The sequence below is a fragment of the Neomonachus schauinslandi genome, chromosome 10 (assembly GCF_002201575.2).
Source record: "Neomonachus schauinslandi chromosome 10, ASM220157v2, whole genome shotgun sequence".
Lineage (NCBI taxonomy): Eukaryota > Metazoa > Chordata > Mammalia > Carnivora > Phocidae > Neomonachus > Neomonachus schauinslandi.
The window spans coordinates 80004482-80292839 of NC_058412.1; the positions used below are offsets into that span (position 1 = coordinate 80004482).

Here is a 288358-nt window from a genome sequence, read left to right on the forward strand (position 1 = left end):
CTTTTCCACCAGCCTAAAATGCCAAAGTAGCATTTATTTTCCAAATTATTATCTTGATTATCTTTTTGGGTGGGTTTGTGTTCTCAGACAGATTCTTAAGGACAAGGGCCATGACTTAAGTCTACTTGCTGATATTATGTATTGCACATGGCTTGTAATGGACTGAATGTTTGTGTCCCCCTTATATTGAAACCCTAAGCCTCAGCGTGGCTGTATTTGGAGATGGGGTCTCTAAGGAAATAATTAAGTTTAAATTCATAAGGTCATAAAGGTGGGGCCCTGATAGAATAGGGTAGGTGTCCTTAGAAGATGAGACACCAGATGGCTTTTTTTCCCCCCTCTCTCTGTGTACTAGCACTGAGGAAAACCCATGTGAGGACAATAGTGAGAAGGTGGCTATCTGCAAGACAGGGAGACAGCTCTCACCAGAAACCAAATCAGCTGGAACATTGATCTTGGATTTCTAGCCTCCAGAACTGCGAGAAAATAAATCTCTGTTATTTAAGCCACACAGTCTATGGGATTTTATTATGGCAGCCTGGGCTAACATAGGGCCGCTGATTGAGAAAATGGTCCTTACCCTTGGATCTCAAGCAGAGTTACAAGCTTCTGCGTGAAAAGATAACTAACTTCCCACAGAGTCCAAAACTAAACCTTCCTTTGTCACCACCACTCAACAACTCCTATCCTTTCCTCTGTGCCTGACAGTATCATCCCAAGTGTGAACAAAGCTCTGGGCCACAAGCAAATCTTTTACCCCCTTGTCTACACTGACTCTGGCATCCCATCAGATGCTGAGTCTTAAGAGAGTCTACTGGCCCAAAACCTTGTATCTCCTTTCTCCAGGCCTTATTCCTTTGGCCTGTGCTCTTGAGATGGCCCCTTCATGGCTCTTCTAACCCCTAGTCTTCATCTCGTAAACAGAAGAAGAGACAGAGGTTCAGAATTTAAACATGTTCAAGGTTGCACAGTTGATAGTAGAACTAGGTTCAAACCTAGTTCAGTTTTGCCTCAAATCTAGCATACTTTCCATTAGACCTGTTTAATGTTCTTTCTATACAGCCAGAATTTATAATGTTCTGCCTTTAACTATAGATACTTCTGAGACTGTCTTATACCCATTATCAAATTGTAAGTTCTTCGAGAGTAGCTGGCTTCATCTTCCTTATATCTTGGGCAATGGCTAAGTCAGTGCCTTGTGCTTGGTAAGGCACTTCAAGAAAAGGTCCTCAATTGAAAATGAGAAGTAACTGTCACAATGGTAACATGGGCAATAGCAGTTTAGGAGAGATTCAGAGAAAGCTTGTAGGAGAAAGAAGAGTTGGTTTCTGAGTTGAGCTTGAGGTGATGGAGAATCTGGCCAGGCAGAGAAGAAGGCAGTGGTCTGAGTTGGGCCTCAATATCATGAGTGAACCTGTGGAGGGAGGTTGGCTTGGGGTTGGGGGTGGGGGGCGGAAGGGGCTGCATTCCTGCATTGGGTTCAGCTGTGCACACCAAGCAAGTCAATTAACTTCTTTAAACATTGGTTTCTTAATGTGTAAAGTGGGAAAAATAAGAGTACCTACCATTCGGGGTTAATGTGAAGAATAATGAGATAATGTATATAAAGGATGTGGCACATTTTCGGGACTGAGTATGTGTTATCTATTATTAATAATAAATACTATTAAAATACTATTAGTAGTAATATGGTCTGAAATTTCACATGCTCACCAACCTAGCTGAGTAAATAATTATTTACACCACAGATAATGCCATTGCTGTGAATACATTAAAAAACAAAATCATTTAAAAGTACTACTAAATTCATAGCAACATGTTGGTAACCATGATTTTCCTAATCAAAGGATTCCAGGAGTCCCTTACAAGGGATTCTCATAGTTGAAAATCTTGGAAACCAAACCGTTGAGAGGCAGGAGAGTGCTAAACATATTCCTGGTAAAAGATTAACTTGGCTGAATCAGAATATTGGATTTTCAGAGTAGGCTGACCTAGTGAGAATCCCTGTTCTACTTCCAGGCTGTGCTTTTAAGGGATTTAGGCACATTTCTTATCTTTCAGTACTTTGGTTTCCTTATCCTTAAAATGTGGATACTAACACACAAGGGCTATAAGTACTGTACATAAAGCAAGAACTGCTAGATGATGATGACGGTGATGTTTGTGAAGCCTAATTGTGAAGGGCCTTAGATTTTCATCCTGTAAGGCTCTTGTTCTCCAAGTGTGATCCCTGTAACAGCAACGTTAGCATCATCTGACAACTTGCTGGCAATTCATATTCTCAGGCCCATCCCCAGACCTGCTGAACTCTGGAGGTCGGGTCAGCAATCAGTGCTTTTACAATCCTTCCTGGTGATTCTGATGCACTTCGGTTTGAGAACCTGCTGTGAGGTAATAGGGAGCCATTGATAGTTTTTGTACAGTGGAGTGATGTGATAAAAATGACTGTTGTGCACAGACAATATATTCCTTTTAACAGGATCAAATTACCTAACTACCGACAAGCTTCCAAAGTTGCTGGCAGAAGCCGGTTCATTGATCCTTAACGATCTCTAGGCACAGAACGGGGGGTTAGCACTTAGGGCTCCAAACATAGTGCTCACCTACTGAGGGAGGTAAGGAAGACTGAGCTGTTTTGGGTACTGTTTCCACCGAAAGCCTTGGGACCCGGCAGCCAGGTGATGCTCAACGAATTCCGCACCTACAAGCCTGTCACAAACGTAGCCTGCAAGATAGAGAGGAAAAGAAAACCGTGTAGGGAAACCGGAAATGAGGGTTTTAGGAGTATAGAGTCTGGTGGTGGGGGAAAGGGATGGGATACGCGGGGGGTGAGGGGAAAGGCAGGCCCCTTGTCGCTGGGGGTGGCTACACCCCCTCCGCGTCCGTCTAGAGCCGGGGCGCGGCCGGCCGGCGGGGCGGGATGCAGCCCTTCCCGGACACAAGGGTCCCTCCGCCTCCGTGCGTTTGCGGCCAGGGTCCAGGTCACTTCTGCTTCCTTTATTGTTAGTGCGAGATAGGGCGTTTCCTCACCCTCGGCACCTCACCGCGGACGTCCCAGTCCGTCTCATCCCTACTCTGGCCCTTTCCGCGAGCGCCCCGCCAGCCACCCGCCGCGTCCCGGCCGCTGTCCGCGCTGCCCGCCGGCCGGCCATTGTTCGGGCCCCACCCCTGCTGAATATTCACGCCGCGCGGGCGCCTCGCCCCGCGCCCTCCCCAGCGGGGCTCGGGCTGGGAGTGCGTTTCCGCTCGTTTTTCCTGCCGGGGAAGGAGAGGGGGAGCTGTTTTCTCTCTCCTCAGAATATATTTTCGGTGTCCCGTTTCTCCTCCTCCCTCACCGCCGCCACCGCCCCCTCCCTCCCCGCCTCCCTCCCCGCCTCCGCCCCCGCCTCCCGGGTTATCTTTGTCTCGCTGCCTCGCGCTCACTCGCTCAACTCTCGGCGGCGCCGCGGCCCCACGCTCCGGGCCCGTCCTCCAGGCGCACGGCGCGGGGCGCGGGCGCCGGGGCCTGAGGCGGCGGGCGACGCCCGGGGGCCTGACGGCCGCCCCGCGCCATGGTGTGAGCGCCGCCGCTCCGCGCACGCTCCGTCCGCCGTCCGCGCGCGGCCCGGGCCGGCCGAGAACCGCGACCAGCCCGCCGCCGCCGCCGCTCCCGGCCGCGCGAGGCGGAGTCCCGGCCGCCAGCTCCCGTGCGAGGAGGCGCCGTCGGCGGCCTGGCCTGTGACGGAAATAAATAGAGAAACAGATATATTATTGGTACTATTTTGTTTGGTGGCAAAAAGGGAAAATGGCGAACGACTCCCCTGCAAAAAGTCTGGTGGACATCGACCTCTCCTCCCTGCGGGTGAGTGGCCACGACGGGCCCCGCCGTGGGCGCGCCGGGAGCGGGGAGCCGGGGCCGCGCCCTGGCCCGCCGGGCGCTCGGGCGCTCGGGCGCCGCCGCGGGCAGAGCCTCGGGCGCGGCGGCCCCTTTGTCTGTTTGCGTCGGCATGTGCGGGGCGGCGGGGCGCGACCCTCCGCCGACGCCCCCACCCCGCCGCGCCCCGCGCCCCGGGCGCGGCCTCGGGCGCTGGGGGACCGCGCGGGACGAAGCCCGCCCGGTTTGCAGTCGCCCTTTATCTCCAACTGCCCCGCTTTATTTATTCATTGTTGTGCTGCTTTTAAATTCTAACCCCTCCCCTCCTCTTCTCTAGGATCCTGCTGGGATTTTTGAGCTGGTGGAAGTGGTTGGAAATGGCACCTATGGACAAGTCTATAAGGTCGGTGTGAGGCGCCGTCTTTGTTTCCCGTGGCACGTTGAAACTTCTTGTTGGGGGACGAGGAGAAGAGTGATAAACACGCTGCTGACTGGAGGCCACGCCACTTGGCCAAACTTGGGAAAGGGGTTTCGCCTTGCAGTCCCTCTCTTTTTAACCAGGAGTTTATATTCAGGCTGGCCTTAAAAGACCTCATTTCCTGGCTTTGAGATAAGGAAATAAGCTACACTCTTAGGCATGCACTTTTCTTCAGTAAATGGGAAAACATTTTTTCATAAGGCGACCTTAATTCTTCGTTTACCCCAATTCCGGCCTTCTGAGTTTGTGTGTCTTAATTAAAATTCAGTATAGGCAGGCCTGGCCTATGATTATCCTAAACCACTGCCTTGGCCTTCTTGAAAATTGTCCTCGTGTTGCCTCGTTTTAATGTTTGCAAAGTGCTTAAGGTGAGGAGTTTGGTGTTACCTGGGACTGCTTCTTAACTTTATCATACATGCTGCTGATGGATACATACATATTTTGGGGAAACGGGGGGGGGGGGTGTGTTTGGGCACCAGGAGCAGGAAGAATTACAGCATGAGGATTATAAAATCTGAATTCCAGGAATAACCTGTTTGACAGGTGTGTAATTGAAACAGATGAGGGAGAGCGAGGAGTCAAGAGGATGCCCAGATTTCACACCCACCCCAGGCCTGTCTCTTTTTTTAACACCCGCCTCCCAACGGTAAATGAAACTAACAAATCTGGAGACTATGAGTCTACTCTGAGTAGCTGACACCTGATGTGACTAACAGTGCTGTTCATTTTATTCAGAGCACATTCTAGAGCTTCTGAAAGAGCTGTAGGTAATGGAGGCGCAGGCCTTGAAGATTTGAAACAGAATGTTAAATTTCCCCTGTCCTGATTTATTTCTTATTGCTAAACTTTTTCTAAAAGTAATCTGCACTGGTGGTGTTTTCTGGCTGTTAGAGTGGATACAAGGGGCTAGAAAAAAAATATGAACAGGGCTTTGTGGTTCACCATGAAGAATTGTCATTGTCTCATTAGAAATGGAGGGAGGGGGTTGGAAGCTGACTGTAGACATTTTCTTAGGCCAAATTAAGTGTGGATCCTATTGTCTCTTTTATGCTTTATGAATAGGGTTTATCTATCCCTTGAACGCCTCTCCCCAGCTCCAACTTCCCCTGGCCTGGGCTGTGTACTGGGCTGTGTACCGGCCTGTGCTCTGAACTTGAGTCAGTATTCTTAGGTGATCTCAAGTGAATTAGCATGTGTTTTGTTGGTTAACTGTTGGGGCCGGGGCCAGATTTTTGAATTTGAAAGGAAGCCCTGTTAACTCAGCCTGCTGGGCTCAACTGAATTTGGAAGCCTTTGGAAAATTTTGGAAAAGATTGTGTTGCAACTCACTGAGTGGCCTGGTAACTGGCTCTAAGACATTCTCCCCAGCCCCAGTGTTTGTTTAAGCCCCAGTCGTTTTTTTCTAACCTAGTTTTTCTGGCCAAATCTAAGTGGTGAGTGTACTCTTCCAAGTGAGTTAGCCAAAGGTTGTTTTTGACCTGGTTACACAGTAGTTGGATTGTTTGTATCTTCCTCGGTCAGCATGGATGGATGTGAAGGGTAGTGAAGTGAACTAAAAGCCAGCAGTCCATTTTTAAACCATAAGAAGAAAGGAAGAGTGAAACCTGAATGTGTACTAAGTGGCTTTAAGAGGTGGGAGTTCTTTATGGTAACAGTTTGGGCAGGTTCATTGTTAAATTTTTTCCCCCTCTTCATTTCCTTTGGTTCCACCCCTCCTTCCCCCAAGCTTTTGAAATAGATTTGCTGAGCAGTGCAGTTGGGAAGCATTTGGGATACTGGCGGTGACACAGCTCTCTGACTACAAAGTCTGTACAGTTGAGAAGAAATTCTCAAATTATGCAAACCTAACAAATTAAGAAATCTGTGCAAAAGTGGCATACACACATACAAAATAGTGCCTGAGGTTTTGCTCACCAGCAGTTCTATTTTATTCTGTAAGATTTCAAGCATACACAAGGAGAGAGAGATCACCCAATTTAACAGTTAATCAGCACATGACTGATCTGGTTTCATTTATAGTCTTTCTCCGTTAGTATTTTAAGGTTAAAGCCTAGATACCATTTCACCCATAAATACTTAAGTATGTATCGTTTTTGTTTTTCAGATAATCACAGTGCCATTCTGACACCTAAAAAGTTAATTCCATAGTATCAAATATTCAGTCTTAAGGTTTTCCTGATTTTTCATAGATGTTTTCTTGGATCACAGTATGAACTGATACTGGGAAGTTCAGTCTTGGTAGATGGTAGAAATAGGAGAAACATTTAACATCTCCATTTGCGTCTCCCTTTCAATGTCTAATTTCTAGAATGATTTATATTATGCAGAGGAGTTTATTTAGGATTTGTTGGCATGGTTTGTATGTGGTGGTTTGGGCATTAGATTATTAATATTAGCATTTATTTATTACTAAACATCCACTAGTGTGAATAGCATCTGAGTTGGGAAAATATTTGTAATAACTTGTTTATAAAGAAGCTTTTTTCTTAGCATAAATTCAGGTAAAATACCTTTAAGCTGACCAACCTGTAGCCCTCCTTTGTTTCATTGCTATATCTTCTATTTTCTGTTTTTTCTATGAGCTTTTTATTTTTTAGTGATTGTGGTTGCTTATTTTGAGAAGGCTGTATTTATGTGAGGCGAGTGAGTAAAAAGAGGGAGTTTTCTGGGTTTTGCTGTTAAAAGTGACTTTTTTAGGGGGTGGTTTATAATTTTCTCTATCGTTGACAAAATTGGTAAATAGTCTGGGTATAGTTGAACAGTATATAACTATCTTTAAATATTTAAAAAAAAATTTTTTTTAAGGATTTTATTTATTTATTTGACAGAGAGACAGAGAGGGAACACAAGCAGGGGGAGTGGGAGAGGGAGAAGCAGGCTCCCTGCCGAGCAGGGAGCCCCATACGAGCTCTATCCTAGGACCCTGGGATCATGGCCTGAGCGGAAGGCAGACGCCCAATGACTGAGCCACCCAGGCGCCCCCGCGAACAGTGTATACCTATCTTAAAGAAAAGAGTTGAAACACAGAATATGTCCTATTCAGAGAAATATATTTTTTGCATTAGGTTTCTTAGGGATCACTGGGAAGAATGCTCATAAATTAAAACTTAAGAAAAATATTGTGAATTTCAGTTTACAAGGTTTCATTCAGAATACCATTTATAAAAAAGTGTTTATAAGGTGATCTTGTGCATGTTAAGTAAATCTAGTGAATTTTAATTATTTTCATCAAAGGGGGACAGTGACTGTTTAAAAAACAAAACCAGAAAAAATGTTTGTTTTTGTGTTATATTGGGTTTTATTATTTTTATATTATATATAATATTTTTAATATTGACCATTTTTGTTTTTTCCTTGGGGTTATGGTTACCCTGTTATTTTGTATTTTGTAAGCATACAGTGACTGGTGTTCCAAATGTCTTGACTAGGAGAAGGAAAATCCTACATCTGGAAAGGTACTGTAGGTAGTGAGAGGGGAAGTTAGGGAGTTTAGAATCCAGCAGGTGCAATGTCTGGCATCAGGACTTGCTCACAGGAAGGATGGATGCCTTTTTTGAGGACTGAGCATCTTGACCCTGTCTGACCCTGTCTGACCCTGTCTTTGGAGGGTAGGCTGTAAACCTTGAAAGTTGAGAAGGAGAGTAGTCTGGGCCTAAAGATCGTAAGCAGAAGCAACACTGAGAGTTTGTTGCTGTTTAGGGCATGGTGCTAGGGCTGTCCCCCTCATTACTGAAGAAAGGGGGGAGGGGTGTGTGTGACAGAAGGGCTGAGGGTGACCTCTTTGGGAATGACAGGAAGTTTAGGGAGTAGTGGGCATCTGGGGAGAGATTATTTGTTCGTGAGTTAAGGAGAGATGAGCATTGAGGGATCATTGAAGATTTTGTTGGGTTTGGAGACCCCTGGGAGTAAGAAACCTGATTAGATGATCTTTGGGGAAGGAGCAGGTAAGATGGTTGGCCTAGGACAATGGTCCAGAAGAGAGGAGGTGAAGGCTGGGGCAGGGTAGTAGCAGTGGCGGTAGAGAGGAATGTAGGGCTGGATTCTTGGACATTCTTCCTTGCTGAGGTCAACCTGCTAAATTCATTCTCTGCAGGCTTTGGTGTGGCCCTTTAAATGGGTACACTGCCCACTGGATTAGGAGGAGCCTTGGGATCTGTGAAAGTGCTAAAATTACTTCCGATTGCTCAGCAATAAAGTGCTGTATAAATTGTGTGGCTTTTAAAAATCATTAGTCTAACATTTTGGATCAAACACTTAAACTTTTTTGAGGGGCTTCTCTAAATGTTATCCCTTAAGTGTAGCATCTATTTTTCTTAACTAGAGGTAAAGACATCCAGTGGGGCAAAATGAATTTTGAGGAACTAAATGTTTTCATTACGAGGAGGATTGACTTGCCACTGAATGGCATGTACAGACTTGTTCTGAGACATAGGGCTCCTTCATGCTAGAAGAATTCTGGACTTGGGTAAGGTGGGAGGAAGCCAACCCCATTGAACATGTATTGGTGTGTAGCTCTCCTAAAAGATACCAGCCCTAAATTTCCCAAACTCTTCAATTAAATAAAATCATAAAATAAAAGCCTAACAAAATCCAACCACCAGATAAAATCCTACTCATGGTGGTTTTAAAATTTCTTATTGCTTGAAACTTTCTAATAAATAAATATTCATTTGCATAGCTGCAAACTTGTAGTTTTGCCTTTTTTTTTTTAACCAGTTTTGGATATATGTATATTTCTACATATTGAGATAATCCAAAAGTATTATCTGGGGGCACTTTTGGTGCAGTGTGTGTGTTTGTAGATTTTGTGGACTGATACTAGCAGGGCAAAGACTTTGAAGTAATACATCCTACTTTTGAAATAATGCATCCCTGAACAAGTGTGCTAATAAGCCAGGGAATAATCATCTAAGGCGTTTCATTCCCAGGGAACTAAAAATATTATAAACTGGAGATGGATGCTTTTACATGAATTTCATCCATGGTCTTTTATTGTGTTTCTTTGCTTTATTAGTAAATACTTGGTCATCTTGCTTAAGCCAAGAGATTGCCTACTCTTAAGGCATCAGATGTTTTCCATCTATTGAGCTGTTTTAAGTTTATGATCCCTGTGCTTCCTATCATTAGTATCAGTGCTTTCATTTTTCTATATTCCATCATTTTTAAAATTGGTAGAGAGCAGTAGGATATTTAAATAACTGCACAGGTGTACCGCTTTCAGGCCTGGTTTGTCCAGACACTGAAGCACAACTGTTGACCAGAGGGCAGCCCTAATATGTGATAACCTGGAAGGCTCACTCTCCATCTTATATATGGGTCTATTATGGACCTTGTACACAAGTGCAGACCCCATGACAGTTGACTGTATTAGAGGCAAGGGCTTATTCCACAGTAAGTTCTTAAAATCAAACAGTACTTATTTAGAATTTCTGATAATTTTAAGGATTGAAACAATTTTAGGTCACCATCTTACCTTGTGAAATCAGTGCTTTAAAAACGTTCATAGATAGTGATCACAGATCATCTGATTAACTACTTACAGGTAATTGCTTTGAATAGTTACTACAAACAGATTTTTCATGAATTCAAGTTGGTTTCTTATAATACTAGTGTGAATTACCAGTGTTGAAGTATTAAAATATATTTAATATTTAATTTGGGACCAATTTATGATCAGGGGTAGAGATTTCCAAGTGCTTATTTAGCTTTTGGAAGATTTGGTTGGCAGTTATTTTGTTCTCATAACATGATAACACCAGAGTTGAATCAAGATAAATATATGGAGGGATGGCTAGGAGGAGAAGGGAGAAGGCCAGGTGATATATTGCCAGTGACCAGTGTGGCAGCCATATGCTCTTAGGTTTTATAGTGCTATACGACTGTTCACCGGATAGAATATGATATTCTGTTAGGCTGATTCAGTAATAAAAGTCCACTGGCATTATTCAGAAGAGAAGTAATGTGGGAGGCACTGAGTTGGGACGCAGTTTTTTAATTATTTATTTGACAGAGAGAGACACAGCGAGAGAGGGAACACAAGCAGGGGGAGTGGGAGAGGGAGAAGCAGGCTTCCCGCCAAGCGGGGAGCCCGATGTGGGGCTCGATCCCAGGACTCTGGGACCATAACCTGAGCCGAAGGCAGATGCTTAACGACTGAGCCACCCAGGCGCCCCTGGAGGCAGTTTTTTCTATGAGAGTTTCAAAAGAAAGGGTAGAATGATAAGTTTTAGGACTTTTGGAAACCCTGACATCTGTGTGGCATTATGAGGAACTTAGAATTAAGTTGGGGAGACAAGATGCAAAATGATTAACCATAAAGGGCTGGTTTCATGCCACTTCCAGTTCTCATTACGCTCTTGCCCAAGCTGGGCCCTGGGCACTGCTCTGCATGTTGGGTATATATACAGTGGTGAACGAAGCAGGCAGTTGGCTTACCCTCAAGGAACTCAGGAAGGATGGGGGGATGGGCACAAAATGCCAAGCATGTGATATGCACTCTAAATCCAGTAATGTCTCTGTCTCCCCAGGTCCTCTGCCCAGCATACTTGCATTCAGACACAGCACATGCACTAGGGCATGAACTGGCTCAGACTTCAAGTGCACTTTTTCAGCCTCAGAGGGCTTCTTTGTCCTGTAAAATACAGTACAAACAAATGACTAGAAAAGTGAAAGGAGAAAGTAGACACACAAAATACCAACCTAAGTCTTTTTATTATTAGAATGAAAAGCCATAATGTTACATTGTTAAATTGCTATAAAAATTTTTACAGTTTTTCTCGGTTTCTGAAATTATCTCCTTGTGTACCCTAGTCAGCAGACCACACTTTGAGGAGCACTGAACTGGCAGGATTGATTCTGGGCTCAGGGCTCTTTATGAGCCTTTGGGTTGATCTGCTGCATCAGCAAGCTGGAGAATTGGGGCCATTGTCCAAGCCTAGCAGGTGTTCTCCCACCCTGGAGAAGGAGGGAGCCCAGAGCACATGCTGCCCACAGCTTGGTGCTTAATTTGCCTTTGAGCCCCGGGGCATTGTAACTATCTCAGATAGGGCCCGATGCTGACAAATTATCCTATTAAATTTAAATGATGGAAAAAAACCACACACTTTTACATTATGACTTTAAAAGTTTATTTTCGTTTTATGATAAATAGGGCTTTAAGAACCTATCAAAGTTATGAATGCATGTGGTTGCAGCCAAATGGTACCGAAGTTCTCCTATCAGACCTTGGAGTTTTCCTGTTTCCAAGAGGGCATCTATTTTCAGTTTTTGGTTGCCATCTCTGAAATTTACTTCCGTATTTTTAAATTCTGTGCTCATGTGGCTATTTCTTGATTTATCAGTTTTATGCATTTCTTGACTTACTGTAATAGTAGTTACAGTTGTTGAACTACGGTTTTTGAACTTCTGTGGTAGTCGAAGATTAGCTCTTAAACTCACCTCCTCTCTTACATGAGTACGTATATCATAATTTTGGGTTGATAATTGTTTATATTATCGTGACTATGTAAATACCATTTATCTCTGAGCCGCGCAGTCTAATATGATAATATTTCCTTTTTTAAACATCCCTTCCCCCTTACATTGACACTTTTTCATTTGCTTAGTTTTCTGTATACCTGTGATTACTTTCTCCCCCATATGCCCTAAAAGATACATCAAATGCCTAGCAAAGTTAATCCTTTATCAACAGTTTTTCCAAACGCTTAAATACATCAGATGATTTTTTGTTTCAGATAACCTATTGATTCTACTTTTTTTTTCTCTCAGGAGGTACCTCAGAGCTGGCCAGGTATGGTTGCCCCTTAGACCTGGTGCATAACTGTTCCCTTGGATCATTTCTGTTTCCTGGATATGATAGTCTTCTTTTTGGATTTGCTACCTTATTTTTCTGAAGCACATCCTCTAGTAGCTTTATAAGAAAGGGTGCATGGCATGTAAAGGTTTGAAGTCCTTGGATGGCTGAAAATGTCTTTATTTTTCTTTTGCATTGGATTTTTATATAATCTGGTAGAAAATATTCTAGGTTAAACATCCATTTTTCCCTTGGAATTTTAAGACATTGCTCTTTTGTTTGAGTGTGATCTGTTTTATTTTTTTATTTTTATTTTTTTAAAGATTTTATTTCTTTATTTTAGAGAGAGAGACAGAGATAGAGGGAGAGAGAGTGGGAGCAGGGAGGAGAGGGAGAAGCATCTCCCCGCTGAGCAGGAAGCCCAACATGGGGCTCGATCCCAGGACCCCGGGACCACGACCTGAGCCGAAGGCAGACACCCAACCGACTGAGCCACCCAGGCGCCCCTGAGTGTGATCTGTTTTAGAGAAGCTTTTAGGATTTTCTATTTATTCCTGGTGTTCTTAGATTTTATGAGTATCCTTCATTGTCATTCACTGTTCTGAGTACTTAATTCTTTTTATCTGGAGATGTCCTTTTTTTCCCTGGGAAATATTTTTGTTCTCCCCTCCAACTTCTCTGTTTTCTCTTTCTGGAAGTTCTCTTAGTCACCTCTTCAGTTTATTTTCTTATCTTCTCCTCTACTTTTTTTTAGGGGGCATCTTTTTGCTCTGTTATTATGAGATGTCTTTGACTTACACATTTCAATATTTCTATTGGGTTTTTAACTTTATCATATTTTAAATTTATACGAGCAGCCCTCTTTCATACCTTTTTTTGGTTTTTAACTGCATGTAATCTCCTGTGGATATATGTCATCTATCTGAGGGTATTGAGTATAGGTTTTTTTTGTTATGTTGGTTTTGTTGTTTTCTTGTGCTTGTGGATTTTCTTCTGTTTTTTCCAGATTTTATTTTTCCTGTTTATTTTGGTCTCTTTTTGATACTAAAGATTTTCCTTAAGTGCCTGGAGATTCGTGACTCTGCTCATATTTAAGAGTAAGGCACTAGAAGTGAATTGGAGACTCAGTGTGTATGGGCAGGTGGCTGTTGACTGGTGGTACTTAAGTGTAGGGAGGGCAGGTGGGGATCAGTATGTTCTCATGGATGGGGAACCCCACCTCTTGATACCTGTGGATCTTTTCTTTGGGTTCAGTTTCTCTAAGAAGAACACTCAGAGGCCTTTCCTGCCTAGGGCCTTTCCATCTGTTTATTGGACTTCTGGGGCTCAGGGTGGAGGAATGAGGCTGGAGTTCCTGCAGTCTAATATCTTAACTTTTCAAGCCTGTGCCCAGCACTGTGTCTCAAATCCTCTCATCTGGAGCATTTGTCCTTCAGTTTCTTCAGAGACTAGACCTCTGGTTTCTTATATGTATGGTGTGATGTGAAATAGTCACCAGACTGTGAGATTGAGAAAGCGGTTCTGGGGTATTCAGTCACTAAATACCAGTGCTCTGGATTTTATTAGTCATATACTTTATACTTCGTGATATGAGTTGCTTCCAAATGATGATCTTCTCAGGGTTCTGTGGGGGTGTATTGCCTCACTTGGTGTCCTGAAGCAGGCACTTAGGTTGTACGGTTTTCCTCTTTACTAAGTGAATTACCTCTCCTTCCATTTTTAGCTGTCAAAACCTGATAGAAATGATTTTGCTGTCATCTTTTCCCCTTTGTCTCTTTATTCTTCTGTTTACCTTACAGTCATTTTCATGGGAATTAACCCTCATGACTCATGTGATCAGTCCACCAGATTAGAAGTTAACTAGTTTTATCTTTGATTTTAAACTTACCTTTGATTTTAAAACTACAGTTTACTGAGGTATTTGCTACTTTTTGTCCAGAACAACAACAACAGCAACAACAATATTGAAAACAGTGCCTTAGTGCATGACCTCTGGACTGATACTTGATTTGGGAGATGCTAGCCCAGGGAGGTGATGATGAGGAGGGGAAGTGAGGCAAGGTGCAGAGCAGTGCACTGTTAAATGTATCATGAGGCTTGCTGCTTGCTGAAGAGATAGAAGTTTGTTCAGTGGATTTGTTTGGGTTTTTTTGACCGCTTTCTTGAGGTACATTTTAGTATATGAAATTCACCCAATTCAAGCTTAGATTTCAATGATTTTTAGTAAATTTGCCTAGTGGTACAACCATCACCACAGGTCATTATTAGGATACTTTCATACCCTAGCAGGGTCCCTTATACGCATTTACAGTTAATCCCTATTCCAGCCCAGAGCCCTAGACAACCACTTATCTATTTTCTGCCTCTATAAATTTGCCTTTTTTGAACATTTCATATAAATGGAATCATACAGTGTAGTCTCTGGCGTCTGTTTACTTTTACTTTGTGTAATGCTTTTGAGGTTCATCTGCACTACTAAGTATGGTATTTGTTCCTTTTTATTGCTGAATGGTTTTCCAGTGTATGGATAATGCTGCGTTTTGTCTGTCTGTTCACCAGTTGATAGGCGTTTTTGGGGTTTCTAGTTTCTGGCTGTTGTGAGTATGCATTCAGCAGGTGTTTTGGCCTGGCACCCTGGACTTGTTCAGAAGAGCTGTACAATGGGATTGCACCTTGGAGCCTTATGTAGAATGGGGTAGGGATTTACCTGCCTGGGTCTTCCCATTTCTCAGCAGTATAGCCAAACACCTCCTATGACCCTATGTGTCTGTCTGCTTCCCTGAAGCCTGTACCTTCCCCACTCTCATTATTAGTTATCCCTGGGTTTAAGTCATTTCTTTAAACATGAGTACAGTTTCTTATCTCTGTAAAGACAAACTGTTCACTCTCAGTGAGGTCATTGGTAACAAGAACCAGGCTAAACCAGTTTTTCCTTCTCACTCTTTATTGGGGGGATTCCAATGTGCAATAGTCAGCCCATTTGCCACGTGATACTAAAGACAGGAGTGTTCTTTTATCTTGGGCGGAAGCTATTGACTCGCCATGATTTAAAAACAAAACAAAACAAAACAGAATCTATTATCTTTGGCCAGAGGATGTATACCAAACTAAATATAAGTGATTTGTTATGTCATATGGGAGAATATGAGTAATCATGTGATTTGCTTCAAATGTACCTTTTAGAGTATTTTTCTCATTTTTTATTCTACATACTTTTATGATATCTTTTATTAGGGGTTTATGCATTAAAATAAAATTAATTAAATTTAATAATGTGTATTTTTTGGAAATTCTTGGGCTTAGAGCTTTCATTCTTATCTGCTTATGATAGTAACAGAATACTGTTGACTACCAGACCCTTCCCCCCCACCCCCAAATCAGGTTTTCTGAGACTCTCTGTATGTAACTGCTGTGTAGTTTTATGATTATTCTGTTTTGAGATCTCAGGTCAAAGACTGAATATTACTTGAGTTTGGGCTGTACCTCCCAGGGACATACAATTTATTATTATAGGGATCCCAGGTTAGGCACTGAGTATTGCCTGAGGTTGAGGATGTGCATTCAAGTAATGCACAGTTCGTTGGATGTATTCATTCACCTGCTAAGGGCATGCCTTAATTCCAGGGTCTTTCCTCTTTGAACTTCGCATATTAGAGCATTCTGTTCTCTCTATATACATACAGTCTTTCATCCATTCTTGTTGCTCCTTCCCTTAATTCACAGGAAAAACTTGTGCATGTTTACTTTTTACCCTTCAGTGATTTGAGGGTTCAGTATCTGTTTTGTGTTTCATTGCCTGTAGATAATTTTGAGCCTGCTCTGCTAGGCATGATTCCTTTCAATCATTTATTACTCAAGTACTTAAGGCATACAGGGGTATGTGCCAGGCGCCATGTGGGACTTGCTCACTGGTGACAATGAACAAGGAGAGCAGTTAGTCAGCTTATGTTCTTTTTTTTTTTTTTTTTTTTAAAGATTTTATTTATTTATTTATTTGAGAGAGAGAGAATGAGAGAGAGAGAACAGGAGAGGGGGGAGGGTCAGAGGGAGAAGCAGACTCCCCGCCGAGCAGGGAGCCCGATGCGGGACTCGATCCTGGGACTCCAGGATCATGACCTGAGCCGAAGGCAGTCGCTTAACCAACTGAGCCACCCAGGCGCCCAGTCAGCTTATGTTCTTGTGGAGCACATAGCAAGCAAGCAATTTTAAGAAGATGATAATTGCAGATGGGGAAGAGCAGGGCTTATGGGAGTGTATAGCTGGATCTGATAAAGTAGATATGGTTATATATACAATGAAGTTTTATGATTTAAATTCAGATTCTCTGGGTGAGGCATAGATGGGTGAGGAGCAAAGAACAGTGGGCTTACTTTTCCATGGAGCTGATGACTCATCATCTTGGTTAATAGAACTTTGAATAAAGATAGGAAGGGGTGGGGGCGCCTGGGTGGCTCAGTTGGTTAAGCGACTGCCTTCGGCTCAGGTCATGATCCTGGAGTCCCGGGATCGAGTCCCGCATCGGGCTCTCTGCTCGGCAGGGAGTCTGCTTCTCCCTCTGACCCTCCCCCTCTCATGCTCTCTCTCTGTCTCTCTCCCCCTCTCATGCTCTCTCTCTGTCTCTCATTCTTGCTCTCAAATAAATAAATAAAATCTTTAAAAAAAAAAAAAAAGGGGTGTATTCCATTGATTATGGTAATTGCTGGCCCCTTTTAGTTTGCCTTGAGCCATCTGTCTCTTGGGAGGCCTTGCATCCTACATCTGCTGCTGTTTTTGGTTTTCATTATTTTTCATATTTAACCCCTGTTAACAGTTAGGGGTTATCTACTTATCCATTTAGTACCCTCAACATCCCCATACGAGAGGTAGGGTGGAGAAGGGGCTCTCATCGGACCTCTCAGAGTATCTTGTGAGCAGCATCTGGAATATTATCTGGAATATTTGGTGAATGGATGGCCCAGAGTAGGCCACATTGTGCCCTACACTGTACACATAGGAGAGACTACTTTATTCAGCTGCTGGTCCTCCCCTTGATCTTAAGGCTGAAAACAACTTCTGTAAAATAGGAACAATGGTGTGCAGCTTTGTGATATTCAGATAGTTTTAAGCAAGTTTCTGGAGTTCGGGTTATACAAGGAAATGATTTAAAAGATGAAGTTTTGGGGCGCCTGGGTAGCTCAGTCGTTAAGCGTCTGCCTTTGGCTCGGGTCATCATCCCAGGGTCCTGGGATCGAGCCCCACATCAGGCTTCTGCTCAGCAGGAAGCCTGCTTCTCCCTGTCCCACTCCCACTGCTTGTGTTCCCTCTCTCACTGTGTCTCTCTCTGTCAAATAAATGAATAAAATCTTAAAAAAAAAAAAAAGTTTTGCATTTCTTTTCAGGTGTTACGTATTTGCTTTTTGATAATATAGACAAAAGATAATTTTCTTTTCCAGAGCCTCCTGAGTAAAATGGTTTTGTGGGCTTTTTTTGGAAAATAATTTAATATCAAGTGAAATATTTCTAACCTTTCACTAATCATACTGGAAAAAAGGACTTTTCAATTATTGATGCCGTCAAGGTGTGAAATTCTTTTTATTTTATTTAAGCAAGGCCTCTGTCAGTCATCAGCCCCAAGATTGAATTAGACATTTTATTAGTTTCCTATTCAATTAGCTGAAAATATATATTCTCTTTTTTACTTATTATATGAAAAAGGTGATTTAAAATCCTAAATTTTATATGTAATTTTTTTCCTTGACCTTTAATTTTATTCTCTGTTTCATTTCTTCCTGCCTCTTAGTATTGAGGACTTGTTCTCATTGGTGGCTTCTTTTTCCCGTTTTGCTGCTTTCTTTTGGAATAATTGAGTGTTTTTATGATCCCATTTTTTGGTTTATTAGCTTTAACTTCTATTTGTATTGTTTTATAGGTTGCTTTAAGGTTTATAGTACACACTTTTCACCTATCACAGTTTACCTTCAAGTGATAGGTACTTCATGTATAATGTAAGAACATTATAGTAATATCACTTTCATTCTCCTTCCTGGCCTTATAGTATTTTTGTTATACATTTTACTTTTATATATGTTGTAAGTCTTAACATATGTTGGTGTTGTTTTGTTTAAACAGTCAACTGTCTTTTGTTATTTATTTTTTGTCAACTATCTTTTAAAAAGATATAAATAGTAAGAATAAAACCCTTATACTTGTACCATGTGGTAACATTTCTGGTACTCTTCATTCCTTGTGTACATCTATATTTCTCTCTGGTACCATTTTCCTTCTGTCTGAAGGACTTTATCTTTTTTTTGTAGTACTGGTCTGTTGGTGATGCATTCTTTCAGGTTTGTATATCTGAAAACTTTTTTTGAGCCTCCATTTTTGGAAGATATTTTTGCTCCATATAGAATTTTCGGTTGCTGGGTTCTTTTCTCTTCTTTTCTTTCTTTCGGATGTTACTCCATAGTCTTCTCACTTGCATTGTTTCTATTGAGAAATCTGCTGTCCTTGTTATGTTCCTTTGTGTATATATATATACATGTCATTTTTTTCTGATTTTTAAGATTTTCCCTTTACCCCTGGTTTTGAGTGGCTTGATTGTGATGTGTCTTGATGTACTTTCTTCACATTTCTTGTGGTTGCGGTTTGTGAATTTCTTGGATCATTGGGTTTGGAGGTTTCATCAAATTTGGAAAATCTTTGGCTAGTATTTCTTCTGTTTTGTGTTGTTTTGTTTTCCACCTCCCTTCTCTCTTCTTAGGCTTGGGAACTCCCATTACATGTTTACAAGTCCACTTGAAGTCTCACAGCTCACTGATGCATTTTCTTTTTTCCTTTTTGGGCTTCATTTTGGCTGGTTTCTTCTGCTGTGCTGTTAATTAAGTTTTCTTCTTCACTGTTGATTCTGCCATTAATCCCATCCAGTGTATTTTTCATCTCAGATGTTGTATTTTTCATCTTGAGAAGATTTGGGTCTTTAAAAAAATATTTTTCAGGTCTCTACTTAACTTTTCAAACATATGGGATACAGTTATAATACCTATTTTAATGTCCTTGTCTGTAATTCTAATATCTGTGTCAGTATTGAATTAGTTTCAATAGATTTTTCTCATTTTCATTATGTGTTTCTGTCTGATAATCTTTGAGTGGATGCCAGACATTATAAATTTTACCTTGTTGGATGCTGGTATTTTTGTATGCCTATAAAGTATCCTTGAGCTCTTTCCTGGGGGTGCATTTAAATTACATGGGAATAATTTGGTCCTTTTGTGTCTTGCTTTTATGATTTTTGTCCAGGATTTCTGGAGCAGTGGTCAGTCTATTGCTAATTACGCCCCACTGCTTAGGCAAGTCTTTTCTGATACTGCTTAATTCCCCATGATACATGAGTTTTTCCATTTGTTTTGTGGAACAAGTACTTTTCCCATTGCTGTGTGAGCACCTGCATTGTTCCTTCTAATCCTTTTGTATAGTTTTCTTTTTTCTCTCCCAGCCTTGGGTAGTTTTCTTAAGATCAGCTGGAGTTGATCATAACTTGGCTGAACATGTAGGGATCCCTCTGCAGAGCTTGGGAGTTCTCTTTTTTTGTGTGTGCAGCTCTCATCTCCGGTACCCTCACCTGGAACTCTAGGTACCTTGGTCTACCTAGAGTCCCTGCTCCTTCTCCTCAGCTAAGGGGGCCTGCTGGGCTCTGCTTGGGTTTCCTCTCCTTGTGCCATGCCCTAAAACTTTGTAAAGGGAGTAAGTTCAGGGAGTCCTGTGGCTTACCTCATTTGTTTTGTGTCTCTCAGGGATCACTATCCTTCATTGTTTCATGTCTAGTTTCTTGAAAACCAAAATTTTCATGAATTATGTATGGGTTTGTTTTGGTTGTTTTCAATAGAAAGGTAATTCCAGTCCCTGTTAACTCCATCTTGGCCAGAAGTGGAAGTCCAGTGATAGGTCTAGTCTTTCTGTCTATTCACTGTTCATTCATTATGAGACATCAGCAACATGGCAAACTGTGGAAACAACTCTTCTCCCTTTTCTGATAGGTGTAGTGGGGCATAGGAGGGGAACAACATTGAACATTGGATTTTAAAAACATCATTTAAAAAAAATTTATTGAGATACAGTTCACATACCATTTAATTCACCCATTTAAAGTGTACAATTCAGTAGCTTTTAGCATAGTCACAGAGTTGTGCAATCATAGCCACATTTTAGAACACCTTCATCACTAAAAAGAAACCCATTACCACAATCCTCCTATGACTACCTCTCTCACTTCCCTCACCTAATGCCACAGGTTACCACTAATTATTTTCTGTCTTTATGAATTTAGTTATTCTAGACATTTCATATAAATGGAAAGAAAACAGTATGTGTTTTGTGACTGGCTTAATTCACTTAGCATGTTTTCAAGGTTCATCGGTGTTGTATGCATTGGTACTTCATTTCTTTTTATTGCAGAGTAATATTCCATTGTATAGATATACCACATTTTATCTCTTAATCAATTGATGGGCATGTTGATTGTTTTTACTTTTGGGCTTTTAGGAATAATGCTGCTATGAACATTTTTATACAAGTTTTTGTGTAGACTGTTTTTATATCTCTTGGGTACATATCTGGGAGTGGAATTACTTGGTCCTGTGAACTCTGTCTAACCTTTAAAGGACCTGCTAGACTATTTTCAAAGCAACTGTAATATTTTACATTCCCACCAGCAGTGTATGAAGGTTTTAGTTTCTTCACTTCCTTTCCAATACTTGTAGTTATCTGTGTTTTTGATTGTAGCCATCCTGATGATATCTCATTTTGGTGTTTTTAATGTGCATTTATCTGATGACTAAGGATATTCAGGATCTTTTCATATGCTTGTTCACCATGTGAATTTCTTCTTTGGAGAAATGGTTATTCAGATCCTTTGCACATTTTTTTTTTTTTAAAGATTTTATTTATTTATTTGAGAGAGAGAGAGTGAGAGACAGAGAGCATGAGAGGGGGGAGGGTCAGAGGGAGAAGCAGACTCCCTACCGAGCAGGGAGCCAGATGCGGGACTCGATCCCGGGACTCCAGGATCATGACCTGAGCCGAAGGCAGTCGCTTAACCAACTGAGCCACCCAGGCGCCCTCCTTTGCACATTTTAAAATTGTGTTGTTATTTTAATATTTGAGTTTTAAAAGATTTTTTATGTATTCTGGATATAAGTCCTTTGCCAGGACTTGTTTTTCTCCCATTCTTTGAGTTGACTTTTTTCCTTTCTTGATGTTCTCCTTTGAAGCACAATAGCTTTTAATTTTGAGTAAGTCCAATTTGTCTATTTGTTTTGTTGCTTGTGCTTTTGGTGTCATATCTAAGAAACCACTGCTTAAGTCAAGGTTATGAAGATTTACTTCTGTGTTTTCTTTTAAGCTTTATAGTTTTAGCTCTTATATTTTAGTTCTTTGATCTGTTTTGAATTGATTTTTGTACATGATGAGAAGCAGGGATACAATTTCATTCATTTGCATGTGAATATCCAGTTATCCCAGCACCATTTGTTGAAAGGACTATTTTCCCATTCATTTGTTTTGGTACACTTGTTGAAAACCACTTGACCTTGAATTGGAGGGTTTCTGAGCTCTTTGAAATTTCTGGACTCTTAATTCTATTCTCTTGATCTCTGTTTATCCTATACTAGTACCACACTGTCTTGACTACTGTAGCTTTGTAGTAAGTTTTGAAATTGGAAAGTGAGTCCTCCAGCTTTGTTCTTCAAAATACGTATTGATTTTGTTAATCTTTTTACTAATCACTGACCCTTAGCACATACTTGGAAGGAGGAAGCTTTTTTTGTGATTGCCAAACATTTTGTGAATTGGAATGAACTCCTCTCATGATTAAAAGCTTTAATGTTTTGCAGATTAGTATCTATTCATACATATGTCTATTATCATACAGATAGTAGGGTTCCCTACTCTGAAGCACATATTTGTGAGAGAGCATCTAGAGATACTCCTGAATCCTCTTACTCCTGCAAGTGCATTAATAATCTGATGATGATTCTTCCAGAATCTCAATGACCCTATAAATTAAATACCATATAGCACAAAAGAGGAAAAAATAAAAAAAATCTAAGGAACCAAGCCAAGATATCTAGATGTAAAATAAATCTACCTAGATTTTTTTATCATTTGTTACAAAAATTTCATGGTAAAAAGTTTATATACGTAGGTAGCATACCTATCATTTATCAGGAAAGTATAGGGAAATAATGTTCTTTAAGGAAGATCAAAGACTCTGGCCCTGAACCACTAAGAAGTAGTAGTTTGCCTTGAACTTCAGTGATTGATTAATCAGAAATTTCTGTGAAACTAAAATCTTTTTTATGCTTAAAATACTTCATCTAAGAGGAAAAATGTGCTTTGCTCACCAGATATTCCAGTATGACAATGATAAATGAAAAAAGTTCCTCATCTCCCATCACCCTGTTCACTAAAAGTAACAAATACTCAAGGAGCTTTCCATTTCAATTGTAGTCCTGAAACTCAACTGACGTTGTGGTAAGAGCAAGTTGTTTAATCTCTTTGTTTAAGAACCTCCCTCATAAAAAGAACCTCCCTCATAAAATACAGATAAGTCTCAGATCTAAGCCAGAGCATTGCTTCATGAAACAGTGGTGACTTTAAGGCACTTTGGAAATCTGATGGTGCTGTATAAATGCTAAATTATCAAGTCTTGTTAGGTGTAATTTAACATTAAGTATTATACCCTCAAAATATGGTTTTCATTGAACTTTTTCAACTGCTTGTTTATAAATATTAGCAAAAGAGGAACTGCCCAGAACACAGATTTCATCCAGGCACCTGTTCAGACTAAATTACAGGGAAGGAAGATTTTGCTAAAATACACTTCCTCTGCTTGTGTAGAAACCTTTGTTGAGAAATGATCTTTAACTCTGAGAAAATTATGCCATCTCTATGCAGCATATTTATATTTAAGAAACATAATTGTCTTTCATTTCAAAAGAGGTTCTTGGAAGAAAGCAGCAAGAAAGCCCCTCTCCCCTAAAAAGTATAAGAAATATGTTCTACAACTATTTTATATAACTAATCATAAGGGCTCATCTTTGCTTTCATCAGCAAACTATGGGAAAACTATCCTGTGAAGTTCAACACTGATATCAACCAAGCCCTAATAAAAATGGGAATTAAAACTCCTTTTCACATCATTTGCAGAAGTCATTTGAACATTCTGATAATTACTCCATGTGTGCTCATTGACTGTGAGGGCTGGGGGGAGGCTTGAAGTTACGTAGTCCAAACTTTGGTAAAAGAATGGATCTAAGATTTATTCTAAAGAGGCTGTAGAGGTCACAGAGCCATCAGTCACAGAAATGAGACTAAAACCTAACTTCTCCTTGTTAAAAATAAGTTCAAAAAATTGCTTGCCACCCAACATTTCTTCCATGAATTCCTCAATAATTTTTTATTTTTCAGAGAATGTGGTAAAAATATGAGTCCATAAGAACTATAAGAACAGATGTATGTGAACAACATGCCTGTATTTGCTTGAGTTGCCATAGCAAAATACCACAGATTGGGTGGCCTAAACAATAGAAATTTATTTTTTCACAGTTTTAATGGCCAGAAGTCTAAGATCAAGGTGTCCATAGGTTTGGTTTCTCCTGAGGCCTCTCCTTTCGCCTAGGTTTGCAGATGGCTGCCATCTTGCTGTGTCCTCACATGGTCTCTCCTCTGTGTGTATCCCTGGTGTCTCTTTGTCCAAATGTCCTCTTCTTATAAGGCTACCAGTTGACTCTTAACAGCCTCATTTTAACCTCATCACCTCTTGAAAGGTTTGGTCTCTAAATATAGTCACATTGTGAGGTATGCCTGGGGTGGGGGGGTGCGGGTGGTGGTGGGTGTTAGGGCTTCAACATACAAATTTTGGGGGTGGGGTGGGGGAATGACACAGTTGAGTTCATAACAATACCTTATTGGGTTTTTTTTTTTTTTTTTTACAGTAAAGACAGAAAACAAATGTGATGTAATGTTTTATTAACTAGTAAATTAAGACTTCCATTTAAAAACTAAAATTGCATGTGGTCTTCTCCGATGTACATATAGCATATTTATTCAACACAGAAATACTACAGACTCGATTTGAGATGATGGAGGTACAGATTAGCAAAAAAGACACAGTTTGTGTTTTCATGGAGTTTAAGAAGACAAAAAATATATCAGGTGGTGATAAATGAATGCCTTTTTCAGTTGGCCTTTGCTGGGTAACAAACTGCCCCTAAAACGTAATGGCTTAAAACAGCCATCATTTTATTTGCTTGTGATTCTATGGGTCAGCAGTTTGGACTGGGGCCAGGCTCTGTATGGTATTCTTTGGCTGGTTTCTCCTAGGGACCCTCAGGCAGCTGCAGTCACCTGTCCTCTCACTGGGAGCTGGGAACTGCGAGCTATGAGCTATGCAGTGAAGACAGGGGCTGGCAAACATTTTAAGCACCCTCTTGTTTTCTTTGATCACTGTTTTCTCTGTCATGTCTCAGTTGTGTCTCTTCCTTCTGTTCTTCAATAAGGAATATTAAAAAGGTTTTGGATATTGTGGAAGATTCCATTTGGGGGGGCTTGAGATGGAGATACAATGCTGACCTTTTAAAATATCTTTATTTTTATTATTTTTTAAAGATTTTAAGTAATCTCTGCACCCATCATGGGGCTTGAACTTCCAACCCCGAGATCAGGAGTTGTATGCTCTACCTACTGAGCCAGCCAGGCACCCCTAAAATATCTTTATTTTACAAAAAGCGTCTCATCGCCATTAATTGCAGTATTATCACATGTCCTGTTTTACAGTTAGGAGTTGGGATTTTTTTATCCATTTATTGGATAGGATGACAGTGGCAAAATGATAAATAAGTCAAAGTTTGCTTTGCTTTTAGGTGCTCAAATGCCTCAATTCCTGTATGGCAATGCTAGACCTGCTTTTCTTAGCTCAACAGGAAATAGAGTAGGGCTTGGACCAGAGGAAGTCATGCATACCCAGCTTGCAGTTTGTGGGCTTCTTATTGGTGGTTAGGAGAGTAAGTGAAGTTTATTTCCTTCCCAAAAATGTTGATTATGAAGAGGAAATGAGATCTGTCTACAGGTAAACTAACCAGATTGTATCTGCTGCATATGGGTCAGAAGATAGAATTTGAAGATGAGTTCCAGTTCTTAGGACAAATAAAAGAAACAGTGGGATTGAGGTTGGCAGTGTCTGAGGTTAAGGCTCTTGTACATTAACTCTTAATTTTTTTATGTGTCGGGAAAAAAACAAACTCTTTACATGAATTATCAGTTACTTCTAAAATTCATAGCTTTCTCTCAGAGGAAAAGTTGGCATAGGCTCCATTATGGGGTCATTTTTTAGTTTCCGTCGGTCGACGTATGGGGAATGAATATCTGGGGTATGCCATAGGCAGCGCACTTTTGTTTGAGAGTTGGGTGTTATCCACAGTGATTTTGGTGGGTTTAGAAAAGAACCAAGATGTGGTAAGCTCAGTGAGGATTCATTTAGCCTTTGGTAATGTTGTTATATAAATTCATGAAAATTGAGAGGGGAAGACTTAGAATAGAAAAATTGTTGACATGGGAGGCTGGACTGATTTGTGCAAGATTAGGAACCCACATGCTGTGATTGAGTAAGTGAAGAGAGGGGACACCTTGACAGTGTGTTAAAAAAATAAGTTATTTCAAGTTCTGACTCAGATCTTTTACATACATTTCCTCATTTTTATCTTTATGTCTGCATAGAGAGGTTAAGTAATTTGCCTATAGTCACATAGCTAGTAAGCAGTGGAGAAACCAGATTTTAAGGCCTTTCAAGTCTTGACTTGTAAGTTTAGCACTGACCCATTTGCCAGACTTTCCCAGGATATTGACAGGTTGAGTTGATGGGCAGCATGTTTCTAGGCAGAGAGAAGGTAGGAGGGTTGGGAACCCTGGGTGACAATTGGAAGAGGGAGGGGAGGGAGTTAAGGTGGGGTTGAGCAACAAAGGAGGGCAGATGTTGCCAGCCCTGGTTTTCCTTTTTCCCCCTTATTTTTCTGTGCCTGGTTCAGTGCCTCTCAAACTTGAATGCTCACTTGAGTCTGCTGGGGAGCTTGTTAAAGTGCAGGATGCAATTCACCAGGTCTGGGATGGGGCCTGAGATTATACATTTCTAATATGCTCCCAGATGGTGCTAAAGTAATTTCACACTTTGAATGCTAAGGACTTAGGCCAAAAAAAAAAAAAAAAAAAATGAGAGCAGGAAGTGTTGGTAGTTAACAGCTGATTTAGACATTTCATTGGAACACAGCTGTAAGAGTGGCTTATTTGGGCTAGGATTATGTCTTATCTGTGTGTTGTATTTGTCTTGAGTATCTTTGTGTTTAAAATTGGTGATTTCGTGAATGGACCGTAACTTGAAGTTGGGATTGTAGGCTCTCTCAGAACCATAGGATGTTTATGTCGGGAAGGCTGTTAGCAATTATGTAGCCTGACCTCTTGGGTTACAGATGAATAGTGAGGGACTTTTGGCCTGATCAGGACTAGGGTCACAGAGGTCTGGGGTCTCCTCTGCCCTCACCCTGAAGTGCTTTGTTTCTGGGTGGAAGGCAGTGCAGTGAAGTGCTACCCCTCCCACCCTGTTTGATGATTTAGTGACATGACAAAAGTCAAAATAAGAAACTGGTTATGATTCTCATATTCCATTTCAGTTTCTAGTGCATTTCTTGGCACAAAAGTGTCTCAGAGAGTGAATGAGTGAATGAATAAAGGAATGAGCCAAGGTTTCTGGGTGAGGTGGTCGCAGAGTGGGTCAGAGGCTGAGGGTGGTATCTGAGCCATGGCAGTAAGTTTCTAGTGAAAATATATGACGCCATTGTGGTGTTGTAGAGAAGGTTGCAGACCCAAACAGAGGCAGGCCTTTCAGACGACAGCTGTGTTTTGAGTCAAGAGAAGAAAAATGGGCAGGTATAAATATAATCAAGTGGATAACTTGGCAAGACTTTTAGGCATGCTGTTTGGTTCATGATTATATGCTCTCTCTTGTGTCTGGGAAAACAGGCAGTAGAAGGTGTCATTGTTGGAATTAGGAAATTCAAAAGCCCGGTTGTGAAAATAAGGAAGTTCTAAAAGGGGGACTGGTGGATGAAAGGGAGAAAGAACTTGAAGATTTAAAGTACTGCTGAGAAGCAAGAAAAAAATCTGTGCAGAGATGTGTCTGTCACAGTGGTACTTCAGGGTGTATCTTGGGGGGGGTGGGATAGTGGGTAAGGTCGGTGGTTTTTCTGGTGAAGGCTTGGAATCAGACTGAGTTCTGAAAAGAACTTCAGAGAGCATCTTATTCAACCTCAAGGACCCAGAGAGGTGGAGGGAGCAAATGGCTTAAGATATTTATCAGCTGTATAGTAAACTGCCAAATGGACTTTGCATTTTTCCCTGAAATGACTTGTTGTACTCTGGCTTTCTGTCATCTTACTCATTTTTTTTAAAATACACTTTAACTGCATGCCTGTTATGTGCAGGCATTGTAATAAACATTTTTCTTTTTATCATTTTCCTTTGATTTTTAGCTTGTGCTTTCTGAAAATTCAGATATTCAGGCAGATTAATTCAGTAATCTTTTGCTTCTGTTTTCCTGATGTAGGAATATTTAACTACATTTATCTGTCCTAGGCTTCAGTTTGGAAAGTAGACAGAGTTTTTGCTGAAACTGGTTTTGGCAGAATTGGTATTTTGCAGTTTGTTGTCAGTTGCATCAGGCTGTTCTTTGGAGAATATTTTTAATACTTGATTTTTCTATCTGTCGCCTTAATAAAAACCACATTTTATAATTTGTCCTTTAAAAGAACTGTACTCCAGGGGCGCCTGGGTGGCTCAGTTGTTAAGTGTCTGCCTTTGGCTCAGGTCATGATCCCAGGGTTCTGGGATCGAGCCCCGCATCGGGCTCCCTGCTCTGCGGGAAGCCTGCTTCTCCTCTCCCACTCCCCATGCTTGTGTTCCCTCTCTCGCTGTGTCTCTTTCTCTCAAATAAATAAATAAAATCTAAAAACAAAAACAAAACCAAAAACAACTGTACTCTAGCTGAATGGCCATTAGCACTACTCATAGAGCTTTACCAGCGTGAATTCAGATCTCAGTCATTTAAAAAGTACAGAAGTAACAGTCCCATTTTACAAATATGGCTTTATAAAACTAAATTTCCACTGTAGAACATGTTTAACTCTGAGGTTAAAGAGAGAGTAAAACCTAGAAATTGTCAATATTTCATGGGAGACATTGATATAAAGGTAATCCCCTAAAATAGCCTGGAGAATCTGAAATCCACTTCTAAATGGCTTTGAAGAGGTGTATTGTTTTCCTCTAGACTAGTGTAAAAAGGCCATTTTGAGAGAGGAGGTGGCCCAGACTTTGGGAACTTAGGGGGTTGGCTGATGGGTGGGGAGGAAAGGCCCCAAGAGATAATCTTAGGAGAAATGTGTTTGAGTAGTATGTTAAGATTAGGCGTGGCATGTTGCTTCTTGTTTTTATGTGGTAATTCCTATAGAATATGAGTTTTCCTAAAGCTGTAGTAATGCTTTCTTTCAGTTCCCTAGCAAATGCCTGGCAGGCAGAGTTCCTCTCTCATTTTCTCCTCTTTCCTTAGCCAGTAAAAGTCAGCAAGACAGTAGGCTCACTTTTGGCCGATAGCAACTTCTCTGGCTAGTTTTATTAACTAACTACCGCTGTACTGGCTAAACAGAGGTCCTTCTGAGCACCTTCTTGTGGCCTTGAAGCTCCTGACTCCAGTTTATAGCAGAGAAGCAGATAGTAATAGTGGGAAATCCGAAGCCATAGGCAGGAGGTTCTCCACCCTTATGTACCTTGGAATCACTGGGGAGCTTGTGAGCCTCACCTAAACCAGTGAGTCCTAACCTTGCCTGCATATCGCAGTCATTTGGGGAGCTGGAAAAAAAAAGATAACTGAGCTGAAACCCCAGAGACTCAGAATTGATTGTCTTGGGGGTGTCACCTGCATTGTGGGATTTTAAAAAGCTCTGTAGGTTGTTCTGCTGTGCATTCATAGTTATAAACAGCTTGGTCAATGCTTGTCTGGAATTGGTAAGTTTCTGCCCTGTGGCTCTGCTAGCAGTTGAATTTGGAAGTCCTTTGCATCTTTTCTTCTTACTTTTGCTCCTTCTACCTTCATTTTTTTTTTTTAAGATTTATTTATTTGAGAAAGAGAGAGTGTGAGCGTGCGATCAGGGGGAAGGGCAGAGGGAGAGGGTCTTAAAGCAGACTCCCCACTGAGTGCAGAGCTCTGTCTTCTGACCCATGAGATCATGACCTGAGCTGAAACCAAGAGTTGGCCGCCCAACCGACTGAGCCACCCAGGTGCCCTCCCTTCTACCTTCATTTATAGCAACTCAGTTTTGGAGGACACAGATTCAGTTGATTGTGGAAATTTGCTCCTTAGCTAGTTTTGTATTTGAGAGAAAGAGGTAAATCAGAGTCTGCTTGCTATGTTTTTTGTTTTTTTTTTCTTTTCATCTCCATCCCTGAATGAAAAGGTCATGAATTACTATTGATTTTCTGACGGACTTAAAGTTTTCAACTAGGTATTATGTTGGAAGTTCTTCCTTTGGGAGTTTGTTGTTAATTTTCATGGTTTGTAAAGATTTCTTTTTATAGATAGGACTTTATATGTAACTTCATTAGAGGACATTTTTTAGGGGACACCTGTATTGTTTTTGGAGGAAGAGGCTATTGAGGCTAAGGACTAACAGGGTTTGAGAATCATGTTTCTTACCCATGTTCTCTGTGTTCTGCAGAATGATGCATAATTGAGTTGATCTTGCATATATCAAACAGTGATACTAGTAGAAGTATACAGCATCTTATCTGAGGATATTTCCCGTAATTTTTTTGCAGGTAATACAGACATCTTGTGTAAACTAGTACACTGGTAACATTTTCTTATAATTACTTGTAGTAAATATAGGATAGAGTTGCTGAAAATGTTTAGTTGTATATAGTAAAGGTAAGAAAGATAGGCTTTGGATAAGCACTGAACTTGGATAAAGCAGATTATAATTTGCTTTTTGCATAAGCTCTGGAAAACTCTTAGACTCACCATTTCTGTGAGGTTAGGCTGAAAGCCTCTGCCATTGTGTAGCTTCCATGCCTTGTGTAGCCAAGACCTTGGGCCAGAAACCTGATGAATAGAGGCTGTAGGTTTCACATTAAGAAACTTAGATATGATCTTTTGAAGGTTCAAAACATTAACTACTTATTTTTAAATTCTTTGTTACCAGTCTTGTTTTGTTCTCTCAGCAGAGATTGAGAAGAAACCATAAACTGGCCTAGTGAAATGAGCTCTTGATCAGGGAAATGGAGAAGGAGCTTATAGGTTAACTAGTCTGTGCTTCCTCCTGCCCACATTCAAGAAGCCCTCCTACAGCACAGCCTCTCTGGCCAGTTCTTTGTCCTTGTCCCTTGCAAACTCATAGGGATAGGAGCTCCTGGCCACCATTATTTACATTGCAGTTACAAATGTCGGCGGAACTTTTCTTCCCTGTAACTTTTGCCCCGGTGAGTGATGACTAGCCAGATAATGGAGACCTCACTCATGTCTCCCGAAGGCTTCTTAGCTTTAGACTGAGCACTTTAGTCCTCTCTGTGTTTTTATTTTTGATGATCTCTTTGTCTTTGTCATGATAATTGTGGATGTGTTCCAGTTTGATAATGACCTGTTTAGAGATGGTGGTGCTTAGGAATGGACCCAGTGTTTGTCCTATCTAGCCAGTGTGCAGGGTAGTGTTATACTTGCTTGCCAGGCTGTGTACCCTGGAATAGTCCAACGGAACCAGATAACGGGCAAAGCCATGAGGTCAGTGAGCAACAAAGCCTCAAGGGACCAGGAGGGGATCCTTCAGTGAATCAGTTATCTTGAGCTGGTCATTGCATTTCCTTGGGCCTTAGAGTTCTTTTCTACAAAAGGAAGGGGTGGGCTAATGTGGGCCCATTTATTGCTAAAATTTTGAGTGCTTTCAAAAGCAGCCTTTTTAAAACCTCTAGTACAGGGATTCATTAGAAGGTGATTGATTTACAGGGCACCTGGTTCCACTCACAGGCTATATCCCCAGACAGTGTTTTAGGTCTAAATTGGTTTCTTGGTTTGATATTTTTGTCACATTTTCCACATTCAGAAGATTCTCTTTTTTGAGGGAGTGAAACAAAAATCAGCTTTGGATCTAGAACTTAAGGAATAGTTCTATTACAGTTGTGGGAGATTTTACCCTGAAGGATTACAAAACTGATTCTAGTACCTTACCTACACCTACTGCTGAGGCCCAGAAGTCGGCTTTTTTTTTTCTTTTTTTTTTTTAAAAACTCTGCAAGTGACTGTACAGCCAGTTTTGGGACATACTAGTTTCCAAGGCATTTGCTGCTTATAAATAGTGAAGTGTTTGCAGATGAAATACATGCCTGGGATTTTACTTCAAAATAGCCCAGCACAAGGAGGAGATGGTTAGGAGTAAAGATGAAACAAGATTGATCATGCATTGATAATTATTAAAGCTGGTGATAGATGCATGGGGCATTGTTCTACTTTATTTATTTTTTTTTTTTTAAAGATTTTATTTATTTATTTGACAGAGAGAGACACAGCAAGAGAGGGAACATAAGCAGGGAGAGTGGGAGAGGGAGAAGCAGGCTTCCTGCCGAGCAGAGAGCCCGATGCGGGGCTCGATCCCAGGACCCTGGGATCATGACCCGAGCTGAAGGCAGACGCTTAACGACTGAGCCACCCAGGCGCCCCCTACTTTATTTTTGTGGTAGGTTTCAAGTTTTGCAGACTAAAAAGGTAAGCAAAAAAATGTTTTGCGTTTTGAAACCATTTACTCTTGCCCATTGCATTCATTCTGTAGTCACGAAAGGTAAATAGTGAGAGGAGCATGATGCATACCTTATCTGAGACTTATTTGAATTAGATCCCTTGGATAATCAAACCTTTCCCCCAACTTCTATGCAAGCACACTAGAGCCACTGGATGTGTTAACTGATGTAACAATGGATTAAAAAAAACTGCTCGTCATCATTTTGGCTTCAAGTCTACAAGATAACATGAAAAGAGACGTTCTCTCATCATGTCTTGTGCCAAAATCAGCATCTCAACACTTTGGGTGTGAAAGGAAAACTCTGGTGGGTGGCATTTGTGGCCGATGATTGGGGAGGAACCAGGACACCTGTTGTCATGTGGTATGGCATTCAGAATTCTGCAGAACTTAGCCGGGGAGTTTGTATCCTGGGTTTCCTCTCTGTCTGTCTTTTCTTGTCTTTACACGCTGTTTCTCTGTGGCCACCTCATTTCTACTGGTGGAAGCCTGGGTGAAAGCTAAGTGTCAGACCCATGTAGGGAATTCTTGACCTGTTGTTTTTAGTTGCACAGCCTCCTCAGGTTTGGGTGCGGCTACTGGCTGGAACTTGGGAGTCTGGTTGGGGATAACGCATTCAGCCATGCCAGCTCTTATATTGTGACTGAGGACAAACCAGATTGATTTATACACTAGAGAGTTGCAAATTTAAGACTTTTGAAACTAGTTTTCTGACCTTTGAGGGAGGATTCAGAATTATAAAGGATTTTGGGGAGCTTCCTTTTTTTTTTTTTTTTTTGGTGGTGATTCAAGAACTTTGGAGGAATTGTGAAAACTGATTTTGAACTAGTGTGGCATTTACTATCCCAGGTTATGTGGTCTGCTTTGGGTAGGTAGGTAGATATGGATGCTATGCCACAGGGAACCAGTAATTAGCTAATTTATGAGCCTTTCCTCTTTAGTATTTTAGTTTTGATTTTATTGTTGATTAAACTCCATCAGTTTTAGCTAAATATCAGCTAATGCTAGCTACTCATCTTGGAGTTAATTATGGGCTTTTAATGGTTACTAAAAAGTCTTTTTTTCAGTTTTCACTTTGCAGTTGGCCTGGCTGATACTGTCACATGCCATCATGAAGGCTTCAAGTTTTACTGAGAACATAAAAAACTTTATTTTGGAGTGAAAGGGCTTTAGTGGACAGGATTATAGAACATGTTCCTTAAACTACATAGGAAAGAGCAAATGTTGTTGATTTGTTTTGCCTGATTGTTTTACAAATGAGATAGAAGAGAACTTCATTTCTACTCTTCCATAACTTTCTAATGCTTTATGTTTGAATAGTCTGCAGGTGATCTATAGAAACAGAACATTTAGCATTTTCTCATGCACCTACCATTTTCAAAAGGAAAAGGATTTATTTCTTGTAAGCTCAGTAGAGTGTATTTCCAAGGTCTTGAGAGAGTTTACAAAAAATATTTCAACAAATACTATTATCTCAAAACACCCAGAGGTGTCAAAGAACCTTGTATAGTAGGGTGAGGTTGTCTTTTGACTGTAATTGTGGAACTCCTTAAAGCCAATTTTATTTATTCATTTTATCTGAAATGAAAACTATTTTTCTCAGATGTAGCTTACCAAATAAATGGCCTGTGTTTTAGACTCCATATATTTTTGCAAGTACAGATTAATATAAGATGAAAGAGAAATAGGCACTTAACTGTTGACTTGGCAGTTAGCTCTTGTGTTAAAAATTGCAAAAAAAAAAAAAAAAAAGATTGTGCTGAGCACATTTAGGACTCAGTGTAGAAAACATGGAACAAAAAAGCTAGAGCATCATTAAGTTCAGCTTGCTCTCATGAAGTAATAAGGAAACACCCAGATTTGGTAACTTTAAGATTACAGCCCAAGTAGTCTCCTGATTTCCCAGCCTAGAGCATTGTTGGAATTTTGATTCAGACGTACAAGACTGTCATAGCATATTTTTCTGCAGCACATTAGCAAGGTCATGATCAGTGCTTTTCCTTCCCTGGGGCACTTGCTGAGCCCCACCTCACAGTGTAAAGTCCAGTAGATCTAGAGTGGTGCTAAGAATCTGTATTTCTAACAAGTTAGTGGGCACTGTGGAAGCTGCTGGTCTGAGGACCACATTTCAAGGTAATGTTTGTATATTATAATCACCTGAGAAGCTTTCCTCTCAACATTTTATTATGAAAAATTTTAAACCTACAGAAAAGGTAAAAGAACTGTAGAATGAAAAATTATATATATATATCTTTTAGGTATTATAATTAACATTATATTTGCTTTCCCACATAATTATCTGATAGTCCGTTCCTATTTTTTTTTTTAAGACTTTATTTTCATAGGGTAGTTTTAGGTTTGCAGCGACATTAAAAGAAGGTACAGAGATTTCCCATGTACCTCCTACCCCCACACATGCATAGCCTCTCCTATTATCAATATCCCCTACCACAGTGGTACGTTTGTTACAGTTGGTGAAACTACACTGATACTTTGTCATCACCCAGTCATAATTCATATTAGTTCACTCTTGGTGTTGTACATCTATGGGTTTGGACACATATCTGTCATTATAGTATTAATACAGAGTATTTTCACTGCTCTAAAAATCCTTTTTTACAAATGAAATGATGTATGGAGGCTAGGGGGAAAGGAAAGGATTTTGAGCCTGAACCTGATGTACCCTGTTCCTGTTTTTTGAGATTCCTTTTAAATGAAATAAGTTTTAGTTCCTGTTGGTAGATTTTACCATTCTTCCCTTCCTCCAGAAATGATTGGGAAAATTATTAGGACTCCCGTAATCTTCTCTGGATGTACCAATATAGTGAATCCTCCCCTTAATTTTAAATTATTCTTCAGAATTGGAAGGGGAAGCTGGTTCTGCAAGTTTCTGTGTAACGTGTATAGTAAAACCAGCATCAAAGGAGTAGGTGTGGGTTTTAATATAATTTATTATTAATTTAAAACTCAGTGGGAGATGAAATGGGCTCAGAAAGCCCACAGGAGTAGCTGGTTTGTAATTTACTGTGGCCCTGGGGATGAAGTGACCCACACACCTTCCTTCATAAACTCTCCAGAACTTATTTATTTTATGTTGATTTTATTCCTTTGAGAACTGATAACTCCTCAGGATTGTAATCAAGATGGGCTTTTGTGGAGTGGGGCTGAAGGGAAAATGGCGGGCACCCATCTCAGAATGAGTGGTTTTACCATCTTGAGATGAGTAATGCTTAAAAGTTTCGCTATTCAGAAAATGGGATATTATAAAATCCAGGGGAGTTGTTTCCTCTACCTGGTCTCCTGTCCCTTTCCTACCCTGTGCAACTACGTTTCCCCTCTTCTCTAGCTCTTTTGACAGAATGGAAAGCAGTCTCTCCTTCTCAGGTCTTGCAGAGTGGTTTCAGTTAACTGTTACTCCTTCCCCTCCCAACTGCGAAGTGTTGATGGGCTTGGAAAGACAAAGTGTAGTCTCTTAGAGCCTTTATCCTTTGTGTATTTAGAATCTTGGAGCTGTCAGTCCTTCTGGCCTGGGACCCCATGTCAGTTGACCTCTGAGCCCATATTACAGCATCCCAGAGAGGCATTTCGGGTGACTTCCAGGACTGTGGATTGGAACTGATGGGATACTTGTGTTGTGGAATCTCCCACTCAGTGAGCCGCAGTGATCTAAAGCCAGCCTGTTATTCGGAGGCTTTCGGAATGCCCCTGGCCCTGGCCTGGAGTCTCTGTGTCTGCAGGAGGACAAAAGCAGCTGAGCCCAGACCTGGAGCATGTACCTGACTCCATGTTAGTGAGGAAGGAAGTGACTATTGCTGGTGATGGTCAGGAGAGGCCTGATTCTTCAGGGAAGGATGAAGGGATGTCTGGAAACCACTGAGGGTAAGGCCTGTAGAAGACCTTTGTGGTCATCTGGTCCGTTAACCTCAGGGGGCCCAGAGAGTTTAAACTTCTTTCACGAGGTTCCCAGCAAGTTGGTATCAGTCAGGTTCTAGCATTAGAACTTGGGTCTCTCTGAAAGCTGGCACTAGAGAGATGGACACTGCGCATTAGGCAGTGCCATTGACCTGGGAGCGGCAGCAGACACACTCCAATGTTGAGGGAGAGGAGCGGAGTCAGGAAGGTGTAGGTGGTTGGCTTGCCAGCCTCCTGTGGCTCTCAGCTTGTCGGGCCAAAGGGCAAAATGTATAGAGATTGTTTGGGGCAGTGAGAACAGGGATTTAGAGCCAGACAGACCAAGATTTAAATATCTTTTCTACCATTTAGTAGCTTGGAAACCTCGGACAAATTACATTCTCTTTGAACTTTAATTTTTCTGACCTGAAAAATGGAGATAGTCACCTCCCCTTCCCTCTCCCAGTTAAGTTTCACCTTGAAGAGGTGTGTGCAGGTGGCCTTGTACAGTGCCAGCCCAGGGTAGGTGATCAGCACATAGTTGTCTTCCAAGGGCTCACCAGCTCTGGGGCAGCCATTTTCCTAGACAAATGACAGGCTCTGCTATAGAAAGAGTAAAGCTTTGGAATGATATTTCCGAGCCAGTGTCACTTCTATCACAAACTGGCTGTGTGACCTTGAAAAAGTCACTTAACCTCCTGGAGCCTTTGTTCCCTGCACTGCAGCTTGGGAATAGTAACCCTGCCCTCAAGAGGGATGGGGGACTAAGGGTGGATCCAGCAGTGTGTGGCGCGTAGTGGCACTTCATAAATTTAACAGAGCTTGTCCCCTGAGAGTGTCTGGTAAGAATTTCTTTATCTTTTTTCTTCTGTTATTATTGAGATTGTGGATAGAAAAGAGATCTTATGAGTGAGTTGATTCATTATCCATTATACAGGGAATCATATTATAGTTTCTTTAATAATAGAGAAGATTGAAGTTTGAAATCTGTATAGAATCAGATATCAGAAAATATAAAGACAGCAATCACCTGGTAAAATGTTATACCCATCCCTTAGCATCTTAGTTTTTCTTTTACATTGTAACAGCTGATTGTTACATGTACAGAGTTTACTATTAAAAAAACCCCTAAAACTCACAATATAAATCTGAAGTACTTAATTATCTATATGATTGGTAATTTACTACCAATATCAGGTAGTTTACTTAAAAGATTGAAATTGCCCTTACTATATAGCAAGCCAAAATTTTTATATATATGTATTTTTTCCCATTTCCATTCTTTTGTATCTGTGATCATGTACCCATTTGCCAGATGAACAGCATTTGGTTGTTACCCATTGACTCATGCACACATTGGCAAGCTCAGTGCCCTGCATGTTGCTCCCTGAGAACTGGCCTACCTTCCCTATGCTCCCATGGCCTTAAATGCAGAGGGTTGGCTGCTTTGACTGTGCAGCCAACCCTTCTTCCTTGCTTGCTTTCTGGTCCTGCTTTGCAGGGAGAGAGGTTCTGGGTCTGTGTGCTGGTCGTGTTGTCATGCTGTGGTCTGGCTGGAATCGAAACCTGGGGTGGTTGAGGAGAGAAAGAAAGCTCCTGAGAAAATGGGCTCAGAGTTCCTCAGCATTGGTGGACCTGGAGGAAAAGGGGATGGGAGTCAGAAGGGGCCAGGCGCAGTAAGCTTATGTTCTGACTTGTGACTGTGGGCAGGGTGCTGTTCAGAGACAAAGAGGAGGCATCAGACAAAGATTATACCACCCCCCTTCTCACTGGCCAGAACTTAAAATTGCTCTGTGCAGCACTAAAGCCTTTTGTTTTCCCTTTATGTACGATAAAGGCTTAACATGCAAATGTACAGTGTAGTGACTGAGTTTCAGTTGCTGTATAAATAAATTACCTGTTAGATGGCAAGGAGATGTTGAGCTGGAAAGCAGGAAAGTTCTAGGGCAGAAAGGGAGAGTGGAAGGGATGAGGGGCTGTCTTGCAGTGACAAATGGGGTTCTCCTTGGCAGACTTCCAGACCAAAATTTTTGCCAAGGCTAGCGCTGTTTATCTTCATCTCTGTATTAGACAGGTGGAAGTTGTCAGAGGGCAAAGGTCTTCCTATTTCTTGGACAGTGTCTGAACGGAAGGCTCCTTGAACAGCCTGGTCAGGGCACCAAGGAGGCACCATCTGTTTTATTTTTGTAGTAGGGTTTCCTTCAGAGATCAAATGAGAAATCTGTAGGTTTTGGAATAAATGCTTCCCATAATACCCTTAAGTCACTCTTCTCAGTCATTTGTTGGGGGTGGGGCAGGGCCAAGGCAAAAAGGCAGGCAGGGGCCAGCTGGCCCATAGGAGGCCCTTTGCAGCTAGCCAGAGGAATTCAGGTTTCATCCTGAAGCTGCAGGATGAAGGCTTTGAAGCAGCTTGGCGGGGTTGGGGGAGAGTGAGTCAGGTTTGAACTTGGAAAGAGCTCTCCAGCAGCAGTGGGGAAGGTAGCATGGGGCAGAGTGTGGCTGAAGACAAGGAAAACCGTTTGGATGCTGTTGGAATAGGAGCTAGAAATGGGGGTAGAGAGAAGGGTGTAAATTCGAGAGTGGCATGAATAGGATGGCTGACTGGCTAAAGTGTGATTGTGACACTGAAGTCTCAGAACTTGGAATGGTTGCTGACAGATGCTCTTGGGACAAGTGGTGCTTTTTCTGCAGGGGAGAAACCCACTTCTCCAACCTTCTGTTTTCTATGCTTTTCCCATACTTTACAGAAGTCCACTATTTGTAGGTGTTTTATTCCACCAAAAGCAAGCGAATATTAGATACTTTCAAAGTTTAAAAGTTCTAGAGGTGCTGCTGCAGCTGAGGTCTGAGTTCCTTCCCATTTGTTTTCACACAGTCCCTGGCAGTAGCCTTCATCCTAACCGACCTGGCCTCTCTACATCTGATCTGTTCCCCACAGCTCAGCTGTAGGGATCTGTTCAGAACAAGAGCTGTATTAGGTCTCCCTCCTTCAGCAATTAGCCATTGCCCATAGGATGAAGGCCAAACTCTTTAATATGACTCTATGCCCAGGCTGGTCCAGGCTCTGACTCAGTCCAGGCCCTAGCTGGGTGCCATAGTCCCCTCTCTACTTAATGCTGCCATCACACTGGCCTTCTGTCAGCCCCTACTTCTTGTTTGGGTCTTACCTGCCAGGCACCTCAGACTTCTGCAGGTCCCTCCTGGATGTCCTCAGCTGGATCCTGGTCACAAAAACAGGCACTTTTAGCACTGTCTCTTGCTGACATAGCTCGTGGCACAGTTGTGTTATTACATTTGTTTGTGTAATATTTGATTAGTATTAGAGAGGGATCACCACTCTGTGCCCCTTTGCGTATCAGAGTGGCCTGGCACATAACTGCTCCTTGTGTTTTGAATTCAGCTCTATTGCATTACAGTAACTAATTCTGTTGCAGATTCTCCATCATTCAGGAAAGTTGTATCAGTGTGTTTTTTCTGATTGTCCAACATAAGATAAACACCATTGCAGCTTGTCCCCCAGTACCCTGTTCTAAGTTTGTAATACTTGTTTTTGTGAATTTTTGCTCCCTACTGCTAGGATGTAAGCTTTATGAGGACCACAGAATTGCTGTTTGTGACACTTACAATATTTGGCACCTGGTGGGTACTTAATAAAGGTTTGTTGACTGAAAGTACACTTTAGAAAGGTATCCATTAAAATAAAAGTAATGAAGGCTTTGGCATCAAAAAGATTAATCTTTCCCTCCTTCTCCCTCTTTCTTCCTTTCTCTCTCCTTCCTCATTTCCTTTCTTTCTCTCTTGACAAGTCATTTTTACTATCTCAGTATTACTGCTTGCTGCACTATCATGAGCTGTCCACACACAGGAAAAAGGGGCTATTGGGTAGTTTGGAATTTTGATTATGAGAAGTAAGTCATTATGACAAATTTATGAAACTCGGATGATAAAGCTGCTAATAAAGTTTAATCTTGTGTAATTATTTTTCACCTAGAAGAACTGCCATTCTGACATTTGTGTTTTTTTTCTCTCAGTGAGGTGTGTGGGTTTCTGTTGGTCAGACATGTTGAATGATGTCTGGTTTCTGGGAGATGTGAAAGTGGGGCCAAGGCTGTTGGTTTACTGTAGCAGTAGTAAGCTGCCACCCTAATTTGGGGAATGAGGGCTGTGTCCCCTTTTTAATTCTTGGATTAAATTAAGTTGGTTACATGGTTCAAAAGAATTTATGAATGTACATTATTGCTCTGAATTACTTAAGTTAATTAGGAATTATCTGATGTGAGCTGTTTTTTTTGTTTTTTGAGTTTTTTTCCCTATTACTAATTATTGTCTCTGATGGATCTGAGATTGGGAAATATTCAGTAGTATTATCTGGAAAAGAAACAGGCCTGGAGTAGTCTGGAGCTAGGGCTGCTTAGTGTTTTATTAAACATGCTGATGAGTGCACACATTAAAGATGATGGGCGTTTCTTTTCCTTTCTCTGCCACTCCTTTTGAATTGCTCAAGGCCAGGAGTCTATGTCTGGAACAGGTGACTCAGATGAAAGAAAGTTTGAAAAGGAAAAAAGCTGTCATTTTCTGGTTACTCACTATCATTCAGGCCCAAATTATGCTTTTCTTTCTACTCTGTCCTCCCTTCTTGCTCCTTCATTTAGATTCCTGTCTTCTTCTGGCTTTTTAAAAAGTTTGCCAGGAGTAAATGAACAGAAAGGAAGGCTGTGAATTAATATTTGTTGATCCCCTGCTCTGTGGCAGGCTCTGGAAACATGATGAAATTCGGAGAGGTCACCTAACATGTCAACATACTGTAGCTCGTAGGTGGTAGAGAGAGCTGGGCCTGGACCAGGGTTTGACTCAGAGCTTGCTTCTGCACCATGGTGCCTCCCCTGCCTTGTCACCACGACACATGTGCTTCAAAGTCAGCAGTGACAACTGCCTGCCCTGTCCCTGCAAAAAATTTTTAAAAAATGGAGACAGTTCCTTTTTACTTCTCTGAAGTCACTAAAATACACTCCTAAAGACTGGGATCCTCTCTTAATACATTGAACAAAAGAAATGAGAAAAACAGCTCCTGACCGGAAACTGACTTGGACTCTTAATGAACACAGGGGCCAACCTGAGAGATTAAAGCATTTTAGGCACAATATACTGAGAAGGAAATGCTTGCAGTCAGTACTAGAAGTAACTTATATGCAGATTTTTCTGTTTTTAAAAGCAGTAGGATGTCTTTTTTTATACTGGGCAATTAAACTCAGTTTCCATTGAACAAAATTGATAGTAGTTGCCTCTGGGAGGCGATTTAGTGCTTTGAGATTTGTAAAGTGAAAGAAATAGGATAATGATCTGCAGAAGGTTTTTTTCGGTTCAGTGATTTTTTTTTTCTAGACCTCTTGAATCTGTCTTATTCCCCCACCATTCTCTTGTACTTTTGGAGTACCCTAGGGACTTAGTCTCTGGTGCTTTTTGCAACATCTAATGACCTCCCTTTCTTTTTTTGGCCCTTGTGGCTCTGCCTTGCTTTCTGGGTTCTCCTGTCCCTGTGCCAGTGTAGTTTACAGGAAGTACCAATGGTGGACAGTTTACTGTTTGCCTGGGCTGCCACCAGGTAGGAGGGGACCTTGGGAAAGTGACTGAACCTAAGAACCCATTTTTTCATCTGTAAATTATGGTGAATGACGATAGTGCCTTTTTCATAAGGTGGTAGTAAGGATTGTCAAAGATGAACAGAGTCAGACACTAAAGTAGTAAAGACAGATTTTAATCTGTAAAAACTGTTGCAATAGGGAAAAGAGTCCAGCATGAACTGAACTCAACCTCAATCTATACAGAGATGACTGGCCATTTTAAAGGGAGAATGAGGGAATAGGGAGCGGGGTGAGCAGGACCTCTGTAGAGTCAGGAAAGTGAAAGGTTGGTCCCTGTGACACCCATCTGGGTTTGCTAGCTAGCCCTTACTGAAGTTAGTCTCCTCCCCTTCCACAGACGCTGGGAGACAGGGGCCCTTTCTTCAGGTATCAGCTAGAACTGTCCCTTCTTTTGGCAGCTTGAGTTTTCTCAGGAAAGTACTTTAAGGGGAGGGGGACATTTTAGGGATGTGCCTTGAGCTGTTAGAAACTGTTTGAGCTTGTTTGAGTCCATAGGTTAAGGCCTGGTTGAGAAGAGAGTTTCAGAGGAGCCTGGCTAGAATTTATTCAAGGAGAGAATCTCCCAGTGAGATTGTGTTTATAAAGTGATCCATGTAAGCATGATTGCTGGCCATCATATTCCTTGGTACTTCTGGCAGGACATTTGACTTATTGTTTTTTTAATCATGGTTGCATCCTGTTACGTGGTAGTTCCTGGAAGGCAGAATTTGTGGCTTAGAGATGGTGCTGCATGGTAGACAGAGTAGGCAGTGAAGCCACTCCGATAGTCCCGTGGTAGCTGACTGCAGTTCCTGCAGTTGACTGCTGAAATGAAAGTGGCATTCAACACAGTGCTTTCCTTCCTTGCACGCAATTGATGTTCAGTGAATAGACACATTAAATCAGGAGAGTAGTTCTGTTTTAAAAAGACCAGTGAGGGATATAGATTTCTGTGTGGCACCAAATCCTGCTGTACCTGAACTCAGTGGCCCAGCCCCTAGGACTCTTTCTTTGTGGTTCTCGGTACTGATGGTTCTAGTGGGAAGGAGTTCGTTCTTTTGCCTTCACTTTACAGCATGGATGACCCAAAAGGAAAAACATTTATGAAGACATGTTAATATAGAATGTAAATGACATTTGTCTTTTACATTGTTAGGAGTCCTCAAGTGGTTTTTTTCCCTCTGAAATATCATTTAGTTCTAAAGATTTTGTTTTTGTTTTTGTTTGTTGTTGTTTTTTGCTCTTACTTTTTAATAATTAAGTACAACTTAAGAAATACAAAGCAGAGGACACTTCTGTAATAGTTGGTGCACTGTTGTGGGTTGTTCTTAGTGTTTGTAATTTAAGTTCCCTGGAGATTGCCAGCTGCTCTTTCAGTGCCTTATTGGATTAAGGTTTAAGGTTTGTTATATAGATTTACTTTGCATAAACCCTGTGGACTAAATAAAGTTTTGAAAAAACATGTAAATAAACCTGACTCTGAAAACTTGTTTTTTGTTTTTTTTTTTTTTACAACATGGCACATGAGGGGATTTTTAGGGACTCTCAAAATTAAACTCCAGAAATGAATTCAGAATTCCCTCTGATAGATTAGGGTTGTTAATAGATTAGGGTTCTTTGGCCAGGTTTAAGAAGTCAACTGTAGAAATATTGAGGGAACCAGTCTTGGGACTGTCAGAATGGCTTCTGCCTCTTACCTATAAATGAAGAGGGCCCTGTCAGTCTTTTGTTAGCAGGCTCCTTATGTCTGAGACTCTGGCCCTTCCTATGTTATATGTGGATTATGGTCCCTAGGCAGCAGACGTTGAATATCCTGGGAGGATGGAAAATACTATTGGACCTTCCATAGAACCTCTGCCCATGCCTATGGCTTCAGAGGTGATTTATATCGCCTTGATTTAGTTTCCTCTAACTATCAGAATCTAAAGTCTACTTTATTGTCTTGTGATTCTAACTTATATAAATTGGACTTCCACACAATTAAGGTCATTTACTATCTCTAGCAGAATCAGGATTTGAAACAGTGCTTTTTGACCTTAATACAAGGTCAAAAGCAGTAGCTGTTCTTTTCAAGCTTGCTGTAAAGACAGAAAGGAATGTTGACATTCAGATGGGAAAATAAATATTTGAAGATGGGTTTTAGTCTTCTCAGTTTGCCCTGTCAGCATAAGCAAGCCCCTTCCCTTATTCACGTATTTTTAGAGTAAGGGAAGGAAACATGTCTGTTCAGAAAACCTTGCTAAGTTTTGTGGAAGTGGAAAATTCTCTCCTTGGTCCTTCTCTTCTTTTCTATAGCTAATAATAATCGTAATGATTACAGTCAGCATTTGAGTGTTTATGCGTTGGACACTATGCTGAGTTTTGTAACCTAAAAATACCCCTGTAGAGGTTATTTCTCCCACCTAAGACCAAGAAGGGTTTTTTTAAAAAGGGACCTGATAATTAAATCCAACTTTGTGTTGCTTGAGGACTCTTAAGGACTCTTGAAGACACATTATTTTATTATAAACTTTGTAGTTTTGACTATCCAACTTATACAGGGGAGTGTAGAGGCGATAGATCCTTTTCTCCCTTGAGCATATCACAGATTCCGTGCTAATGAGGGATTCCTTGCCCATTTGCTAAGTTAGATCAAAGGAGTCTTACTCTTTTTCTCTCCCTCCTCCCCTCCTTTAATTACTCAGTTTTAATTTCTAATGTGGTAAGTATTGTTATAACCCTCCTAAACAAAAGCTCTTTGGGGTTTTTGATTTTTATAAATGTAAAGAGATCCTGAGACTAAAACATTTGAGAACCACTGGCCTGGTGGTTAAAAGTGTAGGCTTTGGGTTCAGCTGTCCCTCTTCTAGCATTATTAACTGTGGGGCCATTGCGAAAGTTATTTTTCTGAATCTCAATGTCTTGAGGGGGCCAATAATGGTAACTAAGAGGGTTGCAAGGCTTAAATAATGCATGCCAAGTGTTACAGGGTCGGGCGCTCAGTAAGTATTGTCGTTACTGCTGTACTGGTGGGGGTAATGCAAAGATGAGTGTCTGCCAGTCTTCAAGGAGTTCGCAGTTGTTTTGAGGGAGGCAGACATGTAAACAGATGAATGAATTTGTGTTTGTAGGTGATGCAGTGAGCACTCTAAGAGCATGCTCTTTGTATTGATCTTTGGCTTGAAAGAGATATGTTATCAAATGCATAGGAGTGTTGCAAGAAAGGTTTCACATGCCTCAAGGGTCTTTCCATCTGGGCAGTAGGAACGTTGTTAAGGACTCTTCAAAGTCCTGCACTCCTGGGTTGGGCTCATCCTAACTGTGGAGGGACTGTGCTGCCCAGCAGCAAATCTGAGCCCTAACTTCCAGGCTCCTGGAATCTTGCTTAGAGGCCTCCCAGGCAGGTACCAACAGGTTCTGACCTTGATTAGTTTGGGCAGACTGAGGAGGCCACAGCCCAAGGCAGCAGATCAATGGACCCACAGCTGATAGGTAACCTAGGGAGTGCCTGTTCTTGTCAGTGACCTCTTTGGACTGGTACTTTTTCCTTAAGCCTTTATTTAAAATAAGTTACTTCTTTCTAAGTTTTTGGCTTCCTGTGCCAGTCCTTCCATCTCCCTTTGTGCCACCCCCTCTTCTCTCCCTTCCCTTCCCTCTTCTCTCACCTTTTCTCCCCCCACTGTCTCTGTCTTTTCCCTCCCTCTAGGATGTTTATGATAAATAAATATGTGCCAAAGAGAATGAAGTGCCATTTAATTTAGTGCTAGCTTTGGCCTGAATAAAATGAGAAGTAGAATTATTTATTTAGTACTCCTTTCTCAGCCCTACCTTCTTTATATGAAAAGTCCCACCTCTGGTTGTTTTTCAGTAGCTGGCAACTGGGAGAGCTCAGAGGCTTTGCTCACTAGTCTTCTTCCTGCAGTGATAGTGAGACATTCAGGGTTCGCCAGGTAAAAGAGAGGGAACATTTACCAAGTACTTAGGACATACAGACATATCACTTGTAAGTGTATTTTATGAAATGGGTGAAGGAAGACTTATGAATTATTATTATCTTGGAATGGGATGGTGAGAACTAGCTTCCACCTATACCCCCCGGTATATAAGTTATAATTTAGAAGCCTGAAAGAACAAACCCACTTTTCTCCAGTTTTTAAATCTAAAGTGAAATGAGAGGCTTTCATCCAGCCCAGCACACTGCCCCCCCCAAGATGTTTTACTTAAATAGATTTTTAAAAATAGAAATCTGTTTACATCCAGTTCTAACTTGGCCTCAAGTTTTGTGTTTGAAGGGGCTCTTGGGACTACAGCAAGGTAAACTCAGACTTTTCCAAAATTAGAAGAGCCTGAGGGATGTGTGAGAGGGATTTCTGTTAACCTGATGTTAACATATCTTGGAGACATTTGAAAAGGGGAGGCTGCCTTAATTTTTAGGACTGGAAGGTCAGATGTTTCTAAAATGTATATACTGACCTGAGAGGCTTTTTTAGGGTTTTCATTTGGTCAGCAATATTCCTAACATGGGGAAAGTAACAAAACAAAGAGTTCTTCATAGGAGTACTATGGACCTTGTCTCAGTAAATGACTTGTAACAAGGAAGAGCGTTGATTGGGTCATTTTTGGATCAAGTGTTATTAAGGCCCCAACTCTCAACAACAGTGATCCTTTTCAATAAGTGTTGTCTGTTCCCTACCCATGTGACAGGACTGCCCATTGAGCTCTTCATGGGGACTTGCATTTCTCTGACAAGATGCTATTACTCTTTATTTTTACTCTACCCGCCCCCCACCCTGACACGATAACCATTTTTACTGGGGATAAAAACACCCCACATTTTACACCAGGCTTAGAAACAAATAATACTTGAAAGAAGAAAACCGTGGTGAGGGAAAGGGATAGTCTGTTTTTCTTAAGGTGTTTTTCTAGCACTTTTTTTAGTGGCACTTGGCTAAGAACTGTGAAGAATCTGGCTGTTAAAGCCAGTGTAAAATTTGTCAATGGAATTTCTCTTAGCATATTAAAATAAAAGAACATGGAAGTCTAGAGGTGACTCCTGAAATTGGACAGAGCAGATTTAGCGAATTTGATCTTTTTATCACTTACTGAAACTTGTTTAGTTTTCTTTTTTTCTACTTACTGAACTGTAGATGTTGGATTTGCTGAGCCTTCTTTTTGACCAGCACCAAAGGGTTCAGATGCGCATCCAGAGCTTTCTGTGAGGGGGTAAGGAGGCAAGGAGACCTGAGCTGGTCTGTGGCCTTTTCCGTAACCTGGGTCTGCAGGAGCGCTCATGCCCTTGACCATGTGGGCTCCACCTCCCCTCACAGAGCCTGCCGCCTCTTGCCTCACTTGAAGACACAGTGGTGCAGGGGGCATTTTCTGGCCATCTGCTCTTTGCTGATCCTTCGCAAGAACAGAATTGGGTGGCCACTACAGTTAGCTTATGGTTCTGAACCTCTGAGACCTGTTATTTGAAAGAAGCAGGAAATGAGTTATTCTGAGCAGTCAGTTTCCCAGAGAGCAACTCTTGCAGCACCGGAAGTTTATTTAGTAACTTCTATGGTGGGAAGAGTTCTAGTACTTCTCTCATCTCTAATGGGGTAGAAAATTTTAGTTTCGCTTTATTGATAGTACAATACTACATTTTTAATATTCTGTCTCACCATATGAGTAGCTAGTATGGGAGATGTGACTAGTATGAAACCAAGAGTTGGACATAGATGAAATACAGCATGTGCTGCCTATGAAGATAGCAGCTCTGGATGATGTATTGCAAGATTTCTTCTATAATTACATGCCGTATTATAAAATTGGTTGAATCAGAGAGATACTAAAAGACGGAAAAAAGTGAAAACACCCCTCCTCCCCCCTCCCCCATCGTACTCCCCCCTTTTCTCACAGACAATACCACTTCAGTTAGAGTGGGTGTTCTGTGGTAGTTTCTCTCACAAAATGCTGAGCGTTATCGTTTGCCTCCAGGTAAAAAACAGAAGTAATAGAACCTGCATCTTCTGGCTCTGAATCCTGAATCTGTCCTATTTTACATAGCTACCTTTGGGCCTTGAGTTCTGAGCTTTTCCTCACTGTGTGTGTAACTCTGATCTGCCCCCTGCTCCCACTTCCCCCACTCACAGGAGCCTTTTAGAGCTTTGGGTCTTAAGCGCGTTCCAGTTATGAACACTGACTGTGTGCACACATGTAGCCATTCATAGCCATTAAGTGCCCAGCTGAACACTGTGTGTGAAAGTGTGGTTAAAATGACCTTTCTGGTTGTGAGCTGCCAAACTGATATTTGGAGCCATTTGCTTGGGAAACAGCCCTAGAGTGTAAATAAACCCTCGACTTGCTTTTCTTTCATTGCCTATTTTTTCCCTTTTAGGTAAAATTGGCCCCTACTTAGTTTCTCTGCTGTTGTTGCTGCCAGTCATCAAATTTCTTGAGATCCTATATTCACGTGTCCTTTTGATTTTTTTTAATTAACATATAATGTATTATTTGTTTCAGGGGTGATTTTTTTTTTTTTTAATAAACGTGTATGCTGGTATTTTTTACTGTTGGCATGATAAATGAATATGGTTTTCATTGTTTTAGAGAACTTGTGAGAGACTTACATTTTCAGTTTCAGAAGTGGCTTAATTTGTGGCTTAATTTGTTGATACACCACGGTAATGTATATTATATTCAGGAGAATTGACTGCTTCTCACAACTGAATCATAGGCGGGCACCTGATTTATACATCCTGTCTTGGAATTTTAATTTTGTGGGATTACTTTTCTCATTGCAAGATGAGAACTTGCTATAAAAATGCTATTTTGTGGATCTTGTGCATTTTGGACTATGCCTTTAACTATAAACAGTATATTTAAAGAGATTAAAACTCCTATTAAAACTAAATTACCTTTCACTTTTGAGAACATTACAGACCGTTGTGAAAAATTATTTTGTGCCAAAGTGGACCTGTTTCCTGAAGTTCCCCCTGCCCCCCCCCCCCCCCCCCCCCCCCCCCAGGTAGTTTTGAATTTTTTTTCCATCCCATCTTTTTTTTTTTTTTCCCTTTCCCCAGTTCTTTATAGAAACCTGAAATTTGTAGCATAGGGTGTATTGTTGCCAAAACGTAGGTAATATCCTCAAAGAGTTATTAGCAATTAACTACCTTAGATAAGCAAAATGTTAAGTCTCCACCTTTTTTTCATCAGACACATTTTGAGGTTGACAAGATGGAAGTAACTGAGAGTTTAGGATGAGACCCTAAGAGAGAAATCTTAAGGTTTGTCCTGGGGCTGCTTTTATGTCAAGACTGGTGTATGTTTCTGCTGGGTTTGGTGAGGGGAGAGTGATGAATCTGGTCCCCATGGCAGGGGTAGGCATTTCAAGGGTGGAATAATTAAAGACTTCTTTAAAGAATAGATATTCCTACCTTCTAATTAGAGAAGACCTGTACCACAGGTGACCACAAATTAAAACAGCTCAGTTGGGACAGAAGATTAGATGCTAAGTTACAACAATCTTAGGTATCTCTTCTCCCTTCTAAGATTTTTTTTTTCCCCTCTACGCCTTTGATAAGGGATTAGGACAGTTGTGTGAGGAAATGAACAAACTAACCAACAAACAAAAAAGTCCCAGTGTTTCATTTCACTACTAGTTGTGCCCGATTTGGTACAAGAAGTGGGCTTGGTTCATCTTTGCAGCAGGCTTTGAAAATGATTGGAAACAGTAAGAATGTGAAGCTTTCACTTGAGTCATTTCATCTTGTAATTCTAGTGGAAAATGCTTGGGAGGCAATTGAGAAATGGGAGTTGTGATTAATAATAGCACTACCAAAGTGAAGGGTAGAGTTACTTCCTTCAGAGAAGCAGAAGGGCTTTTTTTTTTTTTAAGATTTTTATTTATTTATTAGAGAGAGAGAGAGCACAGGTAGGCAGAGTGGCAGGCAGAGGGAGAGGGAGAAAGAAGCAGGCTCCCCACTGAGCAAGGAGCCCGATGCAGGACTCGATCCCAGCACCCTGGGAATCATGACCCGAGCCGAAGGCAGACGCTTAACCGACTGAGCCACTCAGGCACCCCGCAGAAGGGCTTTAATGTCTTCTTAGCACATTGATATGTTGGGTATATTGTAGTGTGTTTTCTAGATTGTATAGTTCAAAGGAGCAGCTGCAGCCTGAGTCTTTGGTGTAAAACAGTATTTTATGGGATTTCCAGAGAAAGTTCGTGGGTATAGTCTGTCAATAATATACCTTGCTTTTTGCTTTGAAGAAGAGTCTAGAGTTCACAAAGTGAAGCTGTTCAAAGCAGGGAAGCACCGGAAATGGATTTCCATTTGAACACCTTAAAAAACTTATGTGTGTGTGGGGGGGGGTGTGTGTGTCTGTGTGTGTATATGGAAGTAACAAATGCTTCTGGTATTTGCCTTTTAAAAGCAAACAAGCATAATAGCAAAAAATAGTTCCCGCTGTTTTGCTTTGGGATTGAAACTAGAATTGTTTACCTATCACATGATGAATTTATGGAAGAGCTTTCATGTGTCCACTTAATTTCTATTTACCATTTCTTGACTCTCAACTTGAAATGTGCAAGACTGCTTTTCAAAATAGGGAATGAAGAGACATGTCCCAGGGTCAGCAGGATGACCTCACAAATGGGGAGGGATCCAGGTAATGTTATCTTCTGCTGTAAGCAAGCTGACTTTTATCTTTTCATTTGACTTCCTCCTGGCCCACAGCTTGGGAGAAGCTCCATGGGCTTGTGTTTATTTCTGCTGCTGGGAGGGAGGGAGCCTTTCTTGTTTCATTTTGTGTGCCACTTCCGCCTCCCTGTTGGTGTGTTGGGAGAGTGTGACAGGGTTTTAATAACAGCTTCTCAGTTGTGAATTAGCATTTCTGCAAAGAATTCAATGTTCCACAGTTGAACATACATACGTATTCTTTTTTTTTTTTTTTAAGATTTTATTTGTTTATTTGACAGAGAGAGAAACAGCGAGAGAGGGAACACAAGCAGGGGGTGTGGGAGAGGGAGAAGCCGGCTCCCCGCTGGGCAAAGAGCCCGATGTGGGGCTCGATCCCAGGACCCTGGGATCATGACCTGAGCCACTGTCTGAGCCACCCAGGCACCCCATATATACATATTCTTATTAGATGAAGAAGCATGAAGTCAACTAAAAAAAGGAAAGGAGAAAACAATTCAGAAATTGGTAAACTTTCAGTAGAATATATTAAAAAGGATACCAACTTTGTGGAAACATTTTCTTTCCCCCCTTTTTTTATACAACTGAGAAGTGGAATGCTTGGATGAGAGACCTATTCTCTCCATGTTCTCAGTGCTCCTTCCTCTTCCCAGCTTTGTGGGACAAATCGTTTAACCCCTAGAGTCTAACATGTCTCATCTACAGAATGGGGCTCAGAGAAAAGATCAGAATAGGTGATTGCCTGAGGTCCCTTTAATCATTCAGCTAATATTTATTGGGTACGTACTGAGTGTGAGGCACTCGTCCCTAGGTTTTCAAATCCAGGGAAAGGAATGGAGCAGATAGTATAGTACGGAGCATGGGCATGAAGCAGACTGCTCCTAAATCAATGCTGATGTGGCCTGTAGGTTGAGGTACTGTTAGAGGTGCTGAAACTTAAACTGGTGCTGGCTTCTACTCAGAGATAGGTGAATTGTCCTTAGTTAGGGGCCCAACCATAAGCAGCTGCAAACACCTGACTTAGAAGCACAGTGTGGAAGCTTTGATGAGCATCACTACCCTTTGAATGTGTGTGTATTGTCCTGGTTGGACGCCCGGAGTTTGCGTGCATCTGAAATGTCTGCAATCTACTGTTAAAATCAGAGGTGTTGCTAGGATTCTCAAGGTTGGTCAGTCCTAGTCAAGTCTGTAACTTCTATCTAGGTCACTTTTGGAAGGTTCCTCTTTTCCTGGCAGGCCAATTAGCTTTTAGCTGATGGACTTTTTTGGGTAGACTTTTGCTGTTGTTGATTTGAGGCTTGATCTACAACTTAGGGAAAAAAACATTCACAGCTTCAAGGATAGTTCTAGCCAGAGAGAATTGTCTGGAGGCCATAAAAGTTGAGATACTTGTGTTGAAATTTGCTTTGGAGTGAAAATGTTGCAGTCTACGGAACTGTAAATCCACATGGGTAAAAGGGTTTCCTTGTCACAAGTCTGTAGACAGTTTTATGTGAAGTGTCTGCATGGATGGTGGGCCCTGCTTGTAGCCTGTGGGAAGTCCCCACCAGTGAGAAAGGACAGGGCTAGGCGTCTGCAGGCCAGGTGCTCATGTTAATAGTCTTTGGGTAAATGACAACCTCTTAAGTCTCAGTTTCTGCACTGGACACAGTGAAGATGAAACCTCTGACCTGTGTGCCTTTCAGAAAATTGACCAGAGGACACAATGGAGGAACTTTTGTAAGCAGCATCGATATATAAAAATGATCATTGCTGTCTGTGGCCAGTCTCTTCACTGTCCTAGGGTCTTTGGTGGTAGTGGTCTAGTAGTTCCCTTCATAGTTACAAAAGGATAGTGATACCCTGCTGGTTCTGGGTCTAGCAGTATCAGCAGTGATATGTCTGCATTGTGTTCATGTGCTATTGCTTTTAAGTCTTTACTTTAAATAGCACAGGTTCAAAGCATATTTCTGAGGAATAACCCATGGTTTGGTGGGGCTTGGGGGAGGATACCATTTGTGAGGCTTGAGTGGACTGTGGTGAGGACATCACCAAAAGCGTCTGTTCTTCTGACCAGCGAAAGTGTCTGTTGTTATGACTCTTAACCTCTGAGCACCGGATCCCTGGCCTGGTACTTCTGGATGAGCAGTTCTTAAAGCACATTCCTTTCTTTCTCGTGTCCCTACTTGCAGAATGTGGGAGAAATGGTTAATGGAATAGGCAACTCATCTCTTTCTCTCTCTCTCTTTACCCAGCATTAAAAAAAAAAAGTTCTTTATTACCTAACTTCCCCAAAATGGGTTAGGAGGGTGTAGGGTGAAATTTGGACAGTGAGGGATAACATAGAGTGGAGAGGGGGGTGCCTTATTACTGATTCAAAGAGTACCCTTTAAATTGCCTTTCATACTGCACTATTTGAACCTTTAACTCCCTCAGATGTATTAATCTTCACTACAGTCTGGACAGTGTGTATCACATTCATTCTTATACTTGGGCCTTTCATTTATACTGGATTCTATCTCAGTTTGGTCCCAAAGGAGCCAGCACTGGGGGCAGGTGTCAGCTGTTAGGCCACTGTTTCCTTATCAGAGCTTTGTAGACTAGTTGTTTTCACTGGTCAGGTGACCTCAGGGTCTGGAAATTGAGCCATGTGAACATTCCCTGAAGATGCTGGAGAACAGCACTTTCCAAACTTTATGTTGTTCACTACCCTATTTATTTTTTGTTATCTTTTTCTTCTGAAAAAGGATTGTAAAGAGGATTAAAATGATTTTTATATTGAAATTGGGAATTTTTTGGCATTCCCAAGGATAAATGAAGTTTTACCCCAAGGTATTGAAAACCTGGTCTGTGAATGAAAGATTACCTGAAAGTCAAGGAAAACAAAATAACATAGGGATTACACGGCCACACAGGTATAAATTTCATAGGTTATGTTCACAGTGCACTGGCTTGTCTTTTATTGAACAGTTAGTTTCTCAGTGATTCATGCTCTTATCTGAAAGGTAGCATTATCTCTGTTAGTCCAATTGTGTGTTGTTTATTCTTGGCTCCGGAGAGAATGCCACTCCCTGTATCAACCTACATTTTCTCATGTCTTTATTCATATAACACCCAGCCCATTTTCTGATTATCACAGTTTGACAAGCTCACACCTTATGCCCAAAGGCACTTAGATTAGGAAGTTACAGGATAGAGGAGGAGGGAAAGAAAGAGTGATATTTATGGTGCACTGAGCCAGGTACTGTGCTAGTTTTTCACCTGCAAGGATTAATTTAGGTAAATGTAATATTCCCATTTAGTTGAAGAGAAGCCTAGGGTAGGCTAGCAAAGCTAATTACCTGTCTGCGATCATAGAGCTGAGTTGGATAACTTAAACTCATCATCGCACTGAACTGCACCAAGCAGTTTTCCCACAATGTCCACATCATTCTCGCTGCCGGCCACTGCCCCGTGTCTGCTTGTGAGACCAGGTCAGTCTCAGGAGACCCAGTCTGGTCTCGACTGGTGCCAGGCTCCAACTGCAGGGAGTCACAGCATTGGAGGCCAGCAGCAGACCATAGGACAATGCTGGTTCTGTGCTTGTTGCAGAGTAAGTGATGATCGCAACAATACCCAGCATTTATTGCATGTTTTATGCATGCCAGGAATTACTTAGCTCCAGGAGTAGAGCGCACTTAGACACACGCTATCTCATTTAATCCTTCAAATGAATGCCATGAGGCAAGCACTATTATTATATCCATTTTTTAGATGATGAAATTGAAGTTTAGAGACGTTTTTGCAACTGGCCTGAGATGATATAGAGCTAGTCAGTGGCAGAGCTATGATTTGACTTCCTTGTTAAGCTGAAACGCCTTCCCAGCTTTGCCTTTGATTAAAACAGTTAAATCAGTTTCTTGAGTGCACTCCCTCCCCAAGCTCACCCTCCCCCCAACATGCTTTTCAAAGAAAATCTTTGTTTTAAATAGAAGTTTTTGAAATGTGCCTGTGGCATTTTGAATATAAACATTCTCATTGTGCTGCTTACAGGAGATCATGCAAGTGCATTCCCTCGAGGACTTAGCAAAATAGGGTCGATACCCATCTTTTTTGTTGAGAAATCAAGTCAGTGACAACCTAAGGTTTTCTCTAGCTCTGATATATGAAATAGTGGTGTGGTTTTTAACAAGTGTGTGTACCACTTCTAGCATTTTGATGTATTATCCTTCCAGACATTTTAGTCTGCAAGTATCCGCCGAGTTTTGTTTAATCTGAATGCATGACTATAGGACACCCAGTGGAAGCATTTCCTTGCTCCAGTCTAAAAGGCAATCCAGTTGTTTCAGACAATACTGACTTCAGAAATTGCCAACACATTAAGGGATTTTGGTGATTGCTTTGGATTTAATCCCGTTATGCACCTCTTAGACAGTTACCTCAGCCTTTTGTGGCCTAAAGAGTTCAGGGCCATTCACACCAAGATGGATCAACTCTTGAAACGACAAAAAGTTGAGGCAGAAGTTTCTTGTGGGCATCTTAACTCCTGCTGCTTAGAGATGTCTCTGTGGGCCTTGCAGGAACCACTGAAGCACAGCCCGTAGAAGGGTGGACAGCGCTTACGGGATCTTTATTATTAGTTACTATTTGGAGTGAAATGAACAGGAGGGGATGATTCACCAGCCAAGTGTGTGTGGCACTTGTTTTATTTCTATTAGTTGAAAAGCCTCAAAGAATGAATTGCTTTTGTTTTTTAGTGTTGTTAATCTAAAAATCTTCTGCAATCTTCAGTTTATGTGAATGTGAAATGCTTTCAAAGGGAGAGAGAATCTGCAGGACATCTCTTAACACTAAATGTTTCCATGTTTCTCACCAGATTCAGGAACTGGTTGCTGCCAGATTCTGTGGGAAATGACTTTAAAGTACGGCTTTTGATGTGCTTCTATTCACAGTATATTGGAGGCTCTGAGTTGGGGGACAGCATTGTTGGTGTAAGTTTTCACTAAGCAGAGTGAATTAAAGCAAAGCCCCAGAAGAGAGTATAGGTGGCATATTGGCTGGAGCTAAAAGCAGCAACAACTTCTCAGTGCTCAATAGCTCCTTGTTGGAAAAGGAAAGCCTGACGACTTTTTTGGTTTTGAATTTTTATGAGGGAAAGAAAGGTATGGAGGTAGGAAGGGAGGTTGAAGGATGAAGGGGAAGGAGCCAGAATATTGTTTGTAATGGCTGCAAAAACCCAGTGACTTGTATGCAGTCCAAAGATTAATGAACTAACATGGTGTGGTTCCATTATTATTTTTTTTATTTATTTACGCCTTGCCCCAGGAAGAATTTAAGGGGACTATTTATTATCTAGGTGAACCTGTTGAGGTAGTGAAACAGTTAGGGACATGCACAGCTACTCCCTTGACATTAAATCAGCTAAGAAATCTTAATGAGAAATTGACCTGATTTGCTAGATTTGGAAATCACTAATGACTAAGAGTGACAAGATTTGTCATGCTTTTTAAAATTTCATTTGTTTTGATGTCTTCTTTTGAAAGCAGGGTGAAAAATTCTATTCTAGTCTAAAATTCGTAAAGGTTTTCTTGTGGACTTCCTAGTAAAGGCTCTTTGTGTGTTACACACACTCTGAATTCACATGACCACTGCTGGGGATAAATAAGTGCTTAGAAAGGCTGCAGAGGGAAAGGCAGGCCCATCTTCTTCCTTTCATCCTTGTTTATTCTGCAGCCCTGGGCACATCTTTCCTAGTCCCCATCCCATGCCCTGCTGCACATCTCTCCAGTTATCGCTGTCCTCAAGAGAAACTTGAAGAAAAACTTTACTTTGTAGGTGACCTGTCCTGAGACAACTGTTGAAGGAACAGAAACTCCAGAAAACGATACTTTGAGATATTTTGAGAGAGAGAGAGAGAGACCACATTCACATAACTTTTAGGAGGAAGATTTGATTGCAGTACGTTCTTAGGCCCATTTTCGATAGTGGGAAGAAGGTAGTAAAATACAACTCAGCATTTTTTGTTGGAAGGAAAAGTATTTGCCCTTACAAACACTCTGGAGCTTTAGACCATAAGCACGTGCATAAAGTAACAATTCTTGGCACTTTGCCTTAGTTCATTGACTGAGGTAGTCATGAAGCAATTTCAGGAGTATTATTTTTCCCCTTGCTTCCCCCTGAAGTGGCTTGAGTAGTGGGCCTTCTTGGTTTCAGCATTAGATTTACCACATGATGAGGGGGTGGGGTGTGTGGCTGGAGATCTGTCTTCTTTTTACTGTGCTGTACTGGGTTATGTCCTTAGGCTTTCTGGGCACATAAAAGTAATTTCCTGGGTTTTGCTTGCCTTGGAGAGCTTGTTTAGTTTTGGTTGGGGATGTGATGGGGAGAGAGGTAGTTTCATTTTGCTGATGAGGTTTAAAGTAAGCTCACAAAAGTGAGTAATTTTGAGTAGAAAGGTATGCTCACTTTCAGCCTAAGTTATAAGCGGAATAACGTACACCACCTCTACCTGTTTTTGGCTCAGCTGTGTTTCAGGAAGTTATAAAGACATCTTGATCTTAATGAAACCATGGGATCCCAATGCTCCTTCTTAGACCTCCTGTAAGATTTCAGTATGAGCCTTAAAAATCTGATTAAACTAAGAGGGAATCTAGAAGCTGGGTAGATGCCATCTAGTTCAACCTGTTCCTATTTTGCAGCTGGGAGTACCAGCACCTGTCTCCTAGCAGTTGAAAAATACTGTTGAAATATTGTTGAAAGTGAGAGATGAAGAGGTTGTTAGTGACAGGACTGGTCTTTAACCTGTGTCTTCTGGATCCCAATTCGCCTTTACTACTGGTGTGTTTTATTATTGAATGTCCATTATCACTTACAAGTTCTCCTATTCTGCTATGAAAAAATGTTTAAGTATTTTCTTGGTGGGTTGTGTTTGGGTAAGATCCTTAACGCCAGTGTTATTTATGCTTCCATTTTACTTCATGCAGAATGCAGTGGTACAGGGCTGGTTGGACTTTTAAGATCTCATTTAACTCTTGAGATCTCAGAAGTATGTGTGTGTCCCTTTGGGGTAAGGGACATGCACGAGGGAAGCTTCTTTCACAGGGAAAGCTTAGGGCATTAAGAGCCTTGGGGCTTTGTTTTATGCAATTACAGTGCCATTAGAAACTCATTGAAATAATTACAGTTTGGCAAATGCTTTTTGAGATAATGATATATTTATTATTTTAGACCATTCTCTCTTTATAACCTCAGAATACTTTGTACAGATTACTATATATACTATACTATATATAAACTTTTTGTTTTTGCTTCTCTTTCTATAAAATTTGAGAACAACTTCCTGGTAAATAATGAGTAAATAATAACTAGTAAGCGAATAGATTGGATCTGCAGAAGAGTAATCTGTACCTTGCAAATATGAAAATCAAGACTTGAGATCAGTGCAAGAATTTTTTTCCCTGTAAATCAGATATATAGTAGTAGTGATAAATCCTAAATATACAGATAGCAGGAAAAACAAAACTTTAAAATAGCTTTTATAGTAACAAATATAGTCATGGAAACTTCTATTCTTGGAAGATGATAAATCAGGGATATCAGCGTGTCAAAACTAGCCAGCTATTTCATATCCTTTATTTGAAAAGGGATGCTACAGAGGGATTTTTAAGGACACATCAAACATTGTCAGAAACATCTTATTCCTCATTTGTTTATGCTTCAGATCAGGTTATTGATCAAGGGCAATAAAGTTCTTTATTTACTGAAATTTTACCAGGATTTAGGTTTTTCAGCCTCTCTCCCTTGATCATCTTAACCCTGACTGATCCCATAGGTTTTCTTTAGATGCTCATCCTTTTAGGAGGAAATGTGCTTTGAAGAAAGGAGAGAAATCTAGCAGAGGTCGGTAATTTAGACATTAGAATTAATGGGGTTAAATTTGATCTCCTGGGAGTCTGACACTATAAAGCAGAATGGCCATTTTAACTTTAGATATTTTAGAATTTTTGTTTTAGTTTTCATTAGACTGTAAAGGCTCATTAAGTTAGACTTCTCTCTGTTTGAATGAAATTTGCTTCCTTGGGTCTCCTTGGGCATTTTTCTCCTAGAAAGAGGTCTTATCTATTTTCCTTTTCTTGAGGGAGTCTTGTATGACACCATCTCCTTGGCATTTCCTCTGAGTTTGTTCTCAAATTATCTAAGAGGAAGGGGTTTGTTTGTGAAGGGGAGCTGTGATATAAGTGAAAATTAACTGAGCTTTTCCTCTAATTCCTTTTTAAAAAGAAATTCAGACTCTTATTTCACTTAAGCCTTTAAAATATTTGTGGGTTTTCGTACTACCTGGGTTCTTAAGCTGGCTCTCAGACATTCTGAGACATCTAAATAGGAACTAGAGAAGATGTTCTTCTACTGAAAAAAATCAAAGTGGTGGAGAGGCTGTTAGAGTAATACAATTTGGGGGTGGGGCTCAAAACTGATTATTTTAACTTGTTGGCAGTTAGATAATAAAGACTAGATTGAATCCAAAGAACCAACTTCTTATCTTTGGAATCCTAAGTCAGCTGCGAACAAACATATTTAAGCAATAATAACTACAGTTTTAAAGTGAAATGTTTGTGTTTTATGAACTCGGCTGTAGAAGTTAAAAGTACTGTTACAGTGGTGTGGTTTTCTTTTCACTTGGTTTTGGTATAAATGAAGTACTTCCTTTTTAAGGTTATGTAAAATAAGATTTGGGGGGTTACTATTATTAGATGTATTTTTTTTCTTTTATGATTGGGTAGATTGTGGAGACAGTGTTGCTTGACCTTTTCCAGTGACTTGTCTGAGATTTTGCTTGGGCCCAGTCATCCAGCAGACACTGACCCAGTGTGCTTTGTTTGTCTGGCATTGTGCTGGGTTCTAGAGATAGAGTAATGAGTGAGAGAGTCAACAACCCTTACCCTCAAGATCCTCTTTGTAGGCAGGCAATTAAATTACAGTGAAAATGGGAGTTCTGGGGAGAAAGGGACACTATAATCCTTCAGCTGTAACTGTTCCCCTCTGTCACCGACCACATGCCCCACCGGTACAGAACCAGGGCCTCTGCACACCACTTTCTTTTTAATGATCAGTGACAAGGAGGAAACGTGGTTGGAAAAGGGTGAGTAGATAAACTGTGAGTTAGGAGACTTGGGTTGACTCTCAAGTCAGTGGGCTAGTAGGTCTGTAAGCTTGGGCAAATTAATTAGCCCCTCTCAATTTGTTTCCTTGTCCAAAAAAATAGGACCAGGAGTTCCCCCTGCCAAGCCGGGTTGTTTTTAGGATTAGAAGGTGTACGGAAGGTGAACTTCCAGTTAAGCATTCAGTAAACGGTGTTGTTATGATTCAGGTGATGACCTTTGGCGCTAGGAGTTGTGTATCCTACATTTAGAGGTACCTCATTTTAATTTTTTTTTAAATTTTTTTTTTTTAAGATTTTATTTATTTGCGAGAGAGAGAATGAGAGACAGAGAGCATGAGAGGGAGGAGAGGGTCAGAGGGAGAAGCAGACTCCCTGCTGAACAGGGAGCCCGATGCGGGTCTTGATCCTGGGACTCCAGGATCATGACCTGAGCCGAAGGCAGTCGCTTAACCAACTGAGCCACCCAGGCGCCCAGAGGTACCTCATTTTAAATGTCTGGGAGAAATTGTCTCTGAGAGAATATGGAATCTGGCAGATTGCCGTGTCTTGATAAGCTACTAATCTCCCCTGACTTCTCTGTGGTGGTGAATCCACGGCTGACACAGGTAGCGCAGTTGGTCATGTGCCCTGACGCCAGCCCCTCTGGGCAGTGAAGGTTTTCCCTTGCAGTGATTTGGATTTCTGGGATTTAGAATGCCAGAGGATTTTCAAAGGAGGTCCTTCTGAATAGGACCTCTGTCTGGCCCAGGCTCTCATACTCCCATTCAGGCCTGAGTACAGAAGTACTTTTGATACTGTCTTCTGAGTTGTCAGCTCTTGTGGAGGTAAAACGGCTAAAGTGGCACAGGGGAAGATTATTAAGGGCATGGCCATCTAAATGGGAGCTCTTTAACAAAAGTCTGCAGTAAATGGAATTTCCTCATTCTCAGTTGCTGGTGAGGAAACCTCCCAAGCATGTGTCTCACAAAGCTTTACTGTTGTCTTACTGGGGGCTAGCAGAGGGCTGGGAGGCTTTCCCTCTGACTTGATAAAATCCCCTCCTCCCTAGCTTTTCAGTGCTCCGTTCTCCCTGTGTGGGTGTAATTGGAACTGGGAAAAGAAAGGGTTATGGAAAGCAATAGTCTGCGTTCTGCTAGTTTCCAGCAGCTGTTTTGGGCTTGTGGGGGCTGGGTGTTGTGGAGAGTTTGAGTGGCTGCCGTTTGTGGGAATGTAGCATCTGATCAACAATTGATAGGTAGTTTGATGGGGTTCCTTGAGGCAGCCTATCTGTTTCATCTCCTGGGGATATGAAGCTGAATAGAGTCATGGCTCAGGGCCCAGACTCTGTAGCCCCAGACAGCTGTGTTGGAGCCCTGCTCTACTACCACCTACTAGTGTGCCCTGGGATGGGCTACCTGGGCAGTTAGGGAGCAGTGAGTCTACTTCATCAGTTACTACAGAACTCCAGGAAGAATCCTGTATACTGAGGGACTTAGGTAGCAGAACTTCCAGAACTGTTTTTCTCCTCTACCGCTTCACCAAAGGATAAAGGCTCTGTTCTCAGGGCTGCTATACAGTTGGATAGGAGTTAGGTCACGGCAGAACCACTTTGCAGAGTGGAAAGCACAACACAGTGATTGGTATTACCTCTTTACGAGGTAACCCAAGTCCTTGGGCTTATAAAATATATTTTTAATTCATTTCTTTCTGATGGGAGAATGACCAGAGTTGTTATGAGAATGTGCAAAAATGTGCACAAGTCCTTCCTTGCATTTTGTAGTTAAGGTAACAATTTGCAGATTTTAAATCCACTGGCAAAGAAGGCATGAGGTTTCACGGACTCTAGATCGCTTAGTCTCCTCAGAATTCCTATGAGAAGCATAGAATTCTGATATTTCTGTAAAATAGGGTTATTTTCTGATTTTGGATACCTTTACTTAAAAAAGAACTCTCCTGGTGCATTTAAAATGCATTCTGACTTAAGTAAATTCAATGCCAGTCAATGTCCAGCACAAGACTGTGGGTGAAGAGAGGCTAGAGAGAACTAGACCCACGGAAGCCAGGCTGCACACACAATGATGTTTTGCTTTAGAAATAGGGATTGATTTTCATCAGAGCTGTCATATATCTTTTATTCTTTGTCATGTGTGGCTATCGTGACAACTTTATGTGGGAAGTCTGTGTAGGATCGATGTTGCTTAAAGAGGATTTATTTAACATACTTATAAATATTGTTTACTCAAATAGAGGAACAATGAGATTGAAAGAACTATATGTATTACATGTATATATGCCTATGCGTGATACTATACGTATATAAAATATGAATGTATTCATATAGCTTTACACTGTGGTACTACATGTAATGGTGTTTCTGAGAAATTGTACCCAAATTGAACCCTACTGTTAAATCATTTTATTTGAAAGGTCATTGTACTAAGTGTCATATGACTTGGAATTTAACCTTGGTTTTGACATTAACTGTGATCTTGGCTGAATCATTGCCTTTGAGTTCAAATTCCCATTGGTAAAATGAGGATGTGAAAATTCTTGCCCTTCTTATTTCCCTGGGGTTGTTGTGATGATCCACTGTGTGAGTGTATATATGGAAAGGCATGTTTGGAAAGCATCTAATGACTCAGAAGATGGTGTTCCATACATACTGCATTTTTAAATGTATTTTAATGGTACCTGAGGAATTAGCTGTGTGGATGGTTTTGCAGTATTATTAATCACTAGCTAACTGTGTCTGCCTTAAAGCTCTTAGATTTTTCTAAAGGAGATTATACACGAATACTACAAACCCCTCATTTTCTGTTCACATTTGTCATTCTTAACTTAGGCTAATTTACTTGAAGTAAACCAAGACCCCGACTTCCACATTTTGGCTCATCTGTTTCCCTGATTTTTGCCAATTATTCCCTTTTTCTTTTTCCTGTATTCTCTTTTACTCATTTATAAACATCCCTAGAGATCCTAAATGCTTTTAAGTGAAATAATTGCAGATTAAAACATTTATCCCACTACATAAGTGATCGAGTATAGGATCACTGATAGTGGACAGCCTGACATAGCGTAATCCCTTGCAATGCTATAGAAATATAAAGTGTTACCTATGAAATACTGTTCCAAAAATTATTAATCAAAATCTAAGGTAAAATTGGGGATGGAAGAACAACAAAATAATATCAGGGAATAATCAGATAAATCCAAAATGTAAGCCCTTCTGTAAAGCAGCTGGTTTCATTTCCAAAAAGTCAATGCCATGGCTATCAAAGGAGTGTTGGGAGGGATTGTTGTAGGAACAAGTTAAGAAAAAAAATGGGGAGCGGGGATTAGAAACCTTTGAATATGGACTAGGTATTGGACGATATGGGGATTGTTGTTTTTCTTAGTTGTAATAATGGTGTGTGATAATGGCCAGAGAATATTCTTAACCTGTATTTAGAAATGAGGTTTTTTTCATGTCTGTAACTTACGTTGAAATGGCTCAGGGGGATATCTATCTTAATAAGAGAAGTAGATAAATATGTCACATGTTAACAAATGTTGGCTCCAGGTATTAGATATTCATTATATTTAGGACCATCACTTCCTTTTTTCTTTATGTCTAGAAATTTCACAATTAAAAGTAGAAAAATAGTATTTCCATTTTTGAGGCAATCACTCTGCAGCTTATATTTTAAAATGTAGGCACACATGAATTCTAAAGGTGTTTTTTTTGGTTGTTGTTTTTTTTTCCATATCGACTTTTGCCTCTTTTCAGCTTGCTTGTTGAATCTCTAATGATAAGGGACTGCATACCCTACACCCTGGCATGGGTGGTTGGGGAGGTGCTTGTAAATGCTCTTGACAGGCTTGGCACTGGCCTTGTGGCTGTCTCACAGGCCCAGCTGTGTCTTGGTCAGAGTATTGGACCCTCTTTGTCCTCTACTGCTTCTGGGGAGACTTTCTCCCTCACCTGATGAATTAAACTACTGTGAGCACCTGGCCTCTGCTCTGAGTCTTGAAGTTATGGAAGAATGAAGTTATTGGAGTGATTGTGCTTACTCTTTTTGAGTGGGTAGGGGCTGGACCAGAGGGGGAGCTGGTGGCAGTCACACAGGCTTAGTGGGAAGGAAGTTATGTGTGGGGTTTAGAAATCAAGTAAATTGATTTGATTTTTGTGTTATGATTAGCATAATCTTTTTAAATGTCTTATAGTTAGACTGGGAGGGCGCTGGAGGCTTGGGGTAGCCCTTAGCTCAGTCTTTGGGGTGTGGCTCAGGCTTCTTGCAAGTTACTTTTCTGTATAAATACAGATGCAATTTGAATTGATTGGGTAATTTTGAAGGAGAGTAACCTTAAGCCTCCAATTTCCAGCCATAATCAGATTTAGAGCCTTATTGTCTAAGAGTTGTTTAAGTTTTCTTTAAAAAAAGTTAAACATTGCGTATTTTTTCCTAACTTGTTTCTGGCTTCAGGATATCTAAGCTCATTCCCGTTATGTTTCCTGCACTAGGAAATAATTCTTTCAGACTCTGGTCACTTCTTTGAGAGATTTGTTGACAGTAAACAGGGGATGGCTAAGTGGAACAATGGGTAAGTGGCCCAATCTGGTGAGAAAAGCCACGGAGACATATTTGGGATACTCCTTTAGGAAGAGTAAACCAACAGCCACACATACTTTGCAAACGAGTTACCTCACTAGCACTTGGGCAGAGAGGTCCTAGAATTTAAGCTGGTTTTTATTAGAAATTTTTCAAAATTCCAAAATTGTAAAGAGCTCATCTCTTCTCCCACAACTGCAGTTTTTCAGAAGCTCTTCAGTTTTCTTCAGAATTCAGAGAAAGGTAAAGCTGCTCTTTGAAGACAGAGGTTCTCCTTGGGGCAGTTTGCTTTGGCTTGTCTTTGGCTTTTGATTTTGATGTAATCTGTTATGTCCAGATTGGCCCTGTCCTTTAATTCTCAGACCTCAGGAAAGTACACCGATACTATGCATTTGGTATAAACGAACATCTCACCTTTGGAGATGCTTCTGCCTCTATTTTTATTCAAACCAGAGTCTTCCCTGGGCAGAGTCCTCCCAACTGCTGTCTCCAAACTGGTCTCCCAGACAGGGATGTTCCCCTCTAAGTGGTACTGTTTGTAGGGTGTATGGCAGGTTGGCTTAGCCTTTAATTAGTCAGGAAATTTGCTTTAATAATTGCTGTAATAGTTTGGCTTCCTAATAACTGGGTTAGAACGAGCTGTAATATTCTGTTGCTTGTACTCAGACATGGTTTTTTGTTTTTTTGTTTCCCCCCCACCTTTTTTTTACTTTCCCATAAATAAAACTGCCTTTGGATTTGGAGGCTTACTATAAAGCAGTACTGTTCAAATAAGAGATTTGGAGAAACTAATTGAAACACAGATTTTCTTTATTTTGTTTCTTCATCGTGCTTCCTTTTTACACGTGGCCTATTACTGCAGTTACTTATACTGCCTCTCTAAGTATATGATTATCTTGTATTATAATCATAGTAATATTTTAATATAATGAGTTGGGGGCATCAAGGTTTGCATTTCCACATCCAGTTTAGGGGGTATTTGTGCTTTTCAGAAAGATTTTGATCTATTTCTTCTATAATTGACTAGTGGGCTTGGGAGATAGAGAACATTATTGTATTTAATACATGCTGCTTTTCTTTAATTAGCAGTAACTGCTTTTACCAGAGAATTAAGTGTTGGATTAGAAAAGACAAAGTTAGCTTCTCAAGGAGCGAGAAGTACTTGTTTTGAAACCCACAGTGGGGTCTTCAGTGTCCAGGTTTTGGCTTCGGTATTGTATGCTTTTGGTTTAGTCCTGACATATTAAATTTTGCTTGCTTTTCCTTAATGTTAGTGTCTGCACAAACCATATAGTCCACTTTTTTTTGGTGTATACCTTGGGATACTGTGGTAGCACCTGTCTTGCCTACTCCTCAAATAATAGTATGTAGCACTACGTGCTTCTTTCCTCTGTTAGTGGAAGGGTAGGTGGGTATGGGGTTAGATGGGCAGAGAGATTTGTTCCAAAGCAAAGTGTATTTCTGATATCTAGCCAACATCATTGGTGTTAGTATTTCTTGGGCAGTCTAAATCTAGAGGTTTTAGGAGATAGTTAAGTGTCTGATAAGATAACTCCCTTTTCTGCCCTTTCAGTGTTGCTTCTTTTATTTTAATTAAAAAAAAAATTATTTATTTATTTAAGAGCATGAGAGTAGGGGTAGGAGCAGAGGGGGAGGCACAAGCAGACTCCATGCTGAATGTGGAGCCTGACGAAGGATCCCACAACCCTGAGATCATGACCTGAGCCGAAATCAAAAGACAGATGTTTAACTGACTGAGTCACCCAGGTGCCCCTGTTGCTTCTTTTTAGCAGAAGGCACAAATGCCTTTTGTTTGCTCTATAGTGAAAAGATGCCAGTTCTTAGGTACCAGGATGTCAGTGGCCACAGTTGGTATAAGCCTGTTCAAACCCTTCTAATTTAAACCCTAATAGTGTTTGGTTATAAAACTGAAAGGAGAAGAATCTTCGAAGGTCTGGAATTTTAGTTATTATGTACTAATTTTGTAATTATAGATGAAAAAGAATATCTTTGCCTTTTGGTTTTGCCAAAATTTTTTGCATATGTTTGATATATGTCTTCTTGGAAAAAATTATAATTCACTAAATCTTAAGTGGTATTATGTGACTTCGCTTTTTTTTTAATGTGAAATTAACTGCTTGATTATTTTAAAGTCGCATTTATTCCTGTCTTATCATTTTAAATATTTTATTTATTTATTTGACAGAGAGAGAGAGAGAGCGAGAGCAGAAACACAAGCAGGGGGAGTGGGAGAGGGAAAAGCAGGCTTCCCGCCAAGCAGGGAGCCCGATGTGGGACTCGATCCCAGGACTGGGATCATGACCTGAGCTGAAAGCAGACGCTTAACGACTGAGCCACCCAGGCGCCCTCCTATCTTATCATTTAAACAAAAAAGCAAAGTGAGTTTCAGCTCCTCCTAACAAATACTTACTGAGTATTAGCTAGGTGCTAGAATTACAGTAGTGAAAAGTCAGCCAGGTAAGGTCCCTGCCCTCCTGGTGCTTACAGATGCATGAGTTCTTAAATAGAGGGTAGGGTGGTCATGGTGGATAGAATTTTGAGAAGACATAGGCTTAGTTGATAGGAGTGGAGTAGGGTGGGAAAATCATTGAAGATTTTTGTGGTATGAGCTTCTACATTATATTACAAATGAATTAAGTTCTCATGTTTGCATATTTTTTTTAAGTGTTTTATTTTTTAAAAGATTTTATTTATTTGTCAGAGAGAGCACAAACGGGGAGCGGCAGACAGCGGGAGAAGTAGGCTCCCTGCTGAGCAAGGAGCTGGATGTGGGACTTGATCCCAGGACCCTGAGATCACGACCTGAGCTGAAGGCAGACATATAAGCCACTGAGCCACCCAGGTGTCCCCATGTTTGCATATTAATAACATAATACGACTGTAGTATTGTGATACTCGTCAAGAAGTGTCGAGATTTTTGAGTCATGATTTTGAGCCATTTGTTGGGGGTTGTATATTTAAAGCCATGTCTGGAGGGAAATAGGGGATGACTGACCACTTTAACAGCTGACTGATATCAGTGAGATAAAGTTTTCTAGCTTTTATTAATTTGTTATCAGCAAAATTATGTTTCATAAATATACTAGGAGGATGAACTAGGTGTGTTTATATTTCTTAGTTACTGTTGATTTATCATATCACTTGTTCACTTCAGCAAGTAAGTTTTGTACTTTAGATGCTGGTAGTTATTTCCAGTTAATAACGTGTTAACATTCATGTCATTTGGAGCATTCAAAGATGACCATTAAAAATATGCTTTAGGTCTAAATTTCACAAAACATTATATTTTTGTTCATTCTGATTTTTGTAGAATAAAAATACTATACTGTTAAACTCTGTGGTCATGCATATTCAGTTTAATGTGATTAGCAGTAGCTTGTCTTTTTATCTGGTCTCATTTCTTAAATAGAGGATGGGTCTTCATGTCCCAGTAGTCTCCTTACCTAATCTCCTTGGATTGGACTAAGAAGTCTAACTTGGGATTCTTAGAATTGCTGATGCTATCTTGTATGGCAACCGGCCAGCCACAGGACCCATTATTTCCCAATAGGTATTTAGGCTGGAGCAGACAGCTGTCACCAGGTGGTGCCAAATTGTGGCAGGAGCCAAGATCAGTGTGGATTGCACATATGGCTGCTTCTCTCCTCACTCCACCCCCACCCTCCCATGGGGAGGAGATGCTGGTACTTAACTGAGTGAGTAGCAAAGGGGAAGGAGCAAAAACAAACCTTGCACCTTCCTGGGGTCATGATGGTCCTGATTACCTTGGTGGGGAGAACTTTTTCTAGACCAGCAGCATCGGCAGTGAGATTTGAAGATGGCATGGCCGTTTTTAAGTTACATCTCCTTTGCTGTATCACTTACACTTAGGCCCAGGTCTTCTTTAAGCATGCCATCCCATCATCCCCTGTTGTCCCGTCCAGTTAGGCAAGCCCATTCTCCTTTCACATATCCTTCTGTGCTGGCTGCTCAAACTCTGCTGAGTTTTAGGAGCCTACTGGAAAGAACAGGGAGCATTTTCAACCTAATATTGTCTCTAGCCCTTCTCTCTGGTTGAATTTCATTCCTACTACAATATTTTTAACTGCACAGAAGCCGTGCCGATGGCAGTCAAGTAGTTTAGTTGGACTGTGGCTCCACTTAATGAGGCCAGATTCACCATTGCTGTTCCGTCATTCACGTAATGATTTGAGATGCACAGTGCTCCAGGATGGATGTCATTATTTGAAGAATTTGAAGCTATAATGAGAAGATGCCCGATTAACCCCATCCACTGTCATTCTTTAAATAGAAGCAAAATCCCTTCTTAATTTACTAAAATCCAAACACAATAGCTGATACCTTGTGATTGGTGGTTTGAAAATTAACTGCTGGTGGTCCTGAATTGTGGTTCATAGTGGGTCATCAGGGCTTCTTTTTGGGCCTCTCAAGTCTCCCACAGCATAGTAAAAGCCAGGCCTCAGGCAAGACCTGCTGTCCCTATGCTATGTGATTGCTCTGCTAGGGTTCAAAGTTCTGTTGCCTAAGTGTGTTGAAAGAATGTTGCCCCAAATTGTTGCCCTTGGCCTCTACTTGAGTGTACCCCTCCCTGATGGAGAGGTCTGGGGAAGAGTCCCACAGATTTGTACTCAGCATCTCAACCACCTGCAGATCATTCAGAAACAAAGTCTTTGTTTCTTACTCCCTGAAAGGGCAAATTGTCTCCCCAGGACTTACAGTCCGCTGTCTCCCATTTTAAATAAATCCTGTATTCGAAGTTGTAGTTCACACACATGAAAAAGGACACCCAATAAAATTTCTTCAATCTTGATGAACTTTAGTGACTTGCAAAAAATTCTTTGATCTAAATACCAGCTGTAGGAACACATCTACTGATTGAGAACACAGCTATAGAAATATTTGTGTGTACATGAATTTTGTTCCTTTTAAATTGTGGATTGTTGTGACTCCCTTTCCAAAGATCAGATGTGATTATTTTGTGTGTTTCCATCCAAAAAGGATGAGAAAGAAAAGTTGCTACTGAATTTTCTGTTATCCCCCTAGTCTGGAATAATAGTGTGCTTCTCTTTCAGTGTTATGTGGCAAAAGTAGTGCACAAAGCACAATTTAGTGATGAAGTTCCATCTGGCATCTGTGATACAGAGGGTTTCGTCAGTTTCATATAATGAATTGCTTGTGCAATCATGCTGTTTAATGCTTCTTTATATTAGCATGTCCTGGGCACTGTGCTAGACTTTCCACACATATCCTTACATTGGTCCTTGGCTTCTCCCTGAGGCATAAGTGTCAGTGAGGGGACTGGGCTCCTGAAGTTGAAAATTTTGCTCACTGCTTTATTTAATTACTCTGCTTTGCTTTTATCTGCGTTGGCTGGGTTCATTTTCTTTGCATTGGGTTTTCAGAAGGTGAGTACACCTTCACGTTGGTGTAGGATAGTGCTTTGTAAATGCTGCAGAATCTGTGATCTCCTTTCCTGCGCTTCTTTGTTCCCTAGTGGGCCTGTGGTGGCCCAGCTTTTTCTCCTTGATAAGTAGCACGTGGGGTAGGAATGATAACTGCCCTTGTATCTTCCTAACTGGAGACCTGAATTGTAAGTTTGTCGCATGACAATGTCTTAAGAATAGGAAAAGTAAAGGCCAGGAGGGGGAGGAAGGGAAGATAGTGCCAACAAAGCAAAATCCCTAAGTGGATATGTCTGTCTGTCTGAGGGTCCCCTCACTGAGCAAACAGGAAAAGAGGCTGAAGGTCCCAGAGGAGTCCTGGGTTTTGATTATTTTTGCTTCCCTTCAGTATTTAAATTTTATTTTAAAAATTGTCATAAAATAAAATTGACTTTTGTTTTCTTTTGGTGTACAAGTCTTTGAGTTTTAACACATGTATAGATTTAACCACAGTCAGAATACAGAACAGTTCCATCACTCCCGAAAGCCCCCTTTGTGCTATTCCTTTCAGTTCAGATTTTGAAGGAATGCCTTGGTGCTGAAGAGACTTACATTCTTACTAGGCAGGGCTCTTTGGTAGGACCCAGAAAGGGGCTGTTGAGGGGCATGGGTATGGCAGAAAATGGGCAGCCCCCAGTTCTTCCCAAGAAGCCTGGAGTGTACTCTCAGGTATGCTGGAGGCCTCTCCCTAGGAGTCTGTGATGGTGTGCATCTATTCTAGGTCTCATTGCTCATTGTATCACACTTCAGTGTTGCTTATCCTGGTAATGAACTGGAGTTTCCTCTTCCTTTAAAAAAAAAAAAAAAAGTCTGGATGATGATGGTTGTAGGCATTCATGGGTTTTGTAGTTGTATTTCAGGACTTCCCCTGTCAGTCTTAACCCTTCAAGCTTCCTGCCTATTGAGTGGCTTTCCAGGGCCAGTTATGGGGGGTAAGTTCCTGAGGGCAACTGGCCCACATCCATAAGGAACAACACGGGGTACCTAGCCATGGAAAAGGGAGAACCCTGTCTACCCCAGAGGCAGGTGGGGGAGAGTCTGTACCTCAGAAGGAAGTCGACTCTTGGGTCCTATTTGGCCTCCTCCATTTGATTGTATTTCCTGTGAAGAATTTGTATCTGACCAAGTTTATTCCTGTATGGTCTGTTGAGGTAGGGACTGCTGTGGTAGACTTGCCAGGGAGCCCCTGGGGAGAGATCATCTGAGTGATCTGAAGGTTGTACCTCTTCTTTGAGATTGCTTAAAGGTTGTGTTTACAAATCACTGAATAGATTCGTCATGCCATCTACCACTCATGACTTGGCCTTCATTGGCCTCCTGAGTATTCATTGAAAAACTATTATTGAGGGCCTGCCATGTGCAGGCACTGTGTTAGGGGTGTTACTTTTCCTGCCTCTAACTTAGGATCTAATAATTAGAAAGTCACCACCTGGGTGTTTGTTGTTTTTGTTGGTAGTGGGTTTTTTGGGGGGGGGGGGGGGGTGGGTGCTTTGTTCCTTTAAAATAAAAATTCTTGAAGCATGGTGCAGTGAAGGGGGGGGTGACCATACCTTCTGTTTGTCCAATGCAATCCCGGTTTACATCTGCTCTCCTAGCTTATGACTAGTGCCTCATTCATTCTCAAGTGTCCTGTTTGGATGATAAATTAATATGGTCGCCCCAGTGAAGGGGAAAAGGAGAGGAGGGCGCTTGCTTGGTCAGCCGCTAGCTGGTCGGTGTTTTTGATGGAGTACATCTGTCGTTTGGGCTTCTCCCACGCTGGCGGGGCCACACCTGTTTGTTTTACATGCCCAAGAGATAACAACCTTGCATTTGTTAGCTACCCCACAGTGCTTAACTTATCCTAACAGGGGAATCCAGGGTGATGGTGTTCTGGGGCTTTTTATTTTTTATCGAGAATGTGGGTTTTGTTGGTACATACTAGAGTCTTTCTGACATTACTCCTCATGGGGCCATCGTTGCAGTTACTCTGAATTCTGTAGAGGTGATTACAACATATGGTTGCTCAGGCCCCAGTCCTAGGGATTTTGATCTGGGTGAGGCCTAAGATGTATAATTACAAACAAAACAAAACACCCAGCAACAACAACAAAAATGGTGACCGATTGTCAGCTAGGGTTGAAGAACCACTGCTTTAATCTCTGATTGAGGACACTTGGCCCGTGGTAGTACGTACATATGTGAGTATTTGGAGGAGTGAGGGCTGTGGGGATTGCTGGAGAGCTGCTGCTGGCCTCCTGGGCAGCCTCTCCTCAGCTCAGCTCTACATCTTGTTTCCATGGGTCTAGGGACCCAGCTTTAACAAATCTTTTTTTTTTAAGAGAAACGTAAAACTTAAAAATCTGGGTTTAGAAATGTGCAGCCTCTTCATTTTTGGAAAAAAAGCACCCTCTGCCACCACTATAGGAAATGTGATGTCCAGTTTAGCCAGTGAATTACCAAGGAGAAGAACCTTGCTATATTAGCATCTAGAAAGTGGCTTCAGGTCTTCGAACTCAGAAGAATTGCCTTTATAAGATGCCAAGATAATCTGAAATGGCAGAAGCACAACCACAACAAGACGACACACTGAAGCTATGAATATGGCTCTGGTAATAGACTTTTGTTATCATTCAGCCATCGACTTTTGTGACCTCACAGCCCAAGTAGTCTCATACCAAATGTTAGTATGCAGTGATGTGTGCACCATAAATTTAGGGATTTAGTTTTCAATTAAAAATTTGTTGTGTTTTTTTTTCTTGTTGTTGTTCTTGTTTTCCCCTCTTCCTCTGAGTATTGCCCTTACAGGAAGAAGGGAGACTTTGGTTTCAGTGCTTGGTTAGAAAGTCATAATCAGGCTCTGCCAACAGAGACCTGATACCTCAACCTTGAGGATGGGTTTTGCTGAAAAGAAGCTGTGCAGTCAGGTGGAAAATGGAGAAATCTTGCAGCTCTTTTTGGTCCAGAGCCTCTGGTTTTGCCTCTCGCAGCCCTCTCTCTCTAACCCAAGCCTGAGCTTTGCAGGAGGACGTAGTCCATACTGAGAATGGTTTTGCTTGCCCAGAGAAAAGGTTCTGTGCTAGATGTCCATGTATGCTGGGTGGTGCCTGTTTTCACAGAGATGTTCTTGGGGCACTGTGTCTGCTGTTGACAGGAAGGAGTGGAACATGTTGCCGTTATTGGAGCTTGAATAGAACCACCATGTTGCCTACAAGCTGCAGAGGATGCTGCCCTGGCTAAGGTAGTAGGGCTGGTGTGGCGTACCCTGGGGCGCCTGTGAGTTTTTCTGTGTAGATGAATTCTGGCTCAGAAGGTCCTGCAGGGCAAGTCATTCATCACCTTCTTCGGCTCTCTGCCCAAATGACAGGGTATCAGAGAGGCCTGCCTCCCTGACCACCAGTATAAAATAACAACCGCCCCCATCCTGGCACACTACCTCTCCTCTTCACTCTGCTAGGTTTTTCCCTGTAGTCTTTTTTTTTTTTTTTATGCATCAGAACATATTCACAACAGCAGCACTGGTGTATTGCTTGTGTCCCCTCTTAGAATAAAGAACACAGACTTTATCTACTTTGTTCACTCTTGTATTCCTGGATTGTGGACCTCAGAGCCAAGAACATTTTATAGGGAGATGACCACACTTCTGAGAAGTTAAGTCATAAATCTGTCTAGTGGCAGAGTGAGCAGTTGACTCAATGATCAGAATTTTTGTTTACTTCTAGTATCTTGGGTTTATCTTGGGAAAGCAAATTTTGGTGTATTTGTGGCTTGAAGAGTTTCAATTCAGTGTTCTCTTTCTAACTACAGTTCCATAGGGTAATTTTGGCTGCCTGTGTCTGTGGGTTGAAGAGAATGACTTCCCTGGAGCAGCACATTCATTGCTTGCTTAGAGTCTATGAGACCTTGTTTTATCAGGGTGTTGTTCAAAGGGAGGGGCTGAACCACAGGGAGGAAAGAGTGGCATTGGGCATTTCTCCCGCCATCTCAAGTTAAACATGTTGAAGGACAGAGTTAATTAGGCAATTACATAGATTTGTGAGTGCTCACAGTCACTTATCCTGGATTTGCTTGGCCAGCAAACCATGTGAGGCCATGGCTTCTGATCCCCTAGATGGTTTCGTTTCAAAGTTAGGTCTTTCTCCTTTTTATTATTTTTCTGAGTCCTGCCCTTTTATACTGATAGTCCCAGGCTTTTTGTAGACCTCAGTACAGAATCCTGCAAGGCAGGCACTGGATAGGCGGTGTCTTGTGGGGGTAGCAGCAGAACTTGGGGTGGCTCCTTGGCAACTGTCCGGTTTCTCAAGGTGCCTTGATTGCGACACCTGAGGCTGTGGAATGAGTAACGGGATGACTGAAAAGGATTAAGAAGAGTTGAGAGGAGAGGGCTTTGATAAAACAGCCTATTGAAATCTTCCCTCCGCCTGAGGGGGCAGGCAGGGAAGCAAATAAACTTGTATGGAGGCACATACCAGCAGCCCCTGACTGACCACAGGTGCTTCGTACCACGTTTCACATGCCAACTTCTGCTGCTGGCTATTGTCAGTTACTGAGATGGGAGCAGGTTCTGGAATGCAAACCTTTAGCTTTAAATTGCTATGGCCTGTGAGGAAATGTGCTAATCCAAATCACTGATTCAGGTACCTAGAGCTTTGAAGCCGTTTTGCCCTCTTTCTGTATGACCTTGGGCTAGTTTTCCAATCTCATGGAACCCCACTTCCTTTCTTTCTGTAAAATAGAAATGGTTTTCTTCTTTGTAAGGTTGTTGCAAGGGCTTCCTGTGCTTTATATTAAAGTACTTGTATATTTTTTAGTGTGCCAGGCACAAAAATACATATTATTGAAAATATTGTGGAAAGAATGAACACACAGTGTGTGCTTCTTTACCATCTTTTCCTTTGTGGGATGGGAGAGATTTATTTGTTGGTAGGAAGAAGGAAGAAAGGAGGAGACAGAAAAATAGAGGGAAGCATAAATATCATCCCCATTTCACTTTGCCTTTTCATTGAATTATGAAATGTGATCGTTGCATGGCGTGTCTTACAGAGTAGTCAGGGAAGGCGGTCAGAACACTGCCTTTATCAGCCCTACGGAGTTTATGTAAGCCCTAATAAAGTCCTAAAACTGTTTTTTATTTTATTTACTTATTCACAAAGTCTTTCATTGTGATTCTAATTCTGAGAAAGCTATAATATAATGGGTGTGCACAACTGAAAAAGAAACGGTTACATAACTGAGGAAAATTCATCTGTTTTTATAATATGGTTCTTTGTAGTAGATCATGATTTTTAACAAAAGATGCTTTGAAGAGAGAATTTTCTTTTTCAAATGCCAAGGCAAGAGTTCTTCCTATTTTCTTTGGAAATATCTTTTAAGCTATCAATTATCTTTATTGATTTTGACCTAGTTAAATTTTAGATGGACATGGTATGAGTTTGCATGAGCATACTTTGACTTTGAAAACTTGAGTTGATGGTATGAATGCATCATTTCTGGTAAAAGATGCTATCAAATGGACCTCAAAGGGAAATTCTAAGGGTGGGTTTTCTCTCAAATCTCTTTTTTTAAGGAAGAATAGGGGAATTATGAGGAATGAATCAATTCATGAATATGCTTATGAATATTCAACACAAGCATATTAAGGGTTGGATACAGACTTTGAAAACCAGAAGGAAATAAGAAGTATGTCAGAGACCACATGAGGGAAGAATTATGCCCTCTACACTGTGTCAGTGCTGAGGACACAGCAGCAGAAGTAGTTGAGGTTCAGAAACTAGGTTATATTTGTATTTAGAAATCTTTCAGGGAGACACGAAGCTGCTTACAGGATGACGTCATATGAATACTGTAAATATATCTGGGTTCAAGGGCAGTGTTAGTGTCAGCTTCTTGAAGTGCTGAGAAAAGGTAAGGAACAATTTGAAAACCTTAATTAAAGGTTGGGTTGGTGATAAGTAGGAAGGGACCATAGGCAGATCAGGAGCCCAGAATGGAATCTGAATCCCTTGCATCGTTTAATCTCTTGCCTCTTTTCTTTTCTTTTCTTTTTTCTCTTTTCTTTTTTCTCCCCTCCCCTCCCCTCCCCCCTCCAACCCAACATGGGACTTGAACTCATGACCCCAAGATCAAGAGTTGCATGCTTTACCAGCTGAACCAGTCAGGCACCCCTAATCTCTTGCCTTTTGATTTGTGTCTGAAACTTCCAACTCTTTTTCTCTGTCTAGGCCAATGAGAAGAGTTCGGTTTGAGTGCTTTAGTGATGCGTGAAATGATATTTCAATATTGAAATTGTGCTGTGGGTAAATACTGAAAATCTGGTGTCCTGTGGGTTATGGGGAGAAATGTAGGGGAGCTTTTTGGTGGAGTAGGGGGTTAGTGATTGGAGGAGAAGGAAGGGAACCCACAAAATTCTGTGTTTCATCTTTTGTGGGTAAATGGTTAGACATTGTAATAAACAAGCTTTTCATTAAAATTCACTGCTCTGTGTATGATGCCTCCTAGAGTCTTATAGGAATCACGGGAATCCTGGAACTCTGGGCTTCAGCACTATGTCTGCTCTGGCTTCACAGTGGTTGGTGTAGTTGAGCCCTTTTGGTTGTTATGCTGTGGTGTAACACTGGGCTCCCCAACTGGTCGGTCAGGTCACAAGGCCGCAGTTCCCTTCTCTGAGTCTTTCTTATCTCCTCATTTAAGAAACTAAAAAGTTAGACCTATATATAAAAAAATAAAGACAGGATTCCCTGCTTTGGAGTTAGGGACCTGTGGTCACCTTACATAATGCTAAGGGAAGGCCAGAGGAAGAGGAGTTCAGATTGAGGATTATGTTAAGGATAAACATGGATCATTAGTATTGTGGTAATTTAAAAAGGAAGTGTAGTATATGATGTGGTTTTAAGTAAGAAAATATTTCAGTGTCTAATAGTAGTTACAGGTACTGTTAATTTGTATGGGGTCTCAAGAGAAAAATGCTGGTTGTATATTTTGTTTGAAATCTTAATGAATAGACGTTAATTACATTGTGATAGATTTGTATAAGTAGGTTTATCTCTTCCTCTGCCCAAAGATATCTCACATTGGAGGGAAACATCTAGCATGACCATGGTCGTTTTGAAATTGGGAAGGTTTGACCTTGAAGGACCTGCCCCCTGCCTTGAAAGCTCCTCAGATGCCATGCTCAGCCGTGCTGACCTGTCTGCCGATGGCACTGCTGCCCTGTCGGTGCTCTCAGTCATGATACTGCCCCCTGGGACCAGGGCTGCCGCCTCGTGTGTGACCTATTGCAGAGGGTTGTGACTGTCACCATTTCACACAGGAAGCAAATGATGTCCAGAAGAGGTTAAGTAACTGGCCTGAGGTCGCCCTCCTAGTGTGTGGTGGACTTGGGCTTTGGATCTAGGGCTCCCGGCTTCAGTGCCTGCTTTGGGTGCCATTCTTCTGTAGTATTTGAGTATCTTACTATGTGAAATAAGAGGAACTGCTTTTTAAATTTTCTTATTTTTCTCCCTTAAAAACATTAATAGAAATTTTTATCATAACAATAGCAATCATACAGAAAAGTAGAGAAAGGTGAACTCACCATTTTTTGTAGCTTGAGACCGTCAACAAATATGAAAATAATGTTCATTACATGCAGTGCTTGCTGTGAGAGCACTTAAGTAGGGAATGTGTGTTCTAGGAGTTGTGCATTGTATCTCCATTGGTCATTTTCTTTTGTCCAGTGCTTAGTTAAAATACCGTCAGGAGTATAGTATTTTAATGTATCTTGACAGAGTCATGCAATCAAATTTCAGTTCTAGCATTACCACATTGACTACTTAGCTGTTGAATATAGCATACTGTATCTCATGGTGGCCAATAACTTTATGCATATGTTTGCCTATAGTAAAGGATATGGAGTTTGTTATGCTATTAGACATTCTTTTGTTATTTTAAACTAAAATTGCTGAATCTGAAGTCAGTTGAGTTTTTCAGATAATTAGGGGGAAAGGCAGTTGCATATGCGTATTAAATGTTAGTGATAGCTTGTTTGCAGAATCCCAGATCTCTTGTTTTAGATGCTTGGATTTGAAGATTTTCCAGTGCCTTTTCTTTTATTATTAATCTAAGAATAGATATGCTGATTTTTTTTGTCCTTTGTATTTTCTGAATGCTTACTATTGGTGCTTTTTATTTATTTATTTTTTAATTTTTTTTTAAGATTTTATTCATTTATTTGAGAGAGAGAATGAGAGAGAGAGAGCACACGAGAGGGGGGAGGGTCAGAGGGAGAAGCAGACTCCCTGCCGAGCAGGGAGCCCGATGCGGGACTCGATCCCGGGACTCCAGGATCATGACCTGAGCCGAAGGCAGTCGCTTAACCGACTGAGCCACCCAGGCGCCCCACTATTGGTGCTTTTTAAATTTTCCAGTTTCCCTCTTAAAATAGGATTCCTCACACTTGGTACTGTAGTCCAGCCGCTGGCTCATGTGAGTACCATACCACGGGGCTACTGCCTCCTTTGAAAGGGGCACTGTCCTCTTTAATGCAGCTTTACTAGGTGTCTTTAAAAAGCAGCTGCCCTTCCTTCCCACCTGACCCACTACCCAGCCATATCCCTCCGTGTCTTTGAAGGAATTATGATAAACTCTCGTGGCAGCATTTCTTTTCTTGCCCCTTTCATGTATGTGTCCATCTAAATTGTCTCTACTTCTCAACATGAAGGTGCTTTTTGCTACAGTGCTGGCTTACCTAACTGGAACTTGCTTGCTGTCTGTCCAGCAAACACCCCCCTCCCGCCCTGCCGAATCTGTCCTAGAACACAGCTGAAAATGACAGAACAAGCATGCAGAACCCAGATGACTGGGCCCTTTCTTTGTAGGAGTCAGAATATTACCACCTTACGTAATGTTCCCTGAGGCTGTCACTTAATTGCAAGGACAGGATAGTAATTGATGTTGATAATAATTTCCCTGAGCCATTAAGAAAAGTAACTTTAATGTACTCAAGATTTCAGGATTTGGAAAGATTTCCATCTAGATTGGGCTTTTAAAGAAAAAAGATGTATGCATCAAAACGACTCATTTATTGGGGAGTGGGCACTAGAAAAAAGTTTTTCATGCTGATTATTTTGATTGTAATTCTTAGTAGACATTAAATCTGTACATTCTCTGCTACTGAGGCATAATTGTCTTTTTTTTTTTTTTTAAGGATTTTATTTATTTATTTGACAGAGAGAGAGAGCAAGAGCAGGACACAAGCAGGGGGAGTGGGAGAGGGAGAAGCCAGCTTCCTGCCGAGCAGGGAGCCTGATGTGGGGCTTGATCCCAGGACCCTGGGATCATGACCTGAGCCAAAGGCAGACACTTAACGACTGAGCCACCCAGGCACCCCAGCATCATTGTCCTTAAAGGGAATGTTGTTCCAGATAAGATAGCTCCAACCTAAGAAAGACATAATTCTATATTGAGGTCTTTAATTTTAAACTCTTGAGGGAATAGAAGCACTGTCTTCTTATTAAATTGCAAGTGTGGACTGATCTCCTAACGCTCACATATTCCTGTGCTTTCTTTGCCTTCCTGCTCATCCACAGCCCTGATCATGGAAGGGAGGAAGAGGCAGATAAACAGTTGTTGACTGTAATGAGAAATATTAGTTACAAGGATGAAATGTGCAAAAATATGAACCTACTTACCTCATACTTGTTTGGGTTGTGGAGAAGTGTGATGGGAAAAGCAGGTGTCGGTGGGGATATGTTGCCATTATTCCTGCTCTGTTGTAAGGAGGTGTTTAGAAGACTGAGGTGTTTCCTGAAGTGCTCTGAGCTGTCTCTCTCAAGTTAATTATGTGGTTCCTTATCTTAAATGGCTTATGGAGTGCTGTCTGGGTAAATATGCCTCTCCTCTTTGGTTGAGTTTTGGAATTTTCACAGACACTTCCTAGAAAAGAGCACTCAGGAGTGGGGGGACTGTGGTTTTGGGTTTACAGTGCAGAACCGGTGAAGCTGGTCTTTGCCTTTGGGGTGGATGGATGTGGAATCTTAGAAAGAGTGGTCAGTGGATTTCCCAGTACTGAGCTCATGCCATTCACACATGGTCATATAGGTTCATATTTGTCCTTTGAAATAAGGAAATATAAGGGGGAGCAGATTGGAATTTAAAAAAATGGTTTAATCTTTATTAGGGCAGTTTTAGGTTCATAGCAAAATTGAGAGGAAGATACTGAGATTTCTATCTACCCCTTGTTCCCACATGTGCATAACCTCCCCCATTATGACATCCCCCACCGGAGTGGCACATTTTGTACAATTGATGAATCTACACTGACATGTCATAATCACTCAGAGTCCATCGTTTACATTAGGGTTGCTCTTGGTGTTGTACCTTCTGTGGGTTTGGACAGATGTATAACAACCTGTATTCATCATTATGGTATAGTACAGAGTAGATTAACTTCCCTAAAAATCGTCTGTGCTCCGCTTGTTCACCCTCCCTTCTCCTGTTGGAATTTTTAAGTTGAACTATGTGTGATGTGATAAGACATCCTGGGGAGAAAATTGGCACACTGGGGGCATAGCCCCGCTGGTGTACGTCCTTCCTGCTCTCTGGGTGTACTTTCTTGTCTGTAAAATCAGCTGTTTTGTTAACTAGGCTTGCCTATCCTTTCAGCTCCTGGAAATTTCAGAACATAAGTTCTTTGTTTTTATTATAAACATATTTGACATTTCTTAGAATTTATGTGTTATAAATCTGACCTTCACATATCAAAACCCCCAGCTAAGACAATGAGTGTATATGTTACTGTAAGTAAATACTGTATAGTCCAAAAAGGATATGAGGGCTTGAATTTGGGCTTTTTAATACAAGCTTGGAAAAGTGATTTCCAAACTTCAGAATGCATAAGAATCACTAGAGACTGGCTTAAAAAGTCATGGATTCCTATACCCCACTTAATGGAATTCTCATGTGTCGGTCTGGGATGGAGCCTGGAAATCTATACATCATGGGTGAAAGTGAGTGATTTTTGTAATTGAATTTGATGTGCTTAATAGAAATACTTAACATCTCTCTCTCCCATAGTAAGCCTCTTATATCTAAAATATTACATCTGCAAACCAACAGAACACCACTACAAAGTCATTAAGATCAAGTAACAGTTCCCAAGTTGGATGGGAATGAGGAGCAGTTGGTCCGTTGCCTCTTCTGCGGCAGCCATACACATCACCCCTTGATGGAATGCCCTCTTCTGACTCAGTGGGAGACTGGCATCTTCTTGGTCGGGTGCAGAGTATGAAAAGCTCCTTTTGTCCTTATGTTTGGAGAGAAGTGATGCAGTTTTGTGACAGATCTAGTCCTGGGTGAGTTGCTGAGTTCTCCCCCTTCCTCCTGGCCCGTTGATACCTGTATAAACTGTCCCTTTCTGGGATTTAGTAAGGAGTATTTGCAGTTCAGATCTCCAGTGATCCGTATCTTGTCCTTTGATGATCTTTGAGAGCATCGGGGCAATCCTTGAAGGCCCTGCTATAGCCTCCATGGTGGGTCTACACTATTAGCCTCACAGTGATGGTCCCTTTAACAACACCTTCTGCGCCTCGTGCCAGAGCAGACCAATTGGTGTCACACTGTCCTGTTTGCTAAGTGTTTCTGCTACAGAGTACAGTGTTTCTCTGTCACCATGTTAGTGCCCCTTCTTGTGGATTTTTTTTTATACCCCTCTAAATTATAAACTTCCTGAGGGCTGATGTGGTGTTTTATCTCCCCTGGAAGCATAGGGCATGTCCTGGGCACTGGTTAAAAATAGTCAGTCTTCAGTTCACTGAGTTTTGGTGTTGATGGGTTTTTCTGTTAAGCAAATAGAAAAACCAATATAAGGAAGTTAATCTCTGGAGTTTTTATTTCAGGTTAAACTCAGCAGAAAGGAAAAGCATTCTGATCTCCAGTATTTATTGAAAGAAAATTTATGGTGATATGAAGGAAGCAACAAACAAGCCTGTTAACGAGTTTCAGAAAGCCAAGGGTGAGGGGCTTGAATGTGTTCACATATACCTTCAGATTCCCTAAAGAATTCCTTCAGGATGTTCTTTCATTGACTTTTCCTGATTTATCATAGGAGAGTAAAGTCAGATTAAGTTTTTATTATTGGTTACTGCATTTCCATGTTTGATTATAATCACTTAAAATATTTATGTTACAGAATAGTATACTTGGCAGCTCCTATGTAAGTTGGTTTAATGGGACGTTTGTGGTCATTTCTGTTTTAAAGTTTACAGCCTGATATAGGGAACAAGTCTGGGTATGAATCTTGAGCTGATTAACTTAACCCCTTAATCTTTTCAAAGCTTCAGTTTCTCTTTCTATGACATGGGGACATTGGTACCTATGTTGGGTTGTATCAGGAGTAAGTGAAAGTGCATAGATAATGCTTTGTTCACTACATGCCCCAAGAGTGGGGACATCCTGGTGCCTTGTGTCCTGTTCTTACAGTCCTATCTCTCGTACTGGAATGCTTCCAAGGAGTCACAAGGGTCATACTTGCTGGAGTTCAGGCTGTGATGTGCACCCCTCTGGGTTGTTGAGGGAAGAAAATATTTGTTGTTCCTGAATTGTGTTTACTTATCTTGCGAAGTGTCATAAATTTAATAGAGTTTTCTTCTCTAATAGTCTGTCCACTCTCTCAGTCTGAGTGAGTACAAAAGCTTTATGATTCTGTGAAGAAAGGTAAGAGTTAAATAGGAAGCTCTGAGTGCAGAAAAGGAGCTGCTAAGTTGCAGTGCAGGTCCTTGTTAAGGCATGCGATGCTGATGCCGTACAATGACAAGGGATGATTGGTGTTGAACAGCAGCATGACCATCCCCGAGGAGACAAGTCCTGAGTTAAAGACTTGGTCTTTCATTTCTTAGATTCATTTGCACCCCCTCTAAGTTTCCTCTTGTGAATGAGACCATCAGATTTTGCCTCTCAGTAAGCATATGTATTCATTAAGCGTGTTTTAATGGAGTTAACTGGGGGTCTAGGTAAAGATTATGTAACATGAGTTAGTTACCTAGTAGTTGGTGATATGCCATCTTTTTCCTCTTGGGATTTAAAAGCTTCCCTTGGATGCTGTTCCTTCTGCCACTAGGTTCCTTTTTGTGGATTAGTGACAGACTTCATTAGAGACAGACGGACAGGCTGCCACAGTGCCCCGCATTTTAAAACCACATGGTGTGTGTGCGTGTTTTTTTTTTTTCTTTTCTTGGAACATGTGTCATAAATGTAATGCATATTTGCAGATGCAAGGTGGCAGTTTCGACTCTGTAACAAACATGAAGGAGAGTTAGAAATTTAGGGCATTTTCCTTAGCTTGAAGGTCTATCAAGAATAGTTTTGAGTTTTCCTTTTTAAAAAAGAAACATTCATTTCCCCCATTTAAAGACCAAAAATGAATCAAATGCCACAAAGGTTACTCTACTAAAGTGGACAATTCTGGTTAGTGTGAGCCAGTTTGTGTGAAATATTTATTGCAGCAACAATTTTAATTACAAATCTTGGTAACCCTTTAAGGGCATTGAGGGGAAATAATTTAAGCTATTTCTTTAAAAACAAAGGACCTCAGTAGCAGGAATTTGACAAGTTGGTAGAAATGGTAGGAGTCCATCCCTTGCATTTTATATAATCATTGTGGAAAGGGAATCCGGCTGCCATTGTACCATGGGCAGATAGCTTAATAACATTCATCTCAGAGTTCTTTATCTGTAGAATAGGATAATGACCTGTTTTGCTGGCCTTCATCAGATTTTTTTAGGAGCTATAGCTGTGAATGGTATTTGGGGGCTTTTCCTCATTGGGTGCCTCATAAGTGCATTAATGTTCACATGGTGCCTCATATAAAAAGCCAAGGGCCTTTAGTCTCTTCCTTCTGGCATTTTATAACACTGGATGGGACACCGTGTCCAAGAAATGAGGCAATAGGTCAAGAGAGTCAAGTTCATAAATGGATGTTAGGTATGTATATTTAATGCTGACCAAATCATATACTGGGGTGTTCTAAAAGTGGATGATACAATGGAAAGAAAGATCCTATTATTAAGTTCCAAACCTCTCCATGCACAGGCTAGGCATTTCAGTGACACAGCATGCTGGATCCAGACTCAGATGAAGGAAAGTGGTCATACTGGTCATCTGTAGGGAGCAAACTGCATGAAGCAGCCTTTAGGAGATGGTATAGAGGTCAGAGTGGAATGATAAGAGTACATGTGAAGCCTCAGACTTCAGTGAAATAATGCCTTTGCTTGTATCCTTGAGTTGCTAGCACAGTGCAGTTGGTTATGATTATATGTATTTTCTCTTCATGTACTACGGAGGGCCGTTGGTTATAGCTCTAAAGTGATGCCAAGGGAGCACGGATAGGGCCTCCCTGATGGGTGGGGGCACCTGACTTTTGTAGACTTAAGCTTGTAACCTACCCCGAGAGTAACCTTTAATATATTCTCTCTGGGGTAGTGTTGAGTAAATCATGGACAGATTTTTATCCTTTCAAACAACTCTTCATATGACCTCCTTTGTGCACAATTACATTCATATAGATGTTTGGTGCATTTCAGTCCCAGCTGTAGTTTTTCTCCTTGGGCTGTTGCTCGCCATTTTGGTTCTTTTTTGCAAAGATAACCTATCTGAGTGGATAGATTATTATTTGTTTCAAATTTAGAGGTTTTCTTTTTGTTTGTTTCTTTTTAAAAAATAATTAGGGATGTACATTACTTTCGTACCCTAACTGCCTTTCCCCATATTGGCCATGCTTTTTGAAAATGAGAAATGGGCCTAAATTGACTAGGGTTAAGGTAGTGGCAAAGGGAATTAAGGAGAAAGGGTTCGCATAGACCTCTGGTGGGAGTGGAGAGAGGAAGACTCTCTCATCTTAGAGCCCACTATATGCCAGATATGATGGCCAGAGCTTTATGTACTTTATGCATTTTATTTCTAGCCTGCCTATTCTAAAAAGGACATTGGGATCCTACAGTGATCCTAGGAAATATATAGTAATGAAGTGGTATCAGAGAAATGAAAGCCAGAATCCCAAATCTCATTTCTTTCAGTATGTTGTCTTGTTTCTTAGAAAGGAGGGAGACAGAATTCTTAGTTTCCTGATTTAAATTTTAATTTGAAATGGACCTAATTTTGGAAGACCTGGTATGCATTAATGAAGACTAATGCTTTTGCATGGTCTACCCTCTGACACAAAAATAATTGATTAGTTGTTAGGTCCTGATTCTCTAATCCCTTAGTAAGGGAAACTCATGTTCTGTGTGAAACAAATACTGAGTGAATTCACAACTCTAAGCTTTTATGCCACTGTCAAACTGCTAAGTCTTGAGAATACTCCTGTGGTCTTGAGTTCAGGCATAGAGGGAAATACTGCTATATTACATAAACATCTGGAGTGGTTTTCCCCCTCCCCCACACCTCCCCTAACACATTCCCAGCACAGTGCTATTTATCTCTTTAAAAAGAACAAAAGCTGGGGGGCAACTCTTGTGACATTCTCTCATCATTTGGTTCTGTCAGCAAGAAATTTGCTTTAGTAATTTGGAAATAACCCCACTGCAGGAAGAGTAATCAGTATGTGTTTCCAGTTTTGAGGGCTGCCTGGATGCTAAGGAGATAGATGATCTTTGTGTCTCTTATATAGAAAGCACTGGAAGGTTACCTAATACTCTGTTCTCCTAAGTTCTCCTCTTTGCTCTTGGATTTAAGGAAATCATAATTTGGCTTCATGGTTCTGCTAACCAGTCATAGTCATGGGAGTTGTTTTGATACTATGCTAATAAATTAATTTTCCATCTTCAGGGAAACAGGGTCCAATTGTATTTTATTGCCGTATTTATTAATTTATTTACCATTGACCGTGTGTACTGCACGGCTCATTGCATCGTAGTTATTCTTCATGATAGACCTGTGAGTGAAGTGGGCACCACTGTTCCCCTCTTGTACAGACAGTTGGCTGAGGCACTGTTATGTTACCAAGTGGAGGACATGAAGTGTGGACACAGTCTTGATGCTGGAGTCCATGCTCTGGGTCACTATCCTGTAGCTTTAGGATCCTGCCAATGCCCATGACATGAAGGACAGCTCAGTTTCCTGTGTATTAGTGCTTAGTACAGAGCTGGGGGTTACAAAGCTTAAAAAGGCTGAGGTTACAGATCCAAAACACACATAGGCAAAAATTTTAAATGAGTGATTCAGGAGTGGGCATTATGAAAAGATACTGAATCTTGGACAGACAGGTAGTAAAAAATGTCAGTAGAATCAGAAATATGGGAGCCCATATAACATTCATAAATTACTACTTTCCTGACACACAGTTGTATTCCATTCTGTACGTCTCTGAGGTGGAGCTTCTGTAGATGTCAGATGGCTTCTTAGATCATTTTGTGTGCTGTATGGTAACACATATACAGGGAAGCATTTCTCTTTCAGAATTATGGGTTACTCAGCTGTGAATGCAGAAAGAATGCCAGACTGTTCAGCAGGGCTGTGTGACGATGTTGAGGAAGGTGTGATGATGGAGTACTGAAGCCACAGTTGAGGGGACAGTTCAGATCTGCTGAGGCTGGCCATGCTGGAAAAGCATGCTTGTGGAATGGTAGCTGGGAAATAGCTGACAGGGCAGGAAGCAGTTCCTTGGGCCGTGGACCAATGTGGGACAAGCCTGCTCCCATCAGAAGCAGAACTTGAGACGGTCTAAACTGCAGGTGTGTGTGTTGTGGGAGGTGGTGCCCCCACTTGCACGGAAGCACTTTTGAAGACGAGGAAGGTAGTTCACTTTAGAGGGAGGTGGTGGTATCTGTGGGTCGGTGAGAGTTGGGATGAAGTTCGTGGCCTGTGGATTTTATTTGTCCTGGCTACCTGTATGTTACTTTGTTGTGTAGTTCCTGCTCGTGAACTGCTGGGCCATTGCAGGACTCCATGCCACCATGACCTCATACAGTTGAGATGTAATTGTAATACAGTGTCATTTTCATGAAGTTGTTTTGTCCTAGATGTAACTTGAGTTCCCGGGTAAGCTTTCCAGACTAAATGGAGAGCTTTCCTCAGGTTTCAAGTTCTGAAGTTCATAACTGTTCGTCATGAGACCACAAGCGAGGCAGGAGGCTCTTGGGAGATATAGTGATGTTCTTTCTGTTTTACATTTGTTGAAGAAGGACCATTGTCCACAAAGTCCCGAGGTAGATCAAGCCCAGGAGATCTGGGTAGCTCTTTGTTACTCGCCTGAGGAATGGCCACCAGAGCACTGCAAAGAGTGGATGGAGAGACACAGGGCTGACAGGAATTAAATGTAGTCCTGTTCATCTGGGTGAGAGATTGACCTCACATTGGTTTGAAATGCCCAGGGAGAGAAATAATGAGTTTTAGGTCCTAGGTGAGGAATTATACTATCACTGTAAGAAGCCTCTCTCTCTTTGTGCATCATCCCTATCTCTTTGTACACTCCCTTATTCTGGGTAATTATTCTCCAACTTCCCTACCGTGGGACTGCAGGAAAGCTTCAAAGAAGACTGTCAGTATAACTTTTGTAAAATCAAGTAATGGGTCTTGGGAGTACACTAGGGAAAAATGACTGCTATCCATTTCTGAAAATAAATATCAAGAGGCTTTTTTGGGTCATTTCATTCATGCAGAATGTTAAGAAAGAAAATGTGGTCAACTTGATGTATAGAAGAAAATATTATTTAAGTTGCTTAGGTTGAGAGGTAATGATATGCAAATTGAACCTGAGAAAGAAAGGAATTGATAGTTTATCAAAACTCATTGGCTCTATTACTAGTTTTGTTTATTAAGTGGAGTTCATTGGTATTACAACCCATATTGTTCTACTGGAGAGCACGGGACTATTTCATCATCACTTTTGGGAAAAAGTACAAAAGAGATAATTTATTGAAACTTCAACCATCCTGTTCTAATGATCATGCAAAACAGTGGTGCCAATTATCTTTCTTTTCTCTGTTTTTCAGGGTCGACATGTTAAAACTGGTCAGCTGGCGGCCATCAAAGTTATGGATGTCACTGAGGTAAGGTTGGGTCACAGATAATTTTAAAGAAATCATTATATAAAAGACAAGATCCTCCTGTCCCTCCAACCCCAATTTAATAATATTGTTTTGTTTGTAGAATTGATCTTCAACAAATTGCCCCCCTGTGACATGGTGGGTTCATAAGGCCCAGCAGACTAGTTGGCTTAAATTGTTGCAGATGGTCCCCAAGTAACTAGGAATCAGTAGCATTTTCTTTAAAAAAAAAAAACAAAACAAACTGAGTGATGTCATCCTTGGCTACTTAATGGACCATAATTGGAAACATCTTCTCTAATGGAAAACAAAAAATTTGAGAAGGGATCGTGGAGGTCACATGAATAGGGAGATCGAGGGGTGTGGGATGGGGAAAAGCTTCTCTAGGGTATTAGGCCACATTTGGGCCATTTCTTTTATTTTTAACATGGGGAAAGAAAACAGATCCAGCCAAGTTCCCAGAGGTTTGAAAACAGAAACATCTGGTAGAATGCTGAGCAGATTGTTGGCAAAATTTAGTAGCAAAAAATAGTTCTTGAAATGGTCACATGAGGATTTACTCTGTAGCTTTAGATGGGAAAGAGGAGAGATTAACTCACACAAAAGTAAGTGTATATGTTCCTGAAGTCCATACTTAACTTTTTAAAGATAACCATGGACTGTAGTGAACCAAATCCATTTTACTTTATTTTTATCTGAAATTTTACTTTTTATTCTCATGGTTACTTCTAACTTACCTAATTATGAATAAGATTTACCATCATATATCACAGATTTTAGAGAGAGTTAGCTAGCAGCTATGGGGATCTGGGATATCTTTTTTAAATTTTATTTTTCTTTGAGAGAGAGACAGCGCATGAGCACTCTTGTGCAGGGGGCAGGGGAGGGGCAGAGGGAGAGGGTGAGAATCTCAAGCAGTGGCTCCATATCACAACTCTGAGATCATGACTTGAGCCAAAATCAATAGTTGGACATTTAACCGACTGAGCCACCCAGGTGCCCCGATTTGGGATATCTTTATTTTATTTTATTTTTTATTTTTTTTAAAGATTTTATTTATTTATTTGAGACAGAGAGAATGAGAGAGACAGAGAGCACATGAGAGGGGGAAGGGTCAGAGGGAGAAGCAGGCTCCCCGCCGAGCAGGGAGCCTGATGCGGGACTCGATCCCGGGACTCCAGGATCATGACCTGAGCCGAAGGCAGTCGCTTAACCAACTGAGCCACCCAGGCGCCCCAAAGGAAGAAATGATTTGGGATATCTTTAAATCAAGCCATAGTCTTCCCCAAATCTGGGGTTGGTCTAGGGAAATAATGGCTAAACCGATCTCAGGTGTGCAGTTGAGCATTCTAGAGAGGTTTCCTTCTCCATCCTGTTCTCACCTTGGTCTCTAAGAACATGCTCATCTCCAGTGTGGATATTTGTAGTAAGAATTAGAAAACATTGTTACCTGTGGACTACGGGACAAATGATAGAACTTTATACAAATATTTAAAGATGGGACATTTTATGAGATGGCTGTTCTTTTTTTTATGCCAAAGAGAATCCTGGAGACCCAATGCTTGGTTGAATGGCCTAAAGATTCTTGTAACCTACTGAGATAATGGACTATTCTGTCGCCTTATAGTCACCCTATCTTGGTGTACAACTTGGGGAAATTGGATGCTTTCCAGTTAAATATTATTTTTAAGATTATTTCAAAGAGTGGTGAAGGAATAAAAATGGTAACTTAACTGTGATTTAAATACAATAGTCAGGTTATTTCTGAAGCACCCTCCGTGAATGGAATGATGGATGGCATGTTCCTCTCAAGCCTCCATTCCTGCCACCGTGCATGGTGCTGGTGCCTCAGTGGGAAATGGTGTAGCTGGAGCCTGTGTTCTTTGGCATTTATTAACACACTTCCTGACTTGTTTATTAGCAGACTGGGCACCATTTTAAATGTAAGCTTTTGGGATTTTATGAGGCATCTGGAAGTTCTGAGAGTTGCATTTCCTTTTTTTTTTTTTTTTTTCTTCTTATTGATTGAGAGAAAGAGGAGAGTGCGAGTGCACACGTGAGCCGGGTTGGGGGCGGGGAAGCAGAGGTTGAGAGAATCTCCAGCAGACTCCTGCTGCGCATGGAGCTGCTGCAGAGCTCAATCCCAGGACCCTGAGACCATGAACTGAGCCCAAATCAAGAGTCAGACGCTTAACCAACTGAGCCACCCAGGTGCCCTGAGAGTTGCATTTCTTTTCTCACTTCAGCCTGTGCTGCCCTGGCTGACAGAGCTTTTGTCACCAGCCAGGCTGTGCTCCCTTCCACATCTCAAATGGAATCTGAACGAGGTTTGTCTTCTCCAGAGTGACCCTCTTCCCCCAAGCCCAGCTCTGATGGTAACTGTGCAGTATATAATCACTGCTTAAAAAAAAGTGTAAAATAGAGGAAAAAATATATTTTTTAATTTATTATTTATTTGACAGAGAGAGACAGCGAGAGAGGGAACACAGGCAGGGGGAGTGGGAGAGGGAGAAGCAGGCTTCCCGCCGAGCAGGGAGCCCGATGTGGGGCTCGATCCGAGGACCCTGGGATCATGACCTGAGCCGAAGGCAGACGCTTAACGACTGAGCCACCCAGGTGCCCCTAGAGGAAAATATTTTAAAAAATTAAATCTTTATACTGCTACGTTATAGTAACCACTGTTGGTGCTTTGGTTTATTACTTTTAATTATCTTTCTAGGAGCATAGCTATGAAATACGTATCTACGTGTGTGATAGATGCTTTTCTATTCCACTTTTGTTGAGTTGTATACAAAAGGTATTTCCTTGCCTGCAAAATCAGGCAATGTTGGACAACTGCATTTTCAGGACTCCTTAAAAAATAATTATGCAAAACCCATGTGTTCAGGTAAAATGAAAACCAGATGGTGAGTCTTCAGAACAGATACAAACCCAATCAGCCATTTACCATATTGGCCTCTCAGTAATGTTTCTTGTGTGCTGTTTTCTTACAGTGACCTCTCTACAGAGTAACTTCTGTGCTGTAGCTTGGGGGCACATTGAGGGCTCAGAGCAAGTGTTGCTTATGGAGAGAGGATACTGTGCAGCCAGCACCCTGGAAAACATGCCCTTGCCACCCCTCACATCAGGGGCCTCCCAGCTCTTGTCATGTTTTAGGCATTGACCTGGCGGGGGTGGATCTGGGAGCAGGAGGGAAGCAGGCTGGCATGAGGGGATAATTTGCAGCTGATGTTTCTGGTTTCAGCTCCAGCAGAAGGGGCTGTTGGAGTGGTCCTATTGATGAGAGGGGGATTCTCTATGGTTCCTGAATTCCACTCAGTTTCTTCTCAGGAGCAAAAAGTGTGAATGCTTATGCTTTGGAAAAATCACAGACGTGTCCTGACTCTTGAGCCTCTTTCTTAGCTGAAATTGAGAGGCGGTTACCAGCCTCCTAGTTATTCCTCGGGCTCAGAAGGCCAGAAAAGCAGCAGACGTGGGGAGGTAAATGGCATGGCTGCTCTTCTCTCCAGCTGTCATCTGTTGGCATCCCTGAATGAACGTGCTCTAGGCTGGCTGCACTGAGTCCTCATCACCTTTGTACTTGATTTTGTGATCCTGGAAAATGGAGCCAACTGAAATTCATATTTCACCCTGGGTGAAGTAAAGGTACTATGTAGGGAAGTGAGGAGTCTAGACGGGAGGCGTTTATTTGCAAGAGATGTAGGGATCTCTTTGTATGTCTTCTCAGACTTTCACAGTTTTAAGAATTGACTATCTTTAGGATTTTGAAGAGCTCTTTTTAAAGAAAGCTTGTCATTTATCAGATAGGTTGTGGGAAAGGGTTTAAGGAGCAGGTTAAGGATATGTTCAAACTGGAGAAGACCAGAACATGAGATCTATAATGTGCTGTTTTTGTTTTTGAAATAATTATAGATTCGAAGAATTTGCAGAAAATCATACACGGGGTGGGGGGGCGTCTCATGTACCCTGCACCCAGTTGTCTGCAGTGGTAGCATCTTGATAACTGAGGCCCTTGCCCAAAATCAAGCAAAGCAAACAGTTGCTCTTAACAAGTTAAGGATTTGACCCATACTCTGATGTTCGATTATAGCAAATAAGCCTGCACCATTACGCACGTCTGCCAGCATGGCTTCGGACCAGTGCAGGCCACCGGTGCTTGGCCCAGATTCAGCCCACAGGGCTTGTTCAGATTTCCCCGGTTGGACATGCACTGCTGTGTGTATATATGTTTTTGATGTGTTTTCAGGGAAACTTGATTGAAGTGATTGTTTGGATTCTTGGTTAAATCCTTCCTTTCAGTCATTGTGTCTTAACATGAGGGGCTGATAGTTTGTTTCTTACAGTTTTGGGATATCCCATTACTTTGAGTTAATGCTGTGGAAGGTGAGAAGATAAATTAACTTACATGAATAATTCTCAACTTGGGGTCTATAAACTCTCTCAAGAGTAAGATTTATCTCCCAATAATTAAATTTTATGTTTTTATTTTAATAATTCCCCCCGAACTTTTTACTATGAAAATGTTCATAATTACAGAACTGTTGAAGGAATGAACACGCTCTATCCCTTGCTTAGATTCAATAGTTGTTAATATTTTGTGTATGTTATATGTATATTATTGTGGCACCATCATGACCCTTCACTTGTATGAGTGTGCTTCTCTTAAAATATGGTCTTCCACATAATCATAATAACAACTAAAAGAATTAATGCTTACAGAATTTCGCCTGATATTCAGTTTGTATTCAGATATCCTCAAATGTGTCAAGGCTTGTGCATTATATTTGGTTATCTTTTGACTCAGTTTTTGTCTAGATCAGTTCCTCTGTGTCCTCCTGGCCCTGCCCTGCCCTGCCCTGCCCTTCCCTTCCCTCCCCTCCCCTCCCCTCCTCTTCCCTTCCCTCGTCTATTTCATTTTTAAGAAATTGACTTTTGGAAGAATCCAGCCAGTTGTTTTGTAAAATATCCCACATTCTGGATTTGACTGTTTCCTTGTGTTGGCTTTAACTGGTCCCTCCCTCCTACATTTCCTGGAAACTGGAAATTAGGTTGGGAGGCTTGATTAGACTCTTGATTAGATCGTGTGTGTGTGTGTGTGTGTGTATGTGTATGTGTGTATTGGCAAGAATGCCTCATTCGTGGTATTAGATCCTTCCTGTTGTATCGTATCAGGAGGCACAGCCCTTCTAGTTGTCTCACTATTAGTGAAGCCAAGTTCAGTCTTTGATTAAAGAGGGAGCTGCCAGAGCTCTCCTCTCCCAGGATGCACTGTTAGCTTTGCACTTTGTAAATAATCTCCAGGGCGATCCTTTGGCACTGTGTGAATATTCTGTTCACCAACAACTTTTTAACTAACTGTTTTGGCATTCATTTGGTGATCCTTCCCTGATTCAGTTATTATGGTGAAATGATGACTTTTAGATTCTGTTCTCTATATTAGTTAGCATTGGTCTATAAAGAAGAATTTCCTTACCTACTATCACCCTTCTTTGTTTTCTTTTTCATGGGCAATTCTGTTTATTCAATGTGTTTCCATCAGTTAAAGCTATTACTACTTATTTAATCAAATTGTGCCTCATCTGGCCATGGGAGCTAATCCATGCCCTGTGACAGGACTCCTTTAATTTTGAGTACTTCTGTGTTTTCTGGCATAGGTAGGTATTTGAAGCTCACTGGCCAGAATTTGGAATCTCTTCCGCTCAGGAGCCTTAGTTCCTTTTAGTGGGAAATATATTTAGAAACCAGTATCTGAATGCTTCTCCTCTGAAGTGTTTTTCCTTAGAATATACCTCTTAAGGATTTATAGTCAGAATGCTATGCTCAGAAGTTACTTGAAATAATTCCTTTCTCTGCATGGTTCATAAATTTGTTATGCAGCTTGGTTCAGTTTCTGTTGAGTCATTTATAGGGCTTGTTTTTTCTCCGGATTAAATTTAATTTTCAAATGTGAAAATCATTTACATTGTTCAAAGTCAAACTATATAAAAAGATACGCATTTTGATAAACAGTTTTTAAAAAGCTTAGTCTAGGTCATCTGGATGATGGACCCATCTCATACCCAACTATTGCCATGCAGTTTCAGTGTCCTGATTTGTGTTTGTCATTGCTTTGGGCAACATAGGGCTAAACATTTCTTGGGGTGATGCAGAGAGAACAAAGGCAAACTTAGTATGTCGTGTTTCATGTCAAACTGAGGTGAAATGGTGCTCTGTGGAATGATGTTTCATTGCAGTTCATCACCATGGAGTGGGAGAGTTGTATCCACTCCAGTCTTCTGGCCAGTCCCATAGTCTTTTCTCCACTTGGCCGTTTTGGCATGGAATGGGGTTAAAATAGTAGATTCTCTAAGTATAGTTTCTGGACCTGCACCAATACCTGGGAACTTGTTAGAAATGCAGTGTCTCAGGTTCCACCCAGACTACTGCATCAGAAATTCTGGGTTGGGGCTAGGACCCAGCAGTCTGGGTTGTAACAAGCCCCCTTGGGGATTCTCTCTGTACACTCAAGTTTGAAAACCCTTACTTTAGTGGAACCTTGGGAAAGAAGCCTCATATCTATGAGTGAAGAATTCTTGCTCAGGATTACATTGCTAGTTAGATTATAGGGATTAGAACCCAGATCTTTGATTCTCAATTGAATGAGCCTTTGAAAGTATTAACAGTTTCAAAAATTAGGTTCTAGGTAAAACTGATATGATCTGGACCTTAAAGATTGGATGAGTCTTGACCATTTTTCTCCTTTCTAAAGTTTGTTTTTAGCAAATCAGCCAGAGCAGACTTTTTTTTTTTAAGTCTTAGGGCCAAAATGTTTGTGGTTGGTAATCGTGGCATATTCCTTGGAGGAAGGGAAGATGCTGGGCCTGATGCTCGTTGGGGGGCAGGAAGCCAGCCAGCATATTTTATTGAGTACCCTTCGTATTCCTTGCACTGTGTTCCTAGGGATGTGAGAATAAAAGTTATGCAAAAATACGCTTTGCCTGGAACAGCCAGTACAAACCTAGCCTCTGCCCATCATCAAACTGGAGAGTCAGGAGCCACAGAAGGGACCCATTGCTAAGCAGTATAGATCACATCTGGGAGAACAGTGTTTGAGCACCATCTGAGCTAGGTCCATGGAAGAGGAGGGGGACAAATTTCTTGCTCTTTAGGACTTACTGCTCTGACAATAGGGAGCAAAACAAACTTACTCTAGTGACAAAGCAAGGCCCTGTCAGGCTTCAGAATTTTATCTCTTTTCATTTGGAGGGGAGCACAATGTAATGAATGTGCTGTTCTTGTCTAGACTGAAAATAAGAACAAAAGGAAGGGAGGGAGCGATCTCTGTGGACTGTGGGACCTGTTGTTCCTCAGAGACCAGTGAAACGCTGCAGGCCTTCTAGCGTGGTACTGGCTTCTTCCCTTTCAGGCAGCTGCTGGCCCTTGGTCCCTGCCCTTCCGTGGCTCTGGCCCACTCACCACAGCACCACTGAGGGTTGTCAGGAGAAGCCGGCTGTGTACCCGTGAGGCTGCGTGCAGCTGTCAGTTTTCACAGCAATTGGGCGCCCTCCTCCGCCTCCCCCCACCCCTGTCCCAAATTGTCTGTCTGTCCTTGTTTTTTGTTTTTTACCTTTCTTAACAAACTATCTTCTCTCTCTTTGCGCCTGAGACAGAAACTGATGTGCCAAGTTTATGGGATGCCAAATTTCCCTATCTGGCATTTTCTTATCTTTGATAATTTCTAACTTAATTTAGATGATCTTGATCTTAGATTGCAATTCCTAATTAGGATTGTTTTCCTTAGTCAGCTTTTTTATAGATAAAGATCAGAAGTTGTACAAGTTGGACCTCTTTTATTATTATTATTATTTTAATATTGGTACAAGTCCTTGAAGAAAAACTCTTAAAGCAATTGACTAAATTTTGATTTATTTTAATTAAAAAGTATGACAGTGATTTTGAGAACTAACAATTCAACTGTATCCTCAAAAAATATAGCAGTATTTCTCAGCCTTATTTTCATTATCACCTCCCTAAGAAGCCTTTGAAGATATTTTTTCCTAATCACTCCTTATGGAATTTTAAAATGTCTGTATATCTGTTCATGTTCTGTATGTATATTTTTATGCTCTATACATAAAAGTGATGTTTTTTCCTCCACCTTCAAAACCTACTTTTCATCCCTGTTGGGGAGGGGGATGATATCACTCCAATTGAGAATACCTGGTATATACATAATAAAATAAATTAAAATTAAAAACAAGAATACCTGGTATAGAATAAGATAAATATACAACCTTATACAAATAAGCCAGAGTAAGGATTATGCTATTTCTAATATTTTCTCTTTATAAAAAAATTTCCTAGATACTAGAATTCATCTAAAGTGATGAAGAAGATCTACTGACTGGGAAAGTGTAGAGTGCATGAAGTGAACTAATATATTTTTTTAAGGACTTGTGCCAGCCATCACATATGGTATGGTACAGGCACTTGCTTGAATTCACACAGCAGACTTTGAGACAGAAAGCACCCCTTTTTTTAGAAAGAAAGAACAAAGCTTGGGACTCGTTTCCAAGCTTTTCTGATTGTAAAGCTTGCTCCTCTTTCTTCTGAATCCATCTATCCTTCTTTTCCCAAAGTAATATGAAGGGTGAAGGTTGAACTTCTCAAGAAATAGGTACCTGTTGAAGGGTTTTAAAAATAACTATGCTGCTGGTGATATGATAGTGAAATTTTTTAAAGGATTAGGGTTTTTTTTTTTTTTTTGCAGAGATAGAATATATTTCTATTTTAGATTAATGGAATATATTTCTATTTTGGATTAATTCATTTTAACTTAAGAATGTAACTGGAGGGCGCCTGGGTGGCTCAGTTGGTTAAACGACTGCCTTCAGCTCAGGTCATGATCCTGGAGTCCCTGGATTGAGTCCCGCATCGGGCTCCCTGCTCGGCAGGGAGCCTGCTTCTCCCTCTGACCGTCCCCCCTCTCGTGTGCTCTCTCTCTCTCTCATTCTCTCTGTCTCAAATAAATAAATAAAATCTTTAAAAAAAAAAAAGAATGTAACTTGATTTTACATAATACCAAAATTCTTCTATTCTTATCTATTTAATAAGTAAATAAGCAAAGGAAGATTAAAACTAAGTCAGCTATATATCTCAGACATTTTAGGTTTTTCATGTTGAAAAGCCTTCATTTTACTTATGGATGACAACAGTTGATATTCAGAAAGGCAGTATGCCCAAAGTTTCATAGCTTGTTGCCAAAACAGCATCCCAGTCTTCCTTTCATTGCACCATGATATCTCCTGGTTCACATTAGGAGCATGGCACAGTGGTGTTCTGTAGTTGGGCTCTAACACAGTAGCAAATGACAAGTTGCAGTGCCTTGTAAGTTGTAGGTACTCAGATCTTTGATGAATTGTATAGGATGGTCTATTTTTGGTGGACACTTGGAGAAGCTTATAATAGATACGCAGTATTGTTTCATTGTCCAAGAAAATTACAGTAATATATTGTTACCACAGAGGACTTTGCAGATATGATCCTGTTTTATAGCATTCTCAATCTTTGTAATAAAAAATACTAAAAATAATCATGGATGTTATACATTAACCATTAATCCCAGCAATGCATCATCCCAAGCACCAATTCAGTGCCTGGCATATATAGAAGGCATTTCATGAATGTTTGTTGAGTGAATGAATAATGTCACTTCTAGGACACATTAGAAATCTACTAGAGTGAGGGCGCCTGGGTGGCTCAGTTGGTTAAGCGACTGCCTTCGGCTCAGGTCATGATCCTGGAGTCCCTGGATCGAGTCCCGCATTGGGCTCCCTGCTCAGCAGGGAGCCTGCTTCTCCCTCTGACCCTCCCCCCTCTCATGTGCTCTCTCTCTCAAATTAATAAATAAAATCTTTAAAAAAAAAAAAAAAAAAAGAAATCTACTAGAGTGTCCCTTTCTTTTTCTATGTGAAGAAAACCCAAAGCCTAAAGAAGTTACATATAGTTGGTTAATGGTTTTGTATGAGTGTGTGTGTGTGAACACGTGTGCTTTTGTTTATGAAACTATTTGAAAATTAAACTTTTAATCTTTTAATTATATATCCTGATACACCCTTTGAGATGTGGTAAAATGGGGAAGCAGTACAATTGGAAAGAACAGATTTCAAATATCCTGTGCCCATTCCATTTGAAACACTTCACCTTTTAAAATGGTAACCCTTTTTTATAGTCTTTTTTTTTTTTTAAGATTTTATTAATTTATTTCACAGAGAGAGAAAGAGAGCACAAGTAGGCAGAGCAGCAGACAGAGGGAGAGGGAGAAGCACGCTCTCTGCTGAGCAGGGAGCCTGGTGCGGGGCTCGATCCCAAGACCCTGGGATTATGACCTGAGCCGAAGGCAAATGCCCAACCAACTGAGCCACCCAGGCGCCCCTGGTAACCCTTTTTGTTTTTTTTTTTTTTAAAGATTTTATTTATTTGACAGAGAGACAGTGAGAGAGGGAACACAAGCAGGGCAAGTGGGAGAGGGAGAAGCAGGCTTCCCGCAGAGCAGGGAGCCCGATGTGGGGCTTGATTCCAGGACCCTGTGATCATGACCCGAGCTGAAGGCAGATGCTTAACGACTGAGCCACCCAGGCACCCCCTGGTAACCCTTTTTAAAAGGACCTCCTCAACGTCCCCAGCCATGTTTTTCTAAATTTAATTCCAATAGCTGCTTCCTAATTGAAATTCTTTTTATAGGCCCTGAGTATAAATTCATAGCCTAAACTAAAATTCCTGTATAATAAAACTTACTGGAATTGCTTGTTTTCTTACTCTGTCAGTGTCCAGTGAAAATCCACAGTAAGAACATACGGTGTCTTAAGTTGCTATGACAACAAAAGAGCTTTTAGAATAAAAGCTTTGTTTAACTGGAGAAAGCTCACTGCCTCCCTTCCCTTCAGCATCATATCCGGAGAGAAGAAAAGTGAGAAACCTCTAGTGACAGAATCCCTATCTTCTAATTATTCTGACTTTTGTACTTACCCTATAGAAAAGAGTGTTGACTTTAGTGGGAATGATCTAAAGTAAGATTAGAGAAACAGCTAGTTGGTTGGCTAAGTTTTTAGCTTCCACAACTGCAATATTGTGGGTGCACTACTAATCCATACATGGCCTTGAAGCAGTGCAGGAAGCTAGGTTCTCTCTACCCCAAGGTAGGAAAGCTGTCCTTTGGTGCAAGAGCAGACCCTGAGAGAGCACCCTCTCTTCCTATTACTCCCCATGACAGCTCGGCTGTGCCACAGATGAGACTCTGTCCCCTAGATTTTTAACTCTACACGCTGATGTGGCATGACAAAGCCTAGATTATATTATAACTTGTAATCCTGCCCCAAAACTTGTGTTTCTTTTAATTGTTCACTTTCACAGATTCAAATTTGTCCCTTTGAACCTTGGGCATTATATTTATTCAGTATGTGTTAGAGGTTTTCAGTGATCTTTAGGATCATTGTAATTGTTCAGCTTCTATTCAAAGCCATGGTGAGGTGAAAGAAACTGACCTGCTGGCTCCTCTCCCTCCTACTCACTGCTGCTAATTGGTCTCCCACTCTGACACAGAGCGGAAGCCCTGAGTAGGTGGAAACCTGCCTCTGAACCCGGACTGCTCCTGTGATCTGCGATCCAGTGGTTGTCACGGTGTCTGGGGGCTCTGCACCCATGCCAGTTTTTATCTTGTTTCTTTTATCTGGACATTCTCAGGGACCTTTTTTCTTTCTCCTTACTATACCTGTGCTGTAGCAATGTGTTTTCAGGTTTGAAAAGGTTTGGAAGAAGCCACTTCTCAAGGGTAACTGTGTCTACTTGCCTTGTCTGTATGTGAAGTATAACATGAATACAGAAAAAGGCATACATTATAAGTTCAGTGAATTTCCAAAATGTGAACACATCTACTCATGAACCAGCAACTAGATCCAGAAACAGAACATTGCTAGCTCCCTAGGAGTGCCCCTGGTGCCCCCTTTCAGTCAGTAATTCCTCCCCACCAAGAATAAGCAGTATCCTGAGTTCTAACACGAGAGATTATTTTTGCTTGTGTTTGTACTTGATATAAATGGAACCATATGGCACTGTTAGGTCTGGCTTCTTTCACTTAACATTATATTTGTGAGATCCATTCATGTTGCTGGTTTATTTATTTTCATTTCTTCTAGTATTCTATTGTGTCTCACTAGCTTCCAAGTGAATTCATCTCTCCAGTTGGGCGTTAGAGCTGGCCATGCAGCCTAGCACCATCTTGCACATAGTAGGTACTGAACTGACTTGCTGCAGAAATAGAAGGAAATGTATCCAGTGTAGGAACTTCTCCTTTAATAGATAAGAGATGCTGAAGTGTATGTTATAGGGACACCTTCACTTCTTTATTTCTCATGTTTGGGCATGATTAAATATTTAACCTCTTTCCTGATTTAATATTATTTACTTAACTGCAAGAGTCATGAGAAAGAGTGGGTAATGTTGCTAACTTTTGATGACTGGAAATAAAATATTATTTAGGAACTTCTTTGAGAACTCCCATCTTCACTGGAGACAGAACTTTTTCCACTGTCACAAGTCTTCAGCAAAGAGTTTTTTTAATACCGTGCCCTTGGGGATTCTTGTTTGGCTTGGGTCTTAGCAGTGATGTCACACTGTTGTCGAATTTTCATCCTGTTTGTGAGGCTGGTTGGCTTTTCTGCTGACCTTGCTGCACTTGGAGCATGTCCTCCCCACCTCCCTTAAGGTGGTGGAGGTTTGGGGTGAAATAAAGATAGGGAGATGAAACCAAACATAAAATTCCAAGCAAGCCTGTGTTCTTGCCCCCACCCTACCCTGTCCAGCTCCCTCCCTACACCGGTCCCTCACGGATCTTCAGGTGAGAAATGTCTCAGGGTCTACTCCTCATTTCTAAAGGACAGGAATGTTTAAAACAACAAAGTCTTTGGTGTGACATTCTGTCATAACTAAGAGTGCAGCAGTAACTGTTACTGTTAACAGTAGTAACTGTTAGGATGTGGGAATGTGTCATTATGTGGTATTTCCTGGTGGTGAATCACCTTCCCATGAGCCCCTTTGGTGATCACTTCTCTTGTGAGTGAGTGAGTGAGAGGAGGTGTTCTTATAAGAAAAGAGTGGACAGATACTTTCTTTGTCTCTGTTTCACTTTTAATGTGCCTGGGCCACATCCAGTCTCCTCTCACTTTTGTTCACTTACTGAAGATGCTGGATTTTTTTCCGCCTGAGGCTAGAACTAAAGAAGATTCCCTGGTTATTTGTTCTTGCCTAAGTTGTTTAGAAAGAAGAAAATCGCTACACAGATGTTTTTGTTCCAAAGGGGAAAGGAAGAAAAGGCTGTTACGATAGAAGAGATTGAAATTTGGACCTGCAGGGTGAAGCAGCAGCCTCTCTGGGTCTTTGTGAGAACCGTGGTGTGATTGGACCCGGTTGCTCTGTGATTTGGTACATTGGAGTGATACTGCTCACACAGTTCAAGCAGCCTTTTCTCATCTTTTCCCTTCACCTTCTTTAAACTAACAGGGCACTTCTTTATGATAGTGAGTAAGTAGACCAACATCGCATCCTGCTATATTGGTGTGCTTTGTAATGATACTGTGGTTCATAGAGGGTATGTAAGGTAACTGCCATTACCCTTTAGTCAGTCCAGAGACAAAAGGGACAGGAAGGTGGTAACATTGTGATCAAAGATGCATCTTCATAGTGAAGTCCAGCAAAGTGAGTTGTTGTTTTCAAGATAAGCCCCACTGCCTTACGTCTAGTGACCATCAGTTCTAGTTCTTTTCCTCTGTGTGTTTTTATTTTCCCCTCTAGGAGGATGGGGAGTAGATATCCATTTCTCCTGACTTTGCCAGTAGGAAATAATTCGAGATGAGTGCTGTTAGGGGTTGTGGCCTGGGAGCTCATGGAGAAGGGTTGTTGGCTTCATGCAGACAGATGCAAGGACTCTGCATCTTCCTCTTAACCCATGGAGCTGGTGACTATGGCCCCACTTCTGGTTTGAATACAGCAAAATTTACAGCTGATGTTGCTGCAGGTAGAGCTGAGGTCATCACAGATGGTGAATGTTTTTCTAACTGCTCTCATCATGTTAGCTTAGAAGTTCAAGGTCTTTGGGGCCTTTTAGTTTTACTGGTAATGCTTATCTTCTCAATGGTAAGAAAATGAAAATTTATCCTCCGCTTCCTCTAAGAAAAGATTAGCGTACTGACAGTGGTATATGTTTATATTTATTGTAAGTTATAATTTTATAATAAATTGTATATAAATTAGATACATTTGTGGTATATAAATTATAGCTCAATAAAACAGTAGGAACAAAAATTTAAGTGACTTCTGGAGTATTGTTTTTGTTTTTTAGTTTATGAAATGTAGATAATCTAGGGAGAAAATACAGAAATAAAATGATGAAAAAGCATTTCATAATTCTGTCTCCTTGGCTTAATTACTGTTAACGTGTTAGTGTATGTTTTTCTAGTTTTATATATATGCCAGATATATACATATGTGCCTATATATAAAAAAATTATTTTTAAAATGATAAACTAGCCCTTTTTCTAACATTAAAAGTAATGTAAGGTCTAGAGAATTAAAAGATGGAAAACCTTTTTCCTTACCCTTTCCTTACCTTTCCTTACCCTGCCCCCCGTCCCCTTCCCTCTGCTGCTGCCTCCCCCCACAAGATCACTATAGTTGACTTTTTGGTGTGTTTCCAGTCTTTTGTGGATTAAAGCTATTTTTTTTTTTTAAAGATTTTATTCATTTGAGAGAGAGAGAGAAACAGCATGAGAGAGGGGATAGGGTCAGAGGGAGAAGCAGGCTCCCCGCTGAGCCGGGAGCCCGATGTGGGACTCGATCCAGGACTCCGGGATCATGACCTGAGCCGAAGGCAGTCGCTTAACCAACTGAGCCACCCAGGCGCCCTAAAGCTATTTCTTATTGCTGCTAATCACTCAAGGAACTCCCCGCTGAACATGTGTGTTTATTTATATGGCTGCATTTAGTTTAAAAATAAGTTTGTTTTTATTCTAAGAAGATTTCTCCTAAACAGTTTAGATCAGTGCTTTACTCTTATGCAGTCTTAAACATAAACTTAAGTCACTGCCTCACAATAGATTTCTATCTTTAAGCTTATTAATAGTGCATATATACTCTTTATTTTCATGTAGTGGTTACTTCTTCTGTCCCTATACTTCATTGGGACAGTGTGGCCTTTAGATTATAAAATACTGCAGAACAGGCTAGTTTAAGTAACTTCACAATACTGTGCGGCTGGAAGCACTTTTTTGTTTTTAGTTGTTTTTCTCACTGGCCTGGAAGATACTGAAAGGTGGGGACGAATCGCCACTGTACAGCATGGTTACTTAATCTCAATTCATTTTCCTTGATAGCTGCTCCATAAGTGACAAGGTATTTGTCATTATCTTTATTATTTTAACTTATATGAATATAAAGAAAATGGGAGTTAGGGAAAGGAAGCAGTATATGACTTAGGAAAAGCCTAACTATTTGAAACTAATGTACTATTTTTAAACTTCTTTGATAGATTCTATGTATTTCTACTGATACTTGATTCAAATCTTCCATTAGTTGCTTAATTGAGGTAGTTTAGTCTCAGTATTTATTTACATACTATCTTCAGCATCTGTTGCTTCATTTGTATGGAGGGAGGATAGCCGGCTGCCAGCCCGTCTCTAAGCTGGACTGTGACCTCATGTCTGTGATCGATGGACACAGCTGTGGGGTTTCCATGTGTGCTTGGCAGCACCAACACCCAGAACATCTGGTCTAAGAATGTAGTTCTCTTCTCCTGCAACTATATGAAAATTATTTGGTGCATAATGGAATAATACTAAGTATCCTTACTCAGTATAGAAGTCACAAGTGACTCAAGATGGCATTCTTTGTAGACTTGAAGATTTCATTGAATTCAAAGTATCACTGTCTTATTGAGTATGTACTTATAAATCATCTGGTCCAGTGCCAGTGGATACATGCTACTTTCCTTCATTCTGAGTTTAAGGAATGGCTATTTTGGTGTAATAGGTAGCAAAAACAGCAATGAAGGTTTTGGCCAGAGTGAATTTAGTTTGATTCAAATCTCACAAGGATTGCTGTGTCTGAGATGCATTTCTTAGCAGTTCCTGTACATTTTTAGTGAGGATATTGAGGCAAGATTACGTAATACCACTGTGGGTTTTTCCTTTATATAGATAGTAAATGCATGCATATTAAATTACTTATATTTATCTTATATATTATACATTTATATATACTATCGTTTATATACTTAATTAATATGAAACCAGTTAACCTCTCTAGCCCTTGCCTTGGCACTTGTGGGGAAGTCTTATTGTCTGGATTGGCACTTGTTTTTATAGTATCTGAAGACTTCCAAATAACCATTTAAAAACAGAAAGCTCTCCAGAATTATGTATCTCTAAGATTTTATGATTTTTTTTTTCCTCTCAAGGAATTAAGGATGTTATTATCTTCAGTTAAAATTAACCACTGAGGGGATCTGAGCTCTGTATAGCAAGCCCCAAATTAACCCATTATTTACTTTGGACTCTTAAGTCAAGAGACATTTCTTTTTTTCCCTGTTGATTTTGAGGTTTTTCTTTTAAAGATTACAAGCCTTAGAGAACCTTAATTTTTTTCTTTTTTTTAAATTTTATTTTATTATGTTATGTTAATCACCATACATTACATCATTTTTTTTTTTTTTTTTTTTTAAAGATTTTATTTATTTATTTGAGGGAGAGAATGAGATAGACAGAGCATGAGAGGGGGGAGGGTCAGAGGGAGAAGCAGACCCCCCGCTGAGCAGGGAGCCCGATGCGGGACTCGATCCCGGGACTCCAGGATCATGACCTGAGCCGAAGGCAGTCGCTTAACCAACTGAGCCACCCAGGCGCCCACATCATTTGTTTTTGATGTAGTGTTCTGTGATTCATTGTTTGTGTATAACACCCAGTGCTCCATTCAATACGTGCCCTCTTTAATACCCATCACCAGGCTAACCCATTCCCCCATCCCCTCCCCTCTAGAACCCTCAGTGGGTTTCTCAGAGTCCATAGTCTCTCATGGTTCGTCTCCTCCTCCAGTTTCCCCCCTTCATTGCACATACCCTCCCCAATGTCCATCACCCAGCCACCCCATCCCCCCCACCCCCCACCACTCCAGCAACCCTCAGTTTGTTTCCTGAGATTAAGAATTCCTCATATCAGTGAGATCATATGATACATGTCTTTCTCTGATTGACTTATTTCGCTTAGCATAATACCCTCTAGTTCCATCCATGTCGTTGCAAATGGCAAGATTTCGTTTTTATTGATGGCTGCATAATATTCCATTGTACATATATACCACATCTTCTTTATCCATTCATCTGTTGATGGACATCTTGGCTCTTTTCCATAGTTTGGCTATTGTGGACATTGCTGTTATAAATATTGGGGTACACGTGCCCCTTCGGATCACTACATTTGTATCTCTGGGGTAAATACTCAGTAGTGTAATTGCTGGGTCGTAGGGTACCTCTGTTTTCAACTTTTTGTGGAACCTCCGTACTGTTTTCCAGAGTGGCTGCTCCAGCTTGCATTCCCACCAACAGTGTAGGAGGGTTCCCCTTTCTCTGCATCCTCGCCAACGTCTGTCGTTTCCTGACTTGTTAATTTTAGCCATTCTGACTGGTGTGAGGTGGTATCTCATTGAGGTTTTGATTTGGATTTCCCTGATGCTGTGCGATGTTGAGCACTTTTTCATGTGTCTGTTGGCCATTTGGATGTCTTCTTTGGAAAAATTTCTGTTCATGTTTTCTGCCCTTGATTGGATTATCTGTTCTTTGGGTGTTGAGTTTGATAAGTTCTTTATAGATTTTGGATACTAGCCCTTTATCTGATATGTCATTTGCAAATATCTTCTCCCATTCTGTCGGTTGTGTTTTGGTTTTGTTGACTGTTTCCTTTGCTTTGCAGAAGCTTTTTATCTTGATGAAGTCCCAATAGTTCCTTTTTGCCCTTGTTTCCCTTGCCTTTGGCGATGTTTCTAGGAAGAAGTTGCTGCGGCTGAGGTCGAAGAGGTTGCTGCCTGTGTTCTCCTCTAGGATTTTGATGGACTCCTGTCTCACATTGAGGTCTTTCAACCATTTGGAGTCTATTTTTGTGTGTGGTGTAAGGAAATGGTCCAGTTTCATTCTTCTGCATGTGGCTGTCCAATTTTCCCAACACCATTTGTTGAAGAGACTGTCTTTTTTCCATTGGACATTCTTTCCTGCTTTGTCGAAGATTAGTTGACCACAGAGTTGAGGGTCCATTTCTGGGGTCTCTGTTCTGTTCCATTGATCTATGTGTCTGTTTTTGTGCCAGTACCATGCTGTCTTGATGATGACAGCTTAGTAATAGAGCTTGAAGTCCGGAATTGTGATGCCACCAGCTTTGCTTTTCTTTTTCAACATTCCTCTGGCCATTCGGGGTCTTTTCTGGTTCGATACAAATTTCAGATGATTTGTCCCATTTCTTTGAAAAAAAGTGGATGGTATTTTGATAGGGATTGCATTAAATGTGTAGATTGCTCTAGGTAGCATTGACATCTTCACAATATTTGTTCTTCCAGTCCATGAGCATGGAACGTTTTTCCATTTCTTTGTGTCTTCCTCAATTTCTTTCATGAGTATTTTATAGTTTTCTGAGTACAGATCCTTTGCCTCTTTGGTTAGATTTATTCCTAGGTATCTTATGGTTTTGTGTGTAATTGTAAATGGGATCGACTCCTTAATTTCTCTTTCTTCTGTCTTGTTGTTGGTGTATAGAAATGCCACTGATTTCTGTGGATTGATTTTATATCCTGCCACTTGACTGGATTCCTGTATGAGTTCTAGCAGTTTTGGGGTGGAGTCTTTGGGGTTTTCCACATAAAGTATCATATCATCTGCAAAGAGTGAGAGTTTGACTTCTTCTTTGCCGATTTGGATGCCTTTTATTTCTTTTTGTTGTCTGATTGCTGTGGCTAGGACTTCTAGTACTATGTTGAATAGCAGTGGTGATAGTGGACATCCCTGCTGTGTTCCTGACCTTAGGGGGAAACCTCTCAGTTTTTCCCCATTGAGAATGATATTCGCTGTGGGTTTTTCATAGATGGCTTTTATGATATTGAGGTATGTACCCTCTATCCCTATACTCTGATGAGTTTTGATCAAGAAAGGATGCTGTACTTTGTCAAATGCTTTTTCTGCATCTATTGAGAGGATCATATGGTTCTTGTTATTACTTTTATTAATGTATTGTGTCACACTGATTGATTTGCAGATGTTGAACCAACCTTGCAGCCCAGGGATAAATCCCACTTGGTCGTGGTGAATAATCCTTTTAATGTACTGTTGGATCCTATTGGCTAATATTTTGGTGAGAATTTTTGCATCCATGTTCATCAGGGATATTGGTCTGTAATTCTCCTTTTTGATGGGGTCTTTGTCTGATTTTGGGATCAAGGTAATGGTGGCCTCATAAAATGAGTTTGGAAGTTTTCCTTCCATTTCTATTTTTTGGAACAGTTTCAGAAGAATAGGTATTAAGTCTTCTTTAAATGTTTGGTAGAATTCCCCCCGGGAAGCCATCTCGCCCTGGGCTCTTGTTTTGGGGAGATTTTTGATTACTTCTTCAATTTCCTTAGTGGATATAGGTCTGTTCAGGTTTTCTATTTCTTCTGGTTCAGTTTTGGTAGTTGATACTATCATCTCTAGGAATGCATCCATTTCTTCCAGATTATCTAATTTGCTGGCATATAGTTTTCGTAATATGTTCTTATAATTATTTGTATTTCTTTGGTGTTGGTGGTGATCTCTCCTCTTTCAGTCATGATTTTATTTATTTGGGTCCTTTCTATTTTCTTTTTGATAAGTGTGGCCAGGGGTTTATCAGTCTTATTAATATGCCCAAAATCTAGTGTGTGGCACTGATCTATTCAACAGCCTGATCATATTTGATCATATTCTTTCTTTTTTTTTAAATCTTTTTCATTTTCTTTTTTCTTTCTTTCCCTTTCTTTTCCCCTGGTTTCAGGTCTCTTCTGATTTGTTTAGTGTATATTTTTCTGGGAACGTTGTTACCCTGTTAGCATTTTGTTCTCTTATTCATCTGTTCTCCTCTGGACAAAATGACAAGACGGAAAGAAATCACCTCAAAAAAAAGAACAAGAGGCAGTACCGACTGCCAGGGACCTAATCAATATGGACATTAGTAAGATGTTGGAACTAGAGTTCAGAATGACAATTATAGAGATACTAGCTGGGCTTGAAAAAAGCATGGAAGATACTAGAGAAACCCTTTCTGGAGAAATAAAAGAACTAAAATCTAACCAAGTCGATATCAAAAAGGCTATTAATGAGGTGCAATCAAAAATGGAGGCTCTAACTGCTAGGATAAATGAGGCAGAAGAGAGAATTTGTGATATAGAAGACCAAATGATGGAGAATAAAGAAGCTGAGAAAAAGAGAGATAAACAACTACTGGATCACGAGGGCAGAATTTGAGAGATAAGTGATAGCATAAGACAAAACAATATTAGAATAATTGGGATCCAAGAAGAAGAAGAGAGAGAGGGGGGCAGAAGGTATCTGGAGCAAATTATAGCAGAGAACTTCCCTAATTGGGGGAAGGAAACAGGCTTTGAAATCCAGGAGGCACAGAGAACCCCCCTCAAAATCAATAAAAATAGGTCAACACCCCAGCATCTAATAGTAAAACTTACAAGTTTCAGAGACAAAGAGAAAATCCTGAAAGCAGCTCTGGACAAGAGGTCTGTAACCTACCATGGTAGAAACATTAGATTGGCAGCAGACCTATCCACAGAGACCTGGCAGGCCAGAAAGGACTGCCATGATATATTCAGAGCACTAAATGAGAGAAAGACAAAGCCAAGAATACTATATCCAGCTAGGCTGTCATTGAAAATAGAAGGAGAGATAAAAAGCTTCCAGGACAAACAAAAGCTAAAGGAATTTGCAAACATGAAACCAGCTCTACAAGAAATATTGAAAGGGGTCCTCTAACTAAGCAAAGAGGGAGCCTAAAAGTAACATAGACCAGAAAGGAACACAGATAATATACAGTAACAGTCACCTTACAGGCAATACAATGGCACTAAATTCATATCTTTCAGTAGTTACCCTGAATGTAAATGGGCTAAATGCCCCAATCAAAAGACACAGGCTATCAGACTAGATTAAAAAACAAGACCCATCGATATGCTCTCTGCAAGAGACTCATTTTAGACCCAAAGACACCTCCAGATTGAAAGTGAGGGGGTGGAAAACCAATTACCATGCTAATGGACACCAAAAGAAAGCTGGGGTGGCAATCCTTATATCAGACAAATTAGATTTTAAACCAAAGACTATAACAAGAGATGAGGAAGGACACTATATCCTACTTAAAGGGTCCATCCAACAAGAAGATCTAACAATCGTAAATATTTATGCCCCTAACATGGGAGCAGCCACTTATATAAGCCGGTTATTAACAAAATCAAAGAAACACATCCACAACAATACAATAATATTGGGGGACTTTAACACCCCCCTCACTGAAATGGACAGATCATCTAAGCAAAAATCAGCAAGGAAATAAAGACTTTAAATGACACACTGGACCAAATGGACTTCACAGATATATTCAGAACATTCCATCCCAAAGCAACAGAATACACATTTTTCTCTAGTGCACGTGGAACGTTCTCCAGAATAGATCACATCCTAGGTCACAAATCAGGTCTCAACTGGTACCAAAAGATTGGGATCATTCCCTGCATATTTTCGGACCACAATGCTTTGAAACTAGAATTGAATCACAAGAGGAAAGTCAGAAGTCAAATACATGGAGGCTAAAGAGCATCCTACTAAAAAATGAATGGGTCAACCAGGAAATTAAAGAAGAATTAAAAAATTCATGGAAACAAATGAAAAAAACACAACTGTTCAAAATCTTTGGGATGCAGTCTTAAGAGGAAAGTATATAGCAATACAAGCCTTTCTCAAGAAACAAGAAAGGTCTCAAGTACACAACCTAACCCTACACCTAAAGGAGCTGGAGAAAGAACAGCAAATAAAGCCTAAACCCAGCAGGAGAAGAGAATAATAAAGATCAGAGCAGAAATCAATGCAATAGAAACCAAAAGAACAGTAGAACAGATCAACGAAACTAGGAGCAGGTTCTTTGAGAACCTTAAATTTTAAAGTCAGTTCATCCCCACTCTGTGTCTATGGTTAGTTAGGCGAACAGATCAACCTAATTAATTCTGCAAACAGGCTATAGTACTCTTGTGTGTCAGTTTTTAGTTCAAGGCTTAGGTATTCAGTAGAAAGCCTAGCTATTGAATATACACTGGTGTGTAAACATCCATGCACAGTGAGTGAGCACTGTTGATGAACTCAGATATGAGGTTGCCAATTTATACTAAGCCTGACAGGAAAAGAGGGAATTTTCTTGATTTCTCTTACAGATTTGTTTTATCGATAACTTAGTCTAGGCTGAGATTTGAAAGTAGTTTTGCTGGCCTGTGAGCGTTGTTGCTTCATCCTGTATGCTACGTGATTCCTCTTGTCTGGATTTCTTTTAAACTCCTTCCCAGCATCCTTAGGTCTGTAAGATCTGCCCAGGAGATCTTTTCTAACCCTCCAGGGCAGCTAGTTGCCCTTTTCTGACTCTGTCACTGGCCTTCGATTTCTGCATCCTGTCCTGCTGTCTCTCTCTTTCCAGTGCCTTCACCGTGTCTTTTACAAAGTGGGCCCTCAACATGCTGATCGAATACATTGGTACCAGCTGATGGGCATACATAGGGACGTGGTTCTTGCTAAAAGGCTGTTAAGAAAAGTGACTTAGCAACTTCCTAGCCTTCATTTTTGGGTCATGGTAGATGGTAAATTTAGCAGTTTATATTGCTGGGTAGGGGCAGATGAGTTGGGCAGGTTCCAACACGGTAACATCCTTCTTTGTTCTTAGAGGAGTTTGGGTTGGTGAATGACCTTTCAGGGTCTTCACTGGACAAATTTATTTGAACATGTAACTAAATGAATTGCATTTTGATCTCTATAAATCAGTGTTTTCTTTCAGAGGAGATGCCATTTGAAGTATTTACTTTGTGTGTTCTGATGGTGATGATTTACTTTCTTTTGTGCAGAAATCCATCCATCTCCCTGCCCCCCCACAGCCTCCCCCCACCCCCCCCCCCCCCGCCACCCCCCCCCCCCCCCCCCGCCCAAGTCTTAGGAGTAGGCATGGGCTAATTGGTGGTCTTTTTTCTTGCCCTCTGTGAGAGTTCTCGTTTTAAACAGTTGTTCTTACTTGGGAGGCTCCACACAAACACTCACCATGTGTTTTGCTTCCATGTCATTCAGAATACAGGGAGCCAGTTATCCCAAGAAAGGGAGGACTGCCATGTTCTTTAGGGAGTGGCACAGTTTGACCTTTGCCAGACGAAGAGCATCTGTAGTGTCCTCAGGCCTTCCTTTCAAATCTGTCTTCCGGTGATTCCAGCCTGCAGTTTAATTTTTCACTGTGTGTGTGGGTGTGTGTATGGAAGGAGGAAAATGGATTAAGGAACATGATCTCAAGTTAATGAGCTATTTTTAGACCAAAATGACTTACTACAATTTTGTGAGATACATGTAGTAGACTGCTGTAAAGTTCTACATAAACTGATTAATAAGAAAAAATTTGCTAATCACTTATCTTTCTGGTGATGTAAAAAAAAGAAATCTGTACCTTTCCTTTGCTTTAAATAATTGCTGTACAGCAGGCTTGCTGCTGGTTGGGGTGGGGTGGGGGGAACTATATGAGGTAAAAGAAGCAAGGTTAAGATAGGATATGAATTTATGTCTTCAAAATTTGTGGAAATTTTATTTTGGTTGGCCTGTTTAAATTGGATTACTTTAATCCTATATTATTGCCTTCCATTCTAAAGATTTATTTTATGGAAAATACTTTTTATTCCTATATGCAATAGAATTTACGTTTTAAATAATAATCCTGTATATCTTTTAAGATCACATTTAAGGAAAGATTTTCTGATAAAATGCAAATAGTACTCAATATCAGCAGTAATATGTATTGTGTTCAGAACATGTCTCAGAATGAAAATACTTGAAGTTGAGGCAGAATGAAGTGCCCATGGTAGTTGTAACATTCCTTAAGCCTTGGGAGTATATTGATTAATACCAATCACAGAACAAGTCACCTTACTTCTAGTTAAATTGCATATTGAAGATAATTGGTCATCTGTTTCCTTCAGTCTTAGGAATCTGGATTTTGGTATCTTTTCATGTTTTTCCAAGAGGAGCACCTGCAGTTTATCACCATGTCCTTGTGTGAACAGAGATAACTGCATATAGGCTTAAGGACACCTGTTGCTAATCATTCTTAGCACTAGACCTAACCTAACTATAGCAGTCAGAAAGAAAATGGTTATGGTGGTGTTACCTGTTTTAATTGCTGGCCGATGGGTTAGTTGATGGCTGGCGTCCTTGCCTAGGCCTTCTTAGCCTGCCACAGCAGTGAGTCGGTAAGCCTGGCAAAGTGTGTGCTGTTGAATGTCCACCTACCTGCTGCCAGAGGCAGGTGATGCCAGAGATTTATGTGGTTTGAGTTCAACTGGGCTTCCTCTTTTACAGGCTACTTTAGGAATGCTTTGTGTGAGTACCTACTATGTGCTAGGCACCATGGGGGTCTTTTTTCATTCACCCATCCTGGCTTGTGACTTAGTGGCCAGGAATGGCTTAGGGTTTCTCATTGTACACGCAAGGACGCTGAGGCTCAAGGATTTACTCTCTCTTTTTTTAATAGATCACCTATCTTACCATACACTCGGTGTGATAGGCACTGTCAGGGTACAGAGATGAACAAGATAGAGTCCCTGTCTTTGGAGCTTATGTTCTCATAGAGAAGATAGATTTTAAACTAATCATTGTGGAGCAGTGAACAGCTATGAAAAGCAATAATCTGTCTCCAGAGCATGTGATTTCTGAGTAACTGAATGTTTTCATTGCCTTTCTGGATTCTTCTGGAGCTTGAGACTTGCAGTTGGCATGGGGCAAAACTAGAGTGAGACTTCTAGAGAGGAGGGGCTTTCTTCAGCTGGGAGGCTAGGGGATACATTTTGATGAATTTCTGTGGCTATTATGCAGTATACTGGTTTTTGGTTCAGAATAAAACTTCCCTTTTGGGTTTTATTAAGTGATGTGGGGTCAGTTTACATATCTAGTCCAGTGCAAATGGTGGTCCTGTGGAATCAAATCCCCCACTAGCTGGTCAAGTGTAGTCCTTTTTCTGTTGGGATTTCGAAGCTTCTGATTCCATATTCTCTTTTCAGATGATTTGGCGTGTTTCTAAAAAGTAGAGAAAGGTGGGAGGGAGACACATTTTAAATGGTTTTCCTAGTTGGAGTTGAAAAATAAGGAGATGAATTTTAATTACTGAAGTCATTATTTCTGGTGCCATTCTGTAGCTTTCCTCTGGTCGTGAGAAATGATCACACAGATTTAAGTTTTGATTTTAAGTGTTGGAGTGGTCTCCATGTACGTGCTAGTAAGTTCCATCTTACCCAGAATGTGAGTGGATGCAGTGTGATATTGCCAAATGAATGATCTTAACCTGAATTGTGTCACCTAAAAGCTCTTAAATGGGGGATGTCTGTCAGCAATTAGAATATCTTGATTCTATTTTCTGTCTTGCCCAAAGATATTTGGAACTTAATCATTGTCTTCTTGAATCACTTCTATGGTAAGCATCTTTGAATACTCAGAGCTAAGGGAATGGTTCTAAAGGATCTTCCAGAGACTTCTCCAGGCATGTGAAATGTGTGTCAGAAGTCACTCAATTGTATTTGAATGTAAACTGCCATTTCAGAACAAAGAAGGGAATCCCTTTCCAGATATGCGAATTATCCACAATGAAGAGAATTATTTGAAAATAACAAAATGGTAGTATACATACCTTTAAACTGGAGCTTCTTTCCTTTTTGTGGTAATTGGCATAGTTGGTCTCCAGAGCTTGCTGGTGCTCTCTGTGCTGCTAGCTCTCTCTCCTCTGTGGTCTTTGTCCTGCCAACTCCAGCTGCCTAGTCTTCCCAGCCTCTCAACTCAGAGAATTGCCTGGGCTCCTATTGGGTTTCCTCCTTCTGTGAGAGACCCTGAAACCTCTCTCAAGGCAGTAAACTGGAGCAATTATAAAGCTTCTGTGATGTTTCCCATCTCTCAGGGGTCAACTATCATTCAGTCCCTGATGTCCAGGGTCTTAAAACTTTTTCATATGTTTTGTCTATTGTAGTTGTTCAGTGGGAGAATAAATCTGGTCCTTGATAATGCATCTTGGCCAGGAGCAGAAGTGCCCATCATTCCTTTTAACTGAAGACATTTTTCAGAGCCCAGCCTTTATCTGATTTACCATGTCAGATATGAAACCGGAGCCTTTGTGTTTGTGAGCACACAGATGGATCCAATAGGAAACGCACAAACATGTACTGCTTAGCATAGCCATACCTTCCTCAGAGCTGTGCCACTTGTTGCCATTTATTACTTGGGCCTGATTTTAGGGTTTTAAGCAAGACTATATTCAGTGTGCACAGTATTCTTTTCTGGCTTGAACTATGGGAAGCTTCATGGAGTTTGCCACTGGCTTAGGGAAGAGTGTGAATGGACCGGGGCAAGATTCTCTTTAAGCCATCCTCTGGCAGGTCAGGAAGGTGAAGATAGCATGATGGTTGCTCCTGGACTCCATTTACCTTCTCATTTGCTCTAGGATAAACTTAAGCTTGAAAGATCTTGGTCTTAAGAAGTTACAGGTCTGGATTGGTACCATTGTAGAAAACAGTAAGAAATGACTGTGAAGGCCAGAGTTCTATGCTGCAGCTGACCCAGTAGAAGGCAAATTAATCAGCAAGGTTCTGGTACTTCAGGCTCCCATCAGTTTCTCCTCACAACTGACAATTGGTGGAAGGGAGATTGGCAATGACTCTTGAACAGCATGGAAGGGGTCAGGACCCTTATTCCAGGGAGACAGAGGGAGCCAGACCGTGTGAATTGCCAGAACAAACTCATTTTGAATTCTTATGGAGCTGTCTCCTCTAACCTGAAGTCTTCTCTTAACTTTTCTTTTTCTAATTAGGAAAATAGTACGTGTCAGTTATAGAAAAATAAGTAAGTTAAAGAAGAAAATATCTATAATCCAGAGATAATCTTTGATAACATTTCTTTTTTGCTTTGTGTCTGCTCCTTAAAACATGTATGTAAATACCTAAATATACTTACTTGTGTTGTAAATGGCAAAATGTTGATGTCAAGAATATATTTTATCTTCTGAGCATTTGGGATTACTGATCTCTTTTTGGTCTCATAATAAAATTGCAAGTTTGATTATATAGAGGAGGAAGAAGTCTTTCCTTCTGTCCTTCTAGGTTCTTGACTAATGCCCCTGTAACAAAAGATAGATTAGCAAGAGAGAAACAGAAGTGTATTAATGTGTATCTCATATATATTAGTGGGAGCCTTTGCAAGAAAAATGAAGACTCAGAGAAATGGCAAAACCCAAGTGCTTTTATACTAGGTTGAATAGAGAGAGGCAGTAGTGGAAATGTAACTAAAATATATGGGGAGGCTAAAGGAAGATAAGAGATATGTTAACAAGGTTTGCTTGTATCAGAAGTCTCTTGGCCCCAACTCCCTGTCTCTGGTGATAAGAATGTTTTTTCCAGTTGGTATAGGAAGGACATCTTTCACATGGGAGTGTTATCTCTTGCTTTTAGGAAGAAAAGGGGAGGTTAGCATGCCCTTCTTACACCTGCTGTTTTTCAAGGGCCCTTAAGTCAAAATAACCCTTATGTCAAAGCAGCATATTTTGGGGTGACATATTCTGGTTTCCTTCAATTATAGTAAAGTGTTTGAGTGGGGGATTTTATTTTGGCCACACTGAGCCTTATCTGGCAATCGGCTTTCCATTTCAATCAGAGTCTAGGTTTCAGGTCCTGCTTTAGGTTCCTATACTTCAGGGTCCTCAAGAGCAGGTACTCCTGTTGTGTGTGTATCTGTGTGTGTGTGTAGCTAATTCCTTCATGGAGGAAGAAAATGGATGGATTCTGAAGTTAAGTACTAACATGAACTGTTTCAAGTTACACTACCGAAGGCATTTGTACCCATGGTGTTATGTCCTGTAGATTGGAGCTTGATGCCAACTGTTAGGGCTTCTGGGTTTTGATGACAGCAAACTTTGGAAAGTTGTAATGGTTTCATTTAGGTCCGAGAGGAATCATGATGTGTCTTATTTGACTTTCTTGTTTGAGTAAGAGCATCATGTTTATTTGCCGTGTTGAGCTTTTTTAGGTAGGGGGTTATTGCAGAGGTGTATTTTGGCCTCCTTGTGGTTCTTGGTGTCAGTCATGGAAGCATCAGTCTCCCAAGGCTGTTCATGAGTGAGTAATGGGGAAGAAAACGGAGTGAGGTGTATTCACCATCCTGCATCATCTCGTCACAACCTCAAGTTGTCCCTCATCACTCACCCCAGCATGTCCATCCAGGCGAATGGTGCTATTGTTTCATTCTCTTCTTTACCACACACTTTCTAGGTACCAGTTGAGTGATAGAATCTCATTGAAATACAGCCAGTAAAGTGGCCTGACAGACTTTGTAGAAGACAGAAGAGCTAGAGGGCTCTGTGAGTACTTTGTTGTGCCAAGTAAAAGTTCTTTGTGGTGCCTGTAGACACAAAAGACAGAGCAGGGTAAGGGCCTTGGGGCCATTGCCCTTAGACTTTGGAGTCCCAGAAGAAGTTCATTGAGTAGCAAAACTAGAGAGTGTGTCTTTTTGTCTGAAATGGGTCCAAAACAGTGTTTGTTGTTGTTTTTTTTTTAAGATTTTATTTATTTGTCAGAGAGAGAGAGCACAAGCAGGGGGATTGACAGGGAGAGGGAGAAGCAGGCTCCCCACTGAGCAAGGAGCCCGATGTGCGGGACTCGATCCCAGGACCCTGGGATCTTGACCTGAGCCGAAGGCAGCCGCTTACCCGACTGACCCACCCAGGCGTCCCAAAACGGTGTTTCTTCTTGAGTAAGATGTCTCAAGTGTCTGATTTCCATTTGGTTACGTTAATTTTGTAATTTTTCTGTTGGATTTTTATTCTGGGACTGACTGATCTTGGGAGAAGTGGGCTGATTAATTTTAAAAAGATGCCATTCCTTTCTCAACCTACAGAACCAGATCCTGTAACCTTATTTTGTTCCAGAATTTTGCCTACATCGGTCTGTTCACTTTTGTTTGGTTGAGTTGTCAGTGAATTTAAGTTGTATAACTTTTTGTGTGTCTGAGTAAAAATAATAATAATTTTGATTAATTCAGCTGGTATGGTACTGAATAATACTCTCAGGTATAATTGGGATTTGCCTGTGAAAGGTCATCTGTTCTCATTTTTCTACTAGTTCACAGTCACAGAATGGAGGGTTTGGTAAGAGTTTACTAAAACAAAAAATAGATAAAACTGGTCTTTTTTTTCTTTTCTTTTCTTTTAGAAATATGCCCCCCCCCTTTTTTTAAAGATTTTATCCATTTATTTATTTGACAGAGAGAGACACAGCAAGAGAGGGAACACAAGCAGGGGGAGTATGAGAGGAAGAAGCAGGCTTCCCGCTGAGCAAGGAGCCTGATGCAGGGCTCGATCCCAGGACCCCAGTATCATGACCTGAGCCGAAGGCAGACGCTCAACCGACTGAGCCACCCAGGCACCCCTGGTCTTTTTTATTTTCATTCCAAGTGTATATTTGATGGTGAAATCTGACAGATATTTGTATATCTCATTTTATCAGCCCTCTCTCCACTGGCAAAGATAGAGCGAATAATGAATTACCCTTCCTTTTTTGTTCCAACTATTATTAATGGGTAGATCTAATTCTGTAAAGAATTATGCTGGGAAAAAAGATGATTACTCAGAATATTTCTCAGTCCTCTGGGTTGTTCCCAATTAACTTATCTGAAGTCTCTCCTTACATCATTACTGCCATCAGTGGAAGGAAAGAGAATTTGGTTAACAGTTTAAAAAACATTTTAAGGAGTCAATTTAAAAAAACGCACTCATAATATGTACTCCTCTGTGCTCAGATGGTGGAGTGGGCAGGGTTTGCCCTATGACTTATTTACAAATCCATAGCTGCTTTTGAAAATTACCACTATTCAGATGTTTCCCCCTCCTCCATCCTCTAAGCAGCCAAGGAAGGCAACAGAAAACTCCTTGCCTAGTCCTATTCCAGTCAAAGACAAAGACCTTTTCTATGAGAGTTGGCTCTCCTGGTTGGAGTTCAAAATGCTAATTGGCATCAGCTGCATTAAATCGCTGAGTGGAGCCTAGCAGCTGCCTCATCATTGGAGAAAACCAGGAGGGAGCCTTCCTTTTCTCACCAAAACGTCCTCTTTCCTTTCTCTAGTTACCTTTAGTTTAGTTTAGTTTAGTTTTCATCTGTATATGATTGTGCCCTTCTACTAAAGAGGGGAATGAAGGGCAAGGTCGTTTGGACTTGGCCTAGACAGATGGGATATATAAACTTAGGTCATGTCGTTTTGTCCATTCCACTTTCTTTCATATATGGGGTTGTTGTTGTTAAATTTCAGTTCTAGCCTGCCCGAACTCTGTTTTCTACTGTATTTTCTCAGGCTAAATGAGGTGTTTGGTGGTGGTGGTGGTGGTGGTGGGTATATATTTAAATGTTTGAATGAGACCACCAAACTTGCTTTTAACTAATGACCAAAAGGAAATTTGAATTCAGAGGTTGGTTCATTATTACCCCAAAGACATGTATTATATACATTAGTCATAATTAGGATTCCAGATGTAGTTGGCTCAGAGCCATTGGCAGATTCTGCATTTCTGATGCTTTTTCTCCAAGGTGGGCATTCTTAATTAGTATATGACAATTAGTGGTGCTAAATATCCTTTTATTTTTATAAGATGTGTAATAGTCATTTTTAAATCATAGAAGCAAGAGAAGGAATGTTTAAAGTATGTATAAACTAGTTCCTAAAACACTAATTTGAGAGGACAATATGTTCCTCTTGATATTTTTGGTAGTTCAATTTCATATGCTTCCAGGATTTAACTACTGAAACCTCAGAAATACTCTGGCAAGTGGCATTAATCTGATTACTATATTTCCAGATGATACTTGGATGTTTCAGTGTATTGCCAAACTTGATTGTACTTAAGTTGTTCTTATATCATATTTCATTGTTTCTAATATGTAGCCCAATTTAAAAAAATGTTACAGTGTATGTCTGTGGTTCATGGTGAATCATAGTTTCATTACATAAAGTACTTCAGTATCTCTATCTAGTGGCATCTTGGATTTAAGGAAATAGATTGTGCTGTGATAATCTGCCAGAATTATCTACCATTATGCATATTAAATGTCTTTCACACCAGTGACTAGCACTGAATTTAAGCCTGTGACAATTTTTAAATGTATGAAATGCACAAGAATTTCAACTCCATGGGCTCTGAAAACATTAAGTGCCTCTGGAAGCTCTTAATTCTTAGAAAAGAATGGCGAACAAGTCAGATCCTAGAAGACATTGGTTTGTGTCGCTAAAAGAAAAAAATAAAAAATAAACAAAATACGTTGTGATCCTTAATTATTGCTCAGGAAGCTTCTCATGGGAGAATTGTAGAAGTGAAACGTACTGGCAGAGCATCATATGAAATAATGACCCTTGGAATAATTTAGCCAATATGGGGAATGGAGGGAAGTAGTTAGGGATGAATCAATAAAGCAGTCTTGAAACCCAATAAGATGCACATACTGCATGGCATAATTGGCTGCAAATACACAATTAAAATCAATATTTTTATTTTCCTTATTTTAGTTCAACATTGTTCTTTTTGCTTGCTTTTTTATAGTCTTTATACCCCAGATCTTTGTACGTTGACTGATTTTGGATAAAAGGAAAAAAAATCAAACCTTTAGTTCAGTTTCTAGTCATCTAGTCATAGTCCAATGGAAGGAAAATGGGATGTTTAACTTTTCAGGGCCCAACATGTTTAGCCATAGGCCTGAATCCAGGAGTGACACCACATGCCTTTCTACTAGGGAATGTTTATGGCCATAGTCAGGTGCTTTTTGTTAGGAACCTGTTGGTCTTGACAAGTCCCATTTGACAAGTGCATTCTGTCCCTTTTGCAGACACATGACACAGCAAGGGCTCTGCCACACGACCTGCAGCGTTAATAAGTAAGATTTATGGATAGCGTGAGAACCAGGGGAAAGCAGGGGAACCATGGGAGTGAGTTGTCAGTTGTGGTGACTCAGGACGGAACAGGCTCCATGTGCTCTGTGCCAGCAAGTTGTGGTCATTACACCCTGCCTGTGATGTGAATGTGTGGAAAGAGCACAAGATAAAGCTTTAGGTGAATTGGGCTTTCTAGTCATGTTTGGGGCATGCTTCCTTGTGCCTTACATTAAAAAAATTGTCACCCTTTTATGTTTTAGTATAAAGTTCCTTTGAAGAAAGGTCCCAAATAGAAGTATGTTCTTTTGTAATACCAGCCAGGCTAACCACTGCCCGTCCCCCTCCCCAAGGCTAAACACTGCTTTTGTTTAGGATTAAGATAGTTTTCCTAGTTATCCAGTATCTCAGTTTTTATTGCTACTTTAAATTTAAACATGGCCATGTTTAAATCAGATTGAAATGATACACATGTGGTGTATTTTCATATATACAGGGTTTGAATGAGAATTAGTGCACACAGACTGCTGTATAGACTGTATGTGTCTATGTGGCTTTGCTTCATATTTGCATCTACCATCTGCCAGAGTCACGTGACAACTATGCCTATTAATATGCTGTAATATTCTGATACTTATGTCTGGGGACCAAGCTGGAGGCCACCATCTTAAGAATCACTGTTCTAAGATGATTCCATGTTTTGTTACATGTTGTTTCTAAAGCGGTAGTGTACAGCTGAAAGTTGTATTTTAAGAAGACCTTTTCTTTGGGGCGCCTGGGTGGCTCAGACGGTTAAGCGTCTGCCTTCGGCTCAGGTCATGATCCTGGGGTCCTGGGATCAAGCCCCGCATTTGGCTCCCTGCTCAGCAGGGAATCTGCTTCTCCCTTTCCCTCTGCTGCTCCCCCTGCTTGTGCTCTCTCTCTCTCTCTCTCTCTGTCAAAAATAAATAAAATCTTTAAAAAAAAAAAAAAGACCTTTTTCATTTGGTCTTATCACTAATATCTAATTAATGATGTTGTAGCTTTTATCTTAACCGTATTTTCCAAACCCAAGTTACTTTAGGTTTATGAGGCCTTATGAATGGTTTTTGGAGCGAGGCTGCAAGACTCGGTTTCTTCAGCTGTGTGCATCCACATGGATACACTAGCTTTCACATGCACGGTCTTTCTCTTTTTCTCTTAGATGCGCACATACAGGCATCTTGACTGCTCAGAAACCCTGAGTCTTCCTGCAGAAGGAAGAATATCAGTTATAAGCAGAATGAATGTGCCAATGGGGAGAAGTGAGGACATTGTACGGAACCAGTCATTAAAGGAAATTACAGAGATCTGATTATCACTTTTTTCTTTAAGATCTTTATCTTCCCTCAAACGTGGCTTTTCTAGCCAGAGCTGGTTTTTCTCTTTTCCTCCACCTTCTTTCCTCTTCATCACTTTAACTCTGCTTTCCCCTGGTTCTCATGCTACCCATAAATCTTACTTATTAACTCTGCAGGTCGTGTGGCAGAGCACTCACTGTGTCATGTGTCTGCAGCAAGGGACAGAATGCACATGCTGTTGCAGGTTCTGCCCTGGGGGTGGATGAGAGAGAAAAGTGGAGACTGGCAGTCCTCCCCATTCACAAGGGCAACTTAGTTTTATTTTCCAGACCTGTGCCTCCATCTGTTCTTTCATCCCCCTTCTGATCTGCTCACACAAACTCTATTTCTTCTTCTGCTCATTTTACTTTAATAAAGCAAGAGGCTGGGGGATGAGCCAAGTCTAAAACAACCTGCTGTCACTGAGTGATGTTTTATTACTGTGGGTCCACCGGACTCACCTGAATCTCTTTTTGGGGTAGAGGATCTCATTAAGCATGCCATCCATCCAGGGCTTGCGGTGCCGGTCTGTATTCAGTAATCTGCCTGTGGCCACACCAGAAGGTAATGTTCTGGTGCAAGATTGTCATAGGTGAACCTTCTCTGCCGTAGCTGTGCCAGATGATTTCTTCACAAACATTTTCTAGAAAAGAAACAGCCTTTACTTGTAATTAGTTGAAATAGTATCAATCCGTTCTTTTTTCCCCCCATTTTTTACAAATGAGCAAATTGAGGTTCAGAGGTCATAGTTCGTGGGAAAGCTGCTTCATCTACCTCTTATATACCTCTGTAACTTTCATACTTATGTATTTCTTGCAAAGCTTATAACGGCATTTCAAAGGAGGAGTCCTGTTAAAGTCCCCAATTCTTGTCACAAGGATAAAGTGAATGTGTCTTCCACTATTGCTGGAGGGACTGGGAACTTGTGTTCTTGCCTATGGGTGGGGAAGTTAAAATTATGCATGACATTCAAAAGCCACACATTTTATTTTTTTATTTTTTCTTAAGGATGAAGAGGAAGAAATCAAACTGGAGATAAATATGCTGAAGAAATACTCTCATCATAGAAATATTGCAACATACTACGGTGCTTTCATTAAAAAGAGCCCTCCAGGACATGATGACCAACTCTGGGTAGGCAAACGTTTCCCAAGCATTTTGTGTGGTTTCCTCTTTGGTGGTACTCAGAGGACATTAAGGACCTTCTAGAGGGAAGGGAGAGAAAAGCAAACTCAAAGGGGGGTAGTGCCTGTTATCTTCCTTGGCCTTCTTGGTTAAAGGTATACTGAATGTTTATTTTTATGTTGATTTCACATTGCATGGAAAAGAGTTAACTTTATGTTTCAGGAATAAAATGGCATGTTTTAAAAGGAATGTAACCAAATAGCAAGGAAATTAGGAGCTTGAAAAATCAATACAGTAAAAACTTTATTTATGGAAATTAATTAATATGGAAGTGCAACTAAATGCATCTTCTTTACAACCTGGAAGTAAGGGACAAACATATAAGTATTAATAATATTAATGATAACAGTTAATTGAAAACAGTAAATTCCAGGGAAATTTCTGGAATTAATATATGTGCAGTCTTATCTCTTATTCAGCCACATCTATACTGACGATGATGACACTGAGATGCTGTCAGATCTATGGTTAGCACATTGGTTATGCCAAAGGTACTGGACTTATGAAGCAGGAAGATAAATACTTTTTCTAATTTTTTTAAAGCCATTATAGAAAATTTGTAACATTTTGCCTTAATTTTAACCTTTATTTTCATTGCCCAAATCCAATCAAAGTTAAAATTTTAAAACAGCTCAATTCAGTTCATTTTCTAGATATTTAAAAAACATGGCTTTTGTTGATACTGTGTAAACATTTAGGTATTGTAAATAATGTATTTTTAAAATTATGTACTGCTTAAAATAGCATTTCTCTGAATATAAAGTAGTTTGAGAATCATAATGTGTGAAAGAGGTTATCTTTGACTCTGGCAAATGAGAAAAGATGTTAGAGTATCTCTATCAGATATCTGATAATTGGGTACTGATTAAGGACAAAATGGTCCTCCCATGCCCATGTACTTGGGAGAGAGGAGGAATACTTCAGAATCTCTGTACTGGGGGATGTGCTGTAAAATATCAGAAACTCTTAATCTCCTGGACCAAACATACACAGTGAATAAATTGGATGGTGAAATGAGCTCTCAGTAACTTGGATGCTTCCAAAATGATCATATATCCAGATCTTCAGGAAAGGCGGAAGGAGTTAGATTCTGCTTTCCTGACTAATGTCCACTGTGTACTGATCGTGGTGATGCTCTCGCTGGTTGCTGGGATGTGCTAGTCACCGCCTGTCTTTTCTGCCCTGTAGCTTGTTATGGAGTTCTGTGGGGCTGGGTCCATTACAGACCTTGTGAAGAACACCAAAGGGAACACACTCAAGGAAGATTGGATAGCTTACATCTCCAGAGAAATTCTGAGGGTAAGGAGAAGGTGTCCCGTGCATGGTCTTGTGTTCCCATTTTCATTTTCCTAGCCCGAAATATTTCTCTGCATTAGTTATAACTGTATAGATTGTTCTTTCATGACAGCCAAGGGCTCTGTGTAACTAGCTGGCTTTGATTGTTTAAGCTACATCATGGTTTTGATTGTGACAAGTATCTAAAGAAAGTAGACTTAAACAAAAATAGTTTTTTGCATTTCCCTGAATTCACCCTCCAGGTGTTAAAAACAAAATCCAAGTGAAGAGAAATAGTCTCTATTGTTTTTATCGGAATCCTTTGTCTAAGCTTATGAATCAATATTAATGTTGTCAAACGCTGGCTCTCAAAATCATCTTGTGGACTTTGGCATTAACTGTTAGATTCTTTTGCAGTATTAACAAGGAAAAGTTTGAATGTTTAATGTTGTTTACAGCCATTTGGAAAGCCGGTTTATGATGTTAAAGTTTCTGAACTACTGTTTTAGCAGATTCTAAATGATTGCTTTCAGTAGTAGAGGTATGCTGACACGACAGGCAAAGGGTCTGTATATTTTGCATTTGAAAAGTGCATGTGTTACCGGTGAGCCCCTTTCCTTTGGCCAGCTGTCCCAGTTTTTCTCTCTACTTTACCCCTTAATTACACATTTAAATTACTTGGTTGGATTTCATTTACCCACCACACTTAAAAAATAAAGACTGTGGAGTTAAACTGGAATCTAATTTTTATGCTTCTCTCACTAATAAAAAAACCTGTTACTTATTTTTTTTTTTACTTATAGGCAAATATACCCTACTTTTATGTTTGAATTTCATAGAGGACTGTAGGTTTAAAAAATGCTGTTTAGAATTCACAGAGATGAATTTTAATTCCTTTTTATTTAGATGTTTTATGAAGCCCTTGAAAAAATAAGCAATTCCCTTAAGAAAATTAGTTGTAGGGGGTGAGGTGGGAGAACCCTCTTTTTGTAATCACTCTCAGATTTCATTATTAAAACATGAGGGTCCTATCTTTTATGGTTATTATAGGAGGCAGAGTCTAAAAGTACAAAACTAAGTATCCTGCCCTGCACTACTATGAAGGAGTTCAGCAAGTGGGCAGATGTATTTATTATGTTAACAACTAAAACTCTTGGCATGGTCAGCAGGAAAGAATAGTGGTTAGAGTGAGTCAGACATGGGTTTGAGTCCTGCCTTTGCTACTTACCTGCTGCATACCCCTGGCAAAGTTACTCCCCTTTCAGGGCTTACTTTCTTCTGTAAAATTAGGATACCAATCCAATGAAGGAAGTACCACTGTAATGAGAATTAGATGAGTTGGTATATATGAATCATTTAATGTAACATGTGGGTACATAACTGATTGTCAGTAAATATAGTTGTTGTTATTGTTTTCCATTATAAACATATACTTACACATACCTTTTCTATATATAATTCCAGTGTGGGATTTCTCAAGTGGAGAACTAGATTTTAGTATAAATGTCCTAGGCATCAAATGTATTTCAGCCATCAAAGACAATTTACATGTTTTTTATATATATAGGCAAGCATTGTTTACCTATCATGTAATAGGTATATTTAGCTATTTTACTTCCGTTGATCTCAGGCATCATTTCAAAGACAGCGAGGTTGTTTGAGGCCCCTGACTGTCAACCTGAATATAATAGCTTAATGGACATCGTTTTGAGATACATCAAATGTTTTCCATCTTGGTGGGCACCTGAAACAAGTGTTTCCTTCATTTATATTTCATCTAGAATGGGTTTTTTTTCCTACGACAAAAGTCTAAGTGAACTAAAAACAAACAAGCCTCTGGATGAGTCAGTGTGTCATAAGCTAGTGTGTGTTTTTCACAGGAATCGCTGAGAGTCCACTTTGGTAAAGAGAAAGCAATATGGTAAGAAGGAGGTGAGCTGTTGGAATGGAAAGAGCCAGCCCGAGTGGATAACCTGGGTTCTCAAAGACATTGCTGGGTTAGCTCTTTTCTGCAGTGGCAAACTTGTCCTCATCCTTTAGTAGGTGTTAGATTCACATGCCGTTATTATGTTAAGATCCTCAAAAGGTTGAGAGTCATGAGCTTGTAGGCCTCAGGCTTAAGTAGGAAAGCTCTCTTCAGTGGGCTCGCCCACTGAAATCCTTGAGACGAGAGGTTTACCAACAAAGTCAGTGTGTTCATCCCAGCCCACTTCCACGTTTATAGTCTCCACAGCCATTGATTCGTTTTAGTAGAAACCGATGTTCATACTGAGTATGGGTACTTAACAGTGTTTCATAACCAATACTGAAGGACATCCTTTGACTGTCCTTTGTTCGATGTCCATGAATGAGATAGAGTTACAGGAAAAATGTTTTCTAGCTTTGAAACATTGATGCATTTGCTCTAGGATGATATTTAGTGTGTATTTTTATCTGGACTATCTCTGCTAAGGAGGCATAATTGTGGCTTAATTTTGGCATGGAATAGTTGAACATACAAGAGTAGTTGAACATACATTCTCTCTTCATATAGGGAAAGATGTACTCGTTTAGAATAATCATAACTCAAGTTCACATTGCCTGCAAGGTATTAGACACACCTTGAGTGGTTTCACCTAGAGACACAGCAATCCTTCAGCAGTAGGACCAGGAAGTAGATGTTTCTTAACGTTTATCGCTCTTAAGAAACAAGAGTGCACACAGGCCACATTGAGAAGATGTGGATACTTAAGTTTGTTGCTAAGATAATCCTATGAAAGTATAAGAAGGGGGTTTGGGAAAGTTAGAGAATGTAAAATGAACTGAAGGTAGTAGAAGTAGGAATTATGAAAGAATTAGGGAAGCTACTTGTTTTGGTTTCTTCTTTGCTGTTCAGAGTTATGCCATGCTGGAAGGAGAGACTTTCTTCCTAACTATAGCACTAACATACCATATATTTTTAGCGCTTTTTCCCCTAGTCAGTGCTTTGTGGTATAACACTGCACATCCTGTGTGGTGGAAAAATAAACAGAGCTATCAAGTACGCTCTATTCTGCTTTATAAGCAGACTAGTAAGTTACTGTTTAGAAACCCCCTGTGTTAGAAAAATTAGTGTTCTAGAGCAGCTGTTATATTTAATGCATATCCTGCACAGTAATGATAACAATAGAACCTCACACAAAAAATCAAACAGGAAAATTAAACACTTGCTTCTGATCTAGCCTTTTTGAATTGAGACATTTCAGAATAGATAGCTTGTTTGTATGTTAAGGAGGCAGGCTATAGATTCGGCTTCTCTAGCTAAAGACAGAACAAATACAGGAGTTGTCTCTCAGTTCATAGTTGGATGCAAAATGTGGTTTTGTTCTTCCAGCACCTCTCTCATAAGAGACATGCTCTCGGGCTTTGTTCCCGATATAGGGTCATCAGAAAGTACTGTATGCCCAGTAGGGTTTATTTCCTTGGGAAAGAAAGCTATTTTATTTGAGCATAAAGCTCTTTCGATGGCAGAATTGTTTCACACTTGGGGTGGAGGTGGGATTGGTCAGCAGTTAGCAATTTGTCACTATGCGGTGGGAAAACGAGGCAGTGTTCAAGAGCCAGACTTGAAATCCCACTCTGCCTCTTTGTTTTTTCCCCTGGGATGGGTCTAGTTCAGATATACCCACAGGGTCACCCACTGAAAGATGGACGTGTAGCGTGGGAAAGGAACCACCCTATACACAAATAGCACAAATTACAGCAGAGAAACTGCAGATGGTAATCTAGAGTGTGTCTTCAAGGAGCAGCTAGAAACTGGTCATGTTGCTCACACGGGGGACCTAACCCGTTGGAACTGGGAGGTGGGTACTTCTTTCTGTTTGTGTGGTACTATTGGTGATGTCTTCCTGGAAATGCACTAAGACTGAATTGTAGTATGTTCTAAATATGGTTCATAAAACTTGTGGCCTGCATGTGTACTTTGTTATAAAAAGTGTGTTCCAGGCTCTTTATTTGCAGCAACAAAGAACTAAAATTCAGATCTGTCTCTCCTTTTCAGGGCCTGGCACATCTTCACATCCATCATGTGATTCACCGGGACATCAAGGGCCAGAATGTATTGCTGACTGAGAATGCAGAGGTGAAACTTGGTATGTGACGCATGTGCCACATCATCTAATACTTGCCCCTGGTGCAAACCAGCAGCACTCCCTACCTCGTTGGCATTTAGCTAAAAGCTCTATTACCCACATTTTCTCTTTCTGTTCTATTTAAGAAGTGGGAAGTGGGCTTATTGCTTTGTCTGTCTCCAGCCTCCCTCCCCACCATGCTTCTCCCCCTGCTCTGCTCTCCATATAGTAGACAGACTAATGTTTAAATCAGATCATGGCACTTTCTTCTTTAAAGACAGTTAGTGGCTTCCTATTTCACCTGGAATAAAATCTGCATTTCTTACCATGGCCCATAAAAAGCCATGGCCCTTGCTACTTTCCAGCCCCATTTTGTGACCATCCTCACTTCTCTCCTTGTCCAGTTCACTCATTTTTTTACTTCCTTGGAATGTCTCGCAGGGTCTTTGCACATACTGTTCCCCATTGGGAACAGCTTTGAGGTTGCAGTTTTTTCCCCCATCTTCAGAGGCCTTCCCTAACACTCTGATCTGTATTCCCTGACTTTTTGATCTACAGCTTATTTCCTAGCTAATCCTGATCACAATTTATAATTATATAGCTATTTGTTTACATATATTTCTGACTTATTTACTAGAATTTAAGTTCTGGAAGTGTAGCAACTAGGATGTTTTATTTACGAGAGCATTCTTATCTGGCACCTAGCATAGTGCCTTAAATGTAGTAGGTGCTCAGTAAATTTATGCATGGGTGGATGGAGTCCAAAGTATCTTCCTGGAGATGATTTTATAATGGTTCTTCTGTATTTCTTGTTTCCTTTACCTGGTTTTGAAATTTTTTCAATCCACTTTTATATAATGGTTCTGTCAAATTTTTAACAATTAGCATTAAGTTTTTTTCCACTAAGGCATCACACAAAAAAATTGTTTATGCTTATAAGAATCTAGTCCATCTTTCAAAAATCTTAGGCACAGTAGTTACACCTTAAAAATAAAATCTTCATTATTGCCTTCTTGCACAGTACCTCCATTTATTGCTCATCTGTGGAGCAATAGTGTGCCCATTGGGGAAATCCCCTCAAAGCTAAGATAGGAGGCACTTGATTGTTCTCATTCCCAGTGACTCAGTAAGCTGTGTATGTTCCCTGCGCTGGCGCCCTGGTGCTAGGACTGTGATGGTCCTTCCGTAATCACTTGGTGATCACTTGTGACTGCTGTCTGAGTTGCTGCAAATGGCATGTATTGCCTGGCCCAGGTGTCTCTGTGTCAGGACATGTGAGCCCACCTCCGGGCCAGTTGGTTTCCTGAGCATGTTCTGCCTACAGAAGTTGAATCTATAACCCAACCCCTGTGAGTGATTTCAGCCCTCCCTAGGCCCTTCTGCAGGAGCTCATCCACCATCCTGCAGTCCTCCTAGGGGTAATGGCAGTGTGCATAGTGATGCCGCAAACATTCTGTTAGAGACCCTGGTCTTCCTGCCACCTCTGCCTCCCAACCTGAACTTTCCTCTAGACCACTGTCATTGTTCAGCGGTGTGGGATGTAGGGGTCACTGTGAAAAATCTGAAGTCCCGGGTACTTTGAGGAGTGTTTCTTAGTATATTTGTGATTTAGCTTGATTCTCTTTATTGAATTCATTACTGTGTACTTTCCCGAAAACCTTTGTGGGTTTCTTCTCTTTCTGTGGTTAAGTGCTGCTTAAGCAAAGTCACGTGGGTGTTAGTCAGTTCTCCTGAACTTGGAGCTTTCTATGACTTGATCTTGTTTGTAGCAGGCATGTTTCCTGCAAGCACTGAACATCCTAATTCATCCAAAAGTCCCTCTAGTGGTCACTGTCGTGGAAGCTCGGGGAAGTAGCTGGGTCCAGGCCGCCCAGGAGCCGGCAGACTGGAAGAGGATTTTGTCATTTTGGCAGCTTTGCTCTGGAGACAGTGCTCCTTATCGATGCTGGTGACCTTAAGGAGTTTGCATGTCCATAAAGTATTACTCTTTGAGTTTACACTGAAGACACCTCCTCCTCACATTTCTTCGTCTTGTGGCTTACTTGTTTGTTAATTATGTTCTACTTCTTTCTCTTCCTCCCACAGTTGATTTCGGTGTGAGTGCTCAGCTCGACCGGACGGTTGGGAGAAGAAATACCTTCATAGGCACGCCCTACTGGATGGCTCCTGAGGTCATCGCCTGTGATGAGAACCCAGATGCCACCTACGATTACAGAGTAAGCCTGTGCTCCGGGCCTTCACTGGGCCCCTCGTGTTCCTGAGGGATGGGCGCTCTGTTTATAGATAGCACAGCTCTTATCCCTTCCTGCTGGTTCAGTGAGGAAGGCTTGGGAACCTTGTTGCAGGTGCAGATTTTCCGGGGCATTACTGAGATGCTGTCTTGTTGTTGTTCGTTCCCTGTCACCTTTGTTCTCCTTACTAAGTAATATACTGCTTTCACAGCAGCATGAGTCACTGTCTTGTGCATAGAGCTTTTTGTCATGAGTAAGTTAAATACTCTGCCCTGTTTGCTGTCCTTTTAAACTTGAAGAATATATTATAATCAGTTATTTATTATACTTTTAAAAATACTGTTGGAATATATAGCAGTAGCTTCATCTATGTGAAATTTTAGAGTATTGTTAAAGAGCTTTACGCTTGATTTGGTACACAAATATATTTAAATTATTAGAGTGACCTCTAGGGACTTATATCAGTAATGCACTTTTTTGATCCCAATGTAAAACCCATATTTGATCATCAGATTCGGGTTGAATATGTTTGCAAAAATTATTTTTTTAAAAAAATTGTTTTGCCATAATTAAATGAGTCAGAGTGTTTTATGTACCTGTTAATGTTATTCAAACTTGAGTTCATATCTTTACACTTTCCAGTATATTTTAGTATTTATTATAAATACCCAGTTAATGAAACTTATTTTAAGTTTATGGTATGGTGGAATTTTTATTTTATTTTTTCATATGCTGGAGTATTTTAAAATAGATTATATAGACTGTATGGCTTTTTACTCTTGAATATGTCATTTTGTTATCTCCAAAATTTGAAAACATCTTCCAGCATACCCAAAATATTATCATGCTTAAGTAAATGGAAAATAATTTCTTGGGGCACTTGGGTGGCTCAGTTGGTTAAGCATCTGACTTTGGCTCAGGTCATGATCTCCAGAGTCTTGGGATTGAGCCCCGCATCGAGCTCCCTGCTCAGCGGGATGTCTGCTTGTCCCTCTCCCTCTGCCTCTTCCCCTGCTCGTGCTCTGTCTCTCTCTCTCTCAAATAAATAAATACATAATCTTTAAAAAAAAAAAAAGAAAAGAAAAATAACTCCTTAATATGGAGTCTATAATTAGTCCCAACTGGTTAGTATCTGACTTATCCAAACGAGTGTTTCATATAGAACAAGACATTGTATTTGGCTGTTTGGCTACAGAGTATCTTTTAATCAAGGCTAACCAGCCCCTTCCCCTTTTTTTCATGACACTGACTTGTTGAAGAGGCAGTATTCCACCATCCAGATTTGTCTTAACCATTTTTGAATTTTAATTTTACAATCTTTGTAAGGCATTTACCTTGTTTCTTATAAACTGGAGAAATTCAATTAGTATCAAGAAAGACCTAAAGCAAGATTGCTCCAGGAGAGGTATGGTTTGTGTTACATCACACCAAGTGGCATGGAACATCTGCGTGTCCCACCACTGATGCTGCTGAGATTAGTCACTGGGTCAAGTTGGGTGAAATCCCTCCTTTGCACCCTATAGTAGAGAAAACCTCATAAAAATAAAGGAGAAATTTGTGGGCCTATCCTTCTTATAATCACACGTGTTTGAATTGTGTAACGTAATTATAGGTTATTTAGAAAATGCTTAAGCTGAGCAACTTTTAAGTAATTCTTTCATTAGAATAGTATATAAACAAGAGAATGCTAATGATAATAACTACCCATTGTCTACTTTTAAAAATCTTGCTTGGATTTTAAGAAATCAGCCAATGTTTGTTGAGTGCCTACCACATGCCAGTCACAATTCTGGGGATACTGAGGTGAATAAAACAGACTAAAGTGCCTGCCCTCATGGAACTTGTATTTGAGTGGGGAGTGAAGTTAAAATTCAAATTTTAAAATTAATATTACAGGGGACTCAGAAGGAAGAGTTTCCATGCACAGAAAGACAGCTTATTGCTCACCCCTTATTAAAGTTTGATGGGAGAGTGGAGAGGCTCATCAGCACTGTGATTCAAATTAGTGAACTACAGTAGATTTTATTAATTCAACTGTTGGACCTTTTATAAAAGAGTGCTTTTTTAAAAAAATTTTTTTTATTTCAAGTATAATTAACATACAGTGTTATATTAGTTTCAGGTTAGCCTTTAAAATTTTAACATCTTAATTAAATTTTAGATAATAACATAAACATAAAATTAAACATAAATCTGGGCCAGGGGTCCAGGTTAGTGAATGTAAAGAAATGAAATATACTGAGCAGCAGGGCACTCAGTGGCAGTTAGAAAGAAGCTTTTCTGTGGGCCACCTCTAGTTCAGTCATAGATGCGAGTGGTTCTAATTAGCAAACCAATTTTACCTTTATTTTTTCATTCATTCATTCATTCATTTGGAAGGTATTCTTACATATGTGTTTGCTTTTAATTTCATGGCAAACTTCTTTTCAAAAATGCCTTTATATCATTTGTTTGAGTAGCCAGCCGTGGTAAGTTAGTGGTTTCCTATCCAATCCAGTACCTGTAACATACTGTTTTATTTTTGCAGAGTGACCTTTGGTCTTGTGGCATTACAGCCATTGAGATGGCAGAAGGTGCTCCCCGTAAGTAACATTCTTTCCTTTTTAGCCCAGTTGTTATATGTGACTTAAACCTAGTCTCAAGGCTTCAAACAGAACGGCTTCATGGGTAAAGCCATGCCTAGTGGGACATTCAGATGAAGGAAGCATAAATACAGTGAAGTTTTAGATGTAAAAGGATTCTTGGCATCCAGTGTTCCTTTTGAAGATCCCTGAAGTCTGTAGGTTACATTTTATCTTTTATTTAAGTTGTATTCAGATGTGTGACCTGAATTACGCTGACATCAGAATAATAGGCAGTAATTTTCATTTTACAATTTAAACTTCAATGAAACTAAATCCTAACACATGAAACTGGTCCTGACACATGAAATTTTAGTAATACTTCCGTTGACTTTACCAACAGAGGCATAACTTTTTATCTGTAGAATAAGGTCTGGGTTTTTTGTGGGGTTTTTTTTGTTTGTTTGTTTTTTTGTTTTGTTTTGTTTTGTTACTTGTGAAACTTGCTTCTCCTTTGAATTAACTGAATGCCAACTTCATAAAATTGATTTTTGAGCAGAGACAGGGGTAGAATTGCAGGGAATAGAGATAAAACAGCATTATCTGCTGGTCCCCTTAAAAAAGGGGGGTATACAAAGAATGTATACTTGTCTGCTGCCTAGTTGCTGCTGAATAAATATTTGTTGAATGAATGAAAAAAATTTCCAACGGCTAAAATTTAGTTTGCGGTACAAGAAATGGATGTCAGTCTTGACCACCATGTATTTGCTCATGTTTCCGTCTGAGGAATTGAGACAGGGGTGTATTGCCGGATCCTTTGTTTCAGTTTTCTTTCACAGTGGGAATAGATTGTCTTCTTTGGCCCCCATTTCCCAGCTGCCTTGTAAGATTCTCATGAAGGTAAATAGACACGAAAATGCACATTACCTACTGTGACATTGCGTGCACCTGACATAGCTTTATTGGGCAAGTGGTAGAAGTACAAACGGTACTTGCACAGAATCAAATAGTCTGTTTTATTCTCTCGTCTTTGCTCCTTCCTAGCACTACAGCGAACGAACAGTTAACATTTCTGGAGGGCTTCACAGCCGCTTACTGTGTCTAGGCACTGTATGAATGCCTTTACAAGCAGTGTCTGATTTAAATCCTCACCACGACCCTGTGACAATAAAATTATTTTCATTGCGATCTTATAGATGATTTAGAAACTTAAGCTGTTCACTCCCTTAAGACTATAAATCTGTATTTATCTTTGATTTACAAAAACTTTCCAATGTCAATTTGAAATTGTGTATTCTTCTTGTTGCTCTTGACCTCCTTATATTTTGCTGTGTTTAAATGGGGAACTCAGGTTATGCCCTAGGGTTCATATCTGAATGTCTAGACTGCTTGACATAAAGATTGTCCGTCAGGTGATGGGACAGCACATTAGATATTTTGAGTGAGCCCTAGAAATAAAGAATGAGTAAAAAGTGCCATACTGACGTCACCGTCTCCTCTCCCCAGCTCTCTGTGACATGCATCCAATGAGAGCACTGTTTCTCATTCCCAGAAACCCTCCTCCCAGGCTGAAGTCAAAAAAATGGTAAGCTATGTATGCTTTGTTGTTGTTGTTGCTCTTTCCTTTTTACAAAAAACTGTTCCTTTTCAGTTTCACTCCAGTACAAAACTCTAGTCATTCCAGTTCCCAAAGAACATAAGAGCCAGTGCCCTGAAACACCAATTAAAAAGTATTTTTTTTAAAATGTTTTTTCTTGATAAATTCTCTTTTAATTACAAAATAGTAACAAGTGACCATAGGAAACACTGTAACATGGTTAAAGAAAAAGTTTCATTTTAATATTTAAGCCCTCTTTTAAGTATAATACATTTCTAAGCATTTTCACATCCAAAAGCAAAGCTGTACTGACTTTGAAGCTCCTCAGGTGAAATGGGATTCGAATGTTAATGGAGGCATTTACTCCTAATTGTTGCAAAACATTGAAATTAGGTGCATCTTTTTTCATTCCAGAAATGAAAAGAATGGTCCTGTCTTTGGGCTGCCACTTTTCTCCCTGTGGCCCTCATATATTTGCTCCAGAAAAGTCACTTATCAGTGAAGGGCAATGATGGTGACCTTCCCTGGCGAAAACTTTAAGAATTGTGATGGTGTGGGAAAGTGTTGATTTGGTTTAGTTTTAAAAGTGTTGAGGGAAAGGGTAGTGCTTTGTTTTCACCTGAGAATTTTGCTTACTTATTTCCTCTTGAACTTTTTTCTGAGTGCTTTCCTCTCAATTCTGTCTCCACTCAGGCTCCTCGTGCATGTGGGCCCTCTCCCCTTCTGTTCCTGTTTTCCTGGGCACATCGGTCTTATTAGTGCTCACACCTACTACCATGGTGGTCTTTTTCCCTTCTGTAACTATTCTCACTGGGTTTCCAGTGAGTGTCGTCTCTTCTTGGGTTTTCGACTCTAATTGTGAAATATGCAAAAGATCTCAATTTCAAGCCTTTTTCTCTTCTGGATTTGGTCTTTTAGCTCTTGCTGTCTGCTCTTTTCTTCTTGGTTGCTCATTTTCTGATGTCCTGTAGTTCTCTTTTCCCATCTGTGGGCATTATATGTACACACGTATTTTTACTCTTGCTTCTTTCACACTTCTCCCTGTTCCTGTCTCTCCCCACCTTTTGTTTGCTGGCAGGATTTTTCTCATTCTTTTTATACTGTCTTTAACCACATTTAACTCCAGATAACTGAGCTTATCTAGTTCCACTTACCAGGTTTTAGAGGGTTCTCTAAGGCAGTATGATTGCCAAGATTTTAGCCCCAGTTGGTCTCTTGTATTGAAACTTGATAACTCTGGACATCTATGGTGGCCAGCCCTAGGGAAACCAAATGTATATAGTGGGCATCACCAAGGAGTAAGCTGTGGGGCTGGCCAGCTAAATTAAATAATGCTATTTTTTTTAAAAACGGAGTTTATGCTGTGTCTTCAGGGTACCTCGCAATTCACAAGTCTTGTCAGCTGGCCCCACTCTGATTATTCTGTCCGTTACTTGCATTTTGGGATTAACCACTCTGTGTATAATACAGTGATGTAAAGAGACAGATGTAGATGACAGATTCTTTCTGTGTTCTTACATGAAACTTTCTTTAAACTTGATTAGATGCATTTTCATCCATTTAAATCGTTGCTCTCATTTTACCCAAGTATTCCAGAAGATGAGATGATTGCACACATAATGTTCTTCCTCCTTTCTGATTGCTGTCTTCCTATCCACCAATGTACATTGCTACTGCTGGTTTTGGAGAAGTGATCAGCGAACTCTCTTCCAGCAGAACTTAACAATCGATTTTAAAGAAAATATTGTAGATCATTGATTCCCAAATGTTAATTTTTAGACTTGGTAGGTAAGAATCCCTTGGGAATCTTTTAATTTAGGGTTTCAGCCTTAGTGTTTCTGGTTTGTTAGGTCCGAGGAATGACCCAGGTATTTGTATTTTTGATAAACTCCTCAAGTGGTCTTTGTGGGCAGTGGAGTTTAGGAATCTCTGTGTTAAAAACAAGGTCCACTACAACATTCTCATTAACCACAGGATAAAGTCACAACTTCGCTGAATGACTTTGAGAGCCCTTCTCTGAGCCGACCCTGACCTATTTTTCTGTTCTTTTCCACTTTTCATACTAGCATCAGAAAATGATTCATTACTCTCTAGTACTTTTCTACCTTTGTTCATGTTGTTCCTTTCATTCTGGAATGGTGGCTTCTCTCTCCCATCTCTAGAATATCGACTATCCTACCTTTTTGTCTAACCTCTTGTAGCAGTAGTTCTTTTCTTTCTTCCTCTGGCAGTTTGATAACACATCTGCTGTTGTTTGTACATAGATTTCCTCCACTTTATTTCCTATGTGTATTTCTTACAGAGCCTAGCATAAACAAATGTAAATTGTTGATATATAAATATTTGTTGAATTGAAAAAAATGGTAAGTTTGAATGGAAATACAAGACAGTAGACATGATTCTTAAAAGCAGTGAAGTAATTGGAAAGAACTGAACTAATTTTCTAAATCACATTTTTAAAAGACTGAACAACTCATTCATTCAACAAAAATTTATTACATACCTCTTGTGGTCTGCCCATGCTCAGTGTTGGGCATTGCCGACATTGAAAAATCAGAACCAATTCCTGACCTGTACCTCAGCAGAGGAGACAGAAACATAAACATGACATGTACAGTCTATTAAATGCAGACAACCTAGAGGAAAGGCTCCTAACTTTGGGGATGTAGGGGTAGAGTGTTGCCAGGAAAGCCTTACCTAAAGAGACGACGCCTTACCTGAGTCTCAAAAGATAGGATGGGTGAGTGTCTTGGCCAAGACCAGGGATGGGGGTCATCATGAGCCAGGCATGGAGAAACAGGCAAAAATAGTTGTAGCTGGTAGGGTAAATGTAGGTGACAGAATCCTTGCCCTCCTTAGAACTATTACGTATTTCTACTTCTGTACATTAAGCATAGAGAATTGATAGATAAATCAGTTGGAAACTGATTGAAATGTCTTATTAACAGGTTCAAGAGCCCCAGCATTTGGTCATATACCGACTCCTTATCTCTATGTCCATCCTTGTCTTCCAGGTTCCGGACATCTGCTGTCCTCTGTCTGCCTTCATTTTCACAAAAGCCTTCCTTTACCCCCTTGCTTTCTCCACCTCTGTGATTCAACGATTAATAAGCAACATTACATTTAAACCCAGTTTGTTTAAATCTGACTTCCTTCAAAGCTCTCTTTTGGTGATTTGTTGTCGATAATGTGGCATAACTCTTAAACCATGCTTAAATGATGCTTCTTATCCACCATGGTCCCGAGTTCCTAATACTTTCCTGTGCATTTGCAGAATGTTCACAGTGAATTCTGAAGCTCTTATATGTTTTCAGACTAATAATTCACTCATATTATGGAGTCTTGCTCTTTGCAATGGAAATTTGATGATCTTTTTTACTTCCTCTTATAGGTCAAAGAAATTTTTTAGTTTTATAGAAGGGTGCCTGGTGAAGAATTACATGCAGCGACCCTCCACAGAGCAGCTTTTGAAACATCCTTTTATAAGGGATCAGCCAAATGAAAGGCAAGTTAGAATCCAGCTTAAGGACCACATAGACCGGACCAGAAAGAAGAGAGGAGAGAAAGGTATTGACCTGTTTTTATTTTCATCTTGAAAAAATAATATTTTAGGTTTTTGCCACTAGAATAGGTTACTCCTTTTCCACCCAGGAGTGTGTGCTCCCTTGGCCAGGGCTGGAGTAGCTTGTCTCTGCTCTGCAGGTCAGTCATGAGCATGAGCCTCAGGTCCAGCCTGGCTCAGGTCGAGCTGACTGGAGCTGCGTGTTGTGTCACCAGGCGGACACCAGATAGAAAGCGCTGTGGCTGGTCAACACGGAGGGGTGTTTCTCTCGTTCCCCCACAGGAGCATGTCTTTGTGCTGCTCTTTTTCTTCATTATGGGCATTCTGAATACATCACTCAAGGTTTATTGAGCATCAGCTGTGAACATCCGCATCAGTATGTTCACCCATTTCTCTCCTGCTCAAGAACCCTCTGGGTTTCTTATTGCTGTACTCTGTGCAGGTGGCGTGGTCACCTGACTACTTTTCTCTCGTTACGGCACAACATGAACATGCCCTTATGCCAATTATTTAACATTCCTTTCTGTTCCCAGTATCTTGGTTTTATATCTTTACATGTTCTGTGTCCACCTGCTTGGAGTGCCCTCTGTTTACCTCTGTCCAGCAAGGTGTAGTCAAGCTTCGTCACCGTTTTCACAGCCCTTCCTAAGGCCTCGAGCTCACAGTGATCAAAGAACTATGAATTTATGAATTCTTACCATAACTTTACAGAAAGACATTTGAATACCTGGCATCTTGATAATGAATTTTTCTTGACATTCAAACTTTAAGGTCAAAGAAAAAAACTAAAAAGTGCAAGTTCAAGGCGATAGAAGAGTTATTCACAGTCCTCTTTGGAGGTCTGTTTGAGCTTTTTACATGTTCATTTCAGTCTTCAGAGCTAAATCATCAGTGATGCTCATAACAGCTTTTTGGCCCTCTGATAAATTCAGTTATAAACGTAATTAAGCTTTGTACGTTAAGCTATGCAGTTACAACAAGTGAACTAAAGTTTGTAAACAAAGCTTTTTCTTGGGAAAAGGTTATTTGTAGATTGGATCATTTTCCCAGTATGTATTTTCTTAATAATAGCTGACAGTCCTGGAACATTTGCTGTGTGCCAGGCATTTACTGGCTACTCAGCCTGGAGTCTCGTGCACATTTGCAGGTGGGAACAGTGGAGCACTTTATCTTCATTTTCTAGTTTTCAAGTCACAGTGGCCTTTTTTCCCCCTTGGCATTCATTTACCTTTCAAATACCCTCATCCCCTTGTCAATAAGGAAGAACTTACAGTACAAAATTTTAAACGTAACACAGTACTATTTAAAGGAGTCCAAAGATTATTTAGGTTGGAATTTTCTTTGGAAGATAGGCTATTTTAATGTTCTTTAAAATTACATAGTTTTGACTGTCTAGCAATGAAAAGAACTAATGTCATATATAGAGACTCATGAATTTGTAGAAATATTTGTGTATAATTATATATGATATAGACTGCAACCCCATTTTAAGTTCTCAGATTTGTTTTCTTTAACCAGGACACCGATTTTCAAGTTCTGTGTCTCTGAAAAAAGTTGGAAATGTGTTTTGTGAATAGATTGGTTTTGTAAATCTCTTCAACCTTTTTAGTTTTGATTGCTCTCTGGAGTGCAATGCTCCCTCAAAGTTGGGTACTGACGTTAGGTACAGCGTCCAATAAGATGGGCTGTTACTTTGGGGAAAAGGGCATAAAACCTGTTGAAGTGAAAACAGGTTGCTCATGTTGAAATTTGTGCTTTATCTGGTGAGAGGAGAGCAACTTTTCTCTCCTTTTGCTGTATTGTTTCTGCATCAGTTTTTCCCCGGCTTCATCTTTGTAAATTTGTGGGAACATTTGATTTCATGTCTTTATGCTCTGAGTGCTTCCTGCGCTTCACCCGTGGTCAGGCCTGCAGACCTTTCTGCTGGGCTCTAAGTGGTTCCCTGAGTGCCAATAATAACCAAATGACGTCTCCTAGTTGCCTTGGTTTGGGCTGTTAAATCTCTTTCTTTTGCATTTTGGCATCAATGGGACTTTCCAAATTTGCTGACTCTTTGGGACCACTTTTCTCATGTGTCAAGAGCTTGAGAGCCCCTCTCACAGCCCTGGACCCCCTCCCCAGTGCATCCCATAAGGAGCTGTCTGGAATGCAGTAGAATCCGCTCTTCATGCGGAGTAAGGGTAGCCCAGGGAATGCTGCCGTTCAGTCTAGGAATTGGATGTCACACTTCTCCTCCTTCCAGGTTCTCTGTACATGTTATTATTTTCATAAAGGACATATTGTTTATTTTTTGCTGTAATGCTATTGGAGATGCATGTGTCATGATTTGTGAACTGTCCCGTTTATCTTGCCCTTTTCTTTATAGATGAAACTGAATATGAGTACAGTGGGAGTGAGGAAGAAGAGGAGGAAGTGCCTGAACAGGAGGGAGAGCCAAGGTAATGATAAAGCCACTCACTGTTCAGCTTCCTGCTTATGAAGAAATGGTTTTATATCGATGCCAGGATTTCAAGAAATCTTCAAGTACCTTGAAAGTGCCTTAATATCTTCACTCTTCTTCATCCTTTGAAAGATTCCTATAAACATTTCCCCCCTCTGGATCCTCGCATCCAGCGGTGCTTCCCCGAGATTGCATCTGGCAGCGTGTGGGGCTGCATTTGGTTCTGGGGACAGGGAGCCTACCGCTGGCGCTTGCTGCTCTAGGAGGCGTGGATGGTATGCGCTGTGCAGTGTATAAAAGAGTCCTGTTCACAAAGACTTGTCCTGCCCAGGGGCCAGTCGGGCCTCCGTTGAAAAACACTACAGTCTTTCCCAAAATGTTTGTTTTGTTTTGTTTTATTTTGCTTTTCCCACAAGTATGGTTATCAGCAATACAGTTCTTCTACTTGTGTATATTCTGCCCTGATCCATCTTACAGACTATGTTTTGGGTGTCTGTGGCTTCCCAAGGTACAATGAAGCAGAAGGTTGAAGGTTTGGTAGTATGAACCTTAGAGTAACTAATTATTCAGAGAATGGGGGGTTTTAAAATTTTAATAATGGTCTTGCCTGGCAGTCCTTCATGCCTTCAGCTATACATAACTTGACTCATTGGACAAAAAGAGCCTGGAAGGGTATGTTGAAAGACCTGTGGAGACCTATGTCCAGGCAATGGGAGTTTGAAGAGAGCAGATGAAGAGATAAGAAAATGTACTGTTAAAACTCCATATGTTTTTCTTCTTACATAGAATATTTGAATCTATTTGAGACTAAGTATTTTGGAGTAATTTGAACTGATTTCGTGAGCAGTGTAATTGTCTTGGGTAGGAGCATGACACAAGGAAAGAGGCGGTTTCAGGAGATTGATTTGCCATGTTTTTCTGGGTATCGGAAATGGAGCCGTGGCTCTCAGCAGGGAGACCAGCTAGCGGTGATGCTGTTTATCTGTGCCGCGGCTCATTCTTGGGACCCACTTGGGCTCAGCTGCTTACTCTGGAAACAGGCAGTGGGAGAGCATACATGGTAAGACTTGGTGGGAAGTAAGGTGGTCAAAGAGGAAGGTGGGTCCACTTCTACTCATCAAGTGGGAGAAGGGGATTTCCACCTTTCCTTGTACAGAGTTTGAGTTGATGTGAGAATCCTGAGTAGAGATGTCTTACCAAGCAAACATCCAGGATGGAGTTGAAGATATTTGTGAAACGGATAAAAGATGTAATACTATTGAATGTAGATACAGTTACTCCCATGGGTTTATTAGTTGAGCCTCAGAGAGGGAGGAACTCAGTAGGAGGATGAATAGAATAGCAGGCTGGGGCCCCGGTCTCACCTGGAGGGCAGAGTGATCTGTGCGCACCCCTGAAAGCCCTGCGTCCTCCTCCTCCAGCTCCATTGTCAACGTGCCTGGTGAGTCGACGCTTCGGAGGGATTTCTTGAGACTGCAGCAGGAGAACAAGGAACGTTCCGAGGCTCTTCGGAGACAGCAGTTACTGCAGGAGCAACAGCTCCGGGAGCAAGAAGAATATAAAAGACAGCTGCTGGCAGAGAGGCAGAAACGGATTGAGCAACAGAAAGAACAGAGGCGGCGGCTAGAAGAGGTGGGAAAAGGGAAACGTCCAGTTGGTTTTCTCTTTCTTTATTCACATTGGTAGCCAGACACTCAAAGGGATGTTTTCTGTGGCCTCCTGACATAATACCTTTCCCCTGGCTTACCTGTTCAGGTAACTTCGGAGGGAGAGCTTACGCTTTTGGACTGGCAGGCCTTCACATTCCTTGTGGTCTTCGAAATGTTTTCCTTGCTTGTAAAAACTTAAGGACCTGCCCCACAGTTACTCATCAGCATATTGTGCTTGGATGCAGAACAGCAGGGGCCCAGAGATAGCATCATACCAGTTTTGCAAAGGGTGTTTCTGTTTGTGGTTTAAGTTGGCGAGCTCAGGCTTGACCTGATTTCTTTTCTTCTCTTGGCCTCTGGGTCCAAGTTCATGTGTACATATTTTTCTGAAACTTCAGACTTTTTCACAGGAAAACATTTTTTCTAAGAATGCCTTAACTTTAGGAGTTTTGTTTTTTTTTTTTTTTAAATGAATGCCTCAACTGTAGCTCCATTTAAGAGTAAGGGATGAAAGGGGCACCTGGCTGGCATAGTCAAGTGGAGCTTGCAACTCTTAATCTCAGGTTGTGAGTTCCAGCCCCATGTTAGGTACAAAGATGACTTAAAAATAAAATCTTTAAGAAAAAAGAGTAAGGGATGAGAAAAGAATTACATTGGGTATAATACACCTGCTCTTCTGTAATCTAGTTGTTAATGTAGTGGAATTAGTTATATTCTGCAGTGGGAAAATACATTTTGTACTACCTGCTCATTTAATTCATTAATACTATTAACATTGGTGCTCTGGTTACCCACAGCGTTTTCATTTGTAATTCATAGAAACATCATTTCTCTCTATTTCACTTGGGGCTCAAAAAACACCTTTTGATTTTTTTTTCCTTTTATTATGTATTTCACAGCTCCAGATTTCTCATTCATAGTAGTTTCTGTTTCTACTTAATTCATACACCTTGATTCATATATCCTACAGCAGAAAAAGAACCCAAAACAACAAGAAAGCCCTGTATTGATACTAAACAGTGGAGGCTAATGTAAATAACAACACATGGTTTATTACCCAAGTTATTCAAGAGTATTTTGGGGTTAGGGGGAATCTTTATGTGTTTTGTAGTCTCAATCTGAAAACTTTATCCTTTGTTCCTAGTTTAGAAAACCAGTGCCTTTCTAACTAAGGAGACTGGAAATATTCAGCCCGGGCTTATGGAAGAAAACATAGGACGTAACCTTCCTCTGTAGGAGGGACAACATTGCTGTTTGTGTAACCCTTTTTGCAGTTTATTTGCAAACTCTTTTGTAGTATTTTTGAGACTCTTCTCAGTGCTCTTTGAACATAACAGAAACCCAGAGTGGCCCAGGGTTTATTGAAGTTGCATGTTGACCATTTGAACTTCGTATGTGAGAATGCTTGAGTGTTGAGGCTCCGGCTGTTTCTAGTACTTTATGCAGTATTCTCCACTGTCCATTTAAACCCTAGGCTGTACTTTGCCTAAGGACACGATACAGGTTAGTTTGGTGGTTTATAACTTCAGCTCAAGCTCATTTGTAACACATGCCACGGAAATTGCTTTCAGGCCCAGTGGTAGTGAGACAAATGTCCATTATCCAGCATCTATAGGGAGGAGGATTGCAAAGTGAAGGCCAGCATTGGTTAGAGGAGAGAGACTGAAGTTTGACAGCCATTTTGTTTATTAGTTAAAACAAAGACTAGAGGATTAAGGATGTCTGCTAAATGAGAACTTTGGACTTTACTTGCTTCAATTAGCCCTTTAATTTCAGCTTCTCAGTAAAAGTTCAAACTCAGAGTCACCTCTTGGCACCTCTTAAGCAGGAAAGATGGAGCTGGGTATGAAAGAGGGAACATTTGCATGAATAGAATCCACTAATTTGGATTCCTGGTGATCTAGCTCCTTTTTACTAGCCCGGGGTAATTAAGTGTTATCTACACTCTAGGTCCCAGAAGGTAATTTGGGAATATTTAAACCATAAATCATTTTTAGCTCTTTATTGGCATTAAAGCTTCAATCAGAACTGTTTGGGGAATAGGGATTCCTTTTGTTATTAACAAAGTAGATAGAGATGGTCAGCCCTAAGTCATAAGATAAATGACAAAACTGAAAGGAGAGGGGCGCCTGGGTGGCTTGGTCCATTAAGCATCCAACTCTTGATCTCAGCTCAGGTCTTGATCTCAGGGTCATGAGTTCAAGCACCGCCTTGGGCTCCATGCCAGGGTTAGAGTCTACTTAAAACAAACAAACAATCAAACAAACGAAAACCCCCCAAAAATGAAAGATAACAAATATTTGTCATTGACTGACAAAAAGAAATGGCCCAAAAGTCGGTTGCAGGAAAACTGAGTACAGATTTTCCTCTCTTTGCAGGTGAGTGCTTTTGCCCCTCATGGGTCCTTCATCTTTAAGAAATCAGTATGTGTGGGGCACTTAGGTGGCCCAGTAGGTTAAGTGGCTGCCTTCGGCCAGGTCGTGATCCCAGGGTCCTGGGATTGAGCCCCACATCGGGCTCCTTGCTCAGCAGAGAGCCTGCTTCTCCCTCTGCCCGCCGCTCTCCCTGTTTGTGCTCTCTCTCTGACAAATAAATAAATAAAATCTTTAAAAAAAAGAAATCAGTATGTGTGTATACTCCCCTTTTCCTTTGCTCCTTGAGATGTGCTGCTGCTGGGATCCCTCTCCTTTATCTTCCTCCACTTCCCTCTCGGCTCCTGTGTGAACTGGAGGTCTTAGAAGTCTTTGCAGATATTTTCAGGCTGTCTCTCAGTTTAGCTGGAAATGAGGTTTCTGTTTCTGTTTTCCATTTTCCTTGTTGCTTTTGGTTGGTCCCAGGCTGAAAGGGGGAGAATGCAGAGCTCAGGCAGCCAAGTTCACACTGGCAGCTTCGGTCCAGTCCTTTCCTGGACCTCACAACCCCTCAAGTGGTTGAGTCTGCTCCCCAGGCTTTCTCATCAGGACCCACTCAGGGTGTTCTCCGCTTACTGAAGTACTGCATCCAGATTCAGAACCCCATGTGGTAATGACCCCCTGAATAAAAAATGTTAATATGACTGTATTACCTTTCATATTTAGATGCATCATCATACCTCTGCCTCAAATAGAATGTTGCCTCTAGCTCATTTTTTTTTTCCGTAAAAATTTTTCACAGGCCAGCTTTTTCTCCCATTCCATGCTTTCCCTTTTTTGGGGGGGGGGGCGGCACAAATGAAGAATATTTAATTGTATTGTCATGTTATCCTAATGGTTTGTGCTCTTGTTCCATTGAGTCTTGATTTGATATCTATTAACTATTTCTCCCTACTCCCCTGACATCTACATATTTGATGAGCATGTTTTCTCATTCTTTGTCTATTTTTAATACAAATATTAAGAGCAAAAGATCAGTGGTCTAAGATTACTACATTAGTTGGTATGCTTGGATATGTTTTTGAACCTGTTACATATTTCTTGTCTAGTCTATATACTTCTTCATTTTGACCTCATGGAAACTTACCAAATTATTAGTAAAAGCAAGATATGTTTGTGGTTTGTTTGCTACTTTAGTACTTTTCCAGCTATGCTTTAATTAGGCTCCCTTTCTAGTTTGGTATTTAAAAGTAATGCTTTCATCTCACAGTTCCAAAAACTTTTCTAAAAAGTTTTGTCTAAAAGACAATTTTGTAGGGAAGATTTGTTTTGAGCAAGCCTTTGGTGCCATCATAACAACAGCACCTTCTGGTTGGGTTATTTTAACGGTGTATAAATGATCTTTTTAGTATATATAGGAGTCAAAATCAAACTTTCCATTTAAGGTTAGAATTTATCCTTTCCTTTAAAGAAAAAAAAAAAAAAAAAACCCAATTCCCTATCTTTTCCCAGTCTTACCCTTTGGGAAGATGACCCTGGTGCCTGTGCTCCGTAGACTGTTTTAGCCCTGGGGTTGCCGTTGTCACTTGGTGATTTTGGTTGCCTCAAGTCGGGGGTCAGTGTCAGCCCCAGCAGTTTCTTTGCTTTTTATTCCATCAAGAGGACACATGGTTATATTCATTTCTAGCATTTCTACCAGTTCCAAAGTGACTGAAATTTTAGAGAGGTGGGTGGAAGTGGAAGAAATTAAAAGCAAAGGAAAGCAAGAGAAAAATGAGATCTGTACTGAAGCTAAATTGTACCACGAGGAAAATAAACTTTCTAAGAAAAAAATCAATAAACTGCCCAATGTATTTGTTGGCTCTATCTTGGAAGGAAGACATGGTGGACTCCTTCACCCCTTCAGGGTCTTCATGTATCATAAAGAAAGAGGAAATATTTCCTCACCCCTCTTTGCCTACACAAAGGCCTTTGTGTGGCAGATCATGACTATCTCACAACAAGAGTACACACTAGCACAGTGCTACCTTTTTTTACAGTTCAACCTGTGATACATGCATTGGGGCGTGCAAGTGCACCTACAGCCCAGGCCTTGCTTTCTGTCAAGTTGGCAGCTCCGGGTTTTTTGCAGGGGGTAGCTCTCTTGTCTTTCAGAACTCCATAAAAGTTCTCAGGTGTTCTTTTGACATCCTAGTCTAGTGTTTGGTTATATTTACAGCTAAATTTTCTAAGAGTTAGCTTAATTCAGCAAATGTTGCTTGTTGCTTCAAGATGGGGAAGAATTGTCTTTGGGGAGAAGCAAATAGTTTTTCTACTAAGGCTTTATCAGAACTTGTACAAATAAACCTCAACAATTGGTGGTATATCTGTGCAGTAAGTAACATGACCTCAGAAAGTGCGTGGAGGTAGCTGAATGTGAACAGGCTGGTTTATTAAAGTCGGTTTCTGCTAAAGCCAGTAAGTCCAGTGGAGTGTGTTTAAATGGACCTCACTATTAATCAGTGTGACCTATTTAGAAAAGTTTTTGGAATTGTGAGATGAAAGCATTACTTTTAAATACCAAACTAGAAAGGGAGCCTAATTAAAGCATAGCTGGAAAAGTACATACTTAGGCATGCTTGGGAAAATTTAAGGAATAGGAAATCTCTTTACAGTTTGAGAGATTTGGAAATCACTTTACAGCATCATGCAGTTTTTCAGTTTGTTTGATTTTATTTTCAAAGAGTGATTTAAGAAAATAATGATGACATCAGTTTGCAAATGCTTCACAGGATTATATCATGTTAATCATTCCTAGTGGGGAAAGCCTGAAAAGGCATGTCTGTTAGAGTCTCCTAGGTTTTGTTACTTGAAATCACAGGCATAAGGTTAATCCAGTATGAATTGATGTTACTTAGTTGATGGTTGACGGCATATGTGTTTTATTTTTGGCTACCTTCTTTTGAGGTTCTATTGCAAGAGGCCAACTTTTCACATTAATCATCTATTAAGATATATTTACTAAGGGCTTTCTTTTAGTTTTAATCATCCTTCCTCCCTTAAATTGAAAGCCTGTTCTGAGTGAGGTGGTTTTTATGGTTGATAGTTTAAAACCTTGCTCTGGGTCCAGTTTACAGTTTCAAATGTTAAAGCATAATGTGGAAGAAGAATCAGTAATTGCGTTGTTTTTTTACTTTAGCCTCAGTGTTGTCAACCAGTTGGTTTGCAAACCAGAACTTCCTTAGTGGGCTATTCCTAGGAAACTCAGCACTTTCCACATTGTCTTGTGGATTTTTTAAAAGTGTATGGCTTATGAGACTTGAAGGAGAGGGACTGTCTAGTTTATCTTTGTGTACTGATCATGGTGCTTAATATTTCTCAAATGGATGAATTGGTCATTTGTAGTCCTAGATGCATCTCTGGAAAGAAGGGACTTGTTCTTGAAGTTTATGCCCATTCTTAAATGGACTTTGGGGCTTGAGATCTCTAATTTGAGTTCCAGAGACACCTTAAAGTACTTTAATGGACCTTATAGAATATCCTGAGGCATGAAACATGTGTTGTAAAAAGTATGAGGCACTATCCAAATGTAATCATTATTGTTTAAGGCTTTATGTACTCAACAAGTGATCTCAAAAAGATGGCTTTAGGATTTGATTGGATCTTGTTAGGACATAGAGATAGGAATGGATTCTTTAGTCTTTTATTACTCTAAATGCTAAATGGCATCCAAGACAGCAGTTTTGTCTTGGATGCCATATGTTCAGTGTGAGAGTTAGATTCAACTCAGAAAAGTATTTACTATGATATCTATGACAGAGTGAAAAAGATGAGTGAAACATGATTCCTGCTCTCCAGGAGTTTATGGTCTTTTTTGGTGTGTTGATCTTGTAACCAAGCGTATGGTACTTTCATAGGGAACAGAAGAAAAAGCCTTTTGGAGGTTTTCATTTGACAATTGAGAACATCAGTTGTAGCCTGTTCTTGTTTGTAAGATGTTTGCTTACTGTTATTTTATGGTGTGCATTTTGAATTAAACTTCTGATAATTTTAATTGTGTTAATTAAAATAAATAATTACATAATAACAATTATATTGACTTTGGAAAACAGTTGAACAAAAACAACATGATGCTTATCTCACTTCCATTGAGAAATCCTGGTGAAGTGACAGAACAAACAAAAATGGTATAAACAACAAGGACAAACGAAAACAAGGAAGGAAACCAAGTTGTGGAAATTAGATAGTGCATGGAAGAGTGAAGACTGTAAGAAGGCTAGTACTGCAAATTCTGGAAGAGAGTCAAAAATGAGAGGCAACAGGTGAGGCGGAAAGCATGTGTATGTGGACAGTTAGATTCTCCAACCCCAGGCAGCCAGGCTGCTGTGTTCCTTCTCCTCGGCCGGAGCAGATACAGACTTTCTAGAAAAAGTGAACAGCAGAGCATCAGAACAGAGAACTCCGGCACAACTGAGTATATGGAGAGAGGGGTACTGCAAGCACTCTCACCTTAGCTCCCATAGTGCTGGCAACCACACTTATCACAGATGCCACCTTCTTTTCCTACACCTGCTGCTCAACCCAGGCAGGAGATTGGGAGGATGCTTCAAATATTGCAGAGATTCCTCTGTGGAGATACCGACTGGCCCAAGGGACATAAGGCACCAATGAAATGACCATACTGCCTCACATCACCTTGCTCTAAAGCTTAATAGTTACCAGCTGCTCTCCACAGCCCTTAGGTGGCTTTTTACTGTCTTACATGTGAGTTGGCAGCCAAGATTGTGGGCACTGAGAAAAATCTTTAACATGAAAGATTCTAAGACAAATGGAAGAAGGACCTTGAGGGAAGTAGACAGTGTAGGGAACAGAATAAATATTTCACACATATGCACATGCACAGAATCTTAATAGCCTTAGAATGAGAAGAACATATATTCATGAAATAAGAATGTTCAGAAAATAAGAATTTTTGAAAAGTTTTTTATAAACTAAAACTCCCAAAAAGTAGGTGTGTGTGTGTGGGGGGTTAAGTTTATGGGGAACAGAGGAGAAACAAAATCAATCCAGGGGCTTTAACTTCCATTTAATTAGATGGTCCAGGAAATACTATAGGGAGAACTATGAAAATAATTCAGGAAAGTTTTCAGAACTAAGAAATAGAAATTTCTGGACTGAAAGATGTACTGAGTACCCAGCACAATGAACAAAAAAAGACCCATAAAAATGCACATACATCATCTTGACATTAAGAATGTCTGGGATGAAAAGAGGATCCCTGAAAGCCACGGTGGGGGGAGCCAGGTAGAGGGGTGTGCATGGGTCTTACACTAAGTATCAGGCATCTGAATGGTCTGAGATTCTCCAGGAACACCGTCAGAAACTAGAAAATGACATGGTTATACTTGTGGAAACCTGAAGTAAAATTACTTCCCTCAGCCAAAATTATATGTACATTGTGAGGGTAAAAATTCTGTGCCCTGGCCTGCAAAGTCCCTAAAGCCTTTGGCCTTGTCTTCACTCCTCCTCAAGAAGCTACTGGAGGATGTGTTCCCACAAATGAAGAAGAAGGTGACAAGGGCTCTAGGAAATGGGATCCTGTACAGGAGACAGTTGAGAAGGGCTCCTAGTAAGTTTGTGGGCGAGTACAGGATGCCTGAAGAGCAAGCAGTGTTGGTTGGCAGAGGGGAAGAGAGTGCTGTGAGAGTAATCTCTAAGACTGAAGGAAAGAATACCTGATTGACTTTGACCATATTGGAAAGAGGTCTGTGGGGGTATAAGACTTGACAGATGATTTTGTGATGGACCCATAGAAAGGCAGTGAAACATGACAACAACAACAAAAATAAGGCAATTAATAGCTTCCTAGAAAACTCAAGTTTGCCTTGAATATGGTTTTCATTTAACCAGAAATTGTTACAGGACTAGATTGGGAGCATAGGATGGTGCTGTATGATGGATATTCTTTAGGAGAAATCAATAGGTGGTATCTAAAGTGGAAAAAATTTTTTAAATAGCTCTTATAAACGTTATTTAAAAATCAGGTTGTAAATAACCATGGGTAAAGCTAAAAGCATTGAAAGTGGTTGTACCTTGGTAATAAGAATTGGGGGTGAGGAGAAATGGGACACCTTATTTTTGATATAAGCCTTATATTCTTCTTGACTTTTTAAAGTACTTAGTACTTTAATTAAAAAATTAAAACGTAAGGTGCGCCTGGGTTGCTCAGTCAGTTAAGCATCTGACTCTGGATTTCGGCTCAGGTTGTGATCTCAGGCTTGTGAGATCGAGCCCCAAGTAAGCGTGGAGCCTCTTTGAGATTCTTTTTTTTGCTCTTCCCAGCGCCTCCCCCCCCCCCCCCCCCCCCCCCCTCCCCCCCCCCCCGGGCTCTCTCATGGTCGTTTCTCCCAGACCTCAGCTTGGCAACATCCAGGACTCCCACTGAAGTTGTTTCCCTCCTGGCTCTCTGGAGGAGTCCTTGCTCATAATAGCCAAAGCATCAGCAGAGATGCAGATGGCTTTCTTTCAAATTAAAGAAAAAATTTTTTTGATAATAAGAGAGGAAAAAGCAAGTGCAGCCTGTGGCTTTTCTTTCTGTTATTGTGATACCAGGGGTTTAAGTGGGGACCTTCATTTCAAAATCATATCTACAAATTAAAAAATGTTTAGTAGTCTGCATGGTATATAAGGAAATGGCAGTAAGCACATCTGTAAGGCTGTTGTGGGTCTGTGTCTCTGTGGTCATGCGGCATTTCTTAGAACAATGCATCCATCCCAGCAGTAAAAGAAACCGAAGGCATAAATCTGATAGAGATAGATATCCTTATATACCCTTTCACTGAGTGTGTATATTATAAAACATGCACAAAGAGCTATTTTAAAAGGGTGAGCTACAAATATAAATAAAGTTCAGTGTTTTCTTTTCCTAGACCTCCATTGATTGTCTTGCTTACTTTTAGAGACTGCTGATGTAGAGACCTACCATCTTAGTTCTTCACTTCTCTCCTTCTCTCTTTTAATCTCGCTGTGTCAGGGCACTCCCCAGGGTGGTGTGGTGGGCAGGGAAGGATAAAGTCCAGATCTTTTGAAGAGGAATGATTCTCTTACAGTTCATTGCTTATGAGCTCTGTAAAAATTTTTTTCACACCATAGACACCAACTGTTCACTTAAAAAAAAAAAAAAAACACCCACTGCAAACTCCACACCATGATGATTGCTGACATAGACTGCCTCCCTCCCACCCCTACCTCACACACCTCTGTTCTGACAAGTGGGGAAGCAGAAACCAGGGAAGCAGAATCAGGACCACAACCCCTGTTCCTTGAGTCATTTCACTTCTCTTTCTAGGATTCCATGGTGGACTACAACTTCTCAAAGGACCCCTCTAACCCATTTTGGCTTCTTTGTTGTCTAAAAGTTGTAAAATTCGGTGTCCGTGTATAAAGTTCTTTGCTTCCTCTGACCTGTTCCTATTAATCTGATTACTTGGAACCTAAATTCTCAGAAGCTAACGGGGAATTTTAAGGGTATAGACATTGCTTTCCTTTCTTTTTGTTTCCCTTTTCTTCATTCTCCTGTTTTCCTTTTGTCTAACTTGGAAGAAAATTGTGTACATACCTTATTAGGTAGTTTTCTGTCCAGCTTTGTTGTAATTATGGGTTCTTTCTTTCATCCAGAGGCGAGGCCCTTCTTGCCTGGCCTGCCAGGTGTTTGCTAAACCCAGTGTATTCTAGCAAGTCATTTCTCTTTTATAAACCTGAAAGTGTCCTGATTATTGCCAGCCTTGCCCATGATTGTTCTCAGAACTAAGCAGTGCTGAGTCTCTCTGTAAAAATCATAGGGTACATGAAACCACTGTCACTCCTCAGGATGGAAGCTTCCACAGAACTTCCATGTTCACCTCTTCAAGGAAAACATACCATTTTAAGCTTTCAAACTGATTGAATGAGAGATTCTTCGTGTTTTTAGGTTTATTATAATGGAGGCTTTTTGTTTTATTTTGAATGTCTTTATATTCAACAGAGAAGTTCTGAAGCTAGGAATACCTGAAGGAATTAAATAATTTCTATTTAAAGCAAAGAAACCGGTTTCCCAATTGGCAAAACATAATGATTTTTATGACCAGCATTAGAAAAATGGTTGTTAGCTACTGTATATTTGTTATAAGCGATGTACTGGTAAAAGCCACTCACTTCTTTTTGCTCCTGTATAGAAAAGGCAAAAGATAGAAAATAAAAGATCTAACTTAATTTGCTTTGAAGTAGAAAGGCTATAGTAACACTGCTTGAATGAGATTCTCATATTTCTTACCTCAAGTTTCTGTGTTACATTACATTGCTCATGAAGTCCTGGGGCTGGGGGAAGTGGTTTTGTTTATTTTCTGGTAGCTGGTTTTAAAAAAGAAAGACCTCCCAGGGGTGCAGGGCAGTGCTCGGGCCTGGTGCCCTGAACGCAAGCCTCACCATGGCAGTAGAGAAAGACCTCGGTACAAAAAGCCCTCGATCCTGAGTTCTTTGGCACGTAGGCGGTTGCTCTCTGTTGTCCTCCCTAGATTTGATTTTGAATAGGGTCCTCTTTTTCTCTTTTTTCAAGATTTAAAAAAAAGTACAAAGGCATTAAGCCAGCAAATGACAGGCAGCGAGTGCATTGTACGGGGCAGTGTAGGTGTTTGAATTTAATAAAGATGCCTTGGCCGTTTAAGTTGTAATTTCTAAACAGACGGGAACTCAGTTCTTTTTATGACCCCCACCCCCACCCATGGGAACTGGTGCATTTTTGTGCATTGAATTCTAAGAGCAGACAGTGTGGGGAAAAAAACCAGTGAAATGTATGGAATAAGAGAGGAAGGTGAGCCAAAAGCTGATTCAGGACTGTATTGAGAGTAGTGGTGATGTGGTACTCAGCCGAGAGAGGCCAGGTACCAAGTAATCCTCTCTATCCAGAGGTTCTACACATAAGACATTTCTGTACATTTCTCAGGAAATCATTTTAAATGTCTGCCTTCAGAATGAATGCTTGTGGTGGGGATGGGGGTAGGGGGGACCCAGAAGGAATACTGAAACTATAATAAATACCTACTTTTATACCCATTATATATATTTGCATCTAGTATCTCCAGTAGCTTTATCCCAAACTTTCTTACTTAATAATCTCAGTATCACATTAAAGTTTGTGGTAATAATATCAGCTTCTTGTGTCTTAAGAAATTCGGTAGCTGTGTATTCTTCAGCGCTTTGTGGTCCGACATAGTAGCCACTAGCCACATGTGGCTATTTAAACTTAAATTAACTTCATTGAAATAAAGTTGAGAACTAAGTTCCTCAGTTGTGCTAGTCACATTTCAGGTACTCAGTAGCAACCTGGGGCTCTTGGCTACTCTAGTGAATAGTACTGAGACCGAACATTTTCATCATCCCAGAGAATCTCTTGGACGGCGCCAGTCTAGAGGCTAACATTTTTCATATTCGTGAGAAGAATTGGTTAATTTATGCTTCATACTGTGGAAGTAAGTGCTTTATTGACAGATATCTGGGGCTGGATGGGACAAGTGTTCTCTTCTGTGGGGTTATATAGGATAGCCGGGATTAGGAAGGGCCGTCAGTGTGAGTCTGGTGATGAGTGGCACCAGCCTCCCCGTTGATAGGATGCACGATTGGGTCTGGTTAGTACTATAGGCATTAGAGGCAGAGTGGCCCTTCTGGCTGGGGGCTTGTTTCCTGGGTGACACTGGGCAAGTCACTTAACTCTTCTGAACCTGTTTTCTCATTTGTAAAGTAGGAGTGAAATACCTACTTCCCAGGTTTGTTTTGGGAATTATGTTAGATAACGGAAATGGAGCAAAGACTATCCGACACTCAGCACAGTTCAAGACACATAGTAAGCATGCGTGCCATAGCAGTTTCTTACATTCATAGTAATAATGCTGGCATTTCTTACCCTTGTTGATGTCCGTTTCTCTTTTTCCTGATATATGCTTCCTTTCCTTCTTTTTAATTATTTCTTACCTTTCTTTGCTCTACTTCTATTCTCTTTTATTCCTTTGTCTTCTTTTTCTTTGGCTTACCACAGGCCCTGTGTAATTCTGTTAGCGATATGCAAGGATAAAGAATTTCCTGTCCCTTGGTTGCTCTTTTAATACAGTGAAGAATGGGGAATAGTTGATATCAAAATGGAACCAAACCGTGTAAAGATTCACAGAAATACACCACCTTTGACCAATATTTATGAGGACGCTAGTACATAGGGGCCAAGGGGCAGTGTGGAAATCACTGGCCAGTAGAGCTCCCATCATTAGCACCTACCTGTTACTGGTCAGCAGACTGTCATGAGAGCTATAGGGGGAAGATCCCTGCTGATTACATATCTTTGCTCCTGTAGCAACAAAGGAGAGAGCGGGAAGCTAGAAGGCAGCAGGAACGTGAACAGCGAAGGAGGGAACAAGAAGAGAAGAGGCGTCTGGAGGAACTGGAGAGAAGACGTAAAGAAGAAGAAGAGAGGAGGCGGGCAGAAGAAGAAAAGAGGAGAGTTGAAAGAGAACAGGTTAGTTCACAAAAGAATGTTCTACCCATGAATTTTTGAGGTTTGTTGCTTAGTAGAGTTGGGGGATTTGGGGCAAAAAGTACACACATGTGAGCGTATGCACAACCCATTCAGGACTTCAGAGGTTTCAAAATGCTGAAGCACAATTGGAAGCACAGCAACAAATTGAGTCTCATCTTTAAAAACTGATGGATAAATCTTTACATTTAGAAGCCTTGAAACCGGTCGAGTGGTCTCCAAATAGTGTGGTACCCAAAAGATTTCTGAAGATGTCTTCTTGGGTTTGGCTTAAATGCTTTGAACCCCAAATATCTGGATGATAATTAACCTTTTCTCTAGTGAAATTAAAAACCAACCACAAGAGATGTTTGAAGTATCCAGCAGCTGAATATTGTAATAAACATATTTGCATATAATGCAGTGTATATCTCTGTAGCATTAGAAAAACTAATAACACTGTGGTTTTGTTTAGCCAAAAAAGATCATCCATGTTTTGATAATACTTAGAGCATTTTATTGATGCCAGCTATAGTTGTCTTTAGAAATCTCTGTTCCCTGAATCACCTGGGCGAATAAAACCTGACCGTGCTTTTGTGTCTTTGCCGTCCGTGGGAGCCCCTCAGAGCCTCTTCAGCTCTCCCATCTTTGAATTGATCATTCTTTGTTATGAGGTTTGGGTAGAAGAAAAAAAGATATGAATGGGGACTGATTTAAATAATACTTGAAATTCATACTTAAGATACTTATGAACAATGGTATTAACTTCCAAAGTTGATTATTTGGCCGCTGTCCTTGATACTAATCATATGATTCAGGTTTTTTGCATGTTTACCAGTTCTTCCTAGGAATTTAAGTGATACTTTTTATTTGTTACCTTATTGACATTCTTGGCCAGTTGACCTTGGTGTGTGTTGGGGTTTTTTGTTGTTGTTGTTGTTTTGGTTTTTTTCCACATTGTAATTTTTACTTGGGGACTGCAAAGAGGTGTAAAATGAGCTTTGAAAAATTAAATGTCCTCGGGATAATTCTTGCAATTCAATGATGAGAGGCAGGTATGAAAGTAATAACCTTTAATGTTCTAGGGGCAGTCATTAGCTTTTGTGTACGGCAAGTATTCTTCACCTCTTAAAAAAAATAGCATCAAAGTAGTTTCATTCTGCTTTGCTTATTGTTTTGCAAAATAGTCCCCGTGTTAGCAGTGCTGTGAGAAATGTGTCATTTCTGCATTACGTGTGCATGTTTGTGTATATGTATAATTGTATTCTTTGTGCTTGTTATATGTTAGGACCTTTGTGATTTGGATAGATGTGAATTTCCTGGTTGTCATTGTGTTTTGAAGGCAAAAAACCCCCATCTGTGCTAATTTGATCTTTCAAGTTATGGTTCACTGCTGTCTAGTTCCAAGAAGAGATGAGTTGGGATTCAGATCCCTTTCTCAGCCGTTGCAGGGGAAGGCCACACATCGCACTAGGGCAGTGCTTGGCATAGCATGTGCCATGGATGGTTAGACTTACAGGCATGGGGCTTGGAGCCCAGGTTGGAATCAGATTGACTTTTTTGGGCGAAATTTATTGTGTAAGATGAAGGTTTCTAAGGAAATACATATGTCATGATTTGTGTTATCCAACATTCTCTCAACCAGAATTATTGCTGAACTAAAACTTCTGTCCAGCCCAGATTTATGGCTATTTTTAATTTTAAAGTGTGTGCCATAGTATAAGTGGATGGTCAGCATTAGACACAGTAAAGACATAATCTGAATTTCAGAATAAAATTTCTTATAGACCCTTTAGTCTACTCCCCTATGGAGTAGTTAGCTTTTTTCCCTGTTGAAAAGAAAGGAAACTTCTTTTGTTTGTATTTCAAAGTTGTTTCATGTCTGTGTCCTATTTGAACCTCACAAAAAGTCTTAGGAGAGTTGCAAAAGAATATTCTTGATACTCATTTCTCAAATGAGGAGACAGGAAATGTGAGGGCTTTCTAGAGGTCATAGGTAAAGGTTTCTTGATTTCCTAGTCTCTTAAATATGCATGCAATTTCAAGGTTGGATTTCTCCTCTTTACATATTTTGGGTGTGTTTACCTGTTTTCATTGTTGCAGAGACTTGTTTTCTTCCCCTTGAAAATAGGCTTCCCCCAAATCCCCCACCTACCCTGCTCCCCCCAGACACACACATACTTTGTCATAGTCTCATCATGAAGAGCCTGGACTTGTTCATTTGTGAGAAATCACCTGAGTCTGGTGTCCATAGACCATGGCTTTCAGAATTAGTCATTCTGTGTACCTTCTTTGTCATAAGAGAAAACACAAATCCTGTTTGCTCTGTTTTAATATCAAACAGGTTTCGGTTTGGGGTTTTAAAAATTGGCAGTCCATGCTAGTTATAAATAATGACTAATAAGAACCCTCTGGGGCAATGTGAACCCTCTGGTTTATCTAATTAAACTCTTGATTTCTCTGGAGTCTACCATCCTTAAGAGGAATATCATGGTCCTTTGAAATCCTGTGTTATTGTTTAACAGCTGTGTTCTAACAGAAAAATTTTCAGATACTTTTGTATATATCAGTGGAGTGTATATCATCATTTGTTAGACTCTTTAGATCTTGGCCAATTTGATGATCTTGGGGAAAATCCTTCACCATATGCTTTGGAATATATTCATCACTAAGTGAATTACCACTGAAGACCATTGGGGCAAATGGTTCTTGGTGCTCCATTCAGGTGGCTCTGATGCTTTCCTTTTGGATAAATTGATTGCTGGGTAATTTCTGTGTGACAGGAGTATATCAGGCGACAGCTAGAAGAGGAGCAGCGGCACTTGGAAATCCTTCAGCAGCAGCTGCTCCAGGAGCAGGCCATGTTACTGGTAACGCCCTGTATCTGTCTTGTTCCGTAGCATTAGGGCTCGTTTAGCTATCCCTCCCCTGAGCTTTGGGCAGAGCTGTGGTGATCACCAGACCATTTTGGTTAGTGCTGTGGACTGACAGGCTCAAATGGAGACGTCCTCTGTGGTCATGCTACTTTGGGCAACTTTTCGAGGTGGCTTCTATATATTTATTTCCCTGTTAAAGAGTTAACTGTTCTCTTGGTAGATAGCAAGGTTTTGAATAGAACTTGGCATTCTGTGAACAAACTAGAATGCTAAGGGCTGAAAGCTCTAAGCACACACCATAGGATTTTTGTCTAGTATATTCTTACTTTTGAAACCACCGAAACCAACTTTTAATTGAATTCTTTCTCTGTCCAGTGATATTATGGTTAGCAACAAGCTGTCAGATTTTTCCACAGGTAATATGCTATTTAAAATCCCAGTCATTTTGCTCTGTTATCAAACAGGGGGGACAAAGGGCATTGTCTTTTTAAAAAGTCGAGAATGAATCCAGAGAAGAGGCGAGCTCTGCAGTGTCCCATAGATTTAGTGTTCTCCTCTCCCTCTCCAAGGAGTGCCGATGGCGGGAGATGGAGGAGCACCGGCAGGCAGAGAGGCTCCAGAGGCAGTTGCAACAAGAACAAGCATATCTCCTGTCTCTACAGCATGACCACAGGAGGCCGCACCCGCAGCAGCCCCAGCCACCGCAGCAGGAAAGGAGCAAGCCAAGCTTTCACGCTCCCGAGCCTAAACCCCACTACGAGCCCGCTGACAGAGCTCGAGAGGTATTTTCTTTCCTTCGTTGCTTAAACATTGATCCGGTGTCCACTGTTCCCTAGAAAGTAATAGAATGACACTTAGGAACTGTGTAATATTAAGGCTAGAATGGGGCATAGAGACCAGTTACGAGCCACTCTTCTTGGTTTCCTAGCTGAGAAATTGTGGTTCAGAGAAGTGAAAGGACACTTGCCCAAGGTCTCTTATCTGCTTAGTGGTTTTTCCATAGATGACTAGAGTGCCTCTGTTAACAAATTGCAGAGGAATTGAACACTAAACAGAGAGAAGACTGTATGGCAGAATCATTCTTACAATGTAAACAAAGGGAATGGTGGCGTGGTTAGCTATTTTTCCAAAACCACAATGAAAATAAAGTGTGGCTGTAGTCCAGTTTACTAACGTCTCAAAGACTGTAATTTGTCACTGTACTGGCACATTTGGGCTACCCAGAGCGTCACAGTAAGGATGTGGCAAAGCAGTAACTGGGGATACTAGGAATAGGGGGACCTGGGCAGCTTCTAGAGTGTGTTTAAACCTGGCCTATAGGTGGCATTCTTCTACCATGTCTTACCCTAATTCTAGGAACAAGTGTTCTGCTGATTCTGGAATGCCTTTATTTTTGGTAGAATAAAATGTGTTTTGGCTTCCTGGTGATAATCTTTTAATCTGTTGTTAAGTTTGTTGTGACATTAATTTTTTTTTCCCTAGTTTGTCATCATGTACAATCTAAGAATTCTTGCCAGGAGATTTTAAAGGCTTAATTTTTATCTTCATAAGTATTTCTTTATCTCAAATCGAATTTTAGCCCTATTTTATTTGTCCCCTCTCTTTTTAAGCCACCCCTCTCTTTCCTCGTAGTTGGAGAAAAGAGAAAATTTCTCTCTAGGGCCCTTCCACTTTCAGGCTTTCTTTGGGATCTCAGCTTTTCCCTACTAACACTGAGTTATGTCTTCTAATTCTCTGATGCAGGTGGAAGATAGATTTAGGAAAACTAACCACAGCTCCCCTGAAGCCCAGTCTAAGCAGACAGGCAGAGTATTGGAGCCACCAGTGCCTTCCAGATCAGAGTCTTTTTCCAATGGCAACTCCGAGTCTGTGCATCCTGCCCTGCAGAGACCAGCTGAGCCACAGGTAGCAACAGCCACGTGGCTGTGGGCTGAGGAGACTCACATCATAGCTCACTAAGCCATGGGCCTGCTTGTAATGTTTACAGTTTGATTTGTTACCACATTCAGAAAGAAAAGAGATTAGTAGGAGTGATTTTCGATTAACATACAGGCAGTATACCCTCAGTTGATAGAGAAAAGGGGAGGGCTTTTTTGTTTTTTGTTTTTTAAGATTTTTGTTGTACTTACTAAGAATATCTAGACTCAGTGATTTCTTCTTTTAGTCTTTTTGTCTTCCCTATCTCAGATGTTCATAAACAAGTGCCTCCTTTCTCTAATACAAAAATTTTTCAGTTTAGGTTTTGGAAAGTTAGTATCATAAGTACATAGAGGGAGAACCAGAACCTTTTCTTAACCTTTGGTCCTCGGCTCCTGGCCAGTTCCATGAGTGGGCTTTAGAAAACCAATGTCTGCCCTGAAATTGCATGTATAATTTCTTGATTTTGTCCAACTGTGCATATTTTTCTGGGAAAAGGGGCTTTTATTAGATTCTCAAAAGGTTCAAGAGCCAAAAGAAAATACGCTCTAGTAGGTTAAGTGTGCATTCCCCTGAAGTAGGTCAGGGTAAAGGTTATGACCTTTCATTGGGTTGGCCAGAGCATTCTGCCTAGTCTAGGTGAGGGAGAACCTCCTCTGGGCTGAGTGCTGTGTGGTTAAAAGAGAACCCCCAGTACTATCCAGAGAAGGAAGGGAACAGCAGGGATTGCCCATGTTAAAGATCTGAATGATCCTTAAAACACAGATTCCCATTTTCTTACTGAAAGTAAGTGACTTTTAGATATTTTGCTCCTTGAAGCTGTGTAATCCAGAATATTGGGAACAGGTTCTTAAGCCTGAGTTTACTTGTCACTGATGTTTGCAAATGTTAGGGGACAAAAGTTCATATTCTTGTGATAAAAGTAGTTGTGGTGTTCTGAAAAATCCAAGTGAGGATTTGAACATCCTTTACAATCAATAGTCCCAGTGTGGAGGAGTTGTTAAAAAAAAAGAAGAACCAGAACTAAACAAAGGGCATGTTTGTGGGGGTGGGGGTTATTGGGGGGCAAGGAGATACTTACATGGGGTCAGCAGTTTCTTGATTCACACAAGAGCTGACCCACAAGCCAGAGAGTGAGGAAAGCAGGACAGAGGGAAGGGAAAGAGGACTGGTAGAATAGATTTGACAGCACTTGTATGAAGAGTCCAAGACTAAAATCTCTATTCTGAAAGTTAAACTATACTGCAAATTGAAAATTTTTATCTGTTTGGCCACTAAAAGTTTAAGAAATAGGAATTCCTGAATTATGTAGGCTACTTCTATATTAATTAACTAATGTAGTGCCTAGAGATAGTCTCCTTTTTCCTCCTTCTACCTAAAGTTGCTTTGGGCTGAAACCTCTACTTACAAAAACATTCTTTGAGGAGACTAGGATTCTATTTTGAAGCCCATTTTTTATTATAGTTACAGATAATAGTTTCATTTTCAAATTTTTCCCCCTGAAATTTTTAAACATTTTAACACTCTGAGATTATTCCACTCTGAGATTTTTCCACCAATAAGTGGAATTTGTCACTCTCTTGGAAGTCATAGAAATCATGACCTGGGACTTATTCTGAATCTTGCATTTGGAGAGGTAGAACCAGTTGTGATTTGGATTTTTAGTTTTCTTAAATGTGTTGATATAATGGATAGCATAGCTAGAATTATGTAAATGGCAATCTTGAACACTTATTTTAAAATGATAAAATACAATAAAGAAAATACAGATTATTTCAGAGATTGCTTTACCAGCTTAAAAAACAACCAGGTTAACTCAGGTGACAAGTAGTTGTCCTGTTTCTTCAGTTGTCAGGTAGAAGGCATATACTCCAGAGGGAATGATAGTACTGAATATTCCTAAAGAAGCCAAAATTCCTTTTCTTGTAACTACTATGAACATGTATGGAGATCTCTAAAGTTTGAGTGTTTTAGGACCTGGGAGAAGAAAGAGGCAAAATCGTGGGTGTATTTGAAAAGTTGGCTGTTTTTAAGTTGTATTACCATAGTCTGCCAACACACAAGGGGTTTGTCTTTGCTCATGAATGTGTTGTTTTGTGGTTATTTGGTCTGAAACCTTATGCTGCCAGGTGCCATGAGGATGGATAGCTAGGTCTGAATGTATGGCAGTGTCTGTCTTGTGATTTTTCTTTCCTCCCTCTCTCTCTGTGCCTGTCAACTCTGCTTTGACATGGATGTGCATGGAGCACGTTGTCCTCCCTTTTAGGACCGGAGGTCTACCAGGGTTTTTTTGTTTTGTTTTGTTTTGTTTCATTAATCTTCATGTTTACTGCTATCTGTAATGTTAGTCTGGATATTAAAAGTTTTCTTTATAAATGTACATTTGGTTTTTTCTATATATTGTGTTCCCCAGACTGCTTTTTCACTTAGAAGTGTAACTGTTCCACTGCTTGGCTTACCTAGGACTGTATTGCCCCTGTTTGCCTTTCCCCATTTCTTGGTTTGGATTTGGTATTGACCGGAAAAGCGTTTTATGCGGAACGCATTGAATGTTTTGTGTTTTGTTTTCTTGTAAGGTACAGTGGTCCCACCTGGCATCTCTCAAGAACAATGTTTCCCCTGTCTCGCGATCCCATTCCTTCAGTGACCCTTCTCCTCCCAAATTTGCACACCACCATCTTCGCTCTCAGGACCCATGTCCACCTTCCCGCAGTGAGGTGCTAAGTCAGAGTTCTGACTCTAAGTCGGAGGTACCTGACCCCACCCAAAAGGCTTGGTCTAGATCAGACAGTGACGAGGTGCCTCCAAGGGTAAGAAGCAGAAAGACAGATGTGTGCTGCTTTTTTCCTTTTTGTTATTTTTTTTTTAATTATTTATTTTAACTAAGGGTATGGTGACTTCACCAGAATGAAGGGGCAATGAAACTTCAAAGGAACTTTTTACAGTGGGGAAAGTTCCATAGTTACTCAGTTAAATTCAGCCAGCAGCCAGTTAGCTTTTTATGGTTGTCGTTAACTCTATACTTAAACACAAAGTAACAGAATAATATATGAGTAAGTCTATAAAGAATATACTCCTAGAACAAAAAGAATCAAAATATATTTTAGCTGTTGTCTTAAACATTTATACAAAAGCTACAAATTATTTTGCAATATTAATGAATATCAAAATTTTCAGAAAACGTTCTTTTAAGAAAAATTTTACATTAAAATTCCAAAATGATTTTTTTTTTTTTAAATTGAGGGATTTTTGGTTTCCTTTTCAATTTTTTGTTGTGTTGTTTTGGTAATTACTTAATGGTGAAATTAAACAAAAGGCACATTTTCATTTCGTTTATTTTTCCTCCACTTGGAATTTGCTTCCTCTGAATATTTTCTTGCTTCCTACCAGTCTTTGTTTCCTACTGATCCATTTGTAGACCATTGTTTGATTCCTTTGAGCTTATTTTCCTGATTCTCACATTATCTCAGCAAAATGCTTTGTATGTCCCTTGCCATGAAGCTTTAGTCCAAACATCATTTGAATGTTACAGAAGCATAGAAAGGCTGTTTGTCCTGCCTCCTTTGATGCCTTTGACTGAATTTTCTCTATCGTATTGTATCAGTGGAGGGCAGAGAAGGATCAGGGATGGGGGGTGGGGGGTAGTGATAGTAAGGCTCACATAAGTAGGACTATTCTAAAAATATGTTTTGGTAAGGAAATCTTTTTTCTTCTCATATTTTCAATAATTTAATTGCTATGTTTTTCTACCCAAAGGTTCCTGTGAGGACAACGTCTCGTTCCCCTGTTCTGTCCCGTCGGGATTCCCCACTGCAAGGCAGTGGACAGCAAAATAGCCAAGCAGGTCAAAGAAACTCCACCAGGTAAGAGAAGAGGGAAGCTTAAAAACAGGTTTACTGCATGGCATATTACATCATGTTTGTTTTCATAAAAATGTTCATAAACATGGAACGTCTGAGGTAAAGAGATGGTCACTTTATAAAAGAAAAACTGCCAGAAAATCCATTATCGTGAATAACAGCAAACTGGTCTCTAGTGAGTCTGAATCCAGTTGTGTATTTCAGCACTTTTAAAATGAAAACTCTCTGGCTCTGTAAGAGCAAGTGGATGGAACAGCAGGGAACGCATGGGAGAGATTAAGAGAATTGGAACCTGAGGGAGCTTATCATCTAAAGGATGTCCCAAGTGCTTTGGATTGGTACAGAAATCACAAACAGGCTACTAAAGAAAAGTCACTGGTTGACTTACAGTCTGTAATAAACTAGTGAATTAATCAAATAATATTTTTAGGTTGTAGAGCTGTTCTGCGTACTATACAGTAGCTGTTAGCCACATGAAGCTACTTAAATTTGAATTTAACTTAATTAAAATTCAGTAAAATTAAAAGTTAATTTCCTTAGCTACACTAGTCACATTTCATGTGCTCAGTAGCCACATGCAGGCATGGCTACCATGTTATTACCAGTCAGCTATATATATATATATATTCATCCTGTCAAGTGATTTCCATTGGCCAGTGCCATCCTAGGGGAAGGAAGGAGCACTGTGTTGACTATTTTGTACTTAATCTCACTGAACCTCTGAAATTAGCCTTCTGCACGTGGAGCCTTGATGTAACTTGGAGCACAAAGATGGGTGACAGACCAGAATCTGCAGAGAGCATTCTTAGTCCTTAAATGATGAGGGTGCACTGTGGGATTCTCCTGTGACTGAGCCTGTATATTAATTGTGTTCTAGCAAATTTATGCTCTGGGTGCATCCTTGGCCAGGGAGCATTGTAGCCTATGCTCTGTGGCATTTCTAACTCCGTTCATACAAAGTGTAAGTGTCAGCTCTTAATGGCATTGATGGACAGTGAGATCAACAGCCTAGAAGCAGCATAATTTTGTGTGTGACTATATTAAGTGGAATTTTTTTATAATAAGAAACTGAGTTTATAGCTGTGACAGGAATAGTTAATACTTTTCGACTGAGCAGTTGCATTTCCTGTCAGTCGTGATGAAGATTTGGGGTCTGGCTAATGGTAGCCTGTTATTTAACATTTTTTATTTAAGCTTATCTGAGATATTTCATACACCCACAACTAATGTAACGTTGTGTGTCAGCTACAATTTAAAAAAGGGTATCTGAGATAAAAACCCATGAATGATGTCGTTGTAACTTTTGATGAATTTAATGTTGAATGCTGTTTTTAGGCCATTTTTCCCCTCATTTTACCTACATTTCAAAGACATTGGTGGACACTTCATGCATCTGTTTATAATTTGATACTACATCTTGGGATAATGCATTAGCTGTTCTCTCTTCTTTTCTAACAGCAGTATTGAGCCCAGGCTGCTGTGGGAGAGAGTGGAGAAGCTGGTGCCCAGGCCTGGCAGTGGCAGCTCCTCGGGGTCCAGCAACTCAGGATCCCAGCCTGGGTCCCACCCTGGGTCTCAGAGTGGCTCTGGGGAGCGCTTCAGAGTGAGATGTAGGATACCTTTGCTTTTCCCTTTCCCCATTAACGCTATTGGGCTATATGATCAGTATATTGGAGATCCTTTTCAATCATGTAAAAAGGCCTGTGGTTTTTTTCACAGCTGCATATCACAAAACAGTGTTTCGGTGCAGGTTGCTAATGATACCATAATCTTAATAATACAGAGTTCACTTTTGAGAGCTTATACATGCCTAGCACTGTGAGCACTTTATATGCATTATCTCATTTAATCCTTAAAAGAACTCCATGAGAGAGAGAGAGATGTATTGTGTCTCCATTTTATAAACTTAAAGCAACTTCAGTGTAGTGAGCTGAAGTAACTTGTCCAAGGTGATTAGCTAAATGTCCGAGCTGGGATTTGAACCCACTTCTTTCAATATGGACCCCCATCAGTGCTGTCATTATTATTGGTTATTTTAACCCTCAAAATAAGCTAATGAAAATCCCCACTATTGTATTATTGACATAGTGTAACAACGTATTGTGAATACACGTTAAGCAGAGTCAGGTCTGCGTGTGGAGACCTGCCTTGAGTGGGGCTACCAGAAGTGGGCGGAAGGGAAGGGGAGAGAAACAAAGGCTAGGGGTGGGCTGGGTCAGATTTGTGACACACATCTCTGTGCTTATCTGTTTCTGCCTTTCTTGTTTTTCTTGAATTTCACAGCATCATCCAAATCTGAAGGCTCTCCGTCTCAGCGCCTAGAAAATGCAGTGAAAAAACCTGAAGAAAAGAAAGAAGTTTTCAGACCTCTCAAGCCTGCTGTAAGAATTATACAAAATCAGTTTTATTTATTCTAAGCTTGAGTGAGTGAGGTCTTTCTATTAAAAATATGTAATCGAGAGGCCTGCAGTCCTTTCTGTGGCCGCCCCCTCCTCCCACCCCGCACAGATTTGAAGAATTAGAAGGAATGCCATATCCTCAGACACATTTGTGCACACCCCCACCCACGTCGCTGTTGTAGTAATTTTTTTTTTTTAAGTACAAAAGAGAGAAAAGCCTTTTTATAAATTTTATCTTTGCTCAGCATTAACCTTGACATATTCTTGATGAGTTGGGCATTTACAAAACTGGTTTTTAGAGTAAATATTTTTACATTCCCTTTTTCTTCAGCTCACCTATTGATTTAACTTCTGCCTTTGTTACTGGGAGTGACGGTTGTGACTTCCTCATTCTTGGCCTGTAGTCCTTGTTGCATTAACTGACCATGTAACTCTGCCCATTGTGGGATTGTAAGCCTTTTGGAATTTTGATTTCCTGCTTGAATTGATTCCTGTCCTTCCCCTCACTCCCCTTCTTTGTCCCATGCTTCCTTGTGCTGTGCGTTCTTCATCCCTGATGGCTTCTCCGGCTCAATGAAACTGCTCTGCACTGAAGGGCGAAGTGGTAAGCCCCATGTCTGGAAAATGCCGCAGCCGAGCAGCATTCCAATTGCCTCTTAAGCTTAGATTGTAGTCCATCTACATTTCCTTTCCTCCTTCAACTTGCCTTTTTTTCATTTCTAGAATTCAAAAGTTCTAAGCTTCTGCTTTATCTTTTTTAACATAGAATTTGCTGTGTATATTTATTATTATTACATAGAACTTCTAAAAATAACTTCTTAAAAAGCCCCAGTTGTAATCATGAAATAGTAAGACTGAAGGTCCGATACTTTGTTATTTCAGAGGCTCAAGCTCAAAGAACAGCAACATATTCATAACTGCAGAGAAGGAAACTCCTTTGGAACTGCTAAAAAGAGAAAGGAAAAATGACTACATAGCCCACTTTTTTTTTTAGAAGTCATTACTTTAAATTATAATGCCCAAGTAGAAACCTTGGACTTCTGCATGAAGGTGTAGAGTATAAATAATAATCAGGCTTAAAAATTATCTGTGGATAATTGCGTATTAAAATATCTCAGTATGGAAGAATCATGGGAAATGAAGCTGCTTTTGAAAAATGTCTTTTAAAGTAGATTTCCTTTCTGTCTGATGTTCATATTTGTTGGCAGTATTGCAGGAAAATGTGGGTCAGGTGGTGCCAGGGAAGCACCTTACCTCCTGCCCACAGCAGCACATGCTGCGTCCACTTTCTCACTTCCTGTGCCGTGGACCTTCTTAGGAATGTGGCAAGTTGTTAATACTCTGTGAGGTCAGATATACTCACTTTTTCACTTTTCGTAGGTCTGAAATTGTTAAAATAAAAGGTGGAGTTAAAAATAACAAGTTCACAAAGAAAAACTTTCAGTCAGCCCAATTTAACTAAAATCTTGCTTTCTGGATAATCTCTTTGAAAGAAGACTTTGTTATATAGGCAGAATTCCAAGGATTTTCCTTCACAACGTGTTGATCTAGAATTTTATGTTAGGGTTTTTAAAAAGCACTGTTAGCCTATCGTAAGCAGATGTATGTTTTTTATTGCTGTGAGATTTGAATTATGTACATTGGTAGCTTTTTATTTTTCCCCCTATTTTTTCACATTTTTTGGTCTTTTCTATCAAAAGCTTTAAGAGCTCACCTTCCTATGTTACTGGTAGATACAGAATAGCTTTACAAAATGGATGTCGTGGCTATTTTATCATAGTTAAAATGAAGAATGTCTCATAATTTGCTGTTTTCTTCCTAGTACCCCTGGCGCACACCCCTTTGCCTTACTCTCTTTTCTGTCCTGTGCGTTAGGATTTGACTGCACTGGCCAAAGAGCTTCGAGCAGTGGAAGATGTGCGACCACCACACAAAGTGACAGACTACTCCTCATCCAGTGAGGAGTCAGGGACGACAGATGAGGAAGACGATGACGTAGAACAAGAAGGGGCCGAGGAAGCCACCTCTGGACCAGAGGACACCAGAGCAGCGTCAGTCCTTGGTGTATTTTAGAGCGGCTGAGAGTGTCTCCACTGAACTCTTTCCATTTAGAACCAGTTTTTTCTAAACCTATCCTGACTTTATGAACATTTAACATTGAGTTCTCCTGGGTTCAGCAACAGGCAGCCTTCGTGTTCTTCCCCCTTCTCTTTGTCTGCGTGCGTGGGTGTGTCAGTGCTTCTCCCCAGTACCCCAGTGTATTTTATTTTTTTCTTTTTAATTTGACAGTATGACAAAAGGGAAGTTTCAGTTCAGTTGAACCACATTAACCATGAGAATTCATTTAGATGTTTTTGCTCAAAAGCAAACTATACTGGCAGACAGTTCTTTGTTGAAGGGGAAGAGCTAAACATTTGTTTTCTTTGAGGAAACACTGTCTGTAGCCTGATCTCGTCTTAGGCCTTTGGGAAGGTGAAGAATCTAAACAGGATGTCCTCAACTCATGGGATGATAGCCCTTCACTTCTGAATTTTGTCTCAATAGGTCATCTCTGAATTTGAGCAATGGTGAAACAGAGTCGGTGAAAACCATGATTGTCCATGACGATGTAGAAAGTGAGCCAGCCATGACCCCATCCAAGGAGGGCACTCTCATCGTCCGCCAGGTACCTGTGTCTTCTCTTTGTTGTTAGAGGCAGAGCTTCTCCTGTAGTCATTAACCCACTTGCTCATTCACTCACTCATGCTGTTTCTACATCATCATCTGTTTTCATGTTAACAAGACCCAGAGGGTAGAGTGTCGGGGGCTAAGGAGGCAGGTATGTGCTGCATGCCAAGGAGGTAGCTAGCAGTCTTCCACCCCACATTGCTGCTCCTCTGCATGTTGTGCGGCAGCCCTCATTCGAGCACCACGCTGATTCTCACAGTCTGTGTCTGAGTAGTAGAAAAGCCACAGGGAGTCCCTTCAGCAGGCTCGCAGAGTGAGGAGGCAGAGCCCAGGCTGGAGCAGAGCAGCCACGGAGGTTCTGCAAAGAGCTCCCAGCTCTGAGCGTCCGCCGTGCTGCAGCAGGAGCAGCCCTTAGGCAGGAGCAGTGGACGAGCGGATGAGCCTCATCAGTCACAGGAGGGCCTCGTGGAGCAGAAGGGTTGGGAGGACTCTCTTGGCGTGTTCTAAAACGTTAGTTTCCTCACTTGTTGAATATTAAATGTGTACCACCCCGATGTGCTCAGTTCGGATTACTCAGCTTTACAACTGTCTGTTCATTTCTTAGCTTAGAAGACAGAGAAGTGATGTGCTTCCCATGACAGAACAGGTGCCTTTCTAGTGTTTTGGACTTTTCCTGAGTGTGTTTCATGCAATGGCAATGCATTCGGATAGAAAGTGGGAAGAACGTGGAAAAGACTAGGATTCAAAGAAGCGACAGGGTACTCTCTAGAGCTTTAGACAGGAAGATTTTTTAAGAAAAAAAAAAAAGGGCGAGTGGTTTTGGTGACAACAGCTAGTGTGGTAGAGAAACCAAATTAGGCAGTCACTGACGCTCAAGTCCTGTGGCCACCAGATGATGAGGTACTTTGAATTCTGTTGGCTCAGTCGAGGCATTCGGCGAGGAAGTGTGAACAGTTCCGACCAGTTTCCTGTGGTCTTTCCTTGATTATTTAACAGTTTGAAAAGTCACACAGCACCTTTAAGTCAGTTATCAGTAGGGTCATAGGGAATGTCAGCAGCGTTTGAGCGAGACGAGTGTGCCTGTTTTTTCTACAGAGTACAGTTGACCAAAAGCGCGCCAGCCATCATGAGAGCAATGGCTTTGCCGGTCGCATTCACCTCTTGCCAGATCTCTTACAGCAAAGCCATTCCTCCTCCACTTCCTCCACCTCCTCCTCCCCATCCTCCAGCCAGCCGACACCCACCATGTCCCCACAGACACCCCAGGACAAGCTCACTACTAATGAGGTATGTCTCGCACCACAGCTGGCTGCTTTCCTAGGGTTTGACCAGCACTGCCTAGTAGCTAGTTTGCAGAGGAGACCTTTCCCACGCCCCTCACCCCTCCTTCCCCACCCGCTTTCTTCTGTCACCTACCCTTCTCCCCAACCCCAAGTAACATGTTTCAGATCTGCATACAAATCCCGTAACCCTAGATCAATGTCCCTCCAACTTGCCAGTTCACTGTTTACTTTTCTCTAGATAAGTGTAGTTGCATGGCTTTCTTTATTCAGTTTATTTATTCAGTTTATTTTTTTTAAGTCTAAATAAAATGATTGCTGTGTTCTCAGATCCATTATGTATTTGGCATGAAATTCTTGTAGTCATTTGTGGAATCAGCCCTTTTCATTCTTTTTATCTGACAAATAAAATATAGAAAAATTTGGTTAAGCAGACCTGGCCTTATCTGGACACACTTGTTATCCTCTACAGGAATCTCCTTCAAACAGGGCTGGATTGGTTTTTTGTTTTTGATGGGGGGAGATTGTTGGTTGGTTAATCATTTGTTTTCACCAACCCTGTTAAAAGGACTTCTTTCCTTGAAATTCACAATCACTCAGAGTTGTAAGAAAAGGCCAGATGATTTTTAGGGAAATCTAGAAAATTAGGATGCTAAGAAGAGCAAAGGTCTGAGCATGCTTTTAATTTAAAATTTTGAATGGGAAATCCCGTGTGCTCGTTTGAAGGCTTGGCTGTGGTGCTCAGTCTGGGTGCTAGGTGGGTGATGCTTTGATCTTTGGAACAAGATGATGCCCCCAGTGCAGTGACAGAGTCCACCTTGAGCACCCTGTACTAAATTAAACAAGTGGTTTGATTTCTTGGGAGGTTTGGTTTAAATGCATTTGCCTAACAGTTGAAGGAGGTTGAAAGTGGCATGGAGCTTCAGCCAATCTTGTTAATGTAAGCATTTAACTGCGAGCCTGCTCCTATTTTGGTTCCCTTTTTAGAAAGAATCAGAATAATCCTCTACCCCTGAGGAGCAGGGCCAAGTCAACTGCTTCTAAGGTGGGCTTGCATAAGATTGGCCATTGGATGGATTGGCCATTGATCATAGGACAGGGTGGGAAGCTTGCCAGCAGGCAGCTGTGTCAAGTGGAAGGAGAGAGCCTGGGAGCCTAGGTGGGCTTGGGCTCTAGGACATGGCGACTTTTAGCTGTCCATGGAGGGCGAGAAAGTTTTCAGGACTAAAAAGCACTTGATTGGAAGTGTTCTTTTTTCTCCAGTGATATATCCCACCTACACTCACATTTCTCCTTATATTTATATTTAAACTTGGCTCCATTTTGCTCTAATGAGTATTTACTATAACCCTTAACTCACTAAACTGGCAAGTTTATTTTTCTGTTTGTTTTGTTTTTAATTGTCATTACATTTCCACTTAACAATTTGTTTCACTTTCGTTGTGTTTTTTTTTGGTCTTAAGTTACACTATTAACCAAAACACTAGTGCTCCTAAAAGAGCAAAAGTATGTGCCATATCTTGTCATTTGCACCTTTCACTAATGAGCCCCTGTTCGATACGGGTTTCCTGATGATGCGCCTAAAATGGTGGTCGCCAGAGCTTCTGTAGCTTTCTGGCAAGAGGCTCATGTTAAAATGAATAATACGAAGTAAAGATTTGCCAATATTCCAACAGAAGTTAATTGGCCTTTTTGGGGCAGAAGAGTAAATTCAGAAATTGATGAACTGAGACAGACATTTCAAACCTCCTTTAGGAGTTTTTATTATAATTATTTATTTAAAAAAAAAAAAACACAACAACCAGGAGCATGAAGTATAGATTTTGTTTGGTAGCTCGCAGCATTCCTGTCTTAGATGAACAGTATTTCTGAAAAGAGATGTAGCTCTTTTGGTGGTTCCAGGTTGAACAGCCTGCTGGTGGGGTGTGTTGTGCACATGCAGAGGCACCCCTGAGAGTATCTGGGGGGAACGATGCAGGAGGAATAGGGCTTCCTAGTGGGAAACCGTGCAGTACAGAAGTGGATTGAAATGTTTTATGTTCATCTTTTTAATGTCATTTGTATTAATAAAATTGAAATTTACATTGCAGACTCAGTCCGCTAGTAGCACACTCCAGAAACACAAATCTTCCTCCTCCTTTACACCTTTTATAGACCCCAGATTACTACAGATTTCTCCATCTAGTGGGACAACAGTGACTTCTGTGGGTAAGTAAACTAGCAACAAGAAAGCAGCTGACAAACAGGACTCGGTCACTTTGTGTTGCTCTTTCTGGTGGCTTAGGCATGGCACGGTGGTGGTTTGCAGGCACAGACCTCAGATACAGAAACACCCATCCTGCTTGCATTGCCTTATTTGCAATGAGCTGCATAGTCAGTTTCCTTTTTCCATATACATTTCTTACAAATTTCTTTTCCTTGACAAAGAGTTGGTTGTAACATGTGAATATTTACTTGAGGTGTAGTCGGGGAGGGAGGCGGATGCAGTGTTTGTGTGTGCAGAAAATAATTTCAAGTGTACTGTGTTCTAGTTGGATTTTCCTGTGATGGAATGAGACCAGAAGCCATAAGGCAAGATCCTACCCGCAAGGGCTCAGTGGTCAATGTGAATCCCACCAATACTAGGCCACAGAGTGACACCCCAGAGATTCGTAAATATAAGAAGAGATTCAACTCTGAGATTTTGTGCGCTGCCTTATGGGGTAGGTATCTTACTCCTACTGTGACTGTCATCGTTTTATTTTCCTGAAGGGTGGACTGGTCTTTTAGAGAAGGTACTATTTTGGACAGTTTGGGGATTTTGTAAAGAGTTGTTGACAGATAAGTGGGAAGACTTCCATGATGCCCACCCTTGTTACCTTCTCCTGCAGAAACATGCAGGTGTATGTGCGGGCTTGCACTTGTTTCAGCCACCGGGTATTGGAATGAAGGATTAAGTTAGATTGCTTTTTAAATGTTTCTGTTGAACATTTTTGCCTTGCCCTTCATGACTTGGGCCTAACGTGGAAATGAAGCTTTTAAAAGCAGTCTGCCACGGGCCAGAGTGTGCAGAAGGAGCCTGTGGTGCCATCTTCCTGTTCCTTCTCCACGGTGGTGGTGCAGCCTCTTCACAGCTTACAACAGCACGAGAGGCTATGCCTGGGGAGGCCGCCACGCGAGGACTCTGCCCTCTCTCATTTGGGGGCTGGCCTCTCTGTCTCCCCTGAGCCATCACCTTCCTCACTCCCACAGATAGACCCTCTGTTGGCTGTACCTTGTCTTCCAGTCCCACACTTTGTTCTTGTTCTCCTTCTGCCTAAACCCCGAAATCAGCTGTTTTTAGCAGGGACCCTCTTTCTAGTCCGTTTCTTCATCCCTTGAACGCAAGTGCCAAGTGGACAGAAGACATGCGATCCATTTTGGTTTAAGTGCACAGCACATCGACCTCAACATGCTGTTTGTTGGAGTGTTCATGATGGCCTCTGCATCCCCAGTGACCAGATCAGCCCTCCTGTCCCCGCCCACCTTACCCCTCACCCTCAACCCCTAACCTTGCTAAAGCCTTGAGGCTGACGTGAGGGCCTCAGCTCTCACCTCCTGAACCTCGAGATGTTCCTCGTTCCTGTTGAAGAGAGGGTCTGTTAAAAGTTCCTCCTCGTCCACCTTTTCTACTTGTATGTGTCTGTTGACTTCTCTCCTGCCTCTTTCCCAAGCTCCTGCTCAGCCTCTCCCTCGGGGTTTGGGAGAGTCTTCTCCCCTCTGCAGACATACCCACTTTTTCTTTCACTCTTGCAGCTCTGGATTTCGCTCCTTGTCACCACTGAGTATCTTAAGTCCCCTAATGATCATAAGGCCTTTTCTGTATTAACCTCGTAGGTAAAGGTAACAGTAGCCACTTTGAGGGGATTACCGGGCTCGCGTACGGCAGCTTGGTCACCGCACGGCGTGCTGAAGTGTTGCTCTGGGAATGCCAGTTGTGATCACATCACAGGGTTGAATTCCACCGTGTTTGGTCTTTCTGAAGGCCCTTCGTGGGGAGTGTGTATCATCAAAATTCAGTACATTACAGTTCGTATAGAAATTAAGTAAGTTAATTCTTTTGAAATTGCTGAAGTCATTTTTATCTAGAATGTTTGTACTTAGTAGAGTCTTACACTGATTTTATATTCCTCTACTGTCCTGCAAAGTGCTGGACCCTATTTTGTGCCATTAAATGATTTTTTAACTAAAATCCTTCTTTTTCCTAATTAACTTCTTTAATACCTCAGAGAAGAGAGTATCTCGAGCTTGTGTTTTTAAAGATGCAGTGGAACTTTCCATTTTATCAGTAGGTGGAAATGAAAGATAGGCAGATGACATAAAGTTGAAATCTGTTTCTGTAAATTGGTATATTTGAACTTTTGCTTGGCTTGGGGCACATCGGTGGTGAGTTTCCTTAAACTGCCTGTGATAGCTAAGCTAAAAGGTAAGTTAAAAAAGTAAGCCTTTTAAGTTAAGTTTAAAAATAAGCCTTTCAGAGACTTAGACCTAGAAAAGTTAAAACAAGTACTGTAAGAGTGGTAGACTGACAAGGGGAGAAAATTCAGAGGACACTGTAAGTATTAGTTTGAAATGGTGACACATTTAAGGTCTGCTGACCAGTGTTGGATAGGTTAGATGGGTTTTTTTGTGCCTTTTTGGAACATGCTAGCCTCAGCATTCTTTTTTAATCATGTTACATAACTGACTTTTGTGAGTTGCTATATATTTATTATATTTTTGTAATAAGATACTTTTCCCATTTGCAGCCAGGATAATTTTAACACCTATTTTGAACATCATTGTTCCCACTCTTTTTTTTTAATTTTTTTAAATAAAATCTCTACAGCCAACGTGGGGCTCAAACCTATAACCCCGAGATCAAGAGTCGCATGCTCTACCAACTGAGCCAGCCAGGCACCCCAGTTCCCACTCTTAATAGTAAACTGCAGTTTACTACAGAGCTTTGCCTGTAGTATCATCATAAAATTTAAAGGAAACTTTAAATCACATGTTATAGAGCTCTTAGCCATTTTTCCCATCAACCTATACCAGATTACTATGAATACAATTGTAGTGCCTAGTACAGCTTACCTTTGAGCAATTAGCATTTAAAGTTTAATTATATCTAACAGTTGAAAGGTTTAAAAAACACATTTATAAAAGGTTATTGCAGCATGCAACTTAATCTTTTTCAGAGGCCCATAATTTCCAAGGTGGTTATTTTCCAGTGACTGTCAATATTCCATTGACTGCTAACACTTAGTACTTCACAAAATTACACAGTTCTTAGAAATATATAATGGAGAATTACAAGGAGTGTAAGTGCCAAAATATATGCATTCTTTGTGTTTATGAATAGACTTTTTCAGCTTTGTCTTTTATTCCTTTATTAATTCATTACTGTAAAATCTTGATTGATGTTTGGATGCTATTTATTTTTGGAAACCACAAATAATAGGAAGATTTCAAAGGCTCATACTTCTGGTAGTTATTACCAGATTCTTGACATGGATTTTTTCAGCTAACTTGATATTGAAGATTGGGAAAATACTGACATGCTACACGAAATGCAATCTTTAGAATGGACTCTATCTGTAAGCAACTCTGTCAATTAATGTTTTGTTTTTCTGCTTCAAATAACTGAAACTAGTTAAAATTATCTCACCTAGGTATATGGAGGGAAAACACTAAGAATAATGTCCTATTATAGTTCTACATTTGGTAGGGAGATAGTCACCACAAAAAAGTAAAATGATACGAAAATGAGTGGAGCATTACATAAATGTTAATTTCTCTTACAGTGATGATAAATGAGTTTTTAAATTGGGCAGCAATTTTTTTCTTAAAATTCAGTCATTACCTGATGTGTATGATATTTCTTTCTTTCTTTTTTTTTTTTTTTTAAAGATTTTATTTATTTATTTGACAGAGAGAGACATAGCGAGAGAGGGAACACAAGCAGGGAGAGGGGGAGAGGGAGAAGCAGACTCCCCGCCGAGAGCAGGGAGCCCGATGCGGGACTCGATCCCGGGACTCCAGGATCATGACCCGAGCCGAAGGCAGTTGCTTAACTGACTGAGCCACCCAGGCGCCCATGTGTATGATATTTCTATTAAAAAACTTTTTTGTGGAAAACATGATGGCCTGCCTGTAAGCCTTAAAAAAGTGTAAGGCTGTGAGCCCCAGTTCAAAGCCACAGTGTTACCTGGTGAGTAAAATATCAGTATCAACCATAGCTGCACTGGCTGTTATGATAACCACTAGTCTCATGTGGCTATTTAAACTTTAAATGAATTAAAATAGAAAATTGAGTTCTTTAGTTGCACTGGCCATATTTCAAGTGCTCAGTAGCCACATGTGGCCATTGGCTAACACGTCCGACATCAAGGTACAAAGTTCTATTGGACAAGGCTGATCTGGATGGCACATCCTAAAAATCTTAGTTATAGGTGATAGATTGAGCCATATGCATTCATAAGCCTTTTTCCTTATCTGTGCAAATGATCATATTTTGAGGGTTTTGTTTACTTTTAAGGATCACTCTAGATGGATAGTGAATACTCAGATTTTTCTCTTTTCCCAAAAATTCGAGAGGCTTCCCTCAAATTTTTGGAAGCTGTTTCATAGTATGCCAGGCTCTAACAAGTTCTCACTGCCGTTGTACTAGGTGGAAAGCACCTGTGATTTGGTGGAAGTGTATGTGGGGCAGCAAAGACAGGGATACTCTCATAAAACTTAGGGCAAGGGCAAGATGGAAACCTGCATCATATGCCTAATAGATTTTTTTTTTTTTTTAATTTTTTTATGCCTAATAGATTTTTAATGGGGTACTTTTTTCAGGTCACACTATTACTGGAAACTGTAGATGTCTAGAATTTATGGGCACCTCTTTACATGTTTTACGTTTTTTGAGGACTCTAGGGATTGTGTTATGTTAGCTTAGAGCCTAAAAGTGCTTCGGCATATTGGTAACTGTCGTCCTCGTGAACCTAGCACTCTGTTAGTTGGTGAAGTTCTTATTTGATTTTGAACGGCAGTGATAGTAACTGCATATGTAAATTCCAGGTTCCCAGCTTCCCCAAGATCCCAAAAGTTGCTTCCAGTTTCCTCAACAAGAATTGCTTGGGTAGATTTTGTCCTCCAAGTGTTCGGGTTTCACTTGCTCAGTACAGAATAGGCACAGAGCTGAGTGGGGGCTGGGAGAGTGTTTCCTTGTTGCCTTCACAGTTGTTCGTTGGAAGTTTTCTGGAAGCAGGGTGTGTGTGTGTGTGTGTGTGTGTGTGTAATAAAACATGGATCCTATGATTCAGGAAATACATGTTATTCTTTCCTATCTTTCCATCTATCTGAAACTATTGATTGAACAGTTTGTAAAAGCACAGATACTTTATTCCTGTCTCAGTGAGTTTATTAGCCAGTTTAGGGAATCAGTGCAAACATGTATGTGCCCAATTGTGTAGGAGTATAAGGTGATCTGTACTATATGTTACAAAGTTGGCTTAGACAATGAAGGTTAGAGGTCAAGGAAACAAGGCATTTAGGGAAATAAGGGAATGATAAAGAGAGAAAAGTAAGTTGGTTCAAGGTATGGAGAGATTTGAATGCCAAATTGAGGCTTTTATACCCACCTATAGAGAGTGTATAGTTCTGAAAATATGGTAGGACCTAATGAGTATTGTAAGAAGATTAGGATTGTTTTGATTGCTGCCATGAGAAGGTAGAGGGAGGGTGTTGTAACAACCTCTGTTAAAGTCTCTGTCCATCAGTTACAAGGTGGCCAGTGCCTCAAGTAGGGTGGGAGCAGAGGAAAGGGAAAGGAAGGAGGTCTCCTCTGGTTCTGGTGGTAAGTTTGGCTGGTTGTATGGAGCAGGTGGTGGTGCTGTTACAGAAAAGGCAAAAGTTGAGAAGTTAGTCTCAGTAGAAATTTACAGCAGGTAGAAAAGCAGGTGGAGTATGGAATTATGAGTTGATGGTTCTGAGATGCTCCTCTAGCAGACAGACAGCAAAGGAGAAATCTGTGTTTAAGAAGCAGAGAAGGTGCATGCAAACCATGAAGGAGACTCAGTGCACCTGGAGAGTGGGAAGACATGGCAGCACATAGAGAAGCCAGGACTGCTCCCATGGGGTGGTCACGGTATTTTAATATTCCTAAGAAGTTCAAGGGACAGAGGACTGAGTGCCATTGTTTCTTTTTTGGTGATGACGGAGAATGGTCTTTAAGAAAACCTTAAGGTGAGCGATGGATCAGTCATAAACTGGTAAGGATTTGAGGTGGCTATTTATAGCTCGTGCCAGAAGTTTGCCGATGAAAATAAAGACAGATAAAGGAAGCACGAAGAAGTCATGGTATCCGATAAAGGTTTGTTCAAGTGTCTAATGTGGCTAATGAGATACAGAATCTGTAACACCAAGGAGATGGTGAGCTCGAAACATTCTGGGGAAACTGGTGAATTATGCAGGAGATTGAGGGGATGTGGTGTGTGTGTTTTCTCTCATATCCTTTTTTAAACTGCCACTTCTCTATTTGTTGTCATTTGGTCACTTTAACCTCTGACTATTCCAAGCATTTCTTTTTGTGTGTGATTAAGGAAACCACTCTTTTCCAGATAGGTGCTGTTATCCTTTCCATATAACCAGACTGCCAAGCACAGCATAAAATTCAGGTCTTTCTGTGTCCTTGAAACAGGAGTGAATTTGTTAGTGGGTACAGAGAGTGGCCTGATGCTGCTGGACAGAAGTGGCCAAGGGAAGGTATATCCTCTGATCAACCGAAGAAGATTTCAGCAGATGGATGTCCTTGAAGGCTTGAATGTCTTGGTGACAATATCTGGTAAGTGTTCATTTAGTAAAGCAGGATTGCTTCCCAGCACTAAACTTCCATTAGTTCTTTCTTTCTTTTTTTTTTTTTTTTAAAGATTTTGTTTATTTATTTGAGAGAGAGAGCACAAGGTGGGGGGGCAGAGGGAGAAGGAGAAGCAGAAGCAGGCATCCCACTGAGCAGGGAGCCGGACGCGGGGTTTGATCTCAGGATCCCTGGGATCCGGACCTGACTGAAGGCAGACCCTTAACCAACTGAGCCACCCAGGTGCCCCTAGGTCATTTTTTGAAGTAATGGCTAAATGAGGTAAAACCATAGCATGGTTTTACAATAAGGTGATAGAAAAATGTATTCAGATGTGACTGACAAGTACACCCTGAATCTGTGGCTCCTCTAAAGAGCAGTCTTGACATGCACTGTCTAGTAGACCTCTTCCACGTGACCACTCTGCCCTGGCGCTTGTGGGGCTTAATGTGGCTTCTCCAGCGTGTAGGTTTGTGCCCACTTCCACCCACAGCACTCTTTTCATGCAGAAGGAACTCTGCCACGATGGTAAAAGTACCATATTATGTTTTTTTTCTTACATCAGTTAACACTTACATACGTTGCTTTTTTTTTTTTTAAGATTTTATTTATTTATTTATTTGACAGAGAGAGACACAGCGAGAGAGGGAACACAAGCAGGGGGAGTGGAGAGGGAGAAGCAGGCTTCCCACAGAGCAGGGAGCCCCAGGACCCTGGGATCATGACCTGAGCCAAAGGCAGATGCTTAACGACTGAGCCACCCAGGTGCCCTCATAAGTTGCTTTTTAGAGAGTATTTTTTTCATATAAATTATGTAATATATGTTATTCTAGAAAATAAGAAACTAGTCAGAAAAGCAAGTAGGAGAAATGAAATGTAAAATCATCCAGAGATACTATACCTATTGACTCTTCAGTTTTTAACTTCTCATCTTTAAGCGTACACACACTCAATACAGACTTAAAGGGGGAAATTCTGCGTAAAAATGGTTATGCAACATTTCAAACATACAGAAAATAATAATGAGAGAATAATTACATAATAATGACACCCACGAGCTGATGAGTTACTTTTTTTTTTTTAAGATTTTATTTATTTGCGAGAGAGAGAATGAGAGACAGAGAGCATGAGAGGGAGGAGGGTCAGAGGGAGAAGCAGACTCCCTGCTGAGCAGGGAGCCCGATGTGGGACTCGATCCCGGGACTCGATCCCGGGACTCCAGGATCATGACCTGAGCCGAAGGCAGTCGGTTAACCAACTGAGCCACCCAGGCACCCTGATGAGTTACTTTTAACAGGTGTTAAATATACTCTTGTACTTGTGGTTAGCATCCCCTGCCCCATCTAGCTGCCGTGGTAACCACTGTAGTGAAGTGAGGGTGTATCTTATTCATTCTGGTTTGTCCAGATCATGTGGCTTGCTCTTTCCATGTTATTAAACATTTCTCTATGACATCTGTTTTATGTGGCTATAGAGTGTTTCTTTGCATACATACTCTAAAATTTATTTACTTCTGTTGTCTTTTAGTTTAGCCCTTTTTTTCCCTCTCATGTAAACATTTTCACGTACATCTCGTAACTTAACCATTGTGCGTACATATCCATGTTGCATAGATAATAATTTCCTAATAATTTGTATTATTGCTGGAGTCAAGAGTATGCAAAATTGAAATACTTTAAATAGGTCTTATAATAACCAGCAGCAATTTTGATTTAATCATCTGCTAACCCAGCTTCTTACATTTGTTTATATGTAACATTTCTCAGAGTTATTTTAGTTTTCAAATAGGCTTTTGGTTGTAAGTAAAAGACCTTTGTTGAAATGCAGAAATTTCTCCATCCATCTCATACTTAAATGAGAAAGCAGCCATTTACAACTTGAGTATTGACAGGGAGTAGGTTTAAAATTAGAGGAAAAATAAATCTGCTGCTAAAAATGATTTAAACTTCATTTTGTGATCCAGTGAACAAGACGATTTATGGGGATCACTGATCAGCTGACACCATTAAAAATTTTTTGGTCTACTTTTCTATATTCTTTTCCTTATTTTATTTTATTTTTTTTAAGATTTTATTTGACAGAGAGAGAGCAGGAGAGCACAGGCAGGGGGAGTGGCAGAGGGACAGGGAGAAGCAGACTCCCCATTAAGCAGGGAGCCTGATGGGGGCCGGATCCCAGGACTCTGGGATCATGACCTGAGCCAAAGGCATTCACTTAACCAACTGAGACACCCAGGTGCCCCTCTTTTCCTCTTTTGCAATGGTTTCTACAATCATGAAGGTAATATGTTAATTTTGGGAAGCTTTGAAAATAGAAAAAACTTAGGAAGAATAAAACAAAATGCTACCCCATCTCAGAGACAACTCTTGTTGACTTTTTTTTATATTTCCTCCTCATTTTTTTTAAAGATTTTATTTACTTATTAGAGAGAGAGAGAACAAGCAGGGGAAAGGGCAGAGGGAGAGGGAGAAGCAGGCTCCCTGCTGAGCGGACCCTGGGATCATGACCTGAGCCAGAGATGCTTAACCCACTGAGCCACCCAGGCGCCCCTCCTCCTTCTCATTTCTATAAATATTTATCACAATATGGGAATGAAACACTAAATACATAAAACTACATGGTTTTTGTTTCATTTAACATTTTATTGAATATTTTCCCACATTCAAAAAGTCTTCAAAACCTAAAAAGATTAAAGTGCAAGATGTAATACAGAAAGTGCACAGATTATAAGTATATACTCAATGAATTGTCACAGTTAGAATCCATCCACCTAGGATCCATTCACCTACCCTGGTGAAGAAATGCAACAATCCCAAGTAGCCCAGAAGCTCCCCTGCAGTACCCACTCTGCTGCCTCCCAGTCATTGCCCCCCTGGTCCCCAGAGGGAAGCACTGTCTTTTAAAATACATTAGGTTGGTTTTACCTTCATTGAAGTGAATTGATATAAATGGTAAAATGGTAAGCATTCTTTTGTGTCTGGCTGCGTTTTTTAAAGAGCACCTTTAAGTTTACAGAAAAGTTGAACAGAAAATATAGACAATTCCCATATTACACCCCCACCTCCTATCATCTTTCCCTATCATCTGCATTAGTGTATCACATTAGTGTAGTACAATTGTTGTAATTGATGAACCAATATTAACAATATTATTATTATTAACTAAAGTCTGAAGTTTACATTGAGGTTCACTCTTTGTGTTGTACAGTTCAAGGTTCTGACAAACACATAATTATCCACCATTACAGACTGATTTCACTGCCCTAAAAATCCCCTATGCTCCATTTATTCATTTCTCCCCCAAAGTCCCTGGCAACAACTGTTTTTTTTTGTTGTTTTTTGGGGTTTTTTTTGGCTCTCTATATGACCTTCTCCAGAATGTCATAGTTGGAATCATGTAGTATGTAGCCTTTTCAGACTGGCGTCTTTCTTTAGCAATATGTATTCAAGGTTCTTCCATGTCTTTTCATGACTTGATAGTGCATTTCTTTAGTTGCTTAATAATCTGTTGTGTGGATGTGCCACTTTGTTTATCCATTCACTTATTGAAAGACCTCTTGTTTGCTTCCAAATTTTAGCAATTATGAATAAAGCTGCTATAAATATCTGTGGACAGCTTTTTGCATAGACATTAGGTTTCAACTCATGTGTTTAGTTAAAAACCTAGGAGCATGACTGCTGGAGTGTAAGATAAGGCTACATTTAGCTTTGTAAGAAATAGCCAGCCTGTCTTCCGAAGTGGCTGTATCATTTTGATTTTCTACAGGCCTCAAATGAAGAGTCCCTTTTGCTCCACATCCACATCAGTGTTTTGTGTGGGTCTATTTCTGGGCTCTCTGTTTTGTTCCATTGATCTGTTTTTCCTTTTGTTAATTAATACCATATTGTCTCGATTATTTTAGCTTTATAATAAATCTTAAAGTCACATAGTATCAGCCCTCCAAAGTTGTTCTTTTTCAATATTGTGTTGGCTGTTCTGGCTCTTGCCTTTCCATATAAACTTAAAGTCAGCTTATCAGTATGTGTTAAATAACTTGATAAGATTTTGATTGGGATTACATTGATTCCCTAGATGAGTAGAACTGATACTGTAGCAATATTGAGTTTTATCCATGACCATTGAATATATCTCCATCTGTTTAGATCTCCTTTAATTTCTTTCTTCAGAGTTTTATAGTTTTCCTCATAGAGATCTTATTTAGGGCTCCTTTGTTAGATTTATAACTAAGTATATCCTTTGACCTTAGTGCTTTTTTTATTATTTTTTTAAGATTTTATTTATTTATTTGAGAGAGAGAATGAGAGAGAGAGAGAGCACATGAGAGGGGGGAGGGTCAGAGAGAGAAGCAAACTCCCTGCTGAGCAGGGAACCCGATGCGGGACTCGATCCTGGGACTCCAGGATCATGACCGAAGGCAGTCGCTTAACCAACTGAGCCACCCAGGCGCCCCTATAGTGCCTTTTTTAAAAAGATGTATTAATTTTTTAAAGAGGGGTGGGGGAGAGGGAGAGAATCTCAAGCAAACTCTCCATTGAGCGTGGAGCCTGACGCAGGGCTTGCTCTTACAACCCTGAGATCATGACCTGAGCCAAAATCAAGAATAAGACACTCAACTGACTGAGCCACTCAGTCCACCCCTGTTTTTAGTTTTTCTGTAGATGGTGCTGTGTTTTTAATTTCAAATTTCCAATTGCTTATTGCAAGTATATAGGAAAGCAATTGACTTTTATGTATGAACCTTGTAACTTGCAACCTTACTATAATCATTTTATTAGTTACAGGATTTTTTGTTTAGCCAGGTCTTTGGTATTTTCTACTTACATAATCCTGTATTTATTCCTTCCCAGTTTGTATACCGTTTATTTCCTTTGTCCTATTGCATTAGCTAAGACATCTACTTTGATGTTTAGGATTGGTAAGTGGAGACACCCTTCCCTTGTTCTTAAAGAGGAAAGTATCTAGTTTCTCACCTTTAAGTATGGTATTAGCCATAAGTTTTTTATACATATTCTTTAGCAAATTGAAGCAGTTTCCCTCTATTCCTATTTGCTGTGAGTTTTCGATCATGAAATGGATATTGGGTTTTGTCAGATGTTTTTTCTGCATCTGTTGATATGATCATATGATTTTTCTTTTTAAGCTTGTCAGTATGTCTAGTTTCTTTTGTTCAACATCATTTTGTTGTTGTTGCTCATAGAGCTATTTTGTTCCACTTCATTTCTGTGTATGACTGTACCACAATTTATTTGTTCTACTGTTGATACATGTTTGTGTTTGCTGTTTACAGCTCTTAGGAACAATGCTGCTATGAACATTCTCATTTGTATTTGGGGGGCTCATACACACACACTTTTATTAGAGAAATTACTGGATCATAAGTAGGGTATGCATATATCCTACTTTATTAGATAATGTCAGACTTTTCAAAGTGGTTCTAACAGTTAACACTAGTTTCTAGTTCCTCCACCTTCCCTACTTTTAGTACTATTGTTTTTTTTAGTACTGCTGTTTTTTTTAATTCTAGACACCCTGATATATGAAATTATATATCATTATGGTTTTAATATGCATTCACTAATTGACTATTGAGAGCAAGTACCTTTTTTAGGTATCTATGTGGTAACTTCTTTTGCCTGTTGTAGTCGATTGCCCACTTTTTCTATTGGGTTTTCTCTCTTCTAAGTGATTTATAGGTTGTGAGTCCTCTGTCAGCTCTGTAAGTTGTACCAATCTCCAGTTTATGGCTTCCTTTTTGCTGGATTTGAGTCCCTGCCTTGGGTGATTTATTTAATCTTTCTATGCTGTCTAATGAGAAATAATAGCTACTCCAGAGAGTTTTGAGAATCAGAGGACATTATACTTGTGAAAACACCTTATAAGTTCTATTGGTTGTATTGCTGTGTAGGTGTTTGTATTACTTTGTGGTTTATGAATACTGACTGTTTACATAAGTCTAAGTTCTTTATTCTTTTAAAACCTTTTCTTTTCGGGCTCCTGAGTGGCTCAGTTGGTTAAGCATCCGACTCTTGATTTCAGCTCAGGTCACGCTCTCAGGGTCGTGAGATCGAGCCCCGCATCAGGCTCTGCGCTGGGCGTGGAGCCTGCTTAGGATTCTCTCTCTCCTTCTGCCCCTCCGCTCTCATCCTCTCAGTGTCTCTCTCTCTCTCTCTCTCTCTCTCTCTCTCTCAAATAAATAAATAAATAAATAAAATCTTTCCTTCTAACTCAGTCCTATACTTGACAGTAATTCTATAGGAGTTTCAAAGTCCATCTGAATAGCTTAAATTGAGGTTCTAGTAAAATTCATCGAGATGGTTCCCCTAGAAGGATATTTGTTGTTCATTGACGTTTCTTTGGCTACTATTGTTATTAATGATGGTATCTACTTTGAATATGCATGTAAAATATTTATATTTGTTTTGCTAGGCAAAAAGGATAAGTTACGTGTCTACTATTTGTCCTGGTTAAGAAATAAAATACTTCACAATGATCCAGAAGTTGAGAAGAAGCAGGGATGGACAACCGTGGGAGATTTGGAAGGATGTGTACACTATAAAGTTGGTAAGTTCCAGGAGGGTCATGAGGTTTTGTTTTGCAGGGTTTAGTTAGTGTCGTTTCTGATCCCCCTAGCTCATTGCTGCGATTATGTTTCTAAGGCATCTTCTAATCCTGAAGTGTCATCTAGACTCACAGTGCACCTTTTAGCATAACACCATTCATTCCTGCTGCTCACCCTGTCCTCTGTCCGTCTCATCCTCACAGTTCATCCTGTAAGCGAGGCTTTTCACCCTTCCTCTTTGACAGTCCACATTCTTCTCTGCAAGCTGTGGCCACAAGAACCTCTCTAAGGAAACCTTGCCAAAGGAAAGCCAGCCAATTTGGATTCTTGCTTTGCGCTCCAGGCCTATTCTCCATTTAGAGGACTTTGGGTTCTTGGCAGTCACTGATAGAAAGTTTGAGAGTTTGACCAAAGAGCTCTATGGCTTGTCGTTTTGAATGAAGTGCACTGTGCAGAGCTACTGTGCTCTAACTACTAAATGAATCAGGCTGGTCGGCCAGTGTTTCATAGCAACTGTCTTGTTTTTTTTTTCTTGCTGGCTTGCATGCTGTGGTTCTTATGTAATAAGAGCTTAAAAGAACAAAACTAAAACAAATTTTTTATGTATGAAGAAAATCAAAATACTAGTACTAATGTTGGAAATAAAGGGGAAATAATGGAACTTAGCCAAATTAAACTTTTATGGGAGAGATGATATATTGTAATAGAATTTGAAAAAGCAACAAATGGTCTCTATATACCTATGACTGACTAACGTAAGGGTCCTATTATATAATGATTGCTGCTAGTATGTTTTATTTTTTCTATGTTTATGAAGTATATGCTATAGTCAGTTTCTCTGCTTCCGAGAATATTACAGTCTTTGACATTTTCTTCTTACTGATATAATCTGTCTACAACTCTCAGTGCATTGGTTAATAATGACTGCAGGAGCTACCCCAATATTGGAGTGATCCCTATTACTAAAAAGTAGTACTATCTCCTTGATTAAATTTTGGGATTAGGATTTTCTGTGTTGTGTTTATGTGAAAGAATTCTTGAGGTGTAACGAGAATCATCTAAGTCTAAATTTAATGAAACGGATCAAAACAGGTGAAATGTACAAGAATAGATTATCCTACAAGGGGAGCTAGAGGCAAATGTGTTAGGCGGTGCTGGGCTTTTCGTTGGAACAAAACAGCAATCCTCAGGCCTGTCATTCTTACAGAATGAATCAAAACATTTTCTGAGATAAGAGTGTGCAATACCATTCATTCATTGTCTTTATACTTTCAGGAAATTATCAAAACCTGTGCTGTACAGTATAGTTGCCATCAAGAAGAGGGGCTATTTAAATGTATATTTAAATTAGTTAACGTGAAATAAACTTTAAAATGTAGTTCCTCAGTGACACTATTACATTCCAGGTGCCCGATGGCCACATATAACTAGTGGCTATCCTATTAACAGTACACATATATAAAACCTTTTGATCATTGCAGAAAATTTTATTAAGCAGCACTGCTTTGGACAACCTCTTGTAATCCTTTGTTTCTTAATATTAATGTCAGTGATTTATTTGAATAGTGACTGTATATGGAATTTAACAAGGAGAGTTATCAAGTTAACAAGTCATCTCTCATGTACAAAGGAATCAAGTAGTAGTGTGACATTCGATAGCTTATAAAGAAACTAATAGAGCTACATTTGTGGTCACAGCCCCTCAGAGCATCTGGGGTTTGTTTGTTTACAGTGCTGTAACCACACTTATTTTTTATTTATTTTTTTAATTTAAATTTTATTAGTTAACATATAGTGTAGTATTGGTTTCTGGAGTAGAAGTCAGTGATGAATCACTTACATACAACACCCAGAGAGTGTCTGTTTTTAAGTAGAGTTGCCTGGCTGCAGGAGAACCAAAACAGCTATGTAAAGAAGGCATTTCCAACTATATTTCCTTTACTACTGCTGTTTTTGTACAGAACTTTAGGTAGAATTCAAGTAGTCACTACCTCTGTAGATCAAGAAGTGGTTCAAAGTGATACTTAACTGATTAACCACACTATTATCCTTTTGAAGTAATACTGAGCCCTTAAGACTTGAGAGTGGTATGGCTGGCATTGTCCTTGATTATTAAATACTTGCAATCTAAGAAGATTAGAAACATTAGTGAAAGTACTCACTGATAGTAACCAGAGTATTGGAGTTGATTGAGTCCCATACATCATCAAGAAAGATGGGAACAGCCTGAATGGTACATAAAAGTATTGGAAAAGGAAACTCTGAGGTTTGATCACTCAGTGTTTTTCTCCTGTTGGTCTGAATGACTCAAAAAAAGGCATATTTATAAAGTTTGCAAAAGACAACTAACAGAATTTGGAGTTCCATGTTGATTCTGACTTGTGCTTCTCTTGTTTTATGTTTGTTGTTTTCAGTAAAATATGAAAGAATCAAATTTCTGGTAATTGCTTTGAAGAGTTCTGTGGAGGTCTATGCGTGGGCACCCAAGCCATATCACAAATTTATGGCCTTTAAGGTAACAGCATCAAGTGTACTTAAAAGTAGCATCAGCCATGCATGTGTGACCAAGAGCCAGGGGATGAGCTTAAAAACTATAAACAGTTAAAACTGGTCATTTAAAAATTGTGTAATAACACAGTGTATAACTTTATCGTAAGAGAGGCCATTTCCAATGTAATAAGCCTCACTGTCTGCTTTCTGAGTCTTCAGAGTATGAAAGGAGAAAGCTAAATATTTGGTAGGCACTTTGATTGATATGTCAATATGGTAACAGAAGAAAGAACAAAATAACACCTTCTCTGTTTAAAAAGTAGACTTTGACCTGCTACCTGAAGTCATGCATGTGTATAAAGATTTAGATATGTTTTTGATAACACTCTATGCCAACAGTAGGCAGCTTGAAGGTATATCTATTTGATAGAGTACTAAAAATTACAGAAATTCTTCATGACACAAGGAATATGTATTACACGTTAAATAGAAAAAGTAAGTTAACATGAATAATATATCATTTTTGTTTAAGGGAAAAACTGTAGAAAAATCTTAGCAGTTTTCTCTGGGTATTTTTAGTATTTTTTATAATTCTAGAGTTTACATTAGATACAAACTTAGGAAATCCTTAGTTAAAATATTACTATGACAGTAGATATTATAAATAATAGCCTCATTTCTAATATTAGCCACAAAACCTTAAGCATAGCCCTGGGGCTGTTTTAGCGCATATCAAGAAATTAAGAATTTTTCATCCAAAATGATTCTATTTACTTATTTTTTTAAAATAGTTTTTGGTACATTTTAGTAAGGGTAAGCTTCAAGTATTTGGAAAATTGACATATTTAGATTGCTTATTGCTTGATTCCCCAGTAAAGCAGGATAAATGGGGTTACCATGTTTGCTTAAAAAATAAATCCACATATTATTGACTAAAAGTAATTGGTTGTAAAATTACAGCTGTCTTCTGAGATTTGGTCTTAATATCCTTTATGTGCCAGGTGTACTCTCTGAGTTGCTTTTATAAATATATTAAGTCTGACTTGTGAGCTGTAGGTATTGATACTAATGAAGAACTGGGGTCACTCAGTCCATTATAGGTCATGCAGGTTCTTACAGTACAGCTTTTCATCACTGTATCACTCTAGTCGAGAAATGAAAGTAGAAGTCTGTATGGTGACTATGATGACCTTACTAAAAATTCTCAGTATGTGACTCCCACAACTCCTCCTCTTTCTCCATTGCCTGCCTCTGAATAGTTGAACAGTATACTACAGAAAATCCTGATTATTTCACTTTAGATGTATTTGTCACCAAGGCAAACAACAGAGTGGAATTCTTGGACCAACTAGGGGGATTTGCAATGTGACTTCTGGAAGAATTATCTTCCAGATGCTGATTGACAGACAAAATCATAATAAATTTAAAAAGACTTATTTTCTAGAGTATTTTTGCTTATGGTTGTTGCCAGAGTAGCTCAGTAATTGAATAACTGAGTACCTTGGGTTTGGCTTCTCTAGTTTGATCTATCAGAAATAAGTTCTACTCTGTCTTACTGCTTCTCTACTCTGTCTACTACTTCTTTGTAGTCATTTGGAGAACTGGTACATAAGCCATTGCTGGTGGATCTCACTGTGGAGGAAGGCCAGAGGTTGAAAGTGATCTATGGATCCTGTGCTGGATTCCATGCTGTAGATGTGGATTCAGGATCCGTCTATGACATTTATCTACCAACACACGTAAGAAAGAACCCACACTCTATGGTTGGTTGACTGGCTTCATTTTGTTTTGACTTTTTTCTTTACTCTGCTTAATGAACTAACACAAGCAGGGATTCCTTGCTTCCCCTTGGTATGGGGGTGAGTATTTAAACGATGTGCCATTTTCAATAGCTGCATGCTCTGAGACAAGTGGAAATCCATTCTCCCGGCTCTGTGAGGCCCTCCTGAAAAACCTCTTAGCCCTGGCTTTGACTAACATGGGATGGATTTGGGGCAGTTGCTGGCAGGCCAGAACATCCCTGGGTTGGGAATGGTTTGGGGAACAAAATGTCTTAATAGAGTCCACAATCCAGATATGTTCCAGGGGCCTCAGAAATGTGAACTAGTAGAGTATATGACCTGTAAAAGGTAGTCTTTGGGATATATACTGCATGGGTTTTCCAAAATTTTATTCAATTGCTGTATTTATTCACCAAGAATATTAACCAGTGCATTCACCAAGACAATCTTTTGAGCACTTTTGCAGGGATAGAAATAACCACAAACCTACTTCCCTGTACTTTGTTCCTCTTCTCTAGATCCAGTGTAGCATCAAACCCCATGCAATCATCATCCTCCCCAACACAGATGGCATGGAGCTTCTGGTGTGCTATGAAGATGAAGGGGTTTATGTGAATACCTATGGAAGAATCACCAAGGATGTGGTTCTGCAGTGGGGAGAGATGCCGACATCTGTAGGTAGGTATCACTCAGAGGAAAAGGTAGCACTTGTAAAAGTGGGGCCTTCTCTAAAACTGCATATATTTATCAGACAAGTTTTACCTGTTGTGTAGACCCTCTGGTCATTTAGCAGAACGGTTGGCAATAGATGGTGGCAAGTAAGATTGTAGACCATGGGACTGGTCATTGTCTATTTTAAAACAAAATCCAAGTAATTATTGAACACTTTTTTTTTTTTACAATGTTCTTCACACTGGGTCATTTCTTTTTTTTTTTTTTTAAGATTTTATTTATTTATTTGAGAGAGAATGAGATAGAGAGAGAGAGCATGAGAGGGGGGAGGGTCAGAGGGAGAAGCAGACTCCCTGCTGAGCAAGGAGCCCGATGCGGGACTCGATCCTGGGACTCCAGGATCATGACCTGAGCCGAAGGCAGTCGCTTAACCAACTGAGCCACCCAGGCGCCCCTATTGAACACTTTTTAGAACTCTTGTCATTTAATCCTTAAGCCATCCAGGGAATAGAACAGATGTTGTTGACTGATTTGTGGAAAGTAAGGTGAGAGAAAAAGCGTAAGGGACTTATTCTTTTGAGTGGCAGAGCCACAACTAGAAACATAGCCTCTTGATCTTCCAGCGTGCATTCAAGAATAAAGAGGCAGAAAGGCTGATAGCTGAAATTTTCAGTTTATATCCCCGACTTCTTCTGGTTTCATTGCAGTTAGTCACTGTCTCTCTTCATCACTTCTTCCTGCCTTCTTCACGACTGGTTTCATAAAAATACGAGCGCAAAACTCTGCATCCAGTGGGTCATTGCTCACGATAAGCATGACCCATGTCGGGAATTCAAATTACCACTTCCCAGGATAAACTTTAAAAGGTTACAAAGGCAAAGTTCCTTAAAAACAAAAGTCTTTAAGTGCTAGACATGCAGGTATGTGTGTATTATAAGAGCAGCATCTTTTCATGGCTGTTTCCTTATCTAACAATTACATGTTTTCCCCTCTTCTCAAAAAGCATATATTCGATCCAATCAGACGATGGGCTGGGGAGAAAAGGCCATAGAGATCCGATCTGTGGAAACTGGTCACTTGGATGGTGTGTTTATGCACAAAAGGGCTCAAAGACTAAAATTCTTATGTGAACGCAATGACAAGGTAATGGTTTCCTTACAACTTCTTTTTAGCTACTACTAGCTTTAGTAATGGTTTATTTTCCATGGAGTTTGGTGAAGCCTTTTCTTGGGGTTTTGATAGATTCTGAAATAAATTCATCAAGGAATGTTTTAGTAGTGACTTTTTAAACCTGTTTATGGGGGATAGAGTATATTCTATTTTCTGTTTGCTTATAAGGGGACAAGAGATACTTAACCTCCGCCGAAATCATTATATGTTGGTTTGTTTGTGGTGGTTGTTTTTAACCCCATTAGGTAATCTGTGTGAGCTATGTTTGGGTTTAGGGACAGGGAAGGTTAAAGCTGCCAATTTAAATGAATGGGATTCTTTTGTGATTGGAAGGAACCCCCTTGCAAATTTGGGTAGGTAAAAGTTTCCTCTCCCCTGATATGCATCAGACCACTTGTCTGCTTCTGAATAGTAAAATAACTATAGTTCGCGTGTCAGAAATACCTAACCACGTAAATCATTTTATGCAGAAGCATGGGCACCCCCTGCAGCTGAGACCCCAAGGCTTCAGAGCCCCATTTAAAACCTTTGGTTTTCAAAACTGGCCACATTCTTGTCTCCTCCAGGGCCTACTTTCTCCCTGGAAGCCCCTCCCTAAGCCAGCTTTGGAGTGAAGCAGCTGGATGGCCTTGGGTGTTGACCCATCCCACCTGCTTTGAGAAGGACCTCCTGGTGGGCCTGGCCTTTACCAAGCCCAACTTTCTTTCTCATCCATCCACCTGGATGGAAAGCCTCTGCCCACCTGAGGCAGCCCATTGCAGCCTTAGGAATTTGCCTCTTAAGAACGTTTCCACCTCTTGCTTCACATTAAAATATATTAAATATCCTAGCCACTGGCCCACTGATTGACTGCTCAAATTAAATTTAAAAATTCAGCTTGATAAAGGAGCTGTAGATCTGTCCTTGGGTGGTCCTCCTGCCTAACTACCTGCTCACTAAATAAGCTGCATCACCACCAGCCCACTTTCCTGCAATCCTATAGCTCATTTACTAATGGAGTTCACATTTTTTTCTAATAGTATCTCCCAAATTGTTTACCTTGAAACCCCCTACAACCTCCGACCCAATCCGGGATTTTGCCAGCTTTTTGGCTTATATTTTCCTGAGTATATTTAATGTAGCCGTAACTATAATATTCTTTGAACTTCGGGCATTTAGATATTTTTATTATTTATAATGTTACATCCCTTAAAGTCTATTAATAAAAGGCCCAAAAGTAAATTGTCATAATTTGACTGTAGAGTCTTGTGAAATAACTAATACATTTTAGCTTAGTTTTTTAAAAGAGAAAAGGCAGGGCCTGGGTGGCTCAGCTGTTAAGCGTCTGCCTTCGGCTCAGGTCGTGATCCCAGGGTCCTGGGATCGAGCCCCACATCGGGCTCCCTGCTCGGCGGGGAGTCTGCTTCTCCCTCTCCCACTCCCCCTGCTTGTGTTCCCGCTCTCGCTAACTCTCTCTCTGTCAAATAAATAAATAAAATCTTTAAAATATTTTTTAAAAATTTTAAAAAAAGAAAAAGCAGGCTGGTGAGGAGTCCTCTCCATTGCTCATTGTGTTTTCCCAGACACATTTATCTTTTAGATGTTATTAGCAGGGGAGGTAAAAAGAAATTGCTCAATTTCAGAACTAACAGTTTCTTTCTTTTGAGTTCTCACAATATGGCAGTGTTAGCCTTCTTAGTTGTAATAAAAATTGCCTACAGAGATGATGACTACTTATATATGATAAATTGATATCATCTCAGATTTTCTTTTGGAAAGGGCCTTTGGGCTTTTAAGCTTCCTGCATTTGGAGCTGTTGAGGTGGCAGTGGCTCTAGGTTATCTGCCTAGGAACTGTAGGAAGCATTGCTCCCGAGGACTGGGTTGTGTTTTCATGGTAAATCTCTCCCTCTTTTTTTCTCTTGCTTTTGCAGGTCTTCTTTGCCTCTGTTCGGTCTGGTGGCAGTAGTCAGGTTTACTTCATGACATTAGGCAGGACTTCTCTTCTGAGCTGGTAGAAGCAGTGCGATGAGGCTTGCTGGTCCCCAGAGTCTTCAGGATCCTGAGAACTTGGAATTCCTTGCAACTGGAGCTCAGAGCTGCACCGGTGTGGTCCAGGACAGCTGTGTGTGCGGACACCATGTGTGGGGCTTTTTGTTTTGTTTTGTTTTGTTTTGTTTCCTTTCTTGCACCTCTTACCAGTTTATCCCCCTTCTCTTCTTTTCCCTACTCAAAAATAAATCAAGGCTGCAATGCAGCTGGTGCTGTTCACATTCTACCATCAGGTGCTATAAGTGTTTGGGATTGAGCATCAGACCAGAAAGCAAATGCCTTCCCTTCAGCTCCAGAATTCCTTGTCTCTGAGTGACTCTGTCTTGTGGGTATGGAAGGTGGAGACTATGAACATGCCATTGGTTTTTTTGGAAGTGGGCACACGGAGGTGTAAAATGGTGGTCTAACGAGCAGTTTGCTGAAGCAGAGAGCAGATTTAATATAGTAACATTAACAGTGTATTTAATTGACATTTCTTTTTTGTAATGTGACAATATGTGGTCAAAGAAGAAGGTGCAGGTTTAAGAAGTTAATATTTATAAAATGTGAAAGACACAGTTACTAGGATAACCTTTATGGGTGGGGCTTGGGAGGCAGGGTGGGTGGGTTAAGGGGGTCCCATTTTGTTTATTTGGATTTTTTTTTTTTTTTGGCTTGGCCAAAAACTCAGTCATTTTTCTGTGTACCAGGTTTTGCCTAAATCATGTGCAGATGGTTCTTTTAAAAAAAAAAAAAAAGGAAAATGTGTGCATTTGTATAATGGCCAGAACTGTGTTGTGTGACAGTATTAGCACTGCCTCAGTTAAAGGTTTAATTTTTGTTTAAACCTAGAAGCGCGACAACAGTTTTACCACAGTCTGCACTTGCAGAGGAAAAGAAATTTTTCAACCACATGTTTATTTTTTTGCCTACCTCATTATTTGTAATGCATTAAGAGGTGGTTTAGTTTCTATGTTTTTTGGAGGAAAACATTAATGTTTAATTTAATCTTAATACCAAAACTATCAGATTGAAGTTTGACTGTTAATTTTGTCACAGGTTTCAGTAGGCATGAGAGAAATTGTCCCTGAAGATGGGAAATAGCCATATGGCTTCATCATGCTGACAGATGCAATCTGTTTTCTCAGTTCAGAGAGCAGAATGCTTTGTTTTCACCAGATGCACCATTAGTGGTTGATGGGCAACCATGGCCTGCAACATAAGAGGCCTCATTGTTCTCAATTCGGGGTTTGGTAGCAGACGGATGGTCATGTTAGAATAGTCACACAAACTGTTCGGCGTTGCAGGAACCTTTTCTTGGGGTGGGGGAGGGTTGGTGTTTCCCTTTTCTAAAAATGCAATGCACTAAAACTATTTTAAGAATGTAGTTAATACTGCTTATTCATAAGATGGCATCTTCCTGTGTTTTAGTTGTAATATCAAAGCCCTGGCTTTTCTCCTCTCCCTTGCTCTCTTGTTCTCTCTCTGTTTTTTAAACCAGTTTTACTTTATGAATATGTTCATGACATTTGTAATAAATGTCTTGGCTAATAATTTGTTTTATGGCTTCATGGTCACTCAATTCCTCTGAGACTGTTAATCTCTTGGTAAAGGACCAATGCTCGGTGTCCTGGCTCTGCCAGCTTACTTTCCTCTGGTTGAGTTTGGAGTGGGAATATTACGTGATGGTGGCTTTAAACTTTGTTTACCAAACAGAACTTGGTGTTTCCTAGGCTTAATCCTCCTTTGTGGTTAAGTTTCTTTTACAACATGAAAAAGGAAGATTTTCCTCCCAAAAAGATAACAGTCATCTGCACCTATTTGTCAAGGCTTTGCCCAGCATTCTCATCCTATTTGGCATCCACTTTGACCCCTATCATTCTCTTCCTCCTGGTTCAGCATCTTTGCCACAGGTTGTCCTGGAATTACAAAAACCTAGCAAGAAATAGATATACTCACAGATGCAGAAACAATACAGATGTACCTACCCACAAAGACAAGATAAGCTGAGAAAGCCTTGCCCTCTTTTGAAAAGGACAAGGCATTGGGAAAGGTTTTCCCATCTCTAAGACTTTGGAGTGATGCTCATGTCCAAAGCAGAGAGGACTAGTTCTTTTCTACTAATTTGTAGTTAACATAGAGAAGATTGAAGACTTAATCCCACCTATGGAAGGGACTTTGGAGATGGGCCAGATGCCATCACCACAGGAATTCAGTCAGAATCAAATTACTGTTGGTGATTTCCTGCATGTTTTGGCTTTTCGATTAAGATGAAATGTGCCACAGTGAACATGTGTGCACGCTGAGAGGAGAAATAACTCGATGGCTGGGTTGATTGTAGCCTCTCCCATGACTTCACGGACAGGTAAAGTTGAGCAGGTGTCTGGAAAACAACAACAACAACAAAAAAAAAAACCCACTAAACTTCTGATACCGACAAGGAAGACAGAAAAGACGGAGGCATCACAGTCTTACGTATACAGACTTGAAAGACTTGAAGCTGTAAGCCAAGGCGGGGTGACCAGATAAGACAAATGGTTTTTCATTGGAATTACTGCATAGTTAGAACTTGACAAAAACTGGATTTCCTTTCCGAGGTGATAGGGTCTGAGCTCAGGCCAGAATCGGGCCTGTCCGGCTCGTGCAGCAGCAAGAGGCCCCCCGACAGCACTCTGGTGGTGTTTGCATGAATGCAATCATGGCTGTCTCTGGGCTTAAGTCACCTGAGGTCAGACACCCATTTGTCCTGGGACGGGGGCAGGGGGCAGGTTCCTGGTGTGTACTTTCCTTGCCTTCCCAGCCTCGGCACCTCGTAAACCAGATTGTGTTGCTGCAGCTTCATACAGGTGCTCAGTTAGGTTTCTCCATAAAAGATTATGAACAGGTGAAATGTCATTCTTCTAGAGAAGGGATGGTTTGTTTGTTTTTTTCCTTTAACAGGGTAGTGACTTCACAAAGTGCCAAGATGGCAAAATTACAAAAGAAAACAGTATTATGATACCATTAAATATGGAACATTAAACTATTTATATTTAGCACTGCTCTTCAAAACAAAATACAGATATGTCTGTAGGTGTAGTCAAAGCTTTAATAAGTAATACCGTTCTGTATTTAAATCAGAGTAACTCTGTATTGAGTGCAGTGTCTTTTTCCTCATGCACATGTTATGTTGAAGAAAATGTTTACAAAAATGGTTTTGTTACACTAATGTGCATCATATATTTATGGTTTATTTTTAAAGTGATTTTTTATTTTATTTAGGTTTTCGTCTTAGTTGCGGTCCGTTTACAGTGATTCATAATCCCTAATTTTGCCAATTATAAATTTGCTAAACAGTAATACAAATGACAGACTGCATTAAATTTACTAATCCTAGAGCTACAAAGCAGACTGGTGGCAAGTACGTGGCCTCCCCTCCCACCCCCCAGTGCTAACTTGTCTTATGTGTATTATGAAAATTACTGTTGGCCCCTCCCCCCCTTTTTCTTTAAATAAAATAAAAATGACACCTATGTTAATGTGGCATGAGTTTCAAATATATTCTGATCCTTCAGAATGTTTCCTTTCCATATAAATCCATACTTTATGCATACCTCCACCCCTGGCTAGAGAGGGTGGCTCCATATCCTGCCATCTCCTGTAACAGGGATGTTTGTTAAAGGTGAGCTCTTGATCATCATGTTCTTGAAGCCAAGAATGGGTAAAGCTGATCCCTAAAGAAGTTGTAGGTTTTATTTTTGCAAGTCTGAATTGAATCAAAAAATAAAATAGCATGATGTCTTTATCTAATAGGACAATTGAAGTAGCCCTTTCTCAAATTGGCACCATAAATACTAACTTAAGCCTAGTAATTGGAAGGCCTTTGTGGCCAAGCCCTTAGCATGTGCCCCATTGATTTCCCCCAGAGATCTGGCAGGCATGATCCCCATTGGATAGATGTGGACCACATCACCATGATCAGCGCCTTGGCCAAGCCTCCAGGGTTGCAGAGGGTGGCCACACAACATTACCATAAATCAAATGTTTAGAACCAGCTCCTTTGTGCTTCATATTAGAAACATGTTATTTCTTTAAGGTGAAAATAAAATTGTAAATACCTAGGCCACCAAGTGAGTATGTTTTTTCTTTTCCTACTTGATATTTGTTGCAGCTGGTGGATGATTAGGAATAAAAATCTAGTGGAGGGCTAGTTGTCTTGGGACCATCATTCATCCCTCCTGTACCTACTTCATCCTCCACTGCTGTGGTCTCACTTAAAGCAAGCAACCAGGATAAAATCAGCCCCTGTAACTGACACCAGCTCAATGTTTTGACGTCACATTAAGGGTTCAGTGAAATTGCTACCTTCTCTGCCATCTCTGACTTCAACAACAACAGATGCCCGTGTTTCATTTGCTAAGTACAGTGTACCCTTGAACAACATGGGAGCTGGGGTCACCAGCCCCTTGTGCCATCCAAACTCTTGAGTGTAACTTTTGACTCCCCCAAAACTTATCAGTAGCCTATTGTTGATTGATCAGAAGCCTTACCAATAACAGTCAATTAACCCTATTTTGTATATTTATATACCATATTCTTAAAGTAGGCTAGAGAAAAGAAAATGTTATTAAAGTAGTAAGGAAGAGAAAATACATTTGCACTCATGTACTATAAAAAATCCACATGTAGGTGGATCCACACAGTTCAAACCTATGGTCAAGGGTCGACTGTAGTTGTTAGAAAGTAAAACTGAAAAAAAAAATGCAATTAAAAGTTGGGAGAAGTTGTTACTACATTTTCTTATGGGAGAAATAACAGGTTCAGTTATAGGTTCTCATACCTGGTCTACTTCTCCTTTCGTCTTAAGATTAATCCTATTATATCCAGGTTTCAAAATCTTGGTGAAGCTGTCCCATCTCTGCCTCTGCCTTCCTTACCTTGTCTATGCTTACAGTCAATAACCTGTCCTGGTCTCTGATAACTGGATTGTTTTTGCTTACTCTTTGTTTCTGTCTGAATACAGGGCCTGCATATGAGCTAAGGTTGGCTCTCAGGGTTGACTCCTAAATGCTTCTCCAAAACTATTAAACATGTTGCTGGCGGTGAACAGGCCCTCAGAAATTCCTGGTGGTTTGCTTAAGTAGCATGAAATTAAAACCCTGATGTCAGTCCAAGGGGAAACCAGCACTCCTGTGCCCTGTGGGCCTTGTGAGGAAGTGCCCTGGTGTACACAGGTCCCAGGAAGGGTGTGGAGCGGTAGCTTATTGGGCACAGCACAAGGCCACCCAGTGCTATAACAGGCCATAATACTCACCAGTCCCTGCTGCTGCAGGTTGGCTTCCTATAATAGCAGGACTCTTTGATTCCTAGGTCCTATCTCCTAGTTTGCTTGATTATCGGAAATTTGAATTTGATGGTCCAGCTCAAAATGCCCCCTAGAAGTTCTGTGGAAAGATGTCAAGCTTGAGCAAGGCAATTCTGCCCCTTCCTTAAATTTGTTGAGATGTCAGATATAACTACAAACCTTAGAAACCAATATTACACAACTTTTTCATAATAAATGATATTAAATAATGCCTTATTTTTTAACAGCTTTACTGAGCTATAGTTCACATAACCGTACAGTTCAGTGGCTATTAGCCTATTCAGATCTGTGCATACATCACTACCACAATCAATTCTTAAACATTTTTTATTATCTTTGCTATTACCTCCTTGTCACCCCACCTCTTCATCCCCCTAAAGTTTTAGGCAACTACTAATCTTTTCCAATATGGATTTGCCTTTTCTGGACATTTCATATAAATGAAATCCTACAATGTGCGTCCTTTATGACCCGCTTTTTTGATTTAGCAGAATGTTTTAGGATTTATCCTTGCAGCATGTATCAGTACTTCATTTATTTTTATTAGCATCCTTGGTTCTTCACCTTTGTCACTGGTGCCTGCCTTCAGCTTTAAAACCAACCACCTACCTCACTGATAGCCAACCATGTTCTAGCCTCAAATGAAAACTGCAGAGTTAACCATCCACCCCACAGGGGACGCAGGTGACAAGCGGCTTCAGAAATGGATTCCTGCTAAGGTGTGTTTTCTGTTTGAACTCTTAGAAACACAGTGATCCCCCCAACCACCGCCCTGGAGAGATCTTGATGCTAAACATCAGGCTCATCACAGGACAGGTACAGGGTGGTCAAGGTTTGGAATGGGGGAGTGTTTGGGAAGCACTCCTACCTGCCCACAGAGAGCAGCTCTCCAGCCCCCAGGAAGGTTGGGACTGGCAGGTGTTCTGCTCGTGTCCAAGGCCTGGATCAGGGTATGCAGCCGGTCCCTCTAACTTTTGTGTGCTCACCCCTAGGAAGGGACACAAAAGCTGGTATTGCTGAGCCAGATCCCTTCTTGTCATGGGAGAATACTTAAAACTCATATTTCAGAAGGGTCTTGTTAAGTTGGCTGCTCTTTTGTATCTTACTGGCATCAAGGACATTTCTTTGGTGTTGCCTCCTGGGAGGCCTTCTAACTGTCCTCCACTTTCCCTTGCAGTGTACATCGTTGAGTAAGCGTGGACACTAGTAACTTCTGGGAACTTGGTGGCATTTTGGTCAATCTAACAAGTTGAGCAACCACTGGGTGCTGAGCAGTCTTGAGGTATGGCTCTCTTTGGGGAAATGGAGGGGAGTTGTCTAAAGGGCCAACTTTGAAAATGGTGCCTAGTGTATTCTAGATGTTGAAGCAGGGCCTTTAGTAATGGTGCATATGAAAAAGATTTACACTTACTAGCCTGAAAAGAAAAAAAAGGCAATGTGGCTGCTAAAAGGGCTGGTGTGAGTTCGGACTGTATGGCTAAAACTGAAGTGAGAGAAGAAGATGCCCCATTGTGGTTAGGTCACATTTGGTTAGATAATGCTTGTCATGGAATCTGGACCAATTGCAGCCTTGGCTTGGGAGAGACCTGGGTGGGAAGGGCTCCATAAAGTTTTCATAAAGGTTGGCTTAAAGAAAAGGTATGTTCTCCAAAAATAATTGGGAGAAGTAGTTATAGAAACATCTAAAGATTGTTCAACTAATCAGTCCATTCTAGTTTTTTGCTAACAACAATGACAGCAAATATTTTGTTGCTATGCACCAGACATGTTCTAAGCACTTCTTACATATATCCTCTTAACCTGTAGAAGAAAAGATTCAAGTGGATACCCACTTGTTGACTAAAATTTATTTGGAGAGATAACAAATGCAGGATAGGTTGTTCTGCAAGGTGCCAACTGGTAGAGCTGGGAAAGGTGGGTTGAACCGTAGAGAGAATTTGTCTCCACTATGAAAGGCACCATCACAATTGTCCAGTAAAAGGCAATGGGCACCTTGGATGCCTGGCCAAGCCCATGCCCTTGAGGCTGTTTTAGTTGGGATGTAGAGGAGGCCTCCTGTGGTGTTTTGGGATTAGGTACATACAAGGCTGGTTAACAGTCCATGAGCCATTTGAGAACATTCTTGAACCCATATACAAAATGGCTTTGGCACTCCTTGTAAACATGAATGCATTTTTCAAGCAAATAGATATTTAGGCAACAGTCCTAAGAGTTCCTCTGGTCTGCGGCAGAAATGGGATAGGTAGTGGCAGAGAGAGGAACTTTGTCCAGGACACACTGATGTGTTCGCTGCCTCACAGAGGTCCTTCTCTGGGGCTTCTCCTGTGGAAGGCACACACAGTGTTTGATTCCTCTTTCCCAGTAAGTGGCCACCACCCCAGTGAATGCTACAGCCATCACTTAAGACTCCTGCAGACTTTCCCACCTCAGAAGTGGGCAGGTTCTGCTGGACCTGAGACCAGGCAATGTTCTCTGTGATCTTGGAGGGCTTTCTGCATTTAGTCAACCCTGTAGGCTGCCAGATCCTGGTCTGTCTTGGGTTTTCATCCTTACCTAAACAGTGGAATGCCAGTATATAAAGCAGAGAAAAGAGGTGTTGATTTTAAATTCAAATTTATAACATCCTTCAAAGATGAAATAATGAAAACTGATACTGCTTTGCTCTTGGGGTTTATGGATCGTAACTGTCAGTGTCTGTATCGCATTTCTTTTTCAGTTCTCTAATAAGGAGTTAATTCTGATGCCGGCAGGAGTATGATTGCCAGTTAGCCTTGCAAGAAAACAAACCAAAAAGTGTATGAAGTCAACAATGTGGGGACACTTTTTAGTGATTCATGGGTAGCAGCATAAGATGTGCACAAAAATAAGTGAACCTGGCAACACCAACTATTGTTGTGTTGGTCTCTAGTAGAAGATACACACTTGATTGTGCATGTTTTAATATATTTTATTTAACTCAGTATATTCCAAAACACAATTTCAACACGTAATCAATATTTTAAATAAAGGTATGGTTTGCATTCTTTTTTCATACTAAGACGGTGGGTATTTCACACAACACATCTCAGTTCTGATTAGCCACATTTTATGTTCTCAATAGCCACATGTGGCTAGTGGCTATCATTTTGGATGGTGCAGTGCTCGAGAGCCTTTATATACCTTATGGTAAGAATCTTTTGATGTAAATATTGTTGCTACATTTTACTAGAGAAGAAACTGAAGTTCCTAGAAGTTAAATCCTACTGCGGGTCATCCTGGAGAGTCTGAATGGAGGAGCAAGAATTAGGACCTGGTCTGTTCATCTCCGAACTCTGGTTTTTTTTTTTGTTTTTAAATACATCGGTGCACATTATTTTGATTAAAAAAAAGTAGTTTTAAAAAACTTTAATTTTTGATTTTTTAATTTATGGTTTTATTTTGATTTTGATTTTTTAAAAAACACTAATTTTTTTAAGACAAAGTTCCACAAAATGCTACCTGGGAAGAGGGGTTCTGGTCTATTTCACTCATTTGTATTTTCATCAAGAAACCTGAATTCTAGAAAAAAAATGGAGCACTGGGTGTTATACGCAAACAATGAATCATGGAACACTACACCAAAAACTAATGATGTAATGTATGGTGATTAACATAACATAAAATTAAATTTAAAAAAAGAAAAATTTTTTTCATTTATAAAGCTTTCGTTCCCTGGTTTATTAAAACAAATGTGAGATAGTCAAAGATAGGCAGACTACATCATTTGCAAAAATCAGGGGGCCAATTTGGCAATGTCTGATACCTAAGAAGACCTCATTCTTCCTGTGAGACCGACTTTTGGCGTGCTTTGACTTTCAAAGTCTCCCTGCCTTGGTGTTTCCTTCATTTCCTCCAGTTCATGGCCAAGGATCTCAGTGAGGTTTTTCGCACTGCCTACCCCCTCCCACCCCGAGAAGTTGCATGCAGTGGGATCTGGGCAGCTGGGTGGCTGCTTTTCCTGAGGAAAGTGAGTGTTTTACACAGAACACCCTGTCTGGTGCCAGGAAACATGTTCAGTCAGGAACCTCTGAGTCATGTGACAGGAGTGACTAGGGCCTCATCCTGCTGAGAAATGAAGCTGTCAGAGATTTCTTGTAGTTGTGGGGAAAACCAGTTCCACCTTTATGTCCAGACACTGGTTCCTACCGTTGCGTGGTCCGTAAAAGAATGGGACCTGTGTGGTAGAAATTGAGAAACAACAGTAGCTCAATAATGGTGCACTCATGGCATACTCCTGTACAAGCTGGTCATGGACAGTATTTTGAGTGCTCCATTCTTGAGTCATTCTGTTCTGTCCCCAGAATTTAGGATAGGTAGATATCTCCTGAGCATCCAGGTCAGAATCTCCCTTGTGCTGAACTACAACCCCTTGCTTTAGTTTATACTCTTAACGCTTTGATGCCATTCTAGAGAGTTTAGGTGCCGGTGTTTCTACCACGCTGTTTGTGTCGAAACCGTGGTTGTTGTGAATTAGATGTCACATAAGAGAGTGCTCATCCTGGAATCTGCCAGAATTAAGGGCCTATCATGTAGGACCAAACCCCTAGACCATATTATTCCCCAACATTATATAATCAAGTTTAGCTGTCTGAGAGCATATTTCTTACCTACATAAAACTGAAGCATCTGCTTCAAAATAACTGTTTTATAGATGCTTCAAATCAAGTGTTTTATAGTTTTATGCTCTAAATAGTTTATCCATTAAAATGTATTTATGAAGCACCATGTTTTGTACAAATCACTGTATAACATACGGAGACTAGTGTAAAAAGTGAAGGAAGAGGATCTAATTGTAGCTCAGGTTCCCAAAGGAAGTTCATTTTGAGGAACTAAAAAGACATGGCAGCCTCCCCGAAGTGCACGGAGACCCTGAGGCACACTGCAGAGAGTGAACCTCGGGCTCCTGTGAGACAGAAACAGAACAGCAAGGCTGTGCTGCCCTTCCAAGATGTGGACAATTCAGTCATCTAGATCAGTGGTTCCAGACCTTGAGCATGCATGCAGCAGATCATCCAGGGGGCTTGTTAAAAACACAGACTGCTGGGCCTTACCCCCGAGGCTCTGATTCAAGAGGTCTGAGGTGGGGCCAGAGAATTTGCGTTTGTAACAAAGGTCCAGGCTGATGCTCCTGATCTAGGACCCCACTTTGAGAACCACACTGTTCTATACAAATTGTTAAAACTATTGAAAACTAAGGACAGTGAAAAATGCAGATCAGCACAGTAATTGGAGCCAAATTCCAAGATCAGACAGAAGCACAGAGAATTCCCAGAGGGGAGGGTTCAGACCAGACGGGTTGGAGGCTGTCACTTGCCCACACTTATTAAGTCTCATTAGAAAGTTCCTTAGTAAGAAGGAATCAGAGATTGACACCGGAATCTTTTGTCACCCCTGTGTCTTATTTTGTATATGTACATGTATTGATATAATATTTGCTTTGCTCTATCTGTTTTGGCTATGAACTGAACTGTGTCCCCCATAAAATTAATATGTTAAACCCCTAACCCCCAATGTGACTATATTTGGAGATAGGGTCTTTCTAGAAGTAATTAACATTAAGTCATAAGAATGGGGCCCTAATCCAGTAGGACTGGTGGTCTTGTGAGAAAAGGAAGAGACACCAAGGGCCCACACATGGAGAAAAGGCCATCTACAAGCCAAGGAGAGAGGCCTCAGGAGCCAGCAAACCTGCTGAGACCTTGATCTTGGACTTCCAACTGCCAGAACTATGAGAAAATAAATTTCTCTTGTTCAAGCTGCCCAGTCTATGGTCTTTTCTTTTGGCAGCCTGAGCAAGATAATATAGGGTGCAACCAAGGTGAGAAGATGAGCTTCCTAGAGCAAGGGAAGGAGAAGCTTGGAAGGGGGCTCTGTAAGTGGAGACTCGTCCAGCTCCCAGCAGGTGACAAGAACTCTGAAGAGGTGAAGTGTCACGGGAAATGAGCACAAAAAGCTGAGGTCACAGTAGGCAGAGCCAAAGATCCCTAGGTAACAGACTCCACAGACTTGAACAGTGAATATCTGCATCGGCTGAAGACTCAAGACCTATCTTCCATTTTCAGATGACATATAAGCTCCAAAGATTCTGGTGAAGGGGGTGCCTGGGTTACTCGGTTGGGCATCCACCTCTTGATTTCGGCTCAGGCCATGATCTTAAGGTTGTGAGATCGAGCCCCTACTCGGGCTCAGCACAGAGTCTGCTTGAGATTCTCGTGCTGTCCCTCTGCCTCTCCCTGCTTGCTCATTCTCTCTCTAAAATAAATCTTAAAAAAAAATGTGTCACTTATTGCTCTGAATGTTGTGATTAAATTCGTATCTACTTTGTGATGTATTGAATAAATGATAAGCTAAGCTTATATAATACTTTAAAGTTTTTATAATGAAAAAATTTCAGTATACACAAAAATAATAGAAAGATGGATGCCTGTGTATCCATTATGCTGCTTCAACTATTATCCATTTATAGCCATCTCTTTAATTTATTCTTTCACTCCACTTTACTGGTGGATTATTTTGAAGTGGTCCGCAGACACCGTTATCATTTGACTCATAAATATTTCGGTATCCATTTCCTAATCCATGAAACCATTATACCTAAAAAGCTAACAAAAGTCCCTTAATGTCTTAAAATATCATACAGAATTCAAATTTCCCCGATTTTCTCAGTGATCTTTAACCATATGTTTATATCCGGGTCAATGTAAATTTACAGTGATTGGTTGATACTTTTCAAAAAAAAAGTCAGGATTATTGATGCTCAAATGGTTCCAGCTTTGGCCGGTGTGAGCCTCTTCATGTTGGCCCCTGGGTGTTCTATACATAACTGTAGTGGTCTGTGATAGTTTTGCTTTCTGGTATTAGTAAGTTTCAGGCTCATTTTGTTCATTTTCTAGCTTAGCTCTGGTATCCCACATCTCTCCAGAAGATATGAACTCCTTTAAGTGGGACAGGCTATTTTGTGACCAAATATGGTGCTGGTGTTGTGCATTGCTTCAAAGTTGGGCACTTTTGTAGGTCTATTCAATAGAAATAATTTTTTTTTTAGTAAGAGAAAATATATCATGAATTCATACTGAAATTCAGGACAATAGGTTATTTAATCTCTTCCATCTCAAAGTGTATATCTCCTTTCTCCCATCCTGAAAGTCCTCGCCAACAATATCATTCATTTGCTACAATGTATGCACCAATGGCTCAGAATAATAACACCATCACCAACAATATGAAAACAATTCAGGTTTGTTTGGAGGTAGGTTTTGTTTTTGGTTTTTGTCCTTAGAGCAGTCATGCCACCAACTTGATTTTATATTTTGCTTTGGATTTGGGAGGATTGCTTTAAAATTTTAATTTTTTTTGATAATTATGTGGAGTATTACCTTGTTCCAAGTGAAATATACAAGAAAAAATGTGTTCAGAGAATTTCCTCCATTCAGTTTCCCTTTTCCTTTATAGTAACCATTTTGGTTAGTTTCTGGTTTATCCTTCCACTTAAAAATGTATAGGCAAATGTGTTTGTATATTTGTATTTATCCCATACCCCTCACATTTCTCCACCTTGCTTTTTTCATTTAATCCCAGAGATCATAGCCATATAATTAAAATATTTTGCACTCTTTTAAACCACCTTTTTGTGGTGTTATTTACATACCAAAAAATACACCCATCTGAAAGTTACAGTTTGATGAGTTTTAGTTTATGCAGTAATGCAACCATCACCACAATCTAGTTTTAGAACATGTCCGTTATCCTAGAAGGTCCCCTCCTGTCCCCTTGCTTGTCAGCCCACGTTGGTGCCAGCAAAGATGATCTCTTTCACGTTGCTATTGACAGCTGCAAAGTATCCCATTGTGTGCATGTACCATCCTTTATTTAGCCAGCCCCTACAATCCTTCAATGAATAGCCTTAGGCACGTGTTTGAATTTTTGCCAGTGTATCTTTGGAATAAATTCCTAGAAGCGTTTCTGAGTCAAATTGTCAGTGAATATGCAATTTCTCTAAAAAAAATGCCAGGTTTTCCTTTTGAAGTGGTTCTATTTGGCATTACCACCAATAATGTATGACCGTGACCATTTCCCTCCAGCCTCACCAACTGAGTAGATTGTTAAACTTAGAAATTGTATCTCAATATAGTGTTAATATTCATTCCTCTTCCTAAAAGAAGGCTGAACATTTTTTCAGGAGTTTAAGGGCCTTTTGCATTTTGTGTGTGTATGAGATGTCTGCTTCTATTCCTTGTCCATTTCTCTATTCTTATTTTTAGAATCTTTATATATTAGAAATATTTTTGATAAGTTGCAAATATTTTTCTCATCCTTTTACATTTCTAAATTTTTTTTGCTCTGGATAAAACGTTTTATTTTTTTGTGGTCAATGATCAGTTTTTCCCCATATTTCTTGTGGATTTTGAGTCAGGAAAAGCTTTCCCTGTCCTGATTGTGGAGGAATTTGCTCCTCTTTGCTTCTAGTATTGATATAGTTTATTTTTAAGAAAAAATTTTTTTTAGATTTTATTTATTTGAGAGAGAGAGAGACAATGGGAGGAGTGGCAGAGAAAGGGAAAGAATCTCAAGCAGATTCCCTGCTGAGTGTGGAGCCTGGCACGGGGCCCCATCTCACGACCCTGAGATCATGACCTGAGCTGAAATCAAGAGTTGGACACTTAACCAACTGAGCTACCCAGGCGCCCCTCCTTTTTTTATTTTTTAACATTTTATTTTCTGATTTGTCTGGATTTATTCTGATGTGCAGTATAAGGAACAAATCTGATTTTTATCTTTTTCTGTATGGTTATCTTGATCTCTCATAACATGTATTTAAACCCCAGCTTATCTCCACTGATCTGAGATGCCATCTGTATCATACACTAAATTTTTATACATAATTAGGACTATTTATGGATTTTCTGTTTCATTCTATTTATGCATAAATGCCACACTGTTTTAATGGTAGAGATTTTATAATTTGTTAAAATGTTTTTTTCTTCATTTATCAACTTTAAATATTTATCAACTCCTTGTTAAGAAAAGCAAGGCTTCACCTCATTAACCTCATTTCTTGTTCCTCCGCCCAGCTTTTCAGAATATATGTTTTTCTTCTTCTACCAGTTACATTTTAAATTTAAATTAATGGTTAATTCTAAAAAAAAAAAAAAACTTTATTGGGATATAATTTACATACACTAAAATGTAAACATTTTAAATGTATGCTTTGAGGAGTTCTGACAAAATTATATACCTGTGTAACTACCAGCACAAAATAACATGTAAACATCACATTTTTTGGTTGCAGCAAATTTAGTCAGTATGTGTTAATTTCTCAAGGAGTAAGATGAGGGCATTAGTCCCATGCCCTGTCCTTTGCCACTTTTCCTTATCTTCTACCTCTCAAAGTTCGTATGTGTAATTTTTTTTTTTTTACAATTTCACACTTAATAACATTTGAATTGTCACTGTACTTAAATATTCCATGCTTTGTCTATGGGTTGATTATGAAATTTGAAAAATAGATATGTAGTATTTACATTATTCCAACTCTAAATCTTATTCTCTGCCTAGTCAAGGGGTTGCTGAAACTCCTTTTCCCTCTTCACAGTCAAATGTTAGGACCTTGATACCACTGAAAACAGGGTATTTCTGATATCTAGATCAAATGGAATATCTTCTTCAGTCCTCTATTAATTGCTCACACCATGATTCATATTTTAACCATGGTTTTTCTAGATAGAATGTTTTTTCTAGAATCCTGAAGTGCCTTTAAAAAAAAGTCTCATCTTCGAAAACATAAAGGCTTTCATTGATACCAACTACAGAATGCAATCCGCTTTTCTTAGAGATATCCCTTGTAGACCATCACAACTTCCTACTCTAGCCTGGACTGGTTGCTATCTAGGACTGCCAGCCAATTCTCTGTCTGGGGCTTCCCTTCACTAATCACTGCCCCTCCTCCTACCTGGGTTATACTAACTGCTTTCTGGATTTCATTTCCTTCTCTTTCTTGTTTTCCTTCCTTATTTTCTTGAAGCATATCCTTGAGTAACTTCCTCAGAAAGAACACATGGGAAGACAACTTTAGGTCTTTGTCTTTCTGAAAATGTCTGTATTCATTCTATCTCATATTTGATTGATAGTTTGCCTGGGAATAAAATTCTATACTAACAAATTTCCCTCAGAATTGAAAAGTTATTGTTCCACTGTCTTCTATAATTTGATTGTTGCTGATGTGAGAACCTGTATCAGTATGATCCTCATTCCTTGGTACTCAAAATTTTCCCCCTCTGGAAGCATCTAGGATTTTTCTTTTATTCTTTGGTGTTCTGAATATAGTAGATCACCACCACCACCACCAATTGGTGATTTCACCTTCCATGGTCAACTGCAGTCCAGAAGCAGAAGATCCTCCTTCTGACATATCACCAGAAGGTCAATAGTACCCTAATGCTACATCACAATGCCTTACATCACTCACCTCACTTCATTTCATTGTGTAGATATTTTATCTCACATCATCACCAGGAGATGGGTGAGTACAGTACAATAAGATTTTGAGAGACCACATTCACATAACTCTTATTACAGCATATGATTATAATTGTTCTACTTTAATATTAGTTATTGCTGTTAATCTCTTACTGTGCCTAATTAAACTTTATCATATGTATGTATAGGAAAAAACACAGTATATATTGGGTTTGGTACTATCCACAGTTTCAGGCATCCACTGAGGGTCTTGGAATATATCCCCTGCAGATAAGGGCTGTGGCTACTGTACTCATGAGTCTTCTTTCATTTCAATTATCCTTTTAGTGGTCCCTTTCAATCTGAAATCTGGTGACATTGTGTAACCCTGGAACATTTTTTTCTATTATTTGGTTTTCTACTTTCACTAACTGACACCACAGGAACTCCTATTAATTGGATGGTCTATGGTAGATTCACGATCTCATTTTTTTCTTTGTCTTAAAATATTTACATTGCCTTTCTGCTTGCTTACTAATTTTTCTTGACTTTGACTTTCAGCCCGTGTACTGATTTTTTTTCATTTTAACAATCATATGTTGTTTTTCTAAGCACAGGTAAAGGAATCAGGTAATGATGGAATAGCATGTTCCAGAACACCGAGAACAACTAGAAATGCTATAAAAAAAAAATACCAATCAAATCGGTTTGAAAGCTATTAATGCAGACAGGACTTAAGGGGCCATGATGCAATAGAGAAGGAGTTGCATATAGGTGAGCCCAGTATTCTTAGGCATTTGCTAATTTGAAAATGGTTTAACTCCAAAAGCAGGAAGTCACTACTGAGAGGCTGGGAAGTTGAGTTGAGCCTTTGGCAACCTCTTAGTAACTAGAGAGATGAAATGTAGACGTCAGAGCTACCAAAGCAGCCAAAAGTCTAAGGTCCCAGAGAAAGAGAAGCTACATTGACATGAACTCAACATTTTGTTCCATGTTTACCTCAGACATTTGCTAATTCATAAGACGTATAGGCACAAGAAACTAAAAAGCTGGAAGACTAAGCAGAGCTTTTGACAGTTTTAGGAGTCTGGGGAGGCAGTTCAGTTAATGGCCCACTAATTAAGAGAGGCTGGTAAACATCGCAGGCTTCCACTGGTACCATAGAAAGGCTACACTATAGGATTAAGAGCAAATGAGAAAAAGACCAGTCTTCCCAAAAGACTAAAACCTGACTTTGAATTAATCAAATTTCAGACTGGATAAGATGATGTGTCCCTACTCTAACTGCCACCAGAAAGCAAACTATATTCTCTGTGGAGGAAGATAACATTAGTGGATCTCAATTTTTGTCTCCAATTTTTCTATATACAGTGTTCAGCATGAAATAAAAAATTATCAGACAGTTCAAGAATTAACAAAAAATAAACCAAAGTAGGAAAAAAAATTATAGAAAGATTTACAGATGATTGAAAATATTGCAGTTATATTGGATTATTATCATGTTCAGTAAAATAGGTGAAAAGATTGAAAATTTCTGTGGAGAACTGGAATCAATGAAATAGAATCAAATGGAAATATAGTAACAGAAATTACTGCTAAAAATTCCATGAATGTAAATAAAACAACCTACAGAATATGAGAATATATTTGCAAATCATATATCTGATAAGAGGTTAATAACCAGAATATAAAAGAAACTTTAGTAACTGAATAACAACAAATATAACTCAATTAAAAAGTGTGCAAAAGGCCTGAATAGATATTTCTCCAAAAATACACAGATGGCCGATAAGCACATGAAAAGTTGCTCAACATCACTATTCATCAGGGAAATGCAAATCAAACCACAATGAAGTATCACTTCACATTCATTAGGACAGCTACAAAAACAAAATAACAAACATTGTCAAGGATGTGGAGAAACTGGAACTTTAATGCATTGTTGGTGGGAATGTAAAATGATGCACCTGCTGTGGCAAATAGTATGATAGTTCTACCCCCAAAATAAAAATTAGTATATGGTCCAGCAAGTCTTCTGAACATATACCCAAAAGAATTGAAAGCAAGGTCTCAAATATTTGTACATCCCATGTTCATAGCATTATTCATAACAGTCAGCGTTGGTGGTATGGTGGTTAGCATAGCTGCCTTCCATAACAGTCAAAAGGTAGAAGCAACTTAGTATCCATTGATGGATGAATAGATACACAAATGTGGCATATACATAGAATGGAATATTAACCTTAAAAAGGAAGGAAATTCTGGTCCATGTTATAACAGGGATGAACCTTTAGGACATGCTAAGTGAAATAAGCCAGTCAAAGACAAATACTGTATGGTTTCACTTACATGAGGTACCTGAAGTAGTTAAGTCCGTAGAGACAGAAAGTAGAATACTGGTTGCCAGGAGCTGGGAGAATGAGAGAATGGGAAGTTATTGTTTAATGTGTACTAAGTTTCAATTTTGCAAGATAAGAGCTCTGGAGATTGCACAACATTGTGAATGCACTTAACATTATTGAACTATACACTTAAAAGTGGTTGAGATGGTTAGAGAAAAGGGAACCCTCATGCACTATTGGTGGGAATGTAAATTGGTGCAACCACTGTGGGAAAAAGTATAAAGTTCCTTTAAAAATTACAAATAGAATTACCATATGATTCAATCATTCCACTACTGGATACTTACCCCAGAAAAAAAGCAAATAATTTGAAAAGATAAGTACAGCCCTATGTTTACTGCAGCATTATTTATGCTGGCCAAAATATGGAAGCAACCTAAGTGTCTATTGATAAATGAATGGATAAAGAAGAGGTGGGGTACATACATGCAATGGAATATTAGCCATAAAAAAGAAGGAGATCTTGCCATTTGTGACGACATGGATGTATCTAGAGAGTATTATACTGTGAAATAGAAAGACAAATATATCATTTTGTTTATATGTGGAATTAAAAAAAAACAAAAACAAAAAACCAGAATCATAGAGAAAAAACTGGGGGTCACGGGGGGGGGGGGGGGGGGGGAAAGGGAAATTAAGAGGTACAAAATTCCAGTAATAAATAAGTCATGGGGATGTAAAGTACAGTGTGGGGAACATAGTCAATAATATCATAATAAGGTTATAAGGCAAAAAATGGTAACTATACTTATTGTGGTGAAGATAGCATAATGTGTAGAATTGTTGGGGCTTTATGTCATACACCTAGACATAGGTGTTTTGTTTACATAAGTAAAATTTACCATATGAAAAATAGTTAAGATGTTTAAATACTAAAAAAAAAAAAACCCAAAACACACACAAAAAAACCCACAGATGAATTTAATGGCAGGTTAGATATAGTAAAATAGAGGTTTAGTGGTGTGGAAGATAGGTCAATAGAAAATATCCATAATTAGTCAGAGAAGAGCCATGGAAAATACAGAAGCGAGCATATGAGATATATGGAACAGACGTAATGTAGAAGTCTAACAATCATGGAGACTGGAGTCCCTGAAGACGAGGAAAGTGAGAATGGGGCACAAGCAGTATCTGAAGAGATTGCAGGTAATGATATTCCCAAATTGATAAAAAGATGTTAAGTGACAAAGTGAGGAAGCTCTATAATCCCCACACAAGAAAAACACACCTAGGCACATCATTATAAACCTGTTGGAAACCAGGTAAAGAGAAAATCTTTAAAAGAGTAAAAAAAAAAAAAAAAAAAAATTTGCACTCCATCCTCATTATTTCTAGTTTCCATATTTGTGAATTTGCCTCCTTGTTAAAATTCATTTGTAACCTAAAAGTCCATATTCATGTTGCTTTTACAGACATGCATAGAGCAGCAAAATATTTGAGTTATCCCAATGCCCTAAATGTCTTAGAACCACTAATGTTTTTACTGTCACCATAGTTTTGCCTTTTCCAGGATCTCATAGAGTTGGAATCATACAGTATATAGCCTTTTCAGACTGTATTCTTTCACTTAGTAATTTCAGATTCCTCCATGTATTTCTGTGGCTTGATAACTCCTTTTTATTGCTGAGTGATACTCCATTGTGTAGATGTACTACAGTTTGTTTAGCTATTCACTTTTTTAAAAAGGATTTTATTTATTTGAGAGGGAGAGGGGGAGAGGGAGAAGCAGACTCCCACTGAGCAGAGAGCCTGACGTGGAGCTCAATCCCAGGACCCCAAGATCATGACCTGAGCCGAAGGCAGACACCCAACCAACTGAGCCACCCAGGCACCCATAGCTATTCACTTTCTGAAGCACATTTGAGTCATTTCTAATTGTTGGCAATTAAGAATAAAGCTGCTATAAACATTTGTATGCAGGTTTTTGTGTGGAGGTAAAGTTTTCAATTCTTTTATGTAAGTACCAAGGATCATGGTAGTTGGATTGTATGGTAAGAGTATTTTTGGCTTTGTAAAAAGTGCCAAACCCTTTTCCAAAGTGGCTGTACAATTTTGCATTCCTGCCTGAGATGAATGACAGTTCCTATTGCTGCACATCCTCATCAGCATTTGGTCTTATCAGTGTTTTGGATATTAGCCATTCTAATAGGTGCATAGTAGTATCTCGTTGTTTATAGTATTGTGTTTTTAATTTGGGGTTCCACATCCTTGCTTTTTGTACATAGTAATGTGATTGATATTTATGGCTTACCTTGTATCCTGCAACCTTTGTTTTTGTTTTTTTTGTTTTTTGTTTTTTTAAAGATTTTATTTATTTATTTGAGAGAGAGAGAGCGAGCGAGCATGAGAGCACGAGTGGGGAGGAGAGGGAGAAGCAGACTCCCCGAGAGCAGGGAGTCCAATGCAGGGCTCAATCCCAGGACCCTGGGATCATGACCTGAGCCAAAGGCAGATGCTCAACAGACTGAGCCACCCAGGTGCCCCTATCCTGCAACCTTTGTAAAGTCACTAGTTCTGGAAGGTTCTAGAAGGTTACAGTGTAGATTCTCTGAAATTTCTATGCAGAACAACCATGTCATCTGCAAGTAGGGACCGTTTTATTTCTTCCTTTCAAATCTTTATGCCATTTCTTTCTTTTTTTTTTTTTTAAGATTTATTTATTAGAGAGAGTGCGAGCGGGAGGAGGGGCAGAGGTGGAGGGAGAGAGAGAAGCTCAAGCAGACTCCCTGCTGAGTGTAGAGCCCATCACTGGGCTTGATCTCACGACCCTGAGATCACAACCTGAGCCAAAATCAAGAGTTGGACACTCAACCGACTGAGCCGCCCAGGCACCCCTATGCCATTTCTTTTTATAGACTTATTGCAGTGGCTAGAATTCCCACTAATATACTGAATAAGAGTGGTAGAATGAACATTCTTGCCTTGTCCCTAATCTTAGAAGGAAAACATTCAGCTGTTTACCAAGTATGACATTTGTAGATTTGGTTGTAGATGTTTTTCATCAAGTTGAATTAGTTTCCCTTTATTCCTCACTCAGAATTTTTAAATCACAAATGGATGTTGCCAAACCAATGTTTAGGAGGCGAAATATGGTAATGCTTATATTTGACAAGAATAATGTTTCAGGGCACCTGGTTGGCTCTGTCAGTTAAGTGTCTGACTCTTGGTTTCAGCTCAGGGTCCTGAGATCAAGCCCCACATGGGTTCCCAGCTCAGCAGGGAGTCTGCTTGTCCCTATTCCTCTGCTCCTCTCACTCTCTCTCTCTCTCTGGAATAAATAAATGTAATCTTAAAAGGAAAAAAAGAATAAAGTTTCTTCCACTCTGATTCACTGGAAAAATAAGAATGAATTAAAACCAAAGCATGTAAAAGGGAAAAAAGTGATAGAAGCAGAAATCAGTGAAATTAAAAACATGAAAAGAATAGGAAAAAATGAAACAAAAACTGGTTTATTGAAAAAATCAAAATTGATAGACCTCTAGCCACACTGACCAAGAAAAATAGAGAAAACACAAATTACCAATACTGAGAAATAGTGTATACCACTAAAGACCTTAACTAACATTAGAAACTTGACACAGGTGTTCTATAACTAACTCTATGATGGTAAATTTGACAACTTAGATGAAGAGGACCAATTTCTGAATGACAAAAATGGCTAAAACTCAGGAAGAAATAGAACAACCTGAATAGTCCCATACCTACTAAAGAAATTGAATTTGTACTTAAAAACCTTCCCACAAACCAGAACAACCACTATAGAAAAACCATAGAAAGTAATACTCTCAAAATCACTATAAATAAGTCAAGATAAAGTCTTTAACAATATGTAACCCATTAGTAGGCAAGAAATAAAGAAACAGAAGACCCAAACAAAAAAGAATAAAATTGCCCAAAGTGCTAATATCAATGGTAACCTTACACTGGGATCCCTGGGTGGCTCAGTCAGTAAGCATCCGACTCTTGATTTCTGCTCAGGGTCATGATCTCAGGTCATGATCTCAGGGTCATGAGATTGAGCCCTGTGTTGGGCTCCATGCCCATCATGGAGCTTGTTTAAGATTCTCTCTGTCCCTCTCCCTCTGCCTCTCCCCCACCCACTGCTCCCTTAGACTCTCTCTCTAAAAAAAAGAAAGAAAAAGGAAACACACATATATGATACTTATATTTATGACAAAAGTCCAGAGTGGTGGGGAAAAAGAGTTCTCTTCAGTAAATACAACTGGATCACTTCTATAGCGATATGTGAAAAAATACCCATTCCTCACATAGTACACAAAATCAATTCCAGATAATTGTTGTTATATTGGTGAAAGGTAAAGCAATTCTAAAGCATAATATGGAAGAATTTTGAGTTTAAGGCAAGTAAAGATTTCTCCAATAAAATACAGAAAGCATTATATATTGTTTTCTTGAGCTCTTTACAGATTTTCACAGCATCCTCTTCTTGTTTTATGGATGTGATATCTTCTCCATAGTGATATAAATTCGAATCTTTTAACTTAGGTTTCTTGATTTTCCAAGACCACCTTTTTGCTTGTTTACTTTTTCACATTCCTGGCGTCCACATATGTCTGATGGTTCTAAGTTTTCCTAGGACTAGATACTTACAGGTAGCAGATGTAAGTTTCCTTTGCTGTTGTGTAAGTAGGTTTGTTTCTTCATTGGTCTGAATGGGAAAGCTGATGGGGAGCTCTGGGTACATGGCTGGATGGACAGCCCTTTGGCTGGGAATCTCCAAAATGTCAGGATTCCTAAACCATTAGCCTGTCATCACAGAACCAGACCCATTTCTCTAGAAGCTTTCTGGCTTCTTTCCCTGGTGATAAACACTGGACTGCCAGGCCCTTGGAACCTTGCCACCTCTGGGTCCAAAGCGCCCTAAGTTTCTCCAGGGATGTCTCTTCCCTAGCCCTCTGTGGCCCTCTTTTGTATAAATTTACCTCTGGCTTCCTCTACTGGACTTCTCTCAGCATCATGCTCTCATCCACTTCTCTTCTCCCAGAAGAATGTGAAAATCTTTAATCTACTGAATACCCCTTCCTTTATTCATTTCTTTTGTTATTATTGTTGTTATTCAATGGTAGCAAGTGGAGGAAAATAGATTTTGTCAAACTACCCTCTTAAAATGGGAACTTCTAACTTTTAACTCACTTAACTTAGTGTTTGCTAAAATTATTCGGACATAATATCCTATTAAATTCCAAATGGAACATATATTTAGAAACAGTGTTATATATGGATTTGAGGGGATTATGGGAAGGTTGATCAATCTGACTATGGGAATAAAATTTCTTGTGTCCTTTATGACGAAAACCATGTCAGGATCCCCACATGTAGAATTTTTTTTTTTATTGTACTAAATGTTTCAGTAATACAGCTTAGGCATCCTGGTGTTCACAAGCCCTGGGGTGTGAAATCTTATAACTGAGTACTTTTCCAAGTAGCAAAATGAATCTAAAAATGTTTCAAGGAAAACCCATGTTCTGTCCACTAGTACTCAAGTCTCTTTAGGGCAAGAAGCCTGGTTAACCTTCACATCCTTCAGAAAAGATTCCCAACTCATCTGTTCACTTATCACTTCTCTTCATTTATCTCTCTGCCTTCAGCCTGCCACATAGAAAAGCACAACACTGGGCTCTCCTCAGAGAATATAATCTCAACCTGTCAGCTATGCAACTTCTGCTCAAAATCCAGGCTGAGTAAAAACAGTCTGAAGGAAGATCATCTAAAGTAGTGTTTCCTAAACATTATTCTGTGAAACACTGGCCCTGCCAGATACCAGCAGGTCCTTAAGGATCAAAGAAGTTCCATGATTAACCAAATGCACAATTGCATATTAAAGGGTCTGAAAAGGAAAGCCCCATAGGAACTACTGTGTTTAACTTCTTTTAAACCAGACTTTCCCCAACAGTATTTGACTCTGGAACCTTTCCTCAGGGGTTTTTACCAGAAGCACACATAAGAAATCCACTTCTCCATTTGTTACACAATGTTGCTGGAAAAAAATCATCTCTTGTGATACTTGTTGTCCAAAACACTCCACAAAACAAGTGTCTTTCTGAGTTTGTGTGAAGTGGGGGGTGGGAACAGGGGCACTTTACCCTTTCTGATGAGCAGAACCATGTAACTTGTTCCCCTTTTTTCTCGAGGAAACTCTGAGTCAAACTTGATATTCAGTCTTAGTAAAGATATCGGTTTCTGTGATTAGCATATTTACTTCCTTCCTCTTTCCATATTCTTATTGTTTTGATTTTATTTAATCCTGTTACTATATCCTTTGGTAAACCCTCTCAAAAACATTCTAGGAACAGTTAAGACCAAAAAGTGTTTCAAAGGGCTAAGAAAGAAAACCTGACCAAAATGACATTTAGTGTTGATGGATGATAATGTAATATTTATGATCATATAGATTCAACAATACAATCACAGTCTAATCACACATTGTGACAACTTTCCCAGGACTTCAAAAATTTTTGTGTGGATTTCAATTGTAAGAAAATATTGGCTTTAAAAAATAATTACTATCATGTTGTTGTGCCATGGTGAAGTACTTGATAACAAAAAGAAAAACCTCAGAGAAACTATAGTTTTATATTTCCATGACATGGGGGGATGTGGACACATTTAAGAATAGTTTAGACAAGTTTTATTTCAAAATGCAAATTCATCATCAGAGGAGGTTGGCTGTTTCCCTAGGCTTCGTTTGAACATATTACCTCATCTAGGACACATATCATGCTGTTCTTAGGAAATGTCTTCAGTTGGCTTTTTAAGTGACAATGCACAATCCTGCTAATGGGGGAAGGGAAGAAACGAGGGTAGAAGAGGATTCAGAACTGAGGTCTTCAGTGACACACATCCCTTAGAATTTATGTTGAGTTATAATTAAGCTACTTTCTCCCTAACATTAATCATGATGTATGGGTGGGGAGGGAAACTAAACACCTGGTAGTATGATAATAGTTAAATAAGTTATGGTGGAATACTGCAAAATCAAGAAAACTGAATTTTAAAAAATACTTAACAGTTTTAATGCAGCTTTAAGCACTTGTGAATTTGGAATCATAAATATTTAATCTTTTGATTTTTGTGTTAGTCAACATTTGCCATCTTCAGTTAGAGATACTAAAACAGAAAAGTTAAATTTATTATTCTGAATTCAAAACACTAAATAAGTACAAAAGAAAGTTAAATAAGTGATGCTATTTTATAAATTTATAGGTGTATTTATTTATTTATTTTTAAAATAGGCTCCATGCCCAGTGTGAGGCCCAATGTGAGGATTGAACTCATGGCCCTGAGATCAAGACCCAAGCTGAGATCAAGAGTCAGATGTTCCACCGACAGAGCCACCCAGGTGCCCCAAAGCTTAAAAGACTTTTAAGACTCCCTGTATTATTTATTGAGTAGTACAGGCTACTAACATTATGTACAAATTGTTTCAAATTTTCTAAAGCCTAACGTGTATGTCTATATAGAAAAAAAATCTACAGAATTATAATGATGCATATTTACAAAGCTTTATTCCCTGTTATGGGATGTTTGTTTTCTTTTTCATGCTTTTCTGTGTTTTCTACATTTTCTACAGTCAACATATATAGAATTTTTAATATGGAAAGAAAACTTAAAAATGGCCATGTTCTGGTTCCTGACCTTTCTCCTTCCAAGCTGAACAGATTTGGTTTAGGTTTGTGACCCCAGGCCTTCCACTCACTTCTGGCTGGGGCTTGATAGGTTGAGGTTGCCCCACCTGTCTGCAGGTGGACGATCGGGAATGGGTATAGGCTCACTCTGACAAGGAGACTGGTGGACAAGTTTCCTGGAAATTTCTGAAAAAAGTGTCTTCACTTTTGAGCAAGAGCTGCAGGAACAGACTACTGCTTTCTAGCTGAGAGGCCTGCTGCCCTGGGATGAAGCCAACACACAGAGAAGAGCAGCAGGAGGGTCTCAGGGAACAGGCCAGGGCTCAGGGTCATCCAGCATGGGGCTGCCTGACTGCTGGCTGCCCAGGCCAGAGACCTGACACCTGTCATCGTGTTTAAGCCAATTCAAACTGGGATTTCTAATCCTTTCATCCTAAAACATCCTGACAGAAGAGGCTCCTTCTGAAATCCTTGCTGCTGTTGGCCATTGGACAGTGTTTTCCTTCTTTGATCCAACCTGTCAGCTCTAGCAAGTGAGCAAAGCTTAGTTGATTTGAGACCACTAAGCTCAGGCTACCAACTTAGAAGGAAGGTGTTCTAGCTTAAGAAGGACTTCTAAACCCCTAGGATGTAAATAAACATCTCTAAATATTTTTCTCGGATTTGTATTGTTTTATTTCTTATATTTAAATTTTAATTCATCAGGAGTTTATTTTTGTATATAGTGTGTGAAAGGGGATTCAGCGTTCTTTTTTCCCAGGTGATAGGTAGTTGTGTTAGTAACTTCCTTTACCAGTAGTGTGAATAACATTTTAAACATCAATAAAAAAATATTTCCATCTAAGCATCTGCCTTTGGCTCAGGTCCTGATCCCAGGATCCTGGGATTGAGTCCCACATCAGGCTCCCTGCTCAGTGAGGAGTCTGCTTCTCCCTCTCCCTCTGCCCCTCCCCCCCATTTGTGCTCTCACTCTCTCTCTCTCAAATAAATAAAATCTTAAAAAAATATTTCCATCTGTATTCATAGGAGGCATTGGTCTATTCTCTCTTTTTATTGTTATTATTGTTATAAAGTTTGTGTTCAAGTGATGCTAGATTTGTGAAATAAATCGAGGATATTGCCACATTTCTATAGTTTGAGATAGATTAAATGAAATTAGAATTAACTGAGAACTGGGACTCAGTTGGGACCATCTGGTCCCAGGTGCTTTTATCAATGGTATATTTTTAATTGCCATTTCAGGTTCATCTATGGTAATTGATTTATTCAAGGTTTCCACTTCTTGATTTAATTCTGGTAATTTTACATTTTTCAAGGAAACCATCTGTTTCCAAGTATGTTGCCATAAGGTTGTAAGTAATATTTTTACAAGTCTCACCTGTCTCTGTGTCCTTGACTTTCTGATTTCGTCATTCTATTTTTGTATCCTTTTGCTGTTTATTTTTGCCTTTATCCGTCTCACAAAAGTTTACATTATTAGTCTTTTCAATGAAATGCTTTTGGATTTGTTTATCCTTCCTATGTTTTCTTTCTGTTTCTATTACATAGATTTTAGCCTTTATTAAGTTCTTCTTTCAACTCTGTGCTTTAATTTATTGTTCCCTTACTAATTTCTTAAAATGAGAACTGCTATGGGTTGAATTGTGTTGAATAATATGTTGAAATCCTAACTTCCTATACCTAAGAATCTGACTTTACCTGGAAAGAGGGCCATTGTAGATGTAATTAGTTAAGATGAGGTCATACTGGAGTAGGATGGGTCCTTAATTCCATATGACTGGAGTCCTTATACAAACACAGCCATGTGAAGACACAGAGGCAAAGAGAGAACAACATGTAAAATGGAGGCAGAGATTGAAATATATATGCTTCTACAAGCCAAGGAACATCTGTGCCTACCAGAAACTGAAAGAAGTAAGGACAGATCTTTCACTGGAGGTTTTGGAGGGAGCATGACCTGGCTAACACCTGATTTCAGACTTCTAGTCTTCAGATGTATGAAATAATAAATTTCTGTTGTTTTAAGCCACACAATTTATGGTGCTTTGTTATGGCCACCCTGGGAAACTAATACATGTACTAAATTCCTTATTTATTTATTTTTAGTTTTTCATCAAGAAACATATTTGAAATTTTAAATATGGATAATAATTTCACTTTGATTTTTTTTTTTATCCAAAGCTTATCTAGCTCTGGGTTTCATAATTTCCAAGTAAAGAAATTTTTTTTTGAAGATTTTATTTATTTATTTGACAGAGAGAGACACAGCGAGAGAGGGAACACAAGCAGGGGGAGTGGGAGAGGGAGAAGCAGGCTTCCTGCAGAGCAGAGAGTCCAATGCAGGGCTCGATCCCAGGACCCTGGGATCATGACCTGAGCCAAAGGCAGTTGCTTAATGACTGAGCCACCCAGGCATCCCCAAGTAAAGAAATTTAAAAATTAATGGTTTTTTTAATGACTTCTAATTTTATTAAATTATTATTATAACCCTATCAAATTCCTAATTTTTAAATTTCTTAAAATTTTCTTCATACCTAAGAAATTAATCAGTTTTGTCAGTGTTAGATGGGCAAATGGAAAAAAAAGTATGTTTTCTATTTAACAAATGTGACAGTCATATATATCTACTAATTGACTTTCTTGATCAGCTTATTAAATTTCTCTATGTCCTTACTCATCTTAACTTGATTCAGTTTTCTAAGAATTATTTTAGTATTTCCCTTTATGGTGGTATTTTAATTTATTTTTAAAACTTGTAATTAATTTTTAAAATTTAATTTACTTGTAGATGTACATACAATTGTATGAACGAATACAGAAGAGTGATATCACTGAAAATGGTGGAATAGAGACTTCCAGGACTCTGTCTCTGTGTAGAAATAATAAGCTAAAAAAATGGTCAGATTCAACTTTCAGAGAATTGTGAAATCCAGTCAAAAACTTACAATAAGCAAGAAAAAGCTTAATAAAGAAGTTGCTTTATTGCAGTAAGAGAGCACTGTGGTTCTCTTTAAATTTTCTGTCCGCCATCCCCCACTACCTGATCAATGGTGGCCATGAAGCCCTACACTCTTAATGCAGGTATCTGGTGCCAGGGGCAGCAATACAGACCTTATTCTCAAGAATTGCCATTGTGTGTTTTGACCTGTATGGCAGTTCCCTGAAGGACTGGTGTAAAGATTTGTCTTTATTTTGCCCATCTCTCAATAGGCAGAAGAAAGAATCAGATAACTTGAATGTAGATCAAGTGAGATTATCAATTCTGAGGAGTTAAAAGATGAAAGAATGACTTGTGGGGATCCATCAAGTGTACCAACAAATGTAAAATGGCAGTCCCAGAAGGAGAGGAGAGAGAAAAGGGCCAGAAAAAATATTTCAAGAACTAATGGCATACAATATCCCAAATTTGATGAAAGATATGAATCTACATGTCCAAGAAGTTCAGTAAACTCCAAGTAGGATAAATTCAAAGAGATCCACAGCAAGACACATTATAAACTGTCTTAAGACAAAGGGAAAGAATCTTGAAAGCAGCAAGAGTAAAGCAACTCCAGTAAGATTCATAATCAAATTATCTTGGAGAAACCATGGAGACCAGATGTCAGCAGAATGACATATTTAAAATAATGAAAGAAAAAAAGCTAACAAAGAAGTATCCTATATATGGCAAAACTATACTTCAAAAGTGGAAGAGAAGTTAAAACATTGCAAAATATACAAAAACTGAAATAATTTATCATGAGTTAACCTGACCTAAAAGAAATGCTAAAGAAAGTCCTTCAGGCTGAAATGAAAGGACACTAGACAGTAACTAGAAGCCATACAAAGGAAAGAAAGAAAAAAAAAAAAGCAATGGCAACTATATAGGTAGATATAAAAGCTAGTATCATTACAGTTTTTATTCGTATCTCCTACTTTATTTCCTAAAAAATGCAAAAACCAATACTTATAAATCCACGTTAATGGGTACATATGTATAAAGATGTAATTTGTGAGAATGAAAACAAAGGGGTGGATGGAGGTATAAAGGAGCAGCATTTTTATATGCTATTGAAACTAAGTTGGATTAACTCAAACTTGATTGTTACAAAGCTATCAATTGTATTCCCCATGGTAACCACTAAGAAAAAAATGAAAAAATGCATAGAAAAAGAAAATGAGAATAAAATCAAAATTGTACACTAGAAAATAATCACAAAAGGCAGTAAGGAGAGAATTGAGAAACAAAAATGATATGACATAGGAAACACATAGCAAAATGGTAGAAGTAAGTTCTACCATATCAGTGATTACTTCAGATGTAAATGAATTTTATTCACCAGTAAAAAGGCAGAGCTTTGTAGAATGGGTTAAAAAAAACCCATGATCCAACTATGTGCTATCTATAAGAGACATACTTTATATCCAAAGGCACACAGGTTGAGAGTGAAAGGACAGAAAAAGATATTCCATATAAATAGTAACGAAATGAGAGCAGAGGGTGGATATTCTAATATCAGAAAACTAGACTTTAACACAAAAATTGTTACAAGAGACAAAGGATAGTATATATTGATAAAAGAGTCAATTCATTGAGATTTAACCATTATAAACATATATAAACCTAAAAAGAGGACCCCACAACATATGCAACAAAAACTGATGGAATTGAAGGGAAAAATACACAGTTCTACAATAATAGTTGGAGACTTTAATACTACACTTTCAATAATGGATAGAACAACTAAATGGAAGATCAGTAAGGGAACATAGGACTTGAATGACACTACTAACCAACTAGACTTAATGAACATAGAACAATTCTCCCAAGAACAGAAGAATACACATTCCTCTCAAGGGTATATGGAACATTCTCCAAGATAGACCATATGTTAAGCCACAAAATGAGTCTCAATAAAATTATGAATATTGAAATCACACAAAATATCTTCCCCAACCACAATGGAATAAAATTAGAAATAGGGCGCCTGGGTGGCTCAGTTGGTTAAGCGACTGCCTTCGGCTCAGGTCATGATCCTGGAGTCCCGGGATCGAGTCCCATGTCGGGCTCCTTGCTGAGCAGGGGGTCTGCTTCTCCCTCTGACCCTCCCCCCTCTCATGTGCTCTCTCTCTCTCATTCTCTCTCTCTCAAATAAATAAAATCTTTAAAAAAAATTAGAAATAATAGAAGATCAATGGAAATTTTGCACATATGTCGAAATTAAACCACACATTTTAAAAAACAGTGGGTCAAAGAAATTACAAGTGAAATTTAAAAAGAGACAAATGGAAAGAAAAAGTCAATATAACTAAATTTATGGGGTGCAGTGAAGGTAGTGCTCAGAGAGAAATATATAGCTGCAACATACCTACATAGAAAAAGAAGATCCCAAATCAGTTACCTAACTTTACATCTTAAGGAATTAGGTGAAGAAGAGCAAGCTAAACCCCAAGCTAGCAGAAAGAAAAAAATAATAAAAATTAAAGTGGAGATAAACAACTAGAAAAATAAAAAAAATAGTAAGAAGAATTAATGAAATCAAAAGCTGGTTTTTGGAAAGATGAACAAAATTGACAATCCTTTAACTAGACTGACCAAGAAAAAAAGAGAGAAGACTCAAATTGCTAAAATCAGGAATGAAAATAGGAGATACATTACTCCAGACCTTATAGAAATAAAAGGATTATAAGAGCATAAAATGAGCAATTGTATGTCAAAATTAAAGTTTAGAGAAAATGGACAAATTCCTAGATACACACAAACCACCAAAACTGGCTCAAGAAGAAACAATATCTAACAGACATAAAAAGTAAAGAGACTGAATCAGTAATCAAAATCTTCCAACAAAGAAAAGACTAGGACCAAAAGTCTTTTTTGGTGAATTCTATAAATCATTTAAAGAATTGACACCAATCCTTATCAAACACTTCCAAAAATGGAAGGCTAGGGAACAGTTCTTTTATTTTCTTTTTTAAATTTTCAAATTTTTTTTTAGTAATCTCTACATCCAACTTGCGGCTCCGACTCACGACCTTGAGATCGAGAGTCACATGCTCAGGGCGCCTGGGTGGCTCAGTCATTAAGTGTCTGCCTTCAGCTCAGGTCATGATCCTAGGGTCCTGGGATCGAGCCCCGCTTTGGGCTCCCTGCTCCGCGGGAAGCCTGCTTCTCCCTCTCCCACTCCCCCTGCTTGTGTTCCCTCTCTCGCTGTGTCTCTCTCTGTCAAATAAATAAATAAAATCTTAAAAAAAAAAAAAAAAGAGTCACATGCTTTTCTGACTGAGCCAGCCATGCGCCCCTAGGGAACAGTTCCTTTATATATATATATTTTTTTTCACCTTTAAGATCTTTTTTTTTTTATTCTTATGTTAATCCCCTACATTACATCATTAGTTTTAGATGTAGTGTTCCATGATTCATTGTTTGTGCATAACACCCAGTGCTCCATGCAGAATGTGCCCTCCTCAATACCCACCACCAGGCTAACACATCCTCCCACCCCCCTCCCCTCTAGAACCCTCAGTTTGTTTTTCAGAGTCCATCGTCTCTCATGGTTCCTCTACCCCTCCGATTTCCCCCACTTCATTCTTCCCCTGCTGCTACCTTCTTCTTTTTTTTTTTTTTTAACATATATTGCATTATTTGTTTCAGAGGTACAGATCTGAGATTCAACAGTCTTGCACAATTCACAGCGCTTACCAGAGCACATACCCTCCCCAGTGTCTATCACCCAGTCACCCCATCCCCCCCCCCCCCCCCCCACTCCAGCAACCCTCAGTTTGTTTCCTGCGATTAAGAATTCCTCATATCAGTGAGATCATATGATACATGTCTTTCTCTGTTTGACTTATTTCGCTCAGCATAATACCCTCCAGTTCCATCCACGTTGTTGCAAATGGCAAGATCTCATTCCTTTTGATGGCTGCATAATATTCCATTGTATATATATACCACTTCTTTATCCATTCATCTGTTGATGGACATCTTGTCTCTTTCCACAGTTTGGCTATTGTGGACATTGCTGCTATAAACATCGGGGTGCATGTACCCTTTTGGATCCCTACTTTTGTATCTTTGGGGTAAATACCCAGTAGTGCAATTGCTGGATCATATGGTAGCTCTATTTTCAACTTTTTGAGGAACCTCCATACTGTTTTCCAGAGTGGCTGCACCAGCTTGCATTCCCACCAACAGTGGAGGAGGGTTCCCCTTTCTCCACACCCCCGCCAACATCTGTCGTTTCCTGACTTGTTAATTTTAGCCATTCTGACTGGTGTGAGGTGGTATCTCATTGAGGTTTTGATTTGGATTTCCCTGATGCCGAGCGATATTGAGCACTTTTTCATGTGTCTGTTGGCCATTTGGATGTCTTCTTTGGAAAAATGTCTGTTCATGTCTTCTGCCCATTTCTTGATTGGATTCTTTGTTCTTTGGGTGTTGAGTTTGATGAGTTCTTTATAGATTTTGGATACTAGCCCTTTATCTGATATGTCATTTGCAAATATCTTCTCCCATTCTGTCAGTTGTCTTTTGGTTTTGTTGACTGTTTCCTTTGCTTTGCAAAAGCTTTTTATCTTGATGAAGTCCCAATAGTTCATTTTTGCTCTTGCTTCCCTTGCCTTTGGCGATGTTTCTAGGAAGAAGTTGCTGCGGCTGAGGTCAAAGAGGCTGCTGCCTGTGTTCTCCTTTAGGATTTTGATGGACTCCTGTCTCACATTGAGGTCTTTCAACCATTTGGAGTCTATTTTTGTGTGTGGTGTAAGGAAATGGTCCAGTTTCATTCTTCTGCATGTGGCTATCCAATTTTCCCAACACCATTTGTTGAAGAGACTTTTTTCCATTGGACATTCTTTCCTGCTTTGTCAAAGATGAATTGACCATAGAGTTGAGGGTCCATTTCTGGGCTCTCTATTCTGTTCCATTGATCTATGTGTCTGTTTTTGTGCCAGTACCATGCTGTCTTGATGATGACAGCTTTGTAATAGAGCTGGAAGTCCGGAATTGTGATGCCGCCAGCTTTGCTTTTCTTTTTCAACATTCCTCTGGCTATGCGGGGTCTTTTCTGGTTCCATACAAATTTTAGGATTATTTGTTCCATTTCTTTGAAAAAAGTGGATGGTATTTTGATGGGGATTGCATTGAATGTGTAGATTGCTCTAGGTAGCATTGACATCTTCACAATATTTGTTCTTCCAATCCATGAGCATGGAACGTTTTTCCATTTCTTTGTGTCTTCCTCCATTTCTTTCATGAGTATTTTATAGTTTTCTGAGTACAGATCCTTTGTCTCTTTGGTTAGATTTATTCCTAGGTATCTTATGGTTTTGGGTGCAATTGTAAATGGGATCGACTCCTTAATTTCTCCTTCTTCTGTCTTGTTGTTGGTGTATAGGAATGCCACTGATTTCTGTGCATTGATTTTCTATCCTGCCACTTTACTGAATTCCTGTATGAGTTCCAGCAGTTTTGGGGTGGAGTCTTTGAGGTTTTCCACATAAAGTATCATATCATCTGCAAAGAGTGAGAGTTTGACTTCTTCTTTGCTGATTTGGATGCCTTTGATTTCTTTTTGTTGTCTGATTGCTGTGGCTAGGACTTCCAATACTATGTTGAATAGCAGTGGTGATAGTGGACATCCCTGCTGTGTTCCTGACCTTAGGGGGAAAGCTCTCAGTTTTTCCCCATTGAGAATGATATTCGCTGTAGGTTTTTCATAGATGGCTTTTATGATATTGAGGTAGGTACCCTCTATGCCTATACTCTGAAGAGTTTTGATCAAGAAAGGATGCTGTACTTTGTCAAAAGCTTTTTCTGCATCTATTGAGAGGATCATATGATTCTTGTTCTTTCTTTTGTTAATGTATTGTATCACATTGATTGATTTGCGGATGTTGAACCAACCTTGCAGCCCAGGGATAAATCCCACGTGGTCATGGTGAATAATCCTTTTAATGTACTGTTGGATCCTATTGGCTAGTATTTTTGTGAGAATTTTTGCATCCATGTTCATCAGGGATATTGGTCTGTAATTCTCCTTTTTGATGGGGTCTTTGTCTGGTTTGGGGATCAAGGTAATGGTGGCCCCATAAAATGAGTTTGGAAGTTTTCCTTCCATTTCTATTTTTTGGAACAGTTTCCGAAGAATAGGTATTAATTCTTCTTGAAATATTTGGTAGAATTCCCCTGGGAAGCCATCTGGCCCTGGGCTTTTGTTTTTTGGGAGATTTTTGATGACTGCTTCAATTTCCTTCGTGGTTATAGGTCTGTTCAGGTTTTCTATTTCTTCCTGGTTCAGTTTTGGTAGTTGATACATCTCTAGGAATGCATCCATTTCTTCCAGGTTATCTGATTTGCTGGCATAGAGTTGTTCATAATATGTTCTTATCATTGTTTGTATTTCTTTGGTGTTGGTTGTGATCTCTCCTCTTGCATTCATGATTTTGTTGATTTGGGTCATTTCTCTTCTCTTTTTGATAAGTCTGGCCAGGGGTTTATCAATCTTGTTAATTCTTTCAAAGAACCAGCTCCTAGTTTTGTTGATCTGTTCTACTATTCTTTTAGTTTCTATTTCATTGATTTCTGCTCTGATCTTTATTATTTCTCTTCTCCTGCTGGGTTTAGGCTTTATTTGCTGTTCTTTCTCCAGCTCCTTTAGGTGTAGGGTTAGGTTGTGTACTTGAGACCTTTCTTGTTTCTTGAGAAAGGCTTGTATTGCTATATACTTTCCTCTTACGACTGCCTTTGCTGCATCCCAAAGATTTTGAATAGTTGTGTTTTCATTTTCATTGGTTTCCATGTATTTTTTTAATTCTTCTTTAATTTCCTGGTTGACCCATTCATTCTTCAGTAGGATGCTCTTTAGCCTCCATGTATTTGAGTTCTTTCCGACTTTCCTCTTGTGATTGAGTTCTAGTTTCAAAGCATTGTGGTCTGAAAATAGGCAGGGAATGATGCCAATCTTTTGGTACCGGTTGAGACCTGATTTATGACCTAGGATATGATCTATTCTGGAGAATGTTCCATGGGGACTAGAGAAGAATGTGTATTCCATTGCTTTGAGATGGAATGTTCTGAATATGTCTGTGAAGTCCATTTGGTCCAGTGTGTCATTTAAAGTCCTTATTTCCTTGTTGATCTTTTGCTTAGATGATCTGTCCATTTCAGTGAGGGGGGTGTTAAAGTCCCCCACTATTATTGTATTGTTGTCGATGTGTTTCTTTGCTTTTGTTACTAATTGCCTTATATAATTGGCTGCTCCCATGTTAGGGGCATAGATATTTACAATTGTTAGATCTTCTTGTTGGATAGATCCTTTAAGTAGGACATAATGTCCTTCCTCATCTCTTATTACAGTCTTTGGTTAAAATCTAATTTGTCTGATATAAGGATTGCCACCCCAGCTTTCTTTTGGTGTCCATTAGCATGGTAAATGGTTTTCCACCCCCTCACTTTCAATCTGGGGGTGTCTTTGGTTCTAAAATGTGTCTCTTGCAGACAGCATATCAATGGGTCTTGTTTTTTAATCCAGTCTGATAGCCTGTGTCTTTTGATTGGGGCATTTAGCCCATTTACATTCAGGGTAACTATTGAAAGATAGGAATTTAGTGCCATTGTATTGCCTGTAAGGTGACTGTTACCGTATATTGTCTGTGTTCCTTTCTGGTCTATGTTGCTTTTAGGCTCTCTCTTTGCTTAGAGGACCCCTTTCAAGGTTTCCTGTAGGGCTGGTTTTGTGTTTGCAAATTCCTTTAGTTTTTGTTTGTCCTGGAAGCTTTTTATCTCTCCTTCAATTTTCAATGACAGCCTAGCTGGATATAGTATTCTTGGCTGCATATTTTTCTCATTTAGTGTTCTGAATATATCATGCCATTCCTTCCTGGCCTGCCAGGTCTCTGTGGATAGGTCTGTTGCCAATCTAATGTTTCTACCATTGTAGGTTACATATCTCTTCTCCCGAGCTGCTTTCAGGATTTTCTCTTTGTCTATGAGACTCGTAAGTTTTACTATTAGATGTCGGGGTGTTGACCTATTTTTATTGATTTTGAGAGGGGTTCTCTGTGCTTCCTGGATTTTGATGCCTGTTTCCTTCCCCAAATTAGGGAAGTTCTCTGCTATAATTTGCTCCATTATACCTTCTGCCCCTCTCTCTCTTTCTTCTTCTTCTGGGATCCCAATTATTCTAATGTTGTTTTGTCTTATGGTATCGCTTATCTCTCGAATTCTGCCCTCGTGATCCAGTAGTTGTTTATCTCTCTTTTTCTCAGCTTCTTTATTTTCCATCATTTCATCTTCTATATTACTGATTCTCTCTTCTGCCTCATTTATCCTAGCAGTTAGCGCCCCCATTTTTGATTGCACCTCATTAATAGCCTTTTTGATTTCTACTTGGTTAGATTTTAGTTCTTTTACTTCTCCAGAAAGGGTTTCTCTAATAACTTCCATATTTTTTTCAAGCCCAGCTAGTATCTTTAAAGTGATGATTCTGAACTCTAGATCTGACATCGTACTAATGTCCGTATTGAGTAGGTCCCTGGCAGTCGGTACTACCTCTTGTTCTTTTTGTTGAGGTGATTTTTTCCGTCTTGTCATTTTGTGCAGAGGAGAATAATGAGAGAACAAAATGCTAGCAGAGTAACAACGTCCCCAGAAAATATACTCTAAACAAATCAGAAAAGACCTGAAGCAGTGGAAAAAGAAACGGAAAGAGAGAAAAAAGAAAAAGAAAAAGATAAAGATAAAAACAAACAAAAACAAAACAACAACAACAACAACAAAAAACCAGAATGTGATCAAAGATGATCAGGCTGGTATATAGGTCAGTGCCACACACTAGATTTGGGGTTTATTTTGGTCTGTTAGAAGAAAGTGCCTCCCAAAATTTTAAAGAAAGAAAAACTTATATATGTACAAAAATAAGGGTTGATATGATGAAGGGATGGAATATGACTGTAAAGATGGAAATTATAAAAAAAATTTTATAAAAGGAATTGATAAGAAGTTGTTTGAAAAAAGAAAGAAGAGGATTTAAAAAAAGAAAAACAAAAAAAAAAGGGAGAGAATGTGATCAGGTAGGGGAGTAGAAAAAACCATATACTAGAGATTTAGGGTATATTTTAATCTGTTAGAAGAAACTATCTCAAAATTTTAAAGAGAGAACAATTTATATATATATGCCAAAAATACGGGTAACTACTATGAAGGGATAGAATATGACTCTAAAAATGAAAAATAAAAATGTTTTTTTAAAAAAAGAGATTGATAAGATGTTGGTTGAAAAAGGGAAAAAGAAAAATTCAAAAAGAAAAAAAAGAAAAAAAGACAGTTAAAAAAAAATTAACTTTGAAAGACTACAGAATCATGGTAAAAAAGCCATGAATTCTATGTGCAGTATTCCCCTAACGCTGGAGTTCTGCCGTTCTCATTGATCGGTAAACTTGGTCTTGGCTGGCTGTTCTCGCTGATCTTCTGGGGGAGGGGCCTGTTGCCGTGGTTTCCAAATGTCTTTGCCGGAGGCAGAATTGCCCCGCCCTTGCCCCCTCCTGGCTAAGTAATCTGCTCGGGTTTGCTCTCCGGGGCTTTTGTTCCCTGCGAGCTTTCCGTACAGCTTTGGAGGCGGAGAGTGAAAATGGCGGCCTCCCAATCTCTGTCCCGGAGGAGCCGAGAACTCGGGGCCCCCAGAGAAAAGCCGTCAGTCAGTCCCGTCTCCCCGGTCTCCGGCCGCACTCCGTGCTTACCCGGCCTGTGACCGCGCGTTTCTATCTCTGGCACCCGACCCCGGGTGGAGTCTCCAAACCCAGCAGATCCCTGCGGTGCACTCTCGCACGGCTCCTCCCGGGGGAGGAAGGTGAGTCTCCCCGGATCTGCCGCTTGTTGGGTCCCTGCTGGAGGAGCAGTGGCCCGACTGTGCCGCGGATCACGGTTTATGGCAACCCTGAGCTGAGAGCCCGCGCCTCGGAGCCAGCTTCCCCGCTCCGATACTTGGGAGCTCTGCCACACTCAGGCACCCCCGGTGTTTCTGTGACCCCGAGGGTCCTGAGACCACACTGTCCCGGAGGGTTCCACCCCCCGCTTAGCCACCAGAGTGACGTCCCTCAGCGGAGCAGACTTTTAAAAGTTCCGATTTTGTGCTCCGTGGTTCTATCACTTGCCAGAAGCAGCCGCCGGAGGCCCCTCCCCCGCCGTCTATCCTCCCGAATATCGCCTGGGATTCACTTCTCCGCACGTCCTACCTTCCAGAAAGTGGTCGCTTTTCTGTTCAGAGAGTTGTTGCTATTCCTTTCTTCGATCTCCTGTTGGGTTTGTAGGTGTTCAGAATGGTTTGATCCCTATCCAGCTGAATTCCTGAGAGGAGACGAAATCCAGGTCTCCTACTCCTCAGCCATCTGGTTCCGCCCCCCCCCCCGGAACAGTTCCTTTAAAAAAAAAGAAAAGATTTATTCATTTATTGGAGGGGGAGGGGCAGAAGGAGAGGGAGAGAGAATCCCAAGCCGACTTCCCACTGAGCACAGAGCCCAATGCAGGGCCCGATCCCATGACCCCAAGATCACCACTCCAGCAGAAACCAAGAGTCGGGTGCTGAGCCACCCAGGTGCCTCTAGGGAAGAGTTCTTAATGCATTCTATGAGGCCACCATTACTCTGATACAAAAGCCATATAAATACAAGAAAAAAGCCTCCAGACCAATATTCCTTATAAATATAGATGTAAACATCCTCAACAATATACTAGCAAACCAAATCCAGAGCACATTAAAAGCATTATAGATCATGATTAACTGGGATTTATCTCAGGAATACAAGTGGTTCAACATGTGAAAATTAATCAGTGTAGTACACCACCTTAGTAGAAAAAGGGGAGGAAAAAACACATGATCATCTCAATTAATGCAGAAAAATAATTGGACAGATTCCAACACCCTTTTATGATAAAACACTTAACAGACTAGGAATAGAAGGGAACTTCCTTAACATGATATAGGGCATTTATGAAAACCCACAGCTAACCTTTACTCAATGGTGAAAGATTAAAAGTTTTTTTCCTAAAATCAGGAATAAGACAAGGATGCCCACATTTGGCACTTGTATTCAACATTGTCCTGGAAGTTCTAGCCAGAGCAATCAGGCAGGAAAAAGAAATAAAAGGCCTAATGCCAGTTAAATTTTTTTTTCCTATTTAAGTAATTTGATTTTTCTGTCTGGAATCCTGTAAGATGTCCTCTTTGTCCATGGTGTTCAGGTGTTTTACCAGGACCTGCTCATTCATGTATCTTTCTTAAGCAGTCTTCCCTGTGACTCACTGAATCTTCTCATTGCACTTACTCATATCTTTTTTTCAGTTCAAGGAAATGATTCTTTACTGTTTGTTCATTGCCTCTCACCCTCCTGCTCCTTTTCTTCATTCAGGAACTCCTATCCTAGATCTGTCTTCCAGGTGTCTTTTGTTTCCCCTCATGACTACATCCTTCTGTATTTTGGTCCTATTGTTTGACCTGTTTCTTTCATTTGATTTTCCATAGCACCATTGGTAGCTCACATGCCCAATATCTCAACAGTGGCTGTAACAGTGACACCTGCAAATTGCTCAACTTTTGGCTTGAAAATATTTTTTTAAGTTCTAAGATATTTTTCTCTTCATTTTCTTTTCTTTCTTTTTCTTTCTTTTCTTCCTTCCTTCCTTCCATCCTTTTGCATTGTTCCTGAAAACGTTGAATCACTCATTTCTTTTTTTGTCCAAGAGGTAGCATAGTATAGTGATTAAGAATGTGGGTTCTGGAGCCAGAAAAACTGCCTGAGTTCAAATCCTAGCTCAACCTCTTACCAACCTGCAACCTTTGGCAAGTTACTTAACCTCTTTAGGCCTCCATTTCCCCATCTGTAAAATAAGTATAATAATAATGGAGTTGTTATGCCAAAAACTATAGATTCTTCATAATCTCAATTTTGTGCATCTTACTCTATGACCACAAGTTTCATCTTTCCAGCTGACACTCTATACTATCACACCCCTGATTATACTTTGGCCTCACTTGTCTTCATTCCACTTGAAGCTCCTACTCAGCTTCAAGATTACTGTAAGGAGTTACACCCCTCCTTGCATATACCTTTCATTCTCTTGCTCCCTTTCCTTTTTAACTTACTTTACAAAATCACAACTCTGGTTATCTGAAACTCCCCTCTCTTGCACCTGTGCATTTGACCATGGGTGCAGAAAAATCTATATCCAAGCTGATTGGTGTCCCTCTAAATCCTATGCACAGACCTCTGTGGGCCCTGCCTGCTGCTTAGCATTTGTCCTATATTTTCCTTCACTTTTTCTCCACCCTCACTTCTCACTTCTGGCATAATCATCCACAGCAGGGAAGCTTCCACTTCAGTTGAAGCTGGTGAACTAAGTACCATTGTTTGTAATCGAGTTCAATCTTGGAGCAATTCCAGCATCCTAGGCAATTTGATTTTGCCACCAAATCCTGAAAAGGCCTGAGATTAGCAGAGCGCTTAATCCATCTAGGTGCTTGATTGTTTAATTTGAACAAGAAAACGTGTTTTGAAAATTTCTGTGCTCAACAACATTCCTGACCGGATCACTCCTGGTCACGCTCTGGGCTTCAAACAGCACATGGTGATGGGTCCTAGTATCAGACTGTGCATTGTGTTTGGACCATTTTCATTGAAACGTTTCAAGAGACTCATATGGGCAGCAAAACTGACAGATGGTGGGATGCCCTGCCTTACTAGGAAGAAAGATGAGGAGTTTAAAATTAAATTAGCTCTGCCATACAAATGTTCCAGTGAGTGGAATGTGTTCTCCAAATCCAGGAAGTAGAATTTGGGGGTGGAATATTTCTCCCAATGTCTCTGAGAAAGGAAAGTCAAGCCTTGAAATATCTAGACTTCTTAGAACTATGAGGTCATGCTCATTGACAAATGCATTTTTACAATGTGATTTTTTCCCTTTGTAATCCTTACTGTTTCCCAGAATTCCTCCACCAGCAGGCCACTCCCAGTTGGAAGGGGATTCCCTGTGTATTCACAGCGGTGTCCCAGAAATGGTGCTAAGGAGGAGGGAACAGCTAGACCACCTTGGGCAAAACTTTCCAGGGACTTATGAAATGCAGGCAGGTTTCCAGGGAGCCTGGGACTTACTGGGCACAGTGACCTGACTGGTTGAAGTTAGTTCTGCTGAATGAGCTCTGAGGAGTGGGCAAAAGCTTCTAGTTTCAAATGAGTCGCATGCAAAGAGAAGCCAGGTTGTTGAACAGAGGCAGGGGTAGTGTCATGGTAGAGCCCTCTCCTGTTTTAGCTGTTGTCACTAGTGGGATAGTTTGCGCCTCACAAAGGATTGTTTACTTGGGTGGTTAAGGTAGAATTGCATGTACATCTGGGGGCTGCTGGAGATGGATGCATCCATTGGCCCTTGCCAGTATCTCTCAGGCTTGAGTCCAAACTCAGTGACCAGGAAGCAAACATAGAGAACATCAGTTAGCCACATGTCTGTCAACAACTCCCAGCAGCCAGATCCCAATATGCTCAGGTGGTAAAGATGAGAACCTACAGCAATGCATCAGGAGGGGAACGGAAAGAAATCCTTCTCCTTCTTTGGACATTTGCTAGAAGAGAGTAATTCCATTCTGAGCTGTTTGAGCTCTGGACACTCAGTAGGCTAGTTGAACCTAGGTTTTCTCAACCCTTGGGTGGCTTTAAAAAATGTGTTTGCCAGGCGCCTGGGTGGCTCAGTTGGTTAAGCGACTGCCTTCGGCTCAGGTCATGATCCTGGAGTCCCGGGATTGAGTCCTGCATGGGGCTCCCTGCTCGGCAGGGAGTCTGCTTCTCCCTCTGACCCTCCTCCCTCTCATGCTCTCTGTCTCTCATTCTCTCTCTCTCAAATAAATAAATAAATAAATAAATAAATAAATAAATAAATAAATCTTTAAAAAAAAAATGTGTTTGCCAGAGTCCAGTGAACTTGTTAGGTAATCCCAGGGTGCCGTCAGAGATGAGAGCAGCCAGGCTCCAGGCACGGGAAGAGAAGATGTCTTTCCAGCCTGGTGGGAACTGTGAGTGGAAAGACCAGACATAGGCAGGAGTTGGATTCTCCAAGCCCTATTCCTTTTTGTTGTTTATTTTATCTCTCCAACTCTGCATGGACAGAGTGGCTTTAAAAAACAGTAACATTATTCCCTCATCCTTATCTTCCTGCTCTAGATATCTGCAGAGAAGTAAGGATCTGCAAAGCAGATGTAAGAACCCAGGATAACTTTCTGGCACCAAACAAGGGAGAAAAGGTAGAAACATAGATTTCCAGTGCTTGAAGTCTTTTTTTCAGATTCTCTCTACCTCCTGAAGGCTGTGCACCAATGGGTGTCTCCCTACCCTATCACTTATCTCCTCCTCTGTGGAGATGGAGGGTGGGTGGCAGGGCTGTTTCTGGAGCAGAGGTCCTTTTCCTGGAAACATGAGGTCAGAGAAAAGAGATTGCTGTGCATCCCACCCCCAGCATTACTGTTGTACTTTAAAGAATATACAAATATTTATAAGGCCTATATTTGGTTCATTCTTCTTTTTTTTTTTTTTTAAAGATTTTATTTATTTATTTGAGACAGAGAGAATGAGAGAGAGAGAGCACATGAGAGGGGGGAGGGTCAGAGGGAGAAGCAGACTCCCTGCCGAACAGGGAGCCCGATGCGGGACTCGATCCCGGGACTCCAGGATCATGACCTGAGCCGAAGGCAGTCGCTTAACCAACTGAGCCACCCAGGCGCCCTATTTGGTTCATTCTTAAACTGATATTTTCATAAGACATGACAGTCTCCAAGGACTATTCAGAGGTTTATTGTACACAAGAGAGCACATGTGTAGGTGGACACTCACCTCATATACACTCATATAGCCTCATCACAGTAGGTGCCAAGTTTTAAGGCCTCAGGTGACTTACCCACCTTGCCCATTGCCCAGCCATTTGGCCTTTGTAACTAGGAAAGAACTGAGGAGGTTTGGAAGGAAGGGTGAATTTGGAAGATGACTCCAAAGCCCTTCCCACAAACTCCTACCAAGCACCTACTTCCTCTCCTAAGCCAAGCAGCAGTAAGAGCTGGAGTTGGAAGGAGGGATAGGCCTCGGTTCCTCAGGATTTTTCCCCATTGGGCAGGATGAGAGTCTGGGGATTAGAGCCAAGAGCCTTGGGCAAGGTGAGAGTTGGTGGGTGGAGATCCCGGATTTCCCAGAGGGGCAGTGATGGCTAAGTCAGAGGCTGGGGAGGATCTGCTAGTCACCCTGCCCCCAAGTCCTGGTCCTGGGGCATTTGAGACTCTGAGGCTTGTGGAGTAATAGGCTTTGCAGCTAAAAAAATACCAGTACTAAATCTCACTTAACCATGATCTAGGTAGGAACTGTGCTAAGCACTTACATTGCCTTAGTAATTGTCACGACAACCCTATGAAGGAAGTTCAATTATTTCATTTTACAAAGGTGGGAAGTAAGGGACAGAGAAGTTCAGTGATTTGCCCAAGGTCACACAGATAGCACTTGGCAGAGTGGGGATCCCAATTTGGCTTCTAACCACCATGCCATGTTGTCCTTCTGGGCCCCTTTGTGATTTAGTTATTATATGCTACTGGCGCTCCTAGTCACTCATCAAAAGAAAATGAACTCTGTCCTTACTCCATATGCAAAAAGAAACTCCAGATAAATGCTAAATGTAAAAATAATTAAGTAAAAAATTATGAAAAAGAATTTAAGCAACTATGTTTTACCCTTAGGATAAAGGAGAATTTTTAAGCCAACACAATAAACCTAGAAGGTATATTAGAAATGACAGATGTACTTGATTACATGAAATTTCCCAAATAACAAATTATAAGTGAAGTCAACAGTGTAATGATAAAATGGGTACATGTGGTAGTAGTGGGGGGGATATTTTCAATGCACACTGAAAGATGGCTGAAAAAGCTTTTAAATTTAAGAAAAAAATTAGTAAACAAGTAGGAAAATGAGCAAGATATGTGAACAGGCTATTCATAAGAAAGCAAATCAAGAGGCTGATGAATATATGAAAAGATGTAGAAATTCATTCGCAGTTAGGAAAATGCAAATTGGGATAATGTGATTATCAAAAATTAAGAAGTTATATCCATTACTGACAAATATCGGGGAAAAGATCTCATATTATTGGTGGAAAGTGAATTGTACAGCCTTTTGAGAAAAAATCTAATAATAACTACTAAACCTAAAAAATATGACATACATTTCTTCCCAGCAGTCTTACTCCTGAGAATCTTATGGAAATGAAAGCACCAACATGTAAGGATTTATGTATAAAAATGGTGCCAAAATCTAGACACAAGACCAGTGCCCATGGGTGGAGAAGGCTTGAATAATTTTGTTCATCCAGATAAAGGGATATCATGAAGCCACTGAAAGCATGCGTTAAATTATTATAATCATAAGGAGATATTTTCATGATGTATTTTTTTTTTTTTTTTTTTTAAATAATTGCAGACCTTCTGGAAAGTTAGTCTTTCCGATATTTCCCTTCAAAGAATTCCTATATTTCCCTTCACTCAGATTCCCCAGTTAACTTTTTACCACATTTACTTTTTCCCCTCTCTTTCCTAGATAATTTTTCATGATTCTTCTTTTTGCCTAAGTATTTCAGCATGTGTTTCATAAAAATGAGGACATTCTCTTGCAAGTAGCAATTCAGGAAGTGAACATTGTTATAATACTATTATTTGTTTTGCCTCCAATTGTACTACTGATGTTCTTTACAGGAAAAAAGAAAAAGGTCTCTAGGATACAATCCAGGATTAACCCAACTCAGGATCCACATTGCATTTACTTGTGATGTCTCTTTAATCTTCTCCAGTCTGTGACACTTCCTCAGTCCTTCATTGTCTCTCTTGACCTTGACATTTTTAAAGAGTACAGACCAGCTATTTCATAGAATGTCCTCAATTTGGGTTATCTGATGTTTCCTCACAATTAAATGCAGGTCATGCATCTTTGGCAGGAATATCACAAACAGGGATAACTGTTTTGAGTGATATGATGTATTAATTCCATGGTTTTTTAGTACATTCACAAAGTTATACAATTGTCATCACTATTTATTTTTTTTATTTTTAAAAAGATTTTATTTGTTTATTTGAGAGAGAGAGAGAGCACAAGTGGGGAGAGGAGCAGAGGGAGAGAGAGAAGCAGACTCCCCCCTGAGTGGGGAGCTGGACATGGGGCTTGATCCCAGGACCCTAAGATCACGACCTAAGCCTAAGGCAAATACTCAACCAACTGAGCCACCCAGGCACCCCTTGTCATCACTATTTAATTTGAAAACATTGTCATCAACCCAATAATAAACCCTATACTTATTTAACCACCACCCCCAAGTCACCCCATGCCTCTAGCTCTAGGCAGCTACTAATCCACTTTCTGTTACTATAGATTTGCTTATTCTGGACATTTCATGTAAACAAAATCATACAACATGTGGTCCTTTGTGTGTCTGGCTTCTTTTACTTGGTATAATATTTTCAAGGATCATCCATGTGGTAGCATGTATCAATACTTTTCAGTACAACTCCAAGTGGGAACTCAGCATCCCTCCTCCTTCTAGTTGGTATGCTGGTGAATTTGCTAAGGTAGGGGCATATATATTTCATTGAATTATTTGTTGCTTGAGTCATATCTTTAAATGCTTAGATTTAAAGTATGTAGGCCTCCATTTGTATCTTGCCCGAGCCCTGCATTGTTAAGTGTAGGCCAAGATGTCTTCATGGGAATTCTTTTCTTTGCAGCTTTCTTGAGATCAGCCCCCTATTTATTGGCTCACATGCTTATCCATTAGCTTTCACTGGGTAAAAACCACCTTAAAACTAAATGACTCAAACAACCAAGATTTTGATTGTTTCTTATGATTTCATGTGGTAGCTGGGTGGTTCTTCTTGTCTGGGCTGGCTCAGCTGAGGCTCCTGTGTCTGGAGCCTCAGCTGGGATGACCGTGGTGGCTGGTTTCTCTAGATGGCTCAACATCCTCTGGCAGGCCAGCCTGGGCTTGTTCACATGGTGATGGAAGAGTTACCAGTGTGACAGCAGAAGCTGCAAGGCCTCTTGAGAACTACGTTTGAAAATTGTTTGTTATTTCTGCCACATTCTATTGGTCAAAACAAGTCACAAGGCCAGCATGGTTTCAAGAGTGGGGAAACAGATGGAAGGAGCTGCAAAGCTGTGGTGTTTTTTTGTTTTGTTTTGCTTTTGTTTTGTGATCTATCATAACACAACTTCTTTTTTAATTGATTCCCTAGTTCTAGAAGAGCACAAATTCTAGTAGCTTCTTCAAAATGTTTTGAGTCCTTTCATATCTAAAACCAACAATGTGATTTAGTGTTAGGGCTAGCATACCCAATAGTCTTAGTGTGGAGACTGCCCACATCAGAAAGACCAACAGTGGGGTGTGGGGCTGAGGCTTTCTGTTATGCCTGGAGGGACTGGGGGTAGGGCCCCAAGATCAGCCATGTGAACTGATATGCCCATGTAATGGAGCCCCATGAAAAACTGGACAGTGAGGCTCAGGTGAAGCTCCCTGGGTAGAATTACTTCATGTGTATCATCCTATATTGTCCCTGGGAGAATAATGTGTCCTGTCTCCCTGGGGAGATGACAACAGGAGCCCTGTGTTTTGTACTTTTTCTGGGCTGTGCCTGATGCACTTTTTTCCTTGGCTGATGTTAAACTGTAGCCTTTCCCTATAATAACCTGTAATGGAGAAGAATAGCTTTCAGCGAGTTCTGAGACCTTCTAGTGAATCACAGAAACTGAGGATAGTTTTGGGAATCCCTCAAACTTGAAATTGGTCACAGAAGTTAGGGAGGCCTTAAGTGGACTGCAACCACTAATTTGGTAATTGGATGTATTCTTCCAGTTTCTCAAGAAATCTTTCCTGTTCTCTGATTATTCTTTTCTCTCAATATCCTATTCTTAGAATATGTACTTGAGGGTGGGTGCAATATCTTTTCTTATTTCTTTAAGGACATTCTAGGGTTTTTTTTTTTTTTTTAAAGATTGTATTTATTTATTTGACAGACAGAGAGATAGCGAGAGCAGGAACACAAGCAGGGGGAGTGGGAGAGCGAGAAGCAGGCTTCCTGCCGAGCAGGGAGCCCGATGTGGGACTCGATCCCAGGACCCTGGGATCATGACCTGAGCCGAAGGCAGACGCTTAACAACTGAGCCACCCAGGCGCCCCATTCTAGGGTTTTGTTTTGTTTTTTTTCTCCTGTTCCCTATTTCTTCTCCTTTCAATTTTCTGTGAATTTGTTTGTCTCTTTTGGTTCCTCTTTTTCATGTTGGGCACTTTCCTGAAATGTCTAATGATTCATCACTCTCCATTCATGTTTAAAAACGAGGCATGAAATGGCAATTAGAAATCTCATATCCTGTGCAGGCCTTGTGGTCTGGGACTTCACTAGGGTGATCAGATGGTTGGCCTTTCCATAGGAGGATTCCCAAATATGGAGATATGTTTTCTGGGAATTTGAGATGTGTTGAATTTTTACAAACCCTCTGTTTTCTTGTGGTAGATGTGACATAGGAAACATAATTTGCCTGGATCAGATTAAAATTCATTTCTCCTGTCTCTGGCCATGAATTTTTACTACTTTCCATATCCCAGAGTCTGGTACTTCCATGGTTCAATTTTCTTAGAGACTATACCTCTTTTGATTGTGAGTGGGGTTGGAGGTGGGGATGGGAGTGTAGAGGAAGAGTAGTCACCTTGCTGCTTGAAATGGAGGAAGGGGTCTGACATTCTTTGTAAGATGCACTCAATTCAGCCCTGACAGATACTGCCATGAGCTGTTCCCCAGTGGCTTTGCCATATCTTGTCTTCTCAATGAGTGTCATTCAGTCGTCGTATTTATTGGGATTATTTTAGGTATCAATATTAGGTCAAGTGAGAAAATATTAGGTCAGAGAGAAAAGACAAAGTCCCTGTCTTCAAGAGGGTTAGCACCCTGTGAAAAAGGATAATTGCATGCAAATAGCTAAAATACCACGTGTGTGTCCTATCTGCTATAGGAGAGAAATAAATATGAAATTGTAGGAGTCACAGAGAGAACAGAGTGCTTCCAGCATGCCACCAGGAAAGGTTTCCGAGGAATTAAGATCTGACTGTGTTTTGAAGGGTGAGTTGGATTTCAATAGGCAGAGAAGGGCATGAGGCAGAGTGAGGATTGCAAAGTGAAGGAAGCCTACCAGTCTCTTTCCATGTATTTTTCCACATGGATCATCAGCTTTTTGTTGTTGTTGCCATGGTGTGCACCTCGGTCCTGGGCACATGCTGGGTGTTTACATTAGGACTGGAGCAGGCTCTAGGAGAGGTCCCCAGGATTGATTCCAGAACAATTCTGCATAACTGGCTTCTGCTCCCTAGAAAGGTGGGAAATCAGGAGAGCACCCTGGGAATCACTGAGTTAATGGCTTGTCACATAGTTTGATCTGGGAAATAGGAGGCTGTCCCTGCCCCTACCGCAACTAGCTCTCCACACTCACAAACCTGGTGAGTGGTCCCTGGAATGATTTTCAGGAAAAAAAAATTTTCTCTATGGTCTTGCTTGCCAGTGGCAATAGCAGAAGCTACTGGAAAATGGCTCTGTCATCCTTTGGCCTCCAGTACTTGATGGGACCTAGTTTGCATCTAGAACCCTAGCAGCAAAGGCTTTTAAATCCACAGTACAGGAAGGCAGGTGTGGGTATAAAATGTCATCTTATCATGTCTTCCACATATCTTAAAAATAATGCAATTTGTTCTGGACCTCTGGGATTACATTAACAGTGTTTCTTGCAATACCCACTTCAGTTTATAAAGCATATTTGTGGTGACAATCTAGATGATGATGATGGTTATTTATCTGGACTGATCTCTAAGCAGAATGCTGAGGCTCTCCATCTCACCTGTTTTGTCTTGAACAGTGGATTTGCTCAGGGACAGGGAAATGGTGCCTTTAGAATTTGTGGCAACTGTATTGGGTGCCTGGGGTGGGAGGAAAACACATGTCGTTAATATACTCAGGATACAGCTTTGGGGGCATCTGTTCGGAAGAATGAACCAACCACATGTCAGAGGTTCCTCTAACAAGCCGTGCTATTTCTTCTGCCCAGAAGAGCAGCTTCCTCCGCTTTGTACATAACTCCTCACTCTTTAAAGCTCGATGTCCCTGGAAAGCCCAAGCATCCTATTGTGAAGGAGTTGGGGTTTGCTTGATCCAGTGACCCCTTGCTACTTTCCTCTTTTGCCCTCCTTGAAGGGCTGGAAATTGGTATTATCAGGGGAAATGGTGGGTTCCCATGGAAGAGGATGTTTTTTCTGAGATGGTCTCCAGTTGGCTCAGCCACTGGGGAAAGGATGGGGAAGGATCACCAGGGTGTTCAGGCTGACATTTCTGCCATTGGTCTAGCCCAGGCCAGAAGTTGCTTGAGGGCTAGCTTCCCTCAGGCAGGCAGGCCAGTGGGGTGGCTGAGACATCCCAGGGTCTTTGAGAAATGGAGAGTCATCTCCAAGGTTATCTTAAAGGCGATTCCCTCATTTGACAGAGGGAGAAACTGAAGCACAGAGAGGTTGTGACTTACATCCAAAGTTGTTCATTGAGTTCTTTCTTTTAAATTTTATAATGTTATGTTAATCACCATACATTACATCATTAGTTTTTGATGTGGTGTTCCGTGATTCATTCATTGAGTTCTGCAGAGCAAGAGCTAGAATTCAAGTTTCCCCCCAGTGCAAGGACTAAAGGCATATTGCTTTTAGCTGCTGAGATAGTAAGGAAGATGGCTTTTATTTATTTTATTTTAAAGCCATTTGTAGAAGCTAATGCTGTCCGCTTGGGCTTTGTATGCCTTGAGGTAGTACAGATCCACCCAGATACTCATGAGTTTCCTGGAACGTTGATATCTTGGAACACAGAATTGTTGGCTGTGCCCTTTGCAGGTGAGAAGGTGAGAATCCAGGGAGGCTAAGTGATCTGCCCAAGGGCATACAGCAAAAACAAGATCAGTGCACAGTCTTTGCGCTGCCTGCCGCCACCTTCTCTCCCTGGTCACATGTGCTCATTCACTCCTCTTCTGAATGTAAAGCTTCTCAGAAGAGAGCCAATATTTTCTTTGGAAAGCCTGGGCCAAGGGCCTTCATCACAGTGCCCTGGGGGAGCCTGTGAGCTGACCTCAGAGCCTAAGGAATTTAGGGGCCTCGGAGTCACTGGTTAGGCAATGATATGGCATACAGCAACATTTCCCAGGACCCCCTCCTGCAGACTGTTCCCTGGAGCTAGGAACTAACTGTGGCCACCAGGGCTCTGCTTAGTGGCATTTCACAACGAATTTCTGTTTTGTATAGAGTAAACCACATGCTGTTTCTCAATCAGGCAGAGAAGTTCTGGCATGGCTTCTTTGCAAGCAAAATACTGTTAGGCAACCCTGTGTTGAAACACAGGACAGCTTCTAAAACAAACCCCGGGGGTTCTGGCTTTTGACCTGAAGGCTCATGCAGACTATCCTGAGTTTGCACACCAAGAGGTGCCCATGTAGAGAAAATAGGTAGGCCATGCCACTTACCAGTGAGGGACCTTGGTCCAGTCACTCACATCTTCGGCGTCTCAGTTCCACGTCTTTAAAGTGGGACTCAAAGTACACAACTTCTTGAATGTTAGACTACTAAGTGAAATAATAGCTTCAAAGCACCTACTCTGCCCGCTCATCCTGCCTTCCAACCAAGTGAGTTCCCCGGTCCCTGCCCCACAGCAAAGCAGAATTAGCCAAGGTGTCTACCGCTGGGCTGGGCTAGAGAGGGGGCTCTATCACACAAACCTGTCAACCACAAACCAATTGAGATTAATCCAGGGGAAGAAGAGGAGAATTATTCACGCTGTCCCTTCCCCTTCTTGCTGTGAACAATTCTAGAATGAAGGCATTCACCTGGGTCGTTAAGAGGCCTTGTGGTAAAATCCAAAGCTGGATCTGGAAGTCACAGACAAGGTTATTTCTAGTTGTGAGGCTTGGCCAGACCTCTTGTGTCAGCCAGGGTTGCAGCAGGAAGCAGATTACACCTTGCGTCTCTACAGGAAGGCTATTTTCCAAGGTGTGGGCAGGGTAGAGGGACCATGGGGGTCTTTGGGGCTGCCTGGGACTGCCAAAAGCGGGAGCTATACCATCCTTCAGAGGTGCAAGGAGAGAAAAGAGTGTTTTCTGAGCCAAGTGAGAAGCAGAGCACGGGAGGGGGATGTCCTCCCTGCCTCCTCCCACCTTCCAATCTCCTGCAAGCAGGCCTTCCCAGGACTGAAGAGAAAGCCCACATGGTGCCGTGTGTGGGGCTCAGCCTCCAGGCCTGGAGCAGGTCAGTGTGTGTGCACACGTGTGTATGCATGTGCATGTGAGTATGCATGATGGAAAATTCCAAGCTCATCCCTGGACAGCTCTGAACTTCACCTATAAAAATGGAAAAACAATCCCCACCCTGCCTACCACTCAGCTTTCATCTGTCAGCTCACAAGCCAAGCTTCTTCAGCTTGCCAGCTAAGGCACTTCTGCCAGGAATTGGGGTGGAGAGGCGGTGGCGAGAATGTAGCCCTAAGGATGAAGCATGAAATGTATTTGTCTTCTCCCATGTTAGCTTAGAAATTAGTATGAAAATCTGAATCCAATTGCATAATACAATCCCCATTCATTCTCATTGCAAATGATACTTTCGATTACTTACTTGAGTACCCTTGGCACTCTGGGGAATAACACATTTGGTTTATGGCTTCATGATCCTCCCGTCTCTCCCAACCTAGAGCTTCGCCAGGCCTTCTCCTAGGCTGCCTACAGCAAGGGGGCCACAGTCCTAGAGCCCTGCTGCTCGTTCTCTCCCAAAAGTGGGACTCGGAGCAACCTCCCGTGTCACACTGGTGAGCACGAAGTAAAGCTTCATCCTCCATGTGCATCAAGGTTAGAAGTCATGTGACACCTCTCAGGGGGCCAGCATCTGTCAACTTCAAGTACCCCCCCCCCCCCCCAGAGGCGGGAGGCTCTGAGGCAGCAAAAGCAGGACTCCAAGGTTTGGGGGAATAATCCCACCCTGTCTGGAGAAGACAAGGTGAGGCTAGTTTACCCTGCCAGGGAAATGGAATTAAAAACATTCTCCCAGCCCAGAAAATCTCTTCACAGAGATAGAAGAGAAAGAAAAATTTTATTGTTAAATAAGCATTGAACTGTAATGTGATGGACACCACAAGAAATCTGCTAAAGGATTGCAAAGCAGAAATTTCAACGCTTACCTTGCCAAGAAGATATAACCCATTTTATACATGTTCTCAAGATAAACAATAGTCCTCAAGTAAGAGGACTTGTCAGCACCACTTGTCATAATAGTTCATCCTAAATTTACCTGGGAAATAAGGTCACTATATGTTTTATTTTATTTTATTTTATTTATTTATTTATTTTTTAAGGTCACTATATGTTTTAGTTCATTGGTTTTATACAAAGAAAAGATAAACTTCTGGCTTCATGACAATGGAGCAGGAAAGATGTTAGGATTTGGAGCTGATGGCCAAGAAAGAATTCTTGAGATATCTTCAGTGCAAAAAGGTGGTTTTATTAAAGCTCGGGGACAGGACCCGTGGGCAGAAAGAGCTGCACCGGGGTCACGAGGAGTGGCTGATTATGTACTTTCTAGTTGGGAGGGGGTTTGGGATAGCGTAAGTCTCTAAGGAATTTTGGAAGCAAGGTTTCCAGGAGCTCGAGGGGGCTAGCCCTTGTTGGGAAAAGGTCATATGTTACTGTCTAATAAAACCTTAGTCATGAGATACTTCAGATGTACATCAGTGGGTCATATGCTTGGAGGATGACTGCCAACATGTATCTTGGGAGGTAGAGATAAATAAAGTTTCTAAAGGAATTTTTATATGTTATGGTAGACTCACAGGATTCCGGAGATGGGGCCAAGATTGCCTTTTGTCTTTAGCGAAGTATTAACATGGAGGCAGCTGAGTTCCTAGAGAAAAGTCACTCTGTCTGTTTCAAGGACTTGTCAGTAGGCTATAGGCAGTAAGGAAATTTAGTTTTTTCTTTTGCCTTTGTTTCTCACCTCAACAGGAAGTAATTTTGCAACTTGGAGCCAGGCACCTGCTAACTAACATTAAGCTCCTGCTCTCCCAGAGATAGGCTATCTCCTTTGATGTTTACATTTCAGGTCCTGGAGAAAGACATGTCTGGGTCATAAATCTAGCAGGAGGCCTCTTTAGGTTCTAAGAAAGGTTTACATACATTTCGAAGAGAAGAAAGAACTTTTACACGGTTTCTAAAGTAAAGAGAGGGGAGAAAATCTCTTCCCTTATTTTCAACAAGGAGAATTCAGCTCTTGTTTTTGAATTTGCATTTTCCTTTCTTAAGTGGGAGACTAATAGTGAGTTCCAAGGTGAGGGGCACCACTGCCCAGCTAGGTGGTCTCTCTTGCACACTGAGGGGACTTCAGCGTGTGATTTACACTACAGTGAGGTGGATAACTGGGGCCAAGCTGATGTGTGCCTGAGGGGCTTAGGGGGTAATATTCTTATCCAAATGGGAAGACAGTGCTCACAGTCCTGCGAGCAGCTGAGACCCTGGATCCCCTCAGCCTGGGTCCTTCACTGCAGGACACCAGCATGCACCAGACCTGGCTCTGTCCCAGCTCACGGGCTCAGGCCCTCTTCTGAAACCATCTGCTTTCCTCATGCTTCTCAGTGTTGCAGGTACAGCTTCGGGCTGGAAACTCAGCGGCAGGAGGAGGGTTCGGCCTAAACCTGGGAGGAGGGAAGCCAGCTTTTAGCCTGTAATCCCTTCTTCCTAAATTCTCTTCCTGTGCCCTCCGGGCAACACCTTGGCTTCTTTCTGGAAAAAGTACACCCATTTGTTTTTCCTATGGATCCTGCTCCTTTCAGATGGGTTTCTTTGTTCTTTCTCCCTAGAGAGGAGAGAGAAGAAAAGGGGACACACACACACACACACACACACACACACACACACGGGGAGTGAGAGCCTGAGGCTGACTCCGTACTTTTCTGTGGCTCCAGGACAGTCTATTTTTTCTCACATCTGGTTCTAGATCTACATCAGACTCATCTGGGCAGGTCAAAAATACAGATTCTCAGACCCCGTGCACTTCCAGAACTGGAAACTCTGGGGGTGGGGCTCAGCCCAGGAATCTGCATTTCTCACCAGCCTCCCCTGTGCTTCTTACCCTGGCAGGAGCTTGAGGAAGGGGCTCCTCCAGGGACAGCCTGCCCTGGACAAGGGCGCTGTCCTTTGAATCAGAAAGGCAGGACTGCCACTCCCTGTGTGGGTGACCTTGGGCAAACTACCTAACCTCCCTCTGTCAGAGAGAGACAACCCTGCATAGCAGTGTGGGGAGAGTCACATGAGAAAATGTAGATATAAAAGGTCTTCAAACCGCAAAGGGCCAGCAGCAGTAGAGTAGGGTACTGTTATTACTTGGGAATGTCCCCGGCCTTTAAACATCCTCAGGTTTGCAAAACACTGAGTTCTCTACAGCATCAGACTCTCTTGTCTTACTGGTTGGGTCCACTGCCAAGTCTTCCTTCTAAAGTTGTTCGGAGGAGACTTCAAAAGGAATTGCAGGACCAACCTGTGCTGCTTGGCAAAGTGCACCAGCAAGCCCCCTCCTCCTAGTCTGTGCATGCTCCATCCTGAGCTGCTCGGTGACGTCTTCGACACTTTGTCCACGTAGGAAGGAGTCCTGTCTGCTTCCTCTACTAGGGGCGCCACCAAGGCCTCAGTACCCAGACTCCTCTGGCTCTGCTACCCATGTTCCCCCAGGGTCTTATTTGGACATTAAATTGTCCAAATGAGCAATTTACATAACACGAGGAAGTAAAATACAGGACCACAGAGTCTGACAGTTTGCTCATGGGTCCTGCATCAAGGATATGCTGACCTTCCCAGTGGGATTCTAGACTTGAGGTCAGGAGGCTGGGTTGAATATTGTCATTTCTATTAATACTTGGCAGAATGCTAAATTGACACTTAATAATTCTTGCTGGGTTGAAGAGTTTTTTTATTTATTTTTATTTATTTATAAGATCTATTTATTTATTTGAGAGAGAGAGAGAGAGTGCGACGGGGGGCGGGGCAGAAGGAGAGGGAGAGAGTCTTCAGCAGACTCCATGCTGAGCGCAGAGCCCAACGTGGGGCTTGATCTCAAGGCTCTGAGATCAGAACCTGAGCTGAAACCAAGAGTCTGACGCTCAACCGACTGTGCCACGCAGACACCCCTGGGCTGAGTTTTTAGCACCCTGGTTTTTCAGATCTGGCCCTGTGGGGATCTACTAAAATTAATTTTTAATAATTTTAAAAATTACTAAGAATTTACTATAAGTACTTACTACAATCAGACACCAAAGCCAAGTGGGTTATCTATGAATTATCTCCTTTAGTCCTCCCAAGAGTTTGCAAGCAGGTACTTTCACCTTTTAATCTACTGATGAGGCAATGGAAGCTCATAGCTGCTAAATCAAGTGGCCAAAGTCACACAACTGTCAGTAAAGGGGCTGGCATTTTTACCCAAACGAAGTGGGTCTGCTCCTTGGTGACGACACCAGGTGGAGCTGCCTCACAAGGTCATCTTTATTTGTAGCAAATAAGGAGATCACAGGGAGGAGTTTCTAAAGCTGGTAAGCAGGTTCTTTTCATTAGGGCTTGGGATGAATATTCAGAGGGGAATTTTTTTTTTAAAGATTTTATTTATTCATTTGAGAGAGAATGAGATAGAGAGAGAGCATGAGAGGGGGGAGGGTCAGAGGGAGAAGCAGGCTCCCCGCCGAGCAGGGAGCCCGATGCGGGACTCGATCCCGGGACTCCAGGATCATGAACTGAGCTGAAGGCAGTCGCCCAACCAACTGAGCCACCCAGTGCCCTCAGAGGGGAATTTTAACATTATAATGAAGCTGAGGTAACTGTGAGCATTTTCTGATTCAACTGTTCTGGCACAGTTGTCCTCAAATGCTTCTTTTCCTGTTCCAGCAATTCATTAGTTAGTTTCTAAAAGATGAAACTGACAGGCAGAAGCTTCTAGGAGTTTCCTCAGTTTGGGAGGTCAACAGGTGTTTGCAAGCACGTTATGAAGACTCACACACGAATTGTGTCTTTCCACAATGTCAGCTTTATTTAGCAAGGTTAACACAATTGTAAAGCAGGTTCAGGATTCCAAACTCAATGACATTTCACTACACGTTTAAAATGGCTTCTACACGTCACACAAAGTGAAGCACAATACCAAGTCACACCACAAGCAAGATACGACGAGGGGGAAGAAGTTAACAAACCCAACTCCAAGTCAGTCCCTGCACGCACAGTTGAGATGAGGACTGGGTCTGGTCCGGGCCAGCTCTCAGCGCTGACTGCTTATCCTGTTCAAGCCGTGGAGGATCTGTTATGTTCAGAGATTAGTCAGGCAGAGCCTTCGGTGGCAGCTGCCTTTTGATGTGGTCAGACGTGCAAGGGTCAGCGTCTGGAGAGTCTGACAGTTTGCTGCAAAAGTCCTCTCTTTTAAGGGGTATTTAATCAGTCTTGGGCCTCTGCAGGTCTCCTCTGGTTCTGTTGGTTATCAGTTCTGGGTTTCTTTAGCCTGTGCTGGTTTGGGCGATATCTGGTCTTAGGTGTACTGCCGTTGGCTGCTTCGGTCACTGCTTGACATGAGTCACTGCTTGACGTGAGTGACTCCATCTTGCTCTCTACAAGGGGGTCTTACTGCTGACAGGATCAAATGCAAGTCAGTCCCTTTCCCTGATTCACTTCCCCCTGAACTAATAAATAGTCCTTGATAAGATGCAAATGCTGTACAGTAATGGCTGCTATCCTCACCCCTAAGCCTCTGCAGAAGAATTACGGGAAGAAGGAAGGTGGCGCTTCGTAAGCAATAGTGCCTTCTGTGTGCGTCTTCGGTTTTATTTATTTGGGGTTTATTTTTTTAAACCATTTTTGAAGAACATTCACTAACTCCATGGGATTTGATCCCCATGTCAGCCTGGTGAGCTGTTCAGGCTGCATCTTCTTTGAGGAAGGAGGCTCAGCAAATCCAAGTGATTGGCCCAAAGACCATGGACTAGGAAGTGAGAGGATTGGGGCTGGAACGGGATGCTGCTCACTCCAGTCCCAGTGAACTCAAAGGGAGCCAGAGCTCCTCTTGCAAGAGGGGGGTTGAGCTTGGGTGGACCTGTGTGGTCTCAAGGTCTTGGGTTGGGGGCTCAGCGGCTGGTAGCAAAAAACTTTAGTCTCCTACTTGATAACAATAATGGTGTTTGGAGTATTTATTAATTGATAAAAGACGTAAATACAAAAGCCACAATGGATTCACCAATGCTTTCAATGAATTTTTATTTTACGGATCAACAACAGAATCTCCATACCCTTGGTGAATGGAACTTATGAACATAAGAATATAATTAATTTACTCCCCTGATAACGCCTAAGGATTTTAGGACCTCTTGCAATTCCCATTTTCCTCATTCTCCTCCCTGCCCACCTCTCCCCTACACCCCTCCTCCCAAGTTTGTAAAGAAAACTTCAGAAGAAGACTCATTTCAAGGCCACCTACCAAGGTGCTGGGAATAGGGCCTTCTGTGGGTCACCCTGGAGAAAGATCTTTCAGAATAGAGCCTCCGTTGCTGTCTATCTTACCTGAAGGGCAAGTTCGGCAGTGGGAATCAGCATCAGATGGAGCTGCTGCAGTGACCCAGAGCAGGGATAAGATGGGGTTTGGATAGATGGTCCTCTGCCTGATATACTAGGAGAAAAGGTCTAGATGATAGGACTTTGTGTAGGGTGCAGGAAGGCTTAGGAGGGACGGAGGTATTCAAATCCTTGTTATTTAATTTAATTTAATTTAATCTTAATTTTAATTTTAATTTTTATTTAAGTAGGCTCCATGGCCAGCATGGAGCCCAACACAGGGCTCAAATTCATGACTCTGAGACCAAGACCTGAGCTGAAATTAAGAGTTAGACGTCTAACTGACTGAGCCACCCAAGTGCCCCTCAAATGCTTTTTAAAGAAGGTTTTTTTTTTTTTTTTTCCCAGTTTTTGCCTTCCACAGCCTTCAGTGACCAGGTGACACTGCTGATCACCCATGTTCCACACACCCTTCCTACCAGATGGGATGGTGCGTTAAGTGTGACTGTCTTATTCTTGCCTCTGTAGAGAATGAGCAAGGTAAGATTTATCTTCTCTTGTGTACAGGTAGGCAGACTAAGTTTTTGGATTTTGAATTCTAGCCTCTCCTGTTGTAGCAGGTAAACAAATATTTTATATCCTGTTGTGCAGGACATGACCTTGTGAAAATAAGCGAAAACTACCCAAATGAGAACAGCAGAAGCTATGTATTCAGAGCAGGCTCTAGGGAGTCAACCACCATCACTGGTTTTTGCAGAGACTGGAAGGCAGGCGGACGAGAGGCAAAGCTTTATGGTGGAAACAGCAGAGGTTTTGGGTGTGCCCTGATTGTAGATATTTGGCGTGGGGAAGCTGAAGGCGAATTTATTAGAAGCCGGGCATCCTATGTGATTTGTGTGCATTTGGTTTTCTCTGGCTGGTCTTAAACTAGAAGTGCTTGGGAGAAGGGGACAGATATTAGGGCAACTGTCAGTTACGAATCAAGTCCTGCCCCTATATGTCTGGCTATTGTGTGTATATTCAGTTTCTCACTTCTGTCCCCCTCCAGGGGATTTAGGCCCATTGCAGGACTAGCCTAGATTGACCCAGATGAGGGTGGGATGGGAGAGCAAGGGTAGAGCTCAGTGAGACTTGTGTTGAAGAAAACAATGTTGGGGCGCTTGGGTGGCTCAGTCAGTTAAGTATCTGCCTTTGGCTCAGGTCATGATCTCAGGGTCCTGGGATGGAGCCCTGCATCTGGCCCCCTGCTCTGAGGGGAGCCTGCTTCTCCCTCTGCCTGCTGCTGCCCCCTGCTTGTGCACTCTCTCCCTGTCAAATAAATAAATAAATAAACAAACAAACAAATAAATAAATAAATAAAATCTTTTTTAAAAGAGAGAGAGAACAGTGTGTTTCAACAGAAAACTTCTTCACTGTTTTATAGCCTTCAGGGTTGGGTTATCAGAGTCTAGCCAAGTTCACCCCCTAGGAGCCATTCTGCCACTTGGAGCTCATAGACATGGAAATTGTGTCCTGTCTAGTTGAGATTTAATTGGCTTCCCCATACCCCCTTGGAAAAACCAATTGTGTCTCTGATGTAGTTTTGGAATGTTGGTAAGGTCCAAAGCCGACAGCCAAGGAAGAATTCTTGAGATGTCTTTGGTACAAAAAGGGTGATTTTATTAAAGCACCAGGACAGGACCTGTGGGCAGAAAGAGCTGCTGCCCTGGGATTGTGAGGAGCAGCTGATTATATACTTTGGGGTTGGGGAAAGAAAGGTAAGGGAAGTTCCAAAGGGTTTTCATATGCTAAAGAAGACTCACAGGATACCCTCTAGCAAAGCGTTAACCTTAAGACAGTTGGAAGCTTCCTGGAGGAAGGTTATAATTCTGCCTGCCTCAAGTCCTTGTCAATGGGCTGCAGGTTATAAGGATATTTTATTTTATTTACATTTCCTTCTACCTTTGTTTCCCACATCACTATGGATGGGTGGGTGATGTTAGCGCTCCAGGAAATTGAGTCTATGGATCTCTGGAAGTTAGGCTATTGATAAGAATGCTTTTTCCTTGTAAATCATTAAGATATTTGTAAACTCTTCCTTTTTTTTTTTTGTTGCACCAAAAGGTCTCAAGAATTCTTTCTTGGCCCTTGGCTCCCGAATCTTACTTCAAACCCATCATGATGAGGCAAATATCTTGGCTGCTTGATCTTGGAGGTTGGTCTGGGCTTTCGGAGAGAATTTGTGCAGCTTGTATCTGCACCACAAACTCACTCCAGCTCCAGTTGATTGGAGTGTTAAATAACACACTTCAACCAAGTCCATCTGAAGGTTGACTTGGCTTTATTAAGCAGTTCATGCATAGGGCGGCCTCCCATCTGGCAAGTAGAGGGGAGAACCAAGGAGTACAAAATAGAAGCTGTTTATTGGAAGGAGGGTGGGAAAAGAGGGTTATTTCAGGCAAGGTCACCTTCCCTTAGGGGGAGGGCAGGAGGTCTTCTTAAGTGGATCACCTCAACCTCCTTTGAGAGCTGGAGAGGCTCCTGACTGTGTTGCAGAGGCCCAGGTAGCCTCTGTGGTACTGACCAGAAAATTCCAGATGGATTGGCTTAAGCTTTCACTCCTTGAGAGGTTGAAACTATGATTAAGTCTAGGTTTGTTGTCTTGGGGGCAAGTGACTCCACCTTGGGCCTGTGGCCTTCCTTTTGCCAGAGAGAAGGCAGGTTTTGGAGAAGGCAGGTTTGCGTAAGGGGTATGGAAAGTGATGTTAAGGATCTTATTTCAGACTCTGATGCCAAGTGGCAGCTACAACAGTCTCACCACAAAAGCTTCCCTAAATAAAAACAATGCAATTCTGCATACCAGAAATGGGGTGTGTGGGGGTTGAGGGTGTGAGGAGTGAGGCTGGGGATGTGGTGATACGGTCCTGCCAAGCCTGGGCCTGTCTCCTGAGATGTGGGGGGCGGGGGGTAGGGCCCCTTGTGCTGCTGCTGCAAACAGTGAGCTACCAGACGCTCGGGGGGTTTTCTGGAAGGACGAGCCACCCTTGCAGAGGCAGGCTGGAACCTCAGCTCAGCGGAGCCCCGGGGGCGTTGGCAGCTCTCAGGAGGCCCAGTTGTGCTGGGGCTGAGGAAAGGCCCCAGGGCTCTCCGTACGCCCTGTGACTTCAGCTGGATGACTGAGGACTCAGACACACACCAACACACACCTGGGGGCACCTAGCCGAGGACTGGTTGTTCTAGCTGCTGAAAACAGCCTTCCAGGTCTGGGTTGATGGTTGGGACTTGAGATCACTGGGTACGGGCAGAAGGTCTTTGGTCTTGGAAATGGGGAGACTGAATATATCAATGGACAATGGCCAGAAAATAAGTAAAAACAGAACTCTGAGCCACAGTCTGCAGTAACCAGCCCAGGAAGCCAGCCTGCTATCTCCAAGGCAGCCCCGTAGGAGGGCAGAGTCCTCCTCTGGCAAGCAGTGCAGGAAGCCAAGCAGTAACCCTGTAACAGCCTGGGACGGCCAACTCGGCACCCCTCACCCAACACACAGGATGCCCGGCTCCTGATTACTGGGCCTATGGCTTCTTCGGCCAACAGCCTCCGGCCGGGGCACTCCCTTTTGTCCATTACAGAGCTTTCCCCAAACCGAGCCATGGTGGCTGAATATAACCACCCTTGCTATAGCCAGTTCTGAATAAACAGCCTTTGCTCGTTCTCATATGAGTGGTCTTCATGTATTTCTACAAAAGCCTGGGTCTGACCCATGAAGAATCCTAACCCAAAGTGGGTAGGGCTGGCTCCTGAGCCAGCCGTCCTCCCGATTCCCTGAATTCCTGGAGCATGGTTGAGGGGGCATGGAGAACAAGGCCTGGGGAACATTTGTAGGGGCTTCCTCCTAGGCCTGATGGCCGGGAGACAGGAGGAAGTTTCATAAGAGGGGGGGTCCTGAGTGGTGCGTAAGGCTCCTGGGAATTTCAGAGCAGGGTACCCCTAAAAGCCAGCTGCTGAGTCAAGGGGTCCCTGTACCTTGGCAAACAGGCATGTGTGGCTGCCCTCAGCGGGTAGGCTTGGGTGTGTTCCGAAGTGCTGTGCCTGCGAGGCGGACACCCAGGCCCGTGAGCAGATGAGAATACCGGCCAGGTGTGCCAGGTTTTTTAACTTAAAAAGTCACTTTGGTATATTTTGCATTTAGAGAAAAGTGGCAAAAATAGTAAAAAAGAATGTTCACATTGTTCACCCAGATTCCCCAAATGTTAACATATTATATTGACTTCGTTCTCCACTGTCTCCCACGTGCGTGTATGTGTGTGTATGCGTGTATATGTGTATTATTTTTTCCTGAATCAATGAAGAGTAAGTTGTAGGCATGTCTCTTTATTCCTAAATATGTAGGGGTGCATTTCTTGAAGATAAGAAATTCTCTTATATAACCACAGCACAAGGATCAGAATTGGGTCATTCCCACGATATCATTATCTAAATTAATGACCTTAAATAGATTTCTCGACTTGTTCTAATAATGTCCTGGAGAAAAAAAGGGAATCCAAGATCGTTTGTGGCTTCTGGATGCCCTCTCTTTAGTCTCCTGTAATCCGGAGGAGGTTACAGTCTCCCTGAGCATTTCACAATATTGATGCTTTTGAAGAAGAGTCTGGATTCTGTAGAAGGTCCCTTGCTTTCTGTCTGGTATTCGCTTGTGACTGGATTCAGGCTGTGCGCCTTTGGTGGGGATGTCCGGGTGAGGCTGAGCTCCTCTCCTCTCAGTGCCTCAGACAACTGACCTTGAAACCACATAGGCATCTCCATGTGCCTTCATGTGTGGTTCTGAGATCAAGCTATGCCCAGGTGCTGCGGCATCCGGTCAGGAGAGCTCAGGCTGAAGGTCAGCACATCCCCCAGAGGAGGCTTCCCATCACCTCTGTCTCCATCAACAACTGATGGTCAGAATGGTCTTTTTTTTTGGTGAGAACAGTGACCAGCTAATGTGCATGGTGCAATTTAGAAACCAATTCTCATCTCAGAGATTAAAGGTATTTGAGATGCATGACTAAGATATTGCAGAGAGCCTTTTTCCATTCTTGCATAAACAGGCCATAAAAAAGCCCCCTTAGGGATGAGGTCCTGTCATCCTCTCTCCTGTCCAGGTCCCTGGTGGATTCCTGTGGCCTAATGCTGGCTTGGCTTTTGGCTTGAAGGACTATTTCATGCCAACTGGTGGTTGGAGTACCTATACAAATGGAAAACTAGAACTTTTTGAGCCTCCCCAATAAGGTAGATAAACATTTCTTTTTTTGTCCTTTCTCGCTAGTAAACATTTTTAGTTAAAAAATGTCTCCGTGTATTAGGCAAAAGTTGGTTTTAGCCTCACTTTCTGCATAATGTGGTGGCAAGACTATGAAGTTGAATCACCAGCTTCAGACTTTCCCAGCTAATGTTCTCTCTCAGGTCAGTTTGCAAGCGAGGGAAAGGCCTTCAGTACTCTCACTGAGTGTTGAAGAAAGCCAAGAGCCCCTTTTAAACTTGTCATGCAGAAAGTTTGGATGCCAGCCTGCATTTGCAAACCGAACACACAGCGATAAGAAATCGAGTCCTGCTCAGAGCATAGAGAGGTGATTCTTCAACTCAGCCAAACATTGCAATTCCCTTGGGCATCGTTTAAATATCTGATGCCCAGGCCCCAACCAGGGACATTCTGATTTCACAGGCCCGAAGTGCGGTCTGGGCATCAGATATTTTAAAGCTCCCAGGTGATGATCAGGTGTGGTCTGGGTTGAGAAGAGCTGGAGGAAGAATCCCGGGGTCCCACAGGAGATTAGACGTCTGGGACCTATCTTCCTGCCACCTCAGACAGCAGGACCCACAAGGGGGCCGGGGGAGACTGGAATGTCCTTCTGGGGGTGGACGCCAGGCCAGCTGGGGAGCCGGTGGTGCCATGCACGCCACCCCACTGCCCCGATCACTTTGGGGTACCTCCTCCTGTTCTTCTCTTGGCATCTTGGAAAGGTCTAGGTATGAATGTGGAGGGAGGAAAAGCTCTGACAAGGAAGGCCTGGTTGGAGATTTGGGGGGGCAGGATGAGGCGGGTGAGGGGGGTGGTTGGCCAAATTTGTCCTCACACATGTGAGGGGCCGCACCACACTCAGCCCTCCTCCCTTGGGGCAATGGGAGAGAACTAACGTCTCCATGCTGGTCAAATTATTTTCCAAGGACAGGCTGTTGAGCTATTGCTTCCTGTCTGATTCTTAGGCTGATAGGAGGGACTGAAGGAGCAAACACAGTAGTGTCTCCCTTCACTTGTTAAGGGAGGTCAGCAGGCATTGGTGTTTAAGTTCTGGCTCTCTTTTACATTTCAGGGACAAAAGCCACTTTGGGACTCATTTGGGAGAGTAAGTCCACTGTGAGTGGTTGACCTGGAGGGGACTTTGTTTGAAGAGGCCACCACTTGGGAGAGGGAAGGAGGGGGACAACCCAGCTTGGGGAGCAGGGGGCCTAGTGTTGGCCGGGGAGGGGTAGGTATCTGCAGGATGAGGGCCTTGCCTGAAGGTCTGGGCCTGTGGTCAATGGACAGGACAACTGAGGCCAGCAGGCTGATGGTGGAGAGTGGCAGCCCTGTGGCTAGGCCTGTGTCCTGTTGCCACCAGGCCATATCCTGATTTTGCCCACTGAAGGGACCGCCATGGACCTCTCTCACTAGCAGACTGGGACCGAGTTCTGGTGTGACCCTGGTCATGCGCTGGGTAACTGAGTGCATTCAGGGAGCCTCAAGCAGCCAAGACCTTCTCTGGAACCACAAAGGGCTGCTCTGAATCCTTGACTATGCGCAGAGTGTAGAGACCCCATCTTGCTGGTATGTGTGTCAGCACACACTGAGCCTAGGAATTCGTAGGAGCCCTAGTGCTTAGATATCGTAGGAGCCCTAGTGCTTAGATATCTCAGCTCTGTTGACCCAGTGTGAGCATCCAGTTATTAAAAGCTCAATCCTGTGAGAACCAGGGCTCAGAGGAATGCAGAAGTGACCGGACTGGGAGAGGTGTCACTCAGAGATGGACCTGCCATCCATCTTCAGTTGTTCTAGAAATGGTCAGCAGACAGACAGGCAAAGGGCCTCCATCCCAGTCCACACCAGGGAGCGGGGCAGGGGGCTTCCGGGGCAGGTCTGGCAGAGAGGAGCACATGCTCTCCCCAGGATTTAGGATCAGGGAGCAGGGTTTGGTGTTCAGAAGCACCCCTGGATTGACGCTTCGGCTCTCTTCCTTCCCGGCTGTGTGAGGTGGGCTCGCTGCCCTGCTGTTTCCTGGTCCTTGGTAAAGTGAGCTGATGCCACATAGTGACTTGAAATGGAGTGATGCCCATTGTGTATCGAACCCAGTTCCTGGAGCACAGATAGGCTTCATAAACATCAGCTCCCTTTGTCTCCTTCCACGTGAACTGGGGTGCACGGTGAAGCTGATCTTGAGAAAGAAGTCTAGAGCTCCGCCATCAGAACCAGGAATCTGGAGGGGGGCACCGCCTGCTTCCTTAGGGGCCATTCCCCCAAGGCCAGGCAGCCACAAGGAACCAGGATCCAGGAATACCTCTGGAAGGGGAATGGGTCCATCTTACCTGACTTCCCTTCTTTCCCCACCCACCTATTTCCCACCTTACTCACCTTTGCCTTCCACAGGTGTCCCTGCCTTCCAAGCATCTGGACGAGTTTCCTGGCCTCTGACCTCTCTTCCCCCCCAAGTGCTGGCCCTAGATGCCGATGCACAGCAGCTCCTGCAGGTCCTGGCCTGCCTGGGGAGAGGGGTCTGGCAGGAAGAAGGTCAGCAGCCTGGCAAGGCTGACTCGAAACTGAGCCAGTAGCCCGGGGCTCCCTAAATTCCTTCTGACTGCAGTAGGCTGGTCCCAGAGCTTAAGGTGGGGCTGTGCTCATGAGCTGTGCCAAGAGCCCCAGCAGTCAGGGCGGGGAACAGGGCAGGTCCTTGCTCAGCCCTTGGATAAACAGAGAGCTGTTTCTAGGAGGATTTCACCTTGCAGACTTTCTGGGTGCCTCGTGGTGTTACGCTTCGGACCGGGTCTTCATGTCCAGGGCATTAATGAGTCGGTGTTAGTTTTGTCGCAGTTTGCTGACGTTTCCTGAGTGCTTTACTTTGTGTAGAGCACTTTTCTTTGTGCTGGTTTAAGGTCAAACAACCCTAGATAGACAATTATTGTCTCCAGTATACAGAGGACAACGCAGAGACACAGAGAGGTTACGAATCGTGCCCAGGGCCACTAACTAGGAGACAGTCAGGCTCACCTTTGCAAGTCAACTCCTTGAACTCAGCAGGTGCTTAATAAATGTCTGGTAGTGACTGATCGCGCTCCCACTCTTGCTCACCAGTGCATTTGTTTTGGGGCGGCTGTTCAAGATCAGTGGTGCCCACCGTACCCTTGGGCAGGGTGAGGGCTCTGCCTCTGTCGGGCACCCCAAGTCGGCCCCCGCTGAGTGCCCGGTCTGAGACCCATGGCCGACCCCGAGGTGTGGCCAGGCTTGAAGGGAGCGGCTTTGGAGCGGGCCTCTCGCCTGCCCCACATGGGAAGGCATTTTGCCTCTGGAATCAAACACTTGGCAGTAATAGCCCAGTAATTAACTTCTTGATGGAATGTGATAGGTTCAACTCCCCAGAGTGTAATATCAGCTGGAAAAAGAAAGTGGTAAACACCAATCTCATCTCTGCTGGGTATGTGACATTCTGGATTGAACCGTCTTGTTGCTACATGCTGGGGAGCTGGGGACAGCTTCAGTCTTGGAGATGTTTGCCACCTCCATCGTATCTTTTCATCTTCGGAGGATGTGGCTGGCCAACCAGGAAATGCTGCCTATTTCGTCTTTGTGAGGTCCTTAGCTCGCCTCCTCCACCACCGCCACGATCTACATCGTGTCCTGGCCCTGAGCTGGCAACTGTCCCCCCCACAGCCACCCCGTGGGATGGTGATGGGAGCAAGGGCTCTGGGACCAGAGCTCTGAGTTGGCATCTCAGCTCCAGCACCAACCCCCGGGGTGTATCAGTTACCGCCAACTGGGTAGTTTAGAATAACAGCTATTTATTGTCCCGGTTCTGGGTGCTAGAAGTCCCAGATCAAGGTGTCGGCAGGGCCACGCTACCTCTGATGGCTTTAGGGGAGGGTCCTTCCTTGCCTTTTCCAGCTTCTGCTGCTGCCAGCCATCATTAGGGTCACTTGGCTTGTAGATGCATCACATGGCTGTCTTCTCCTTGTGTGTGTCTCTGTGTCCAGATTTCTCCTTTTCATAAGGACACCAATCATATCGGAGAAGGCCCACCCCAACAACCTCATTTTAACTTGATTGCCTCTGTAAAGACCTGATTTTCAACTAAGGTAACATTCTGATGTCCTGGGGTTTGGAACCCCAGCATACCTTCTTTTGTTGTTGGAGGGAGACACATTCCCCCCATAACACTGTGTTACCTTTGACAAGTTACTAATGTCTGTATGCCTCGGTTTCTTTATTTGCAAAATGGGGCTGCCAATATACCCTAATAGTTACCTCCTCAGGCTGTTGGGGTGATGACGGAAGTGGATATGGGAATAAAGTGCTTGGGACCGAGGCAGGCCCTTAGTGACTGCTCTGTGAGTCGGAGCATCTGTTACCGGGGCTCTCTTCTTACAGTTGTGGAAATGCAGACCCTGGAGGTTAGCACGCTTGCCGGGGGTCTGAGGCTGGGTGACGAACCTAAGTCTGCCGGAACCAGAGATGTCTCTGGGATCGGCCCCCCAAGACCAGCATTCTGCTGGGTGGCCCTTGCCACCAAAGGAAGGAAGCCAACTGCACCCAGAGAGCACAGAGCCTAGTCTGGAAAAAGTTTTCTCCATCTCCTTTTTAAAGCATTATAGTCTAAGGCAGCAAGGCTCCAGCAGCACTCAAGTACCCATGGCGGGGGTGGGTGTTGGTAGGGGATGGCTTCTGCCCTCAGTCTTCAGCTTGGGTGACATCCTATCATAAATCCCTTTCTCATCTATGAAGGGAGAGGGTGGCCCGGGGTGGCCCCGAGCCTCTTCTTACTCTGACAATCGGTGCATCTGTGGATCTCCAAGTATGAGAACCAAACACATGATGGTGTAAGCTCCTGTAATCATTTCCTTAATTCCACTAGCATTTAGCCTCAAATGGCCCCGAAGCTCTTTGGGGCTTGTTAGAGTGGGCCCAGCTGGCTCCTTCTGTCTTTCAGGATCCAAAGGAGCCAGAGCCTGGGGCCAGGGAGCGCTTGGGGTTCTAAATCTGCAGAGGATTCATATTGGATTGACTGAATCCTAGAGCTAGCTGGCAGATTCCTCTCCGCCCCTCAACCAAGGCTATGATAAAGTCTGGAGATAGAACTCCTTTGGGTACAGGCCCAGGAGGGCAAGTCAGGTGGGCATGTCTGCTCGTGTGTGATCCTCACATTGCCTTCTTGATCACCTGAGTCACTCGGAGAGTGGCCAGGATGACCACGGGCCATTCATCCTCCTGAGGCATTGATGGAGGTGACAAGATTAGCATTAGGGTAGGGGCTTTTATTTCTGCCTGCAGAAGTTGGAAGAAAAGACATGAACCCATGATTTCAGATAAGAGACCATTTACTACCTTATTTGACTTTCATTGTTTTGAGAAGCAGATTAGTTTGAATTACTGGGGAATATATATATATGCAGTTGGAAATCTGTCAAGTACACTCTGTAAATGGATCCAGGCTAACAGAGTGTTCTGAACAGAGATGCCTAGAACAAATAATTATGATTTGTTATCAATGCATCATCACTTTATGGTGTGTGACTATTTTTCCTAAGAATGTAATGTGTACTCACTATAATTTTGGTTGTTTTTTTTAATTAGCAACCCTTTATTTTAATTTAAATTTTATTTATTTATTTGTCAGAGAGAGAGAGAGAGAACAAGCACAAGCCGGGAGAGCAGCAGGCAGAGGGAGAAGCAGGCTCCCCGAGGAGCAAGGAGCCTGATGCAGGACTCGATTCCAGGACCCTGGGATCATAACCTGAGCCGAAGGCAGACGCTTAACTGACTGAGCCACCCAGGCCTCCCAGCAACCCTTTTCAATACAGATGGAATCAGAGTAAATTTCACTCTAGACCTATTTCCCAAACTGTCAGCATTATTGACGCCCCTATTTTTACTGGATTAGTGTCATCAGATCAAGGCTTATAGACATCCCAAAGGCAAGGGGGTGATGCGCTACACACTCGATGGGTGAGAACAGATGATGCCAGTTGCTGAGACCAAACCCGGTGAGAAATGACATCTGAACTACCCTAGTATTGGTTATTGGCTGGCCAGCATCTCACCTGTTATAAATTGACATTCATTTGTTTATGTCTTTATTGCTGTTATTTCCCCCACTAGAGCATGAAGTCTCAGGGCCGAGCACAATGCTGGGCTTGCAGAAGGGGCTCAAAATTGAATTAGCGAAATGAATGAATGAACGAACGAATGGGGATGCTGCTCCAAACCTTGGTCTTTTTCTGAGTTTAGTTTAATGTGACTTGGAGTCTGATCCCTATGACGGACCTGATTCCAGGGTAGAAACTGGAAGCTCAGCTCTTCTGATCTAGCCCAGTTTCACCTTTGTCTTTCTTATGAACTACCATCTATGAGTCAGCCTGGAATTTCCCCCGCTTACTTTTTCTTCCTGCAGGAGGCAAAGGCCACAGCCCTGGAGAGCGTGAGCAGTTCAGCTCCTCAGGTAGTGGCTCTCAATCCTGTCAGGCAGCACATGAAAATAACTGGGGGAGCTTAAAACGTATTGACTAGCCCATCTCCACCCCTTTCAAGGTCCAATTGGTATGAGGGTGGGTCTGGGCAGCAGTATTCGTTAAAGACGTCTCCTGTGCAGCCAGAATTGAGAACCGCTGGAGTGGTGCTTCTTGAAATTATGTTGGTATCAAACATCTGGATGGCCAACAGACACATGAAAAGATACTGAACATCACTCATCGTCAGGGAAATGCAAATCAACACCAAATGAGATATTACCTCACACCTGTCAGAATGGCTAGTATCAAAAAGACAAGAAATCAGTGTTGGCGAGGATGTGGAGAAAGGGGGAACCCTCGTGCCCTGTTGGTGGGAATGCACACTGGTGCAGCCACTGTGGAGAACAGTATGGAGGTTCCTCAGAAAGTTAGAAATACCATATGACCCAGTAATTCCACTTCTAGGTATTCACCCGAAGAAAACAAAAATGCTCATTTGAAAAGATATGTGCACCCCTATGTTTATTGCAGCATTATGGTAGCCAAGGTAGGGAAGCAACCCAAGTGTCCATCGAGAGATGAATGGATAAAGAAAATGTGGTATAGGGGCGCCTGCTTGGCTCAGTCAGTGAAGGGTCCAACTCTGGATTTTGGCTCAGGTCATGATCTGGGGGTCATGGGATCAAGCCCCACGTCGGGCTCCATGCTTATCGGGGAATCTGCTTGAGATTCTCTCCCTCTCCTTCTGCCCCCCACCAAGCGATCTCTTTCTCTCTCTCTCTCTCAAATAAATAAATCTTTAAAAAAAAGATGTGGTATCTGTACACAATGGGCTATCACTCAGCCATAAAAAGAGAATGAGATCTTGCCATTGCCATCATCATCATGGATGAACTTAGGGGTAACTATGCTAAGTGAGATAAGTCAGACAGAGGAAGACAAGTGCCATATGATTTCATTTATATGTGAAATCTAAAATAAAAAACAAGACAGACAAAACAGAAACAGACTCATAAATACAGAGAACAAACTGGTGGTTGCTAGAGGGGAAAGGGTGGGGAATAGACAAAATAGGTGAAGGGGATTAAGAGCCCCAAAGTTATAAAATTACTAAGTCACAGGGATGAAAAGAACAGCATAGGAAATACAGTCAGTGATATCTAACTTTGTATGGTGACAGATGGTGACCGTACTTACCATGGTGAGCATTTCATAAAGTATGTAAATACCGAATCACTATGTTGTACACCTGAAACTAATACAATATTGTATGTCAACTATACGTCAATTAAAAATTGAAAGAAAAGAGAAGACATTGTGAGGATCAGAATCATCAGGGGGGCTGTTAGGCACCTGTTGTTCGGTCTCTCCCTAGGTTCTTTTTTTTTTTTTTTTAAAGGTTTTATTTATTTATTTGTCAGAGAGAGAGAGAGCATAAGCAGGGGGAGAGGAAGGCAGAGGGAGCCCGATGTGGGACTCGATCCCAGGATTCTGGGATCATGACCTGAGCCGAAGGCAGACGCTTAACTGACTGAGCCCCCCAGGCGCCCCCCTAGGTTCTGATTTCTAGTTTGAGGTGATGGTTCAGAACGTGCGTTTTCTGCCAGGCCCCCTGGACGTGCTGCTGCTGTCAGCCTGGGCCACACTTGGAGAACGGCTGCCCCGGGACTGTGGCCCGGCCGCCCCTGATTCTCCCCGACGCAGAGCTTCCCGCTTCCCGCCCGAGCAGGGCCGGTGCTTCCTCCCTCCAGCCGTGGCACTCGCTCGGCCCGCCGCACTAGCCTGCCCTTTGCGGACGGGCAGCAGAAAACAATTGAAAAAAACCAAACCTACTCTTTTCAACCCAAAGGAGATTGGCATGCTTGGAAAGGCGTTTGATCTGAGGGGGACCTGGAGCGCCCTGCATGGGGACCAAGCGCCTGGAAGCGCACACACTCAGAGGGGGTTGGGCTGCGGGCTCTGGATGGGGCGGGGCATTCCGGGGAGGCGTGCTTGCGGCTGAGTCCGGTGCTACCTCTAGGAATGGGCGAGCCCTTGAGGGGTCAGCAAGGCCTGCGCGTCAGAGCCTCAGAGTACAGCCATGGCTAATAAAAGTCACGGTTAATACAGGGCAATTGTTGGCCCTGAGCTGGGCGGACAGAGCAATGGGGTTCCCTGCGGATTTGTGTTGAAGTGACTCTAAAAACACAGTCTAGTGTATAAAAGTCACCTCGGCGTGTAACTGCCCGTAGCCTCTCACTCCACCAGCCTCTCGTAGACCAGGTTAGGGCGTGCGGCCGGCATCCCCCGTCCCTGTCCGGCGTCTCCCTCGGCCGCAGGTTGTGGCCCCAGGCTAGCTGCAGCCGCGTGACGTCACTGCCACAGGCCCACCGGGCAGAGGCCGTGGCCTCAGAGGCTCCGGGCGAAGCAGGACCACGTGTGACCACTCTGCGTGTCATTTTCTGGGGAAGCCGGAGCGCCAGCCTGTGACAGGACTCCGATGAACGTGGATTCTCCGTTGTGATGAACTTCAGTTGAGGCCCTCGTTGCAGCCGCCCAAGCCTGCTGAGCGAGAACAAGCGCTGAGCCTGCTCGTGACTCCCTGCCCGGGGGGCCAGGAGTGTCAGAGGGCTGGGTGTCACCGGCGGGGGGGTGGTTACTGTGAGGCTGTGTGTTATATAACGTGATACACAGATGAGAAGGTCATGGGTGCATTTGGAGGCCTGCAGGGTGAGTCAGTCCCCGTCACTGCTTTCCAGAAGTGTGGGGCTTGGCTGTCAGCTGAACAAAGCGAAATGTTTGATAGGTTACTGAGAGCTGATTAGAAGGCAGAGAGAGGTCTCCTGATTCATGACAAGAGCTGCCCAGAAACTGGCAGCTATTAGGGCAGCTGGGGTGATATTCCAGCAGGTGGTTCGGGGCTGCGGGGGTGTGAGTGACCAGAAAGGCCATGTGACCCAAGACTCGCAGTCACCTAAGGCCAGGGAGGGTGACGTGGAAGTTGTGTCTCCCAGTGAGTTCCATATATTGCCTTTGAGGTTTGTGCGAGTCCTCCAGCACTTATTTTAAAAATGTAAACACTTCATACATACTGATGATGCCTGTTACTCAGTTTGGGCCTGGATCTTTGAGCTTTAATATACTGAGAGCTTCTTTTGAAGTTTTTTCAGATTTGTTGCGGGGTCTCTCTCCTTGCCCGCTGGAGCCGGGCCAGGCACCAGAAGTAGTGATTACTGGTTATGCCGGGCTGTGGGAGGCTGGCCTGGCCCTGGGGAAGCTAGGATAAAGGGTTGTGCTTCATTAAAGAAAACCCCAACCCCGCAAACCCAACACACACACACACACAAACACACACACACACAAACACACACACACACACACACACATACCTAAAAGTCCTAGCATAGAGACCATTTTTAAACCACCTTTCTTGTGAATGTAAAGTCAATTTGGTAAGTCTTGTAACAGGAGTGAAGGGAGTCAATGAGGAGAAGAGCAAGCTTCTGGGGTCAGTGGGCAGTGGGAGGCCTGGAGGCAGGAAATATGAGGAGGTGGTGCTGGGTGGCCCCCGAGAGGTGGGTGGACCGCTGAGGGTGGGCTCTGGTGGTAGGTTCTGGTTGGGATCCCAAAGTTGCTGTCTGATGGTTTTTCCACCGCCCCCTGCTTCTAAGCCCGGTGGGGGTAAATCCACACCAGCTCTCGTCCTGGCGAGCCCAGCAGCTGGCCGTGCCTTGAAGGCTTCGGTCTGGAGCCCTGCTTTGGCAAGGGGCAGAAAAGCAGCACACCAGGTGTCCAGGAGGGCAGCGTCTCTCTGCCCCAGGTGCGTCAGGACGGTGTTGTGCCTGGTCGTGTCTGTGGGATCACGACTTGGGTTCTTCTCTTTCTGTCTAGACCTGATCAGAAAACAACCTGGACCACTGGCAGGCCAAGTCCTGCCTACTCTTGTTGGGGGGGCCTTGAGCTGACTCTCGCACATGGATGAGCATTGCATGGCTTATTATAGAGATTGGATATCATAAGGAAATTGTCCCTCTTTCTGGTTCTAAAGAAAATAAATTTTTGTTCACCCCTCCCATAGAGCGGAGGAATGGCTCTCTCTCTGTGAGGAGCCCATCAGTGCTCTGGATGGAGGGCTTCTAGGTTTTCCTCCTGGGCAGGCCACGTCCCTGGCACTGGTGTGTCTTGGGCCCAGAAGGTGGAAGGGCAAGGCAGGAAGCAGGGGCATCCATTAAGTGCAGGGGAGACACTGGGCCTCAAGTCAGAGCAGGTGGGGCCTGCCTGGTGCCTCTGGAACCTCACTGCAGGGCAGGGCTTGGCTGTGTGGCTGCAGGAACAGGGGAGTGGAGGGCTGGAGGGCTCTGGATTGGGCCTGGGCATCATTGAAAAAGAGAGTTAGCCTGAAATGGGACTGGTGTCCGGCTCCCCTCTCCCCATGCTCTGGGCCCTGCGAGCAGGTTGCAGGGAGAGTGGGCACATTCTCGTCCCTTGCAAGGGTCTCTCTGGAAAGCAAGGCGGGGAGAAGGAAGCAGAAGGGGCGGCTCGCAAGAAAAAGCCTTTCCAAAACGAAGGTTGGATCTTCTCTGAATTGAACTGCAAAGTACGACCTCTCCTGTAGATCTCCAAAGCTCTATGCAGACTCTGCCTACACTTGCTAGGACTGCTCAGCCCTTTGTGTGAAGGAAATGGTGGTGTTCCAATCCACGGTCATGTAGAGTGCTTTTCTAGGCTTTGGTTTGCAATCATAGGGCACAGACTTTGAAAACTGGAAGCAATCTCTGAACTCATGTGCCGCTGAACAATGGTCCCCTGACTGTGCCCCCGTCCGAATTCCTGGTGCCTACGATTATGTGACCTTCTATGGCACAAGGGGTTTTACAGATGTGATTCCGGTAAGACTTTCAGGTGGGGAGATTATCCTGGCTTATTTGGGTGGGCCCCGAATATAACCACCACCATCCTCATAAGAGGGAGCAAGGAGCTCAAAGGAAGAAGAAGGTCACGTGATGTTGGCAGCAGAGGGAGAAAGGGGATGTGCTGGAGGCCACAGTGAACAAATGAGGACAACCTCTAGAAGTCCATTTTCCCTGGGAGCCTTCAGAAGGAGCTCGGCATCACCAACATCTTGATTTCAGGCCACGGAGACCAACGTTGGACCCATGTCAGTTCTTCCAGAATTGTAAGCGAATTAGTGGGTGTTGGATGAAGCCACTATTTGAGGTAATTTGTGACAGAAGCAACAGGGAACTGATACAGACCTCGTTTACAGGTCTCTCTTCTCACAGATGAGACCTAAGCCCATGGGCAGTCAATATTTTCATGTGTAGTTTGTGAATTTGTTAATTATGTATGGGGACGGGTTGATGTTTCCCCTGCCTCTATGAATAAGACATGAGAGTTTTTTTCTCTTATTGGCCAGCTGACCAGAACAGGCCTTGGGATTTTAATTTTATGGGGTCTGATTGATAAATTGATCCTATGGGTTTGATAACCATATTTTCTTGAATCCACATGAAGGACTCTCACCTGATAGGAATGAGTGAATTTAGCCGGATAATTTGACAGAGGCTGTCCCAGCAAACCAGAGACAAACAGTCTGTTATAAACCATGATGTAGTGGTCAACAAAGGCTCTTTGCTCCTCCAAGCTCCCTTCTCACGGTTCCTTACCCTCCACATCATAGGGGAGGAAAGGGGGTTGGAACCTTGCCACAGAGAGGTTTTCAGAAGATGCTGTTATTTTCTGACCCAAAATAGACTTGGGAAAGGCCTGGGTTCAAAAAATGAAGACTCATTGCTTCAATCCTTGCAATAAACATCCTGGGTTACTTTTACCTCAAACCTCAGAGGATTTCGAGATACTTCAGAACATTCTGTGCCTTGTCCATTTCCCATCAGTTGGTGGAGAAATTGAACCAAACACTCTGGTGATAGTGAGGAGAGGACAGTGGAGACAGTGGAGATGGGGGGGGACATGGAGGAATGCGGGGAGGGCAGCCATTGTTCCATGAGGACTTTTGGTGACGGTTGGGGTCTGAGGCATTAGTTCTTGAAAGGGCTATTCAAGCAATTCTTGTGTCTTCATGATCACATTTTCCCATTGAAGACGTGAGGTTCTGTAAATTCCTCTTTATGGATCACAAGATCAGCAGTTATACTTCAATATGGCCAACAGCAGACCGCATGGTTTCACTTCCTCTCTTTGGCTATATTAAGCTGTGGGCTTCCTTGTGCTATCTAGCGAACACATCCCAGCCAAGGGAAGGTTATCTAGGTCTGGTGTGTTTGGTTGACCACAGAGAGAGCGAGGACAGGACTCAATTATTTGCATAACCCTCATCCCGGGATGATGAGGTATTTGGGGGTGAATTTACACCCTTGACATTACTTGGCTTGACCCAAAATTTATAGCTCGAACTTCAATCGAACCATGTCAAAATTTTGGAACAAAACCAGATATTCCCCCTTCAACTGGTCCTTGGAGAAAGAATAAACATGGATACAGTGTAACATTTACCCTTTGGCCAACAAACTCCACTTTGGGGGTATTACAGCTTCCACCAGGAAGTTACGTAAGTCAATACAGCTTCCTCACTTGTGGTCCCCCTAAGTACTTGGACCTCAATTTGTGCCCACCTCTAAGTTTCCATCTAGGTCCAACATTGTATTTTTCTCAGATTTTTTTTACCCAATCTGAGCTATGATTCCCTGGGAGTTCTCTTCCTTGTTAGCAAAAGGATAAAGCTAGGGCCCGTGGGCTCTTTCAACTTCGAGCCATTTGTTTTGGATATGAAAGTCCTAAGACTTGTCTCTAAACATTTCTCTCCCTTTTCACCTGTAAGAACCCCAGTATCTGAGTCAATTAGACGGCAAGTGTCATTAAGGTTAGCAACATGGATTTTAAAGGACATTTGGATGAGTGTTCTTTTCTATCCACCAACAGGGGGATCCATATACACCTCTGCCCACACTATGCAATGGCCCAACAAGAGGACACGGGGACCCAGAGGGTTCACGTCACAGTCACATGCCCCGTTCCTGGTCAAGTTCTTATCCTCTCCTACGTGGCTCCCTGTTCATATCAAGGAGGGCACTGGACCTAGGGGTCCAGTCAAGGCTGTCTGGGCGGACAGCAAGGGCAGTGAATCCAGTAGGGGGAGGGCTGCCGTTGGCTCTGTGCATCTGAGGACTTGCATGGGGTCCCAGTGGGCTCTGGGCAAGCTCCTGCGGCAGCCTCGGGTCAGGCTCACCCCCTCGGCTCCCTCCTCTCTAACGCCTGGCCACCTGGTGACTGCTGAGGGGGACAGAGGAGACATCAACATAACCTCTGGGCCTCTCAGGGGGAGTGAGGAGACATTTGTTTTGTACCGACATGACCTAGGACCGAAGTTCCATTTCCAGAGGACAAACTCTTCAGTTCGGCAAATCCCACAGGTGGTAATAAAGACTTGGAGAGTCACCCCCTTCCTTCACTTAACAATTAAACATCATATAAGACTGGAAACCGGGGGACACAAAGCTTAACTTCCCTCCTATCCCCGAAGGGATGTTCCGTGGGGGCGAACATCAACTGTCCCACTGGCTAAAGACCCCAAGACCTCCTTTCCTCTTTGATGGGGCCAGGGCCAGCGAAATAGACATCACTTTAAAACCACCTCTCAGCTGAAGTATGTAAGTTTTAGCGAGTCACAGAAAAAATAGGGAAACTTACGCACAGTTTCCTTGGCCACTTCCCCATCTGAGTGATCATGCACCCAGTGCCGTCCCCCGGAGGGTGCTCCCCTATGAGGAGGGAAAAGGTGTGTCCGCAGCCACTCAGTCAGAGAGAGTGACACAAGCCCTATTAGGAAATCCCTGGAGGACGGGGATATAAATCCTGGCCTGGATTGCGGAGTTTCCACTGAAGGTAAAAGTCGGGCCTGGCAGCCTTCCCCAGGCGAGAAGCAACAAGGTCAAAGAATGCAGGGCTGCAGGTAAGAGGCTTTTGAGAGAGAGAGAGAATGGGAGAGAGAGGGAATGAGAGAGAGAGAGAATGAGAGAGAGAGGGAATGAGAGAGAGGGAGTGAGAGAGAGGGAATTACAGAATGAGGGGGAGAGAGAGAGAGGGAGAGAAATCTGGGGGTTAGGACTCTTGGATTCCATTTCAGGATGGAGATTCAGGTGGCTTTCCTGATGTCTCTGGACCTTGGGTGCCTTCGCTGGGTGGCATTCCTCATCTCTTCAACCTTTGTTTTTCGGAAGGTGACCCTGACCTTCTTGGGCTTCAGTGTTTCTGTCAAAAACGGGCTAGATCAGAGGATTTCTGAGGATCTTCTATGATTCGAAGTGACAGGCAAAAATGCTGTGGGATCCAGTTAAAGGAGATTCATAGCTGCAGACAGGTCACCTTGGGAGAGGCTGTGCCTATGAGGCTTACCCTGAATTTAGAGGTTTTCTTCTTTGGAAGGTCAGGGGGTTTTCTGGTATGGCATGTTTTCTTTTTAAAAGTAGGTGTAACTTTTCTCATACTCGAGCTTTCAGACCTGGCTGAGCGCCAGTGCTCCGGGTTGTCTTGGAGGAGTAGCAAGCGGATCATGGTGCGAAAGTGTGAGCCGTGGGACTAAAAGGTCTGTGTTCAAGTTCTGACTTTGTCTCTTCCTAGCTGTATGATGTCACATGTGTGTCCATATCGTAACTGTCCTTAAAAAATTCTATACTCTAGTGAATAAGGGGTACCATCTGAATAGAGATCATCTACCCAGTGGCCAGCAGCTTGCCAGTAATTGAAAGCCAGGAAGCATTAAGCTTACCTTCATCCCTTGCTTCGTTCTTGTGAAATAATAACACTGGGTACAGTTTTTTAAAATAAAGTTGCTTTTTATCCTCAATTATAATTAAATAAATTGCACAATTTATTTTTAACATCTCAGTGTCCCCATCTGTAAAATAGTGAACTCAATGGGGAGGATCATAAGGTGGTGGGAAAAGTAAATGAGTATGAATCATGTAAGGCACTTGGAGTAGCTTGGCACACCGTGGGTGCAGCCGAAACGTTGGCTCTCCTCTTCGGCACTCTCTCTCGAATCCCTCCTTGGAAGTCCTTTGCTCCTCGTGGAACCCCAGCTCCCTCAGGAGCCCCCTACCTCGTGGCCCCCAGCTCTGCCACTGATGTGCTGTGATCCAGGTCAAGGCTCCTCTCTGTCTGGGTTTCTTCTTCTGTAAATAGGCAGTTGAGTGACTTGATCTTGCAAGGCCCTCCTAGCTGTGTGGGGGCCTGCAGTGGGATGCTGCCAGCTTCCATCTCTGCAGTTCACCCCACCCCATCAAGCTCACTCTTGCCCTGGCCCGTCTCTCTGAGCTCTGCCATCCCAAGAGGGCAGTGGACCCCTTCCTACAGGCTCAGGGCGATATCCCCACATGCAAAACAGAAAGAGCACCTTCTCTCATATCTCATTAGTTTTGTCTGGTTCCATTGCATTTCCAGTGTTTTAGCCTCTTTGGTTACCCTAAAAGGCCAGCAGGAAGCTTGGATAAGGTCAGAGGAGCTGGGAGGACAGTCTCTGCCCCATTTGTTCCCAGCTGCCTGGGAGCACCTCCCAGGCCCTACCAGCAGGTGTCCCCTCAACCTTCTGACTCCCGCCAGACTTCACACCCCAGCTGTTACACAACAAACCCCTGTGTGATCAAGACCCTCAGACCCCGTCCCCCCTCCCCTCCCCCAGGCTAACAGAATCAGTGTCACATGCAAACGCAACTGACAAAGCTCGAGTTGTATGTGTTTGAGTTGTCTTTTTCTGTTACCATTACCAGCTGGACAGGGGCACATGGTCATGACAGTGGCTTTGGCCAGTGCTTTTCAACCTTGAGGGTGCATTAGCACCCCTGAGGCTTAGTAAGCAGACTGCTGGATCCACTCAGATTTTGATTCAGTACTTGTGTGCAGGATGTCCGAGGTAGAAGGTCCCAGGTGATGCTGACGCTGCTGGTCTGGGGACCACACTTTGAGAACCACTTCCTTAGGCGATAACAAGAGGTTTTACATCCAGTGGCAAACTGACCAGGGAGTTGTTTCAGGACAAGAACGTTTTGAGGCCATTTTCAAAACAGAACTCACAGGGACCTGCCGGGTGTGACATGAGGGCTAGAGGCTGGAGGTCTTAAATAGGAGAGTTCTATTTAACAGATGGGCAAACAGGCACAGTGGGAATAATAAGTATCTCAGTGTCTGGAACTTGACCTCAGGCTCCTACCAGTTTTGTTCTCCACTTATGAAGGAACAGTGCTTAACATAGGAGGGAAGAAGGCGGCAAAGGGCAGCAAAAAGATGAAGGGAATATGGAAGCTTCTGTGCCCGGCTGATGGGCCAAATCCAGCGAGGCCACAAGAGAAACAGTGATGGAGTTGTTGATCCTCTAGCATCTCAGAGTCCCTGCTCCAGTGGTTCTCAGCCCTGGCTGAATATTACCATCACCTGGGGAGCTCTTAAAAATCCCTGTACCTGGAACCAGTTACATCATTAATGTTGGGGGCTGGGACCTGGGCTTTAGTAGTGTTTAAAGCCTTCCAGGCAGTTCTGATGTATAACCAAGGCTGAGATCCACTGCACTATTCCATCTCTTACACTCCTTACTGTCCCACCTTTTATTAACTCTTCAGGGACTCCTTCTTTCTTCCTTCAAACCCTGTGTTCTGAACCTGTAATTTATCTGATGAATTTCAGATAAATGGGCATTTTAGTCACCAGTAGCATGAACAGAAGTCTGAGAATCTGTATTAAACTCCTCGCAAACGTTTCTGAAACACACTTTGGTTAAGAACCTCTGTTTCATATTAAGCATAAATAATTTCCTAAACACAAAGAGGTGAATGATTATGGCATTTGATTGTGGGCCAAAAGAGTCCAACTTGGGGCACCTGGGTGGCTCAGTCGTTAAGCGTCTGCCTTCGGCTCAGGTCATGATCCCAGGGTCCTGGGATCGAGCCCCGCATCGGGCTCCCTGCTCAGTGGGAAGCCTGCTTCTCCCTCTCCCACTCCCCCTGCTTGTGTTCCCTCTCTCACTGTCTCTCTCTCTGTCAAATAAATAAATAAAATCTTAAAAAAAAAAAAAAAGAGTCCAACTTAAAACCAATTATCTTAAAACCAGTAACTTAGCTTCTGGATGTTGGTTTCACTCATCAGATGACAGGGATAGGGTAGGGAGCAGAGGTTCTTTGCTATTGTTAAGGATCTCTGGAAAGTGTTCATACCACCCAAAGTTTTCATGAAACGTCAAGGGGAAATTTAAGAATACGTGGACTTCAGTGGGGATTTCAAACTTGAGTGTACTCGGGGACCACGCAGTAGGTCAAACCTGTGAGGCTATGAGTGATGAGGCCAGTGGCCAGCTGGAATGAGCTTGTCTTTTGGGAAAGACATTCGGTGAAGACTAACATTAACATTATGGCAGAATAATGCATACTCACAAGCTGAACTGGCCCAGGTCCCAGTTCGTGATTTGCGGACTGGCTTTGACAGCTTCTCACAATATGATCACATACCCTCTGAGTGAAAGGGATGAAGGGCAAATCCTGGCCCTCCCCCCACTTTTATTTGTATTTCCTTAGAGGAGTTACTTAACTCCTGTAAGCCCCAATGTCTTCATCTCTGAAATGAAAATAATAATACATAGTTCACTCAATGTTGGGGAAATTAAAGGAAACTTTTGCCTACTGCCTGGCATTTATTGATGTTCAGTAAATGTTAGCTAACATCACCATCTTCAATATCACCATCATCAGATTATACAATTCTGACAGCAAAATTTCAGAAACCACACTGAAGGGCTGCAGTGATCAGGGCACAGGGATTTAATATAATCTCTGCTCTCACTCCATGTAGGCATCTGCCTACTCTATTTAAGAATAAGCCAATCTAGGGCGCCTGGGTGGCTCAGTTGGTTAAGCGACTGCCTTCGGCTCAGGTCATGATCCCGGAGTCCTGGGATTGAGTCCTGCGTCGGGCTCCCGGCTCAGCGGGGAGCCTGCTTCTCCCTCTGACCCTCTCCCCTCTCATGCTGTTTCTCTGTCTGTCTCTCTTTCTCTCAAATAAATAAATAAATAAAATCTTTAAAAAAAAAAAAAAAAGAATAAGCCAATCTAAAGACCAGAGCTTCTCAACTGCCTAGAAATCTTGTGGATATGTCTGTAATTCCAATGCCTAAGTCTGAGGTGGAGCCTGAGATTTTGCATTTCTTCACAAGTGATGCTGCTGGTCCATGGATCACACTTTGAGTAGCAAGGCTTCAGAATATTTGGGCTAAGGTTTTCTTACTTGGGAGCAAGGAAGAAGTGAATGTAAAGCGTTGGAAGGGTCCTGGATATTGTAGAGCTAATAGTCATCAGACTATTTTTTTTTAAATGTCTGTGGTAGGCAGAGTTCTAAGATGACCCCCACTACCCATGTCCTTGTATAACTCCCCCTCCCCCGAATGAGGGTGCACTATATGGATGTGATGGGATATCACCCTCATGATTAGATTCGCCTTATACCACAATTGCAGGTATAATTTAGGACCCTGACAAGTTGACTTGAAGTTAATCAAAAGGAGTTTTCCTGAGTGTGCCTGACACAACCAGGTGGACTCTTTAAAAAAAAAGGTCTAGAGGTCAGAGAGACACGAAGCAACATCTGATGCTGCTCTATTGGCCTTGAAAAAAAAAGCAGTCTTGTTGTGGAAATGGCCACAGGGCAGGAAACAGTGCGCAGCCTCTAGGTGCTGAGAGTGGCCTTGGCTGACAGCCAGCAAGAAAGTGGGGACCCCAGTTTATACAATCACAAGGAACTGACTTCTACCAATAGACACATGGAACAGAACCTTGGGCTTGGATAGTCTGTTACACACTCAGCAGAGACTTCATCCAAATTGAGACCAGGCATCCGACCCGCGACAGAATGACTAATGAATGGGTGTTATTTTAAGTCACTGAGTTTGTGGGATTTCTACACAGCAATAGAAAACGAATACGATGTCCTAATTCTTCTCTTTGATTGCTGTACCTATCAGTCCAAGGTATAGACAACCTAAAACATCTCAGTAGCTTAATACGACACAAGTTTCTCTGGCTCGTGCTGTATCAGTGTCATTGGTCAGCTGTGTCAGACCACGACAGCGTGTCATAGCCACTTGAGGGCATTTTCAAAAGAGAACTCATGGATACCATCTGTTGGATTGTTTTGACATGGGTGCCAGGGTTGGAAATAGGTGTTTCTCCTACTTAACAGAAGGAGAAACAGACATGGAGACACAACGGAGTGGATCCGTAGATGGAAGTAGACCTCAGCCTCCTATCGGGACGACCTGATAATCCTATGTGGCCACCATCAATAAACAAGGGCTCGGAGAAAAGGGTATTGGAGGGTAGGGCACCAGAAATGAAATGCATAGGCTTGGAAGTGACCCATGTCCCTCGCATTTACTTTTCATGGCTATAACCAGTCATGTGGCTATGCCTCACTTTAAGGTACAGAGACGTGGCATCTTATGTGTACCCCAAAGTAGAAAAGTACCAGATATTGGTTGGCGTGAGTCTGTCTACCATGGCATGTTGCTCAGTTAGGTGGGAGTGGCAGGGGAGGAGGCAGGATCTCAGACCGTTCAGCTTCACAGATCTCTTCTTGGCACTGGGGCAAGGTGGTCGGGTGTCGAAACGCTGAGAGTAACCAGAGGGGCTCTGTGTGTGAATGGAACGCTCACTCCCAGCCACTCCCTCCACAGAGGAGGGCCAAGGGCTTCTGGGGACTTTTTGGGTCTGTGGAAAACCCAGTCAGTCTGGGCTGTCTTCAAGCTAAATAGTGAGCTTTCTTGTGGCAAGGGATTTCCCCACACAGTAGAGATAAAAATTGCTTGGGTTTTCAATTGTTTGTTTTTGCTTGACTTTTATCTGCTCGTATGGACATGCTGAACACAGGGCTGGGGTAAGCTGCCACCTTTTGTGACCCTCAGAGGATAAGCCATTCTGGGTGGGCACATTTTCTAGAGATGGAAGATGATCTTTCAATGCATAAAGAGAAGATCCCCCCTTTTTTTGACAACTTAATTTTGGAAGGAAATATTTCTTTTTTTTTTTTTAAATATTCTATTTATTTATGAGAGAGAGAGAGAGAGAGAGAGAGAGCACAAGCAGGGGGAGGGGCAGGCCGAGGTAGAAGCAGACTCCCCGCTGAGCAGGGAGCTGGATGTGGGAATTGATCCCAGGATCCTGAGATCATGATCTGAGCTGAAGGCAGACGCTTAACCGACTGAGCCACCCAGGCGTCCCTGGAAAGAAATATTTCTAAAATATACGTAGCATGGTGAAAATTTATACTCACTGCAAACTGATGCCAAAAAATATACCTTTCATAACTTTTCTAACAGGAATCTCATTTGGTGTTCGAGGTCCCTTTTCATTAGGAAAGGGGCATTAAACCTACCAGTACCATGTCATCCCCATCTTGCTGGCTCACATCTGCCTCTCTTAGATTTATTCAGTCTCTTTGGGGGTAAATGCTCAGGCTTGCAGAGTTTCTCACCTATTGCTTTCTTCTAGCCAGGAAGGAGTCTGAGAGTAGGGAAGCCATGTCCCCAGGGCATGATGGGGAAGGTGGCAGTCCACACCTGATGGCCTGGGGCCTTCACTGGTTTCCAAGGAGATGTCCCTGAACCTGGCTGGTCATGGGCTGTCCTGCTGAATCTACTGCTGAGGTCTGCATCTGGGAAAACCCTCGGTCTGATCTTGCAGCTGGGTCAGAGCCACCACAATGGCCAACTTGGGCCCACTGTGCCCCTCACTGGCTCCACAGGCTCTCTGTGTCTTGGCCACGGCCATGGCCATGTTTCTCCCCTGGCTTTGATTGACTACTTATGCAGGTGATACTCAAAATATTTGACAACCAGCAGGGGGATGAGCACCTACCAATCAGAACAGATGCTACAGTATCTGTTGCTAGACCATGAGGATCTCCGGGGAGCCCCAAGAAAGGCATGGTAGCAGAGGGCAGAGAGCTTAGGGCTTAAGTGATACTTACCAACTGGTGGAGACATGTTTCCGTATTTGGGCACACTGCTCCTTATGGACTGAATATCCAGCTCCAGGTCACTTTGTCCTTCATCACGGCAGCCCCAAATTAGCCCAGATCTCAGTTTACCTCCCCTTCCCGACAGAAAGCACAGAGAAATATCCAGATTTCTTCCCTATCAGTGAGAAACTGAGGCTAGCAGGCCTTCTGTCTCTTTGCATTCGGGTTTTGAACTCAGAGTCGGGAGCCGGCCAGTATGCCTACTTCCTCTTGTGGTTTCCTTCCTTTTACCCTGGAGCCCCCCAAAGCCTTTTCTTCTACTTCCCCTTCCTACCAGGGAGGAATATGTCACATGCACTTCCTTCCCTCCTTTCTGAGGAGGGCTTTGCTCTTCCCTTTTCTTTGGGCCATAGTGGCAGAAGAATTGGAGATAGTAAGAGAAATACATTGGAAGGTAATTAAACTATTATCCTCATCACATACGTTATGCACTGCTCCAACTTAGAGAAAGAGGATTCTGAACAAAATTTAACTGTTCTTCGTGATTCAGGGAAATCCTCACGAACATCAACCGTTTTGTGCTGTGACACCCTCATACCCTCAGTCAGGCACGGGGAGGTGGAGGGGACCACTGGTGTCTGCTCTTAATGGCTCCTGATTGCTGTGCTTTTTGGTTCTTGCACTGTCTTAATGTTTTTCTTTTCTCCCCCCGCTCCACATCGCATCTGTCTTAATGTGTTTCTGTCTCCTGTGTTATTGGGCCATCAGCTGCCTCTCTCTTCCCTGGGTGCTCTCTTCCGCCAGCCCACTCCCTCTTTCTAATTTGCTACCTCTAATCTGCTTTTGATTAAGCGTTCTGGTCGTGTACTGCTGCATAACAAAGTGCCCCGGAATTTAGCAGCTTACAACAAACATTTTATTATAACTCATATGTTCTGTAGGTCATGAATTTGAGAGAGGCACAGCCAGGTGATTCTTCTGTTCCACGTGGTTTCATTGAGTTCAAGCAGTGAAACTCGGCTAGTGAAGAGACCCTTCTGGGGAGTCTAAGATGGCTTTACTCACATGGCTGGTGCCTTTGAGGGGATTCCTGTGAGGCCAGACATAGCTGGAACCATGACTCAGACCCTCTACATGTGGCCTCCCCTACGAGGTGGTCTCCGGGTAGTTGGACAGCTTACATGGTGGCTGGCTTTCCCCAGAGCAAGCATCCCACGGATGCCAGATGGAAGCATTCACCCAGCATCATTCTGTTGGTTAGATACCAGTCACAGGCTGGCCCACATTCAAGGGAGGTGAGTTGGACTCCACATTTTGATGGCAGAGTGGCCCCGTCACATCGCAGATGACCACATAAGATGGGCGATCCTGTGGTGGCCATCCTTAGAAGGGATAATCGCCACTCTGAGAAGCGACAACACTCGTAGACACAGAGCAAGAGGTGCTGCAAGAGAGCTGCCAAGCTGCTTTTGTGAGTAAAATATCCGTGCCTTTGTGCCAGGATCTTATTGGCTCTCTTTTAGCTGTTCAGGTCTTTCTGTCCTTGTTTCCTCTGTCTGAGTTATATTTCAGGTGGACAAGTTTTCTGGATGACTGATAATTCAAATATCTGAGGTGTTTACTACATACACTCAGATCATAGGAGGGTGAAAGCCACCTTCAGCTTAGAGGGTGTGAGTCCTGTCCCATAACGGCACAGAGTGTCTGGTTCCTGACTAACGTTAACCAGAGCGTAGCCTGACGGAGCTAGGACCCCCATCCCCAGGAGAACGCAGAAATCTTGAGTCCTGGCTCTGCTATTTGCTGGCTTTGAGACTTATACAAGTGAGTTGATGAGATTTGGCGGTTATCTGATTGAGGCCCCTGACTTGGTGCTTTAGAAATGGAAGCTGTGCCCCGGGCTGAAGCCTGAGTGCAAATCCAGACTGATTTGGAAACTTCAGGACTTCTAGCTGCTGGGAGAGACCTGGGAGCTCTCAGCAGCTCAGCCCTTGTATTTATTTTAGAGATGAAGAAACTGTGACCCAGATTGGGTAAATTGCTAGCGGCTTGCCTAAGCTCACATAGCTAGTTAATAATGGTAGAGTGAATCCAGCTTCCAGGAATCTTCAGTCTCCTGCTCTGGGTGCTTCAGTGCTCTACCGCTAACATGTCTGTCTGGATGAAGGCATCAGAATGCCATGGCAGGCGTTGACCACATGTGTGCATGTACTTATGATTGTGTGTTTCCGTGTTAAACACACTTCTATGACATGGATTTAGGCATCAGGCTTATTGATACCACTAGGTAAAGCTGAACACCTTTCTAAGTAGTAGCTGGTGTTAGGTAAGTTATTGACTATGGTACCCAAAGTTCTCAGGCCGTGGGATGGACCTTCAGCAGGACTTGGTAAGAATGCAGACAGGGGAGCTCTGACTTCTCCCTCAGTTCTGTCAGTTGCGTGCTCCTGAGAACGTTACTCACCTCCTGAACTTTGGGGTCCGCTTCTGTAAAATGCTACCCCTTGTTGAGTGCTTTCTCTTTGCCAGTGCTGTGCCGACCTCTGTACGTATCACATGCCATCCGACCCTCCTGTGCTACATGCCAGGCTGCAGCCATTTTACAGATGAGCAGACCGAGTCTCTCAGAGGCAGTATGATCTACCCCTGGCACCGAACCACCCAGCTGGCCCACAAGGGAGGCAGGACTCACATTTGCTCTACCAGACTCTCAGGTCTCTCATGTGCTTTCTCCAGTGCTGTCCTGTATAGACTCCCTAACTCTCAGGACTGCTGCGAGATGCAGCTAGACTTCTGAGCTGCCTCGTGGGGTAGAATCTGACCGAAGAGTGGAGTTTAGGTGAAGGCAAATTTGCGTTCTGAATTGACAGAAGTTTCTGATCATGTGTACTTCCCAAGACTGGAAGTGTTCATCCAATTGAGGGGTAAACTTGGCCACCTATGGAGGATGCCTGCTTTGGGAAGACGGCTAGGGTGGGCTGCTAAGCTTAATGGCTTCTGAAGCCCCCTCTAGCTCTGGGTTCTGGTGCTTCTACAGGGCAGAGAAGGAGTACTAAGGCTGAAGATTGTGTTGACTCAGGTTTGCATTCCACTTTATCATTGCATTAGCTCTGTGGCCTCGGGTAAGTTACTTATCTGTTATGTATCTGAGTCTATTTCCATTGCTTCATGTTTATAATGGGGATGATGCAGTCTAGGAGGCTCATGAGTGGTGCTCTCTGGAATTGCTCAGAGTAGAAAATTGCTCTTACACAAATACCAGGCTGGGAGGACTTGAAGCCTGGTGGATTCATACTGTGGGTGTCAAGGGCCTCGTGGATGGAGTTCCACATCAGTCATTTTGCAGGAGGATGGCAATTATTCTGAGCTAGAGGAGTGGTCTTGTCAGGGGCTAGCCTGTGAGAGGGCCTGATGCAGGAAGAAGGTGAAGGAAGTGTCTTTGGTTGATGGTCCAGTCTGCTGGGGGCTCTGAATGATTTGGCCTTACTGGGAATGCAAAGTGTGACCAGAGGATTCGAATGAGTGGGGAGATGAGTTGGATTGATTTACCGAATCTCTTAGTCAATGTTTCTTGGGGCAGAAATTGGCCAAGTCCAATAGGTTTGACAGGGAAAGGGTACTTTCAGAGAGAAGGGATACTTGTTGGCAGAAAGTAAAATATAAAAAGAGCCTATAGCGCTTAGTGGAGCCAGGTCTTAGTTAGCTTCTCTAAGTTTTCCCTTTGAGATTCAGCCCATTGTGGCCCAAAGATGGGTCTTCCTGTGCCATGGCCCCCAGGAAACAATCCTGTCTCCCCAGGCCCCACCAGGGTCAAGGACACTGAGGTGCTCTCATTCTGACACGGCCATGCAGACCAGAAACAGTCCCATTATGCTGCACTGAATTCCCTCAGTTCTGAGGGAGGGGGTGTGTGTGGTGGGAAACTAGTTTCTCTCTTTTCTGTAGAACCAAAAATAATCTGTGGACAATCCGTCAAGGCTTCTGCTTTGAGCCAGTGTATTTTCAAAAAAAGCTGCCTCAAACCTGGTCCTATATTTCTCTGCCTCTGAGGTGTATTATTAATTAATTTATATTTATTTATTTATATTTATATTTCCTTATTCCCCAAACTCTTCATGTCCTGTGCTTTCCAGAGACTGAGTTCCCAATACTTCTTATTTTGCTTCTGCTTTGAATTTTAAAAAATTTCCGAGCTTCACTTTGATGCAAATATTTATTTTCCCATGGGTGTCAAAAGGTTTTATAACACACGCCTGCCACAACGTGTGTCGGTTTTTAGGGATTTATTTTACAAACTGGAGTTGACGAATGGTATGCGTCAGGCCTGATAACTATTTGACTTCATTAATATTCAAGATCTGTCACCTTTGTTTTGCTTTCGTGGATGACTGTACCTCCTGACTCAGAGATGGACAGTTGCCTACAAACATCCAGTAACAAGGTGAAAAGGGAAATAAAGTATAATCTCAGTGAATTAAGAGATATATTAAAGTAGACTGTAGAGTAAGATGTTGAGTCACTTTAAATGCCTGAAGATTTATCTCTGGAACTATCATTCTATCATTTACTTACTAATTTGTTTTCAGTCTGCTAAAAATGTGTTCCTCCATGCGTTCTAAAGTCTTTAGGGGTGAAGTGTGAGGATGTCTGCAACTTCCCTGTGTTCAGGGGAAAAATATGTATGTGTATATATATATACATATATGTATGTGAGTGTGTGTGTAGATATATATATATATAGAGAGAGAGAGAGAGAGGACAGAGAGGGAGAGACAGAGAAAGGGAATAAAGCAAAATGTTAATAATTGGTGAATCGAGGTGAAATACATACTGGTGTTTTACCATTCTCAAGGTGAAGCAAACAGCTAGATACTCTTAGGCTCTGTGTCCCATCTGTGATCAGGAGGCTGAGCCCGGAGAGCTGGGCTCAGTGTGGTGCTAACAGCTCTTTCCACCTTACTGTGTTCTTTCTGCTTCTCGAATTCTTCACACATTGTTGGTCCTTTCCTTATGCCTGGACCTGCTTTTTGTCTCATTTGTCGGTTTTCAAACACTGGGTGTAGTAAAACATGGTTGTGTGACCACAAAAAAAAAAAAAAAAAGTCACTCAAATTCTTGGAACCGGCTGCCTTTAAAATTTCTTTCTTCCAGTAAGAAGGTCAACTGAGATTCAAGCAGAAATTCAAATTGTCTGTAATTTAAAGATACATCAAAAGAAAGTAGGGCAGGAGAGGCAAGTTTTGCTGCAAGCCTCGGCAGAACAAATTCTCTTTCCTTCGGGCCTGCCAAAGACTTACTACTTCCCACACTATGGCAATTTTGGTTCCAACTTTTTCCTGGGGTTTTGATGATTGAAAGTGATCTGTGTTTGTGGTTTAATTGCCTGAAGCCACTTCCTGAAGAGATCACAGTGAAGCAGCTGTTTTGCCAAAGTCCTCAGAGGGAAACCAACACAATTCCCTTGGCTGCAGGGGTTCCCGAGGTGGGGGGGTTGGAGGAGGGCCAAGAGGGGCTGGGGAATGGCCGTTGCTTGAGGAGGACATTTTAGGATTTCGTTCCGCTGGAACAGGGTCCTTGTTGAAACATCTCTACTTCTCACCCTGACCACACGTGCCATTTTGAGAAGAGCGTTAATGTCCAAGGCGCTTTCAACACCTGGAAAAGAAAGTGAGGGGCCTAGATTTCTCTAGGACCCCTTCTGCTCGGTAGCTCTGTGAAGCCTCAGCTAACCACCACCCCTGCGTGGACACAGCCTGACTTTCTGCTGTCAAAATAATTTTAAACTTGGTTACAAACCACATAATTCAAGGCAAAGCCTGCACCTGTCTTGCGGGGAGCTCCCCTCCGAAGGGAGGCTGCTCAGCTCCCCCTGCCTTTGAGTTGAAATGACTTCTTAGCGTCGATCTTCAGAACTGCTTGAAACTGTTGAGTATCAGAAAGCGCACTGGTGACAGCCCTACCTGGCAGGGCGCCTTCCCTGGGGTCCTTTTCATAAACTTTGGAAAGTTTGCATATTGGGATTAGGTTTGGCGGTGTACGGCAGGAAGCCTAAACATGTTAAAAAAAAAAAAAAAAAAAAGATAGTCTAGGGTGGGAGAGCAGTTCCACGAAGCCAAGCCACCGAGGACTCATGCTCCTGTCTTGTCGCCCCAGCACTGTCAGCAAGTGGTCTGTGCCTGTGGCCCAACGTGGTGGCTGCAATCCATCCACCACATCCATACTGAGCCAGCAGAAAGGAAGACCGGTGGAGACTTTGAAGTCTTTTGAGGAGACTTTGAAGTCAACTTCCCAGGAGGAGCCTACTTTTCCACCTACGTTTTATTGGCCTCAATTCTGTCACGTGGCCACTTCTAGTTGCAGAGGGGGATGGGGAACGTAGTCTGTGTGTGGGCTAGTGATGTGCTGCGTTGAGTCAGGGCTTCTATAATGGGTTCTATAATCCGTCCTCTCATATCCAGGGTGGATATTAGAGGAGGAAACTAGCAGCATCTGTCATAGAAACTATATTTTTGAAGAGTAAGGGCTTTGGAATCAGTAGTCCTGGGTTTAAACTTCAATTCCTGCTTACAAGCTGTAAGATATTAGTCAAGCTACATAACCTCCTTAATCTCTTCTATTATATGATCGATCTGTCAGATTGGCATGATATTCACAACACGGGGGTAAAATGAGAGAACAGATGCTCAGTATTCAGCTCAGTAGCTGTCACTGTTACATGTGTGCCTGTGTCCCCATCTTTGACTTCATTCACTTATTGGGATATGTGGTATTGGTTATACATGTGTATTTGATTCCAACTTCTTTCACATACTTCCTAGAGAACCAGTGAGTCTGGCTGGGACCAGGACAGTTGGGGACGTGAGAAGCTAATGTGGGTGCAGAGCACAAAGCAACTTAGTCAATGTCGATGTGATGTTTATGCTAATCAAGTGGCCTGGTTAACCTGAGGCTGGGGTTAGTGGTTAAAGTTACAGGATATATTTGTGTTTCAGAAACATGTGAAGGATAGGACCATGCAGAAGCACGAAGAGTTTAGGGGAAACAGCCCTGGGGCAGACACCCAGCTAAGGGGAAAATCTCAGGTCATTCACTACCCGCTCCGGCTCCGCATCACCAGAGGGGGAGTTCGTTCAGACTGCAACTCTGAGTTCATGCCTTCTGATGAGCGAGGGCTTCTAGCATGCAAGGGTTACTTCCTCAGTTTGCCAACCCGGCCCTGGCCACTTAACGGCCATCTGGGTTTACTGTGAGACATTCAGAATGGTATCTCATCCAGGAACAGGGAACAAGTTAAACTTTAAGGAAATGGGGGAGGGGTGGTGGGAGGGAATTTTTTTTTCCTGGACTCACTCATCACTTCCAATTCCCTGCTAGGGTTCTGATCATAAATATTCCCTGGTATTTTCTGGGACTGGGTATCTTGTAGGCCTTGAGGGCTATGAACAAGACCAGGCCTCTCTTCTCAAGGCTGTCCCCAGCCACGGGGAGCCAAACAAGAAACAGTCATGGTAGGCGTCCTGGTTGCTCCCACGTGTTTCCCCTCCTGGTGTAACTTGGAACTCCTCCCACTAGAGGTGGGGGTAATTTCCCTGCCCCACTGATGGCAGCTCTGGCCACGTGACTTTCTTTGGCCAATGGAATGTGGGGCAGACGGGAGTGAGCTAGTTCTGGGCAAGGCCTTGAGTGCTCTTGCCCACATTGCTTGTGTTTTTGCCATTGCAGGAGAGGATCATCTCCCAGGCAGTCAAAGGTCCAGGGAGGATGAGAGACACATGGAGCTGACTTAGAGCCCACCCAAAGCCTGGAGCCAAGCCTAACCCAGCCTGATCTAGGTCAGATCCACAGACTTGTGAGCCAGAATCGTTTTACACCATTGGCGTGATCGCCTTGGTGACTGTTTTACGCATTTCAGTGTTGAGTGTTGAGGTGGATTGCTGGCAGTATTGTTGGGACACTGGGGAGCTAATACAACAGGTAATTACGATATGGTGTGAGAACTGCAGGGAGATTAAGAGGCACCTGGTGCTCTGGTCTCGGGGAGGTATGTGGCCAGGAGTGCTTCATGAACTTCATTACACATAACTTATTCACTATTTGGACCTTATTTCTCTCCCCTCCCCCACCCCAGCATGCTCTAGACCAGAGAGTTAGTGGTGTATATAATATATATAATCCAACAGTGTATGTCGGAATTGTACATAAAGTAAGAGCTAATCCATAAAGACAATAGGAAAAGTTCTCCAACAAGTAAAATATGAGGACCTTTTGACTTCTAGTGATTAATTCACTCATTCATTCATTCAACAAATAGAAGTTAGGGATATAGCTGTGAGTAAAATAAAGTAAGATCTTTGAGCCCATGAGCTGGCATTCCAGAGGGAGGAGACACGGTTGATGATGAATGCCACAGAGAGCAATAGTGTAGGAAAGAAAAATGTGGAGCATTGAGGCAGAAGGGTGGTGCAGTTTTACACAGGAATGTCAGGGAAGACCTCACCATGAGTGATGCTTGAGTAGAGACCTGAAGGAGGAGAGAACCTGAGCAGTGGCCATAGCTGAGGAAAGAGCATCTCAGCGCAGGGCAGGGAATGCTAAGGCACACTTCAGGAGAGACACTTAGGATATGGAACATCTATTCCAAGGCACCTTGTAAGTACTCTGGGGATTTGATGTTAGGTGTGCTCAGTGAATATAGCTATTGAGGAGCAACTCCAAAACTTGGGCATTTTTCTCGTTAAAAAGTCTAAAGTCTAGGCAAAAATTTCCATCATCAGGTGAAGCCTCTAGAACCTGCTTCCGGGACCGTCTTCAAGGTGTTCTCTCTCTGGCTGTGTGTGGCTCCTGGTGACCCCTCTGTCTCCTCCTATAGGCTGTGGAGTGCTGGACCTGAGATCTCCACCTCCTGTGTCTTCCAGAAGTTGCCAGAAACAATGTTCATCTTTTACATGTTGGTAATGAGTGTTTCAGCCTTCACCATTCAGCCTGAGGAACACGCAGGTAAAAAATGAGTCTTGGGGCGCCTGGGTGGCCCAGATGGTTAAGCGTCTGCCTTCGGCTCAGGTCATGATCTTGGGGCCCTGGGATGGAGCCCCACACTGGGCTCCTGGCTCAGCGGGGAGCCTGCTTCTCCCTCTCCCTCTGCCTCTCCCTCTGCTCATGCTCTCTCTCTGTATCTCTGTGTCTCAAATGAATAAATACAATCTTTAAAAAAATTGAGTCTATCAGCTGAAGAGAGCTTGCCTGCAGCTTCTCTGGGGAAAATAGTTGTTTATCTAGTGAAGTTGGTTGTTTTCAAAGAGCAAGATGGGACAGATCCTTCCTCCTGCCCATCTCCTCTGTTGCACGGAGCTTGCTGTGGGCATCAGTCATTCCTGCCAAAGAGTGAGCCAAGGAAGTGGTGCTTTTGCCCTCAATAAAAGATGCTTTTAGATTTCAACCACATGTCTTGTCACAACTAAGCTCTTTTTCTGTCTGAACTCAGCCAAGATCTGCTTTTAATGTTAAGGAGTCAACAAGTGAAGAATATGACCCAACTTTTTAATCATTTTTTGTCATCCTGTGAACCGGATTTAACTTTCCCTACAAAATTTAAATTGGAATGGACAGAAGCCCTAAAGTTGTTTTGGGGAGTTTTGAAGTCATTATAACAGGAGGGGCTAATGGGGCCCCCAGGGTGCAGGTCACTTGTTAGGGGCACTCGGCTTCTTCAGATGTGCCCATCAAAGGAGGTTTTGGACCCAAAGCTTGACTGTGGTCTCCCTGTCCTTTAGTGGCTGCAGAAAACTGCGAATTTCTTGGCAAGCATTTCAAAACCGACTTCAGGGTAGAAGGGGAGCCTGTGGTCCTGAGGTGCCCCCAGGCGCAGCTCTGGTTGTGGGCGTCTGTCAGCCCCTATGTCAACGTGACGTGGCGTAAAAACGATTCTACTAGAAAGGTCCCTGGGGAAGAAGAGACGCGAATGTGGATCCAGGATGGTGCTCTCTGGATCTTGCCAGCCTTGCAAGAGGACTCTGGCACCTACATCTGCACTATCAGGTAAGCCCTCCCAACCCCCTGGGACTAGGGTAGGAATGGGTCTCCTTCCAGAATGGGCTTCTGCATGGTTCTTCAGTGATGACCTGGATTTCAAAATCCAGTGCATAGGTGAGAAGCTACCTTTTGTCCTCTTCACTGTTCCTGAATACCTCCTACCCGAGAACCTTCCCCAGATGTCTTCATGGCTCTTTCTCTCT

At 41.5% G+C, this 288358-nt stretch overlaps 2 protein-coding genes across 41 annotated transcripts in view; both read left to right on the top strand.

The window, feature by feature from the left end:
• The first annotated feature begins 3734 nt into the window (after window positions 1–3734).
• Window positions 3735–194450, top strand: MAP4K4 (mitogen-activated protein kinase kinase kinase kinase 4). 37 transcript variants are annotated; one of them, XM_021680340.2, is made up of 33 exons: window positions 3735–3841; window positions 4191–4256; window positions 87245–87301; window positions 121928–122053; window positions 123293–123403; window positions 127398–127488; window positions 129553–129683; window positions 132226–132280; window positions 133766–133844; window positions 137248–137423; window positions 139784–139856; window positions 141280–141490; window positions 154216–154377; window positions 157158–157244; window positions 157820–158032; window positions 158994–159155; window positions 161744–161977; window positions 162924–163030; window positions 164486–164637; window positions 165311–165408; window positions 166022–166030; window positions 167302–167477; window positions 167971–168091; window positions 169189–169380; window positions 171464–171581; window positions 171905–172075; window positions 178060–178203; window positions 184642–184776; window positions 187189–187289; window positions 188854–189003; window positions 189564–189723; window positions 190721–190860; window positions 192800–194450. In XM_021680340.2, exons 1-33 carry the CDS (start codon window positions 3785–3787, stop codon window positions 192881–192883), a joined length of 4149 nt encoding a protein of 1382 aa, XP_021536015.1. In that variant the 5' UTR covers window positions 3735–3784; the 3' UTR covers window positions 192884–194450. The 37 variants fall into 37 exon arrangements, with proteins under 37 accessions (XP_021536015.1, XP_044775014.1, XP_021536016.1 ...); XM_044919079.1 differs by having other exon boundaries at window positions 157913–158032; window positions 164489–164637; XM_021680341.2 differs by lacking the exon at window positions 169189–169380.
• A 76546-nt stretch (window positions 194451–270996) lies between these two features.
• Window positions 270997–288358, top strand: part of IL1R2 (interleukin 1 receptor type 2) — a 33375-nt gene continuing 16013 nt past the window's right edge. Inside the window, exons 1-4 of one of the 4 annotated variants that reach the window (XM_021680293.2) lie at window positions 271035–271083; window positions 285849–285958; window positions 286996–287123; window positions 287897–288161. In XM_021680293.2, coding sequence (XP_021535968.1) covers window positions 287057–287123; window positions 287897–288161 — 332 coding nt within the window. In that variant the 5' untranslated portion in view covers window positions 271035–271083; window positions 285849–285958; window positions 286996–287056. Of the gene's footprint in view, window positions 271084–279523; window positions 279598–285848; window positions 285959–286685; window positions 286776–286995; window positions 287124–287896; window positions 288162–288358 lie in introns of those variants that run through there. The other 3 variants (XM_021680291.2, XM_021680292.2, XM_021680290.2) reach the window with 3 other exon arrangements.

Excerpts from the sequence above, each read along its gene's own strand:
- MAP4K4 (XM_021680340.2), top strand. The coding sequence starts at position 3,785 with ATGGCGAACGACTCCCCTGCAAAAAGTCTGGTGGACATCGACCTCTCC. Across the intron at positions 123,404-127,397 it reads TCTCCAGAGAAATTCTGAGG|GGCCTGGCACATCTTCACAT; the intron begins GTAAGGAGAAGG and ends TCTCCTTTTCAG. Across the intron at positions 157,245-157,819 it reads AGGAGCAGGCCATGTTACTG|GAGTGCCGATGGCGGGAGAT; the intron begins GTAACGCCCTGT and ends TCCCTCTCCAAG.